General features: G+C 53.4%; 4 protein-coding genes and 1 non-coding gene across 14 annotated transcripts; 2 read left to right on the top strand and 3 right to left on the bottom strand.

Annotated features, from left to right (window-relative positions):
• Nucleotides 1-25,111: 25,111 nt before the first annotated feature.
• Nucleotides 25,112-42,524, bottom strand: CDCP2 (CUB domain containing protein 2). Its single transcript, XM_045858889.1, has 6 exons — nucleotides 42,446-42,524; nucleotides 36,346-36,693; nucleotides 32,929-33,264; nucleotides 31,615-31,968; nucleotides 28,506-28,684; nucleotides 25,112-25,438 (listed from the first exon to the last, which is right to left on the bottom strand). The coding sequence occupies exons 1-6, from the start codon at nucleotides 42,522-42,524 to the stop codon at nucleotides 25,112-25,114; spliced, it is 1,623 nt and encodes a 540-aa protein (XP_045714845.1).
• Nucleotides 34,906-35,012, top strand: LOC123831752. Its single transcript, XR_006787951.1, has one exon. It is a non-coding gene; the product is annotated as a U6 spliceosomal RNA (small nuclear RNA).
• An 11,519-nt stretch (nucleotides 42,525-54,043) lies between the features above and the next one.
• Nucleotides 54,044-76,203, bottom strand: LOC123831172 (NADH-cytochrome b5 reductase-like). 7 transcript variants are annotated; one of them, XM_045857959.1, is made up of 8 exons: nucleotides 76,155-76,203; nucleotides 73,146-73,258; nucleotides 72,056-72,348; nucleotides 71,026-71,174; nucleotides 68,352-68,439; nucleotides 65,169-65,273; nucleotides 61,788-61,991; nucleotides 54,044-56,432 (listed from the first exon to the last, which is right to left on the bottom strand). In XM_045857959.1, exons 3-8 carry the CDS (start codon nucleotides 72,248-72,250, stop codon nucleotides 56,352-56,354), a joined length of 822 nt encoding a protein of 273 aa, XP_045713915.1. In that variant the 5' UTR covers nucleotides 72,251-72,348; nucleotides 73,146-73,258; nucleotides 76,155-76,203; the 3' UTR covers nucleotides 54,044-56,351. The 7 variants fall into 7 exon arrangements, with proteins under 7 accessions (XP_045713915.1, XP_045713880.1, XP_045713888.1 ...); XM_045857924.1 differs by lacking the exon at nucleotides 54,044-56,432 and adding an exon at nucleotides 58,013-58,397; XM_045857932.1 differs by lacking the exons at nucleotides 54,044-56,432; nucleotides 76,155-76,203 and adding exons at nucleotides 58,013-58,397; nucleotides 73,348-73,368.
• A 144-nt stretch (nucleotides 76,204-76,347) lies between these two features.
• Nucleotides 76,348-89,696, top strand: MRPL37 (mitochondrial ribosomal protein L37). The gene is made up of 7 exons (XM_045858634.1): nucleotides 76,348-76,750; nucleotides 78,780-78,963; nucleotides 79,053-79,168; nucleotides 81,870-82,055; nucleotides 84,051-84,208; nucleotides 87,084-87,287; nucleotides 89,007-89,696. Exons 1-7 carry the CDS (start codon nucleotides 76,405-76,407, stop codon nucleotides 89,106-89,108), a joined length of 1,296 nt encoding a protein of 431 aa, XP_045714590.1. The 5' UTR covers nucleotides 76,348-76,404; the 3' UTR covers nucleotides 89,109-89,696.
• A 7,729-nt stretch (nucleotides 89,697-97,425) lies between these two features.
• Nucleotides 97,426-252,058, bottom strand: SSBP3 (single stranded DNA binding protein 3). Of its 4 annotated transcripts, XM_045857335.1 has the most exons (18): nucleotides 251,573-252,058; nucleotides 250,493-250,565; nucleotides 250,208-250,269; nucleotides 247,490-247,574; nucleotides 140,704-140,793; nucleotides 119,770-119,850; nucleotides 118,815-118,874; nucleotides 114,599-114,665; nucleotides 114,415-114,491; nucleotides 107,590-107,654; nucleotides 106,874-106,922; nucleotides 106,222-106,257; nucleotides 105,679-105,733; nucleotides 104,345-104,415; nucleotides 100,436-100,514; nucleotides 100,162-100,190; nucleotides 99,952-100,053; nucleotides 97,426-99,168 (listed from the first exon to the last, which is right to left on the bottom strand). In XM_045857335.1, the coding sequence occupies exons 1-18, from the start codon at nucleotides 251,626-251,628 to the stop codon at nucleotides 99,139-99,141; spliced, it is 1,167 nt and encodes a 388-aa protein (XP_045713291.1). In that variant the 5' UTR covers nucleotides 251,629-252,058; the 3' UTR covers nucleotides 97,426-99,138. The 4 variants fall into 4 exon arrangements, with proteins under 4 accessions (XP_045713291.1, XP_045713302.1, XP_045713311.1 ...); XM_045857346.1 differs by lacking the exon at nucleotides 119,770-119,850 and having other exon boundaries at nucleotides 251,573-252,057; XM_045857355.1 differs by lacking the exons at nucleotides 118,815-118,874; nucleotides 119,770-119,850.
• Between the last annotated feature and the right edge of the window lie 12,033 nt (nucleotides 252,059-264,091).

The raw sequence follows: 264,091 nt of genomic DNA, 5'->3' as shown, positions 1-264,091 counted from the left end.
CTCATGGTCAGTGGCGAATAGCTTGTCCGCTTAGCGAGGAGTCTGGAAGGAGTAAGACTGGAAAACCGAGGACAAGGAAATCTGTGTTAGAGGCATGTGGTTGGACCTATGAAAGTGGACACCAAGTGTGAAAGTCACTATATTCCGTATTAACACCCACCAGGTTCATGCCATGGGATAAGCACTAAACAGCCCTCCATATGCAGTTGACATCAGCCAGCCTCTAAGGCCACCTCAGACCTGGCACACTGGGTGCACAAACAGTAACCATGGTGGCTTAGAAAGAGGGCGTGTATGGCCCCACAGTGTGGGCTCACCACGACTGACCTAGCTATTGTTGATGCTGAGTGTTCAGCCTGCCAGTTACTGAGATCAGAGCTGAGTCTCAGATATAGCTCCATCCCTAGAGGAGAACCAGCGCTACTTGGTAAGTTGATTACATTAAACCTGTTCCACCCTGGAAAGAGCTGCAATTCGTTTTCACTGGAGTAGACCTAGTCCAGATATGGCTTTGTTAGAAGGGCTTTATCCAGCATAACTTGGAGGGTTTACAGGGTGTTTGATGAACACAGCCAGGGAGGTGAAGCCATGGCCACCCGCCATGGAATGCACTTGTCCTTCCACGTACCGCACTATCTCCTTAGGCTGCCAGTTTGGAACTATTATGTTGAAGGCACAGTGAGGCACCCGCTCAGACACTCTGCGAGAATAGGGTGCAGTCCTTCAGGATGCAGCATACATTCTAAATCAAAGACCGTAACAAAGAACTTTGTTTCCCCTACATGGTGGAATACATGGGTCCAGGACCAGGGGATGAAAGCGGGAGTGCTCTCACTCTCACCATCGCTCCAGGAGGCGTCTGTGCTTCCTGTTGCGCAGGTCTGGGTTCTGCAGGCTCAGAGATCCTAGTTCCCGAACAAGAGGACTGTTGGACTTTTACCTGGGACTGCCACCCGGCTACTTTGAGCTCCTTGTGTCAGAGGATCAGCAGGCGAGTAGCAGAGTCACTATTCTTCCAGGGATAATAATGCTGATCATTAGGAGGAGGTAAGGCTGCTTTTAAGCACTGGAGGGCAGAGAGGTATATCTCTGGGACCCAGTTGATCCATTTGGAGACATCTTGGTACTCCCTTGCCCAGTATTTATTGTAAATCAACAAATGTAGCAGCTGTAGCCTAAGAAGAACATGGTGACCACAGGCTCAGACCCCTAAGGTTGGAGGGTCTAGATCTTGCCATCATGTAAGTCACTGAGGCCAGAAGAGGTGCTAGCTGAGGATAAGGGGAGGTAGAGGGAGATGATGAATATCAGTTGTGGTCAAAAGACCAGTCATGGTGGTGGGGGTTATAGTTTGTCCCACTGACTTTTCCCTGTAAGTTTCACCCAGGAAAAGAGGCCCACCAGAATCCTGGAGCCTGCTCCCAGAGCTTAAAGAAGCGGGGCCTCTGGCACAAGGTATGGACTGTAATCGATGCTATCCTGCATTGCCCAGCCCCTCCCCTGTCCCCCGGGACTGATGGGCCTATTCCCTCTCAGCTAGCAGGCCTCCCTGGGAAGTCCCCTCTGTTGAAGAAAGGCACCTCACACTAGGTCATGCCTCCTTCTCGGGGCAGGTTAATTCAGGATTGCAAAGGAAGAGCCCCATTGCCCCAACTCAGGACAACATCTGAAGGACCTCCCATAGGATTGGCTGAGTGAAGTCTTAATACTGCATTGACCAATTTATCTCTCTGTCTCATCTTGCTCCTTTCCCTCCCCCCACCCAAGAGCAATTCCTAATAAACTTCCTGTATGCTCATCTCCATCTTAGAGTCTTCTTTCCAGGGAGCCAGACCTGCAGCATAGCTCTTCAAGTTGTTGGTAACGACTTGGAGCCAGGGTCTGCCAACTTTTTTTAAAAAGGGACAGACAGTACACATTTTACGCTGTGCAGTTCACGTGGTCCCTGTCATAACTACTCAGCTCTGCTGCAGTGCAAAAGCAGCCCAAGACACCATGGACATGAGAGTGGGTGTGGCCGTGGCTGTGTTCCCCTACCACCTTCTTTATCCAAGCTGGCGCTGGGTTGCATTTGGGCTGTGCATCGCACCATGCCAAGTGCTGCTCTAGAGAAAGTTTTTACATGCACACAAAGTAGCATGTCCAAAGACTTTAATTACAACATGGTTTGTAATAACAGGACTTTAGAAACTAAATGTACATTAGAAAAGAATGGTTAAATAAATTGTGGTACTTAATAGACTTTTGGAACACTATGCAACAGGTAGAAAGAATTTTAGATCTATAGCGTATGTAACAGCTCTGCCTGATAGAAATGTAATGTGAGCCACATATTTCATTTTACATTTTCCAGTAGTCACACTAAAAAATGTAAAAAGAAACATAAAATTAACATATTTTGAGCTCTATATACCCCAACTGTTATCGCTTTAACCTAACCTGTGATCAACATGAAAATTATTGAGATGTTGCACATTCTTGTGCACCGTGTTTGAAGTCTGGTGTATATTTCACACCTACAGCACATCTCGATTTGGACAAACTACACTTTCAAATGTTTAGTAGCCACATGTGGCTAGTGGCTATGGTATTGGACAGCAGAGATCTGTAAGAACTAACATAGAAATACCACTGAGACAAATTAAGTGAAAAAGAGAAGTTGCAAAACAGTATATATAGTGTGAACCATTTCTATAAGGGAAAGACTCTGTTTCTATCAGAACACTGAAAAAAAGAGAAAGGAAAAGTTGTGTACAGACACAAATCCAAAGAGAGGCTTCTAATGGAGTGGGGGAATGCCCGGGAGGGGACTCACTCTCTCCTTACCTGATCTTTTGAAATAAACTTTTTCTTTTGGAATAATTTTAGATTTACAAAAAAAGTTGCAAAGCGTTCCTCTATGCCCCTCACCCAGTTTTCCCTATTGCTAATATCTTGCATCAATGCAGTACAGTTGTTGAAATTAAAAATCCACCATGGGCACATTACTGTTAACTCCAAACTTCATTCAGACTTCACTGGGTTTCCTGCTAATGTCCTTTTTCTGTTCCGGGATTCAATCCGGGTGGCCACATTGCGTTTAGTCATCATGCCTGATGTGGACACCGGCCTGCAGCGTCCGTGGCATTATGGATGAGAGGAAATAAATTCACATGGACTACCGAGTCCTGTGGAGGAAAAGGGACAGCACAGCCACCCTCTCAAGAGGAGAGTGCCCTGACCCTTGCCTTGAGAGGCTTTTATTGGATCAATTTGCATAGGAATACAGGGTGTATATGTAAAGCTCATTAATCATTATCAGGCAGTAAGGATCAAACAATAGATAACATACGAAGAACTCTGAGAGCCTATTTGAGTCAGGGTCAGATAGCTAAATGGCCATAAAACTTTGGGGAACAAACTCACTTCCTGCTTGGACACTTATCATTTAATTGAGAGCATTCTAAAGAAAGCAGGTTCCACAGGATTTTACAAATTCTTTCATAGGCCTGATCGTCCTAGGGAACCCATCCTTTCCAGCACAGGGCTGCACCCACCACTGGCATTGTTTTAAGCTTAAGACATTGTTTCAGGCTTAAGTCAGGCAGGGGAAGTAAGGCAGCCAGGAGATTAGGAGACTTCTCAGAAGACAGAATGAGGACTCAGGCTATGTCAAAGCTGAGGGGCGAGGGTCCATTACCCCTTTTCTGTAGCCCCCAAGTCCTTCCCTGGGGCCCCCCGTGATCATGCCTGTCTTAGGTCGTCCCTGCCTTGAGGAATCTTACCCATCATTGGCTAACTGATCAAGCATTGGGGACCAGGCCGGGTGAAGTAAAAGGAGCAGAAGTGGTGCTCTTACCAGGGAGATAAGCTTTGTCTCCTTAGTGGCTTATGGTCCGAAGGTCACTCACTCAGCCTTAGCCATGGGGGTGTTACGGCTCCTGAAACCAGGCAGGGCAGCTCCCAACACATGCCTCTCTAGTCTCCTCTGCTCTGTGCCAGGTTCTTAGTCTTTCCTTGCTTCCCATGACCTTGACAGTCTTGTGCAGTGCTGGCCAGGTATTTTGTAGAATGTTCCTCAATTTGGGCTTTGGCTGTTGGTTTCCTCATATCTAAACTCAGGCTATGGGTTTTGGGAATGAATACCACAGAGGTGAAGCACCCTCCTTGCCTCATCTTATCAGGGGGTCCATGACATGCACCTAATTTATGGCTGGTGATGTTAACCTTGATTGCTTGGGCAAGGCAGTGCTTGCAGGTTTCTCCAGTGTAGCGTTCCAATGGTTTCCTTTCCTTACTCTGTTCTTTGGAGGCAAGCCACTATGTCCAGACCCTGCTCAAAGGTGGGGGAATTCAATTCCTGGGGGAGAGGAGAGTATTTGTATCATTTGGAATTCTTCCCTAAGGACAATTTGCCCAGCCTTCCCCACTTATTTAATATCAGTATTGAATATGTTTAATGCAGAAAACAGATAAACATGGTTGATGTTGTGTGAGAAACAAGCTGTGATTGGCAAGGTTTTGCCCACCCCCCCATAGCTCTTCATGACTACCTTTGAGCAGGGTCAGCACTGGCCTATTACTATTCAACCAGCAACATGAAACAAGCCATTTTAACTCTTCAGGCCTCAATTTCCTCATCCGAATGAGAGAATGTTTCATGAAATGATCCCACAGGTGAAGAAGGATGGTCTTTGTATGTTTAGAGGACTATAGGTTTGGGGTCTTATTTTTTTTATTGTTTTTACCTATTAATAGACTTCAGTTCTTAATGGCAAGGCTTATCTTCTCTTATTTATGTTGGAAAATGACCCCAGAGCTAATAGTCTTTGAGAGCATCGCATAAACATAATCAATATTTATAGCCCCTGCTACATTGACTATCATAACCCCAAATAGTCCTCCTGCCCTGCTCTTTGGCCTCCCTGAGAGGGATTTGGTTCTCCTATCCTTCCGCCATTCCAGGACCCAATCCAGGGTGCTGCATTGCATGGGAATCACCGTGTTCTCCCGTCTCCTCGGCTCCGGGACTGTTTCTCAGTATTTACTTGTTTCCTATGATCTTGGCAGTCTTTTCCTATTCTTAGATTTTTCTCTGGTGGCTGAAATCCATTCTGAGGTCTGGCATTCGAGGCTCTGCCCTCCCAGGCAGCTGCTGACCTCCTCGGCTTCATTCTTGTCCATCTCATCTGCCTACACTACAGCCACACCGACGTCCTTATCGCCACCAGGAATGAAAATGTGCCCAGAATATCTGCCTCCTCTCTGTAAAGGCCTGTGACAGGCCCCAGGCCACTGAGCCAAACCAGGTAAGGACTGTGTATCGGAGCCCATGGTTGACAACCCACAGCAATCTGACAGAACGGAGGGACGAGTGGGGGACTGGGAGTGGAGTGAGGGAGGCCTACCTACGCCTCTGGAGGGGTCTGGTCTGGAAAGAGTCAGAAAGGCTTTGCAGAGATGCTTCTTTTGGAGCTGGGCTTTGGCAGGTGTATAGGTGCTTACCAAATAGTGGTAAGGAAATACCTAAGTAAAATTATAGGCACAGTATTAGGGGCTTACATGTGGGTGACTGTTCATCACCAAATACCAAGCACTTGCAACACATCAGGCACTATTTGATTGTTCCCCCTCCACTGTCGTGTGAACTGCAGGGTGGGCACTGTGTCCGATGCCCTCCTGTGTCCCTAGCACAGAGTCTGATACAGAGCAGGAACTCATCACACGTGCTCACAGAGAGAATTAGAAGACGAGGTGAGACCCATGCCTGAGTCCTGCTTAGGATCTCACCATGCAGGAAAGCCCTCCCCAACCCGTGGGTTTCTTGTGGTCCTGAAGTTGGTGCTGGGTCAGGAAATCTCTGCCTGCAAGAGCCCCATCCCCTTCTGCCTGATGCACAGAGCAAGGCTCCCTGAGGAAGCACTAAGCATTGGATTGCTTCAGAAAATGCACGGCCCACGGGAGGTTTGCTTCAGAGGCAAGCAGCCCACGTGGCCATGGGGGGCCTGATCTGAGGCCAACCCACAAGGGGAAATGCATCTTGCAGTGTCACAGGGGGCCCCCGGCCAGTACTTGAGCTGATCAAATACCAGGATTTTTAAAAGGTATTACTTTGGAGAGGTTGTTTGGCAGAGGAGAATCAATACAGTCAAAACCCATCCAGCATGTAGTGAGCCCCTGCTTACCCGTGCGAGGCCATGCTAGGTTCTCCACCCTCCATCTCACGCGCATCATTACCTCCAAAGTGTAACCCCGGTCCTGCTTGTTTCCTGTCCCCAGTGCCGGGGCCTCTTACCTCGTCTCCTTGGGGGGCGCTCTTGTTCCTCCCCCAGCAGTAATGGATTCTGCCTGAGCAGTCAGAGTGAACAGCTAAATCGGACACACTGCGGGTCATGCCCCTCTCCTGCTCCGAGCTCTCCAGTGGTCCGCATCTCACAAAGCCCTGACCGGGGAATACCACGTTCCACCCATGGAGGTGGAGGTGGAGGTGGAGACCTCTGCTGCTGTCTCTGTCCCCACTCCTACTGGCAGCTCCACCCGCTCTGGCCTTCCTTCTGTCCCTCAAACTTGCCAACCGTGGCTCTTCCTTGGGCTGTTTACGCCCACTGGCCCCTCTGCCCGGTGCACTCTGACGGCGATCCCGCGCTGACTCCTTGTCATTCAGGGTTCACCTCCTCGGAGAGGCCTTCCCTGGCCGTCCTCTGCCAGTGAGGCCCTCACTCCCCAGGTCACTCTCTGACACGTCCATGCTTTTCTTCTTCACAGGATTAACACCATCTGAACTTACATATTCATTTATTTACTTTACTTTTCTGCTTCTCCCAACAGAGCACACCCTTCAGGGTGCCGCAACCTCGTCTGTGCCTTCTCCCCAAGCTCTCCAGGGCGTGGCCCCTGGGAGGGCCCCACACGTGTGTGCATGCATGCAGAGTGAATATGCCTGCGAACAAATGAGCGGTGCCCTCCACACCTCCCTGGCCCAGGAGAGCCCGGGCAGCCGGGCTGCGCGGCTACCGGGATGAGCTAACCCCAAGTGTGTGGACTGACAGATGGTGTGGGGTCCTGAGCTGAGGCGTGGCTTTTATTGGTCTGAGTTGCTTTTGCTTGAATAGGATTAGCATAAATGCCCTCCCAGGCAAGTGGATAAGGTAAAGCTCTGTTAGTTACATTAAGATTATGTTTTCCTGCCGCAATCCAGAACCGTCTTTTTTGCTGGGTCCCATTCATGGCTGAGGGTGCTGCTCGGAGAGGTCAGATGGGATGGGAGTGGGCGGGGTCGCATGTAGATTCCTCAGGCCCTCTCCCTCCCCCCTCGATTTTCCCCTCCAGTCCCTTCTCCGAATTGACCTCCAGAATGACCTTTTTCACCCATAAAATCCAATCGTGCCAGCCCCAGCAGAAAGCCGTTTCCCAGCCCCCGTTGTTCCAGGATAAAGTCCAAATGCCTTGTAACAACGAAGATGAAGATGTGATAATGGTAGCTACCTCAGAACTCCTACAACTCTCCCAGCAGCCCCGCACGGCAGACGAGCATCCTTATCCTCATTTGCCAAATGGAAGTCTGATGGCTCAGAGGGTCAGTGACTCGGCCAGGTCGCTTGGCCCGTGGGCTGCAGAGACGGCTGTGGGCTGCCACACACTCCAGGCCCTGCCCGACCCGGCCAGCCTCCCTCTCCAGCAACGCTGCCATGCTCCTCCAAGTGCCCCTGCGATGGCCTCGCCTGACTCAGCACGGAGCCGAGTCAACGGCAGGTGTTTGCCCTGTGAAACGCCTGTTTTCTGGCGAAGATGCATCCCCTGCTTTAGCCTTTCCTCTGCAGCCTCCATCAAGGAGCATTTAGCTTTGGGGGGGGGGGCGCTCATTTTCCACAAAGAGTTCTTAAAAACTACTTTACAGTAATATGTATAATATGTGTATAATAATATGAGAGCTAACATTTATAGAGTATTAAGTGTCAAGACGGCGCTGAACACTTTACACGCATTTCTTAGTTTTTGAAATTCCATTAGTTCATTTGAGTGAAGAACGCCCTACACACTTTTTATTTAACTACAAAGACATATGGTGGAGAGCCAGTCTCCCTCGTCTGCACTCCTCTTTCCCGTGCCCCGCACCCTGGACCCCACTGTGACCCGTTCCGTGGATGTCCTGTAGAATCCACGAATCACTACTATTTCATCCATCCTCTCAACAACCCTTTGAGAAGGGCATTATTTATTATCTTTGTATGTCATATTGGGAAACAGGTTCAGAGACAGGAAGCCACTTACTCAAGGTCACACAGTTTCAAGTGCCGCTGCTGGGATTTTGCCCCGATGGGATAACCCTAAAGGTCCTGCCTGGTCTCACCCTGCACCCGCCTCCCCCCAGAGGGGAGAACTGGGAAGCTGAGCTGAGACATGTGCTGGTGAAAGCTGCTCACTGACAGGGTTTTGCAGCAAAGAATTCAAACTTGGCCCTCAGTGGAATGACAAATTATGACCTGTCACAGACCTTTGAGGCTATTGACAAGCCGTCAAGACCCGAGTATTCCAACCCAGAATCCCTGTCGTCATCAGTTCTCTCTGCTCCCTGCCTTCTTGCTCCTTCACGCCCTTGGTGCGCCCTTCACAGGGGTCGGCCCTGAGGAGCTGCTCAGCATAAACAAGGTGGCGTGAGACGGAAGAGAAAGAACACAGCCGGGCAGCTGGGGGACCCAGGTTACGCCGACTCTGCCCCTCTGGCCTGCAGGCTGGGGTGGGTCCCGTCCCCTCTGTGCCTCCGGGTCCTCCCTTGTAAGAGGAATAGTTACATCTAACCCAGAGGTCTGAGGATCCTCCTGGGAGGTAACGGAGGCCACATGGCAAGTGGCGAAGAGCCATGCAAACGGCGTGATTTCCAATAACACGAAAAGCTGGAGTGAGTCTGATAGCGTCTATGGAAAGACAACTGGCTAAATCCACACCTACTGACTGTTCACGTCTTCCCGTCCAAACCACCAGCCTGCCACTGCCACGTCTCTCACTGTTTACCAGTCCTTTCTGTGCACTGCCTTTACTAGTCCTCGCGCAAGCCCTGAGAGGCAGGTCTGGCAGCAGTTGTCACACTGCTCTACAGATGAGGAAACTGAGTTTCCAAGGGGGGAGAGCCTTGTCCAAGGTCACAGGTCATGAGAGGTGCCGTGGTCCTCAGACCTGGTCCTAGCACTGCCCTGCTCTTGTCCGCAGGGCGGAGCCTGTGCTCCTTAGCCTAGCGCTTGAGGCTCACCAGGACCTGGCCTTGCCTCCCTCCTAGATCCATCTCTCAGCACGCAGCCCCTTTGTACGTCAGCCTCCCCAAGTGTCCCCTCACTCCCTGAACATGCGACAACTCTTCTCAGCCCCCCGTCTTCGCACCCGATGTTCCTTCTGCCACGTTGCCTGGGCAACTCCCGTCCCTCTGTCATCAGTCCTTCCCATAGTCACCGTGACTGGTTTCTGACACATACGTTTTTCTTGCTGCTGTTCTTGCTACCATATTGATCAGTTTGCAGACCGACCCGGGGCCCAGGCTCTGGAGTCAAATAACCTGGGTTTAGATCCTGGCTCAGCCACTGACTGGCTGAGGGATCCAGAGCAAGTTACTAAACCTCCCAGTGCCATGGGCCTGTGTTCTCAACAATGTCACAAACACCTCCCCCGGGGCTGTTGGGAGGGGTACATAGTACACGTAAAACAATAAGCACCCGTTTGCCCTCAGGGGTGCCTCCCCTCTCCCAGTCCCGGTGTCGGGCACACCAAGCTGACACAGACTCAGTGTTGGCCTCAGACCCAGGGGAGGACAGAAGCGTTTCAACACTCCATGACAATGCATTCAGTCTGACCAAGTCTGTTTTTGCTTAAATCATCCTGTGCCCACGTTCATGGGCTCCGAGGAGCAAACCCCATTCCGCACCCACTCCTTTCCACCTCCCACAGGTGGCCTGGGTCCTTCTGCCCCCCATCCTGCTGAGAGTCTTATCCGGGGGAACAGCTTTGTCAGCTGCCCCTTCCCTCCATGTTCACCCCGGAGACAGGCTGCACCCTGAGAGCAAGGAAGAGCCAGCTGCAGCACGATTTATCTCCCTGGGTACTTCCCCAGCTGAGATTTACAGGCTGTGCCTGTCCCGGTGACCCTGCAAGCTCAATCACAGACCTGCTTCCAGGCTGGCTGGGGGCAGGAACCCGCCTAGGCTTGCCATACGGCGTGGGAGAGCCACGGGCCCTGTCCACCTGGGCCCCGGAGGGCATGGGGCCATTTGGCTGCCTTTCTTGTCACCGGTGAAGCCACTGAGGCCAGAGATGGGAAGACACATCCAAAGTTTCCACCAGGGAAAATGCGCCTGGTGTGAATTCTAAACCAGGCCTCTGAGTACCTTCAAGGGGCTTGTTTTACTGTACATGAGTATATGAATTCATCATGGCCCAGGTAGCTTTCTCTTTATATAGCGAAACTACTTGCTATGGAAACATGTGTTGAAACCTAAACCTAAAACAAAATGTTGCGCTTCCATAATCAAAGAACATAATCTGTCCACACAAAAAGTCAGGGGTGTACGCGGTGAGACACTGCTCGGCCCCATCAGCCTGTGACCGCACAACGGAGTCCCGTTTTTGTCTGAAATACAATGACCCTGAACACCCTTCTGCAGAAGCAGAAACTGGTCCTTCTCTAAGAGTCCCTCAGCTGTTCTTCTCTGGCAATTTTCCTGCATGCGTACCCCGGGCTGAGTGTGCTCTGAGGCCAGAAGAAGTCCTTGGGCAGCGTGGCAGCACTGGCACTTGGAAGCCGTCCATCAGGTCAGCATGCAGGAAAACGGTGCATGCCGAGGGGCGCAGGCAGGACACTCAGAACATCCGCTATGAAAGCCGCGGAGCACCACTTCGTCTGAAGGACAAGAGGCTGACAGCACCTCTTTCAGGCTAGAGGAGGCGAGGAACAGGAAGGAGGCGGCTTGGCTTTTAGTTCCAGCTCTGTCTCCATCAAAGTGGCTGTGACCTTGGTCTGAGAGTCTCTGCTCCTCAGTTTCCTCCCCTGTCATGTGGGGAATTCAAAGCAAATGAATCTTGAGGTCCCTGCTAGCTCTAAAAAGTTCCATAATTCACCTGGCTTCTAAAATCTGAGCCTCACAGCACCTCCCGGGAAGGGGAGCACAGGGCCAGTGTGAGTCTCCCTGCTGGAGCTGAGGAAATTCAGATTCAGAGAAAGGAAGCGGCTCGGCCCATGGCTCTCACAGTGCAGTCCCTGCGCCTGTAATGGCATCACGGTGGGGGGGGGGGCTCGAAAGAAATGCAAATCTTGGGCCCCACCCCAGATCTACTAAATCAGAAACTTGGGGTGGGAGGTGGGTGGGCAGCCATCGGTGTCACCTCCTGGTGATTCGGATTCTGTGCTTGCACAAGGTGGAGACCAAGGTCATACAGTGAGTTAAAGGCAGAGCTGGACGAGAGTCTGAGCTCCTGCCTCCCAGGCTGCACTTCCGCTGTCAGCAGAGTGCCTTGTGCTTAGTAGGCCCTCAATAGATAGTAGGGGAGCCTTTAAGCCCCACACCTATTTCTGAGGGTTCGTCTCCGGGGACCTTTTGTGCTGTGCTGTGTTTGCAGCTGGTTGGAAGCGTCACTCCAAGAGTGACAGGGCGGTCACGTAGGGCCTGGTGAGCAAGGCTGAGGAGCCCCTGCTTCCTCCCGAGAGCAGTGAGGGCCACCCAGCACGAAGACCCCCAGCTGCAGTGTGGGGTGGAGCAGAGGGGCCTGAGGCGGCCACATCAGCCTGCCCAGGCAGAAGCCCTCAAGGACACAAGTGGAGCCCTCTCAGTTCCTCCAGTGTAGGGCAGGTAGGAGGGAGTGTCACCAGACTGGCACGACAAGAATTCTCAGGGCCCGGAACCTGGAACCAAGTCCAAGCCAACATTCCCTCCTATCCTTACGCAGGACCAGACTCCATGGTCTGGCCGTGGTCTAGAGCAGGGGAATCTGACCTCTCGGTGTCTGGGCCACACACTGGAAGAAGGAGAGTTGTCCTGGGCCGCACATTAAATGCACAAATGCTGATGAAAGCTGATGAGCCTAAACAAGGTCCGTGCATAATTTTCATGATATCCGCCACCACAGATAAGCAAAAAAGCCCTCACACAATAACCCTAATTATGCAGCGGCCCTTTTGATAATCTTTTAAAATCAAAGAGCAGGTCCCACATTTGTGATCACTAATATAGAAAATGTACATATCTAAGTAATAAAACTTAGTAATAGAACTAAGAATGTTTTAAGTAAATTTATGATTTTTTGTTGGGCCACACTCATGGCCATCCTGGGTGTCATGCGGCCGGCGGGCTGTGGGTTGGACACCCCTGGGCTAGATGAACTCAGGGCAGTGGCTGGAGGCAGGGCGGCCAAGGGAGGCTAATGCTGAAACTGCAGTGGTGGTACGCGATGGTGCTGGTGTGGATGAGCGGGAAAGGGGAGGGCTGGAGAGAAGGTGGTGGTGGGAGAACTGACAGGACTGGGTGTGGGAGGGTTGGGGGGTAGGAGGGGTCCAAGAGGAGCCCGGGTGCTGTCTGGGTGACTGGCGGATGGCAATGCTGCTCCCTGAGACAGGAGCACAGGTGGAGAAGGAGGCTCAGGGAGCCTAACGGTTCCATCTGAGGCTGGGAGGTGGCTGTGAGGTGACTGTGAGGTCGCTGTGCCTATGGGACAGCCTGGTGCATCATCCAGGCCGGCGGATGAGAGGTCTGGACCCAGGAGAGAGGTCTGGGGGAAGACTCAGGTTAAGAGTCACCCAACAACCCCATAATGAAACAAAACCCCCAGGTGAGCAGAGACAGGGGTCTGGAGCCAGCAAGACCCTCCGCTGGGGGGAGTGCCCAGGGAATGTCCTCTGACCCTGTGGACTAAGCTAGGTTTCCAAGAAGTTGTCTCCACTGGTGGGTATCTCTTCTCTACCACCCTCGCCCACCTAGGGTGCCTGACTAGTCCAGTTTGCCCAGGACCGCCCTGGTTTTCAAACGGCAAGCCCCATGTCCGGGGAACCCCCCAGTCCTGGGAAAACCAGGACAACTGATCACCTTTTGCTCATCTCACTTCTAAGGGCTTCGTCGTTGTCTGTCCCCCCTAGCCCACAGTAATGGGGCTTAAGAGTTGCAGGGAGGATGGCTGGAGGGTTCAGGGACTGGTTTGGAATGTTGGGGAAAATGCTTAGGGGAGCATCTTGGCTTTTTCCTGCCAGGAACCGGCACAGCCCAGATGCAGTGTCTCAGTCAGGTTTGGCTTTCTAGGTGCCCCAGGCCACAGTTCGCCCCCTCTCCATCACCACCACTGAGGTGCTTCTCTCTGGACAGGCCCTTGGCTTCCCAGTGATCCCACAGATCCCTCCCCCTGGCCCCACAAGGTGGCGCTATGCCCAACACCAGCCCACGCCTCTGCCAGGCGGGCAGAGGGACCTGAGGAGCTGTCAGCCAACCTTCTCTCCAAGGCCTGGGAGTTCAGGAGCCATCTGTGGAAGCAGACACTCCAACCCACACACGAGCTTTCTCCTTACCAGGCATATATAGACACTGACACACTTTCCTGCCCACACGTGCCCCAAAATACTGCAACACTGACAGGCTGCAGGAGCAAGCTCTGCGGAGCAGGGCTTCATACTGGATCATCACTTGCAGTCCCCTCTAGAGAGACAGCGGGTGCACACACACTCACTCTCTCTCTCTCTCTCTCTCTCTCTCTCTCTCTCTCACACACACACACACACACACTTGCGCACACACACGGAAACTCCCCCTACAGGAACACACGCCCATAGCTGCCCCTGCAGCCAGGCCCTTCCCCTTGCCCTGCACGGAGGTCCCACTCCCTCTGAGCCTCTCTTTCTCCACCACCCCTGCTATGCCTCCTCACAGCCCCGTGGTGGGATCAGATGAGACCTGGAGGAGATGGCATTTCAGAGACCGAAGCAGGTCTGGCACACAGGAAGGAAGTAACATCAGACATACACACGTATGCATGCAAACACACCTGCACCCGCAGCAGAACAAGCCCCTCACACCTGTGCCCCAGCGGTGTGTGTGAACACCAGCATGGGGACCCACAGCATGAACACACACCTGCTGCTCAGAGCCACAGATCTGGTCTGGACTCCTGACACCGGCCCCCAGCTGGCCCCTCCCCTGGGGTCTCTTTCTGCTATGAGAGCTGGCAAAGAGGGCCAATGCCCAGGCAGGGGTTCCCCAAACCTCCAGGCTGGCCCCCTGCCAACCTCAGAGTTCAGCTCTGGCTGCAAATGCGCCCTGGTTCCAGCTCCCTCTCCACTGACTGGGACCTCAGGCAAGGCCCTCCCCTCTCTGGTCCCTCCCTTGCTCCCTGAGGCTGGACCCTCCTCTATCAGACCCTAAGGGGTTTTGGAGGGGCGGGGTTCTGGTAAGAGACTTGAGCAGTGAGGGACACGATGGGCGGGAGGGTCCAACACACCTAAACTGGAAAACTGGATCCACCTGTCCACCTCTGCCCGTGGGTGACTTGGGCACCCTGACGCGCCTCTCCCGGGGGCACTGTTTGTAAGGCGCCAGCACAGGGCCTGCTACCCCAGAGCGATAGAGGAAATCTGCTTCCTTTATGTCGGGGAGTTCTTGGAGCCCACCTGACTCCTCCCCCAGAGCGAGGGAGAAGAGGGCCGCTGGGAAAGGAGGGTGCCACCTCCATGTGGCCCCATGCTCCCTGCGCACCTGCCCCACTGGAGTGCTCCCTGGTCCTGAACTGTCCACCTGCTTTCCTATCTCCAGGCCTTTCCTCACGCTGTTTCCTCTGCCCTGAAAGCCCTTCTCCTCCAGCCCCCTCTGTTGTGCCTGGTGACTGTTTTGCATCTTGGAAAGACTCAGCCTCAGTGGCGCCTCCTCTGTCCCATTCAGCCCCACCGCACTCACCAGAGATGGGGCATTTAACTGATGCGTGGTCAACAGGTGCAGCCCCCTGGGGCTATTTGTTTTAATCTTAGATCCACCATCAACTCGCTCTATGACCTTGAGTATATCAGTTCACCTCTCAGGCCTCAGTTTCCCTCTTTGTAAATGAGTGATGCCTTCTCAGGACAGGTATGAGGATCAAAGGGCAGAATGTTTGGGGAAAGCACTTCGCAAACTGTAAAAGGCTGGGCACCTGTCCAGGGGAGTTTTTATTTAAAGAGCTTCCCAGCCTATCCTGGATATGAGCCAAAAGGTGTGTACACCCCACAGGCTGGCCTGCAGGTATGGGGCAGTTTCTGTCTGGGGCCTGTTTGTGTTTGATTTCAAAGACAGGAAACTGCCCAGGTGATGTGGGCGGGACCTGGTCAACACTGTTGCCAGGGGAATTCCTGGGGGGTGGCCCTGAACTGCCCCCCTAGTGTTGTCAGGTGGAAACTCACCCCCCACCCCAGGAAGGAGACAGGGCAGTAAGACTGTGCTGCAGGGACAGAGTGTCCCTCGGCGTCAGGTGACTTGAGTGTGATTCTGGCTCTTCTGGCTGACCTTAGACCAATCACCTTCTCTGAGGCTTCAGCTGTAAAGCCAGTGCACAGAATTTATAATTTGGGGAGCCCCTTACACTCCAGAGGAATCCTGGGGACACCAAATGGGGACCAAGACATGGCCACTACGTGGGAAGTCTCTGGACATCCAGGCCCTGTCCCCACCTGCTTTTCTGGCATTGTCACCTCCATTCTCTTGTCCCGCTCTGTGCTGACCCATGTGGTGAACTTGGGGTTCGCTCTAGGCTCCCACATCTCTAATCTCCAGCCATACCCTGCCTAAAATGCCCTTCCTCTCCCTCCTCTCTCCCCTTTAACGACCTGTTCAGTGTCTACTCATCCCCCAGGGCCTGCCAAGCATTACCCCCTCCAGGGCACCCCCCTACTGCCCTTCCAGGCAGTGTTGGGGCTCCTCTTCTGGCCACAGTGCCCCTTGCTCTATGCTGTTGTTGCCTTGTGGACAGGACTGCCCTGCCACTGACATTGCAGCTGTCTCACCATCACCCATGGGTTGGTCACTCGGGACCAGGCACTCAAAGCTGTGAATAAACACCCCAAGGGGTCCCCTTGGCACAAAGAGCAGGGGACCATCAGGGAGAATCTATGTGGTTTAGGGCTGGGCTTATAAAAAGAGCCACCAGACTCATGGACTTCCAGTCAAGATGGAGGCGTAGGTAGACACACTGTGCCTCCTCACACAACTAAAAGAAGGACAACAACAATTTAGAAACAAAAAACAATCAGAACTGCCAGAAAATCAAACTGTATGGATGTCTGACAATCAAGGAGTTAAAGAAAAAACATTCATCCAAACTGGTAGGAGACAGGCATTCCAGGGTGGAGAGGACTCACGGTAAGGTGGCAGCTGGTGGACCAAGCAAGGCGGTGGTTGGCAGACCAGGCAGTCCCACATTCGAATACGGATAATCAGGGAGGAACAACTGGAAAGTGAGACAGACCAAGCAACCCAGGCTTCCTGCCAGGGAAATAAGGCCTCAAAACCTCTGACTGAAAACACCTGTGGGGGTTGAGGTGGTGGGAGAAACTCCCAGCCTCACAAGAGAACTCGTTAGAGAGACCCACAGGGTCCTAGAACATACACAAACCCATCCACCGGGCAATCAGCACCAGAAGGGCCCAATTTGCTTGTGCATAGCAGGGGAAGTGACTGATGGCTGGCCCAGAGCTGAACCAGCTGCACTGTTCCTTCTCAGACCCCTCCCCCACATACAGTGTCACAACCCAGCTACGTGAGTTGCCCCGCCCTGGCAAATACCTAAGGCTCTGCCCCTTAACGTAACAGGTGCACCAAAAAAAATAAATATGGTCTGAATGACAGAACAGATCAAAGCTCCAGAAAAAATACAACTAATGGACGAAGAAAATGCCAACCTATCAGATGCACAGTTTGAAACACTGGTAATCAGGATGCTCACAGAAATGATTGAGTATGGTCACAAAATGAAGGAAAAAGTGAAGGCCATGAAAAGTGAAATAAAGGAAAATGTACAGGGAACCAACAGTGACGGGAAGGAAACAGGGACTCAAACCAATGGTTTGGAGAAGAAGAAATAAATAAACGTTCAACCAGAACAGAATTAAGAAACAAGAATTCAAAAAAATGAGGAGAGGCTGAGGAACCTCCAGGACAACTTCAAACATTCCAACATCCGAATCATAGGGGTGCCAGAAGGAGAAGAGGAAGAGCAAAAATTGAAAACTTGTTTGAAAAAATAATGAAGGAGAACTTCCCCAGTCTGACAAAGGAAATAGACTTCCAGGAAGTCCAGGAAGCTCAGAGAGTCCCAAAGAAGTTGGACCCAAGGAGGAACACTCCAACGCACATCATAATTACATTACCAGAGATTAAAGATAAGGAGAGATCCTTAAAAGCAGCAAGAGAAAAGGAGATAGTTACCTACAAAGGAGTTCCCATTAGACTATCAGCTGATTTTTCAAAAGAAACCTTACAGGCAAGAAAGGGCTATTCAAAGTCATGAAATACAAGGACCTATATCCAAGATTGCTCTATCCAGCAAAACCATCACTCAGAATGGGAGGGCAGATAAAATGCTTCCCAGATAAGGTCAAATTAAAGGAGTTCATCATCACTAAGCCCTTATCATATGAAATGTTAAAGGGACTTATCTAAGAAAAAGAAGATGATCAAAACTATGAACAGTAAAATGAATACAAACTCACAACTATCAACAACTGAACCAAAAACAAAAACAAAAATGAACTAAACAAACAACTAGAACAGGAACAGAATCACAGAAATGGAGATCACATGGGGGGCTATCAGCAGGGAGGGGTGGGGAACACTGGGGGAAAAGGTACAGGGAATAGGTAGCATAAATGGTAGATAAGAATAGATGGGAGGAGGTTAAGAGTAGTATAGACAATGTAGAAGCCGAAGAACTTATATGTACGACCCATAGACATGAACTAAGGGAAGAGAGAATGTGGGTGGGAGGAGGTATCCAGGGCGGAGGGGAATAAAGGGGGGGGAATGGAACAACTGTAATAGCATAATGAATAAAACATATTTTTTTAAAAAGAGCTCCTAGAAGGAGTTGGGCTCAAGTCACTGCTCCACCACTTACCAGTTGGGTGGTCCTCAGTGAGCCCCCTAGCCTGGCTGAACCTCAGCTTTCTCATCTGTAAAGTGGGATGGCTGTGAGGAGGAGAGTGGGTGCGGCACCTACATGCCCCGGGGCTTAGTGAGCTGGAGACACTGCTACTATACCCGCATTTCTGCCAGTGACTCCAAGGGGGATGACATGAGGGCTCTTTGTAATCAGCCCCCCGGGGTGCAGTCTGGATAGCATTGGAGTCCAGGCCCTGGTGGGGCCACGGCGCTGAGACAGCTGGAGCAGCACCTTCCCAAAGGTCTCCTCTGCTCCTGGACCCTGTGTGCTCTTGAAGGAAGCCAGCAGAGGGCAGGGAGGCCCCCCTGATGTTCCAGGAACCAGCCTGAGGGGTGTCATTGACTTTGGAGGGCAGGATAGAGTGGCTCTGGGAGGTCCTGAGGCTCAGGGCCCAGGGCAGCCGGACTTGACTCCTGCACCGTGTGTGCCAGGGCCTGCCTGGGCAGAACAGACAGGCCACAGAGACGGTGGGCTCCCGGAAGTCTCCCCTAGGAGCAGCCTTAAGCCCTGACAAGGCACCTGAGATGCGGCAGCAGCTTGCGGGGCCTCGCTGGCACCTCAGGAGCCCAGAACCCACCCAGCAGCTTCCTGCTGGGACTGGTCGATGCTCGCTGAGCTCGTGCTCTGCACAAGGCACTGAGCCAAGAAGTGTCAGCGCTGCCAGGCAGGAGCAGGGACTCTGAAATCCGCCACCCGGTTTGAGGCCTGGCTGCAATCATAACCAGCGATGTGCCTGTGGGTGAGATGCGCAGCCTCTGTGCCTCAGCAACTCTGCGGTGGGGCCTAAACAAGCTACTTCACACGAAAGGTCCAGAACAGTTCCTGAGAGCTGTCAGCTGTGACCTCAAGCAGGTCGCTCCATGTCTCAGTGCCGCGGGTTCCTCGTCTGTGAGGTGGGACTCACAATGCGCCCGCCTCACAGCATCACCACAGGAATTAACACATGGGATGTGCTTACGTTCTGAGACCAACACCAGGCACAGGAGCCCAAGCTCACACCCAACATGCATCTGTCACAGCTACAGATGACTACAGTCGTCTGTTTCCTCGTTACCCCCTCACCTGCTCTACTGTAAGGCCTGGGCTCTTTGCACAAACCTGCTGAGTCCCACCTCTCCTGTTGCTTAGAAAGAATAATAATGGCTACTGTTTAGAGAATTAGAGAGAAAATAAATGTAAAAAAATCTAGAACAGTACCTGGCATTGAGTAAATTTTAGTAAATGTTCCAACTTTGGTTTCTGATTTACAGATGAGGAAACTGAGACTGGGCAGTTATGGAAAGCTAGTGGCCGAGTCAAGGCAGGAGCCCCACCCCAGGCCCAGCTCCTGCACCGGCCGTGCCCCGTTCCTCCCTGGACCCCAGCACCCTGGCTGGGTCCTGGCCCAGGGCGGGTGCTGGGGAAGTGCTTCTTGAAGGAGTCTAGAGAACTGGCGGATGGACAGACCCAGGCCACTTCCCCAGCAGGTGACAGAGGCAGAACCAGGGTCCAGCTCACTGCGTCGAGCTGGTTTACTCCCAAACAGCGTGTGTGGTGCTGACAGATGGAGGGCCTTTCCCAGGGGGGCCATCCCAGGGGCATCACTGACAGAGAAGAGCAGTCACTTGGCCTTCCTGGCCCAGTGGGTGTCCTCATTCTGAAGCCAAGGACACAGGGGCTTCCGCCTTGCTAAGAGAAGCAGCTGGTGCCGTCCAGATCATTTCCCAGCCTGCCTTTCCAGCTTCGCCCCAGCATGCCTCCTAGTCCCCCCAGTGGCCCTTGTCCTGTCCTGCAGTCACAGCATGCTCTTCCATGCCTCTTTGCCTCAGCACATGCTGTTCCCTGTGCCTGGATGCCCTTCCCCCTCCTCCCCCCTCCTCCACCTGCTGAGCCTCCTGGGCAGCCTGAGTTGTTGTTCCTCTGGGCTCCTCCAGCACTCCACAAGTTGAGACAGGAATTTAACCCTGTCTTGTTCTTAAAAGCCTTAGAGAGGAAAGCGTTTAGTTATTTCTGTGTCGTCTCCAATTGGCCACTCGATCCACTATCACTTTCCACTCTGCTCCTTGCCTGGGGGGGACTGACCAATGAGGTCTGCATCCCCCTGGGTTCAGCCCGTGAGCACTGCCCCCCAGGAGACTGGAGGGTGAGAGAGGGGTGAGGGTCCCCTGGCTGGCTTGTGTCCCTCTCCTCGCCCTTCAGGCCTGACGATGGTAAGGACTCCCCTGTCACTGCCCCCAGCTTCTGCACTCCCCCCGTGGCTTCCCTGCACCCTGCCTGCACCTTTGTAAATAACCCCTGTATCACGTGTGCACAATGGAATATTACTCAGCCATAAAAAGAATGAAATCTTGCCATTTGTGACAACATGGACGAACCTAGAGGGAATGGTGCTAAGTAAAATAACTCAGAGACTGAGAAAGACACATACGATATGATTTCACTTACATGTGGAATCTAAAAAAACAAAATAAATGAACAAGCAAAACAGACACAGACTCAGGGATGCAGAGAACCTTTCGAGGGCTGCCAGACGGGAGAGGGGCGCTGCACGAGAAAGGAGCAGGGATCGAGAAGTGCGGACTGCCGGTTACGAGAACAGCTGGGGACGCAGAGAACAGCAGAGGGAGTGCAGTCCGTGACACTGGTCACGACGTATGGTGTCAGGTGGGTGCCGGGCTTAACGGGGGATCACTTCCTAAGTTTTCTAAGTGCGGTGACTGTGCTGTGCCCCTGAAACAATGTAATAGTGTATGCCAACTTTAATAAAAATTATTAAAAATAAATAAATAACCCCTCTATTAAACTCATCTCAGATTCCTGATTTCGGTGGGCTGCCTGCTGGTTCCTGCTGGCCTCAGTGGCCATGGCTGAGGCACCGGGCACTGCAGAGCTGGCTCTCCGCCCACAGACGGCCGACTCCTGGAGGGAGGGGCCGAGTCTGAGCCTGTCTGCACGGCCATGAAGACGGGGCTCGGAGAAGACACTGGGAAACGTCCTTGACTCCAACTGCACCAAAGTACCCATACTGACACACACGTGAGAATGAATGGATGGGATTGCATCAGATTCACCTGATCCTTCACGGGCTCGCTCACTGGTTCGTCCACACTCCTGCCAGCCTCGCGTGCCGGGCTCTGGCAGGGTGGACGGTGGAAAACTGCCTTCACAGGTCTGGCACCGTAGTGAGAGGGTCAGGCGTGAGGGAGCAAAAGCAGAAACACCGGTCACACCATTTCAGGTGGTGATACGTCCTATGGTGAAAATAAAGCAAGCTGAAGGGGAAGCAAAGTGACAGGTGTGTGGAGTGACGATGTGTGCTCAGGGCGCCTGCGGTCGGAGAAGGGTGTGAAGGAGCCGGGTCAGGCAATGCTCTGGGGCGAGGACGTTCCACACGGAGGGACCAGGAGATGGAGTGGCCGGGTGCGAACGACCCTGGTCTGCAGCAGAACGCAGGGGAGCAGGGAGGCCGGGCACACTGAGAGCGGGAGGCTCACAGGAGATGCGGTGGGGACCTGCTTTCTCGTCAGGCCCCTTCCAGCTCCGGGACTTGAGGACCCCTCGGGGAAGCCCTTGCCAGGCCCGGCCTGCAAGCCAGCCACTCCTGAATTGCCCAGGTGAGGGCCCCGTGTTCAGGGCCCCAAGTGGGGTCTCTCCCCGTGTTCTCTCAGCCCTCACCACAACCATGTGAGGAGGGTCTTTCTACCCCCATTCCACACACAAAGAAACTGAGGCTCAGAGGATTGAGCAACCTGCCCAAGCTCACGCAGAGTCAGGGGAAGAACTGGAAACGCACCCAGGTCTGCCGGACCTGCAGTCCAGAAGGTGTTTTCCCAGGGTGGGCACATCCACTTGTCTAGGACTTCTTCATCAGTAGCACTGGCCCCGCAGGGAGGGACAGGCTGGAAGGAGAACCCCAAGCTCCCAGCTGGGGGTTGGCACGTCCCAAGCCCACACAGCCCACGGGGTTCCCGCCTGGCTGCTTGCACAGCTCCCGCTGGCGGAACAGGTAGGCGGGAAGGCGGTGCCAAGCTCGCCAGGCCCTGACTCTCTCCCAGGGCCAAGGCATGCTGGCTGACGGCTATTATTTCAGGCCTTTCATTTCTAACAGACACTGCGCTGTCACAGAGACTGTTATTTCCTGTGGCGCGTGCAGGGTGATGGACATGCCGGCTGCCCGGAGGGCAGGGAGTGGCAGGACCTGGGCACATTCTTGGAGATAAAACCACCGGCTCTCTCCCTCTCAGTCACTCCACTTTGCTCCCACCCAGACGCTGCCGCGATGTTTGAGAGCATCCCCCGGGGTCCCAGGAGGACCCAGCACTCGGCAGGGCGCCCCAGCTTGGGGAAAACCGACTCCTTTCAGACGAGCCTCCACGTTTCATAGCCTTGTAATCTTGGCCACGGCTCTTGCCCTCCCCAAAGCTCAGCTTTCTCATCTGTGAAATGGGGACCATTTATGTCGGCCTCACGAGGTGGCTTAAGTGAGTGAGATGACCCATCCGAAACACCTGCCACATAGTGGGTGCTGAGGAGGTGGGGGTTATGACAGTGACCATGCTGCGGGGCGGGGGAGGGGGCAACAGTGATGCTTCTCACATGTGGAAAACAGGGAAAATGAGGCCAGAGAAGGGAACGGGCTCTCCCAAGGCCACACAGCGAGTCAGTGGCAAAGCTGGGCGGAGAATTTGGGTCTCTAGGCCAGAGCTTTTGCCAGTCAGTGGTAACAACTGCATTTTGCCGCTTCCTCCATGTCCTGGGCACCGTCACCCATTATCTCACCTAATCCTTGCAATGAACTGGTGGGCAGGCCCACGGTGACACAGCTAGCAAGCATGGGGTCCTGGCGGCTGGCTACACCCTGGTGGCCTGGCTGCAGAGCCCGAGCTCTGGCCTCTCTGCACCGGCTCTTGAAGACCACTGCTGAGAGCACTCGTGGAGGCCCCCAGCTTTCCCACGTGTGCATGTCCACAGACATAGTCACACTCAGCTTTGAGAATTAGGCTTCGCACAGGCTGGGCCACGGTCTCCTCCACTGCGATGAGCAGACAAGGATAAGGCCAGCTTGGGCTCACCTGTCTCAGGTCCCACCAGCTGTACCCCTAGGCCCACCCATGGGTTCTGGACACAGAACCTGGGGCCACTCGCAGAGAGTATCTGGTGTGTGTCCAATTCTTTCTGACAGGGAAACAGAGGCCCAGGTGGTTTGGGTCAGACCGCATGGGATTCGCCACGCAGGCTGGCACTGGTAGCTGGAGGCACCTGAGAGTGAGAAGGTGGGTGGGAGAGAGAGAGGAAGGGGCTGTGTTCCAAGTACCCAGATCGCAGGCACGACCCTCCCTGCGGCCACATCCATTACCCCGGCAGACCCCCCCCCCCCGCCCCGACACAGCTTATCATGGTGCTGCGTCCTCACTGCAAGCTCTGATCTACGTCCCGTTTTGCAAGTGGAGATATCACGGTTCACAGAATCAAAGTGACTTGCCCAGGCTCACAAAATTAATAAGAACTTGGACTTGAACACAGCTCTTCTAATGCCCAGGCAACTCTTCCCCCTTACTTCACTCCTTACACTGCTGGCTCTCTTTCTGCACTTCTGGACTCTGCAGGTTACCCAGACACCTGCCCTCCCGTCCCTGACTTTGCTGCACCCAAACACAGGCACCCTCCCTGAAGGCAGGGATTTGCCCAATAGGCTGACTGTGGTGCACCTGCAGCCTGTCACGACAGCAGCTGCACAGCCGGAAACCAGTGGATGCTTGTTGGGTTGTTGAAGGAATTGTGTGATTAGGCCACAGCTTTTAAAACTGATACCAGTGGTCAGCACGGTCGGGTTGGAGATTTCTGCTATTGGGAAGGATTTAATTGAATGATTTATTATGCAATAGAAAAGTGAGCAAGGGAAAGTGGTGCATTACAAATGCATTGTTTGTTTCTTTTTCATTAACAAGATTGCTCCACTTCTGGGTATGTGGAGCTCTGGGGAGGCATGAGCCAGTCCACACAAAGATGCCCGAGGCCTTCCCACAGGTCAGCATGCAGAACCCAGCCCTGCTCCCTGGCGGGGAACTTAGAGAAATGCGGGCGGCCTGGGGTAGCTCTGAGTAGACTGGAGTAGCTCTGAGTGAAGTCCAACGGCAGGAGAAGGTCCAGAGGGCTCCAAGAGAACTCATGTGGAGAGGGAGGGCAGGCTGGCAGCCTAAGGTCAACATCAGGGTGAGGAGGACAGAGACACGTGGGACCTCTCTCAGCTTTTCAGTCAAGGATCACAAGGTATTTCAGGATAGACACCAACGCGACGGAGACACGGGTCCTCAGCCTCCAGCCTCACTGCTGAGCACGGTGTGGGCCTGCCTGTGGCTTATACAGGGATCTGCCCCCGCAGGGTATCACCGCCTCCACGCACACAGCCAGTCTTCAGCAGCGACACCATGTGGCAGGGCCCGAAACGACAGTGCTCAGTGGGGTTTCTGCTCGCTTCCTCTGTTCTGGAGTCTGAAGGCAAGACTGGGCTGCTTTAGATGAAGTCCTCAGGGTTCTCGGGACATTCGGGGAGAATGAAGGCTCCCGATGCATCAGGAACATCCTGCTGACGAAGGCTTGGGATTCTCGACGCTTCGGAAAAGTAAGAGATGCCCTTACTTGCACCCTGAGTTGGTGACACTCCCACAAGTTACAGAAGGAGTCAGCTTTATCCACTCTGTCTCCAGTAAGAGTAACACACACAGTTCTTTTCTGTCTTTGAAACTAATGACAACAGCTGCTTACACAGCCATGTCACACCATAGTTTACAGAGCTCTCACCCATCCAAGCCCTTCTCTGAGCCTCAGGTCAGCCCTGGGAGATAAGCATGGTGGATGGAGTAACGGTCCTGAGGAGACTGAGGCTCAGAGAGGGACAGTGATTTGCCCCGGGTCACCAACACATCAGCGAGGCCTGGTTCCGCCCCTTTTGTAGGGTTCCCCAGCCGACTCCCAGGGATGCCGGTGGCTGGGGCCCTGCCCGGCCTGCTCACAGCAGCATCAGGACCACGATGGCAATGACCATGAGGACTCCAGCCAGGATGCAAAGGCCCAGGAAGACAATGTCACTGGTGTCCTGGGCCACCATGGCCACGGGGACCTCCACTGCTTCCACCTCATCCCTGGGCGGCGCTTCCTGGAGGGGCTCGGCCGCGGCGGCGTAGGGCCCGAGCCAGTGGGAGCCGGACAGCAGGTGCACGGACGCCTCCTTGCGCCGGGGCTCGCAGCGGACCTCGTACTCGTGGGTGTTGTCCCGCCCGGCGGCCGAGAAGGCGATGTACAGTACGCTGACGATCACTGACGTGTTGTTCCTTCTCTGTGGGGGTCACGGGGCACTCACTCACACCCGAAGGGGCCCAGGGCTCACCCTGTCCCCCTCGATATCTGGGGGCTCAGCACCAAGGCAGCAGAACCCCAGGAGCCCGGGCTCTGGCCCCAGCTTGGTCACTGACTCCTTCCCCGCAGGGAGCCTCAGTGTCCCCACCTGTAGAAGGGGTGCTACGAGGGCGTCTGGAAGGACAAGGTCAGATTTGACGGGTCAGGGTTTGCTCTGGCTTCAGAGAAGCAGCATCTATGACAGGTAGTGACAATAATCACAGGGACATCCGCCACATTCCAGGCTTTGTGTTGTAAGTGCATTATCTCATTTAATTCTCACAACCCTCTCTTATTGGTACTATTGGTAAAACACTTTACAGGTGAGGAAACTGAGGCCTAGAGGTGACTGGGCCCTTGTCTGAGTCACACAGCACACACGTGTGACAGGGAACATATTCTCACTCAGATCTGCCTGATTCTTACCGTGCTCTTGGCCACCATGCCTCACTCATATCCAAGGACATGGGACCAAACGGGACTCCCACGGCATCCAGTTCCACCTCCCTCCCCTGGCAACCCACAGACGTGCCCGCTGGGGCCTGGCGAAGGCAGCGATGTGCCGAGCCAAGCCCGGAAGCCAAGTCTCCTGCCCCCCAGATAGAAGCCCTGTCCCTGGTGTTATGTGACTTTTCCTCTGGAATCTTTCCTCCACATTATGTCTGCAGCAATTATGTGTCCCTGCTGTTGAGTCCCTGGTCACCAGAGTGGCACCACAGTAAGGCTGGGAAGAGCTGTTGAGGAATGAGATGTGAGAGGTTCGGCACCCCGAGGCGCTGAGGCGTTAGGGCCGGGCCGGGGGCAGCATTCTGATGGGCAGTCTGAAGGGGTCTGGAGCGAGGCTGCTGTGACACAGGGCACCTCCCCCACCCACCCCGAATCTGCAGCAGCCGTGCGCTCCTCAGGTGTCCGACTGCCCCTGCTCAGCAGCGGGGCTTCTAAAAATCAAAGTGGCCTAAAACAGCCCTGGCTTGGGCGGCTTAGCCGGTTGGGGGTCATCTCGCAAAGCCAAAGGTCACTGGTTTGATTCCCAGGTGGGGCACATGCCTGGGTTGAGGGCCAGGTCCCCAGTTGGCGGATGTATGAGAGGCAACCCATCTATGTTTCTCTCCCACATGGGTGTTTCTCCACCCCTCTTTCTCTCTCCCTTCCCCTCTCTCTAAAAATAATGTTTTTCTACAAAGTTGCTTAAAACAGAGAGAGCAGGCCTGGACACTTCGGAGAAGGGAGTTTTGGAGATGAGGCGACCTTGAGGGTCTCTCCCCGCTCTGGGTTTCTGCGATGCAGGGAGCCTCCCTGCATCTGGGCCCAGGCCCCCACCACCACGCCCTCCGAAGAGGACTGGCGCCCTGGGTTCTGTGATGCAGAACCGGGACGCTGGGCACGAAAAGGGCCGTGCCTGGGCATGGCAGGGGACCCAGTCAAGGGGCCTAAGTGAGTCTTCATTGTGAAGAAGGGAGAAAAGTCATGAAATGGGGTGCGGGAAAGTTTTCGATGAGTGAGAGGCTGGAGGAGGAAGGAAAGGCCACCCAAGGTGCTACGGTTATGAAGTCAGATCTGCAGTGCTTTTTAGGTGGCGCGCACAAAGGCCCATATGGCTTATGGCCGTTTGAGCTGTGCGTCTTGGAAAGCTACCCGGTGCGGAGACTGGTTCTCCTGGGCCGACGACTTAAAAGCATGACACGAAGAACCCGTGAGTCCAAGGTTCTCAGCTCTGTGTTTCCAGGATACAAACTCCAAGGGTCTGGGATTCCGTAGTTCCCAGTTCTGGTGGTGGTTCTGTGACCCTGAGACTCTGCGTGTGTGTGAGTTCCTCCTTCTAGATCACACGATTCCCTGTTTCTAGAACTCCCTGTCTGCACCATTTCATGACTCTGTGGAATGGGGTTCTGCCCCAGGGACTCAGTGCCTGGAGAGCAGTACAGGCACATTGTCTTAGCAGCCAACCCCGACCCCGCTTCTCCTCCTCTCAGGTCAAAAGGTCAGCAGCCACCAGAGGCTGGGGAAGCAGAGGGGTGGGCTGGAGGGGCCAAAGGCATATATTTGTATATTCGGCTAATATCAGGGGAGGGGGCGTACGGTTTGCTGGAAAGCCTGTAGTTTCCGCCAGGCCAGTCTGGCAGATCCCCAGGTACCAAGGCTGGGGGGTCACCCTGATGGAGACCAGGGTTCCTTCCCCCCTTGTCCCTCCCTGACCTGTTCCTAAGAATACAAACATCCAGGGTGCTTGGGGCACTGCTCAGCAGCTCTGAGGGCCTGAGCCTGGGTTTAAGGTTTCCAAAACACAAGGATAGCAAAAAAAATTAATTTGCAAGCCTCACTGCCTTTGGAGGGAGGTGGATCCATTACTTGAAGGGCCCTTTTGTTTTGTGGAGCCCAGGGAAGGATTCGGATCACAAGATTAGTGAAGGGGCCCTGGCTGAGGTGGCTCAGCAGCCTGAGCATTGGCCCACGAACTGAAAGGTTGCTGGCTCAGTTCCTGGTCAGGTCCCCAGCTGGGGGCGTGCGAGAGGCAACCAGTTGATGTTTCTCTCACACATCGACATTTCTCTTTTTCCCTCCCTGCCCTCTCTCTAAAAATAAATAAATAAATAAAATCTAAAAACCCACCAGTATTAGGGAAGGGGCAGGCAGCAGGCAGCAGGGCTCACATAGCTCTGCGTGTGGAAGGGGTGAGGATGGGGAGGGCCAGGGGAGCTGGGGGTAGGGGGGCAGCACCGGCAGGGCAGCCTCCAGGGTTGGTCAATCCACAGGGCCTCATGGGAGGAGCCTCCAACAGGGGCTTTTGGTTGTGCCAGGCTGTGCAACAGGCCCCGTATCTGCCTCCCATATCTGAGTTCTTGGTCGTGTCTACACTGAGCACATTTGCTGTGAAGCCAAGAGGGGCCCAGCTCTGATCCAGACTTGTGGTCACCAGAGCCAGGAAGAGAGGCTGAATTCTCAGGAACAGCAGATGCCTTTCTCTCACCTGCCCTCTGTCACGCCCGCCCCCCGCTCCCAGCCCCTACCTGAGACTCGGTACCGCAGGTGTCGAAGCGGGCCTGGATCCGGAAGGTGCCGCCGATCTCCTGGGCAGCACAGCGCCGGCTGCCCAGGTAGACCTGGGTCTGCCCCAGCGGGGCCAGTGCCTGCGTGGAGATCAGGATCTGGAAGTCCGTGCGGGAGCAGCTCACATTCATGGGCACGACTGGGGACAGGAGGGAGGAGCTGGAGGCCTTGGAGGCAGGCAATCTGACCCCCACCCCCCCAGGCTCCCGCTCCCGTGTGGTGAATGGGAAAACTGAGCCCAGAGTGGGCATGGCTCCTTTGCAGTCCTGCGGGGGTGTTCTCCGTGCATTGCTCCACTGAACTCCGTCAGTGGCAGGCGCCAGGCTGCTCCTCAGCGTTCTCCAAGCCTCACACAGGGCTTGGCAGGTACGGCGGATGCTGAATGAACAACTGAATGACTGAGTGAATGAATGAGTGAGTGAATGTTCTTAATCATAATAAAAGCTACTATTTGCTGATTACTTTGCCATGTGCCAAGCGATTCATTCACTCGGTTAACAACAAATACTTATTGAGGGCCTACTATGTGCAAGCACTATTCTAAGTACCACAGATATAGAAATGGTGGGGCAGCCAAAAATTCCTGCCCCCTTGGAGCTCACACCTGCAGTTGGGTGAGGGAACAATATGTAAAATGCGCCTAAGCTCTGGGGCGGCCTGAGGAAGACCAGGCAAGAGCAGAGAGAGAGCAGAGTGTGCGTGTGTTGGAAGGGGGGAGAGGGGCGGGGTGGGGGGTGGCTGCAGCTTTGAAAACAGTGGTGAAGACAGCCTCAGCCTCTCCCCACGATGCCCCCAGGAGGTGAACGTGACTAAAGTGTCTGCACAGTTTGGGAACCGAAGCCCGGAAGGAGAAGCAGTTTGCGGGGGTTGAGTGGGACCGTAACCACCCAGGCTGTAGGACCCCGGAGGTCCCAATCTCCCAGCTGCACAGACCCAACATTCGGGTTGCACTGTGGTGGCCTGGGGGGCGCAGGGGGCCACCACAAGCCACCACAGGGCGACTCGAATCTTGGGTCTGTGCGGGCATGTGTGTGTGTGCACACACATGTGTGTGCTGGGCGGTGCTTGGGGGGGCAGGGTGAGTGTAGGGGAAAGGAAGGGGGGCGCCAGCGGGAGGAAAGGGAAAGAGCTGGCAGCCGGGGGCCTAGGACTCTGGACGCCCCTTCGGGAAATGCCTCAGACATATTTCAGCCTCTGGTGTCTGGGCAGTCAGGGATTTATGGGTCTGCCGTCTCCCACGATGATCTTGGTGGCGCTGAACTGTGTGTCACCTTTGATGGATGTGAAGCTGTCCTCTAGCCGGGGGGCCGCCTGCAGCCTGGGCCACATCTGGCGCCTCGCCCAGCATGACTGCCCCTGTCTGACCCCGGGCTCCCATGGGGACTGGGGAGGGAGGTGTGGTGTGGCGGGGCGGGGGCTCCTGCCCCAACGGGAGCCAGGATTAGAGCTGCCTCACCCTCCGTCCCTGGAGGCACCAAAAGGAGAAGGGGCTTGTCTGAGATCACACAGAGCTGGGAGGGGACCCAGGCTTGGAACTAAGACTATGGGGGCCAAAAGGGGCTTGAAAGATCCGTCAGCCAACGTCCTCGTTTTACAGGTGGAAAAGCTGAGATCCACAAAGAGCAAGTGTCTGGCCAGCTAGCTGTGGCAAAGTACCATGGCCCCTGGCTGTGCGGAGTGCAACCTGAGGAGGGCGCCCCTCTAACAGAGGGATCCTTCTCCCCTCCCAGGGTGGGGAAGGGGCTGACTGAGGCCCGGGGGTGGGGCTGCCCAGGCCACCCCTCTCCACTAGCTCGCTGCAGCTCTGCTGTTCCCTGTCCCACCGCAGGGCCGGCCCCCCAACCCCTCTTGTATGTGAAGTAAGGAGAGGGGAAAGATCTTTCGAATGCAGGACAGGCCTGAAGCACATGAGAGAAAGAAATCCATCCTCAGCAAGGATGGCCTCAGAGCCAGGCACTGTGACCTGTGTCACCTCATTTCATCTTGATGACAGTCTGTCTAGGGCATCCGTCAACCCCCTCCACAGATGAATGGTCAGTGGACGGCAGCACTTGGATGTGGCCTTGGTCTGTCTGAGCTCAGCAGGGCCTCCTCTGGGCCCCGCTCAGCCACACACGAAGGCAGGGAGTGAGTTCTAGCCTTGGCTGTGCCATCCTCTCCTGCACCTGTTTCCGCACCTGCACAACAGAGAGCTTCGGCCTGCCAGGCAGAGGGCGGAATGGGCCAGGACACCGACATTTCCCCATGGCCCCGGGAAGGGCGGTGAGAAGGGAGTGATGTCGGCTGGCAAATCTCACCAGCACTGTGGAGGCTGGAAAAGCTGAGTGCCAACGTCCCCAGCCTCCTCTGCAGTTAGCCATGGCCCTCTGGCCAAGTTCAAACCAATGAAACCAAGAAGTCTTTTGATGGATGCTGAGAATGGTTTTGCTTTCCTGATGAAAGGAAATTTGTGGCTGGCACCTCTCCTACCCTTCCAGCTCTTGAATATGGACATGATGCCTGATGTTGTGGCAGCCATTTTGTAGTAATGAGGCCAAGAGAATCCCAGAGATACCAGCTGGGACAGGGTTGAGTTCCTGAACCAACACAGAAGCTGCCTAGCTCCAGACTTCTTGTGAAGTGAGGAAAACAAAAGCCATTTGTTTCAGCCACTGTCAGTCAGGATCTCTAACTGATACAAGCAAGGCTGGTCAGCATCCATGTGGTTACACCAATCGTTTACCATAAACAACACTACCATGTTTTGTATATTACCCCTGGATAAAGGACTGAGATCAACCACTGTGCAAGAGAGGCCAGAAGCCAATGGGGAAGGAGCCAGATGGGGAGGGATGAGGGATTGTGGAGCTGGAAGCTGGAAAAGTAGGTCCCTGCAACAGTGCAAATAAGTAAGGACCACACTGGCACAGTCTCAGTGGTTCCAGAGCAGGAGTCGGTGGCAGTAGAGTCACCTGGAAAGAGGTTGTGGAGACCAGTTTGTGGAATGGAGGAAGGAAACTAACTGCGAAGACCTGGGCCCCCACCCTGCCGCCCCCGCTCCAGCACACCACCCCTCCCAGCCCGGCTGACCTCCGATGTAGGCCACAGAGAAGCCCCTGAGGGTGGTGCTGCGGTCCGTGTGCAGCCGGAGCAGGAGCTGGCTGCGGCTAGAGGTGACCGGGGGCGGCAGGTAGCGGCCACACCAGCTCCCCAGCAGGGGTGCCTGCTCGCTGGCCCCGTCGAAGGCTGCCAGATGGTCAAAGTCGCAGGTCTTGGTCAGGCTGTTGGGCTCTTCCAGTTCCAGGTCCAGGAAGAACATCTTAACCCGGTAGCCAGGAGGCAGGCGGATGGTCCAGTGGCAGCGGATGTTGTTGGGGTAGGAGCTGGGGTAGTTTGGGCTGGAGAAGTTGCCCCGCACAGCTGTGTACACCTCCTGGCATTCTCCTGGGGAGGAGTGGGTGGGAGGAGCAATGGTGAGAAGGGCGGGGACTGTTATTTTCTGCAACAGGTGCTATATGGTTATAATGCCACCCTGGCAGGTTGTGGGCACCGGGCCACAAAACTAGACAGTTGATCCCAAAGCCGACTTCAACCTGAAATTAGCTAAAAGCTGGGAATCTCATTCCAACTGGCACTTCCCTTCATGCATGTTGGCTCTGTTTGGCATTTAAAAACAGTACCTAATACTGGTCCTTAGAGTTGAGTCTAAACTTGGACTTGACAGTGTGGTTCATGACTGACCCTGCCCTTTTGACTGCCCCTCATCCACCCCTACCTTCCAGCCTCACCAAACATCTCCTAGTACTATGAGCAAAGCACACCAAACCCTCTCTGTCCTCCATGCATTTGCACATGCAGATCCCTCTGCTTGGAGCACCCTTCCCTTGCTTCTGCCTAATTAAAGCACTGCCCAATTCCCTCCTCTCCCAGGATGTCATCCATGATTCTTACTGTTACACAGCATAGGTCACAGTGAGTTGTCACTGTCCGTTTCCTTTTCCATCTCCTCCTACAGAGGGTGAATACCCCCCAGGGTTCATTCATTTACTTATACAAACATTAATTAAACAGCTCCACATGGCAGGCACAAAGATAAGCCCATAGGAACTCATGCAGGCAGAGAAGATCAACAGACAACAGATCATTGCTGAGAAAACTTCTGTAACGAATTGAAGGAAGGGACTAATTCTGAGTGAATCAGGAAGTCTTCACGGAGGAGGTGACATGCTTATGCCTTGGCATTGGCCAGGCAGGGAAGAGTGTGCTGGAGCATCCCAGGCAGAGAGAGAGCAGAACGCGAAAAGTCCAGAGGCAGGAAAGGGTGACTCTCTCCACACAATCGCACTGGGGAGGCAGGTGCCCGGCATGCACTGGGAACTGGGGTATGCCCGCAGTCCCTCCTACCTGAGAAGTAGTAGGCCTTGAACCCCCGGCCTCCGATGTTAAAGTCGGACTTAAAGATCACCTGCAGCTCATGGCCCAGCGACACCAGGGTGGGTGGCCTGGAGCTGCCACAGTAGCGGTGCCCGTGGGCAGGGCCTGGCACCCCGAGCACAGCCACGTAGTCATAGGCACACTCATCGCTGCCCTCCACCTGGAAGTCCACGAACACCAGCTTGACGGTGGCAGGGCCAGTGGCCCGGATCACCCAGTGGCACTCCACGTTGTTGGGGTAATTGTTCGGGTATTCAGGGCTGGTGAGGATCCCCGATAGGCCCGTCAGGACACCACCACACACATCTGTAAGGGAGCCCGGTTTAACTCACCTTTCTCCTTCCCTGTGGCTCCACGTTCCCCTCCCATGGGCACCAGACACCCCCCAACGAGCCACTCCCACAGGGAACCTCATCGCCATCCCCTGAGCGCTTGCCCCGTGGCAGGCGCAGTCAGGCACTTAGCACCTGCACCGTCTTTTTAAACTGTTACACACCCCTGTGAGGGACAGGCAGTGGTTCTTCCCATTAATGGTGGAGAAAACGGTGGCACAGAAAAGTTAATTTACTTACCTGTGTGAGTTGGGCTTCACCTGCACTCTGGACAAGGATTTGAGCACAATGAGTGTATCTGGGAGATACAGGGGTCCCCATGTGCGCAGTGAGGGGCTGAGGGTCGCTAAAGGGGAGGGACGGGGAGACAGCCACTGCAGGGTGTTGCTGAACCAGCCACTGAGCCCTGCTGAGGAGTCTGGGGACCAGTGTGAAGCTGGGGGTAGGGGGGCCAGCGGAGACTTCAGAGAAAGCCCTCAAGCGAAGAGATGAGGAGGTTGGCAGGTACCATTAAAGTGGCAAGGCCCAAGGGACAGGGATAGGGACAGGGCCCCGACAGCAGGCCGCTGGGCTGGTAACACGGAAAATGGGGTTTGACTGACTGCAATGCCTGTGCACTTGATCTTGTGATACCTGCCGTTGCTCTGACCAGGCCAGTGGGGCACAGAGGCTGAGGTGCCTGAGTTCAGAATTGCTAGTAAACCTCCCTAACAGGTGAGGAAACTGAGGCTTAGAGAGAGGATCTGATGAAGTAGAGATGGGCTTGGAGTCCGAGGACGGTGGTCCTCCTAACTCTGCCTTATGTCAGCTGCGTGACCCTGGGCAAGTCACCCAGCTCTCTCTGAGCCTCACGGGAATATTAGAAACCATCGCCCTTGCCCAGCCTGGCCCATGGGGCTCAGACTCCTGCAGAGTCTAAGAAGGCTCTGGTGAAATCCCTTCGGAGCCCTGTGTGACCAGTACAACCAGGAGGTGGTTGATGACGAACATCATGACTGGCTGGGTACCACCAACTGTGAGGGGCACACTCAGATGTATTTCCCGAGACTCCAGCATCTCGCCCCACGGTGTGGCTGTGCGGACCGAGGGCTGTGCTGGGCCCTCGGACGACCTGACTTCCTGTCCCAATGATTTCCCCTCTGAGCTGTGTGACCTTGGGGAGGCACATTCTCTCTCTGGCCTCAGAGCTGCTGTTTGGGGAATGAGAGGGCGGGCTCTGACATGTGCGATCCCTTCCAAGGCTAACACCCTTAGCAGAGCCTGTCCAACTGTGCCCCAGCACTCCTCAGGAGCCTTCTGGAGCCTCTGTCTGCAGCATCTGGTGCATATTTCATTCCTATGCTGTGTTCAAACTATTCAAACTATTTTCTAATGCAACAAAAGATGGTGTCCACAGATACATGCCTTACATGTAAAAATTTAACTCATTGGTGGCCGTAAGTACTGACTTAGGTATGTTTTCAATGCTTGGCTTATGATAAATGTTAAAAATATGAACTTATGAAACAAATGTGTACACCAGAATACTGGCCACCTTTGTCCTTCATATATCAAGGATTAACGTAAGGTCCCATTTGACGTAAAGGTACTACTGTTCTAAAAAATGCCAAGCCCTGTGCCCACTTCAGCAGCACATGTAGTAAAATCGGAACAATACAGAGAAGATTAGGATGGCCCCTGCCCAAGGATGACACGCACATTCGTGAAGTGTTCTGTATTTCTACGGGTAGTTACAGAATAGCCATGGGGATGTAAAGCACAGTGTAGGACATGGAGAAGGCAAAGAACTTAAATGCATGACCCATGGACATGAACCTTGGTCGGGGGATTTCCTGAGGGTGCTGGGTGGAGGGGGGCAAAGGGGGAAAAATCAGGACAACTGTAACAGCAAAATCAGTAAAATATAATTTTTAAAAAGTGCTGGGCCCCAACCAGCATTGCTCAGTTGGTTGAGTTTCATTCACAAACCGAAAGGTGGCGGGTTCAATTCCTGGTCAGGGCATGTGCCTGGGTTGCGGGCCTGGTCCCTGGTCGGGACACGTGTGAGAGGCAGTTGATGGATGTTTCTCTCTTGCACATTGATGCTTCTCTCCCTTTCTTCCTCCCTCCCTCCCTTCCCCCTCTCTGAAAATAAATAAATAAAATCTTTTTTTAAAGTAAATTTAAAAAATGTTGGTACATCTCGCCCATGGTATTATGACTCTGACATCTGAACATTCTAAAAATCTAAGGGTCTAAGATTCCAAAACTGCTATTAAATCAGTCTGTGGCTCTGGTGGTTTAGCATTCTACCATTCTATGTCTCTAAAGTCAGAGAGAACTGGGGTTCCACCTGAGCCCCCTGGTTGCTGTCGATGGACCCCATGTGCCAGGAGCCTCGAGGGTTGTTTGCTGCTTGAGCTGCCAAGAATAAGTTTGTGCAGAGAAGGACAGAGGAACAAGTCAAGGAGAAAGGCAAGGAGAACAAGGCCTCTGCCTCCCTCACTAGACTGGGGGCAGGTTGCCAGCCTGCTCAGAGGAGGGAGGGGCTAAGGACCCTGGATACGAGAGACGAGTTCAGGAAAGGCTTTGGGAGGGAGAGCATCAGCAGCTCCACACGGACCCTTGTGGCCCTTCCATCGGACGACCCTGAAGGGGTGCGGGGTCCTATGCCCATGAAACACTGAGATGACACAGAGGGACCAGCAGCAGTGACAGGGTGGCATCCCCTCCAGTGTCCTGACGCCGGGGCCGGGATCAGGAGGAGAAGAATAGAGGAATACGAGAGGCCTCGTTCCTGAGCACAGCGAGGACTGAGACGCAGTGAGACACTTGGGGGCTCCCGGGAACAACAGAGGGAGACATGGGGGTTGTCGCCGTGAAGATGGGACCCTGCAACTACCAAGATGACAGACAGAGGCTGCCTTTGCCCTGTGAGCTCTGAGAGCAAGTCTTCCAGGTGACAGGGCAGCCCACACGCTAAGATGCTGAGACCCTGCAAGTCTCAGCCTAGCCCTACCGCTCTTCCCCGGCCTCCACCCCGGGACCACCCTCTCCACTGCCAAGTCCCCCTTGCCTTTCTGATAGCCCGCAGAAAAGCCACGGCTGGCCACGTGCTTATCGGAGTGGAAGATGACAGACAGGACGTGCCAGGAGGAGGTGAAGGGTGGTGGGGGCACCTGGCCGCAGAACCTCCCCAGCAGGTTGCCCGGCTCTGCTGCAGCGCCGTTGTAGATCTCCAGGAAGTCAAAGCTGCAGGTGTCGTGGTACTCCAGGTCAAAGGCGTGGAAGGTGAGCAGCACGGAGGAGCCCTCGGCCACCACGATCAGCCAGCTGCACTCCGTGTTGTAGGGGTAGGGTCTGGGGAAGTTGGGGCTCGAGAAGTTTCCGGAAGGTGCTGAGAGCACACCCCCACATTTGACACCTGAGGCGAGAAGGAAGGGTGGCTCAGAGTCCGCATGAAGCAGTGGGTGGTGGGCCGGCTGCACAGCCGGGTCTTTGGGATGGGAGGAGGGAGCCTGAGGCCCTGGCCCTAAATTAATTCACTTTTTCATGTACTTGTTCATTTATTTACTTGTTCTTTATGTTTTTATCAAACATGATTTTATTCATTCAATAAATATCATTTGAGTGCTAGGCATTGCTCTAGGTGCTGACGTTTAGCAGGAACAACACACAAAAACTCCTGCCCTCATGGAATTTACATTTTGGTGGGGGAGAAAGATAATAAACACCATAAGTAAAATATAGAGCAAATTAAATAGTTAAAATGCTATGGAGAAAATGTAGGGAAAGGAGACAGGATGCCAGGTGAGCCTATAATTTTAGACAGAATAGTGCTATATGTCAGGCCCTGGATATGTGCAGGAGGGAATTTAAAAATTTTTTAAATAATAAGTCCTCGTCACCCTGAGTGAAAATGTGCACAGCCTATTATAATGTTAAAAGTATGTTCTTAGCCCTGGCTGGTGTGGTTGAGTGGATTGAGCGCCGGCCTGCAGACCAAAGGGCTGTTGGTTTGACTCCCGGTCGGGGCACATGCCTGGGTTGTGGCCCAGGCCCCCAGGAGGGGATGCTCAAGAGGCAACCACACATGGATGTTTTTCTCCCTTTCTTCCTCCCTCCTTTCCCCTCTCTCTAAAAATAAATAAATAGAATCTTTTTAAAAAAGGTATATTCTTATATGTACATATTTGCTTATAGTTTAAAAAAGAAAACAAGGGAAGGAAGTGAATGGAAACGATTCTCTGCTGGGGAGGGAGCAAAGGAGAGGAACCAGGCGTGAATGCCGGACCTCTCTCAGTGCAACTTGCTTTATAATTTTGACTTTATAATTGTGAATGATTTTAATGTAATTTTTAAATTATAAAAAAATTTTAAGTAACCCTTAAATATCCCGAACTGAAACAAATAAACTTAACTACATTACCAAGTTAGAGGCACATTCACGTGGAGAAAAATGACTTCAAATGACTGTGAAAGACACTGTTTGACTGAACATTCCTAGTGGGATGTATCCCAAGGACAAAGAAACCCACAAAGAAATCTTGAAGCATATTTAGTAGGCTATTAGTAATAATAGTAAATACTATTACTGTATTTTATCTATTGAAACAAAGCAGTATGTTAATGTCAATAGAAACTCAGTTTTTCAGTATAACAGAAGAATGATACAGATATAAAATTTAAAAATTAAGTAAAACTGCCTTGGCTGGCATAGCTCAGTGGATTGAGCTCGGGCTGCGAACCAAAGTGTCGCAGGTTCGATTCCCAGCCAGGGTACATGCCTGGGTTGCAGGCCATAACCCCCAGCAACCGCACATTGATGTTTCTCTCTCTCTTTCTCTCTCCCTTCCCTCTCTAAAAATAAATAAATAAATAAATAAATCTTTTTAAAAAAGAGTACATAAAGTAATACATTAAAAAAAATTAAGTAAAACCCTTGTGAGATCCTTAAGTTGAATTGAGAACATCAATATGAATTTAAGGTGCTTTTTATTTCTGAAAAATAATGTCCTAGTTCTGTTCATTAAAAAGGCTTAAGAGTAACAATATTCCAGTAGTATGTTGTGCCCTGGGCCTTAGATGAGGATTATTATGTCCAATGAGAAACAGTGGAACTGGGGCAGGAAACATGCAAAACACACTGGGGACATCGCGTCACTCCAGAAGGCAGAGAAGCTGGCGAGGACCGCAGGGTTGTGTCAGAAGTCACAGGAACCTACTTGAAGGGGCTGCTACTGGCTGAAGAAGGTACAGTTGGAGCACCAGAATAGAGTGATGACTGCACTGGATTAAAACACATCAAATATGTAAAAACTCATGAATTCATAATGCAACTCTAAAGAAATAAAAGAGAAACTCATTGGTTTCCTTGAGAGCTTTCTGGGGTACAGACTCATTTTTTTTCATTAGTATGTAGAAAGAGAAAGAATTAAACATCTACTTTGCCTCCCCTGTTGTGTGCTGTGTTTCAGGGTAACCACATAGCTGGTGGAGGAAAACTGGTATTTACAGCTGACTGCAGAAAGAAGGAGCACGTTAGGAGATCAGAATTCTGCACACCTGAATGAAATAATCATCTTCAGTGTCTGTTCTAACAGCTGAGTAAAAAAGCAAATGAGGTAAAACTTAGATGGTTGGGTAGTTAGGTACTCCAGGTAAAAGTCTTTCAATTTTGCTAAATATTTGAAAATTTGTATCATTAAAAAATACCAAAATATTACTTTTATAGGTAATGAAATGAAAAGGCAACCTATAGAACTGGTGAAAATATTGAATTTGCAAATCATACATCTGATAAGGGTTTAGTATCCCAAATATAAATTCATAGAACTCCATAGCAAAAAACAAAAACAAAAACAAAACCAAAACCAAAACAGCCATTAAAAATGGGCAGAGAAACTGAAGAGACGTTTTTCCAAAGAAGACATATGAATGGCCAATAGGTACGGGAAAAGGTGCTCCATTTGACTCACTAGTCACCATGGAAATGCAAATCGACACCACACGGACCTGTCACCTCACACTGTTAGAAGGGCTGTCACCAAAGAGACGGGAGGTAGCAAGTGCGGGTGAGGGTGTGGGCAAGGGCAAACCTTTAAGCCCTGGGGGTGGGAGTGGAAGATAGTGCAGCCACCATGCGAACAGTATGGAGGGTCCTCGAAACATCTGAATTAGAACTACCACAGACTTCAGCAATCCCACTGCAGGGCACACACCCGGAGGAAATGAAAACAGAATACTAAAGAGGTTTTTGCTCTCCTGTGCTCATTGCAGCATTCTTTGTAACAACCAAGATACGGGAAAGCACTAAGTGTCCATTAACAGGTAAATGGATAAAGAAGATATGATATACACACTGTGTGTGTGTGTGTGTGTGTGTGTGTGCGCGCGCGCGCTCGGGGTCTGGCGGAAGTAACGCCTGCTTAAGTGTGGTTGGTAGGGTATGTGAATGTCTCACACGAGATGGACAGCAATTTGAACATTTCACCTAAACTGTCCTATGGCGTGCTTGAGTGTGACATTGTTACATTACAGAGTTACATGATTTTGTAATAAAAGATTCTGTAATAAAAAAGGGGCGTCATGTGTGCCGGACCCTGCACACACACATTATGGAATTTAAAAAGGCCATCCTTTCATTTACGACCACATGGATGGACCTTGAGGACACTTTATGATATGAAACCAGCCAGACAGAGCAAGACAAATACTGCATATCACTTACATGTGGAATCTAAAAAAGGAGAAGTCAAACTCATAGAAACAGCATAGAAAAGTGGTTGCCAGGGGAGAGGACAGCATATACGTCTGTTAGAGATGCATTCTGACGTATTTACGGTGAAATGACATATCTGGGACTGGCATAAAACAGGTGCTTGATGCACATCGGCCAAATGAATGAGTGTCTGATTTTCCATCATCCTCACAATAGCTCCGTAAAACAGACAAAGCAGGTGTGAGTGTCTCCATTTTACAGATGAGAAAGCTGAGGCCCAGAAAGGGAAGTTACTTGCTATAGCTCTCATCTAGTGTGTTGGTCTTCCCAGCACCCATTTCTCTATCTCTTGCAGCAACATGCCCCCTCTTTCCAACACTGGCTCCCCTGTCTCTGTGGGGTAACACCCTGATCACAGGACCCCACCGGGCAATTCTGGGGCTCCCGCCACCACGGCGGTGACCGGCCTGCAAGGTGGGCCTGTGCTTGGTGGGGCCAGAGTCCTGCTGAAGGACACCCGGAGGAGAGCCCTGTGCTCTCTAGTCCCTAGGCTGGGAGTGAGCACCCTGGGTGGGACCGTGCTCAGGGCCCACTGAGAAAGCTTGTCAGCAAATGGCGAGAACCATGTGAAAAGTGAAAATGACCCAGAAGCCAGGATGCTCTGGCTACAGGCATCCCGGAGCCTAGCTCATTGCACTCCTGCCTCCCGGGTTACAGAGCTGGGGCACTCCTCACCCTGCTTAAACTCATCCAGGCAGGTTTGTCACTTGCAACCGAAACCATCTTGAAGAATACCCTTAACCAGGGTTCCTGTAAGAGAAGATACCTCACCGAGCATGCGCACTGTCCCAGGTCTGTGCTGATTCAGAACGGGTCCCTCCCTCCCCGGGAGCTCACAGGCACGGGTGGGGTGGGAGTGGGGAGGGGGTCAGGCATATGAGACAATGCATGCACGGGGGCCCCGGGGGCCAGAGGAAGGGAGACCAGTCTCGCTGGGGCAGCACTATTGGGGATGGACACGATTCGCAGAGGAAGGGGTATTTGAGTTTGTGAGGAACGAGGTTTGTTAGTTGGGAAGATTTGGAAAGGGAAAATGATATGGACAAAGGCTCAGACTCCCTGTCACTGACCCTCCTGAACCTCAGTCTTGCATCTGTGAAATGGGGACAATGGCACCTCCCTGGCTGGGTAGCTGTGAGCAGGGATGACATAAAGCCACACAAGGGCTGCAAGGGGCACACCCGGTTCACATTCTCAGCTCCCTGCCAGCCCCGGGGCAGGCCAGGCAGGGACGGTGTCTGACTCATGCCTTTATGGTAGGAAGACAGAGGGACAGTTGCTGTCCCATCCTTGCCCCAGCCCTGCCCACAGGACGGGTCATGCCATGACAGAGTCAGAGCCAAAGTCTCATGACCCAGGACTTACCCAGGCACTGACCCCCAAGGTCACCCCAAGGTCACCGAAGCCCAGGTGGCTGGAAAATGGGAACAGTTGGCTCCTCCCACCACCTGGTCATGGAATGAGACACCTGGGTGTCCAGCCCATCTGTGCCACCAGCTAGGTGACTGACCAGTTACACTTCCTTCCTGAGCCCCCCTTGGGCCTGTAGGAAAATGAGGTGCTGACAGCTTTTTGATGAGCTCCGACTGCGTGCACGCCCCTTGCTGGTGAATGAGACCGCCTTCCTTTCACGGGCACACACACTCGGCTCAAAGGGCCAGAGCAGTACAAAGAGGCCTGGGCCCAGTGCTGGCAGAGGCTTCGGGGAACATCTGTGGATGAAGAAGTCACTCGGACAGCCTCCCCGAGCAGGTGGTGTTTGACCTTAGTTTGATGGATGAGCCAGATGTTCTCAGGTGGAAAAAGACAGAAGGGACAAGGGACACTCTGGGGTGAAAGGGGTGTGACCCTCAGTCAGAGTGCAGGATGCCCTGGGGACACAGCACACCAGAGGCTGGATATGGCACGGAAATCGGAGCCGTGCTGGGAGCGTGCTGACTGCCACCCCAGGGAACTCTGATTTCACCCGGCAGGCAGCAGGAACAACAGCGGGCTCTCAGGAGCGGACCGAAGGCTCCTTCCAGCATCAAACCAGTACTGGTTCTTTGAGCCATTCCCTTTGCCCTTGGTAACCACGCAGGCTCAGATAGGTTACTTAACCTCTCTCACCCTCAATTTCCTCATCTGTAAAATGGGGTCTAATACCCACCTTGAAGTTTGTTGTGAAGATTAAACACAATCATCAATGTAAAGCATCCAGCACATAGTAGGCACTAGTGAGTACTGTCTTCCTCCCATCCCAGAAGCAAACATATCCTCAATCAGCCAGCTTCCCCCAAAAGGCCTCCTGCTTTCTGGCCTCCCATGTAGAAACCTGCCGAGCCCCCCACCGCTGCCTGCCCACTCCTCCCCGCTCCTCCCCACTGGTGAGCTGCCTGTGGCCAGGAGCTCCTACCTTTCATGGCTCGGGCCCTGGGTCCCGGACCCAGCAGTGCCACTGCCAGCAGCAGGCAGCACCCCAGCTCTGTCAGCATCTCCTCTCGGGGGGCCCACAAGTCTGCAGGCCAGGGTCTGAGGGTCCAAAGCAGGGGAAGGAGAGGTGAGGCTGAAAGGGCCTCCAAGTTAATGGTGGCATGAATAATTCATTGGCCCCTCGAATTAGTAAGCTGATCCTCAGGTGCTTCCCTCACTCCACCCTAAGGTGACAGATCCAGTGTCACCAGGTTTACACGTCCTGAGATCTGCACTGGCCATGCTGCTGCTGCTCCAGGGAGGGAAGCAAGCCGGGGCTGGAGGGAGTTTGGCGGTGGAGGAGGGGCCTGAGTCCTGGGCTAGACAGAGCTGCCATCCATCCCAGGTCTGCCTCTGACTTGCCAGGTGACCTGGAACCTCTGGGTCTCGGCCTTACCCAGCTGCGCAGTGGGAGCATTCAGCCCTGCCCACTGTGGGCACGAAACGTGGTAACATGCGACGGCACACAGAGGGCGCTCGCTGCAGGGCTTTCCCGTCCCCCCCTCCTGGGGGAGCTGGAGGGAACCTCTAAACAGTGGGACATGTGGGGCACGCATCCTTCAGACACACTTAGATGAGCTCCGAGGGAGAGCGAGGGAGGTGGTGGCGGGCAGGTGGCTGACGAGGGAAAGGCCTCTGTCGTGGGAGAATTCGGCAGGAGTGACAGAATGGGGTGATCACACTGTGCAATCCCTAGTACAGTCACGGATTGGGGCCACCGCTTAAATGCTGGCAGAGAATAGCAACGTTTACCCCTTTATTGCTCCACACACCTTGCTCGAACATCCCTAAGTGCCGACCGCTGCAGGGGCAAGGCTGCAGAAATGCCCTCGGGGCCCGGGGTCCAACAGGACGCAGGAGCTTTGCACATTCTCTGGGGGCCTGTTTGGTTTGGTTCGGCTGAGGCCACTTCCTCAGCGCCTCTGCCCAGAGCCTGCACCAGGCACGGGGCATCTGGGGCGAGGAGCCTGGGCTCTGCTTGGACAGATGGACGGTCAGACAGATGAGGTCTGCATCCTGGCCCTCCCACCTGCCGCCAGACTGCGGAGCCCGGGAAAGTCGCCAGCCTCTCTGAGACGCAGGTCCTCGACGCGAGGCTGGGCAGCACGGGGCTGCAGGTCGGTGGGCCACACGAGGTGTGGGAAGTCCTGGCTCCGTGCTGAGGAGCGAGTAGGACTTATCCTTACCTCAGAGGAACTCAGATGTCCACCTGTCAGACCTCAGGTTGCCTCTGGCCCGTCCTCCTGTCGGGAGGTCCCCAGGGAGCCCTCTGGAGCCAGCCCGGGAGGCCACCTGGAAGGTGTTCAGCAAAGAGCATCAGGAATAGGCCCAAGGGATCTGCTTACCTGTAGGGCTTGATTGGCAGGAACGAAGGTCCTGCTGTCCTGGGCAGTCTGAGGGGCGGGCGCTTGTATGAAACAACCACCAGGTGTGAGAAGGAGCTAGCCCGGGCCCTACTAAGTGCTGGGCGTGGTGCTGGGCGCCTCCCACAGAACATACGTGGAAGACTTTTCCCATCGTGGAGAGGACGGCCCTGGGGCTCAGGGCCCCGAGCTGCTGTCTCGGGCCGGGTTGTTCCACAGGAAGACCTCTGACAAGAACTACGGGGCAAGTAGTTTGTACCAGGAAAGAGCCAGAAGCCCAGGAGTGGAAGTGGGGAATTGAGACAGGGGTGAAAAGCAGCCAGTTCAGGGAGTGTTCATGAACAGCTTGCTGTTTGGGGCGGGGGGCGGCAAACAACGCTTAACCCCCACAGGCACCCCCAGAGATGGTGTAGGCTACCACCCCAAGTTCTTCCACCGAGGGGTGAGGAAGTGGAGTGTCGGCCTACCAACTGCCAGCTGTCCCCACGTGCAGGCACCCCAGCCCGCCTGTGGATGGGGAGCAGTGGTCCAGGGGCTGCGGGCACAGAGTCCACGAGCCTGGGAGTGGCGAGTGTCGCAGAGTGCGGGCAGGACCGTGACAGCCGTCAACTGAGCCATCCGTATGACCGCTGCTGTTACAGCAACAAAACTGCCTCTTTCTAGAATGTTCCTCTCACCATGTCCCCCCTCTGCTCAGGATAAAATCCAAAGTCCTCTGCTTGGCGTTCAGGCCTCTTCAGGACTGACCTTGAGTTTAGTCCCGAAGCCCCAGACTTTGTCCCTGTGTTGAGCGCCACGTCCCAGCCGCCAGGTTGGTCTCCCACGTCTCCTCACGTGCTGTGCCCCGAGCTGGGGTGGCCCTTCTTTCTGCTCCACCGTCCCCTGACAGACTCAACTCGTCCTTCAGAACACTGTCACCATCCCAGGGAGCTGCCGTGGCCCCTCCCCGGGCTCACCTCCAGCACTGAGAGGTCCGCCTGCACTCTGGCCAGTTTTTCTATGAACACCCTCTGTCTCTCGGGCTTTCACCCCAAACTCTCACTTGTCTCTGTCCCCACTGCACCCATCCCCCGCCCCAGCACACCCTCAGTGCTCAGCTGCCATTTATGGACTGAGCTGCTCAAGGACGCCCAGCTGGGCAGCGTCCTACCCATTGGAGCCCATGTTCATTTTTGAGCAAAGAACAAGTGGCAGAACGGTCTGGTGGTTAGGCATGAAGCTGCTGGAACCGAGACCATGTGGGTTCAAATAAAGTCTCTGGCAGTTTCTGGCTGTGTGACATTGGATAAGACACTGGGCCCCTCTGGGTCTCTGCTTCCTCACCTGTGCAATGAGAGTGGCGTCTCCCTGCAGGGCGCGGTGAGGGCTGAATGGGCTGAGACCCCGGGGGTGTGCAGCAGAGCGCCAGACCCTCCAAGCTTGGCCGCATGTTTTCCCTTACCCACATCCCACTTGTGTGAGCTCCAAGCGCTACACTGGCCTCGGATCTTCATGCACTTTTCTTTCTAACCCACCTGCCTCTGAAGTCACCTCTGAGTCAGGCCTCCCCTACCTGGCGGCCCCTCCCTCCAGTCAGCAGCCTTCTCTCCTCTTCCCTAGCTGAGGTGGTAGAAATGCAACAAAGGCACCATCACCTGCCCACCAGGGTCACTAGGATGTGTCTGAGCTGCTCACAAGACTGTCAGCCCCAGGCACCTGGGAGTCTGCCTCGATGTGCACCCCCAGGGCTGAGGGCCCGCCCTCAAACTCCTGGGGTGCCTTGGCAGAGAGATGGCCCTCCTCTCTGTGGTTGGCTGTGCAGCATCCCAGAGCTGACAGACACAGGGCTGGCCCTGATGCGGTGCTGCATGTCTGGCGGGGCTGGTGGGGTTCGTTCACCACCCTGTGTGCCTGCTCTGTCACTGTGCAGCCTTGTCTGTCTCGGGGGGCATCTGGCCATGAACTGCACCCTCAGGTACAGGAGCACGTCTTAGTGTCTGCACATCGGGTACCACCATGCCCGTGTCTGCAGGTGACTGTCTGTTTCTGGGTGTGGATGTGTCCTTTGATGGCTGCACCTGTCACTGTGCCTCACGTGTGTTTCTTTGCTCATATGCCCATCTTCATGTGCAGACGTGGGTCACACACGTCACACACAGTCTGCTTCTATGTACACACGTGTCTGTGTGTCCACGCAGAGACATCCGGGTACCGCATGAACCCAGCTCTCTCTCTGGATCTACAAAAGGCCTCTGCGGGACTCCTGTCCCTCACTAGGTGTGGATCCCTGTCCCTGCAAATGTCACAGCTTCGCACATGCATGACAGTCACAGGGGATCTGTGCCTTTCTGCACAGGTACACAGCTATCTGCTGGTGTACCGGTCTGTGTCTCCATGTACAACTCACCTCCAGGGGTGCATATCGCGCCTGAGTGTCCCTAATGCTCAGAACGCATGCGCGCGCAGTCCTGGGGTGCTCGTCTGAACCTGCTCCACACGAAGCCAGTTCTGTCTTCCTATCTGCTTTCTGTCCCAGCGCCCCAGCGGAGGGGTGGCGCCCAGGAGATAGCAAGGTGCTGTCTAACGCCTCCCTTTTCTACAAAGGTCTGGGTGGTGGAAAGGGGGAGGCAGGGGACAGGGAGCAGAGAGGCGGCCTCCCTGGGGGTTTCTGGTTGGGCCCCAGGGAGCCCTGTCTCTCCATTCACAGAGCCCTGGGGACTTGGGGGTCTTCCCATGAGCATGGTCCTGGAGGCAGAAGCCAGGAGGTAGGAATGGTCAGGGAGCAGCACCCCACCCTTGGTCTGCTGGGGCTGGCCCTGCCTGGTGGGAACTGCGCCTCCGAATTTCTCTGCCGGCCGTATAGAAGCCACGGGGGCAGCGGGGTGGGTGGCAGCACAGTGTGCACAGGTGTGTGTGTGGGGGGGGGCGCCCTATGTGATGAGAAGGAGAAGGGGGTGGGAATGCAGAGAGAACTACCAGCAGAGTGAGAGAGATGAAGGGTCACGGAGAGAGGTGGAAAGTTAGCCTCGGGGGAGGCAGGAGGAGACACTCCCTGACAAAGCCACGGCTGGTGATGGGCTGGGGCGCAACCCCAGGGTCAGCAGGACGAGGCCCACAGGGTCTTGCTGGCTCCTCCCACCCCTGGGAGCCACACTCGAGCCCCAGGGCTTGGACTTTGCCAGGAGGAGGAAGCCACATTCCCTCCTCCTCGCTCCTGTCTCTCTGGGTCTCTATTTCTCTCTCACGGTTGTTCTACCCTGTCTCTGTTCCCAAAGGCTGGGGTGTGAAGGCCACACCTGGGAATGATTTCTCCGAAGACCAGAAGGGCCAAGGATGAGGTGTCCTGAGAGCCCCCGGACTAAGGGTGTGGCCTGCACAGCCTCCATTACTGGGCCAACGGGAAGGAAGTGAGGAGGGGGCCGGGGTCTCCATCAGCTCTATGCCCTTCCACTGAACCTCCTGTCCCTCCAGGGAAGAGGGTGCTGGCCCCACATTACAAATGAGAAAACCAAGGGCCAGCATGGCAAAGGGTCTGCCCGGAACAGTAACGGGGCAGTGTGGGCACTCACAGCCCCAGGACAGGGCCGGAGCTGGGGGTCAGGCAGAGAACAGGCCCCTCATGGGGGCTTCTGGGCCACTGCCATCACCCACAGTTCAGGCGGAGACATCAGGGCTTTGGGTTAGGAGCGCCCTGGGTTTGGAACTGTGCGCCCCATCTGACAGGCTGCATGACGTCGGGTTAGTGGCTCACGCCCTCCTTGGAGCCCCAGGTTCTACACCTGTGAAGCGAGGTCACCACCCCTGCTCTTCCTCGCTGGGCTGCCCGAGATCTGAGTGCAAGATCTGAGAGGCAAAGGGCTTTGTAAGCGGTGAAGAGCTGCGCGCCACAGGATTTGTATTTACAGGTGGATGAGAGCTGCCTGACACCCGGAGCGGTGACCGCAGTGGCTGTGCATTGAGCTGGCTGTTTGGCCAAGTGCTTCCTGAGGGTGGCATCGTTCAATCTTCATGCCACCCCCTGAGCAGGCACCGCTGCCAACCGCACAAATGGAGATGCTGGCGTGAAGTAACGGTCGGGACCACACGCCCTGCAAGTGGCTGACCCAAGAGTGGAAGGTTTCAGACCCAGGACTGTGCAGCTGCAAGGCTGGTGCTCTGAGCCACCAGGCGGGGTCATGCCCTGGTGGAGCCTGACAGAGAGGGTCCTGGAGGAGGATGTGCTGGGCCAGGGGCAGAGGGGATGAGGGAGGCTCACAAAGGAAGCCTCTTGCTGGCCCAACTACTCTCCCCACCTCCTCTTTGAGGGCCAATTATCCCTGCTCCTTTGGCCCAGCCGGGATCTCCAACAAGCCAAGACATGTTATGTTATGGTAGATGAGCAGCTAGAAGGGAAATAAAGGCAGGGCCCTCACCACTGCAATCTAATAAAGAACTTAATACAGGAGGCTACAAGCAAAGACACCTGTTGATCCCGTCATCCTGAGCCTGGTTCAGCAAGGCTGCCAGGCACTCTGAACAAGACAGTGTGGGAGGGGGCAGCCCTTGAAAGTCTGCGTGTTTCAGCTCCACTAGCTGGGAAAAGGGAAACTTTGAGACTATGTACTCATCCCAAGGCCTGGAAGGGAAAGAAGGTGGGGTAGGGCGGTGCCTACCGTGCCCAAAGAAAAGCCCCTAAAACAACTTTGGTTAACTGCCTGTCTTCTGTCATGTATGCAGAATGAACAAATAGTGCCCTGGCTGGTGTAGCTCAGTGGATTGAGTGCCGGCCTGAGAACTAAAGAGTTGCTGGTTCGATTCCCAGTCAGGGCACATGCCTGGTTGCAGGCCAGGTCCCCAGTTGGGGGAGCTCAAGTGGCAACCACACATTGATGTTTTTCTTTCTCTCTCCCTCCCTTCCCATCTGTCTAAAAGTAAATAAATAAAATCTTTTTAAAAATGAACAAATAGAATCTGAAGCAAGATTAGGATTAGGGCTAATGGAACCCACACACACTCATGTTTGGGCAGTCATGTCTGTCTGGGGGGAAGCTGGCACCACCTTTACCCGTCAATCGAAATGTAGCTCCCTCACCCCCATCCCACCAACTATGTAAGTCCTCAGAACAAAGGGCTCGCTCTCTTGGCCTCTTGGTTCTCTTGTTACACGGGTGTGGTATGGGGGGGGGTAGCCTAGCCAGCTGGTCTCTGGCCACCCCTCTTTTGGCCACCCGGCCTCTAGCCACTCTTGCTGTTGCCACCCTTGTTTCTGCTGTCCCATGAGAACTTGGCACTAATAAACTTTGCTTGTGCCAACAAGCTTTGACCTGTAATTGTTTCCTGCGCCGGCAAGAAGACCCAGGGCTTCTCCGGGAACAGTTAGAGGAAGTCCAGTTACATAAGGGGAAGTTGCCTTGGAGTCCTTCCCTGTCTCAGGAGAGGCTGCTGCAGTGGCTATCTCAGGAGTAGGGTCCCGGAGTTGTTGTCTGGGGGTTTTTAGTTCCTCCTCTTACCCTCTGAGCCCTCCCGTCCCCAGCCCCTCCAACCCCTCCTACCACACTCACACCTGAGCTACATGTTCACACCCAGATCTCAGGCACCGAAAACAGCTCTGCAAGGGGGCCTTCCAGAGCTCCCTGCCTGGCAGGATACCAAGACTAAGACTTCCCTGCCCCACAAAATAAAGCAACTATTGAGCTCCTACAGTTTCCCAGGTACATTCATATCTTGCCACATCCAAGCTACATGACCTTGAGCGAGTTCCTTAACCTCCCCCTCTGTGCCTCAGTTTCCCCATCTATAAAATAAGAATAATGAGTTCATATTTGGGAAAGATTTAGAAAAAGAGTATATGGCATTAGTAAGCTCTACTTATTAATTTAAATCCATTAATTTAAACAAAATTAGAAATCTTCATAACACCTTTGCAAGGTAAGGATTATCAGCTCTATTTCACTGTTTGGTAATCAGGCTAAGAGAGAATTGCTTTTATTAGTTCATTTATCAACAGGCATTGATTGAACACCCACTATGTGCCAGGGCAATACTCACTACTTGTACACACTTAATCCTCGCGGCTCTGTGAGGAGGTGTTGGTGCCCCCGACATTCCAAGGGCCCCGGGGGGCAGTGCTACCCTGATGGAGACTCCGGGCTGTTTCCCGTCTGTCTCCCCCCCAGCACGTGACCACCGAGAGTAAAGATCTGTATTTTATCACTACTGTGATTCAACCCGTGGTGCAGATCAAGTGTTTGATAAAGACCTGCTGAGAGATGGAGTAGAAGTACCCCTGGTTTACAAGCGAGGAAACTGGAGTTCAGAGGAATGAGTGATTTGCCTGAGGTCACACAGCTGCGTAGTGGCAGAGTGGAAACTTGACACAATCTGACCCCTGGAAATTGTGTTCTCCCCACGGCACTGAGGCTCCCCATGCGGAGGCCCTTCGTGGGGGGCGAGGGGGGAGGAGGGGGCTGAGCTTGGAGCAGACTTGGGGTAACAAGTTGTAGGTGCCTGGAGTGGCCCCTGCAGCCTTCTTTGTTGAGACCCCTGGTCCCGCCAAACTGTCCCTCAGGCCACTGACATTCCAGTCAGGGAAGCAGCACTTCGGTCCCCTGTCAAGAAGGGGGGCCAGCCGTACTTCAAAAGTCCAGACGCGGAACCTGCCCTGCTCAGCCCCGGGGGCCTCCCGGCTGCACACAGGCTCAGGTGGGAGCTCAAAGTGAGAGAGACGGGCTCACTGTGGAGGAGGGGCCAAGAAACCAGACAAGGCAGGCCAGGGCCCTGGACCCTCAGAGTGAGAGGAGACTTGAGAGAGCGCATCCACCCCTTCTTCCCACCCATTCTGTTGAGACCTGGAGAAGGCCGGAAGGAGACAGGGTCCCACGTCACTGAGTGTCCACCAGGTGTCAGGCGGAGGGCCAGGCTGTCTCACGTTTGTTAGAACCGCGTCTGTGCCCCGGGCGACTAGACACTTCTGACCTCAGGTGCTTGGAGCCAGCAGAAAGCCCGCACTCACACAGCAGGTGTTCAGAATGTTTGCTGAACACTTGAAGGAAGGCATTATTTAGTCATCAGAATAATCTGGTGGGGCAGCAATTGTTGAGGACACCAAGGCCCAGAAAGGAGGGGATTGACAACCGCACTGAATGCTGCAGAAAAATAATCTCTGGGCACCAGGAACCTTGTCGAAAGCATGTGGAGGGTGGTGCCAGATGGTAGTGGGCTGAGGAGCGAAGGGGGGCGAGAAAGGAGTCCCTACAAGTTGTGTGCAGCTCTTGAAGGCGAGGCTGAAAACATGAGCCAGAGAGACTGTGTGCGTTCGTCTCCAGAATAGCACAGAAGCAGGGCAAGCCATCGCTGTGCTTTGTTGAGTCAATGTGGGAGCTGCCTGGACAGGCTTCGGGACTGGCTGGCTGGAGCCAGTAGAGACATTCTGGGGACTCCCTGGGGCCCCGCGTCTGGAGGTTCAGGGGCAGCGCCCTGAAGGTGGTCACTGAGCTGGGCATGAAGGCTCACATCTTGGTAGAGACCCCCTGCTGCGCGTCGAGCAGGAGGAAGGGAATTAACACACATGGAGACCCCACTGCGGGCCAGGCACAATGCTGGGCACTTCGCTTACACAATCGCCTGTATTCCTCAAAGCAGCCTGGGAGGCAAGAAAGTCCCGTCTGCATTTTACAGGAGAGCGATAGGTAACCCACAGTCCTGTGCCTTCCACCAGGTCATTCATTCATTCATTCATTCACTCACTCATTCAGCAGGTGCCAGCACAACACTCTCCGGTCAGATGTCACACCCGATGGGTAGTGGGGTAGGAGTGGACGGGTGGTGGCCTGCCCTTCTGCAAAAGCACCGCTTCTCCCACCAGCTGCTTTATCTCTTGAGCCTTTGTTTCTCTGCCTACAAAACAGGGAGGCCACTGCTCTCTGAAGATGATGAGAAGTGAGATGACTTAGCAGGCACTGTTGACGTGCCCAGAGCACCCTGAGGAACCTGCAGGAATTTTCTGCGTGCACCAGGCCTCCTGCGTCTCTCTGCCTGAGGGCGTCTCTGGCTGCCAGGCATGCAGCCACCGCTGGGAGGCCACAGATGCCAGAGCTGGTGCGCAGGGAGCAAGGCCCAGCCCCTGAGGGATGATGGATGTTGGTGGATAAATACACCCCTTGGTTGGGGAGTTAGAGAGCATTTAGCAGTCTTATGGCCGGACCCTGCAGATGAGCTCCAGCTGCCCCCTGGCGTAACCTGCCCCTCAGCGCACCCTTTGTTGGCTTTCTTCCCCCACCCCCTTACCATGTTTCTCTGAATCACCTCCCAGCTGCAGGGCAAACCCAGCCTGGCACAGAAGACAAAAACCTGGCACTCAGTAGACTCTCAGTAAATGTTGTTTGCCTCCATGCTCACTTTCACTTTTACAGGACTGGAAGTCTTCGGGAGCTTGGTCGCAGCTCTGCAGCTCCTGCTGAGCCATCCGTGGTCCATCAGCGCCAACCAGGAGCAGGTGTGGGCCAGTGGGAGAGGGAGAGGAGTCAGGGCCACAAGCCTGAGGGCACTTATGGCTGAGCTTCTAGGAAACCAGGTTAATCTCTGCACAGTCATCCTCTCGTGTTCCAGGTTCTGCATTCTGTTTTCGTCCCAATGTCCCAGTCGTGTGCTCCAACTCGGGACTCTGTGTTCAACACACTAGGCCCAAACTCTATGTTCCTTGTTGCAAATGCCGCCCACTATCACTCCCTTCCTTTCCTCCTTCCGGGTTCCCCTGTGGTTGGCTAGGCTGGAGGTGAAGTTCCCCTGCATCCAAGCGGAGGCAGTGACGGAGGCTCACCTGTCCTCCTTGCCGGCCAGTTCAACCTGCCATCCAGCCCGGGGTGCCCACCTGCTGCAGTGCTGAGTGCCCAGATCCCAGACCTGGTCCAGGGTGCCATCCCACCCCATACAAGCTCTGCCAGCATTGGCAGCAGGGGGCAGGGGGATGTAGTAGTCTCTGGCCAGAGCCTGTGGGACCCGCACACAGACAATTTTGCCACCTCCCACTCTGTGAACCCCACACTCTTCTGTGTGGCGCTGGTGCAAGCCATCATCTGTTCAGAGCGAGCTCCATGGGGTGAGGGGTCCAGGCCCCGTGGGGCCCCATGCTAGAGCCAGGCCCTGAAAACAGCCCCAGCTCATCCGCCAGCTCATCCACCTGCCAAAGCAGCGCCCACCCGGGCAAGGCCAGCAGCCTCCACAACTCACGGTCGGCTAGAAGAGAACGAGTGTGCTGTACCTACATTCACCCTCCTCGGGCCGCCGGACCACACAGGCTGTTGAGGGGCTTTGCCGCTGGCTGGAATTACAGCACCCACATGTTCTCCCAGCTGCCTGTACAGATCAGAAGCTCAGAGGGGCAGCTATCTATGTCTTTGATTAATAAGAAATGGGAGATAAATTAATAATGACTTAATACATGCAATTTAGGATCAAAATCTTCCAAAGCATGGGGAAAATACGAAAAAGGGAAGTCCCTGACAGTGAGAAGTTTGAGAACAGGTGCTGTCCTGAGAGGCCAGGCACGGGTTGGGCGCTGCTGGGAAGGGCCACCAGGGCGAGGGCAGGAGGGACCGGGTCCTCGCCCGCTCCGTGCCAGGCGTCATGCTCAGGCGTCACGCACATTTCCATCACCCCCACACACCCCTGGGAGATGGGCTGCCGCCTCCATCTTGTGTGCAGAAAACTGAGGCTCTGAGAACCCAAGGGATTTGCACGATGAGGGATGTGAGTACTCACACAATCCCAGGCCTGCCTCTCAGGAAAAGGAACATCTTTAAAACAAAGGAAAAAGGAGTCCCACCTGTGCTGCCCGGAAAGTCACTCTGCTCTGAGTTGACAAGGAGGAGAAGAGGGATGAGCAGAAGGAACTGTGTGTGAACTACAAGTGCTGGCCATGGTTTATGCCATCACTGCTGTGTCTAGACCAGGCCAGCACACAGTAGGTGCTCCCAGTTGTTTCACATGAGACACAAAACCTTGGAGGCGTAATGGGACATGGCAAACCTGAGGTGCGGGGGAGGGAACGAATGCTTTTAAGGCTCCAGTTTCTTTAATTATGGAATATTTCCAACACAAAAAAGGTGGAACCCATCACCCAAATTCACCAGATGTTCCTATTTGATCATACTCATTTCAAATATTCTTTTTTTAAAAAGATTTTATTTATTCCTCTTTAGAGAGAGGGGACGAGAGGGAGAAAGAGAGGGAGAGAAAGATCAATCAGCCGCCTCTCACATGTGCCCTGAGAGCAGACGGCCCCCACAGCCCAGGCACGTGCCCTTGGCCCTGCGGTATGACCCCACGACGCCCCGAGTCACACCAGTCAGGGCTCACTTTCTTACACTAAAGTGACAAGGATAAAAGCCCTCCCCCGACCCCACCCCTCCCCTCTATCCCAGAGGCCACCACTCTCCCTGGATCTCCTTCCTGAGCATTTGGTGCCCTTTTGTGTTTTTAAACTTTCCAAATACGGTTATCTCACCATAGCTTTCCTTTTACCATTGCCTTTCACTCAGCTCTTACATTCTTAGGACATAGTCTACGTTGCTACCTGCAGACCTGTTCATTCATTTGAACTGCTGTGTGGTATTCCGCTGACGAGTCTCTACCGAACAGTGCATGTCTCCATTCTCCGTCTGACGGAGAGCAGGCACTTCTTCATTCTTTGCTCTTTCAAACGGGCAGCGATGAAAATCTTCACACACACTCACCTCCTGGAGCACTCGGGGGCCGCGCACGACCATCACAACAGTCACAGCGTGTGTGCCCCTACATGACCTTGGAGAGCTGCCTAATGTCTTGGCAGGCAGTCTCCTGATCGGGCAGTTGGGGCACTAAAATAGCATGCATTTGGGTGACAACTACATGCTTCAGTGTGGATGAAAAAGCATTTTGCAACCTGTAAAGTACCCCATGAATATCAGCTGTTTATTTTTCAGATGGTCGCCATTCAGGGTGTGCTGAGCCCACTCCCACCAGGGACACAATGGCCAGGCCGAGTTGCGGGGCCCTTGCTGCTCACTGCAAACGAGAGGCTCCGAGAGGAGAGGTGCGACAGCAGGAGAGCGTGCAGGACTGTTCACTAACCTAGCCTGGAGCGGCAGAGGCAGGCGAGGCCTCCGAGAGGAGGTGGCGCTGAGCTGAGCCCTTGAAAGACGAGGAAGCCAAGGCAAGTGGCAACAGGATGACGGCAGGACAGCAGGCAGAGGGAGCAGCAAACGAATGTGAAGGGAATCATTGACGCGAGAGAACTGGTTGGAACGTAAGAGTTGGGGGTGGGGACGAGGAGTCAGCACCATAAAGCAAGTCTGGGAAGGTAAACAGAGCTGAGAGTCCTGAGGGAGAGGGGAGCCCCTGGAGGAGGCTGAGCAAGGGGCTGACAGGCTCCGTTCTTCGTGGGAGAAAGAGCGAGCGGTCTGCATGCAGTCTGGAGGTCCGCACCTGCGGTCCACGGCAATGCACTGCACACTCAGAAGTGTGTTAAGAGGGTAGATGTCACGTTAAGTGTTCTCACCACAATAAGAAAAAGCCAGTCTGGCTGCAGTGAGGGGGTGTCGGGGAAAGGCTGGAGGCTGGAGGAGCCATGCGGGGGGGTGGCCAAGTGGTACAGGCAAACAGTGAGGCAGCCGTCGTGTTTGCTGCCGGCCCTGACAGCACAGCTCCCACTGCGTGCAGCGGGGGCATTACCAGGAGAGGTGGCAGGAACGGGCCAGCCAATGGGGACCTCGCCCCCCACTCAAAGAGGTCCACCCTCACACATCCCAACCAGTCCTCTCCTCAGGTTCACTTGGCATCTGACAAGGCACGGCACCCACGAGCTCTCAGGTTTCTAGTGGGTAAGTGAGCCCTTTGGCATCCTGGCACCAAGGGCATGCTGGGGCCCTCCTAACGGCCCCACAGTAGGAGACCCACTGGTACCCAGGCTGCACGGAGCAGCGTGGGGGGTGGGGGAAACTGCTGGTGATCACTGGGTGGCCTTTCCTAACAGCTGCACATCGAATATCTACAGGGGACAAAGGCATGTGCACGAACTGCCCAGGACTCCTCACCCCTTAAGCGGGGACCCCCTACCTATCACCCTTACAAGTGAGGAATTACCCCTGAAGCCTCCACCCCCCCTGTGGAGGCATGTCCTGGCCCTCTCCCGAGTGGGGCCGCAAACCCTTGCCCCCCACTCTCCTAGCACTCCCCATCTCCCTGTCTGGAACATTCATCCCTTTCAGAACCACTGGCTTAATTTTTGTTCTCCATTCGAGCAGTAGGCTCCCCTGTGGAGCTTGCCTGAACTGCTCAAGCCTTTTCAGTGCTGTTTCCTCAGTGGCTGGAACAAAGCCTGGCTCCCAGCAGGCCCTCCAGTAGCCGTGAGGAGACTCGGTTGGATGTGCTGACTGGAGGCGAGGGAGCTGGAAGGAAGATGCCCAGGTTCCCGCGGCCCCGAGGGTGGACGTGCGTCCTGCCCACGCCAGCCACCGGCTGGACCTCTGCCTCCACGCAGGGCCCTCCCACTCATCGCTGTGCTGAAAGAGCCTCTGCCACAGACCAGCGTTTCCCAAAGTGCATTCCACGGGTCTCGGGTCTCAGCAGATTCTAGTGGATAAAAAGGTCCTACGGTTAGATAAGCTTGGGAATCTCTGGGTTCAACAAAATGAAAACGCAGTCTCTACCACCGGACCATCGGAGCCTGTAGTGTGCGCGTGTGCGTGGGGCTCTGTGTGCGGGGCAAGTTCCGTGTCCCCGCGTGTACCTGACCGTGGAGCTCTGCCTGTGAGGCAGTCTGACACCTTGGGCACCGTCCCCCAACTGCTTGTCATGATTATTTACTGAATATGGCACACTACAGAGATTTGTTGAAACTTTTTGGGTGGTGCAAGGAAACCCTTTTTGTACAAATGAAAATGAATCCAAGCCACAAGAAATAAATGAGATAAAAATGAGGCTGCTCTGGTGGAAGGGGGGCTGGAGACCCCATCTGGCCATCCCTTCCCTGCTGCCGGGCCAGGAACCCTCGTGTCCTGTGGAGCCCAGTACAGGAACCGGTGGCTCCGAGCTCAGCACAGGCTCCCTCTGAGAGACCTGGCTTCTGGAGCTGGCCCTGCAGGGAACTGTCCACTGTCTTCAGGTCACTCGGCCTCCCTGGGCCTTGGTTTCCCTGTGGACACAGTGGGTCTAGCAGACTGGATGCTCTTTGCAGTCCTGAACTTGAATCTCTGATACAATGAGGACTGTGATTCTATGACTGTAAAATTCTAACTCCACGATTCTGTGGTTCTCTCATTCTGAGAGTCCATGACTTAATATTCTGATTCTGGGAATGCCTGTAGCCAGCCTGAGCGGGCACAGCGCTCTGGGGCTCAGGCTGTGGAAAGCAGAATTCATTAACTGCAGTGCGCTGCCCAGGGCGCTGGCTTCCCTGGGGAGGCCATGCCCCATGCAGGATGGAGGGGGCGGGTATGTAGCGAAGGGGTGTGGGCGGGTGTATGGGAATCAGCCTCCACTCAGTGGGCAGAGCAGGGAGAAGGACCCAGGTCTCCTGACTCCTGCTCTATCTTTAGATCTCCATAGCAACCGTCACCAGGGCACCAGAGCTGAAGGGAGGGCTGAGCTGGCTGCCTGCAGGAGGGAGGGGAGTTTGTGGCTGAGCCTCTTTTGCTGGAAAAAGGACTCTGGGCTGGGCTCTCGAGGCAGAGCCAGGAAAGGGCAACTGAGAGTGAAGTCATTGGAAGCGGAATGGCCTAGGGCCGATACAGAACAAGGGTAACTTGGGCCCCACCTTGCTCTGAGGTAGTGGTCAGGCCACAGAGCCCAAGACCTTCCCAGTGTCAGGCTCACGGCCTGGAAGTACATAAGGCAAGCTCCTCCTCCAGAGGGCTCTCAGCCGCCCCTGTGGTCATCCCCTGGACACTTCACGGACACCTCACCTGAGCCAGCCCTGCAGCCCCCAGGGACACCAGTCTCCAGGGAAGCAGGCTCTGGGGCAGACGTTCAGGGCATGGTCTGATAGGAGCCCCACATGAGCCCCCCAACCTGAGGAACCAGGGGAGCTCTTCTAGCCCCTTCTACCAAACGCTACCGTCCTGGACCAGGCGTCCTCCCTGACTCCCAGGCTGGTTACCACCCCCCACCCCCGTGCCCCTGCAGCCCATCCCCCACCACACGGCAAGACTGGCCTGAGGGAGACGGTAACTGTGGTGTGGACGAGAAGCCGAATGTACACAGGGAAAGATGGCCATCCAAGGCCGCCTGGCCAGTCAGCGGTGGTCTTCCATCCACATTTCCTGATTCCTGTCTATGCTCCTCCCTGCATCCCACTGGCAGGCCCCTGGCCTGGGCTCTGAGGGGAGGCCAGGCTTAGAAGAGGAAGTAGGAATCCTCGGCCAGGCCTGCACATAGCAAGCAGCTGGCCATGTCCTTGGTGAACTCGGCAGAGCCACAGACCAGCGCAAATGGCTTCCTCCGACAGGAGCCAACCAGCTCTTCAACCAGGTCCTGGGCCAGGCGGCCGAAGCGGGTCTTTTCCCGGTAACTCCAGGGAAGCTGCTCTGGGGAGCTCTCCTGTGGTGATGAAAAACGGGGGTGACTGCTGGGGGGTCCTTGAAGTTCACATAGCCAGCGCTCTGCCAAATGAGGAAACTGAGGCAGAGGGGGTGGGAAGGCAACCTTCACCCAGCCCTACCACGGGCCAGGCGCCTGCTCACGCTGTACTCAGCACCTCGCCACCAGCCTGTGGGCAGGAACTTACCCTCCTACAACAGGGGAGGCACGGGGGGTGGGGGGGCATTCTCCAGGACACACAGTGAGGCAGGGGCAGGATCAGAACTCAGGCCCCACCGTTTCTCATGGCCTCCTGGGGGCCACTGTACCTGTCACCTGGGAGAACTGTTTTTTCCCCGTTACTGTGGGTGCCCCAGCACCTTTCCAAGGTTGTCTGTACCCATCACCCTTGGAGCGTAACTTCTGTTCATCTGTTTTAGGGTTTCCATTAGCTTGTTGATTTAACATTTACAGAGCGGTCACTCTGTGCCTGGCACTGTGCTTGGCACTGGGGACAGGGCAGCTGCTCTGAACAGGCAAGGTTGCTGCTGGCTTCACCCTGCCTGTGTACCGGGGTCTCAGGCAGCAGTGCCTTAACCAGGAGAGGGGTCTATTTGTCCCAGAGAAAAAGGCAGGTACCCAAGGGACCCGGGCCCAGCTCTCTGCACTTCTAGCCTCAGTGTGTGGCTTTCAGCCTCAGGGTCACAAAAGAAAAGCTGGTCCACCATTAGCTGACTTGGGGGAGTTTCTTCTAAGTAAACATTTTATTGAAGTACAACATATGCATACGAAATCACAGAAACCACTGAGTATATGTAGCCTGAAGCACGTTAACAAAGAGAACTCCTGTAACCAGCACCAAAAAACAAACAAAACCCCTGCAGGACGGAACTGTTCAGACCTCTGCAGACCCTGCAAAGGCGAGTTCCAGTTCCTGGGGCTCAGCAGAAGCAGGAAGGGGGGTTGGGGTTGGAATCTGGGCGTTGCTGCTACTTCCTGGCTGAGTGACAGTGACCTCTCTGAGCAACTGTGGTGAGCGTGGTGTGATGGAGACACCTGGCAGAGGTGAGAGCACAGGCTTTTCACCTCCCGGAGCTCGTGGGACCCCGAGGGCCCTCTGCAGACAGGGCGGTGCAGGCAGAGACCCCCTCTGATGACCCCTCCATGCTCTGACGCACCCTATGGCCACGGACTGGTGGGGGCGGGTGTTGAGGTGGACCGTTGGCCTCACCTCCGCTTCCCACTGCCCGACTCCCTTGGGCAGTTAGGTCCAGCTCAGCCCACCTGAACTGCGCACCCAAAGATGAGTTGGGTCTGGCGACTGCTCAGGGGGGGTGGGGACTGGTGAGCAGTGATGATGCACTGGGGTGGGCACTGTGGAGGACGAGGGCCCAGGCTGTGACTGCAGATGCCCTGATACCAGCCCAGGGGCTCAAGGAAAACACTGGGAATGGAGTTCTACCTCAGCAGAGAGTGTGGTGATGAATGGATGTTGGGTGGAGAAGTGGGGGAGTGCTCTTGGCAAGGGGGGCACTACTGAGCAAAGGCTGGGCAGCCAGGAAAGCACTGAGCACTGCACCACAAGCAGACCAGCGACACCAGAACACAGCGTGCAGGGAGGGCGGGCTTAGAGACAGGCCACAGAGGACTGGCACAGCCCTGCAGGCTTGGACTCCATCCTGACAGCAGCAGGGAGCCAGGGCGGGGCTGCAAGCAGGGCAGGGCAGCGGTGTGGTCCTTCCAACAGCAGGATGGATAACAAATCAATACAGGGCGACTGGAGCAGGGGGATGCTCGAAGATTCAAGCTGTCACTGGCACCAGACAGGAGAGGGAGCATGCTGAGTGGAGGGAGTGTGGACAGTAGGAGTGCCTCTCGCTCCATTGCCCCTGCCATTGATGGCCAGCCCACTCGCCTACCACATCCCAGGCCCCAGCCCAGGGCTGCAGGCCCTATTGCTGGTGAACTTTCCCTCTACCCACAAGCCTAGGCTCAGAGGCCGCCACCTCTGTGAAGCCCTCCCTGCTTGCTGCAACATCCTGAACACCCTCAGCAGTACCCATTGCTGTGCTGTCTTATACTGATGGGCCGTAACAGCAGGGCCTCTGGAGTAGGACCACCAGGGTTCACACCCAGCTCTCCACCAACTTGCTGAGTTACTTTGGGCAAGGTTCTTAAATCTCCCTGTGCCTCAGTTTCCACATCTGTACAGTAGGTGTGATGGCAGTATAAACCTCCTAAGATTGTGGTATGGGGTTGCATGAGCCAATACACAAACATGCTTAGCACAGTGCTAGGCACAGAGTGCTCTGAAGGGCGGCCGTTATCAGCAGCCTCTGTGGCTGTCTCCCCACATACAGGTGAGTACCTAGAGGGCAGGGAGCAGGCGGACCTTGGGAGACAGAGAATGGAGGGAGGTGCCAGCAGGGCACCCCAACCCAGGAGATGCAGGAAAGGGAAGTAAAGCTACCAGCCAGGGGAAGGCAGGTGAACAGAGAGAGCTGAGGGCCAAGTGGGCGATAAGGGGCATGATGGGCCCCACGCTCTGACCATGGAGGGGAGGTGCCGGGAAGGCCCGAGCGAAGGAGGGGATGGGGACTCAGAGATAAGAGGGGTCGGGGGCAGAGTCGCCTAGAGCACAGGTGGCAAGCACAAGGCCTGAGGGATGAATCTGGACCTCCACCTTATTTCTACCCAGTGGCAGTACCCAGCTCTCACTTAACTGTTTAGGAGTAGTTACATTTATACAATCCTAAAGTTACATTCAGCCCTTTGAAGGCAACCGAGAGGCTGATGTGGCCCCTGGTGAAAATGAGTTTGACACCCCTGGCCTAGAGTGTCTGTAGCCTGGAGAGCTGGAAGCAGCTTTGCTCCCAGGCCGGGCAACGTGACGTGACAGGCACTCTCACGAGTGCAGTGAACCTGGCCCCACTCTCCTCCAGCAGCTTGGATGGAGGGGCACCTACTCTGTGCCTGGCACCGTGCTGAGCACCGAGGAGAGGGTGGTGATCCAGACAGGTGGCTCAGCCTCAAGGAGGACTCCGTAGCCTGGCCCACTGACTCTGCAACCAGGCCCCCCGCTGACGATGCCAGTGGGTGGATGGTGGGCAGCAAAGCATGATGGGTGAGAGCTGGAGCTCTGCAGTCAGACAGCCCCAGGCTCAAATCCAGGCTCTGCCCCACCCAGCAGCATGGCCCTGGCTGGCACTGTCACCGTCCTGGGCGTGTCTCCTCATCTACATAATGAACGTGACAGTACCTGCCTTCCCTGCCAGGCACGTGGCAGGGATCCCACCAGTGGCAGGGTTGTTATTACAGCACGGGGCACAAAGGGCACAGCACGTCCTCAGGACAGGTGCAAGGGGACCACAGAGTCTCAGTCAGGGAAGGAAGTCCTCTCCCTGGGCTTACCTGGCTGAGTACAAAGAAGGTGCGGATGTTCCAGAAACGGGCCTGCTCCTCCAGAAAGGTTTTCAGGTAGATGCCCTCAAAGGTCTTGAAGCAGCCAACCAGGGTGACGAAGGTCTCATCATCTGCGTTGTCCGTGATGCTGTGCAGGATGGGCACCATGGGGGCCAGGCCGGTGCCCGCAGCCAGCATGAGCAGCTCACCGTGCTGGGGAACAGGGTGGCTGTGTGACCGCGTGGGCCGGGCGTGGTCTCACCCACCCACATACCCACTATGGGGCCTTTTCTTGGGCTGCCAGAACAAGACAGCACTGCTCCTCCCGGTGCTTGTCCATCTATCTGAGTTTCCCTCTCTGCCTCCTCCAGGAAACCATTTGCTCTTTCCAGTCCATAGCTTGTGAGGTCTGTGTAACAGACATCATGGAGTCTGGGGGCTGAAAGGGAGCATACGGGTGTGGCCTCTCCTACAAGTGGTTTGTTTTCCTTCTAAAGCATCCCCACAGGACTTGTACACACTTCTGCTGACAGGCGGTCCACGGCCTCTCGAGTCAGTGTGCTCTATTACGGACGGACTCCATTGCCAGGGAGGTCTTCCCACCTCACACTGAGCTCAAACCTGCCCTTGCCCCACTGCCCCCACCCCAGCCCTGCCCTCTGGGCTGCTTCCTCTGCTCCAGGGCAGCCCCGCAGAGACCTGAGGGCACTGGCTTGGAACCCTGAGACTGTTTGACTCTAGACCAGATAAATACTTCAGTGCCTAGCACAGAAGAGCCCTGTAATAATTGAGTTTCCACCCTAAGTGGTCCCAGTTCCATCCGCCCCTTCTCATTGAACCCATCTCCTGGCTCCAGGCCTCTTACAGAGAGGCAGTCCTTCTTACGGTCAGGGCCTTAAAGGTCAGTGCCTGACCCGTGCAGTGGGGTATCCACCTCCCTTGCTCTAGAGACCAGGCCCCTGTGAATGCAGCCTGGGTTTTCACTAGCTTCGCTGACAGCCCTGACACACACATTACTGCACGCACTACCTCCTGGGGGGCCAGGGGTCATACAGGTCTGGGCATACATCCCCAGCCACGTGTTCTGGGCAAATGCTTTCTCCTGTCTGAGCCTTGGTTTCTTCCCTGGTAAAGTAATAATAATAAATCATAAATCATAATAATAACAGCAGCACCTCCCCATAATGGCACCTATCTCAGAACTGTCCTGGGGTGACATAAAGTGCCTGGTGAGGCCTGGGGTCCATCAATTAGATTCCGTCCCCTTTCTGCACACCTACTGCCAGCCACACCACCCATCCCTGAGTCCCTGCTCGCCCACCCTCCTGTCTCTAGCCTGCTCCCCCTCCTCCTCCCTTTGCTGCTCAGGTTCTCCCCTGGGAAGCCTTCCCTGAGCTAGGGACAGGTGAAGGTCCCTCCTTGCTTCCCCACAGCCCTCAGAGCACCCTGCCTCACTACCCTGGCCATGCTGTGTTGTTGACATCTGTCTGTGTCCATCTGCCCATCAGACCATGGGCTTCTGGAGGACGGGGGCCTTGTCTGACCCGTCTTGGGCACCCAGGCCCACCCGGGCCGGGCCCTAGGCGGAAGAGCGCACAGACAGAGGCTAACGTGCCTGGGTCTGGGCTGACTTGATGCCCATCTGCAGTGAAGACAAGTACAGAGCAGCAGTACATGGCTGGGGACGGGGATGCTGCACCCCAGCCTCCTCTGAGGGGCAGAGCCAAGCTCAGCCGCCAGTGCAGGGCCCAAGTGTCAGTGTGCGAGACCCCCTCTCCTTCCTCACTGCTGGACCTCCCATCTCCCCAGGCAGACACGCAGGGGCTCCCCAGCAGTGTTCTGTGGGTGCACAGGAGCAGCCACAGGTGTGGAGAGGCCCCACCCAGAGAAGGTGGTCAAGACAGCCTTCACCAGGTGCACTTCAGGGTTGGGAGGAAACAGAAAATCCCTAGTCCCTGCTCTCAAGGGCCGGGGGACACAGGGACATGCTCAGCTAACATGCAAGGCTGAGCATAGTGAGTACGGGGAGAATACCGCAGAAGAGTATTAATATATGTACACTCCCATATCTGGAAAATGAGGGCAGCAGCACCTAGGAGCAGTGGTGGGGATTAAATGAGCTACTACAGAGTAAGTACTAAAATCAGAGCCTGGCTCGGAGGAGGTGCCACATACATGTCTGATGTTACTGTACACACATACGTGTGCACACCGGAATATGCACCCCCGGGGGGAAGAGGGCTTGGAAGGGCACATGCCAAGGCAGTGAGACCGACATGTCTGGGCAGACAGCCTGCAGATGTTCTTCATTTTCTCCTGACTGTCTCTCTGTACCTGCTGGTTTGGGGGTAATAAACATGTATTGCATTTGTAATAAGGAAAAAAGCAATAAAAGCTATTTTTAAATTAAACAAAAAGAATGGAGAGGGATGATTCATTCTTTTCCATTTGTTTTTGTTTTGCTTTGTGTTCCTAATTTTAAAGGTAGTGGGTGTTCATTGTGGATAAGTTGGAAAGTCTAATGAAGAAAATAAAAATCACCCACTATTTCATCACCCAGAGCTGCTATCACTTCACTGTATTTTCTTTTCACATTTTTTCTGTGCATTTTCACTCAGTTTCTCAGCCTGTTGTATGCTCAGGTTTGTGCCCAGCGTCTGTCCCTTGATCTTACACTATAAACACACATTATCATTTATTAACATAATTTCAGAAGCCAAGATAATATTCCTTTAAGTACTTGGAGCCCAGGGCACTAACTGTGCCCTGTTGTTGAACACTTGGTCACCCCCAACCCCCTGCTGTTGTAAACAGAGCGGCAACGAACACGTGCGAGAGCCAGCACTGGGGCTGCTCCCACAGGACAGACTTCCAAAAGTGCAGTTACTGGGTTAAAAAATTTTAAGCCTCTTCATACTGCCAAACTGCTTTCCAGAAATGCGCCAACTGATGAGAAATTGCTAATTCTTCCCGGGAACATCAGGGAAGGCTCTGAACACAGAGTGAAGATAAGGAGAAGAGCATTCCAGGCTGGGAGGCAGCAGCCTCCCGAGCAGTGAGCCATGGGACATATTTAGGGGCAGTCTCTACAGTCCTGGAACGGGAAAGGCACTTGAGGGTAAGATGGGACAGGGGCCTCAAATACCAAGTACATGAGTCTGAATTTCCTAAGCAAGGACAGTCACGGACATCTCTGGGACATGGGCAAACGATTCTGTCTCCTAGTGCCTATTCCACCTCCTCCCACGTCCCACCCCAAGGGTATGCCCGGGTTTGGGTTCGGGTTCAGAAAGAATGGTGCAGTGAGACTCTACAACCCAAAACCTGAAGCTGCAGTCTTGGAGGCTCAGCTGGAGGGGGTCCCCTGAGGACTCGGGTGCTGGCACTGACCTGGTTGGGTTTATAGAGGAAGCCTCCGAAAGGTCCTCGCCAGAAAGCCGTGACTCCTGCTCTCCAGGACTCAATGTAGCGAGACATCAGCCCAGTTGGGTAGCACTGGGAGCAAACACAGGGAGACCTCAATGGGACAGGCACACGCTGCCGATACAAACCACAGCAGCCCCTTCTGCAATGCTAACTGCTTTACATGTGTTATCTCATTTAACCCTCCTCGTCACCCCACAAAATTGGTACTGTCGTTTCTAACTTTCAATGAGGCTCAGAAGCTTACATGGAAGGGAAATGGTGAGACTGGGATGAGAACCCACAGGACCTCCAGCTCTGGCTACAGAGGTTTCAAACTCAAATAACTAAGGGCCCATGCAGGTACCCTAAATGAGTGAAGAACTGGGTATGAGATGACTAACGACAACAAGCAGTCTCAGTATAAGAGGACAGCAGGGAGGGGTAGGGACTGTGGTAAACTGGCGAGTGAATGCTCCTTCTGAAGTTTGTAAACCACTTATCTGAAATCCCTGTATTACCTTACACTGTTTCCTGGCTGGACAAAAAACATGAAGGATATGAAAGAGACTCCTCCATGGGGGGAAGGCAATCTACATTTCCTGGGGGCCTGCCCACTCCACGCCAGGCACCATGCTGAGGCTGCAGGGAAGACAGCTGGCCCGAAGCCCCAAGAAGGTAGCCAGTGCTCGAACCATGGAAAGGACTTGATAAATATTTGAATAAATGAATCAATAAATCAATTGATCAGATTTAGGCCCTGTCTTTAAGGAGCTCACAATCTAGGAGGAACCTAAGTCTCAGACTCACACAAGGCAGAGATGCCCTAACACCCCATGAAAAGGATAAAGTGCTGGGGTAACACTAAGGACGTGCAGTCACTTCCAATGGAGCCGGATCAAGTATAGCTTCCTGGAGGGGGAAGCATTTGAGCTGGACCTTGAAGACTGGGTAAGATCAAATTCACTGGTAATGAACAGGAGCAGGAGGGCAGAGAGGATTCTGGGCATCAGGCATGGTATGGTCAAGGGTAGAACAGCCCAGGTCACATGCTGGGAACAGCAAGTGGACACAGCAGGATCTGTGAGAGGGAAGCACTGGGTAACAGGACAGGAAGGGTATTTGGGATGAGATTATAACCAGACTGGGATTTGGTCATCTGACGTGCTTTTAAGTGCCCACAGCCTCCTCTAGTACCACCCCTGACTTTCTTGGACACCATATGCATAAAGCAGGGCCCCCAGGTCCTTGGGTCAATGGGAAGAGGTCTGGGAGGGAGGCTACCGTTCTCCTAACTTGCCAGAGGCCGTGTCTCAGAGCACACCCAGTGTTTCCTGGCCCAGTCTCCGGGAGGCACAGCCCACACAGCCTGCTCAACACACGCTCGTTAAACAGGACCGACACCAAACTTCTGTTCTTCCACTTGGAATTATGTTACTCAAGGGGCCTTGGGATAATGACATCATCTCTGAGCACCAGCTTCTTCATCTGTAAAATGGGGATAACATGATCTACTCTGTGGGGTGGTTAGGGAAATAAAAAGCCAGAAGCCATGTCTGGTGCCCAGACAATGCCTGAGAAATGGGAGTTCCTACCTGCTGTGTACCAGAAAGGATAAACCTAAAAAAATCCCTTCTACCTTTCCAATTTGCAATCTTTTCCAGCTCTTCCTAGCCAGCGGCTTAGGGATAATTGTGCATCCCTCTAAGAGAGGCTTTCCAGTAAGCAAAGGAGAAAATCAGCCTTGCAGCTGGGAGAAAACTGTCTCCAGGCTTATCCTTTCAACAGAAACACACCCAGACAAGCAGCCTGGGGAAGCAGGCCATTTGGAGAGGATTTGTGGAATCTCCCAGACAAACAGTTGTGTGGGGAAGGGATCCCATCCAAGGTTATGTGTGAGGGAGTAAACACTCGGGCTCTGAAGGCAGGCAGGGAAGGCAGAAGCCAGAGCCGGTGCTGGGGTCCCGCCATCGGAAGGCCAGGGCTCGCTGCCAGCCATCCTTCTTACTAGCGGTGGAGCTGTGGGCTCTCCTGGGGCTCAGTTTGCTTATCAATGAAATAGGGATAATAATTCCTGCCGTACAAGGGCGATAAAAGGATGTGAAAGCTACTCTTAAACACGGGTGTTCCCTAGGATTCCATTTGGGAAATGATGATCTAGAGCCACATGTTAGGTTAACCCACATGAAACTGCTCTTTCTGTGAGTCGACTATTAAAGCAGCAGCAATTCCGCGCCATTCAGCCTATTTATCTTTTCCATATAATTGGACCTTTGTGACTTCTTATACATTCGGTGCCTATTCTTGGGGTCTCGGGGGTATTTCGTATCCAACCCACTTTGTTCATCTCATCTCTGCCAAATTCCTCACCACCTGGCTGCCTCCACAAGCCCCTTTCCCTTGCCATTCAGACTGGGAACAGTTCCCACGAGACCCTGTTCTGTTTCACCCCTCCCTGCCTTTGCTTATTCGCCCCCTTGGCCTGGATGCCATTCCCTGCCACTGCCAATTTCTGCTCTGCCTTTAAGGCCCAGCTCAAATGCCCTGGCCCCTGCCCATATTCCCGAGAGGTGATCTCAGGTTAGGTTGGTCCAGAAGGTCCTCCACGCCCCCTGCTGATCCAGGACAAACGGTAGACAGTTCCCCAATCTGTCCTCCTTTACCACCCTACGTGCCGTTCCCAGCACGGAGAGCTTCCTTCCCACATCTCCCCTCTGGTTCCCACTCCTTCGCCCCAACATACAGTTCAAACACATGTTGTCGCAGCCACAGCTGCAGCACCCCGAGCTGGGAGCCCCCGTCCTGGTGTCTGTCACACTGGACTGTGCTGGGCTGCTCCTCTGAGGACAGGCACACGTCAGCTGCATCTGGACCCCCATGCCTACTACAGAATAGGTATGGGGCAGCTTGGGCCTCCCATCCCCCTCACTCAGCGCTCAGTCTCCATCGATTGGCAAGAAAATGGGAAGGAGCAGCTTTAACTTTCTCAGTCTGGGCCTCATTTCCATAAAATCTGTCAGAAATAAGCCCTCTGTTGGCGGTCAGGCAGCCCCCCTTCACCAGGAAAGGAGATAGGAGAAGGCTTTCCTCACTGTGCCCACTGTTCCCTCAAGCCAGCCTCCTTCTATGGGAACCCATGGGGCCCTTAGAGCATCGTGTGCTTCAGCTCACCTTGATTAAAACTTCGAAGTATCCTTCTGCGTTGGCAGGGCTGATGGGCGTGTAGGCTCTCTGAATTTCTAAGCCATCTACTATCCCTCTGGGAAAGAGAAGCAGTCAGTCAGTCATTCAACAAACCCGTATAAGTATCTACTCTGCCAGGCTGGTAAAGGTGAAGGTGGGGTCAGGTCATCCCCAGTGGTCCTCACTGAGGGGCAAAGCAAGATGGCGCAGGAAAAAAGCACTGAGGTCCCCCCTGCCACATGCTGGCTGTGAGCCCCTGGGCAGGTCATCAGTCCCTTAGTTCTGCCTTCTGTGACATGGGGCCAGCCATCTTTGCCCCTGTTGTGTAGTTCCACCGGGGTTACAGAGGGTAAGTGCTTCAAGAAGTACACTGATGGCCCTGAGTGGTGTGGCTCAGTGGATTGAGCACCAGCCTGTGAACCAATGGGTCACCAGTTTGATTCCCAATCAGAGCACATGCCTGAGTTTCAGGCCAGGTCCCCAGTAGGGGGTGCATGAGAGACAGCCACACGATGTTTCTCTTCTTCTCTTTCTCTCTCCCTTCCCCTCTCTAAAAATAAATAAAATCTTAAAAAAAAAAAAAAAAGAAGTACACTGATGAAGTTGCTGTTGTTAGGCCATCACTGTGGTTTTTTCCTGACTTCTTCTCAGCCACAGAATGCTGAAGATAAAAACAACTGTTTTTAACAAGTTGTTTATTAAATGCTTACTCCCCTGTGCCAGAATCATCAGAATTGGAAGGGTCCTCAAAGGCGCCCTAGTCCGAGCCCGGCCTTGTGCACAAATCCTCACCATAATGCTGTCACAAGGGGGTAGGATGACCATAGTGGCCGAGAACAGCCTTGTTGTCTTAACTGCCTACTGCACACTGAGCATATCGTATGCGTTATCTTATTGAATTCAAATAGTGACCAAATGCAAAAACAAGGCTTAGAGAAGGAAAGCCACTGGCCCGAGGTCACACAGCTAGGATTCACACGTAGCTCTGTCTGACTGCACAGCCAAGTTACCCTGCTCCTCAGGGCTTTTCAGAAGCACCTGAGCACTCCTCTCTCGAGTCCTATGATGTTTGCAAAGATTTTTAAAAAGGCCCTGTCCCAATGCATCAAAAGCAGAGAAGCTGAACAGAAATATTCAATAGATGCTTGTGGAACAAATGGGAAAATAAGCAGAACACATGACATGACTTAGATGCAAAGAGCATGCTGACGTTTGCTACGACAGAGGCAAAACTGATATGCCATAGAGGGAGCAACCACTCTCTGGGGGCCCCAGGAGCCTTGGAGGCCTTTCAGAGCTGGGGTTTACAGGATGAGCAAGCCACTGGCAGGTGAGAATGGGGACAGGAATTGAAGTAATTCCAGGCTGGGGAACAGCCGGGGCAGAAGCTGAGATCGGATAATGTAGGGCAGGAACTGCTGGGTGGATCCATGAAGCCAAAACGAGGGGCACACATGCAGCAGAGGGGGAAGAACTTGGTGGGGAGGAAGCTGGGAGGCATCAGTGAGCACCAGAAGGTGTTGGAACAGGGAGTGATGCGGTCAGCTGCATGTGTTAGGAAAGTCACTTGAGAGGCAGAGAGGGTGGAAAAGAGGGAGGGGGTTCCTGATTTATGGATGGTTGGTTGCAAGGGGCTGTGACCTGCCCTGGGGCCCCTCCCATCCATTTGGAACAGTGAGCTTTAAGGGCCTCCGGCCAGGCACAGGCCAGAACGAGCTGGGCACAAACACCAGGGGTCAGTGCAAGGCAAGGGGCAGAGTGTGACCAGTAATATGCTCCCTCCTGGTTTTCCCCATCTGCTGGCTGCACCCTCTGTCTCCCCTGCTGGCTCCTCCTCCTCTTGCCAACACCGTAAATGCTAGAGTAGACAGGGTTGGTTCCCTGCCCTTCCCTCTTTCTGTGCCACATGCTCCCAAATGCTGCCCAGGTATATGCTAACGATTCCCATACCCACGTCTGCAGCTCAGATCTCTCTGCTGAGCCTCATACTCAGAGTCAACTGCCTGGCAGAGGCCTCCATCAGGAGGTCCCAAAGGGTCTTGTCCTTGGGCAGGTAAAGGTGGGGACTGAGGCAGGAGGGGGGACACACAAGTAAGCTGGGAGGAAGAAGGAACTTCAGAGGAGTGGCTAAGAGTGTAACTCAGGAGCTGGGCTGTCTGAGTTCAAGCCCTGGCTCCGTGATTACTAGCTGTGTGCTTTGGGCAAGTCCCTTGTTCTCAGTGACAGTGTTCTTTCTATCCCCACTGGTGCTACTCATACTAGGGCCACACCACAGGCTCTAGAGCCACACTGCCTGCCTTCAAATCCTGGCTCCAGCATTTCCTAACTGTGTGACCTTAGGCAAGTCACTGAACCTCTACAGCTTCAGTTTCTTCTCAGGTACAACAGTACCTCCCACACAGGATTGTGTGAGAAGGAAATGAGTTCATATGTACAAGCAAACAGAGCTGTACCTTGGTAGTATACGCTATCAAAGTGTTTTCTCTTATTATTCATTATAAAAAATGCATTCTCTGGTTCAGTCCCAAGAATCCTGAGTCATGTATTACTATGTCTATCTTGAAGATGACTAGTGGGGGGTTGAGCAGTTGCCCAGACCACACAGCTGGCAAATGGCAAGGCAGGGCTGCGAAGCACTGACCCTCCCACTACCTGAGTGTACCGTAGGATGAGGTGCTGGCCAGGCCACAGGCCGAGCCGGCTGTTTCCAGGTAGCGCAAACTGGACACGGTACGTGTCTTCAGTGAGTTTTTCCATGGCACTGATACAGAAGGCCAGGAACGTCTCTGGGCTCAGTTTGGAGGGGCAGCTCTGCAACAGGAAAATATCCAACAGCTAGAAGCTGGGGCTCAAGAAACATGCAAGCATCCACAAGCACCTTCCCACTTTCCCCAAGGAGACACCACCCCAGCTGGTAAGCTTTCTGTTACAGTGGAGACCAGTCCCACCTTACTTCCCTTCCACGCTCTGACCTAAAAATGTCAAAGCAATTTACACTGTGCTCATCCTGCTCTTAACCCTTCCATGGCACCCCTCGGCCCCAGGATAAAGTACAGGCATCTTAACTGGACACTCATGGGACCTGTGGATGACCCTCAGACCTCATTTGACCTCCCATGCTCAGATGCCAGACTCTTCTCCACTCTTCCAAGAACACCCTGCTGCCTCCTACCTGTGAGCCTTTATTTGCTTAAGCTGGGTCCTCTGTCTAGAACATTCATCTCTAATGTACGAATGACCCGCCCATCTTTCAAACCTGCTCAAATTCATATTTGCAAAATTTAGAAATCAATGAGACCTTCAAGATGATCTAATCTAATATCCTTATTTTACATGTGGGGCCTTGACAGTAGTGACTTACTTGTCCAAGGTCACCTCATGAGCAGGGACTCAAATTCACGTCTTCTAGGTCTCAGCCCACTGCCCTTAACATTCCGCCCCAACTGCACCTCCTCCAGGAAGTCTGAATGCCATAACTCATGGATCTCTTTCTTCTGTAAGATTCCCACACCCAATCACTCCCCCATACCCAACTCAGGGCCAGGCTTTTCTGTCCGCTTCCACTCAGCATACTCTCTTTTCTCTACTGTAGAGTCAGGGAAAGCTTCCCTGAGCAGGTACACTGTGCAGGGTCAAGGCCAGATAGATGCTGCCACCCTGGCCCTCTTGTCTGAGGAGCAGCTCTCCCTTACCTGTGACTCCTTCCCTCTTAGCAGGCTTCTGTCCTTGCTGGCTCGGGCTGCCTCCCACCTTGCCAGGTCTCGGTCATACAGGTCGAACACACATGGCGAGCAGCCACTGCCGCAGCACTGGGAGGGCAAGGGCTCCACAGGCCGAAGCTGCAGCCAGGCTTCCTCTTCATCATCTTCCTCCCTCTCATCCATCATTAGAGGGCTCAGGCAGGCTGGGAGGGACAACTGGTGCTCTTCCCAGAGCTGGCCTGGCTCTGTGAGGTCACGGACCCAGGTCCCGTTCCCTTGCCAGTCTGGGAGAGGGAAAACATGTGTTACACTTCGGTCACCTCTACTGCTCCCACCCTCCTGAGCCTTGCAGGAGCCATGCTGTGTGTAAACACAGAAGACAGGGATGAATCGCCCTGGAATCTGGTGCCTGGAGGGGGAGGCAAGCAAACATGACATAACAATTAGTACTGGCAACCAAGGTTTCCTGGCCTTTCTTTTCCTGTGCTCTGAGTACTGGATTAAGCAATTTGCACAGGAAATCTAGTTGAATTTTTAAAATATTTTAAATGATGGCATTGGCTGGTGTGGCTCAGTGGATTGAGCCCCAGCCTGCAAACCAAGGAGTCACTGGTTTGATTCCCAGTCGGGGCACATGCTTGGGTTGTGGGCCGGGTCCCCAGTGAGGGGATGGGCAGCCACACACTAATGTTTCTCTCCCTCTCTTTCTCCCTCCCTGCCCCTCTCTCTAAACATAAATAAAATAAAGATAAAATAAAATTTAAAAATTTAAAAACGTATTTTAAATGAACTAAAACATTTATGTATAATTTAATAATCATTAAAAAATTGAAATGTTATCAAAGAACATCTTTGTAACCAGCACTCAGTCAAGTAAAAAGAACCTTGCCAGCATCCCAGAAGGCACCTGTGGGTGTCCCTTCCTGATCACAGCCCCCGCCCCTGTAATCAGCATCTTGACTTTTGATGTAATCACTCCTCCGCTTTCCCTAATTTTGTCTCCTTTGTTTGCAGCCCTAACCACTACGGTTCAGCTCTGCTCAGATTTTATCTTCACAAGTCCCATGAATGAGGTTCTTACCTATGCAGAATCATGTAGTTTCTTTCACTCAGCAGCACTGCTGGTGAATCGCCCACCAAATTGCTGCATCTCATTTATCTTTACAACATATCCAGCCAGGGCTAGCAATGTTTCTGTGAAAGTAGTTTGGGATTAATCAAGGTCATCCATATTTATATGTAGAACTCTACCGTTTACATAGATATAGAATTGATCACCTCACCTATTAGCAAACTATTCATTTAAAATTCCATAGGCATCCTGGCTGGTGTGACTCAGTGGACTGAGTGACAGCCTGAGACCTAAGAGGCCACCAGGTGGATTTCATCAGGTACGAGCCTGGGATGTGGACTGGGTCCCCAGCATGCGGTGTATGAGAGGCAACCAATTGCACATCGATGTCTCTGTCCCTCTCTTACTCCTTCCCTTCCCCTCTCTCTGAAAACAAATAAATAAAACCTTTTAAAAATAAGTTTTTAAAAATTCCACAGGCAAATCAAAGTGTTCTCTCCCTCCTGCCTAAGAATCAAACAGAGGGGAAGTCTCATGCTGCCGAACATTACTTGATATAAATGTCATTTCTCTAAAATGCAGCTCCTCGAAGAGCTCCAGCCTTTGATTTCCTCCCAATTACTCCTGCCATAGACACTTACTAATAGGGGCTGCTGAATGAGGTGCTGGGAGGCAGAGGTGAGTGACATTCATCTCTGCTCTGGAGGACCTCCTGGCCTAGTGAGAGAGTCATCAGCTAAACAGACAATAACCATTGTAAGAACAGTTGCCACTGACTGAGCCGGAGTCTAAGCCAAGCGCTTTGCACTGCCCACTCAGTCCATGTTCTTCCTCATTTCACATAAAACTGAGGCCCAGGTTAGGGAGCCAGAAGTGGTGAGGTTAGTAATGCACACCTGGGTCTCTTATGTCTCCAGGCTGGTGCTTTCTCACTGGATTTCTTGCTTCTGAGGACAGGGAAGAGGGCGTTTTCCTCTCTAATCCCCAGTGCCTGGCCAACGGGCTGGCCCAGAACAGGGGTCCAAGTTGCCAAACTGTCACTGAATTTTATGGGCACCCCAAAGTCTCCCAATGGCACTAATTTCATTTGTGCATAAAGTGCTAGGATCAAGGTGTGGGCCAAGTCTGAGGAAGGGCAGATGCAGAACCACCATGTTGGCTAGAGGACAAGGAAGTCCCATTTCTTGGTTATCAATGACTTCCCAGGAATCCAAATCGTTGACTTTTTCCACTTTTACTGCTTCCCGCATCCATTAGTGCACCTGCCACCAGCTCTGAGCACACCAGTGCCCTGCTTAGCAACTTCTCACAGCTGTCCATTGCCTACTGGACTGAATTCAATGTTCTTGCCTGATGCCTAAGGCTCCCCCTAATCAGAACCTGTCCAAATTTTCTTACCACTATCGTAGGTTTTAGAAGAGCCCTCCCTCTATATGCAATAAATCTATCTCTATGGAAGGACTTGGCTTTAAAACACTTGGTTCTACTGCTGGTTCTTTGATTCCATGAAGGCTTAGCAGGCTGGGACCCACCTTGAGGGTAGTATTCCACCACCAAGCACAGGCCTGGCATTTGAAAGGCTCCAGTGACCAGTGAGTGCTCATTCAATTTACAAATAAGGTCTGGGGGCCAGGCACAAACCTAGGTGCTGGGATACAGGAGAAGGAAATAGGACATGGGCCCCACCTTCACAGAGCTTGCAGTCCAGCCCAGTGTTGCACCGACCTGGCCCACTTTTACTGCACATTATGTGCCAGGTATGTGTATAAGGGAACGAGGTGTGGTCCCCTCTTTATACCTATTTCTCACTTTGATTTTTGTAAGATACAGTGAGATAAGTGAAAGAACTCCATCACCTATAAGCAGCTATACACTGTGAGGGCTATTCATACCAGTCTTTGCCTTAAATTTGCCCTTCTCATGTTTTAATAATACCACTTTCTCCAGTATTTTGGAAACTGGTAGAGAAGTTGGCCAGGTCAGTCATGAATTTTAAAGAACTGATCCATGCCTCTCTCCCACTCCACCTTCTGGTCCAGGAGGCACCACCTTTAAGCCATGCCTCGACACATGTTATTGCTCTGCCCGGATGACTCTTCTCACCTTTCCGACCTTGTTTAAGGTCACCTCCCCTCAGAGGCCCTCAGTGACCTCCCATTTCTCAGTCTCTATCATGAACACCATTTGCTTCTATTAGTATTCATTCATTAAACATTCATTTACTGTTTCAGGCACAGTTCTAGGGGTGGGGGATATATCAGGGAAGAAACAGAAACCCCTGCACTCATGGAGCTCACATTCTAGTGGGAGATGGTCATTAAATGAGACCAAAAGGGAAAACATACAGTATATTTGTGTTAAGTGTTAAAGAGAAAAAAAAAAAAACACAACTGGGAAAAGGGATAGGAAGTGTGTGTGTGTGTGCGCACGCGCGCACACGTTTCAACTGCTCATTTGTTTACCTGCTGTCTGTTTCTCCCATTAAACTGTGAGTGCTACATGGCACGTCTATTTTATTCACGAACACAAACACAATGCTCAGGACAGTGCCCGACACACAGTGGGCATTTGATAAACAGGTGTTGCTCGGTGAGCAAAGGACTGCTTCCACCTTTGGCCTTGCTTCCAGGAGGCGGAAAGGGAAATCACGAGGAAAAGGGAGGTAATTAACTCACTCTCAGGGCTGGGGAAGAGGCGAGCAGTGCGATATGTGACGCCAGTGTGGAGGGGACAGAGCCACTCTCGGCTTAGGGGAGGGTCAGGGTAAAAGTGCCCGCAGAAGGCAGAAGTGTCTGGAAAGGAAAGGGAACTTACAGCACACCCACTATGCGCCGGGCACTGTACAGGTGTGCTAGCTTAGACGTTTCTATCCCTACATTTACAGCAAGGGACGCTGGGTCTCAGAGAAAAGTGCCTTGCTCAATCTCCAACTGGTCGTTAGAGGTCCAGGTTGCCCTGAGTTTCAGTGTGAAGTCTAGGTGTCCTATTCCCGTCCCAGTCACAACCAAGGCCACTCACCTACACCCCTTCGCTTCCTCTCACGAGAGGATCCTTCAGGCTCCCTCCCTCTCTCCCCCGAGTCCTACCTATGAGAAAATAAGAACTGCCTGTGGGGTGGGACAAGACTACCATACCCTGACTTTGATTGGTTCGAGTGGCTGCCATTCAGGAAACTAACTTTGACGCCCACCCCCTTTCGTTCCCAGCAGGCCTTGCGCATGGGAAGATGGCGGCGTCCAGGTGGAGGTCTTGAGGAGACCAAATCGGTATGGCATTGGCGTCGGGGCCCGCAAGGCGGGCGTTGGCTCGCCCCGGACGGCTCGGCCTTGGGAGCTGTGGGGCCCCTAGACGCGGGGCGTACAAGTGGGGCGTCCGCTCTACGCGGAAGTCCGAGCCTCCTCCCCCGGAGAGGGTGCACGAAATCCCTGGATTGGAGCCCATCACCTACGAGGGGAAGATGCACTTCGTGCCCTGGTTGGCCCGGCCGATCTTCCCGCCCTGGGATCCCGGCTGGACGCATCCAAAGTTCCGTCGCGTTCCTCCGATTCACGAACATCCTTTGTACAAAGACCAGGTCTGCCACACCTTCCACCAGCGCTGCAGCCTCCTTGAGGGTGAGGCCCCACGATGGGCAGGATGGGACCTTGTTCCTCTACCCTGTACTGACCCCAGCCTTCTGTGGCTTTGGACAAGACATTGAAACCCCGAGGGTCTCGGTTTCTTCGTCTGCGAGGCAGGGCCAATAGTGATTCCTGTTTTCTGACAGTTGTCTGGATTCGCGGGTCGTAAAGAACTGTCTACCCCAAAGCTCATGATCTCTGCGCCCCAACATGGTTCTGTAGCTATGTATCTTGCAGTTTTGTTAAACTTTACAGAACACTTTCAAGTCTAAGGAACAGTGGCAGTGTCAGGACTAAAACTCAGGTTACTCATCTTCCACTCCAGGGTTTTTTCTGCTCCACCACAAAATCCAAAAGTTCAATTTCTAAGTGTTTGTATTTCTGATGTCTTATAAGCCTTAAAGTGAAAAGTCTCATTGCCTTTCATTTATTAACACAAAAGAAACTGCCTGAGGGCGTCTCCCCCCCCCCCCCCAAAGGGTCTGGGCTCCCTTTAATCCCAGGCAAAGTTTTTCAAATGAAGATGCATCCCTGAGTCAAAGTGGTGTTTTTCCAGCTGGGATGAACACCAAAGCAGTAACCAGCTCTCTGCTAACTTGTGGGGACAATCCTTGAAAAGAACACAGTGTTAACTTTGATCTAAGGGTAGAGGACTGGTATGCCGGCTTAGTGCAGAAGTTAGGTCCCTAGGTCTGTGTTTGTTCCTCCCTTAGGGAAGCCAGATCTGGTGAAAGTGAATTAAGGGACTTTTGCCTGGCACCACAGCCCATCCTGCTGAGAGTAGTTGATGTTCCTTAATGTTTAAAGACTAAGCAGTCTGAATCAACTCTATTTCAATTATTTATACTCCATCTTTTTCTGAAAAGTATTTTGAGTATTTTAGAGAAACACAGCCAAGTTAAATTAAAAGTAGATTGATGAGACAATCAGCACAAAGGAAAGATAAAACAGTGAGTTGAATACAAAAAGTTCCTTCTGTGAGGTTCTGCTTGCTAACGGGATCCCCAGACTTGGCTCTCAGCCTACTAGCAACAACAAATGGCACAGAGACCAGAGCAGCTTACTAGGCCAGTGGCCTGTTCCTGTAAATGGTTTCATTAGAACACAGCCGGGCCCACTCGTTTACTCTTTGCCTGTGGCTGGTGTTGGGCTACAGTGGCAGAGGTGATTATGTGACAGACCACACGGCCCAGAAGCTGAAAATACTTGCTATCTGGCCTTTTAAGAAATTAAAGTTTGGTTACCCTTGGGATAGGGAAAAACATTTTCAGTTATGCAGTTTACCGTGTTCCCAAGAATAAACAATGCCAGCCTTCATATAGTAAGGCCAGGGAGAAGAGCAGAAGGTCTTAAGGAGGCGAATGCAGTATGTTTCAGAGGGCTTCTTCATACAAAAATCTGTAAAGTAGATCAGTATAGAATCTCAGGGTTAGATAAGATGTGAAGTATTATCTAAGTGCTCCCAAACTCAGAGCTCTTCAAGTTATTCATGATTTAAAGGTTATTTCCACTATTTCCAAAAGCTCCTTCCCTTGATAAAACATCAGGGGCTTAATGCTAATAAACAAGGTACATTTTGTAGATATGGGCTTCTGTAGTCAGGGACTGGGTATGGGTTAATAGAAGAGATCTAGGTTTTGAAAAGTTGACATCCATTGATCTAATCCCAGTCTAGGGTAATCACAGTCTAGGGTATGTCTGAATAGACAGATGCTTATGATCTCAGCCATCTTCGCCACTGTTTTAATTCCTGCTATGCCAGGCACTCTCTGTCTCAATTGTTAACCGTCCTTCAATAGACAGTCATTCCTGAAACAGAGTTGAAATCTGGCTATTCTAGCTTCTGCTCCTTATTTGTAGTTCTGACTCCTCAGAGGTGTCTCTCTCTCTCTCTCTCTCTCTCTCTCTCTCTCTCTCTCTTGCTCTCTCTGTCAGTGCAGCCTTTTCCCCAGGATGCTACAAGGCAGGCTTAGGTATCTCATTCTGAATTGCCTTTTTTTTTTTGTGACTAATTACCCCAAAGGTGTAAAGCAAGCCCTCTGGCTTACCAAAGCCAAATTAATAGAAGGCCTTCCCAAGAAAGTGCTTAGCCTCCTTGACGACCCAAGGAACCACATAGAGAACCAAGATGAACGTGTTCTGAATGTGATCTATCACGCCCGTCTCTGGCACTGCACTGGAGATATCCCCAAGAGAGAGACCTACTGGTAAGTTTCCCCCAAGTCAGTAAGATTTCCATTTGATTAATTTTGGAGTCACCATTTATGTCTCCAAATGTTTCTTCTTTTTTTCCAAGCCCACTCATTGTGGACAGCCTGATACAGCTGTGTAAGTCCCAGATTTCAAAGCATCCTTCTCTGGCCAGGCGGATCTATGCCAAAAACTACAGGTTATCTACTACCTGGAACCGAGGTTGGTCATCTTGTATACCAGCAAGCCGTGGTCTGTTTTTATCTTTCTCTCCTAGCTGTGCCACCAGCTCACGTCCCCAGCCCTCCACACCCCCTCATGTGCCCTCACTGCTGTCGTCCATGATCCAGTTTTGTGGGCTTAGCCACATCCTCAGTATCATTAGCTACAGCCCGGCTTTTTTTGTTTGTTTGTTTTTAATCACTTTTCCCCAAGACTGTTAATTCAAACATATCTGTTGAGTGCCTACAAGTGCCTACATATTGACTATAAGGAAGTAACAGACCTCACACAGTCTCTGCTCTCACAAAGCCCATATTCTGTTGCACGAGCCTTTTAACCCTGTGCATGCCTTTCTCCTTTTCCCAGCCCAGTTTCCACAGAGCTGCTCCAGTGATCTTTCTAAAGTGCATGTCTTATGGCCCTCTTTTTTCAAATTGTTCACTGTCTCTCAGTAGTTTAAACCATTTATCGGTACCTAAGGCCCTCTGTGATTGGCCAGCACCTAGTCTTTCCAGTTTTGTCTCCTGCTCAACTGCCTGTCATGCCTCCCCCATGCCCAAATTTACACTTTAGCCACTTGCAGCTTTTTGGCATCAAGCTTTTACACCTTTGCACATACTGTACATTCTGTCTGAAAGGCTCTTTTCTACTTTCCTCATTTGAGTAAATTCTTACCTGTAACACTCAACTCAGGCCCCCTTCCTGTGTGAACCCCCAGGCTGGCTCTTCCTCCTCTGTAGTCCTTATGCCCACTGCTCATGTTTGTATCACAGCACACACCATGCTGCATTGTGATTACCTGGCACGTTTTCTGCCCGCCTCACTGAACTGCGAACTCCGCTCACGGTGTCTGATAGTTCCTGATCCCTGACAGGTGCTGGCCGAAGGGATGGGGGAGTGAAGTGAGCACTGGGTTTCAGGTGTTTCGGGCAGGGACGTTCCGAGTGCATGAGTGTCCTGATGCATAGGAACCTGGAGCAGGGAAGTAATGCGGGATTTTCAGGGCATCCACTTGGTCAGGTTTCCCCAGCTTGCCCCTTCGAGTATGGACTTCCTGGCAAGGAGTCAGCTTTGCAGAGGTAATGGCCCCACAAAGGAAATTAGTGCACCTCATTACCAGAGGCACGCTTGTTGGCCCGTCATCAAGGATTGCCTCTAATTAAACTGCCCCATTTGGAGCTGTCACTGGAGGAGGGGCGTGGAGGGGATGGAACTGGAAACCACACTGGAGTGGTCTGTGGGGAGCGGCTAAACCCAGGGTTAGGGCCAGTCCGGGCGCATTTATCTTCCTTGCAGATTATATGTGAGGAAACTGGAAATACTTCAGAAAACTATTCTCGAGGTGTGGGTATAATTTATTTTAACAAATGGGTCAGAGTTTATCCATCCACAGATGTGCTATCCTTTTTTATATACTCAGTAAGGGAGGCCGCGTGCTAATTAAATGACAGTTTTTAATGGCCACACCATATATAAGCCTATCATTCTTGATCCATTACCATTACACAGCTATTTGACTATTTCTAAAAAAACCAAACCTGCACCTCCAGAGGAAGACTTGCCTCGGTGGAGAATTCTCAAGGAGTTTTTCCATTTTGCCTGGCGGTGGCTGTGGCCTCCTGCGGGGACCCCATGAGGGGCATTCACAGTCAGAGCAGCAGGCTCGCCGATGAGTCAGATGTGAGGTGTTTTTCCTCACACACCTGTGTCTCCTTAGCAGACACGCTAACCGCCTGAAGGGGGGATGTTCCAACTGGCTGACTTTTCCACTCTCCGTTGTGGAGGGCAGTCTGGCCTTTCCCTGGGTTTAATAGCCTTTCCCCTGAGCCTCTACCCTCAGTGTTCTCTCTCTCCATCTCTCCTTCCTGCCTTGCCGCACCCTGGTCACCTGCCTTTATTCCCCTGAACTCTGCCACGGGGCAGCACACTTCTGTGCCTTGGCGCATGTTATTCCTTCTTCACTGGAGTGCTGTTTCTTCCCTTTCTTTGTCTGGCAAACTCTTACCAGCAGTGTTCAACTAAGGGCAGTTTGGCCGCCTAGGGGAGATTTCCCAACGTCTGGAGACATCTTTGGTTGTGACGTGACTTGAACCAGGTTGGAGTGGGGGTGGGTGTGTGTGTGTCGGCGGGGGCTTCTCCAGGCATCCAGGGGGTAGAGGTCAGGGGACTCGCAGACATCTACAGGAGAGCCTCCCTCACCAGAGAGTGATCTGGTCTAAAATGTGAGTAGTGCCCAAGTTGAGCAAGTCTGCTCTTAACTGTCCTTGAGAAGCTGGTTTGAAGGCAGTGCTGCTTTCAGGAAGCTTCCCGGGCCTGGAGGGGGTCAGGTCTCCCACCTCTGCTGTCCCTGAGTATAGTTCACACTTCTGTTGTAGTACTTACCACCTGATGAGCTTCTTCAGAGCGGAGCATAACTCTGATTTCGTGGTCCCCAGCGTAGGGCCAGGCTTAGGATGATCTGTGCGGTGCAGCCCCAAACCCCAGAAACCACCAGGTCTCAGGGGTTGCTGGGAAGAGAACACAGGAGGGAGAATGCATTGGTCAGTTTCCATCTCGAGAATCCTGGGGTTAATGCCAAAACCAAAGCTTGTTCTCTGGGATCGGGGTGATTAGCCCGAAAGCTGTAAGAGGTGAGCCTGGCAGGACAGAGCTGAGATGAGGCTTTAGACCAGGTTAGACTAACCATCTCTCTGCCCTTCAGAGGCTCTCCTCCTGCAGGTCCATGGTTCCGGCGGATCCCGGCTGAATGCCAGGGACCCTCTGCCCCCTATCGCCTCCAGAGAGGAAGTTGAAGCTACTCAGAACCACGTTCTTGAGACCTTCTATCCCATATCTCCCACTATTGGTCTTCAGGAGTGCAACGTTTATGATGAAAAAGACGACACAGGTACGCTGCGGAGCCTTTGACTTTCAGGCAGTGTGGAGATGAGAGGTGTGCTTTTTCCCGGGGGGAGGGGTATACTGAGTACTTACTGTGCGCTAGGCACCTCACGTGCGTTTTCTTCTAAGACACACGGAGCAGCCCTGTGAGACAGGTACTGTTATCCCTGTCTTATAGGCCAGGCAGCCGAGGCTCAGAGAGCTCGAATGGTTTGTTCAAATGCCAACTTTGCTTTGGACACCTGAGAAGCAACGCTGTCCGTCGGAGTTTTCATGGGTGGCGTGCAAGGTTTTTGTTGAGGACCAAATGTTCCCTGTATTCATAATAGGTCCCCTGAAAAACACCCTCTTTCTCTGCACCATGTAAATGCCGGCCAACCTCCTGGCAGGACTGAGGAAGCCCCATAGGCCTTGAATGGGGCTATTCATCCAAATGCCATCAAAAAAGGCGCCACACAGTCAGCCCAGACAGAAACCGGGGAGTCGGGCTAGGCAGGCCCACAGTCCCTGCTGCCACTCAGTCACTGTGAGCTGCAGTGGTTTTCCTTAGCCTCTCTTTGTTTCCGCAGCTGCGGCCGAGGTCAGAGCCCACTGCCTCTCACTCACCCATTGCCGTCGTCCCCCAGCCAGTCAGTGTGGCCCCGGCTGTGTCCCTCCGGTCCCTCCAGTGTGCAGTCCAGCCTTTCCAACACAAACGTAATTCCGTCTCCGTGCCCGCCTCCTCTCGGTCAGATAAAGTTTGAACTCCTTGGCTTATCCCACGAGGGCCTTCAGCTGGCCTCTGCCCCTCTCCAGCCCCATCTTCGCCCCCTCATACACCCCCGTGTCCCTGCTGCACTGAACACGCCGTGCCCCCTCTCGCTGTCGTGCTTGGACACATTCTCTTTGCTCTGCCTGGGACTTGTGAGCATTCGCCTCGTTTTGTCTTCAGCTTGATAACTGCCCACTTTGCACAACTAGTCGTAGGAGTCACGTCTTCCCCAGGATGCCCTGGGGCTGTCCAGGCTCCTCAAGGACTTGTACCTTTCCTTGCACAGCCCCCTCGTATCTTGGCATGCCCCTCTATGTGGCTGTGATCAGTTTTCCTGTCTGCCTTCCCCTCTGAACTTTGAGTTCCTCAAAGGCAGTGGCCGGTTCTGCTCGGCTCTGTTCTGGTACGTCTCGTAGAGCCTGGCACAGAGTGGGTGCCGAGTGCCGGGTGTCTGCATGTGCTGAGGGACCGAGCAAGGACCGAGGCAGGTGGGAAAGCCGTGTCTCTCCTAGGTAGTGCTCTTCTCTGGGGTTTCCAGAGCCACGTCGTCCCAGCCTCTTTCTCCCTCCTCTTCACCCACTTGCACTGGTCCAGGCTACTTATTCTAGAAGCCCCCAGCCTGCCAAGGGTGCACCCAGAGTCGTGCAGGGGAGGAGAACAGTGATCAGCAGGGTTATGGCTGAGACAAGCAAGTGCCAGAATTGGGTTCTCAACACCAGTGCTGTGCCCATAATTGTGAGGTATGAAGCAAGTCATTTGTTACCAATGAAAGTACTGAATTTTGCAAATGATTTGCTTTTTTAAAAATGTTACTACCATAGGTTTCAGGTTATCTTTCTGCTAATGTCACTGTCACCCATGTGCTTGAATGAGCGAGAAAGGGGTGGAGGTAGATTCATGCAAGGATCTCCTGTAACAGGGCGGCACACATTTTCTGTGAAGAGCCACGTAGTGAACGTTTTAGGTTTTGCAGGCTACGTATGGCCTCTGCCACAGCTACCTAGTGGACAGTATGTCAGGGAGTGAATGGACAGAGGTGTGCTCTGGTAAAAGACTTTATTTTCAGAAACAGGTCGGGGCCAGGCTTGGCCGGCCGGCTGAAGTTTGCCAGCCCCTGAGCTGGAATGACAGTGTCTGCCTTTACTGAGTCTGGGTGGTGCCTGCCCCTGAGCTCAGGTGAGGCGACTCTCCCAAGGCTTTGGGGCAGGCTCGTTCATCTTTCTGCCCTCCTCATGGCTCTGTATCTTACAGGATTCCAGGAGGGCTATCCGTACCCCTGTGCGCACACCCTGTTTTTGCTGGAGGCAGCCAATGTACGATCTTACCGCTTTCCGCCAGACCAGCTGAGGGCCAAGATGATCATGTTTGCCTTCGGCAGTGCCCTGACTCAGGCCCGGCTCCTCTACGGGGTACGTATGTGGAGGAGACCCCTGAGCTGCAGTCCTCATGGTGGTCTCCTGCCTTACACTGCTCAGAGAAAGAAAGGGGCAGGGAGGATCCCTTGCTCTCCTGAGGAGTTTCAGGGAGAGGCGCCGCACTCACCTGCAGAGGGAGCTGCCGTGCCCCAGGGCCTCCGTTGTTGACCACAGTAGCCCACGCAGTTCCACTGGGACCCCCAGTCTTTGCATCATGCCGCTGAGTCGCAGGGAGGCCGAGCCGCTTCTGCAGCGTTGCACAGCAGTAAGGAGTAAAGAGAGTTCAGGAGCCAGGCACGCCCAGCTGCCAAGGCTTCGGTAGTCTGTCTGCAGCATACCGCTTTGTGCTGTAGTGTCTGAACCGGAGCACCAGGCTCCACTGGGCAGGCAGGAGACCTGGAGCAGGAGAGGGCCAGACCTGTCTGCTTAATCAGGACAGGTTCTGGGGACCCGAGGTACCCCTTGGTGGGAGCCCCTTGATTCTGAGGGGGCCTCGGGGGCCTCAGATGGTATAGGATGCAGGCTGAGGGGTGTCATACAGAGCTGTCACAGGACTGGGGGAAGCCTCTCTGGGAGTAGGGGTAGGGGAGAGGTTCTGGGAACTGCTGCCAGGTTAGAGCCTAAGGCCCTTCTGCGGGCGGGAGGGAGTGAATTCCACATGTCCTGTTGCCCGTCCCACTCTGCCTGGAACTAGGTGGGGCTGGGGAGGTGGTTAGCCAAATGAGATGTGAGACTCATGGAGTTTGCCTGTACTGAATATCTGCTACCTGCCAGACATTGAATTAGGGTGGTCCTCAAAATATGGTCCTGGATTGGCGGCATCAGCATCAACTGAGAAGTTGTCTGAAGTGCAGGTGCCCAGACCCACCCTGCGCCTACTGCGTCAGAAACTGGGGGTGGCTGGCAGTCAGTGTGGGATGGCCCTCTGGGGATGCCGGTGCAAGCCCAGGTTTGGAACCGCCACACTGACACTTGGGAACCACTGCATCATCGAATCCTCGCAGCAACACCCGTGGCAGGTGCCAGTAGCTTCATTTCGCAGATGAGGACATTGAGGCTCAGGGAGGTGAAGTAACTGCCCAAGGTGACACAGCTAAGGGATTTGCAGCTGTCGCACCTTCACATGACTTCTTGTGTCTTTCCAGTCCTTGGAAGGTTCTCTTTGTTTCCATTCTCTATATATTTCCTAAAGGCTCTGGAAGGCTCACTGACCTGCCCAAGAGCCCCAGCTAATGAGCGAATTGGCCAGCCTTAAAGCTCTGGCTTGCCCAGCTTCGAAGGACATGCTACCTCCGGTCTCTGGGGCAGGGGAGGCGATGGGGATCGTCATGTGCCGCGTTCTGGGCCTGCAGGCTCATCCTCACTTCTGGGCCAGCAGCGCGCAGGTAGCAGCGCTGCCACTAATTGCTACCCGGGTGGGTAGAAGGAGGCCTCCCCAGCCCCTCCAGGTACAGATTATTCCTGGGGCTGTGAAGTTGAGCAATTATGGGAAGAGCCTCTGTGTAAAAGGTAAAATTGCTGAGAAATTTATGTACTACCCGCAGCTTTATTGATCTGTAGAGGGAGATAAGAGTCAATACAAAATTCTCAGCTAACACTTAGAGGTACTTTTCTTTTTATTTATTTCACATGCAGCTAAGAACAGGTATTTCTAAGGCCAGTGGTCCCGGTGCAGCCCACACCGAGGCCTGACGCTAGCTGCTCCTAACGCTGGGTGCGGCCCTGGCGGGGGAACGGAGGTGGCGTTTTCAAGTCGAGGATACCGTGCCTCGTGCGGCTGGCCTGCAGGTCTCTGTCCAGGGGGTGCGGTCCCGCGGTCCTGGAACTGGGTTGCTGCAAGGTCTCAGTAGGGCGGACATCTGATTTGTCACCCGTACGGGGACACCGCTGAGCGGGAAGAGAGGTGCTGTTATTGGATAGCATGGGACACCAGGTGTGGACCGGAGCAGTAGTGTCTTAAGTGATTTAAGAGTGTGAGGTCTGGCTCACACCTCGTGGCTAACCTGGAGCAATTATGCCACCCTCTGAACCTGCTTTCTCGTCCGTTAAGTGGGAATGCACCACTAGATTTATGAGATTCGGAGTGATTTTATGTAAAACTGGCACAATGCCTGGCACAGGAAAGGCCCTCAGTAAATGGTGGTCAGTGCAGTTATTATTACCAAGTGGCGCTAATTGAAAGAGAGCTCGCACGTGGGTTGACTGGTGGAATCCTGAAGCGGACGTGGGGGCTGGACCACCCCAGGAGTCCGGCCTGTTCGCAGCGCCGCGCTGACGGCACGAAGCCCCAATGAGACCGCTGCCCGCCTCTGGGTGCCCAGCCCCTGGGCGCAGGCGGGTGTGGAAAGTGAGCGGTCTGGGTTCTGATGCCACAGGTCGGTGACTCCAGACAGGCCACTTGCCTCACTGGATCTGTTTGCTCATCTGTCCAGTGGAATAACCGAAGGGGATTATAGATGTCCACTGGCCCTCCAGGCCCACCACTGAGAGTGCTGATGTCACTGTTGTCGCCATTAGGTGACGCCAAGAGTGTGAGGGACTTCCTGTCGTTAACCTCCCAGCTCACCTTCCTGACCTGTGCTACTTGCCCAGCAGTCACCTCTCAGTGGCAGGAATCATTACTTCGATGTGCTCAACTTAAAGAGCAGGCACCCTGGGGCCATGAGGCATCAGGCAGGCAGAGCCAGGCTGGGAGAGGGCAGGGGGCCTGGCCCTGGTCGGCACCCCAAACTCCTGTTTCATCTTCTGGTGGTAAAACAAGTAGACGGGAGCAGGCACTGTTGCCAAGGCCAGAACTAGAAGCTGCCTTGTCTGTGCTGTTCCGCACACCCAGTTTCGCGTGTTATTTACTTGCCCCTTTTCCTCCCAGAACGACACCAAGGTGCTGGAGCAGCCCGTAGTCGTGCAGTGTGTGGGCACCGATGGGCGTGTCTTCCAGTTCCTGGTGTTGCAGCTGAACACCACAGATCTGGCCTCCAACGAGGGTGTCAAGAATCTGGTGTGGGTGGACTCAGACCAGCTCCTCTACCAGCATTTTTGGTGTCTCCCAGTGATCAAAAAGAAGGTGGTTGTGGTAAGTCCAGCCGTCTCCTGCCTGTGACTGGAGCAGGGCCACGACTCATCCTACCCAGGGAGAGCAGGGGTGGGGCGAAGGGGATGCCCTCGCGTGGGGCCCTGGCTTTAGGAGCTGCGTGCCCAGGACCTCCGACTGCAGGACTCCTTCAGCCCTGCCATCACCTAAACAACGCTCCCCACACTGGGCCCTGCCCAGCTCTTCCTCACAGCTCTCCAGTGTGCCCAGCACTTAGGGAGCTCAGGATCTTAGTGGGTGCTGCATAGGAGGCTTCTCCCCAGCAGCCCCCCACCCCCGTTTCCCTGCCGCCTGGCCATCCTCCACTTGTCCTTCCAGGTTTAGCGTTGGGACCCACCAGCCCCCTCCCATTGCCCCTGTATTCCCACATGCCACTCGATCACATTGCTGTTCTGCAGTCATCTGTTTACATGTTTTTCCCCTCCATCAAATGGAACTCCATGATCCTGGAAGGCAGGGCCCATGAGCGATGCATCCTTCATTTCATCCCACAGACGGGGAGCCCCTCCCATGGCATGTCACCCCGAGGCCCACCTGACGAGCGCAGGCCTGCTCCCTGTGCAAGGGCAGCAGCAGCAGCGAAGTCCATCTGCAGAGTAGTGTCGGGCATTCTGAGGGGACGTAACGCAGGGCTGGGGGATGGGAGAGACGGGGTGCTTCGGGCTCCGACCACCTGTGTCCCATGCCCCACACGCAGAGCCTCAGTGGGTTTGCTAGATGAACATTGTCAGCATGCCAGCTGTGGAGTCAGTTCTCCAGCATCTGTCAGTGTTGTTTCTACCCTCGAGATGCCTCCTGGGCCCGGGCCCTTCTCCGCCCCACACACCACTGTGTCGCCCTGCACAGCCACGCCGGCCACCTCCACGGGTCTCCGCTCTGAGTCATGCTCCCCTTCTCCCGGCACATCTCCCCTCTTCCCTCAACTTCTCTCTTCCTGAACACTTAGCGCCAGGCCGTCCTGGTGCGGTCAGCTCCTCATCCCCCACCCCACCCCACCCCCCTGCCCCCAACTGGCATCAGTCTTCGTGCCCTTCCTGCCTTCATAGGTGCCTCAGTACCAGGTTCCCTGCTGGTCTGTCTGAGGTCTCCTTCCTTTCCTTTCTCTTTCTGCCCCATTCTACTTGCCCTTTAAGACTCAGTCGAAAAAAAAAAAGACTCATACATGGTCGTTTCCGTGGATCAAAGTCAGTGAGTTAGTCATTTTCTCCCGTTTTTCTCAGCATCTTTTTCCTAGTTCTGTTATGAGGCCTGTCACCTTTTACTGTTTTCATTGGAACACCTAGCTGGATGCTCCTTGAGGGCAGGAGCCAGGTTCACGTCACTCAGGGTTCCCAGCCCTGGGCGCAGGCCCGGTACGGAGAGGTGCCTGGTAAGAGTATGAGGGAGGAGTGGGGACTTACGGTGCCTGGAGGTGAAAAGGAGCAACAGACCATTTGTTTGTGGCGTTGGAGTCAGAGGGAACTGGGGCAGGTCATTGTCAACAGACCGGCTGACAGGAGCTAGGAGTGCTTCCTGTCCTCTCCCTCCCAGCCCAGCCCCTCTGGCGTCTGGGTGGTGCCAGCTCTCCCGGGCCCCTCCTTGGTCTGGGGGAGAAAGAAAGGGTTATTATCCAGGTACTTGGGATTTACATAAAACCACCTTTGTTTTAATTGCTGCCATTAAGCCTGGTAGCAGGATCCTAATGGGTTGTGTTCTTTCCAGGAACCTGTAGGGCCGACTGGTTTCCAGCCAGAGACGTTCAAGAAGTTTTTAGCTCTGTATTTGCACGGCGCTGTGGGAGCCAAGGAGCCTTCCGAGGCCTGAAGCCCTCGGCCCCCCTTACTGAAGATCCTGCATCCTGGGCAGTTCCCGGCCGGTTCTGGGCCTGCCTGGGGCCGTAGTGCTGTTGTGGCCCACTGGGCTCAGTGACAATAAAGAGTACTTCCAGCGCCCTGGAGCCTATGTTTGGTGCTGTCCGGAGGGGCCCACGGTGACTCGTGGGCCCACGCCGTGCGCCTGCCCCGTACAAGTGCGGGCCCTGCCACCTGGGCTGTCCCAGCTCTGCCCACAACCCGTTTTGTGACTTTAGACAAGAATCTTTCTCTGAGTTTCAGTTTACTTGCCTGAAACTTAGGGCATAATAATGTGGCCTGCCTTGGTTTGAAGACTCTAGCTTATGTATATGTAGTGTCTGCATAGAGTGTTTGCTGTGTTGGGTTGGCCAAAAAGTTCATTTGGTTTCTTCCGTAAGATGGCTGTAGTAGCATTTTGTCGTCTTTAACTTCATTTGAAAAAATGTTGTTAGATTGTATTGTGACAGCTGTCCTATCAGTGCATCTAAAAAAAACCAAAATTGGTGAATTTTTGTGTAGCCATTTTAATAGTGAAGATGAAAGAAATTGTGCAACGTTTGTGGTGTATTGTGCTCTATTATTTCAAGAAAGGTAAAAATGCGACTGAAATGCAAAAGAAACCATTTGTGCCGTGTGTGGAGACGCTGCTGTGACTGACCGAATGTGTCAGAAGTGGTTTGCGAAGTTTTGTGCTGGAGATTTCTCGCTGGACAATGCTTCATGGTCAGGCAGACCAGTTGAAGTGGATGCCAATCAAATCGACACACTGAGAACAATCAGTGTTCTACCACATGAGAGAGAGCTGACATACTCAAAATATCCAAATCAATAGTTACCAGTGAAAATGTGTCTTACTATATGAAAAAAACCGAATGGTCCTTTTGGCCAACCCAATAGATTCCTCACTGGTGTCCTGGTGGATGGGTCAGTACATCCATGTCCAGCCGGTGTCTATTCTGGTAACATGGAGCCTACTCCAGCCAGGCACCTATACACAGCCTCTTGCTGAATCCGCACACACCCTTGCAAGGTCAATGTCATCTCCCTGTTCCAGAGAAATGCAGAGTGCTGCATTGTGTGTTAGGTACTTTCTGGGCCCCGACGAGGAAACACAGACAGTGTGAGGGAGATGTCCAAGGTCACACAGCTGGTGCTTTAGGTCAGCTTCCCCAGGAAGCACTTAGATGGCGATTGGCAGGTGAACGTCTGGGGAAAGCCTTGACCAGCACCTGTGGAGAGTGACGGCGACCCTGGGCGGTGGAGAGACTGAGCTCAGTGGGTGTGCCCAGTTCTGCGGGGGCTCTGGAGGACAGTGGGCCCCCAAGGTGAGGGGCCAAGCCTTTCTAAAGACACCGTTGGCCCGCCACCAGTCACTGGGTGTACACTGCTCCCCAGAGCCAGAGCCCTCAGGCCAGGTGGCTTCACTGGGCCGAGTGGAATTCCCAGAGGGGCCGGGCTGAGGGTGGTTTGGTGTGGGCATTCCTGCTGCCGGGGCTCCTCTTGGAAGGCGTGGGGCACGTGCCGCACCCACCACAGGAGTCATGGCAGGGGAGTGCATGCGGCCCGTGTGTCTCTGACCCCCAGGCTCATGTTCTTTCCACATTTTGGCTTGGCAGGGACAGGGGTGGGGCGGCAGGAGGGATTACCAGCAAAAAGATCACACTGGTTAGGGTAGGGGGGTGGTTCCTGGGGAGAGACCACATGGCGTGCGAAAGCAGGGAGTCACAGAGCATTCTGGGGAAGCAGGGAGGCTGGAGTTGCCAACTTCCAAGGGGCCTTGAATGCCAAGCACCCGGGCTTCCCATGGCAGGTGGCCTGGGGCAGGGGGGCTCACTGAGCCCTGTTGCCATTTTACTTTGCATTTCAGAGATAATTACTACATAAAAATGGTACAGTTTTAAAGAACTCAAAAGTATGCTATAAAAGGGAAGGACCAAGGCAGCCTTTAGTCCTTTTCCCTAAGGGTCACCAGGCTTGGAGTTTTCTTACGTGGAACCATTAGAGTGTGCATGTATAGTAACATACACGTGCATAGTGTCATCTATAGATTGTTCCACACCCTTTATGTTTAGACAGAGGAGAAAGGAAGGAGAGAGGGAGAGAAACATCAGTGTGTGGTTGCCTCTCGCATGCCTCTACTGGCTACCTGACCCACAACCCAGGCGTGTGCCCTGACTGGGAATGGAATCAGTGACCCTTTGGTTCATAGGCTGGCACTCAATCCACTGAGCCACACCAGCCAGAGCTACACCCTTTTTAAAATTATTTATTGACTCTAGAGAGAGAAGTACCGATTTTGTTGGCCCACTTATTGATGCATTCAATGGTTGATTCTTATATGTGCCCTGACAGGTATTGAACCTGCAACCTCGGCGAGTGGGGATGACACTCGAACCAAGTAAGCTACTCAGACGGGGCCTGCGTCTTCCTTCTCCACATAACACCTTAGGCTCGCAGGATCTTGCCACGTCAGCACACAGGAGGCCCTGTTCTTCTGAGCGCTGCACTAATATCTGCCCCTGGACATTCAGGTTATTTTCCGTCGTTAGCTACTACAAATGATGCTGCAACGAGCATCCTTTTGAGTATCTTCCAGTGCTTTTGCCAGCATAGCCATTGGATGAATTCCTAGCAGAACTGCTGAGTCAAAGGGATTCATAAAAAAACAATACACCCCCTGGTCCTGTGTGGAGGACGAGCTGGCAGGGCGACCGTAGGAGCCCAGCTGGGGCCCATTGTGGGATGTGGCTGAGGGATGGTGACGTCTCACGGCTGAGTAGGCCGTAGCCCTTGGAGACTGGTGGCAGGAAGAGGAGTGAAAGGGAAGTAAGCCTGGGTCTTGAAGGCTGGGACAGAGGCTACAGGAAGTGGACAGTCAGCGATGAGATGACCTTGCAGCTTGAGGGCTGCCCGGGAAGGGGGCCACTGTCGCAGCATGGGCCTGAGCAGCATGCCCCCGGCTCAGCCCGAACGGCTGGTCGTAGTGTGTGCTCTTGGGAGCTAAGCTGCGGGGTCGGGCGCCCACTGCACCCTCACTTTAGGCCCCTTGCAGCTGATTTGCAAGGTGGAGCTGGCGGGACTGGTGGCTGTTACCTTTCCCACACAGGTAAGGAAGCTGAGGCCCAGGCCAGCTGGTGTAGCCAGAAAGCTCCTAAGTGACAACAGCTGCCCCCTCCACAGACACGTGCCCACCTCTCGAGATCCCACACACCCACTTCCTTCCTCGTCACCACTTTCTTACATTCCTCTCCTCCTCGAGCACTGATTTCCGAGGCCCTGGGTGGGGTTATGGCCTGAGAACAGACTGCTTACCTAGTCAGTGAATCTGGGGGAGGAAGGGGCGAGGGCATACTACTGGCATAAAAACCCACTTACAGGGACTTGGACTTGTGAGCAACAGACTTCTGGAACCAAAATTCTGACACTGGCCCTGCGAACAGACGAGGACGTCCTCTTGTGTGGTCAGACTGGCATCTGGTTGGGCCACAGGAAGCGTCCTCACTTCATTTCCAGCAGCGGCAAGGGAGCTACAGTCCTGCGTGGGGGAGCCGTTTCCAAGCCTGCTGTGTCCCAGCCTTCCTCTCAGCGCCTCCACTCTCCTCTTCTGCAAAACGGGACAAGCACCTCCCTTCCCGGTTCTCCCCACTTTCAGATGACTGAGCTGCATCTGACCAGGAAGTTCTCATCGCCGGAGCCAGAGCCCTTCAGAAGCCGGTGACAAGGCGGGCCTCCCCCTGCAGGCTGCTCTGGCGTCTCCCAAGCCTGGCTCCGCTGCACCCAGGGCCGGAGGGGCAGACAGGCTCCGTGACTCGCTGAGCTCTGTCCCTCAGCTGCAAGCCCAAGGCTGGCAAAGACCAGGAGCACCTCGGGCTAACAGAGACTCTGCTTCCTCTTTTGTGGTGGGAGAAAGTCCCTTAGAGCCTGCCTGTGACCTGAGTGTCTCAGACTGTCCTCCCTTTGGCATGAACACACAAGTCACCAGGAAACATGGGGCCCACCTGCTCGGCTGCTGGAAGACCAGCCTTTTAAAGCGACCTCACCTGAGTAAGTTCTCAGGCGAGGGTTCACTCATCCCGCGAGTGTCCGAGAGCATCTAGTGTGTGGCAGGTGGGCCCAGGGCCCGGGGTAGAGAGCAGTGAACAGAGTAGGGCCCCTGCTCTCTCCACGTTCACATTCTCCCTCAGGAAGATGGTGGAGAAAGAAGGGAAACAGGGTGTCTTTGACAGGGCTCCCCAGAACAGGCTGAGGAGGGTGTGGCAGGTTTTGGGGAGTGCTTTCCAAAGACCTGGAAGCATGAGAGGAGGGAGGAGCATGCCCCTGGGCAGGGGGAGGAGTGAGGCCTCAGCTGATCCTACTGAAAGTTTGGAGGTGGGTGACCCTTTGCAGCTGTCCCCAATTAGGCAAAGTGGTGGGGCCGGGAGGCACAGGGCTGGGTACAGCAAGGTGGAGTGAGGCCAGCCCCTCCCGCGTCCTGGACACTGCTGTGGTTGTTGCCACCTGGGATCCCCACTCTAGCCCGTGCCAGACAGCCCAGGCCTCATCTCCCCACGCCCAGGCCTGCTGCATCCAGGGCGTGGGCTTGCTGCCCAGGCAAGAGCCCAGCCTGTCAGGAGCAGCACGGCTTCTCCCAGTTTTTTGCCACCCTCCCCACAACACACGGGCCCCACAGGTCTCCTGAAACCCAGCTGGGCCACTATGGGACCCAACCAGGTCGGGACCGGAGGTTGAGCTCTGGGTGACCCACTACAGACGACCTCCAGGGCTAGTCCAACAGTTCAGCCCATTTTACAAGTGCCTACCGTGTGCGAGGCTTGCACTGGGAGTGAGATGCAGAATGAGACGGGAGCTCCCGGTGGCTGGTAGACAGAGAGCAGCCACTTTCCTCTGGACCTGCAGATGCAGGCAGCCATAAAGGCCACCTCTCCGCGCACCTGAGCACCAACCTTCGGCTGATAGCAGCAGTGGGGAGGGGTGCAGGCCCACTGCTCAGCAGACACCCAGTTCCTCCCCCAAATACTCACTGAGCACATGCTGGGTGGTCCTGGGGACAAAGGACACTCACACATGGTCCTGGCTTGGAGGGGCTTCCAGCCTGACAGGGGAGGTAGACTCTGAGCCAACACAGTACAGGGCCAAGAGGGCCCAGAGAGAGCCTCTGACTCACCTAGACGACTTCCTGAAAGAGGGGCCATTTGAGCTGGCTTCTAAAGGGCAAGCAGGAAGGGCGTGCCAAGATGGAACAGCAAGAACAAAGGCCCCAGTGGCAATAATCCGTAAATCGTTCTATGTGGCTGGAACATGAACGGCCGAGAGGCAAGCCAGGGCAGCAGGGGCCTGCAGGGCCTGGCCAGGCAGCACCTGAGTGAAGTGACTGCAGACCGTGTCCCTGGGCACCACAGGCTGGCCATCTGGGGCCTCTGGGCAGCACTTGGCCCTCTGCTCCCTGCGGTTTCCCTCACATGGTCTCCAGGGCACCTCGCTATCCTACTCATTTCTCTGTCTTCTTTGCTGGTTCCCAATTCCCACCTCTCTCATCGCTGAGTCCTTGGGCGCTTGTCCATTCCCTCTCCAGATGATGTCTGCCAAGCTCGTGGCTTAAGAACCTTCCAAATGCCAGCTCCCAAGGTGTGTGTCTAAGACTGCCTATTTGACACCTCCACCTGGATGGCTTTCACACAAGCACCTCAAATTTAACTTGCCAAAACAGAGCGTCACCTCAGCCTGCTTGTCTCGCAGCCTGCCCCACCTCAGTGAGGGGCAGCTCCATCCTCCTGTGTGTTTTGTTCACTGCTGTAACCCTACAGCCGGGATAGTCCCTGGCACATAACAGGTGCTTGGTGAATTCATGAATGAGTGGACGAATGGAAGAGTGTAAGGATGCTCAGAAGTGAGTGAAATCTCTGTGGCAGTGGAAGGGCTGAGATGCAGGCAGAAAACCAAGGAGGTGGCTGAATGCCCAGGTTACTAGGTGCCGAACTTGACTGGGCCCTTCACAGGCACCTGGGAATAGAGATCTCTGCACTAGCACCGGACAAAATAGACCCTCTAACTTTCAGCATCCCACACCTCGGCCTGGTCTTGTTTCAGGTACTCCTGGTGACAATGTCCAACGAGCCCAGGGCAGAGCAGAGCAGAGCAGGTCACATCCAACTATCACCCCTCCTCCTCCCCTGCCCAGCCCAGGGGAGCCCCAACTCCACTCATTTCAGGGCAGGACCTCAAGAAGCCCAGGATGTGCTCCAGGCTCAGCCCCTGGAGCCTGGGGAATCTGCATGGGACAGCAGAGGCCACACCGGGAGCCCCTCAGCACATCAAGCTGAAGAGCACCAGCCCCAGCTGAGCCCAGACTGGAGTCCTGCTCCAGCTCTGCACCCACATCTTGTGCCCCCGACCCCCTGTGCACGTCAGCTGGTTTGCCTCAAGGGCTTCCTTGTCTGGCCCCAGGGAGGGGTGCCCAGCCAGAGAGAGAAGGCGTGAGTCTCTAGCCAGGCCACTTTTTCTGACTCGGGCCCAGGCCTCACTCTGGACCCCTAGGCTGGCTGGCCCCTGGAAGCAGACTTCATGGGCAGCGATGACTCGAGCAGGAGAGCAGCTGCTGTGCTTGGGCCTCGGGCCTGGGCCTCCACGCCTGCCTGAGTGTCGGGGGTGGGCCGGAGCCCCCTCTCTGCTGCCCCTTGCTCAGCAATCCAAATCCTGGCTGTAGGGCCTGGATCAGGCCTGGGCAGGGCAGTGGAAGTATTTTCTGAGCCAGTCCTCTCCCCAAAGATCTGCCCCTGGTGGTAAGGCCCACCCTGACAGCCCTCACTGGGGCCAGGAACATACAGGGGATGCTGGCAGGCACAGGCTGAGGGTTGGGGGAAGGGCACCGGGTGTTCGCAGCCCCTGCAGAGGTGGGTGGGCAGTGAGGCACACGGCAGTAGGCGCTTGTCACCGCTGTCCTCCCTCCCCGGTACCCTGGGCTCCTTTCCAGCTGAGGCCCCACACCTTCGCTCCTGTCCCGAGTGCTGCTCTGGGAGCACAGGTGGCAGCCAGGGTGCTGCGGGACACTCGCCTATCCTCGCTGCCTGCTCCTTCCAGCACTGGGCTGGCACGTGCACAGACGCCTCCTCAGAGCTGACGTCTCCTCACTGGGCCCTCAGTGACATCCTCCCAGCAGGTCGCAGGTGCCACGCTGTGCCGAGGAACAGCCCAGAAACCCGGACTATGATGAGGGACGGTGCAAAGTGGCTCTTCCAGGCCCTTCCAACTGCTTCCCACCCCACCCACTGGACTGACTACCCCCAAAGGAGCCAACACCACTGACAGCAAACACTGCTGCTGTTACTTCGTGCAAGGCATTGCTCTGAACACTTAACACACGGTAAGTTACCCTTACAACCACCTCACGAGGTAGGCAAACCATCATCCCACTTCACAGATGAGAAGACCAAACACAGTGGTAGAAAATAATTTGCCCGTGACTGCACAGCAGTGGCAAAGGCAGGGTCTGAAACCGGCAATTTGCTGTCTGTTCCCTCAGGTCTTGTGGAGGCGGGCTGAGCCCCCTGTGCTCCCCTCCTGCTGCAGGCCTGGAATGAGGCCCCCGGAAACGGAGTCCTACTTTCTAAGTCCAAGTCGGTATCCGCCGCAGCTGACCTCCACCCCGCCCCAGCTCTCAGTACTTCTTGCCTAGGTGACGGCTGTGGCCGGGTCACCACGTTTCCAGCCCACCCAGCCACCTTCAAGGATGCTGCTTATACAGGTTCTCTAAACTCCTATCAAACTGTCTCAAGAGCTCCCCCTTGCCTTTGAGGTTAAAAAAAAAAAAAAAGAAAAAGAAAAAAGAAAAAAGCAACCTCCTGGTAGCCCGGCCCCCTAGGGTCAGTGGAACAAACTCTACGGAAGGGGGAGAGCAGGGGCGGCAGCAGCATGCGGGGCATCCTCACTGACAGGCTCGCCTCGGAAAACACAGGCCCCCCGGGAACCTTTCTGTACTTCCAGAAAAATGCCTGCTGGCAAGCCAAACTGTGCTTGCAGAAGAGGAAACCAAAACTGGCTTTCAGGACGCCCCCAAATACTTTAAGCCAGACTGATGTCTTCCCCCAACTCACCTTTCCCAAAGGCCACTGCAGCCCTCCGCAGAAAATGCAGAATTAGCATGCTCAGGGAAAAGAAGGCAGACGCCTTGAACAAGAAACAAAACTTGATGCTCCAGGAACAAAAACTCTGCACCCAAACCGTCGCCTTGCATTGTGTCGTCAGTGTAACAAACTCCCACCCAAGTTCCCCCCAAACATGTCAGGAAGGGCTGCGGAAAAAAGATGTCCCTTTAATAAAACGTTATCGACATATATCGTACACAAACTACAATGTATCATAATTATTTTTTTCCTCTCTTAATTCAGAACCAGACTACAAGGTAAGAAAAAACACAGAAACAGCTACAATGTTCCCAATAATCCGCACAAGGTCTTTTTTCAGGCAGATGATATCTCACATAATATGATATACACGGAGCAGAAAGGGGGACAAACAAAGACCAGCTACGGGGGAGGGGGCAGGGAGGAGGGAGTAAATGTACAAAGAATTCGGTTGTCTCGGGGCAAGACACAGAGGTTTCCATGGGGGGTGCTGAGGTGAGGGAAGCGAGTCACCCCTCCTGGGAGGAGACAGGCTCCACTGTTGCGTGTCGGTTTTTGAAAATAAAAACAGGACCGGAAACAGCACGTCTGTTTGGTGGTTGGTGCCCCCCCACCCCCCACAGCAATTCCGAAGTCTTTCCATCCAGTTCCAAGCATATGCAGAGCAATTCGGGTCAATATCTCGTCTTTGAAAAAGGAGGAAGAATCAAGAGAAGTTAAAAAAAAAAAAAACCCAAACCCCTCCCGCAAACTCCAACCCTACATGCCAGCACACACGAGGACAATGCGAGGGCCATGGGGACCAGGACGCGGAGGTCACAGGTTCCACGTCTCAGGTCACAGCCATCCTGCCGCAGGTGGCCTCCCCTACTGGGCTCCAGGCCACCAGCAGCTGGCAGGATCCTCTGGAAAGGCTGGGGCGGGGCCCCAGGAGGGCGCAGGGGGGCGGGGCAGTCCAGGGGACTGGAGGACACCGTCCTGGGAAGCAGTGCGTGCCGCTGGGCTGGGGTTGCAGTGACTTGAGTCTCCACCCTGGTGGAGGCGAGAGCCTTCGGATGGCCTGGCCCCTCCAGCTATGTAATGGGGGTGGGGGGAACTCGGGTCCGAGTGGTGCGGCTGCTGTCACCACCTTGGCCAGGGGAAACTAAGCAAAAAAACAAAATAAAAAAGGCCCCGCCCCTCCCTTGCCCATCCGCACAAGCCAAAAACCCCAAGTGGAAAAGGGTGACTTCCTTTCCTTTCCAAAGAAGGCCTTTCGAAAGAAACGACCGATTATAAACTGCCCAGTTTATTATCATCATCATTTTAGGTGGCTACAAAGACAGCGTGCGCTCTCACACCTAGACCAGCTCTCCTGCGGGGGAGCTTGGGCACAAACACAGGGCTTGGGTTTTTTTGTCCTTTTTTTCCCTTTTTTTTTTTTTTTTAAAGAAGAAAGCAGAGGTTGATTGGGGTATGGGGGCTTGCTAGAAGCTTCCTTTTAAAAAAATTTCTCCCCCAAAGCCCCACCCCGAAAACAAATTAAAAAATCCCAACAGCGGCAAAACCCCAAACAAAAAACAACAAAAAAAAGTGTCATGTACATAAAAGGTCCTTCTGGGAAAGGGCAAGGGACAGGACTGTTCTGGCCATCGACCTGAAATATATTTTTGAGTTTTGTCCTTCATGTTTTATGGAATAAAAAGTTCCGCCTCTTTATTGCATGAACTAAAATTGGGAAGAGTGGGGGGAGTGGAAAAAAGGGAGGGGGTGGAGGGGGAGCAGGGAGATGCCCCTCCCCCAGCTCCTGGGTAATGACACCTCACTTCTTCTTGCATAATTTCTGGCATCTTCCCGCCTGCAATGCCGGCTCTCTCAGCATTTCGGAGAAGAGGAGGGGGATCACACACTCATCGTCATGCTTGGAGAATACTGGAAGGGGAGAAGCAGAGAAGGGGGGTCGTGAGGGCCAGGAAGAAGGAGCCATGGAAAGGTCTCCTTAAACGGAGGTGGTCGGGACCAGTCTGGGGGCCTGGCTGGGCGGAACCTGGGTGGCAATGGCTGGGCAGGGGGCCCAGCAGGGCCAGGAGGCACCTTCCAGCCCCAGTCTGTGCCCCGTCAGGAACTCTGGGAGGCAGAGTCATCCCCCACTTTCCCTCTACAAATCACCCCTTTCCAGTTCAAGCAGCACCAACCTCTGCCCCCACTGCCTGCTTAACCACGAGGCTGTTCCTTCAGGCGGGATTGTAAACAGGAGCCCAATGTGGAAAAGCAGATGGCCTGCCCCTCCGTGGTGAGACCCCAGGAAATCACTGTTTGCGCCCCCCCCCCCCCCGCCCCCAGCACACGTGGAAACAGACCCCAGGGGTAATGACCCGGTGGGCCTCCGGAGTCCCAGCCCAAGGCTTTTCAAGCCACATCAGCTTCATCAGTGCCCAAGGCATTGTGCCCGCACAGAGATGTCTCTGGAAGGGCCTGCTGGTAGTCGAGGTCAGGGGGCAGTGGCCGAGGTTGCACAGCAGGGACGAAGGTGAGGGCTCTGCTGTGTGTGTGGGAAAATCCCCCAGGTGAGAGGCCACTGTCGAGGACACAGGCCCAGAGGCAGGTCCTGGCCAGGAGGCTCTCTCTGAAACTTGTTCAGTGAACAGTCCCCAGACCTCGGGGGACCAGAAGACGGTCCGGGGATGCAATGAGGGTGGCAAGAGGTACACTTACATTGTCGTTCTGAAAGGAGTGGAGGAAGTTCCCTCCTAGCTCGCCGTCGTCTCGAGGGGTGCCTGGAGGGTTGCTAATGCCACTTATGTTGTTAGGAGAATTCTGCAGGGACAGGAGAGAGGAGAAGAGCTGAGTGCCAGGCACCCCCACAACCTGCCCAGCCAGACTGGGAGAAGGGCTTCCTGGGGGGAGGGGACGTCCAATACTCACTTTTGGAAGTCCATCTATGTCACCCGACCCTGGAAGAAAATAAGAATTCTGTTTGTTTCTTGACCATCTTCTGCCGAGGGGCCTCCACCCCCTCCACCCTAATCCCACACAGTTTCTGTGCAGAGAATTTTCTGTCCTGGCAGTATCTTTCTCTTGGGATCTTCCTGTGGGCCCAGAACAGGCTGGGACTGTGGACCGGACCCGGCTGAGCCAGAACCCGAGGCAGAGAGAAGGCTGCCGGGCCAGGCAGGGCCGGGCGAGGAGGCAGGCTTACCTAACGATCCATTCATGTGGTGTGGCTCCATGCCGCCCATGCCTCCCATCGGGCCATCCGAGCCTGGACCCATCGGGAACTGAGAAGGAAGCACAGAGTGTGGCGGCTGAGTGGGCCTTGGCCCCAGCCTCCTGCCGAGAGTGCACTCGCACACGCGTGCACGTGCTCGCGCGCACATACACACACACACACGCACGCACGCACGCGCGCGGGCTCGCAAGCCCAGCGGCACCCGAGTCCTGACCTCAGGGAGCGCCCTTTCTCGGGGGGTCCCGACTCACGTGCTGAAGGCAGAACAATGGGCACTTAGGGGGTTTCCGATGTTGGGCCATTATGAAGAATGCTCACAAACATTTGTGTACGATTATTGTGGGGACACGTTTTCCTTTCTCTGGGGTAGACACCCAGGAGTGGAACTGCAGGTCACGTGGAGACTGTCTGCCAGGCCGCTGGCCGGAGCCGCCTCGCCCGCCCGCCCGCCCGCGCGGTTCGCAGTACGCTTCCCCAGTGAGTGACCGTGAGGAGCACCAGCTCACCGTCGTTTCTTCTTCTCTGGAGAACTGTCTCCTCGCGCCCTGGGCCCCAAAGGTTTTTTTTTGTTTTGTTTTTCTTAAATACTATTAAAGTCCTTTACATATTTTAGATTCAAAGATACATGATTTGCAAATATTTTTTTTCTACTCTGGGTTGACAGTGTCCTTTGAAGCACAGAAGTCTTAAATTTTGATGAACTCCGATGTATCTAGTTCTTTTGTTTAGTCACTTGTGCTTTCAGTGGTAAGACAGCTTTGTGTAACCCAGGTCACCAAGATTTACTCCTGCATTTTGCTCTGTGCTCTAGTTTCAGCTCTGTACTCAGGCCCAGGGTCTGCCTCGAGCTGACCCCGCGGCCCTGGAGTAAGGAGCAGCCCGCCTCCGCCCAGCCAGGCCCTCGGTGCCGGTAAACCGGCCACCGGGCGAGCTCTGTCTCAGAGGGCCGTCATCTGCAACCTGCCAAAGCACCCCGGGCGTCGTTAGCAGTCTAACCTGCCTTTCTCAGAGCATCGGCTCTAAAGCAGAAAGGTAAATGTGAACTTGTGTGATCCAAGCTGGATTCCAATTAAGTTGCAGTTTTAATAAAGAAATTGGGAAAGTCCTATTTAATGGGGCTGCCCTCACTGGTGACATTTTTTGAGTTCTCAAGCAGTCTCATTTCCAAGAAATTGTCATTTCTTTGGCAGTTAGGAGGTTCTGTTGCAACCCCCTCCCCCTCCACGGCTCTGAACAACTCAAGTGGGGTCCGAGGGCCACTCCTCCTCATCTGGGCTCCTCACGGTCTCTTTACAGACCATCAAACAGCTCTGGGGACGACACGGCACACACACCGCTACTGCAGCGGGTTCCCTTCTCCACTCTCATCTCAACGTGGCACAGCAGGCCAACATTTTAACATCTTTCCTGCGGCCGGCAACAATGACGGCCATTGCATGGGGGCTGTCTGAGGCTCGCAATTTCTAGAAAGTAAAAAATCTCATTAAGAGCTTCTGCATGTTTTCAGGAAACTGACAAGTGACCAAGAACTTTCATTATGACAGCCTGAGTCACTGGTAAGCAAATCACACCCCTTTGTAGCACCATGGGGGGCAAGGTATGTGGGACATTCAGCAGGTGAGACGCTTACAGACTGATATTTGTCCAATTACCTGTGTACTTTCTGCCAAGTACACAGACAAATGAGTGAAGCCTCAGTTTGTATTGGACAAGAGAACAACCATCTTTATGTTTTCTTCACAGAAATCACGATGACAAATTCAAGCTTCAGTTTTCAAGTCAAAGTACCCAAGAGCCGGGACGTGTTTCTGCCGCCAGGGTTCGATGCCCCACCTGACATGCTGAAGGAAGCCCGCCTGGTCAACATCTGACAGAACCAACTCTCCACTGAAGGAGCAGCACCCGGTCTTCAAACCCCCCTTCTGTTCACCCGGAGGGCTCAGCAGTGAACTTCTCAGCTCAGGGAGCAACTGAGGGACTCACACGGTGACGGTGCTCCTTCAGGGTGTGTCCAAGTGAGGGCAGCAGCCTCGACTGCCGCTGGGGTGGTAGGACAGACCTGTCTCCTCCCAGACCCGTGCGGTTCAGTCCCCAGCGCGCCTTCGACCCCCTGCCCCTTTCACACCCCCTCCCCTTCTTCGCAGCATGCACTGTGGTTCCCCCGCCTTGGTTACTCACACCCCTGATCTGGCCGCATGTGCCCTCCCACCGGCCACTGTGTCTCCTCCCTGGTGCCGTCGTAGTCCTCATTTCCGTCATCTGAACTCTCAGGAAACGTGGCCACCACACTCACAGTGGAACAGAGCCCTGCGCTGTCTCCACACAGAGTGCGACAGTGCGCCCGCCCACAGCAGCAAAGACGAATGGATGCCCCCTGCGCCCGGGACCGCAGTGCACTTGAGTGGTGCCCTGGGACAACGCGGTGTGGAGGACCCACTGCTGAGAGCCAAGGTCACGACCGATGGAATCCATGACTGACGGAATCCGTGGTCGAGAAAACTTCGCCAACGGCAACCACAGGGTCAGGTGATCGATGCCATTTCCAGGTGACACTAACACAGGGTGCCCAGGGCCTGTGTTTTGGGTCACTGAATAGGTCTACACTTTCCTGCCCAACTTTCCGTGCCCACTGCTGTAAACCAGGCCTTCTGTGCCCCGGTATGTCGTCGCCTGGGACGTCGGGCTTCAGAGCTGAAGCCGGACGGCCGGTTGCCCTAGTGAGAGAGGGGTGATGAGGCAGCGCTGGGAGGTGCTGGGTGCGCAGAAGAGGGGAGAAGGGGGGGCAGAATGTGTGCTTCCCATCCTGCTCAGTTACGTGACCCTGGTGGTCACAGCCCCTCTGGGTTCCCTGTCAACCTAGGAGACGGGCCAAAGACCCTCATCTCAGAGGCTACAAGCAGCCTGAACAGATGCAGTGACATGCACAGGGTCTCTCTCAGTCAGGGTTTTAGCACATGGCACGGTTTGGGTGTCACATTAATAAGTAAACCAATAAAACCAAACAGTGCCCCCAGAGCCACGCAATTCTGCGGCCCCAGGCCCACCCTCTGGCTCTGCAGCCCACAGGCTGCTGATCTGATCCCACAGCAGCCTCCTTTCCAAACCCCAAGCTCCTGAGGGCGAGGGCGGGGTCAGCGTCCGGGCCGGTGTGGAAGCGCTGTCCGGAGGTGAGATGGACTGGCCATGGGCTCAGGGAGCTCCCAGTGGGGAGAGGGAGACAGGCTACAGCTGCAGAGTCAAGTCCCATTGTGACACAGGACAGAAGAGCAGGGAGTAGGGTGACCCCAGAAGATAGCATCTGAGCTGCAGCATCACTCAAGGTTGGAACTTTGAGGGGCCAAGGAGGGAGGGAGTGGCTTCTCAACGAGGGAACGGCCTGAAGAGAGGCAAAGAGGCTGCAAAGTGCAGGAGTCACCGGGCTCCCTAAGAAGCTGGGGGCGCGAGGCGGGAAGGCCCCCAGTGGGCCACACGCTCCTGCTCTGGCCTCCACTCTAAGCACCACGGCCAAGGAAACAGACAGAGGGTGACGGATGCCCAGGGCGGCGCAGCCAGCCTGCTGAGCAGGGACCGGCCCAAACCCCACTGGCACCCCGGGGCTTTCCCGCACCCACGCCGGGCAGCAGGGGGCCCCTGCAGCGGGGCCTGGTGCCCTGCTCTGACCAGAGGAACAGGAACCACCCCACCCCTTCTCTTCCACCCCCATGGCTATGAGACGGGAACCGAGGTGCCTGAGAGTTAATCACTTTCCTGATGGTTCATTTTATTCGTCTTTGGTAACAAATGGCTGAAATCAATTAAACTTGCTTTCCCCTCAGCTGATGAAGTTAATTATGATTTGTTATTGTATCTGATATGTAAATTATTAGAAAGCAGACTTACATTGGACCGGCTGCCTCCAGGCGGCACCGGATTAATCATTGTGTAGATGTTGTCGCTGGAATTTGTTGAATCTGTAGAACAGTGGAAACCCGCAAATTGGGGTGATTAATTCATTTCTTAATTAAAACAAACTTGTGGCACTTGAACTCATTCTTTTGTATTTTATCACCTAAAATTTTCTTTAAGTGCCGCCATTTTCTGGCTAATTTGTATTTAATGAAGATTCACAAAGTTTTTAATCACAGAAAATTCAACTGTGAAAACCACTCAACCCTGAAACGAAGAATTTCAGGGTGTCTGGACAGCAGTGTGGCCATAGCCAGGGAGGATTCTAGGTTCAAATTCCTGTCTGCCCACCCCAGACCGAGTCTGGTCACTGGCTGGGACAGCTCAGGGGCAGCCAGACCACCACCTGGGCTCTCCCCAGCCCTGCCTGTGGCTTTAATCAAATCAGGGAAAAGAGAAACACCACAAATTACCTGGGGGCCTCCCTGCCAAGCTGATGGGGCAGGAGGGAGAGGCAGGGATGGGGCTGGAGACACATTAACATACGGAGTGGCTTAATGCGACCCAGTCTGAATGTAGGTCAGGCAGCTCATAAAAATGCAGCAGCAGAGAGGAGGAGTCGGAGTGGGAGCCAGAGTATCAGCTGCCACCAGCTCCATCCCTGAAGCAGAGCAGCTTCCCTGCTACGGGGAGCTGAGGAGAGGGACCCCTCCTCCGTCTCCCCAATTAGCCTGAAATGACTTCTTAGGAAATCAACTAACGTGTTTGTATCAGGAGCAGGCCCCGTATTTCTCAGGGAGAAACCCAACCACCTCTCACGTTTTATCTTTGGGGTGGGCGAGGGCTGCGTGTTGGGTTCTTCCTAGCTGGTAGCGTGCTATTCTTAGCTGGGGAAGAAACACAACTGCGATGCTGTGTGTGCAGGTGTGCACACGCCTGCCTGCGTGCCCTCCCTTGGCTAAAGAAAAAGGGAGGAGGGATCTCCTACGTGGAAGACCAGAAGCCGAGAGGCACTGTGCGTAGAGCCCTGGCCCCCGGCTGCCAGAGCCTAGACAAACAGGCAACCAGGACAGGGTTCTGTCTGACCAGCGGGAGCTGAGGCCAGCGAGACCCTTTGTTCCCCCACCTCCCTGCCCACTCGTCCTTTAACCAGATAAGTGACTTGGCTGAGACCACACGGTGGCTCCGTGGCACCAGGGGTCTCATGCCCTCCAATGCCTAACGCCACGATGAGCAGTGGAGGGGGTGCCGCTCAGCAAGAGTGGCGAAGAGGCTTTGCCTCTTTGTGCCTGCACCTGCAAAGGCACCCCTTCCCCGAGCCCTCTTACCTGCAGGGCTAGGCATGATGGGTGTCCCTGGGGGGCCACCACCGCCAGGGGGTCCCTGGAGAGAAGATAAAAACTGATATGAGAAACCCACGGTAGTGACATGTGGGGAGAGGCCACGAAGCTCCAGCCACGACAGCAGCGAGTGCGCACCTGGGCCCCAGCCCGCACTCAGCCCGAGTGTTTCAGCCTCGAGGGACTGAACTCGGACCCCCTCCTTTCTTTCCTCAAACTGAGTTGGCTGCATGTGTGCATGCATGTGCACACATGTGTACATCCAGTCGGCAGAGCCAGAGGCCTGAGGTGGAAGCTCGCCAACCCACAGGTCATCCCCTGAGATGGGGATCCCAGTTCTAGGTCTCATTGAAAACTTCTGGGCCACCAGAAGGTATAAATGCCTGAATATTGAGAGTGAGTTCTTGCACAGCTGGAATCTGTGCTCAGAATGTGTTTTGAAAGGGAGAGAGACAAGGACTCGAGAAGTTCTCTTGCACACTCAGTCACAAGTGGCGAGACATACAACACCCCAAACCCACACACACTTACCACATAGGTACCGGGCGATGAGGAGGAGTATGGAATCTAAAAATAAGAGGTGGGGGAGCCACATGTCAGAGTCACTTCTTCCGACAGGCAGCACTTCTTGGCTTCCAAACCCAAGTGGGGATGAGACCCCACTCTTCATGGGACAGGCTGTGGGACCCACTGAGCCATCTGGCTAGTTTCCCTAAGAGAGCCGGGGGTGTGAGCAAACGCCAGCTCCTGAACTGATCCCGAGCGCCTTGCAGGGAGCCTTAGGGGGCCGTCCAGTTCCAGAGGGCAGGAGGCTGGAACTTCGCCCCACCCCTCTGGCCGTCTCCCTTGGGACTGTCTGCGCTTCCCGGCTCCTTTGTCTGAGTGCTGGAGGCTGGCCCTGCAGGAGCCTGTGTGAACAGGGCTCTCCTCGCCAAGCTCCCAGCTCACACCCCAGAGTTTCTGCAGAGCAGTGGGCTGGGCTGGGCTGGGCAGGGGCCGAGCCCAATGTGGCGCCAGCATGTCACTCCCAAGCTTCTGCCTACAGGTGGGCTCCTCCTTGGAGGCATCAGGTAGAGTCCTGCTGCAGCTCCCCTTCCAGCTGACACCTCCAACCTGGGGACAGGAACCCCCCTGCACCCCAGGACCTCCATGGTGAACACCACCCAGCCAAGCTGGTACTCACTGAATTAGCACTGTTAGGATTGGGCCAGGGTCTGCCAGCTCCCGGGCCCCTGACAGAGGGAGAGAGACGAGACAGTGAAAAAGGTGCCATCAACTCCAAGGGGGTGGTGCCAGCAGGGGCAGAACCAGAGGGCAGAAACGACTAACAGGGCGTCCTTCACACCAGCCCAGGGCCTCAGAGACCATCTGGCTCTGGGGTCGTGATCGGTAGTTCCATGGGTAGAAATCTACAAACTCTATAAATTATATGAAAAACTTGTGAAGTGTAAGAAGTTTCCTCTGCGTGCGCGCTTTCCTACAGATCTACCCCCACGAGGGGTTAAGAAACACCAAAGCACTAGAACAGTTAGTTGTACAGGGTTCAAATCTTGACCCTTCCTCTTGATGCTGTGTGAGCCTGGCCAAGTGACTTCACCTCTCTGTGCCTCAGTTACCTCATCCGTAAGTGGGAGATGGCAGTGACACCTCACAGGGTCCTTATGAAGATTCGGCGAGCTAAGCCATGTAACATGCTGCGGACAGCGCTGGGCATGCCAAGTACTGTATGGGATGAGGTCTCATCACCAGCATTTTAACATCCTCACTTTACTGACGAGGAGACGGAGGCCCAGGGAGGTGCCAGCAATGACTTGAATGGATCCCCCGTGTTCTACAAGGACAGCGGAGTAGGGGCAAAACCACGGGCTCTGAGCCACTGGCGGGTCGTTTGTGCCTTACATGTTAATCCCGGGCATGGCGGGGCCGAGGGAGTTGGGTGGTGGTCTCATGCCGCTGCCGTAATTCTGCAACGATAACCAAGGGTCAGTCTATGAGAAGGAGAAGGGGAACCGGAGAGAGAAGGGGAAGGGGCAGACAGAATATAAGCAAGAGAATTAGTCTCTGAGAAGAATCTGATGAGAAAAAAACACATTTGTTTAAAAAAGGCGGAGGGAGGGTGGGAGTCAAGTGATGGGGTCACAATGACAAGCCAGCACAGAGGGACAGTTAGTCACAACTTGAAACGCAGCTCGGGGGGCTTCAAGATGGTTCTCTCAGCAGCACTCGGACTGGAAGGGGAGGAAACGCTCCTGAAAGGCCTGGCCTGCAGCTGCCCCCGAGGCCTGGTATGTGCAGACTCCCCACCTTGCCCCAGGCCTGGGGTGTCCCCCGCCCCCAGGTCAAGCTGCCTAATTCAAGCCCCAGCACATGGGACCCTCAGCAGGTGCAGTGGTAGGAGCCAGAGGAAAAGGTTCCTACCCTCAGACGGAATCACCGCTCTGTTTGAGCAGAGTCCAGAGAGAACTGGGGAACTCCCAGGAGCCCCAGCCCAGCTCAGTGCAACACTCCCAGGCAGAGTGGGGTGGGCCCCAGGCCTCTCACCCGGTTCCTCTCGTCACAGACAAGCCCAACTCCCCCCTTTCAGGGCTACTTTCCAGGCAGGAACGAATGCCTGGTCCCCTTCTCCACTGGGCAGGCTCCCTCCCACACAGGATCCTCTAACACCCAGCTCAGCGCACCTCGCCTGTGAAGGCTTCCCCGCCCCGCCCCTTCGGGGTAACTGCTCCGTCCAGCTGCTCCTGTAATGCTGTGCGGCTCCCCTCCTCCCTGGCCCATGCCACAGAGGCAAGGCTCAAGGCCACACACAGCTGTCTCCCCTGCTGGACTCCAAGCACCCGTGGAAGACGGGAACTTCGGTCCCAGGGCCTTCAGAGCCCCCCTCCCTGCGCCAGCACAGGGCAGCGCTGAGTGCATCAGCAGGGCCGGGAAGGAGGGAAAACTCAAATGGGTCTGCTGGGTCTGGCTGCGGCAGCGGCTCTGTCCTCATCCGAGAGCCCAACGGAAGCAGGTCCGCGGGGCTGGTGACCGAGGAAGAGCAGAACTCCCCGCTCTTTACGGAGTACAGGGTGCGCACGTATATGCAGTCTGGTCTGGTCCTCATAGCCACGCCTCGAGGCTGGTCCTGTCCCGTTCCACAGAAGAGGAGACCGAAGGCCCAAAGCCCCAGTCAGCACATGGCACAGCTGGGGCTTCGGCCCAGATCTGCAAGCCGTGCAGTGTGCACGCTATGCCCCACACCTGAGGGGCCGGTGGGCAGGGGTGGACGGGAGGCTCGAGGGCCACAGCTGCCACCTCAGAGGCAACAGCAGGCCGACAGGGAGTTCTTTAGCTGGGCCATCTCCCCAACCTCACTGCCTCGGGGCTGCCTCCCCTGCCTGGCCACCCACAGAAGGGTGTGGAGTCCACAGAAGAATCCCCAGAGAGGGTGCAGACAGTGGGGGAAGCAGGGCAGAGGCACCCTGGCCAGCCAGCACTCTTAAGCCTGCATCCCCCATGCCTGATCAGGGCTGAGAAGATGTGTGCCCGCCCTGGGGCAAACAGTGGCAGGCTCGGGTGGACATAGGGGGCCAGGCCCACTTGACAGAGATGTCACAGGGCAGTGAGTGGTGCCATGGATCTGGGGTCAGAACATGGGGGAGGTCAGCACCCTGGCTCAGCCACTTGCTGCTGACCCTGAGCAAACTACCCAAGTAACAATAATGCTTACTCTGTGCCAGGCTGTGCTGGGTGCTTTTTAGCACCTACATTTAACCATCACACAACCCCATTGCTATCTCCGCTTTAAAGATTTAAAAACTGGGGTGCAGAAGCAGGGTGGCCGCATCTCGCGAAGCAATGCCTGCAGCGGGGCTGCCACTGAAGCCCTTTGCCCCGCTGCCTCCTCCACAGACTGGGAAAAGGACTCCCACCCGCCGCCCTGCGAGGGTCAGGTGAGATGGCAGCTCTGAAGTGCGGCCGGCCCTCACAGGTGCGCACTGCTTTGGGATGTCGGCAGCAAAACCAACACCAGAGCCCCCAGCGCTGCCTCGAGCATCACAGAACCTCAGCTCCTGAAGGACCCTTGCCCAGCCCCCTGTGCCACTCTGAGGTCCCCTCGACACATCTCAGCCTCACTCGTGCTCCTGCGCAACAGGGAGCTCACCCCCTTCCCAGACAGTCCACCCCTCCAGGAAGGGAGAGACAGAGAGAGATCTTCCAGGGGCCTCTCCCACCCGGGACAGCAGGCTGCACCTTGGGGTGGGGACGGGGGTGGGGTGAAGGGTGGCCTGAGGGGAGATAACAAGTAGGACGCTCACTCCTGAAAGACTGCCCTTGCTGTTCCTGACCCCTCCCCGCCCTTGGCAGCCTCCCGAACAGCCAGTATGGCTGCTTCCGTGGAGGGACAGTGCCCGCCAGGTCCTCCCACCTTCAGAAGCATAGACCCTGGAGGGTCACTCATACCTTCCCATTTCACAGATGACAAGCTGGAGGACCAAGGAGGCCAGACACACGGTAAATCACAGGGGAAAGTGGGGATAAAAGTGAGCTTTGGGCTAAGTTTTCAAATCACAAACACCAGCCTTTTCACAGAGGGCAGGTGGGCCTGGAAGCACAGTTTCGGAGACTCAGGTGACATGGTATCCCTGCTCCCAGTGCCTGCCTCCCTGCCCGAGGCCCTGGGCGGCAAGGTGTGACCATTAGCCAGACACTACCTCCTCCACTGCTCCAGCACAGCTCCACAGGGGCAGGGACGGCGGCTGGAGACACACAGCTCTCAGCGGGGGGCAAGGGATCGGATCCCCAGTCAGCAACAATGACGTCCCCCCCTCTCCCCCTGCTGGGGACTCTGGATCAGGTCCCCCCTCTTGGTTTCAGCTCAGTGCTCTGTGCAGGGTCCACAATAACATGGCCACTCACCCTGCAGCCAGCAGGGGCCTGCTACCACCTCCCAAAACACCTTGTCAAAGGGGCTCTTTCTCGGAGCTGCCTGTGGCCTGCTCAGCGCTCTCTGCACCGCACACTAGGGGAGAGCCACCCAGTCTGCTAGTCTCCATCACAGGTCTGTCGGAGAGGACTTCGGGCTGCCAGGGTGGTGTCCAGGCTGAGGGACCTCTCCTCCCTACTCTCTGGTCACACAGGGGCCTGGCCATCCCACACTAGGAGACACCCCCCAGGAAAGTCCCCGTGATTAGCCTGCTCCCTCCTCACCCAGCCCCCAGGGCTCTGATCCTCCCATCTTTCTGGAGTCTCTGCTCAGGGGCACTGAGCTGGGACAATGCTGACCAGCAGGGAGGTGCTGCCGCTCCCACAGAGGGTGGCAGAGATCTCCTAGGGACTGGGGACTGCCCTTCACCTGCACTTCCGCACACGGAGTCGGGCCCGAGTGGCCATCTGCTCTAGGCTGTGCTGCCTCCGCCAGACCTGAACTGGAACACCGAGGGCCGCATCCCTGGGAACCGTGTCCGAGAGGTCTGGGGGCCACGGCTCCTCTGATGGGCTGCGCCTTCTCTCAACCTAAACCCAGCTAGAAGCCCCTACAGTTTTTGCCTCATTCAATTCACTTTTGAAAAAGTTCCCAGAAGGCTCCCACCTGACACGACCCACACACATCATTCTTTACAGAGAGAAAACAATTAAGTGGAAATACTACCTCTTTTTTTGGCACTGGCTGTTTCGTAAAATCTGTCTGAGGGACTGAGGACAGAGGGTAGGGCAGTGCCTGGCTGCTGGTTCCTTTGTAACATTTAGGCTAAAACGCGACACAGGCTCCCAATGTGCAATGCCCCTCTGTTTGGATCTGAAATCTGTCAAGTAGCCAAGACCACACTCTACCTATTATTCTTTGTTGGGAAAGTTGTGGCTATTAGCAATCTTATTCTGCACTTGGAGGAACAGGCTGAGGGCTCCCCACCTGTGTGTCTGGTCCCAGCCCAGCACTGTGCGTTGCGTGCAGTGGCACTCACTAAAGGCTGCCGGTGGGGCTGGCCGCCTTACCACCAGCCTGGCCCAGGGCCCAGCGAGGGACGGACTCATGGGATGCCTGCGGCTGCCCTTTCACCCAACCCCACAAGGAGCCCGTGAGGTGGTCACCTGGCCACCCATTTTGCAGATGAGGAACTGAGACCCAACCAGGCTGGGCTGTGGCCAGAACTGTGCTTTCCAGCACTAAGTTCTCAGCTCACCCCTCTCCTGACCACTGGGAATGACCAGAACAGCACCCTCAGGGACAAAAGAAAGGCCTGGGGGTGTGTGCAGAGAATTGTCCTCTCCCCACCCTCAGCCTTGGGGTTCAAAACTTTCAGGCTTTGCTATGCCCACTCCCTGGCTGACCCCAGACCCTGAGGTCCATGCCATGCCCTAGCCTTGCCCAGGCCCAAGTCCCACAGTGAGGAGCTGGCGCAGACACTCTGGGTCACTCTGAGGGAGGTCTGGCTCCAAAACTGAATACCGCACCCTACCCAGAGGGGTACAGAAGACACAGGAAAGGCACTTAAGGGTCGCCATGTTGGTAAAATTAAAAGAACAAGGAGATGTTTTGAGAGCCCCTAAGGTTGATGGGGGGTGGGAGGTGGCAGCTGGCCTCACCCCTGTGCTAGCATCTCCCTCCCCTCGGGGTCACCCCCAGATCCTGCTGGAGAGCTCCACCCTGCATGCTGCTGGGTGAGACCAGGAGTGCCAACTGGGCCCCAGGAAGCCCCTTCTGCCAAGACCTCAGCCTTGGTAACCTCATCACCTCTTTACAGCAGGCTGCAGGTGTGCCGGACGGCTGGCCAGGGCCACTGACACGAGGAGACACCCACTGACCCCGCAGGAAGTCCTAAACTTCCAGAACACTTTGCTCTCAGCCAGTCTGATAATATCCATTCCCAGCTTCTGGAACCTCAATACACCAGTGACCTCTGGCAGAAAAGTAAAAATGAAACTATAGAAACAATTGCCCAACCCAAGCAATGGGATCCCGAACACCTGTTTTAAGCCCCCAAGTTAGAAAACAGATTGCTCGCCGAGGGGCTACTCTAGGCCAAGTGTCATGCCAAGAGCTTGGCCCTCCCCTTCCTGCCACCCTATGAGGCAGATACTGCTCTCCTTCCCGTTTTACAGATGCGGCTGCTAAGCCTCCAAAAACCCGGAAGGGTGGATAATAGTATAGGAATGGAGTTTCCACTCCAGACTCCATCCTTTTTACCCCCCAGAACATTTTGGAAGTCCAAGGCCACTGCCGATTTCCACACCAAGAGTATCTCTAATGCGCGGTGGAGGCTAAAGGAGACTGAGGAGGAATCTCTCTTCTGCAGACTCTGCCACCCTCCCACGGGTTCCTCTGCTGGGCTGCTTTGCAGAGGTCAGCCCGAGACAGCCACTCGACAGGTAGGGGCCACCCCGATGGCTTAAGAGGAGGCTGGCAAAGACACGATCTCCGAGGGATTGGAGGAAAGAAAAAAACAAAACAAAACAGGGAAACCAGAGCTGCAAGTGGTGTAAGCATGCCTCCTTTCAGGACTATAGGGCCAAAGTCAAGGCCCTCCCCCGAGACCTTCCAGCACCACGGAGGCTGCAGCCCACGGAGAAGAAAGCTGGGGCTGGACGTGCTATACGCACGATGCTGGATGGAGCAGAGGGCTGTGGGGTGTGTGTGGGTGCCCCTTCCTATAAAAGGGAGGTGTCTGTGTGTGGGGGCGGGGTGGGGGGATGCTGCTCCACCCAAGGGAACTGGAAACCTGGGGAGCGGCACAGAGAACCCGAACATCCACAGGCAGGCAGGAGGGACAAGCAGCCTCTGGGCAGGGCAGAAACACCCTGGAACAAAACCCTCCCACCCTCACTACAAGACACCCCGTTCCCCTCCCCCAGCCTTCTAGCCTCCTTCAGGCAGTCAGACCCCAGAGAACACCCACGGAGGGAAGGACAGAGCAACATTCAAACACTGAGAGTAGGAGCCAACCTCGAGGAGGCTCTGGAACAGGAACGGCCTGGCAGACTCCTGCTTGATGGCACTGTGGGACCCTGTACCTGTGACAAGGTACGCAGCTGGGGGACAAGGAGCAAACTTTGTGTTTTAACTACAAAGGGATAAACAGGGCACCTAAAATAATTTCTTCCAGAGGTTTCCAAATGGTCCTCCTTCTTGCAATGGAGCCCTCTGGTCAAAAGAACTTTCAGGCAGGACCCCAGTTTATGAAACGGCAAAGGCTCCGTGCTGGAGCAGCTGGTGCCCTGGCCAGCCCAGCCTCCTCTCACGTGGGCGGCACTGCAGAGAACCGTACATACAGACTCACTCCCTATTGGACAGGCGGGGAAACGGAGGCCTGTGGGGGCCCGCAGAGGTCAAAGTGATTTGTCTGTGGTGAACTGGAAACAGAGCTAGGACAGCCACCCATCCGTCCTGCCTTTGGGACTCCCGGAGGACCCACACCACACTGCCTGTGCACCAGACTCACTGCCTTCCAAATCCCTCAAACCGAATGCCAGCCCATGTCTCCCCTCCAAGGGCCTGTCAACTCGGGGGCTCCCAGAGGGACCCCTAGCTCCCTGGGGGTCCCTCAACTCTGCTTGCTGGGGGACTGCTCCTGGCTGAGCATGCGGCCAGCCCACCCCTGGGCAGAGGGAGTAGTTGGGGATCTGGTCACGCCCTCTGCTCTCACCCCTGCAAGCTGAGCAACACGGGAAGACTGACAGACTGTGGCAAGAGGAGAGAAGGCGGGAGCGCAAAGATGGTCAGGGAAACGGGTGGACACACAGGGTTACCTGGGGGCCAGGCCCCATGGGCCCCATGCCTCGGGGAGGGTTCATTCTCTGCATTGATCCTCCCATGTTGGGGTGCCCTGCGTGAGAGAAGAGGCGGGCTGTGAGTGGCAGGGGCAGACAGGAGCGGGAGGAGGAGCTCCTCCTGACTCCCCATGCCCCCGCAGCCCCCCCGGGCCCTCTCGACCTTGTTGTCGTGTGGGATCCATGGAGTTGGGCAGCAGTGGCTGTGTCCCAGGAACTCCTCCCGGAGGCTGAAAGAGAGGGGAGACACAAGCTGAGTGGCTGCTCCCCAAGCTAGGGGACAAAGGGAGACATACCTGCCTGTCCCAGCTCCCATCTGCCCAATTAGGGCCACTCATGGCCTCCCTGTGACCATTCCTGCTGCCCGCTAGCTGGGGGAATGGCAGCCAGCTTCAGCTGGCATCAGCAAAAACCGTGGCAGGGTGAGTCAGGGATTCGCCAGTGGGAGAGAAACCACCGCCCTACCCCACTGTCTTCGTGGGTCTGCGCCCTGCGAGGGAGCCACCCTCTGGCCCCTGCTGCACCCCCCTCAGAGGCAGCAGTGCCCCCTCCTTCTCACTACCAAACCCCAACCCTGTCTCCCCTTTGCTTCATGGCGCCGTAACTCATTTTGTTTCCACCTCCAAGATGTGGGGATCCAGAGACCCACTAGCTAAAAAGCCTGAAACAGCGGGAGGTCCCTTTTAAAGGGGAACGGGAGGAAGCGGCTTTGATACGGAGGCAGGGGAAAATGAGGCCCCAACCCAACAGCCCCCAGGAACCACGCATACTCGGGACTCCTGGGGACTCCTGGCCCCTCACGTGAGACGCCGCCTTCCCACCCCCAGGGTGAAGGGCAGGCCCCCCCGGAGAGGGGCGAGCAGGGTGCGGGAGGAGAGCCTGTTCCCACAGCCTGACGCAGGCGGCAGATGCTGGTGTGATCACTGCTAAGAAGGTGAGGACAGGGTGCCGTGGGTTTCCTGCATGAGCACTTGGCACACCCGCTGTGCAAACCTATTAAAAGTGACTTATGTGGGACTGAAGTTATTTCAGCTGCCCATGGAGGGGAGAGAGGGGCAGAGCTGTGGGGAAGGTTTACTTCTGGAACTCCGTGCCTTAGGGCTGAACGCGAGCCCTTGCCTTTGGGAGGGAAAGCCTTTGGGAAAACGGGCCACCCTTTCCATCCCTTCCAAGGCGGGGCGCCCCTGACAGGGACCCTCGCACCCCTACCCGGCTCCCTGCTGCGGGGATGGCCAAGTGGGGAGCTCCCCTGCCTGTGGGCTGATGGCGGAACGCAAACCAGGTTTGGAACAAGGTGATGGGAAGCGAGGGTAAGGCTTCCCTGTTCAGCTTCTAAATGGATGTTCGGGTGACTGGGGTGGGGGGGCTTGTGGGGGCACCCCAGAAGCCTAGGGAGTACTTGATGCTCACGACGTGGCCACTGGCACCAACCATTTCTACCTGGCCGCGGGGTAGAGAGTGTCCCTCCAGCCACTGGGTTTTAGCTGTCCTGACCTCTTGCTTCCTCCCAGCCCTGCTTCCTCCCTGAATCACTTGGTTGGTCTGTGTCTGTCCTTGGGGTTTGGGACACTTCTAGAGCCTGGTTACACGTGAGCCCGTTTGGTCTGGTTTGGAGGACCCCAGAACGTTCAGGTGGATGGAGCAGCTGTGGGGGTTGGGCAATTGCCCCCTTTCCAGGTAGTGCTGTGCTGCCCACCAGTTCTCACAGAAAGCTCCTCCCCAGGCTCTGGTAAGCCTGCTGCGTGCCAGGACACGGGGAGAGGGGGCCGGGGAGAATCACTCCCCTCACTGGAGTGACCCTGACATGGGACTGGGCAGCCTGGGCCTGCTGTGCAAGGGAAGGCAGGCGCTGCGCTGAGACGGCTCAGGCTCTCAGATGCAAGACGGAAAACAGCAGCTCATGTACAAGACTCAAGCACGTGCCATGCACATACCTCGGGACCTGCTAGGGGGATGCTTTGAGGCTGTCCCACGGGCTCCTGGAAGCAGGCCAGTGCCTCTCCTACAGCAGCATGGGGCAGGTATGCAAGGGTCTGCCCAGGGACGGACACAGCACAGAGGCCTCTGACTGCTCATTCAGCTGTCTGTGCGTGTTGGCTGCCAGGCCGGCGGGGCTCTGCCGGGCTCCTCCTCTCCCAGGTCCAGCTGAACCCCACTGTCACTACCCACCCAGCCACCCTTGCTTGAAAGAGCGGTGCTCTGTACACAGCACCCAACTTCGGCCAGGAAGGCAGGTGAGAGGCTGGCCTTGCAAGACTGTGGCAAGTCAATGACCCTGAGGCCCTTGATGCCCCTGAGCGCCCTTCTCACCACCCTAAACTGGGAGGCCAAGGCCCTGTGAGCCTGAACTAGTTCCGCTGCCTCCGCGTGCCCTGGCGAAGGGCTAGGCTAGCTGGGTGGCTGGAGGCTGTGGTGGGACTGGCAGCTCCAAACCAGGCACTCTCCAAGAAGCCTCCGGGGTGGCACCTGTGAAAGGGGCGCTCCCCCCGGGAGGAGGCAACATCTTGAGTTCAGAGGAAACTGGAAAACCAGTGTCATTTTCTAAAGCAGGGGCAGGAGGCTGAGAGACTGGTCTGCAACCCGTTACCGGGTGCAGGTAACGACTTATCCTCCGTCTGCTCTCTTGGGTGCGTGCACATGGCCCACTGACAGACAGAAACGCGCCATTTCCTCTAGTGTCCCTCAACGGCAGGAGGAAGGGCCACAACTGTGATAAGGAAACATCTGTTCTCTCCCTGGGGCAGAGGCCCGCTCAGGCCAAGGAGAGCCCTGGCTGGGCAAGAGGGAAAGTTGCTGACAGGGGCCCATGCATGCAATGGCAGAAAGGAGACCCACTGAGTAGTTGGGTCAAAAGGAAGACACTTTCACAAGTACGAGAACTGAATGAACAGGTGCAGTGCAAACAGCACTGGCCCAGGAGCCAGAGGAGGACTCGAGCCCAGCTCCCTGGGAGAGTTTGGGAAGTCACTCCTACCCTCTGACCCTCTGTTTCCTCATCTGTGACATAGCCAAGGGGCCTCCTTGCTCAAAAAAGCCAGTCTCTAATTCCTCTTGTCCAAATTGGCCCCCTTCGTGTCAGAGAAAAGAGGAAACAAAGGACATTTAAAAAAAAGGGGGGGGGGACCTGAGAGGCAATTTAACTTCAAAACTGGAGGCCCCGATTAAGAGCACCTCTCCACAGTGCCTGTGGCGTCTCACTCGGGGTCATGCTCGTGGAGCCTGGAGAACGAAGCAGCGAAACTCAGAGAACTCAGTGACCGAACTCCCAGCTCCAAGGCAGCAAGGGCTGGATGCACTGGTGTCGCTGTCAGACTTTTTAAGGGCTTTTTGCAAGATCCCTCGAAGAGTTATGCCAAAAAATTATTTTGGCACAAAGAGACACTTCCCTAAAGTTTCTTTAAGATATACAGTTGTCTATCCTCAAAAGAGGATATTCATCAGTACCTCAGCACCTCCCCTCCGGCCTCTGGACGGGCTGGACTCAGGGGGTAGGAGGGGCCGGTTCCCCAGGCCACCTAGAACTGCCAGCCCCAAAGGGCCAACATGAAGGCACACAACCCAGGCTGAAAGCCCTCCCCGCAGGCAGACCACTCTTCTAATTACACGAACAAATCCTTTCTTGTTTTGAGTTGGGTCTGGGGAGCAGGCAGACGTTGTTGAAAAACTCCCAAATGTCCTGCTCTGCTGCCCGCAGGCCCTGATCTGAGCGCTCCTACGGGCCATTTCTCCCCTTAATAGCAGGGTTCTATTTACCAGCCTTGGCAATTCTCAAAAGCTTCCAGGAAAAAATGCACATTGTCAATTAACTTCATTAAGGAGGAAGACCCTTTTCCAAGAAGGGGCTGAAGGGAGGGGTAGGGGTATTACCACCTTCTCTAGAATAGCTGAAACCCTACATTCCCACCCTGGCGGCGGTGGCTGCTGCTGCCCTCCAAGCTCCAGAACCCAGGTTCCGAGTCTCCCGGGAGAGGCAGGGAAAATGCTGGCAGGGGCTGCAGAACGCACAGGGAATGGACACAGGGCCCTCTCTGGGGACCTGCTTATAAAGCTACCTTGTTAAAACCTGTCCCTCTACCTCCTAATCCTTCCCCCACTTTTCTTTAAGAAAAGATTGCATTTATTTATTTTTAGAGAGGGAGAAGGGACGGAGAGAAACATCGATCGGTTGCCTCTCACACACCCCCAACTGGAGACCTGGCCCACAGCCCAGACATGTGCCTTCACTGGGAATCGAACCAGCGACTTTTCAGTTTGCAGGCCGGCACTCAATCCACTGAGCCACACCAACCAGAGCTCCCCACATTTTTGATGGGAGTAGAGTCCAACTAGGGTCAAGGGCGGCGGAGTGAGGGGGAAGAGAACACAAAAAGGTACAGTACCTGGTTTCCCATTCTGATCGGGGGCCTGGGGCCGCCTGCATATCGCGGTGACATAAAAGGCTGCAATTACAGGGAATTAGTTCAATGACAGCCTGCGCTCCTGCACAGTGACAAACACAAATGCACTCCACTCCACAAAGTCTAGTTTTGTTACAACTAACGATCTTTCAAACTCTTTCTCCTGGTGGCCTCTTCCCTCTGGACAAAAGTCCCTTTGGGCAGAGGAAACAACAGAGGCCACAACACACGGAACTCCGACTCTGCACCTGCGTCTGCGTCTGTCTAGGGAGATGGACTCTGGGTGCCGGGGCAGCAGTTGGGACTCTGCACAGGACGTGGACGAGCAGTGACATCAGCATGGGGCGAAGGAGGAAAACCTCTGCTCTCGGGAAGGGCGAATCAGAGGACCACAAAAGGGACCGGCACATAAATGTTCAGGGTGTGCAGACGAAGCTGGACACGCGAGCGCACACAGAAACCACTGACAGAGGGGCGGGAAAGGGGAGCGAGGACTCGAGGGGGACGCACAATGAAAATGGTGAGGGGCAGTGGGCTCCCTAACGTAATGCGGGGAATGGGCAGGAAAGCTTTCTCAGCAGCGAGAGTGCATAAAGAAAAGGCTAGGGATGCAGCTTCGGTCACAAACAAATGGTTAACCAAACTCAAAAAACCAAACCAAAAGTGAGAGAGGAAAAAACAAAAACGCAAAGGCCGCTGACAAGGTCACAGGAATGTTTTTCTTTTCTTTTGGTTTCAGATCCAAGCTGGGTGTGATGTCCAAGGAATGAAGACTCTCTTTAGAAAATAATATGTATGTTTTTCAAAAACACTTCTTTTGTCAACCAAGACTCAAAGGCAATGGTGAGAGCACGTTTTGATTTTTGTTTTTCCTCTGCTGGCTCTGTCCTCCTGGTGCCCCATGCCCCCCGGTGGGCGGGCGAGCCAAGTGCGTTACCTGACTGTGGGGTCCCATCATGCTGCTGGGATTGTGGGGTGGAGGCTGTGCGTGCGGCGAGGGCTGTGACCCCGGAGGACCCTGTGAGGCCAGACAGTAGAGGCAGGTTATAGATCACAGCACATGGAGAAGCGCAGGAGAAGCTTAAAAGAACAAAAATTAAACCAAAACGGAGGGTGGGCGGCGGGCGTGCGGGCGGCGGGCTCTGGCTGGCGGGGAGGTATGAGCTGCTGCCTAGGTCACCGGCTCATTGGAAGATGGTGAGCGGGAGGGAGAGAAGCTGATGTGCACCCTCGTGAGGATTTACAGGAATGAGAACTCAAATCCAGCTTCTCTGTCGAAGCACGCAGGAGCAGGGGCCTGGGCATCGACTCGTGTTGTTGGAGCGGAGTTTGCCATGTTAAATACGTCGGTTGACGCAGGCTCGGAGAACACAGCAGGCACAGAAACAGACCCACCCTGCATGGCGTGTGCGAGGCCCTGGCCTCAGGGGACTCCCAGTCTGGGAGGACAGACACAGGTCGCGGGGACCTGGAAACCGGCCTACTAATGGCGGAATGAGGACAGACAGGAGGAGCGGGTGGTGCCAGAGAGTGAACACATGGGCAAACGAGAGGAAGACAGTTCCGGAGCACCCACTCAGCACAGTGCATTGATTCACCTTCACTTGAGACTGGCCCCGTGAGGTGGGGTTTCTCATTCCTGTTTTTACTGATGAGGAAACTGGGTCTCAAGGGACCAAGTGCCTTGCCCACAGGCACACAGCTGGCAAATGGCAGAGCCAAGGTCCACCCGAGCCCCTGCAGCCCAGACTGCTGTGCTAGGCGGGTGGGTGCAGAGGCTGGGCATTCCATTCCAGTTGGCGACGAGCCAGCCACAGCTCCAAGCTGACCCCCAAAGCCCTGGGCAATGCTGACCTAAAGTTCCCACAGAAGGAATGGGCAGATGAGTTCGCTTAAACCATGGGGTTGGTCAAACTGTGGGCTGCAACCTATTAGTGGGTGGTGAAATCAATTTAGTGGGTTGCAACCACTTTTTTCTTCATTTTTTAAACTGGAATAGAATTTCAAAAATATAATAGAAAATATCAGAGAGCTTTTTATGTTTTAAAGCAAGTTATTTTTCACTAGCCCCTATTTCACTTGTAAATGTGTGTGTGTGTGTGTGTGTGTGTGTGTGTGTGTGTGTGTACTGGGTGACAATGTCAAGTGTATTCCCCACTGCAGGGCACAGCCAGCCTGCCTTCCATCCTGGGGCACTGGGAGCTGGACGCCGGTGCTGACGCAGAGGAGCCCTTCCCTAATTCACTCCCCCCACCCCCGACCACTGCTGGTACCAGGGAAGGTGCCTTTGAGAAAAATTCAAACCATGCAACGGAATGGGTGTGGTTACATTAAAAACGACAAGGAGAGAAAGAATCTTTGAGACACAGGCCAGGGTTTTCTTGCAAAGCCTTCTCTCCTTCAGACACAGGCCGCCGGGTCCCACCTGCTCAGGAAGCACACAGCCCAGACCCGAGGAGGGGATGCAGGGGTGGGCCTGGAGATCCGCAGAAGGAAGAGGTGAGAGAGGAAGACGGGGGGCCATCCGGGAACCCTGGGGGGCCACCAAGGACAGGCCTGGGGTCTGTCTGCAGGCCAGGGGCTGCTCACTTCCGGAAAGCTCCGCGGAGCAGATGTTCCCTACCTGCCACGCTACTGACTTCAACAAGTGTGTGTCTTCCTAGCGGCTGCCAGCAACGGCATGGTTTGTTACCATGAGCAATTTTCTTAATTAACAGACATTAATTAGCCATTTAGCAATTTTGCAAGCATTTGTTTAGCGGCTTTCCTAAACATGAATACCACTGTGATAATGGCACTGATTAGAGGGTCCCCTAATTAACAGTACAGGGAAGGAAAATTGAAATCACATAAATTAAAAAGGAAGGGGAAGTTAATGAAGGCGGGACATATTTGCACCTGCAAGTCTTTTGTACCATAAAACTTGGGTGCAATGTAAACAAAATAAGATAATTTGAAGCCAACCCCTAAAAAAGGAAAAATAAAAAGAACAGACGAGGGGGGTTCAAGGGTGAGGTCCAGTTGCCAAGAGGGGCAGAGAGGCCTTCTGTGGGTTCCTCGGCTCCTGGCGAGAAGGGATTGCCTCCCCCGCCCCCACGGGAGTGCTCAATGTGCCCCGAAGGGAGCAGCACGGCCCCGCCCAGCCCCTCACACCGGATGCCCCGTCAGCCAGGAGAGGTCAGCAGTGGCTGACTCCGAGACCGACTAAAAAATACGAACAAAGCGTCCACCACGGGGCCCTGACAGATGGGCAGTCCGTAGGAAGGGTCAACACTTGAACCTGAGGGCTCAGCTGTTGCTTGGACCCTTTGAGGCTCAGGAGGCTGGCTCCGAGTCTCCTTCAGAGGCTCCCTGTCGGCCTCTGGTCCCCGACTGAGTGGACAGGACCCAAGTTTGCCTCAATGCAGATGCCTCAGGACAAAGGCCTGATGAGTAGTGAGCATGACTGGTCCGCGAGGCCCCAGCCCAGCCTGTGGGGGGCAGTGGAGAGTGGGCTGGTAAGTCTGAGGAGGAAGCAGCAGCTCAGAAGTCTCCCCTCTGACTTGGAGGTGGGATTCAGAATACTGAGGGCAAGGGAACCCTGGCCCAGACCAGCTGGTCACCCAGAGAGGAAATCCCACCACAACCCCCAGAGTGCCACAGGGGGGCAGGGGCGGCTCCTTACCAGAAGCTTAGGGAGAACCACCTGTCCGGCAGCCACCTCTTTCTTGGGCAGCCCTGAAACATCCTGCCACCCAGTGTCCTTCTTTCCTTCACTTCCAGGGGAGAAAAGAGGGGACTCTCTCCATGACACCACTCCCCATTCATTTTAGATACAGAATCAGGGTGTGGGAAGGCCTGGGTTCAAATTGTGACTCGGCCATTGACTGGATGGACCCGTGTTCTCTCATCAGTAAAATGGGGACAACTGGAGTCATAATGATGGAGCTGCACATCTCACACGGCAAACGTGGCCCTGACCTGCGTGAGCTCAGGTAATCCTCCACTCCTCACAGAAAGGGCTCCCCACTGCTCCATTTCACAGACAAGGAGCTGAGGCTTAGAAAGTGAAACCACTTGCCCAGGGCTGCGTGGCTATTAAATGGTAGAGTCAGGCTTCAAAGTGTGGTTCTGGAGCCCCCAGGATCTCAGCCGGTCCACCGTGCCACAAGCCCGGGAGCAGCGCTGAATGCAAGGAGCAGAGAGGAACGGCTGCCAGAGGCTGAAGGGCGTGTGGGAGCCTCTGGTCACTCCCTCACGCACAAACCATGTCCAGCCCTGCTGCGGGAGGGGGAAGGTCGAGTTGCCTGAGGCTCTTCTCGGCTCTGAGAGCTTCCAGACTAGCTGGGGAGGATGAAGACACAGGGACACACAAGCTCAAAAGCAGGTGATGAGTAAACTGAGGCACAGAGTGGCCACAGAACGTAGGCCATCCAGAGGCTGGGACGAGAGCCCAGACGTCAGAACCCTTTCCATTGTAGTCACCCTCCCTGGAGCCAGGAGCGGGAGAGGTGGGGCGGTGGAGGTGGAGAACCCAACGCTGGAAATCTCTCTGATGAGTCTAGAAGGAAGCAGGAAGTGCGCCCACTTCCTGGGCCTTCCCTCTGCCGCCCCAGACCCTGTTAATGGACTTGCCATTCTGTCTCAGACATTCCCAAGATCTCTGACCAGAGATACATTATTCCCACACATCCTTTTTATTCTTTTTCCTGTAATTTCAGCACTGGGTAGTGTCACATCTAGCAGCTTCTGGGGCAGCTCTGTGAGGGCTGGGCCCGAGGCACACACTGGGCCATTCCGCTAAAACCCCGAAGCCCGGACGCACAGTTAGTGAAAGAGCCTCTGCTGAACACGGACGTGGTCACTCCCACCGCACAACAGGTCTGAGGTCCCTGAGGAAAAGCATCCCAGCACCGTCAGCCAGCAGGACCCACCTGTGCCTCCCGGTCACATCCTGGTGAGGTCCATTTCACCTGAAGCCATCTTCGAAAGATGGGCTTGTGGTATTACGGGGAAGGCTTCACAGCTGCACAGACCTGGCTTCCGATCCCAGCTCCTTCAGGACGTACCGTGAGTCTACTTTCCTCATAAGCACCTGGGGGACATTCTACCAATATTGCAGGGTAGTGGTCCAGCTGACAGTGGCAGGCATACAGAAGGGTCCCCCAGTCGCCCATGGTCCCCCATGCTTCATGCTCCAGTAGCCACTTACTGCCCACTTTCCACGGAGAGTGGAAGCTGGACTTGCCCTACCAGGAACACCCTCTTCAGCCTATCGAAAGCCTCTATGTCCTCCTTGGTGCAGCCTGCCCTGCTACCCATTCAGGTGCTCCCTGAATGCAAGGCATCCACTTCAGATAATCTGCCGTATCTGCGGATACCGTGCGGGCTCCTCAAAGGCAGCCACACGGCCTTGTACCCCACATGGACATCAGGGCAGGGCTTGGACAGGGCAATGAGGCTCAGCCAACAGGCAGACACCCACAGCCATGGTCAACAGCCCCTGTGTGGGTACATGTGACACCTTCGTATTCAAGGAACCAGAAAAAGCTATAAGGTGGTCAAGTTGGTCCTCTGAGCTATTGGGGGGGGGGGGGGATTGAGGAAGAACAGCTCCTTAAAAAAAAAGCGCACACACACACACGTATGTACATATATATGTGTGTGTGTATAAAGTAATGGGAATTACTTTATATATGGGAATATATATGTATGTATATATATAAATATATATATATATACACATATATATGTATATATATATAAAATAATGGAAAAAGTAATAAAAGCTCTATGCTAAGTTTACTATTTCCAAAACTCATGGCTCCTTCACCAAATGCCACCCCACACTCCCCAGAGGTGCCTTCCCCTGCCTAGAAATCACAGAACCTCAGAGAAACAGCTGAGACTTAGTTCCAGGCTTTCCGGGGCCAGAGGCAAGCCTGGGAGAGAGCAGGACGAGGGCAGGCGACGGCCAGTGGCGAGAGCATGGGCCTTGAAAGCCAAAGCACTGGAGTGGGAGCCCCGTCTTATCACCCTGGGCCTCGGGCTTCCCGCCTGTAAGATGGGCAAGGAGTCTGGCAGATACTTTCTCTGCAGGAAAGCTGTGAGAGGACTCTGCACACTGCCCAACAATGCCCAAACAGAAGGCAGTTTCATTACCATTTAGGCCGAATTTGCCTTTCATCTCTGCAGAAGGTCTTTGGGGAAAGGGGACTTGAGGTTTCAGGTTGCTCTGAGACAAAACACTGCACACACCCCTGGCCCTCCCAGCTCCAGGGACAGCGGCCACTGGTCTGGCAAGGCTGGTGGGGTGGGTTTTAACTAGCAGTGGGGGATGGACGACTTGCATTACTGGTGGCCTCTGTAATCCGTCTGTTGGGTGTGTCACTTTAATGAATATAAAATTACACTGATTAGATACATGGTAAAAGGCATACAACAGACAATCCAATTTGTTCTTTGGACATGAATGGTGATGGAAAATGCTATAAACCTATTCTGGGGAGAGAAGTCTAAGGTGTGCCTGCATGCTGCTGACACCCCGAATCCATCACCTCGGTCTGTGCCACTCACGGCTTCCCTGGAGCAGGAAGCAGAAACACCTGGGTGGGGCGAAGGGAGGGAGAGATTTCACTTCTCCGTCCCTTTAACACGCAGCTCATCCAAGGAAAAGTTATCTTCTCATTCCAACCACGGGAACACCCTGGCAGTGGCTCAGACAAGTAGCCTTCCTATCTTGATTCTATCTGTTCCCGGGCGCGTGCACACGCGCGTGTGTGTGTGTTGTGCAGGTAGGGGGCCAGAGTTGAAGCTGAGGGCCGAGAGAGGCCATCTTTGTGGTCACCCAACAAAGGCTGGACATACACCCAGCAGGTCCTCAGAGGGCTGAGCCAGGCCACCACCAACTGGGCAGCAACCTCCAGGGCTTTAGCATGACCCCCAGGGAGCTCCCAGCCAGCGGGCTCCTGGCTGCCTGGAAATGAGCCCACAACGACCATGACCCTCTACAGACACTGGACAAGTGGAAGGGGTTTTGCCAGGGAGAAGTCTGGCAGGTGGCGGCGGCCCACCTTCCTGGGACAGTACGGAAGTCACCAATGAAAGGGAGCAGGACGGTACAACAGGTCTACCCCCTGTAACATCAGGAATCCTCACAGGCACTGAGGGGCACTCTGAGCCAAGGTCAGCAAAAGGCTCACTGTTTTCCATCTGGGCAAAGGCTCTAGCTGACCCCTCTCCCCCCGTGCCTGTCTGAGGCAGGACAGTGCTGGGCAGCCAGCTAGGGTGAGCTGAGGTCTGTACACTCGTGAATTTGGCTTCCTGGGATGGGCCCCCAAGACACCCACAGGAGGCGCTCGGCAAACATCTGGCTCAAGCGGTTATGAGGCACGCTCGCCCCACAGAGACAAAGACAGAATCAACAGGCCGTGGTTTTTTAAAACAAAGGGAGGAAACATGGCAATGAAAGTACAGGCGGTGTCCAAGGCCTAACTCGGAGCTCCTCCACATGCTGTGCCGTGCCTCTTCCCCCAGCCCCGCGCACAGGAGGGACGACTGAGCCACAGAGACGCGGACTCACTCACCTGAGGCCCGGGCTCGGCCCCCCACACCGCACTGCAAATCCAGGGTGGAGGCAGGGGCTGGCTGCAGCACGCGGGCCCCACGAGCACAGCCACACGCTGAACTAGAGTTAAGAGGTGGCAAGCTATGGCTCTGGGCCAAATCTGGCTTGCCACTTGCTTTTGTAAATGAAGTGTTGTTGTTTTTTTAATTCTCACCCAAGGATACGTTGATTGATTTTAGAGAGAAAGGAAAGTGGGGTAGGGTGGGGAAGGGGGAGAGAGAGAGAGGGACATCCACTGGTTACCTCGCAGACGCATGCCGACCAGGGATTGAACCCACAATCTTTTGGTGTACGGATGATGCTCCAACCAACTGAGCCACCGAGCAAGGGCTGTAAATAAAGTTTTATTGGAACACAGCCACACTCACTCACCCATGGCTGGTTTCAGGACACAATGGCAGAGTTGAATAGTAGTTGTGACAGAGACCAGATGGCACACAGAGCCTAAAATATTTACTGTCTGGCCCTTCACAGGAACAGTTCGCCAACTTGAACTAGGTGATGGTTTTCAACACTGAAGGGGGAAAAAAACTGGCATCTTTTTAAATTCTCAAGGGAAAAAAACAAAACAGTTCATCTATACTTTCTGATTCTTAACCTCACATCTAATAAGATAAATAAAGCAAAAATGATCCCCACTTACAAAAGACTGAAATCCAGGGGCATCATGGTATTCTTTACCGAGGCCGAGCTGTACCCCACTGAGGACAAACGGAACAAGGGCCGCACTGGGGTCAGCAAACCGCAGGTCTGGTTTGGCCACCACCTGTCCTGCTGGCCCATCTCTGAGCCCCAGTTTTCTTGGTCACCAGTTGAACAAATGACCCTCCATCACCACCAACACAGAAACTGGCACTCGCGCCCAGCTGGCCAGCCCCAGAGCACGTCCTGACTGGCCATCTCCCCCGTTTCCTCCTTTCCACAACGCGGGGGGACGAGCTCTTCCTCACCTGTCAGCACAAAGCATTCTGGGGGCTTGGTTCCAGCCCTGAGATCTCTCAGCAGGTGCCCACTCTTGGTCCCTCCTACATTGTGAAATCATAGAGGAATTCCCTTGGGCCATCTCAGCCAAGGGCTCTACCCTGAATGGCTGTGGTTAGGATCTGGATAAGAGAGGCGACTGCCTCCAGCACCTAAATCCCTCGGGTCTTCCTGGGAGATTTCTCTGGATGTGCCCGTGTCCTCACAACTGGGCAGTCCTCTCAGGGACACAGGAAAAAACATCCATTCCCGAAACACATGGGCAGAACCCACGTCCATCTGGCTGTGCATCCAACTACCAGAGCCCTGGGCCGAGTGTGCACAGATGCTAAAGACACACAAATTAGCAGTGCGCTGGCCCTTCCCCAGGGTCCCAGGCTGGCTGGAGAGCCCAAAGTATAACTACAACCACAGCAACACTCCCAGAGGCAGGTACCAGGTGTGCCAAGGAGCGAGAAGGTGGCGATTACGGAACCGCCACAGTGGGCAGGGTCACCAGGCGTCCTCTGACAGAGGCAGGAGTGGGCAGAGGGGCGTGGTGCTGGAGGGCCTTACCCACAGGACGGTGGCCCTGGGGCTGGCCCCGGCAGGCCATGGAGCAGGGGTGTTAACCTTTGGGGCGTGTACGAAGGAATGGCGATCAGATCTACATTGACTTGGGAGTCACGCATCGTTGTTTCTCTTCAAAAGTGTTTCTTTGCCCTCTCTCAAATTAGGAATCAAGACTTACGGCCACTAGGAAACATGGAATTCATAGCTGTCTAGGGCGCTGGCTCCCATCTCTCGCCGGCTGCCAACTGAGTGAGGAAACTTGTCAGAGCTTGTCTGCCAGTGGCCCCTTCCGTCCCTCCTGCTCCCCCACTGAGCCGCACCCCGGCCTGAGCAGCCAGCCCTCCTTACATTAGCAGAAGAGGAGGAATTGAATGACCGGGTGAGGGTTTTCAACACTGAGTCCCAACCGTGCGGGTTTCTAGCCAGGATGCAGATCCAGACAGTGCACCTCTTCCTTCCCCTCTGCTCGTGGTGGTCGAGATCGTGCCGCAGGTGAGTGGGGAAGCAGAGACGAACCCAGGACGCAACATGTGGGGAGGACAGCTACCTTGCCAAGAGAAGCAAATCCTCTGCACCCCCAAAAGATGGCCCTTTACAGCGAAAACGGAGAGTGCTGCACGGACGTGCTCTGCTCCCGCCCACCAGCCCCCACAGCACCTCTCAGCAGCCCTGGCCTCTGCCGTGAATCACGACAGCTCGGAGACGGCGAGGCGCATACTAAGAAGGCGCTGCCTCATCCACCCAGAGGATTCCTGCTCTGCTTTACTCTCTCCAGACACAGGCACACACACTGCCTTCCTAAGCGACCCCCTGGTGTCCCCACAGACAATTCCAATAACTGAAAATTCATTAAACCCCACTGGGAAGTGGGGATGCAGGGCTCTGGCAGCCACAAATGCAGGGGGCCAGAATGCGGCCCCTCGTGTCCATGAAGGCTCTCTCTCCTTTAGTTTTGCGGCTGCCTGAGTAACTGGGTGGTTTCTCAGGCCACCTTCTCCCGGAGAAACTTGAGGAATGTGGCCCAAGATCTCTTCCTTCCTTCCTCAGGTGAAGAGAAGCAACAGGATAGGGCGAGGAAACCCAGGATTCTGGGGAAAAACTGGTTTAAGAAGCCTGCCCATTTACCTGGGCCGAGGGCGATAAAAGCCTCAGAGAAAACATGATGGGCAGCTGTGTGGTGGGAGACATTGGAAAAGCCCCAGATCCCTGAGCCAGGAGCAGCCTGGAGTCCCCCAAAACTCACTCACCTCTCCTGTCAAATGGGCTCCCCTGCCTCTCCCAGAGAGCTGTGGGACTTAGCTGGAGCACTGGCCCTCACCAAGGCATGGATACCGATACACCAGCTGTGCCTTGTGGTCCTCCCTGCTTCACAGAACCCCCTTACTCTGACTAAGCCTCACTATTACCCCGTTCCCAGGGAGCTGCCCCGATGCCCACCAACACACGTCACCCGTCCCAGGCTGGAAGAATGGCCCTCACTGGGAGGCCCTCAAGGGCCTGCCTGATGCTGGGTGCCCTTCAGTGTGAACTGTGGGGGTTACCTGGCCCTTCAAGGGGTCCCTTCTTTCTTCTACCCCCAAAGCCCTTGATGCCTCAGAGAAGCAGGGCTGGGTTTCTTCTGCTTACCACTGCACCTCCCATGCCCACACCTGCTAATGCTGCTGCATTTAGAGCTAGAAAGACTGAGTCCCAGCTAGTGAAGCCACTGGCCCAGAACAGACTGCAGGCCTCCAAACCCTGGGACCCCTGCCACGGCTCCACAGCAAACTTCCCAAGATCAGCCACCACAGCTACTCAGAGTGGGGCACGCGATCAGATCCACAACTGGGACATATCTATTTAGACCCTTGGGGATAGATGGGGAAAGACTTCGTTAAAGTCTTCTTGAATAAAACTCACTCAAGACTGAAGAGGCTTCAAGAAGGAAAGGGGACCATTCTGCAGCCCAGAGGAGAGGCCCCGCAGACAGACGTGCTGGAGGGGTAGAGACTGGATTTGAGGGCGACAGCTCTGGCCCTGGTCCCAGGTAGCGGCAGCTGGGTGAGGGTGGCAGGAGCTAGATCACAAAGAGCTCTGTCTTACCGAGAACTGGACTTTGCTGTTTTTTAATGAAGGGTCACCACTGACAGGAAGAGCACTTGGAGGTAAACTCACTATCCCACTGACCTGTGGTCAGCCCAGGCTATGGTCCGCCCCACACCCGCCAGCCCCCCCGCAAAGGAGGCCTGGTACAGATTTCCGAATGGCCCTTCATTCCCACCGAGCTAGTGAAGCAAGAGGAGCTACTCCTGTCTCACAGGTGCAGAAACTGAAACTCAAATAAGTGAGACCCAGTTGACACTCACTACTGACAGGACTCGAATACAGGCCGGACCCAGGTCCCTGGGTGGGTGGGCGGGTTTCTATCAGGCTCACATTAACAAGCCTGCTTCTGGTAGGAACAGAATCCCAGGCTTCTGGACACACAGCCAGCTTCCCCGCCTGCACTGGCTCCCGTCCGGTGGACCGAGGAATCAAGGTCATTAAGTGAGGCCACATGTTAAAGGGCTAAGTAGGGCCTGTACTTAGTAAGTGCCAATATGTCAGTCAAATCGGAGGAGTAAGCACTAAAAAGCCTGTGAATCTTGAGAACAGACCTTCTTCTCACACATTGCTGCCACCAACAGAGGAAACTCACAGTGGCCTTGGCTCTTAAAAGAGCTGGAAGACCCAGCTCCACCTGGCCTCTAGCCTGCAGAAAAGCAGAAAAGAACAGCCTCAGGACACACCTCCTATGCCCACAACCCAGGATCCCGAGTGTCTCCTGCTCCAGGTGCCAAGCAGGGGGTCAGAGGCATCACTTCATGGCATCCTCCCAGCTGCCCTGAGAGGTCAGGGCTCGCTTCAGCCCCAACTGCCAGATGAAACAACTGAGATTCAGAGAGGTTAGCTGACTTTCTCCAGGCAACCCCTATGCCAATCCTAGGGCCACAAGGAAAGACAGAGTGCCTTTGGAGACAGATGGCGGGAGAGGGACAGGACACAGAGGAGGCAGATGGGCTGCTAACAGGCCCACAGGAGCCTGAAGGGCTGGCCGCTGGCTGCTGACCACCAACCAACGTAAGTCGGATCCTGGAGCCAGCGGGCCGTCTTTCAGTGGCAGCAACAAGCCACCGCTGAACACTACGCACTCAAATGTGTAGTCAGTCAGTCCTCGTCAGAGCTCTGGAAGGAGACATTGCGATTCACTGAGCAACCAACTGCTTCTCTGAACAGCTGAGAAAACCAGTACCTGGAGAGGTCGGGTAACCTGCCCAGAACACACTGTCAGGAAGTGGCGGCGGGCTGTCCTGCTCCAAGGCCCCCGGTCACAGCCACTGCATGTGACAGCACCTCTCTTCAGAGGCCATCTCCTTGGGAGGCCTCTGCCCCAGCTGGCTGACCTCCTGCCCCATTGCTGTACTGCACACAGAACTGATGTGTCCCCCGGGCAGAGGAGCCCCTTGGGCGTCCCAGCACCCAGCATGGCGCCTGCACTTCATGGAGGCTGTGGCCCCTGCCCGTGCTCTTACCAAGTCTTATCCCACCATTCTGGACTGTGAGAGACAGGACTTTCTGGAAGACAAGTTCACAGAGTCACCAATGGGCACGGGCCCAGGGGCTTCCTTTACTCCAAGGGCTTCATTTGGAAGAGGAACCTGTCAGGAAAGGTCGGCTAAGGAGTTAATTTAGGAGATACAGGGCAGAAGCCTGCAACCCACACCGTGGACTTCCTGCTGTACCTCCAGCTCCTGGAACGCAGCCTTACGGTAAGCACTCAGCAACACACAGGAATGCTACGTTCCCTGGCCCGGCCCGACCCGAGTCCGGCCCCCAGCCCTGCGCCCAGCCCGGACTCCTCGAAGGGCACTTTCCTTTTGGGGGATGTGATCCTATTCGGGGGTTTATCCTGATCTGCATAATGCCAAGGCGTGCTATTGAAAGATTCCTCTGGAATTTTCTTCCTCAAACTTCTTTTGCTACAAGGGCTGAGGAATTTGACTTTTTTTTTTTAAAGGAGAAAAGTCTCAGCATAATTTGCAAAGAAAGGTAGGGGCAGAAGCAGAGGAGGGTAGCCTCCTTAGCTAACTCCGGACAAACCAAAGCCACAGCCCCCCTCCCCCACCCCGGGCAAAGGGAGGACCCTGTGGGGGCTCAGACACAGCCCCAGTGCCGGGCAGGCTGACAACCGGCGGAAGAGCTCGCAGGCACAGGGGAAACTCAGTTCTGAGAGAAACCCGAAGTAAAAACCAGGTCCAAAGGGGAAAAGGATAAACTAGCCCAAGCTCTCAATAAATGAGAGGTGAAGGCAGCTGCTAGCACCAATCCCCGAGTATCAGATCCATAAAAGTCAGAGACCCAGGAGTCAGCTTACTGCTCCGGAGGAGAGGCCCAGAGAGAGGGGCCGAGGCTGCTGGGGTCTCTGGGGACAAAGGGGAGCAGGGCAAGAACATGGCCCAGGCCTCCTAGGCCCGAGGGTCCTTCCAAAGATGCTCCCCTTCCTTTTACCCAATGGAGAGTAAAGACCTGGGGGTGGGGGAGGATTTGGGAGCAGGGAGGCAGAGGCAGGCAGGCAGCCAGGAGGTGGCTGCAGCCCCCGCTGGGTTCCTCAGTGTGGGGCCGGCTCTGCGTTAGGGGGCAGCCGAGGCCCATGAAGTGGCTGGGTGCTTTGTTACGGGGAAAATCTCCCAGGCACTGACTGCTGATGCATAGCTAACAGGGCGGCGGACATTGATTTATGTTCAACTTTCCATTTCATCAGTGAGAGTTACGGAGTGACATGTGGAGTTCACGGGTTTTTGGGGGGGAGGGGGGGTGTCTTGTGTGTGCAGACTCAAACAGGCCCACATGTGTGCACAGAGGCACACGCACCAGTCCAGGCTGCAACCCTCCTCCCCACCACCCTTTTAGAAGGGAGGCCGAGGGGAACAGAGGCAGCCTGGCACGTCAGGAGTAACCTTTTGTCCACTGTTGCTAGGAGCCCAGGGCCGGTCATCTGCCTCTTGGGCAGACGTTAGGCACCAGGCTGGCTGCCGGGCAGGGTGGGAGCACAGTCTGACCTTTGTGGAGGTGGCATTGGCAAGAAAAAAAAAAGGCTTTTCCTCCCTCTTCTCCTGGCCTTTCCACACGGACCAGGACTTGTTGGGGGAGGTCCAGTGGCGGAGAGGGCGAGGGGAACGACACGGGTAAGGGGCGGGGGGTGATTGGACCAGCCCAGACCACAGTGCTTCAGAGTGACCAGGGGTTTAGAAAGCTTTCCTGAGTACCCCTCACTGGACATATGAGCATATTAAGGCTCAGAGAGGGGAATACAGCTTCCCAAGGACACACAGCAATTTGGCAGCACAGCTTGCCTCAAACCAGGGTGCCCAACTCCTAGGGCAGGGGTCTTCAGGCTTACAGCCTGCCAAGGGTTTCATCACAGTAACCAGAGGGGGGGCTGCCACTTCAGGAGCCAAGTCAGCCTGGAACAGGGGCGGGGCTAGGGACAGCAGTTGGGCATCCTGCCTCCTCTCTAATCCTTCTCAGCAGGGGTGACACTGCCTTCTGTCAGTCTGGAGCCAGGCAGCAGGTCTGGGGGCTGCAAGGAGGGGCTGCTTCTGCCCCCAACCCCCCGACACAGCACACCTCTGTCCCCTCTCACACACACAGGCCAATGCATCTGTCAGACCCCTCTGCCCACAGAGACGCAGAGAGGACAAGGGTCCGGGGTCAGAGTGGGGCCCAGCGGGGGCGGGGGTCTGCTCCCCAACAGACGGGGTTCATCAAGAATCTCTGGATCTCACGGCCCCGTCCCGTCTTCCCTGAGCAACTCTGGCCAATCTGAGCCTCGGTTTCCTCTCATCCACACAGTGGGAATGGCATTAGCTCTCTGGCCCACGGCACAGGGTCATGGAAATCAGAGAAGGATGCCTTTTCTTTCTTCTTTTCTTTTTTTCAAATTTTATTTACTGATTTGAGAGAGAGAGAAAGAAAGAAAGATTTGTTGTTCTACTCATGTATGTATTCGTTGGTTGCGTCTCATATGCACCCTGAACGAAACCTTGGCATACTGGGAGGATGCGCTAGCCAACTAAGCTGCCTGGCCAAGGCTGGGGATGGCTTTTCTGATCTGCACAGTGTTCCACCAACAACCTGAAGAGGGGTTCAGACAGCCCCACTTTCGGGCCTGAGAGCTCTGGCTGGGGCTGCCCGAGAGGGCAAGGCTAGACAGCCACAGGACCACACGTGGGGCCTGACAGGCAGACGGCAGCTCGGGCTCAGCCTCCCAGCACCACAGCCTCCGACCTCAAAGACCTAGCCAGCCTGGTCCGATGCCGGCCAGAACCCTGGGCCTCCTCCAGGCTCTGCTCCCTCCCCAGCACCAACATCCACTGAGGGCTCACCAGGCTCCGGCAAGGAAGTACAGGCCGCTACACCCAGCCACCACCTCAGCTCAGCCCTGGCTACCTCCCAAAGGCACCGCAGCCTGGTCCCCACACCTGCACACTGGTCAGCCTGCTGAGACCCCAGCCTCTCCAGCCACTGGTGGTTTCCTAGGATCATGTCATCCCCTTTTAGGAAACTTCCACAGCTCTCCTGTCTTTAGGTTCAAGTCTTTTGTGCAGGTAATTCATGGCTCACATGGACCCACCCCCACCGCCCACAGCCGCCACCCCGACCAGCCACCCAGGCCCCTGCCATCCCAAACCGCCTTTTCACACCCCATCCTGGCATCCTGCCCGCTCTACCCCCAACTGCCTCCAGCTCAGGCCTCAGCTCCAATGCCAGCCCCTGGAGGCAGCCTTCCCAGGCAGCCCCCATGACACTGACCCCTCCATGTCATCATCGCCTGCCTCCTCCACCAGACGGTGAGGTCCACGTCTGCTTCCTTAGTCTGCAGCGCTCACCAGGTCTGGGTGGCCAGGAGGTCACTGTGCCCTCAGAGACCACACCTGGCCCCATGGGCTAAGGTAATCAACCAGCCTGGCCAGGTCTCACATGGTTCAGATTCCAGCCTCAGACTCACCATCTATCAAATGGGGATCCAAATCCCCAACTATCAAAGCCTCCCTAGGAGCAGCCTTTGAAAACCACAAAAACAAGGTAGTTTAATTCTTCCCAAGTCTCCCGAGTCCCAGACTTGCTCTGGTCAGCACAGAGAAGTCTTTCCTGTTGCAGCAGCTTTCTGGCAGAAGGAATGTCGGCTTGCTCGGCCACTGCTGCCTGCTTCCCGCTGGAGAGGAAGGCAGGAAATGGACAGCCCTGGGCCCAGCTCTTAGAACTGGCCACGCTGCTGCACTGGCATGCTCTCGTTCACTGGGCTTTGACCCTCCCCAGAAACACGGCACCCCACTCCAAGGCTCACAGTCCCCAAGGTTCTCTGTCAGGCATCTAGTCTCTGCTTGGTTACGATCAGTGCCAAGGAGCTCACTACTGCGTTGTTAATTGGCAAGTGGTAGACTTGTCTTCCCTATAAAGAAGCAAATCGGTCTTCCTCTTCATTTTTCTCAAGGATCTGAGATCTAAGGGCTGGAGCCTCACAAGAGGCTCCTACATGGCAGAACTGATTGTCCAGCACGTCATCAGAACCCTCCCAAGGCTGCTTGTCTCCTACAGAAACCCCGGCTACCTCTACAGGAGGTGAGGAGACAAGTGTTCCCTATACCCTCACGAGGAAAGGTCCAAGATCACATGTGCTTCTCTCTCCCTTTTGTTTTCTGGATCATTTCTCTGGCTCCCGCACTATACGCATCATCTGCTCCTTCTCCTCTCCCCCGGTAACTGATGGGAGGGCTCTCTGGAGGCAGACCTCAGTGTCTTTCCAAGGTAGGTGGGCTTAGCTGGCGGGAACGAGGGCTCACTGGAATGGGGGATACGTCAGCCCCTACCGCCCCCCATCACGGGAGAAAATGTGTTTAGGGCAGGATGGGCTGAGCTTTGGGCAAAGGGAGCTGGGTTCCCCAAGGCTGTCTTTCCAAAGGAGGCGTAGGTCTTTAGCCCTACACCCTCGCTGGGTCTCTGCAGTGCCAGTGTACGCCAGTGCGCTCGGCACCCAGGTCCTCGCCCCCACACAGCTGACGGAGCTGTTGCGGAGCAACCATTCTGGAATGCAGACCTGGCGGAGGCACTCTCCAGACCAGGGCACCCCAGCGCTTCCCAGTGCCCACCAGACCGAGCCACACACGCCAAGAGTATCCACCAATGAACGTCGGCAACCGCTCCAGCTTTGACCCCCACTGAGCACCACCTCATTCGGGACACCGCCCCAGCCGGGGCTGCACTACCACCAGGAAGCCCTCCCTATCTCCTGTCTGGGAAGGCAGGTCTCTTGCTTCCTGCTACAGGGCGGGCATGGGTCTCCCTGTCAGTCTCCCTGGTGGGCTAGGTGCTCATGTGGGCACATGACGTGGGCAGACCACAGTTAACTCAGTCCTGGCCTAGAGCCAAGCCCTGTGCTGTCACATCAGAGGTGGCCGGTGAGTGTCACAAACCACAGTCCCACCTGCCTCTGGGCCTTCACTCCACATCCACAGATGAGAAGTCTGGACTAGGTCGGGGATGGAAAATGTGTGGGATACGAACTACTGTTTACGACGTGACCACGTGCATGGTAGATCTGGCCAGTCAGTATCTGTCGGGCCTGGGTAAAGCTTCAGAATCATTCTCAACACAGTGTTTTAAGTAGTGTTTACTGAGCAATCACAGCTGGCATCTGAATGGAAACGCTGGCCACTTCTGAGAGAAGATGGCTACAGATTCTTTCTCCTTCCGTTCTTTCCCTCCTTTTTTTCTCTAGTCACTCTTCTTCCTGCAGACAAGCAGACCTGTGTCCACACTGGAGCTCTAGGAGCAGGAACCAGGCAGCCTGGTCCAGACTCTCCTCACACCCGGGCTGGTGACTGTGGGCAGGCCACCTTCCTGAGTCTCCCTCTTCCAGTCAGCCATGCCTCCCTGGCACAAACAACTGTGATCAGAAGTAGCTGCACGTCTAAAAACACTACATCACTAAAAACAATTATTGGAATTTAAAACAAAACAAGAACAAAAACAGCCTGTACCCAATGCTCCCTTCTCCATGACCCCTGTCCTCCCACAATTCCCCAGCTCTGGACCTAGAAATCCTCATGAGGCAGCGCCTCCCTTACAACTACCTTAGGGCCAAGGAGCTGGGACCCACCCAGACCAGTGGGCCTGGTCAAAGCCAAGGCCAAGGCAAGTTTGCCAGATGTGCAGCCCAACTGCCTTAAGCTGCATGAAAAAAATGCCACTGCTTGATTATGTGAAATCCATCTGGATCTAAGGCTGAAAATCCAAGTTGGAAGGCTTGTGAGGGGTCATCTGGTCTGCCCGATTTCATCTGCTGGTGAAGAAACTGAGCCCAGAGATGGAGGGCGACTTGCCCAAGGCCACTCAGCAAGTGTGTTAGCAGAGGGACGCTAAAGGAGGTGTCCTCAAGCTGTAGTTTTCTGCTCCCTGCCCCCTTCCAGAACCCCACCCCAGACACTCCAAGTCTGGTCAGATCTAGAGCTTTGGGGCTGGTTCGGCTATACTCCTGGTAATAAATGTGAGTAACACAAATAAACTCAATTCAAACCGGGGGTCCCAGTGCACACCAGGTGCTGGGGATGCCAGGGCTAAGGCAATCTCTTTACAAGGAACACACAGCATTAGAATGCCCTTGCTATGTTCCACCATGACCACCAAGAACCCCACATAGTGAACACGGCCGGATCCCAAACCCCCTTCCTGTCGGCCCTCAACCTGCTGCTACCACACACAACCTCATGCCGCAGGACCAGGCGGGCACTGTCCACCCCAGAAACCCAAACACTGAGTGTACAGAACAAACAGAAGGCCAGACCTTCTGACCCCGGGAGCAGCCTCACAGCCTGGCAGCCAGAGGCCTAAGGAAGGGAGTCCCCTGTGTTGCTTCCTGAGGGGCCAGAGTGGGGGGTGGACGGCTGTTCCCTCCCACCCACCCTGGCAGCCTTGTTGGCTTCTAAATTTAGCACTGACTGGGGGTGGAGGGCTGACCTGAAAACTGGGCTGGCCAAAGCTGATCAGCCAACCTGGGCTGGCTCCCCAGTGCAAAGACCCTCCTATAGTAGAGCTGCCCGCCCAGGCCGTGGCCAAGCAGGGGAAGTGCAATTGTTGGCAACAGATAAAACCCTTGATACCATCTCTACTTCTCTTCCAGTATCAGAGTGGCCGCCTGTAAGATGAACAAGGGGCAGGGTCGACGATCAATAGCTAATATTCCTGCTGTGAACCGGCCCGCTCCAGAAATGGGAAGCCACAGACTCCTGCTGGGAAGACACCCTTTCACTGTAGCAGGACCCAGCCCCAGTGAGGAAAGGGAGTCCCAGGCATCAGGGCCAAGAGAGACCCTCTCCACCTTCATTTGACTGATGGGGAAACGAGGCCCTGGGAAGGGGGCGGGGTGTCCACCGAAGTCACCCAGGAAGCAGAGAGGCCATGGCACACAGGTCTCTGCTCAAAGACCAGCCAGCTCTGGGTGGTTCACCCTGACAGAGGTCAGGGAAGACCTCAGGTCAAGAGAGTCCAAAAGTCATCTCCAAGTGACGGTGGCTGGTGGGAGCTAAATAAGGACAAGAATCAGCCTGGACTTGCTGACCACACACCCCTGAACGTCACAGGGGAGGGCCCAAGAAGTATGTCTGGAATTAAGCCTTAACCATGAACAATTATACCAAAGCAGGAAGTAGGGAACTGCCCACATATCAGGCAGACCTTGCCTTGCCCCAGACTCAGGCCAAAATAGAAGTGAATGGTCTATTTTTAAAAATATAGCTGCCTATTGTCCACCTCTTCCCGCCATCTGCACTGGGCACCCAGATGGCAGCAGGCAGCCTCAGTAGGGGTGCACACAGGTGGAGCCTGGTACCTGGGTGGGCTCTGTGCGCCAGGCAGGACAGCCACATCTGAATTCTATCTCGGGCACCCGTGGCATCATCAGAAAGAAGTCCCCACAGATAAAAACCCCGTGGGGAAAACCACCAGCTGGGGGTGGCATGCCCTGAGTGTAGCAGCTAGAAGACAGCTGCCCTGCAGCACAGATGACCATCTCAGACAGTAGCCCCTCAGTTTCCCCCCTCTGGCAGAAAGGTAGAGTCCACCTGGCCCCTGTCTTTCTTGGACCTATGGGTTTCCGAGGATTTGAACGTCTCACTCTCTCTCTGAAGTCTGGCCCCTCTTCCCTGATGCCTGTGGCCTTAACCCCAAGCTGAGCCCTAGCCTATGCCTGGTCTGGTCCAATCTAAAGCCCGCACACTGGTTTCTGAGGCTACACCCACTTCCACTCCTGGGACAAGACCCCCATTTGGACAGTGTGCTGAGAATGCGCTCACCACGGGCGGCCGTCCAAGGCCCTCAGCTGCCGCCCTCGTGTCCCTCGCACTCTGCTTACCACCACCTTCCGGGCTACGTGCTGCCTCTGCTGTCAGGGAACGCCCATGCCTTACGGACTCCCTCGTCTGGTGAGCAGCACGTCCTGACCCTCCTCTCCCGGGAGTTAACACCAAAATGTGAAATCTCGCAAAGCACAGTGTCTTCCAGGTCATCGCCCACCCTTAACGCCCCTGGAGGTGTTCTTCCTGTCTCTGCTCAGACGCCTCCAGACCAAGGCGCCCCCACCTCCTGCACCCCGTGGCTCCCTGCTGCACACACGTGGTGTGGAACTCTGGCTTCCGCCGAGCACCAGCGTCCTTGGACTCTGCCCCCCCCCCCGTCACATTTTAGAATTCTTGGGCTTCCCCCCACACACAGAATCTTTGCCTTCTTTCCCACACAACTGCTCCTTCCATATTCTTATCTGGAAGTGCTAACCTGGCAAAGGGCCTGGGGACCTCAGGCAGATTCTCAAACCCAGCGGCAAGCAGGTTTGAAAGAATGGGAGGTTACGTTCGAGCTTCATCATCAAGTTCCTTCCAGCCCTGCGTGCCATCTCAGTCTGGTTCGAATGGAATGAGTCCCCCAGAGGGGACGACCAGATGGAGGAGGAGGCGTGGAGTGGGTGGCGGCCACATCCAACACTGACAACACAGCGAGCCCCAGAGGAGAGCCCGACAAGGTGTCTCTTGGGAAAGGCCAGGCTCTGGACCAGTGTGGGATCTGCTCCTGCTCCAGCGGGGCAGGGCGCGGGCACAGATGCTCGCGGGGTGCCGTCCGTGAGTGCACTCGGAAAGAATCAAGTGGTTAACCAGAGGGACAGGGTTCCGAGACCTGCCAGGACGGTGGGTTTTCTGGGTTTTTTTAGATTATGCCTAAGGTTTGTAGTTTGGACAGGCAAAGTAAACAATGACAACGACAGCAGCAACACAACAGAAACAAAGAACAGTTTACTTGTTAAAAAAAAGAAAAAGAAAGAAAGAAAGCCTCTATTGAAAGACAGCTCCACGTGGACTTGGAAGTAGCCCCGCCGCCTGCCTGACCAGGGGCAGCTGTGCCGGGACTGCGAAGCGGGTGTGAAGAAGACAAAGTCCAGCACATGCAGGAGGTGTCTGCTCTCCATCTCTTTTCTCCCTGCCTCGGGGCTGGGTGGGGTGGAGAAAGGGATGGGAAGAGAAGGGCTTCCACCAGCATAAAGCAACAGTATTTAGACCATGGCAAACTGAGCTACGACTCACTCCTCTCCCTCTCCCTCCCTCCCGCCTGCCGGAGAATGGCCTGGAGTGGAAGGACCGCAGGACCAACCGAGGGCCCAGCACGTACCTGAAAGAAACCCGGGGGGATGGGGCCTCCAGGCATCCCATCGTTGGGGGGAATGTTGCCGAGCACTGGGCTCGGGGCGGCTGCTGCACTCTGTGGAGACAGGAAGGTTAAGAGTGAGAGAGGCTGCACCCACGAGAGACACACAGTTCCAACTGCTGGCCCCACCCTTCTTGTCCGCCCGTGTCCTCCACAGACCCTTCTCAGTGTCACCTTTCCAGGTGTCACTTCCTAGGCAAGTGAGGAATGAACTCTGAGCCTCCACTTCCTCATCTCTGAAATGGGGGAGTGCCCACCGCCTTGTACACACTCGGCAGAGATGCAGTGGGTGGCCGGCACGCAGCAGCTGTTTAACGCATGGAGGCCCTGCCTGACCCACCCAGCTGCTCTGTGCAGTTCCTTCAGGGCAAGCTCGGTGCTTTGTAAACGTCTGTACCCTCTCTAGGAGGCTGGCATGTTATACGGAGCCAAAGACCAATAAATATCCATAACTTGATGAACAAACAGACAGCCCAGCTGGGAAATGTCCCTGGAGACAATGAGGGAGGGCAGGTGTGTTTTTGGTCCCGCCAGGGTCCTGGGTGCCGTAGGACAGGAGGTAGGCCACACAATGGGGGGTGAGGGGGGCCGTTACTTTTCCTTTTAAACGCTGCTATTCTGGCATTTACCTGGTACATCTGCTTCAGCAAATGCCTCCCAGGGGTGAACAGACGCTGCTCGCTTCAGCCTGGCCTCCTTCCAGACAATCTGCGCCCCACCTGCTGGTGTGGTCGGCGTGTCTGTGCCTGGCCCCGTGCTCGCAGGCAGGAGCAGGCTGTACAGGAAGGCGTGAGCCGACCACCCTGCCTGGGCCCGGTTCCTCCCCACTGGCTCGGGCTCAGTGGCCCCCAAGTCCCACCAGGGCTGAGAATTCGAAACTGAATCACTAACTGCCTCCCAGGGGGTCTGACTGGTGCTGTGAGACAAGAGTCACCCCACTGGGGTCAGAAACGGCCTTCTCTGCTCTCACGAATGCAGCCTGCTCTGTCACCACCTCGAAGGGGTCACTTCTTCCCTGTCCTCAGCCTCAAAACAGGAGCCACAACTCCTGACTTCTGACTCTTCATGGAAGGAAATGAAGCAACATGTGAATTCCACGAACACGATGTGTGCTGCAGAATGAACAGGTCCCCGTGGGAACCAGCACGTCTGGGCTCAAGGGCTAGTGCCTCTACTAGCAGGAGATGACCATGGGCAAGCCAACTGGCCTTTCTGCATGAGTTTCCTGTAAAAAGTGGGAGTGGCTTAGTGTCCCACCTGGTCGTTAGGCTTGTAGAAGATTAAGTGTGCTGTGTTTTGTAAACCAGGAAAGCTCAGCCACCTGGAGGCAAGGAGGACTCAGTGTGGGCACACAGTAGGTGTCTTAACAGACCCTAGGTAGAGAGAAAGGAGCGGGGCTGGGCTGGCCACTCGGGCCCAACTTTTCAAAATGCTTCTGCCTACAGAAAAGCAACCATCTCTGTCACCAGAGAGGCTCTGCCAACCCTCCTGCAGTGCAGCGACTTTCAGCCTTTTCATCTCACGGCACACGTGAACTCATCACTAAAGTTCTGCGGCTCACCAAAGATGTATCTCTTACCATCTGACAAGATAAAAAGGTGTAACTGCGATTCACTCACACCAGATGGTTATTGTTGTGTTGTCTGTTGTCATTGTTTTATTTGACCATCTAAGGGAAAAGAGGTCAGTGCCCCAACTAAACAGTCAGATACCGCATGTTTTAGAACTCCTTGCGGTGCGCCAGTCGAAAATTGCTGCTGTGATGTGTCACTAGCATCCCACACGTCACAGGTTAGGTCTTCCCACCTCCCCGGGTCTGAGGCCACGGCACCACCCAGAGGGAGGAGAAGCCTCCCCGCCCAGGCGCTGTCTGGGAGGAGGGCTGCTGGGGGACACGCCAGGTTCTCCATTAGCTGCACTGTTTGTGGTTGGCGGCTCAGTGAAAATGCAACTTTTCGTGATTTATAACCAACAATTATTCCTCAGAAGCAACAGCAGAAAAGTTTAAAAAACATCAGGGTGAGGCAACTATCCACCTTCAAGTTCTTTCCGAGACTGGTTTTATATTTAACTCTTTAATCCTTCAGGATGTCATTTTGGTAAAGAATATGGGTTTTACTCCTCAAACAGCCAATGACCTCAGTATGATCCGCCCCCCACTCATCTTTTTTTTCTAGTATTTTTAACTGTATTCTTTCCATTACCATTTGTCCCCCTAACGCTCCCCTCCCCCACCACAATCACCAGACTGTTGTCCGTGTCCATGAGTCCTTCCCAACCCATCTGAAACCAGAGACAAAATTCTTACAAAGGTCTGTTTCTGGGCATTTTAATTCTGTCCTATGTCTGTAAGACTCCATTCCAACACATTTTACAATGTGTTTTACTATCTCCTTTAATCCTTTAATAGAAGTTTTCTTGCTTACTTTTATCTACTTATCCCTCCAAACTTCAGACCATTGAACAAAAGTCACCTCCCTCCCAAAAGAAAAACGGTCTTATATACAGGATTGGGAAAGAGTACATCCACAGTTGTAAGTATGTAAGTTTATCCTTGTACTAGTATTTATTTATTAATCACTATATTATTTGTCTTGCTTATCGTCATTATTGTTATTATTTCATATCCTCACTTATGATTTATGTTTTAAGTAGTGATGGCTGCCAACTGAACCAACGAGAGTGGACACTTAACCCTACATCTGCCCACCCCTGCATATAAAAATTTAAAGGAGAATGGACCTCTTTCCAAAACAGAGGTGCGCTCCTCTAATTAGTCCCGACTTGATCCAAGTCCACCTGCCAAGCTGGGTGGGTGGGTGGACAGTGACAGTGAGAGGCAGGAGTAGGCCATCAGTTTGGGAAAACCGAAACTCTCTTCTGGGGAACTGCCCTGTTCTCGAGAGGAGGGCGAGAGAGAAGCGCTCCTGCTGTGGTGCGCGGAGGACCAGCAGGGCCGGCCAGGCCCCGGGCAGTGCGGGTGGCGGTAGCTGTCTGGCCTGAGGTTCAGAAAAGTGGTGCTTTCACGCCGTCTGTCCCTGAATCCCCGAGGTGGTCTTCTGAGGCAGACACAAGCACCCCTACTTTACAGACGGGAACGGGGAGCAGGCCCACGACAACTTTCCCCATCTGTCTGCTTCAGGGAGTCCAGACCTGGTCTTCCTCCACCCGCAGCCCAGAAGCAACGCTTTCTTTCAAACATCTGGAAACTTCACCAATCTGATTCCTTAACCTAGCATTTACCGTTTAGTTTAAAACACTTTCGTATTTTACAGCACAGCAAAGTAAAAGGGAAATTATTAGTAACAGCATTTTGTTGGATGTTGTCATAAGCACTTACCCCCGCCCAATTAGGTGGTCAAAGAAAACCTGATTTTTTAAAACTGGACCTATTATTAATACAGATAGATGTATCACTATTGACCCAATTTAATGAACGGGCATCACACCGGTGTTTGCTAACCGGGTCATTACAAACTGCTCTCTCTTCGGTATTCTGACTTCCCTTTTGGATCACTGCCTTTCAACGTGGTTCACACTAGCCATCTATCTGTTCATCTGCTTTCACGGTAAAACATTCACGCCCTTTGCTGTTTGGGTACGTGACTTTATCCCTTAGTGATTCATAAAAGCTCTTTATATATTATGAATATAACATAAGGATACCTTATAACTTTTTTAAAAACCTTCTAAATAAAACCTTGAACCTGGGAGCATGACTTGCCCCCTCCCTCCAACGTCCCATTCTCCATGGATTGGGGAGTGAGTTGGCGGTCCTAGGAACTGGGGGTGGGTGGGCAGTCCACGGTCAGTCCTCTGGATGTCAGGGATGAGTCGGCCATGATCCTACTAAATAAATAGACTGTGCGGTTCTCCACTCCGACATCTGGGTGGAGCATGCACTTCTGGGGCCCTTCCATGAAGGGAAGGCCTTGCTGGCAGTGACTGAGGTGGCAGGAAGCTGAAAAGATGATGTTGATCATTTAAAGCCTTCTTTAGCAGCAAAATTAAGTAGTCTGCACTACTTAAATCTGTGCCCTGAATTGTAACAGTTAGTGCCATTCTTTGATTATGAGGTGAAAAATGTGTCAGTAACAAAAAACTTTCCAAAGGGCAGAAAATCGTGAGAAAATGACAAGCAGCAATGGGTACAACTCGGTGACGAAAGGGTTAATGAGACACCACCACCACCACCCCCACCCCTCAACAGCAAGGCAGTTTCACCCATCTCCAGGAGCCAGCATGATGTCAGGCATACAGCAGGTGTTCAATAAATGATTACAACTTTTATTATTCAAAGACCTGCTTAAACCTGGCCATCTGGAGCCAGGCCTTTCCAGATTGCTAGGAATTGGCCTCTCCCTGTGGTTTCCAACTTTGAGTCAGAGTTCCATTAGGGCACTCGGCAAAGCATCTCACATGAGTTTTCTCTAAACACACAGAACCCAAACTGAAGACCACCTCCCCCCCCCCACCACCACTGAAGTGTACTAAGGTCTACAGCATGCTGGGGCTGTGGAAGGTGCACAGCACAGAAGACCCCCACTGGAGCAGAAAGAGCGCTGAACTCAGAAACCAGACACGCCCCCCGCCCCTCCATGGGCTCAGTCCCAGCTGGGACCCCATGGACAAGTCCTTTCTCACTCAGGCCTGGTTCCTCACGTGTCCAATGGAGGAGTCAGACAAGATGACTCCAAGGGCCCTTCCTCCAGGCTGCTCTCCCCAGCTCAGTCTGCACACCCAAGGGCGACAGGGACTGGGAACAATCGCTCCTGCATGAACAGGAGGACAATCCTCTTTCCAGAGGGCCCTGCATTTTCACTCTCCCCTGTGCAGTGCAGAACACTTAGAGATCAAATGTTAAAACGCACCTGCAAACCTAGTTCTTACTGGAGCCTGCAGGTAACAGCCAATGACATCTGCGTCCCCCCATCCCAGGCCCTCCTCACCAACATTTACCCACATGTGTGTGCAGACATGGGCTGCAAAGGCAGAGCCGCCCCCCCCCATCAGGCATGCAGTTTGGTAACGCATGCATTTTTACAAAACTTAAAATTCCTTCTAAATAGAAAACAGGCCTTGCAGGGTGGTGTGGCCCACGCCAGCCAGCTGCCTCCTCTAAGCCTCCTGGGTCGAGTCAACTGGAAAAGTCCAAGGTGCCTTCAGACAACTGCCTGAAGTTCTGGAAGTACTTTAGTTTTGTTCACAGCCTGGGAGCCTTCCAAGGAGGGCTGATCCCTCAACTTTCTCCCTACAGAGGGTTTCTTTATGATCCCAGGGTGGTCCCACAACCACTGGGGCCTCTTCACGTGCTTCAGATGCTCGCCAGCTGGTTTCACAGGTGCCACGCCAACCACAGGCGGACCCCACTACCCAAACCTGGTTTCTGATACCGAGGGGACACCTGGACACCTCCCCTGCCCCACAGTAAGTGTATTCTCTCTGCCTGCACCCCCTGCACCCGGTGGAGAAGCAGGGTTCAAACCTGGGGCCTCGGAATCTAAGCGACTGTGAGGAGCCTTGAAAGCTGTGCTAAAGAATTTGGACTTTGTGCCCTAGGCAGTAGGGAGGAATTCAAAGCAGACGAGTGGCCTCTGAGAGCCCCACCCTACCGGTACCAAGCATTCCAATACATCACTGACAACCCTTCCCATACCCAGAGAACCCAAGGCTCCAAGAACAGACTTGGCGAGTCCTCGGTGTGGTGGTGGGCCCTTTCCTCACCCCATGCAAGAAGGCCCCTGCAAAGAAACCAAGAAACAAAAGCCTCCCATCCAGCATTGTAGTATTTTACGGTAAAGGACAAGCATTCATATGTCCGTCAGGAAGTGAGGGTCTGGGGGACGTTCCCTACAAGGTATTACCTTCCAGCCTCACCCCGAGAGCCCCAGTTATCCTCACTCACAAACCAGCATGAGACCCCCGCCCCCCATTTTCACTCTGTCTGAACAATGGCTCTGTGCACACAAGGCTCCTGGACAACCGAACGGCAGCAAATGCGCAGAGCAAGCCGCGAGCCTCCTGCCAGCCCGGCAACCCCTCCTGATTGATTTACAAGGCCGAAAACCCCTCCCTCCTCACCCCACCCCAACACTCATGCCTCAGTGTGCTGCGGTGTGGGGCCCACACATGGAAGCACCCAGCGTGGCCCTCCTTGACTGAAACTCAACACAGGCCACGTGGCCAGCACCCAGGACATTGGGGTACAAGGGTTGGCTCGTGTAGAAATGGAGGTCACATAAGGGAGTGAGGACCCTCCTGTGCTAACTAGATGAGGAGGACAAGTGAGAAACAAAGGCCTCAGAGCGCCGCCATGTCTGGGGTGGGAGGGATGCTTGCACTGGTGTCATCAAGGCAGAGATTTCAGCCTTCTGTGCAAAATGCTAAGGTGACCTGGGTCCCTCTGGGCCAAGTTTCCAAGAGGGAGTTTTAGCGGCGTCGACAAACTGAAGATGTGCAGAGGGAATGGAGAGAATGGAGGGAAGGGCATCACCCAGACCAAGAAAGTGACACCAAAGGAAGGGAGGTAAAGGGTGTGGCTTCCAGCTTTCGCGCACAGACCATGGCGAGAATCCGTTCTGGAGAACAGGGGCTCTCACTCTGCGGTGCAGGGACAGCATGGAGCTGCTGCTGTGTGAAGAGATGAGACCAGCTGGCATTAAAAACAGTTCAGATGACACACAGGAGTGAGTGACACAGGATCCCTGCCCCCAAACAGCCAAGAGGCCATCACGTGGAAGGAGGACGTGCTCTCCCAGAGCCCAGGGACGGCCTGGGTCCAGCAACAGACGAAATGCTCTGGTCTACCAAAAGCTTCTCCAGGGCAGAGGAGGAGAGGGAGCTGCCTCGGGAAGCCGTGGGTTGGCTGCGTTAACAAGACCCCATTACAAATCAAAATTGTGTGGGCCTGACCTCCACTCTGCCACATCAGAGCCACGCTGCCTGTCTCAGCCTCGGTTGCGCCTCTGTTACAAGAGGAGCACCAATACCTAGAACTGCCTGGTGTCTCCCGGGGATTACATGAGAGGAGAGCCTGGACTGAGGGTCAGAGGGCTGGAACCCACCTACTGTATGACTTGGACACACCTTCCAGCCCTCTGCTCAGCTGGAAACCAGGCAGCTGAGGTCCTGCTGGTCTGAGGAAGCAGGAGGCGTCACACTGAGCTCTTAGCCAAGTCACCTGAAAGAAGGCCAAGAGTAGGTGAAAACAGTCCCAACCTAGTGAGCCAGGCCCCAGGCCCAAGAGAGATGTCCTGCCATCAGGGCTTCTTCCTGAGCAAGTCCCATATCCCTTCTGCCTCCTGGGGCGAGAGGATGGATGCAGGGATGCAGAGAAGGAGCACAAAGAGAAGCATTAGTGACTGATCCCAGAGACAGGGAAAGAAGGAAGGGGATGCCACTTACTCCCCAGCCTCCCTGGGATGATGTCACTTCTGTCTACTGGTGAGGAAACAGAGGCACAGAAAAGCACATTACCCAAGTGACACTCACCTTAGGCTCTCTGCCCCTCCACCCCCTACCGTGGGTTCAAGAAACCCAAACAACAGTGTCTCACCCCACTCCCCAAACCCTGCTGTTCCCAAGGGTTCTTCTGTGTTTTTAGACGCTTACAAAAAGAAAGAACAGACAGGCCACTACAAATATAAGGTAAACACAGTGCATTCTCTGCATTTGGCGTCATCTACGTCTTACTCTTCCCTAAGCAGACTGAACTCGTAGCTCTGGTCCTTTTGACAAATATTTCACAGAGCTGGCCTTCACTAAGGAAAGGGGGGGCGGGGTGTGGTGTGGTGTGGTGTGGTGTGGTGTGTGTGTGTGTGTAAGATCCCGAGCAGAGGAGGAGAAACAAGGTAGGTGGGCGTTTACACAGGCTGCATTCAGCAAACACTGGCTCCTGGGGCTGCTGGGTATGTGCCGTGCCCACCAGGACAGGGGATGAGAGAGGCAGGGCTCCGCCCTTGGGTCTGGAGAGTGAAGTGAGTCTCGGTGACAGAGATCTGAGGGATGTGGGGGTGCTCTGGGCAGGTGCTGCGAGGAGGGGATTAGGGGGATCAGGGAGGCTTTGTGGAAGAGGTAGCACTCAAGCCAGGGCCTTAACGGATGGCAGGACTCGAAGATGCAGGAGGTGATACAGACGTGAGAGATTACTGCTGTCATCTTAACCCTGCCTGAAAACCAGGCCTTCTGACAGCCCTTCCTTCAGAGCACAAATCCCACCAGGCCTCTGCCCTTGCCAGAGCGTCATCCCACCTCTGGGTTCAGGGTGGGCTTGGGGCTTACTTGTTTCCCCTCCCCCAACGAAAGGGGGCTCTTCCAAAGGGGAGCCATCCACCCAGTCTAAGAAGGCTGCTACTGCTGACCCAGCTAGCCCAGCTCACCTTCATGTGACTTACCCAGTTTCTGTCCCCAGCCCATCCAGCAACCTGGTAGGGACTATAGATGAGAAAAGGGAGGCTCTGTGATGGCAAGGGACTTGTCCAAGGTCACAGAGCTTGAAATGGGCAGAGATGGAAGTTGAGTCCAGATCTACTAAAATCAGAGCCTGGCTCTTGGCTGCGCCCATGCCTTTCTGGTCTACATTTTAAAACTGATGCTTAATGGTGGTTGCCTGGGGCAAAGTCTGGATTTGAAGCCCAGCACTTCCGCGCTCCAGGGACTAGCGTTCCTGGGCACCTCACTCTAGCTTTCCGCATCCTTCGACATCATCTGTGGAACAGGGGAGCCCTCTACCCTTTGCAGGGGTCCAGGGAACTTAAACATGGCTCTTAGGTAAGGGACTCGGAAAGTTACAGGGGCTCAGGCATGGTAAGTGCTCAGCAAACAGAAGCCTCTGAGCCAGCAACACAGCACCAGGCAGGTGACAGACGCAGAGGAGGGTGGGAAGAAAAGGGGGCTGAGGCTGCTGGAAGACAGAGTCCTCTGCACAGCAGAAGCCATTCTTCTTAGGAGTGGCCTCTCTCGGCCCCATGTTAGAAAAATACCACTTTTTAATTAAGAAATTAAAAACAGGCACACCCCAGTCAGAACGTTTCCAAAAGAAAAAGGAACTACTTCCTTGTGCTGAGAAGGCCACGGCCACCATTGCCCTGGGCCCTGCCCATCCATCCCAGGAAGCATCCAGTGTCTTCTGGGAACTGGATCAAAGGGCACAGTTTGTGTAAGAGGTAGAGCCCTGTGTAATTAATACCTGGTTATACCCTGGATGCCAGCCAGGGCGCCCTCCTCCATGTGCAAACGCTCCCCTAGCAGGGCTGCACGGCGCAGGGCACGGGTCCTAGGTGTGTGCACTGAAGACAAGGGAGATTAAGGGCTAGAGGCGCCCCGGAAAATGAACAGTGCGGACTGGATCAGCAGCACGCCATTTGTACAATGCTGGCTTTCTTTTTAAAGAGATGAGCTTCGGGCCCTGGTTTACACCATTAGCAACACACCCACACCCACACACAAACACCCCTCCTCACTGTCTTAAAGGAGCTACTTACAACTGCGAACATGTCATGGTAGGCCAGTGACAGCTCCTTAACAAGAACACTGGCAGCTGCTTCTGGTAAAGTGGAAAATTCCCTGGCGTGGACCCGTACACATGCTTAGTTCCAATGACAACTTAATCTTGCCAGGATTGAGGTGCGCAGAGAACAAAAAAAACTGCCTGCTTCTAGAAACTTTTCCCCCTACATGTAAAAGAAATCGTTCAAGGCATGGCCCTCAGTACATTCTCTCAAGAATGGGAGCCCACACTTGGCTCAGCTGGCACACGAGTGAGTGAGGAGAGAGTCCCTTTCCCTTGGCTCATCCTCTGCCGTGGCAGATAAACATGCCTCACCTGGAAAGTTCCCCAGAGTCCCCTGGTACCACAGCAAGGAAGACATCACTTGGCCAGGCAGGGGTGTGTAGGTGAAGGGGCCGGGAGTCCCAGGGCTCTCTTGATGGGCCAGGAAGCCAGCCAGCAGCCTCCCACCATGGTTCGCAGGGTGGGATGCACAGGCTCAGAGCTGAGCAGATGCCACCTAAGCCTTTAAAGCATGCACTAATTGCGCTAATTTAGCTAGCAGTCCCTGTTTCGTCCCCACCCCAGTCAACCAGCGTCCTTTGGTACTGCTGGAGAGATGCAAGCTGTTGGCTTTAGTGTTATTTTGTCAGCCATTAAACGATTCATCGGAGTCATTAATTGATTTATTACTGCTGCCTGCTCAGAGGGTTTAGCAAATAAAGAATGATGTAGGTCACAATGCAAAGGAAATTGGACCAAAGAACGCTGAAAGAAGCTGAGCACTTAAGAGTCCACTCAGATGGCCCTCCACACCCAGCCATCAGATGCAGGACAGTGTAGCTAGCTCTCCTGCCTGAAATCGGGGTGCCGGCCTGCCTCCCACTCAAGGCACCAGTGTTGCCAAAGATGTGGAAGGCAGAGAACCTTGTCTGGAGGACTCTGGCAGCCGGTTCCCAGGCACCCGCCAGGCTGGGTCACCAGCAACTGAGCACTTATGAGGGAGAGGGCAGCCCCCTGTGGCTGTCCACCAGGCGGACTCGGGGTTGCAATGGCTGAGCCTGTCTCAGCCCTCCAGAGGGGACGTGCCCTGGTCACAACCCCTCTCTCCCTGCACTGCCCACGGCGGTGATAGGGCAAGAACAGCTGACAGTAACAGGCACGTCCCAGTGCCTGGCGCTTTAGTGCTCATCTCTGATCCTCTCAACAGTCCTAGGGGTAGGTGGCATTTGTTGCCACTATGTTAGAGAGAAGAGAACTGAAGCTCCAGGAGCGGCCCATGGTTACAATCAGGCCAGGAAGTGGCAGGTCTGGGATTTGAACCTAGGCCTACATGACTTCGAAGTCCACATTTCCTCCCCTCCACCGAACTCTGTGGCTGACTGACACCAAAGGGTGGTACAGCTCAGCCTCAATAACCCCAACAAAAACCAGCGGGGGAACAAGAACAGGTCAGCCCCCTCCCTCTCAGAGCCTCATGTATAAAATGACAGGGTTGACGTGGGTGGGCCCTGAGACTACATGGAGGAGTGAGACTGCACAACTCACTGCCTTCTACCTTCTAAGTCCCCAGCTGCCCTGGCCACCGCGGTGCTAATGGGCCGGTCATGCAGTCAACACGAGTCATGCTGCCTCATGCCCCTTCCTGCTGCGAAGGCTCCTTGTGCTGGGAGCCAGACATCCCATGGTTTCCTCTGCTGCCCTACCTGCCCTTCAAGCCCCAGCCAAATGACAGCAGGCCCAGGAAGCCTTCCAGGATTAGGCCAGGCACCCAGTAAGTGCACAATAAAGGTTGCCGCACTGGGTCAGACCAGAGAGGAGGAATTCTCATCCCTCCCTCTTCCCAGTCCCCAGGTTCTGAGCAAACACCAGGGAGTGGTACTGACATGGGGGGACTGGAACGGTCAATTCACAGAAATGTGAAAAGCCCCAAAAAGAGGATCAACTGATCACAGATACTGCATGTGAGTATGCATGTGCACTTGTGTGCGCGTGCACGTGTCTGTCTGTCTGAGGCAGGACAGGTAATAGCTCTGGTACCTAGTCTTCACAAGGGACCAAACACAGCTGGTCTGGTTGACTCAAATGCTGTGATCACTGCTCTCTGCCCCTGAAAAGACACATCACACCCTCAGCCCGCCACTAGCATCTAGAACAGAGCCTGTCTGGCAAGACCTCAGAGGGTGGCTGACCGTTTGCATCTGCTCAGAAAGTGATGCAGGCGGCTGAAGAGGGAGGCCCAGTAAAACCCAAGCGCTGATCTGCTTCAGGGCTTAACCCAGACCCACCCCGCAGAGCTCTGAGCCTGCAGCCTGCTGGGAGTGGCAGGGCAAGGCAGGGCTGCTCCTTCCAAGCTCCCCACCAAGAGGCCCACATATATTTGCTGGGTGTCTACCAGGCACATAAGACAGGGCTTTCTTGTTAACATCCCCCAAGAAAGGGTCCAGAGCATTCTAGAACACATACATGTATCTTTTAGGATCCTAGTGAAAAACCCACTGAAGGCGCAGGGCCAGGAGCCCAGCGTGGAAGCAGCAGAGATGATACCTGACTGACCAAAGGCTTCTGAAGGGATAGGGCAGTTCATCTACTAAGAATCAGACCCAAACCTGGTTTCTGAAACAGACGAGGGATTTCCTATAGAAGGTGTCCACCTCTACCCTCCCTCCATCAATTCATAGGGTATTGAAAGCACAAAGGAAGGCCTTTATACAGACCTGCATCGGGGTCTCACAAATTAGATTCTTTAAGTGCCTTTAGGAAAAAAGCCCTATTACTACTTACACATGTTTAGTCCCCTTAGCTAACTTACAGAGACCTTCCTGTCACCCATATGTGCTTGCTGAGCACGCCCAACCACCCTCGGGAACACTCTCCTCCGCTCTCTCCCCTGGGTGGTAACTCTCATCCTTTATGTTATGTGTTCCTCATCACAGCACTTGTCACATCTGACTGTTAATTCCTTATTAAATTAGCCAGCTGTCTTCCCAGGGACAGGGGCAGGAATGGCGAGCACAGCACAGACAAGGTGCTGGCTCAGTAAATATTTTCTGGATGAATCCAGTCTTTGCAGAAATCCTGCTTTTCAAGAAAAGTCACCATTTCTCCAGGGTGAAATTCCAAGACCAGCTAACTCAGTCGACTACTAACTTACCATTTGACTATATCAGTACAACTACGCCCTCCCCGCTAACACCAGCACCACCACTGGCACCACCATGCACGCACGCACACACCCTCTGGCACACATACCTCCACACCCACGCACGTCCCAGGACCCACTGTTCCCTCTGCCTGTGAAACCCAAGCTTTGGGTGTTCGGAAAACCTGGGTGCTGGTGCCGCTCAGCCTTTGCTGGCAAATGAGTTGGCCAGGCCACTTCTCTCCTAGAGCCACTGGTCACCTCAGTAAAATGAGATCATTGTTATGCCTCCCCTCCTAAGACAGCTATGAAGGCTGCTTAGGCTAATGCTGGGTACAGCGTTTATAGTTACAAAAAAGGACAAAGGCAATGACAGAGCGTGGGGTGGCCTCAGAGGGCTAAACTTCCCCTTGCCGTTCCCATTTTGGAAGTCAAGCCTGGGCCCTGTGGACTGGGTGCAGCGAGAGGATCCGAGGGGTCTCTGTGAGTTGCTAAGACCTAGCTGCCCCTCCCAGCCTCAGCTGAGCCTGCTTTTCATCCCCAAGGCAAAGTCTTCTGTTTCTTCTCAGACAGGTTGGATGCCCTGGTTACTGGCCTGCCTGAAGAGAGATGTTTGCTCCACTAGCCCCAAGAGCCACTTTTCTACAGACCTCTTATTAAAGACAGAACCTGCCTACTACCCTCAGGGCTTGGGAACAGACACAGGTTGGAGGGAACCACTCCTGGAACTGGGTGGAAGCTGACAGGGACAGCAAGGCAGAGGTCCCACCCGAAGACGCCTTTTCCTGTGTACCTAAAGAAAACACGCCTGCAGAACAGAGGGATCCTCTGCCAATCACAGCTAGACCCTCCAAACCACAGATTTATAAGAGACGTGGTTCTTGGGATTAGTGGCAAGACACAGGGCAGGCCCTGAGCTCACTTAGGAGGAATGCGTCCTCCTCCTCCCTGCTGGTTCAATCCCTGGCTTCACATGAAATGAGAACTTGCGAGGCAGAGAGGAGAGACAGGCAAGAGGCAGACACAAGAGGGAAGGCAGAGATCAGGCTCTCTGAGCCCGCAGGGACCTCTCTGGCTGCACATCGCTGCTCTGCCAGCTCCCTGGGCTCACCGTGTCCTGGACTGGCTTCAGCCCCTCACCAATCAGCTCGTGGGGAACAGTTTGTGCTACTTTTATTTTCTCTGCTCTACAAGCTCCCCCATCACTTTCCATTGATCTACATATAGAACTCCCAGTCATCCATCAATGCTCAGCTCAAATGTCCCTGCTTCCCAGTCCAGAGCAAGCACTCGAGTCTCTGAGTAGACTCATGAGCTGAAAGTCACTATTAGAAAATACCCATCTCCACCTGTACCCCTCTCACAAGGCACCCAATGAAACGTTCGATACCAGCAAACTCCTAACCAAAGGCTGCCCCAGATCTGGAGAGAGCACTGAACCAAGGGCAGGAGCTTCAGCTCCCCAGCTAATTCAGAGAGAGAGGCAATGCACCCAACTCAAGGACAAAGGCAATGACAGAGAGTGGGGTGGCCCTTCAAAACACCTGACAATACCCTATTGGGGTAGCCACAGAGTTAAAGTAACCAGGAGCTAATGAAAGAGTCATGCTCCCTGCCTAGTCTCTCCCTTCCTCCCAGACCAACCTCCCTGTTCTTGGGCCTCCAGCTTCAGCCACAGGGAGCACTCACTGGTGCCTGGCCTTTGCACATGCCATTCCCTCCACCTGGTATGCTCACCTCCCTGCCAGTTTTTGCCATTCCCATCTGTTTACCCATCCCTCGGGCCACCCTGGGCACTGGGCAGGATGACTTCTTCATCTTTCAAGTCCACATGAAACCCTACCTGTGACTCTTCCAATGTTTTCTACTTGGCCTTGTTGTGTGGACAAAGGATCTCCTTATAGGACTACTGGTTCCAAAAAGCAGAATCCAAATCTTTACTACGTCTGGTAATCAATAACCACTGATGATGGGTGGGGATGGTGAAAGAGCTTTCTGGACAGAGCTAGGCTTGGCTCTTCTGGGAAATGTCTTCCTCATTTTTCTCTTTTGTAAAAATGTAGCTTTAAAGAACAGAACATGTTCTTTCTAAGTTCATGAACCTAAATGTTAAGGGGGCAAAGAGGGTCCTCATCCATGCTTCTATCCTCACACAATCGCTGAAGGATAGAAACATAAAAACCTTGGGAAAAACCTGAACTTGAATCTGTTCTTAGCTTGAAACCTGTTAAGTTACATAGACGTGGCAGGACCATCCTTGATGGATGGCCCAGCTCCCCTCTCTACTGCAAATCTGGCCTGAAGGAGTCTGTTCTCCTTCTATTTTTATCTAATTCCATTCAAGGCTATGGCCTGAGTCTTCTCCACTGAAGGAGATTTTCATTCAATTTGGGTAGTCCACAGGCCTGTAGAGACTTTGAAACTAGACCCTTAGAACAAGGAGGAGTCCCACCGTCCCCTCTGCTGCAGACACGGCCCACAGATCTGGCCTGGGCAGGGAAGATCTGGGACTTGGGTCTCCCAGGAGGGCTGCGCCTTGGTGGCCTCATCTAGAAAATTGGGCTAGAAAGTCCTGCTTCACAGAGGTTGGGGAAGTCAAGTTTTTGCTTCCTCCCCTAGGCCAGTTTCTGGCCTGTGTCCACCAGGTGCTCCATAAATCCTTGGTGAACAGACATCCTTCTAAACCCTTCCACCTGCCTTTTCTCCACTGAGAAAGGCTCACGCCCTGTGGGGACAAGCCAGGCCATGCTCACCTGTGGAGCAAGCCTCCGCGCATTCCCATCCCTGTGTCCCAGGAATGGAAACAGACCACCACTCTAGGAGTCCCTGAGGGAAGCTGATCTCAGTCTTCCAACATCCTCCACGCCTTTGTTTCACATCTGCTTTATCATCTGGTGAAGATTTTGATGGTTAAGTGTCTTCATAAGGTCACAGTTCTTCCTGGCTGGGTCCAGTCATCACAAACCCACATACCCAGCTCCCCCCAGAGGGAACCAGAAGGAACCAGAAGGAAGACTTCAGTCACAGAAAACAAACAAACAAACAAACAAACAAACCACCCAAAAAAACCGTAATCCTACAGTTGAGTTCTCTGGTCTGGCAACAGCTTGGGGCAGGTCTCAAACTGGTGAGGTCTGTACAATGGTGACTTCCCATCTGGAAAATAGGAACTCGCCATTCCCTGCCTGCCTTACCTCACACAGGAGTGTGAGGTACGAATGGAGAAACACATACAACACTGGTACGAATGAAGGACAACAGCATCCCCTGCCTGCCGATGATCAAAGGAGCTGGAAAGAAAGGAGGAGGCTACAGCAACAGAGTCAGGCCTTGGCTAGCTGTCCCCGTGATTCCCTTCCACTCACTTATAAAAACAAAGGGGTGGGTGTGATTCCTGGTCCCCAAACCTGGCTGCACATCAAAATCACCTGGGGGCTTTGCAACAGCCCAGCTGCCCGCCCTCACCAGGTTACAGGGATCTAGCTTTTGGGAGTTCCTGCATTGATGTTCCTGCAGATTCCTCCTGGGTTCTGCCTCTGGCCTGACCAGGGGGAACTGACCCCAGGTCCAGGGATGGATGGCCAGATGGGCAGGCCTCTTCTGGCCCTCCCCTCCCCAGCCAGGCCCCCAGGAGGCCTGCAAGAGGCCTCTGGATGCAGGTCGGGGCTTAGACAGTGGCCCAAACAGGTACGGGCCCAGATTTAATTGGCATCTCGGTTAAGCTTTCTAATCTCATTAAAGCTGCCTCCATCATGCAGACCAAAGCTCTGAATTTAATAACAGAAGAGCACTGCCCTGCCCCACTGTAAGCTGATTAGGTCTGGGGAGGACTGAGAGGACAGCTCTGAAGCGGGGCCCCTGGTCGAAGTCAGGCCTCTCTCTGCTATACCAAGCCATGCTGCCACATGAATGGCACGAACTCAGACTGAAAGAGGAGGGCATGGTGCAGAGGGGGCAGGCAAGTAGGGAGCGGGAGGAAGCACTGAGGGCAGGGGTGCAGGGCCCACCTGCCTAACCACCCTGGGGAGCCCGTGCTGTCCCTAGGACTTTCATAAACACAAACCACCAAGTGACCTCATTTCCCATCTCTTCAGGGTACAATTACAGAGTCCACCCCACACCAGGAGACAGATGCCCTTCAGAGTGTGGGCCTCACCGCTGCCTTCCCCATATTCTCTGCGCCGCTCTCAATCCCTGCGTCTTTCACAATGGGAAGGGGATGGCAGGTGTGGTCTGGGGTCCAAATGGCTGCTCTTCATCTTTAGAAGAGAAGACTTGTCCTGCCTGTCACCTTCTTCCTCATCCTTCCACCTGCTCTGAGAGGAAGTACCCCAGCTCCAAAACACCATGGTCAACGTGTGCAAACATCCCTGTGTGAATATACAGCACCCACTTCTTGATCATCTCACTCCATCTAAATATATCCCAAGGAAGTAACTTGGCAGTGATAAGAAATTCTGCAGTGGCTCCAGAGTACCAAAAACAAAACCACACACACACACACACACACACACACACACGCTCTTCAAAACGCCACACTGGGTCCAGGACAGATGTGGAGACACAAAGGTTCCACAGGTGACGACTGCCCAGCATGTGCTGGGGTCCAGTCTGGATGAGGGCTAGTGGCTGGTTATTATTAATACTGAATAGAGAAGACAGCATTTTAGCAGGGAAGGAACTTCCCTGCAGGTCCCAAGCTGGGATAGCACAGATGCCCTGTCCGAGGGTGCGCCCAGCAAGGACACACACACACCCATCCCCACCCCTCAGGGACTCACTTTAAGACACTGGCATTTTCCACTCCACTTGCCAAGAACGGAGCCACCCTGCCCTGTGCAATCCTCAAACCCCAGGAAACAAAGGCAGCAGTCATGGGGGCGAGCCAACACCGCTTGGGCATCAGTCCCCCCACCCCGTCTCCCCCATCCCCACCAGTGCGCCAGAGAGGAACTGAAGGCCCACGGTAAGAGACACAGAGGCCCAGAGCCTGGCTGCTGTGCCCGACTCCACCTTGCTTTCACTTACAGGATAGTTTGGATAGAGGTGGCTTGTATAAAATGCCCTCAGCAAATCTAAGCTGTTTACAATCCCCTTGGGCACAAGGACACCAAGTTATTAGGGCAATGTTGGAGGGCTGAGCAGGGTGTGGGCAATTCCCCAATCACACCAGCTCTCGATGGCCAGCCTGACTTCCCGGCTCCCCCACAGCACCCCAGTGTCCGTCTGCCCCACTGCCCACCGGACTTGGTCCTCCAGCCTGGACCACTACTTCGGCCTCCTCACCGGTGTGTCTTTGCCCTGGTCTTCCCCTTATCCCTACTCCTTTCTCCCAACAGAACTCACCAGGCCACTAACGGCGCAGGCGCACAACCTCGGTGGACTCGCTGCTCCCGGCTGCACATGGCTTCGCTGGGCCCTTTCCGCAGGTCCAGCTCTGCCCACACAAGCCCTCCTTCCTGAACATGGCATGTCTTTTCGTGCTTCCGAGCATTTACGTGAGACTCTTTCCTTGCCCTGGAATGCTCTAGCACACTCTCCCCTTTCAGTCATTCAACTTCAATTTCTTTTTTCTTCTGTGGACTCACACATAATGTCACAGTGTCTAGGTAGCCTTCTGGGTAGGGCCAGTTGGGCCTTCTCTTGGGATGCCCAGCAACTGGGTCTCTTGAAGCATCATCAGCATATGCCTACATCTGTCTGTCTTTCCTACCAGACCATGAGATACCAGAAGGCAGATGGCCTCTTAGGCATCTCCACGGCCCAGGTAAGGGTCCAGCACACCAAAGGCATTTCCAGGCCAACACAATTCCAAAAGAAATTTCAAGTCTCAAGACCAATATGAGAGATACTGTTTAATCCAATGTTTGTTTGTTTGTTTGTTTGTTTTTAAGTCAAGAAAACAAAGGCCCAGAGAGGAGAAGAGAGTGTGGACCTCACCTAACTATTTAGCAGTGCAGGACTGGTGGCTGACTCCACAGACTCCTCCAGATTAGCCAAAAGCCCCCAGCAGCAAGACCAAACTCAGGAAAGGGCCACCAGGACCAAACATCCAAGGAAGGTCCAGAGGCTGCACAGGAAAAGCTGGCTTGGGGTTCAGCAGCCCCGCAGAAGAGAAGGCACACCAGCCTGGAAGTCCCGAGCGGAGACCTGAGCAGGTGCTCGGCAGGGCCTGGCATGTGGAGGTACTCAACACACATTAGCTGCTACACGATTCACGGCACAGATGACCAATCACCAACCAGTGCCATGCACAGGCCTGCCCTCAGCTTCAAGACCCCAGAGAAAGGATGGATTATTTCTGCAGAATGGGAAGGGGGTGGGGGGCAGTCTGGGCTGGCTTCACAGAGTGGTGACATCTGATCAGACACCATCTGTTATTTTTCTCTAATTGTTCCACATGTGTGAAATTTTGATTCTAAGCTAGAATGCGGACTGTGACAGGCTGAAACCGCAGCAGCCTCCCTTGCCTTTCCCAACCCCTCTTCTAAAAAGTCCATCCACAGGCAGCTTCTGGCAGATACTGAGAGAACCCCGACAGGAGTGATGGGCCATGCCCTTTTATTTCAGAGAGGAGGTAAAAGCAATGATGGTTTCCCGCAAGTCTACTTTACCTGCAGAAGCTCCTGGAACCCCAGGAAGAAATGCAGCGGTGTCAGCGGGCATTTTCCAGCATCTGAATGACTGGTGCACCTGGCGTGGCCTGAGAAGCGAGCACCCTCAGGATCTACTGACACTCCCTGTGTCCCACGGGTGACGTGGTCTCTTACACACCTTACCTACTTCCCCCTCTCAACATCCCTGCAAGACAGGGATCAACACCCCCACTGGACAGACTGGGAAAACCAAGGCTCAGAGTGAGGTCACTTGGTCAAGTCAGTGGCAGGCCCACGTGCAGCCTGGGACCTCACCACATTGCCATAGTATGAATTCTCTGCTCTCAGTTTCCTGCTACAGGGACATCACCAGGATCATTTGGTGGGAATGAACTGGCACCCACTTAGGCAACAACATCCTATCTGTGAGAAACGCCACGACGAGCACACCAACGACAGTCTCACAGCAGTGACCACCTACAGGGCACAGCGCACCAGATGGGGTCACTCACACAGCCCAGACTGTGTCCCAGTTTCTACTGCCACACCCCACCTCCTCACGCTGCCGAGGCCTTGACACCCCAACCACCCCCTAACCACATCCTAGTTTCCACAGAAGCCCAGAAGAATGCAAACTCCAATTACTCCCTTTCTTGTTTGGATAATGGCCACTTCACAATTCTCCCTCCCAAGCTGGGACCCTTGCTGCTCCTTGAGCAGGCGCTCAGGCCAGGGAAAGAGAACAAATGGGAGGGGGATGAAAAACACACACAACAGTAAGCTCCAACCCAAACAGAACTAATCCATTCAGAGCCGAAAGAGTCTGAGCAGATGGGAAGCCGGCATCCCCCGCCCGCTGCCACCTGGGTTCCGGGGCCTTCACCGCAGTGTTGTAATTATAAAGGGTGACCCAGCCACATGCTCTCGGGCCGCCCCCTGCTCCCAGGCACCCGCGGGCACCGCCTTCATCTGGTTTGTGTTTGCAGCCCTGCTCCCTGAGCCTGCCCCAAAGCATACATGCAAAGGCAGGAACACAAGCACCCAGCCTTAGGACGAGCCGCCACAGGAAAGGGGGAGGCGCCGATGTAGTGTGCTCCCCTCTGGATCCTGTGGGAGGGGCACGGAAGCCCCAGGAGGGCTCCGCCACTGCTGGGGCCGCTAGGCTCCCTCTGAGCACCTCCAAGATGACACGATGAAGAGACAGCCTGTGTGGCTCACTGTGGCACCTCAGTGCTTAACAGGACAAGGCTGTGCCAGTGTATTCGAAGATCTGCTGAATGAAAGCAGACCTTGACTCTAAGTCTGGTATCAACACTTTTATTCCCTTTTATTTGTTCCCTTATCTAAACCTTAAGCACCCCGAGGACAGAAATTCTGTGTCATTCTTCATTATCTCCGAATACCTGGCACTTCAGAGTGCTCAATAAGCACTGCTGAACGAAGGAGTGACCGTTCACCACTTTCAGAACACTGAAGACAAACCAATGGTTGGATGTCTACCGCATCAGAGAACATTAGGGCTGAAGGGGCTTAAGTATCACTGGTGTCACCCTTTGTAACAAAAGGGGGAGCGACTTGTTTGCAGCCACAGACCAAGTTAGCGTGGCAGATGCAGGACTGGAACCCAGGCCCAGATGCCCAGCCCGCCCCAACAGGGAAGACAAAAGGCACCAAAGACATGCTCGCTCTCAGAAGGAGCGGTAATCTGGCGGGGCGGACGAGACAACCATGCGAAACAATTAGTGAACGAGATAACTGCCAGGCGCATGGTATTATACCCTGATATAATAAAGTACACGCTGTACAGCACAATTAAAGACAAGAGTAAGGCACACTGCACTAATTACACAGGACAAAGAGTTAGCGAATGGCAGCCAGGGTTGTCACAGAGTGCTCTGGAGGCTGAAGGACCTGTGGTGAGCTCAGGGTGGGGTTGCCTCCACCAGGATGCCTCTCCTGAGTTACTACTTCCTCCTTGCTATTCTTGCTAGCTCCTGCCCCGAGCTGGACAAGCCCTCTGCCCCTCGTGGCCCCTCTTCAGTTTGACAGGGACTACCTGGATGGTCGGCCCAGGGGCCAGGAGGCAGGTCCCATCATCAAGCTGGCTCCTGGTAGCTGCTCAGGATCCAGCATTTCCGCCTTAACATCACAAATACTTGTGTGCTGGTCACGATGCTGAGCCTTCGCGTCCGTCATCTAGTTCAGCCCTTTCAACCACCCCACTCGGGGAGGGCGCCCTCCCACGGCCATAACCCCAATAAATGGAGTCAAGAGACAACATGAAATACGTCCACCACTCTACAAATCTCCATATCTGCATGGTCCGAGACGGGAGCTGCAGCCCCAAGGAGCTACTGAGGACTAGAAATGGGGGCAGTTTGAACCAAGACGAGTAAAATACAGACGAGGTCTCGAAGACTTGGTATAAAAACTATAGAAAATAACTCTAATATTTCTATATTGATTACACCTTAAAGTAGCATTTTGGACATATTCACTTATGATTAAAGTATATTATTAAAATTAACTTCACTTGTTTCTCTGTACCTTTTTTTATACAGCTCCCAGAAAATTTAAGATGACGTGTGGCTCACATTCTATCTCTCCAGGACAGAACTGCCTCCATGACATCTGCCCAATGAATGACAGGCAGGCTGCAGACAAACCAAAGCATCACCACCAGGATGGGAGAATGGAAAAGATGGCAATGCAGTAAGGGCAAGCTTGGAACCAGGTTAAAGTGGGAGGCAGTCCAGAGTCAATGCAAAATGGATGCGTAGGGGTGGATCTGAGGGTAACTGGGGAAGGGGCCGGAGCCACATGATGTAAGACATGGACAGCAGGGCAGGGTCCAACCCGCAAGTTCTGATAAGGACAGGCAGCAAAGCTGCTCACCGTGTGGGGAAGGGCTCTGGGAACCATGATTCCACTGATCCCTGCAGCCCAGAGCCACACACCTGCCCAGCTGCCTTCCAGAGAACAGCAGCAATGCCTCATTTCCTGTAAAGAGCTCTGGCGTGGGTCTCCCCTGAGCACCAGAAAATACTTGTTGCAGACTTTCTGTGGGCTCAGGGCTGGTCTCACATGGGGGTGCCAAAGAGGCCTTTCAGAGGAAGAGGAGCTGGATGGTGAAGCTTAAAGGGGGTTTGGGAAATGGGGGTGGATGAAGGACACAAAGTAGGTAGCATGTCCTTCACTAAAAAACATTCCAAGCAGAAGGCCCAGTGTGTGCAAAGGCTACATGCACAGGGCCAGGTGGCGAGAGGGCAGCCACAGGTAGAGACGGAAGAGCAGAGTCCAGAGAGGGTGGAGGAGCCAGACCCCAGATCTCCTGCTGATCGAGAATGCTGCTGGTGCAAGGCTGCAGGGTGAGGATGGGGATGCTCTCAGAGAAAAGACCGGCCTTCATCCATGCCAACAGCCCCTAGACCCGGTCTGGAGGCTGCTCAGCTGTCATCTACTGAGACATCTGCTGAGATCATAGAAAAACCCAAGCTCCCACGATCACCAGGCACTGTGAAGGGGCAAGGATGCACAGGACTCAACGCTGCTCTGACCAGAGCGCCCTACTCCAGCACACATGACTGAGATTTACCATGGTGGGAGAAAGGCTAGGCAAAGACCAGGGCCACGTGTGTCTGGCAGAAGGCGTGGCACAGGGACCACAGCTAGGGGAAACAAATCCCAGCTTTGATATTTGCAAGCGGAGAGACTTCAGGCTGCTTGTTCACTGAGTAAGAAGGGAATCACTATCTTACTCCCCAGGGTCATTATCGGAAATCAGGAGATTGAGTAGATGTGCAATACCCAGCACAGATCCAGGCCCTGCCCTTCCCACTGTCACTGGTCTCCTCAGGGCCTCCCTGCCCTAGCGAGTGAAAGCATAGCACCTGCTGAGCACAGTGGGCAGCACGTGACAGACAAGTGATTAACAGTGAATGTTCTATTATCAGATGTCACGACTAAGGAACAGCAAATTAGATCTGGTAAGGAGAGCAGAAAGTCACTTCAGTGAGACATGGAAGAAGAGCCCCAACTGGTGTGGCTCAGTTGGCTGGGTGCTGGCTTGTGAACCAAAAGGTTGCCGGTTCAATTCCCAGTCAGGGCACATGCCTGGGTTGTGGGCCAAGTCCCTGGATGGGGTCGTCCAAAAGGCAACCCATCGACGTTTTTCTTGCACATCAATGTTTCTCTCCCTTTCCCCCTCCCTTTCTAAGAAAATAAACAAAATCTTTTTTTTTTTTTTTTTTTAAATGAAAGAAGGCTTCAAGCTTAAGGCCACTGACTTCCTTTGCCAGGCTGGGCAGTTGGGAGCCAGAGCAAGGGAACTCAAGTTTGGATATTCTTATAAAAGATGCACCAAAGGCAGAGACTCACTTTGTTTTAGGACTCAAAAAGGGTCACTACTATCTGGTTCCCCATCCAGCAGACTTTTCTGCCCTCTCCCAGTTTTATCCCAAACCCAGGCACCCTTACTTGCTGGCTGTTCCTCATGCCCCACCTATCAGTATCTTCCAGAGATTACCCCCTCTCTCCCCCTTGTGCAAATGCTCTTAACCTTCCAGCCCCCCAGGAAATGCCACATTCCTCAGCAGCCCTTCCCGGATTCCTCTGCTTGAATGCGTTCCCCGCTCCCACCCTGTCCCCAACTCCTGGAACCCTTCCATCTGGACTGGCGGCTCCTGGGCTCCTTTGTTATTCCTCCTCCTGACAGGACCCAGTCTTGCAGAGAATCAGGGGGCCTTCCAGGGAGTGAGCGGCCATCGATCGCACACCTGCTAAGGGGAAGAATGGGAGGAATGCAGTTATGCACACCTAGGTGCGATAAGCCTCTGGCTGGTGTCGGCCATGTGCCACAGAACATATCTGCTGGAGAACAAGAGAGAAGCCACAGGTCCAAACAGGCATCGAGTTTCAGGCGAGACACCAGGCTCATTATCGGCAAACATCAGGTTATTTGAAACCAGGCTGTGTGACAGAGAGGTAAAAAGCCACGGCCACAGAGGCCTCACCTGTCGCCATGTTCACCCCTGATCTGGGGTATCCCTGGATGAATGGGAAAGATGCTGGCTGGTACTGGGGCCAGCACGCTGACATTTCTTAGGAGCTGTTTACTGGTGGTGTCATTATAAAAATGATTAAAATAGTACATGTTTCTTTGATGCTTCTTTGGCCTAACCACTTCTTGTGATCACTCCTCTTTATCTACCTTCACACCAACCCCAAGACATAAATACTTTATAAGATCCATTTCACAGAGCAGGAAACTGAGGCTTGTATTACCAAGGGTCATACAGTGGAAGGTGGCAGAGCTGAGGTCTGCCTGGCATCAGGATCTTTCGATGACAACCTCGGCCTTTCCACTGGAGCCCATCACCATCACTTGCCTTGACACTCAACCTCGGGATTCTAATGGTAAGCCAATGAAGACTCACATAGGATTCAAGCCGTCCTCTATACCCCGAGCCCCTGGGATGAGTGAAGCCAGGCTTCATCCAATAGGTCATCCAGGCCCTGCTCTCTCAGGATGCCCTACATTCCCACCACATTCTCCTCATTCTGCTGTTCTGGTCCTGGAACCTGAGGGCACACTGACTTCTTTGAAGGAAACAGCTTCTCCACCATCCTGGCTGCCTGGCAAACACCCACTCTGTGCTCCAAATCAGCTCTAGCAGCACCTTCTCTACCCCCATTTTTATACCCATCCCACATTTCCCCTGGCCCTAGAGAACGAACTCCTCCTCCTCCTCCTCCCCTGTGCCAGACTTCGCCTGGCCTGGGCCCCGCAGGAAACCCACACCACTGTCCTGTGCTCAGTACTCTGTTCAGCTTTACTCAACAGCGGGCTCCTGGGGGCAGACATGTTGTCTTATTTTATCTTTGAACCCTAGTATTTGTAGAATAAATTAAGTAATGTTTTAAAACACACCTCCTCCCTCCAACTAGAACTATTCATAAATAATTAAAATAATAAAAAAGAGCAGGACAGGCCACCAATCAGAAGGGACTCATGCCTAGGTCAGCTCTGAAAACTAAGAATACGTAACAAAAAAGCAATCTCTGCCACAAAACCTCGCTGATTTGGAACAGAGACAGAAGAGGAAAAGCTGGTAAGACAGCACTGTAACGAAGTTACAGCGCACTGGCAATGGACTGTACGAGACACACACAGAATATAGCTCTAGTGACTGAACAGGGCCCCTTTGTCAGTAGCGCACCCAGTGCATGTAAGCAAACACGCAGATTCTAGCAGTAAGATTATCAAGCAGGTTTCCTTATCTTCCTGCCTCTTATTAACACCACTCATTTGCTTGGCAAACCTGCCTTCCAGTCTTGGCCCAAAGGAGCGAGGTGTGAGTTCTGCCATGAGGGAGGTTATAAAATTTCTATCAGACCCCATCAGACTAACTACCCCCACCCGCACCAATACGCAATTCTGCAAGTAGCCTAAAGAGAGACAATACTGCTACAACGAGCTAGAACACTGGTCAGCGTAGACCTCAGCCACGACGTAACCGAATAACAAGGAAACATCAGCCTCCCTTCTGCAAACAGCAAGAGAAGAGAAACGAAGCTGGCTTTCAAAACAGTCAGCCTTGCATTCAATTGACATTTGGGGAAATGGTCCCATTAGGATTCAAGGCCGACTGCACTGTGAGAAATTATTTGTCCCTTACACATGTATACAATGAGCTGAGAAGACGCCAGGCAGTTGGAAAGTTGGCTTCATAGCCCCTCACTGTTCCTGACACCACGCGGTCACTCAAAGGCCCTGGAGTGGTCCCGACAACCCCTTACTCCCCAAATGCCTGGTACTCAGAAATAACCAAGAGCTTTAGCCTCTGCCAAAAAAGAAGAAAGAAAACCCCAGGAACACACCAAATCCATGTCCAACTCCTTTGCCCCTTAGAACAAAACCCATTGCAGGCGTGCACAAAGCTGGGGGAGGCTGGACAAAGGAGAGGCCAGGTCACACTCGACAAGGCGCTTTCTTGTCATTTCCAAAACAGAACTGTCCTCTATTAAAGCGCTCTTGTTGCTCAGATGTTGATGCAGGGAGGGAGGGGGGCACAAATCTCAAAACAAAAGGCGAGCTGCTGGGTAGGGAGGCCCCAGGCCGGCTCCTTCTCCCCGCACACTTCCAAGCCTTTGAAAGCCTGCAGATCTCGGTCCCAGAGCTGGCAGCTGTCTGTTATTATCCCAGCAACTCCAAGGGCCCCAGCACCAGGGAGCGTGTCCCGAGCAGGTGAGCGCCATCTGCCCGGCTCTGACAAGATGCCCGTCTTCATGCCTGCTGCTGCCAGCAGGCTGGGCCAGCCTTGGGGAGGCAAGGCCAGCCTCCTAACTTCTCTCGGAAGGCTCTTCAAGGCTCAGCCAGGCTTTCTTCTCTCTCCCCAGGGGCTGCAGGCTCAATCACTACCTGGCATTTATCACAGAGGGGGAGCTCTTTTGAAAGACACTTGGTCACCTTTCAGAGAAAATTCTAAAGGCATTGAGAGTATGTCTTTTTGGGGGGTGGGGGCGTGGGGTGGTGGTGCACAGGACTGGCTACACACAGAAAACAGAGCCTAATGACACACCTTCCAGGGGTTAATTTTAAGAGGAGTCTTTAATTGATCTACAAGGAGAGGAAAAGTTTTCTACCTGCCTTTTAAAAGCACTCCCTACATTAGCTGAAACATTCCCAGCACACCTCAGCCCATTTCCTCCCACCCCACCCTGGCTGTTTTAATTGGGGTAAGTGCTTCCCTGATGCACTCTACAAAGTACAAGCCCAGACCATGGAGCGAGCAAGAGCTAAGTGGAAAGAAAAGCGGGGCTGAGCAGAATCTCGGGACAGAGTCTGAAGGCCCAGGGCTCCAGCTCTGCCTCGGCTACTCCTGGGAAGAGAGGAGTTCCCCCCTTAAAGCATTTCACTGGCTGGTCTGTCAAACAAATGAAATGTCTGCATGTGTGATGGGAAGAGGGGACAACTCCACTTCACACGACCAAAGCGAGCTACAGATGACGATAGCGAGACCGCCCTTCTGTGGGGTCAGATCCAACGCTTCTCTGCACCGAGAGCTAGTGGCACCTGGAAGGAGCACAGGTCCCCACCCTCATCTCTCAGGGATCATGAGCAATAAGAAATCTGCAGCCTGATGTCTTCCAAGTCACACAGACCTGCATCCATTCACTGACACCCACCAGTGACAGACTTCCTCCTCTGCTCCTGCTGTGGCTGAGTCTTTCATGGGCAAGCAAGGTGGGAACAGGCCCCGGGAGAGAGCAGCTGAGCCACCCCAGAAGGGGGCAGCAGAGTTACAGTCTGGCCCTGGGCAGGAGGTAGAAACCCACCAACAGCTCTGAGAGAGGACCACTGTCCTTGTTGTAGGCTTAAGGCCAGCAGCTGAAAATGCCCACGGAAAGAGCTGACACTTGAACGAACATTCTTCTTTTGAACAAAAGCCAGAAGGCAGAGAGATGACGTGGAAAACCTGGACATCAAAGCTGGGTACAACCCCCTATAGATTCCCAGGCCCTGGGCAAAGTGAAGACAAGTACCCTGCCTAATTTGCAGGACTGCTGCGGGGCTCAAAAAGGACAGTGGAGGCAAAGGAGCTTAGAAAACTCGGCAGGACCCACAACATCCCCAAATCGAGTCTGTCTTAGTAGGAGTAAGTGAGCCAAACACGCAGGCCACAAGGGTAAAACATCCATGGTCATGTTACCACCATAATCACTGCCACTGCTCAGGGCAGGAGCTGCAAACTCAGAGAGCAGCCCAACTACATGGAACGAGTGACCCCCTTCTGTCCCTCCCATGCCATGTGCATAGCAGAGGATCGGATTTCTAAGGTCTCCAGCTGGAGAAGAACCAAATGATCTTATGATCTTATCCAGCTAGGATAAAGCAAAAGGTGGCACATAGAAGCAGTCCTTGGATCACTCTACCTAAACAAAGTAAGCTCTGTGTTGTATCCCCTGGTTCACAATTGTGGGGACGCATGCCTACAGCAGCCACACACCACACGCCCGCCCACCTCCAATGCACCGCAGGGCTGGCGGAGGCTCTCATACACATCTGTCTTAGCCTAAACCAATGGCCTCTCTGCAGCTTTCACTGGCCGATCGGCCTTTCTTATTCTTGTGCAACAAAGAACGCCCACAGGAAAAGGGGCTCCAGCACTCAGCCGCCAACTCTCAGCTTTGTCATGTTTCACAGGAAAGAGAGACTATTTGGGGCAAGAGTTCAAAGAGGGCTTCCTTTCCCAAGAAGGTGTAGCTCCTGACGGGTCTTGAGAAATAATAGACAGGGTTTTACAGTGAGCTGATGAACACACTCCCGCTTACTCCTCACAGTCCCCACTCTGGGCCCAAAGGAAAAACACAACCCTCTCATGCTCCTGAAGCTCTCATCTTGTCACAGGTCCTGAGCCTCTCTTCAGACCAGGCCAACCCCATGCCGGGGCTCAAGACCTGCTAGTCCCCCCTGGAAGGCAGAGGCCACTGGACAGGGCCCAGTTGGAGCCCCTGGGTATCTTCTCCCCGCTGAGCTTCCTTTCCAGCAGGGATAATCGGTCCAGCTTCCTGGAAATGTCTCCTCCACTTTCAATCCACTTCAGAAAGGCAGGCCCAGGGCGGGAGATCGGGGAGGGGCTGCAATGGCAACATCCTGTCTGCATCTGAGATGGCTGAGGACTCCAGGGCTACCCACGTGGCTTTGGCCTTTTTTTTTCCCATTCAGCAGGAAGTGTTCATTCGACGGACAAACAAGTGACTGGGGGTCGTGGTAGGGTTAGGGCAGTGAAGCCAACCTCTTGATTTGTGGAAGTGAACAGTCTAAGACAATGGGTGTGACAGTGGAGAAATCGGCTCCAGATGCCCGCCAGAGCCAGCTGCCCAGGGGCCAATCAGGTAATCAATCCTGTTGATATGTTTTTTCTCAAAAGGAAGACAAGGCGGGTGGGAGAAACAGACCACGGCCACTGCACACCAGACAATGGAAGGCAGCTGGCAGCACAGTTCCATGATGCACCCTTCTCCCAGGCACAGTCTGGGGTTTCTGCTTTCCCTTCTGCCTCAGGGCTTCTCTGCTCTCTAGCCAAGAACTTGGGGGTGAAGGGGAGATGACCAACCACAGCCAGCTGTGTGCCTGTGTTTTATAACATCAATAGTCAAGTCCCCCGAGGTCAACGACCATGGTCTTATAACCAAGTGCTGGGGTCTCAAGGGCCCTTCCCCACTCATGGCTTCAGGTCACCCATCACCTCTGTGCATAGTCCTCACAGCAGGAGCTACTCAGGATCCAGACAGCTAGGCTTTCTCTGAACCAGCTTTCCTCAACTTCATATCAGCCAGAAAGCACAAACTCTAGGATTTTCACTTTTCATGCCTAGACAGTATCAGAGGGTAGAAGATGGAAAATTGGGGCCTGAAAGCATCTAGCCAGCCAGTTAATAAGTAGCAGCATTGGGACCAGCACCCAGGTTTCCCATCCTATCCTATGCTCTTCCCATGCTCACAAAGGACACCCATCCCCCAACCTGTAACCCTAGACCCAGTCCCCAGAGGTATGACAGGATTACTTGGTTTTCTGCCATGGGCAGGGGAGGGCAATGACAAACCACACTAATCAAGTGTATGTGACACATCCCAAAAAGCACTTTGGAGGACCTACCATATAGTACCAACTCCTTGGAGAAGCAGGAAGAACAAAGGACTCCCCTGATTCACAGACCCTCGAAGAGAAAAGAGTAAGAATTCTCCTGTGACACGATGTGACCGACCAGGAGCAGTGGCCTCAAAGCTATACCCAGACCCGGCTAGTTCAAGTTCACCAACATTGGCAGGCAGCAGGGTCTCCTTGCCTGGCACATGCAATAACCACCCCACACCCGCCCCCCCCCGCCCCACAAAAAAAAGATTTGTTAAGGAGATTGTTAAGTGGATGGCAAGTTGAGTCTGACACCTCTAATACTGCTTTCCAGGACAGTAATTTCAAATATTGCTGTAGCTCCTTCCTAAAAAGGACCGCAGGGTGAGCTGCCTGGTTAGGTAGTGAGCACCCAGTCACTGGCTACACCCCAACAGGAACTGGGGTGCTGGCTTCCAAAGTCCCTTCCCAGCATAACAATTCCACGAAGCTGAAAACCAGCTGGGCACGAGCCCTGGACAAGGGGGAGGTATTTGTTGACTTGGCCAACCTTGGAGGTAAAGGAAGCCCCTGATAAACAGGAAAGGGAGAAAGGAGTTGAAAAATCCTAAAAACAAAAGAATAGCAGAGCTTGTCACTCCGGCCTTGATCATCTATGGCACCCTCTCCAGCCATCTGTCACTTCATATAGAAATTCCCTGCGTGTGATTCTGTCTGCCTGGAGAGACTGCTGGCTCTTATCCATCCCCCTATCCCCACTGAGCTTGGGGCCCAGGAGGCCCCACAAACGCTGTTGAACAAAATGATGAACCAGGGCCCCACCAGCCCGCCTTGTACAGAGTGAGCACTGGGCGTACCCATTCCCCCAGGCCAAGGCTCTGCAAGCCGCACGACCTGCTTTCCTTCACTCCTGCGAGCACGTGTGACTCACACTGCGCACAGCAGCACAAGATCATACCTGGTCTGCTCCGCTGCCACCATGCACCAGTTTCTCCCCTGTTCTCTGACGGAGCCCCACCAGTCAGAGAACAAAAGGGCTCACCACGCTCCACTCGGCGCTCCAGGAAGCATGCAGCAGTCGGACTCGGTGGTTAGTTCCAAAAGTAGAAGTCAGGGTCATAGCATTTTCCATCTCTAGTCAAGAGAGTTTCCTTAGAAAACTTGTTTATTTATGAGCCCCAGTGCAAGTATAGAATACCTATTTATCTATTCTAACATCAGTATAAATCAAAACAATCCTTTTGAAAATGATTTGGCAAAAAGACTCAAGAATCTTGAAAGGAGAGGCCCATCCTTTTTGACCTGGTAATTTCACTTCTGGAAATGTATTCTAAGGAAACCATCCAGAAGGAAACATGGCATCCTGTACATTTGTGGGGCAGAAAAAGGGAGCACAGGAAGAAAGATCCAGTAGTAGAGGAATGGTTCAATAAAACCTATCAGTGAGTGAGGACCATCAGGAGTATATGGAAATACGCTTATCAAAAAAAAAAGCAGCAGACCACAAACACAGGTGCAGACCCAGGCAGCGTTCGTCCAAGTCTGGAAGCTGTGCCACAACATGGCAGAGCGAGTGTTTTCCTTTCGGTTCCCAAACTTCCCCCAAAGACAGCTCCGACAGGCCAGGAGGCTGCCGCACTGGGGCAGGAGGAGAACACACTGGGGCAGGAGGAGAACGGGGCCTGCGTCGCCACCCCTCGACCTGCTCTCCGGGCCTGGGACTCAAGCAAGGGACAAGAGGTGGGGGAGACTCTGAACTGTGGCAGGCGAACCTGGTTTCAAGCCCTGTTAACATGACACCTCTGAGAATGACATTTAACCAACAGGAACCTTCTGGGAATATTTTAAATATCCTCCAAAAAACCAAACCAGGCAGGCAAGCTTTATATATAGTGTGCATGCATGTACAGAGAGCCAAAATTTTCAATATATAGAGAAAGATACACCATTCCATTCCCCAACAGCAGCAGTGGCCAACTTTCCGCCCCAATCAGCCATCTGGGGCTCAAAGGGAAGGTGTCAGATTGATCACCAGGGTTGGATTAAATTTTTTTCTGCTTAAATCCCCTTAACTGAGAAAGTAGCTTGAGCCAATTCTGCTTTTCTCACAGACACCAAAACACCAAGCTATAGTTACACCAGTGCATCTTCACACCCCCAGAGCATGGGGGAGGGGGAAGATAAAGCTTTCCAAGCAGCTCTCTGCAGAGTCTCACCTCCTGGTGGGAAGGCTGGAAGCACAGGCTTAGGAGAACAGGAATGGCAGGGAAAGGACAGTGTCCCCAGGCTCCTCCCCCAGGTGTACTTCAGATGAAGAAGGTGGCACCATCTCCCAGGAACCTCTCCAGATCCCTTACCCCAAGCCAGGAATCTTCTCTCCTCTGGTCTGCCACTGCAAATATTTTCTCTAGACTATTATATTAGCCTGGCCTACACCAATCACACATCCTTAAAACTTACTGACGGAGTGATAGGAGGGAGAAGACTGTCCTGTTCCAGGACATGCCAGGCACCATCCTATGATTTCATTTTCTCCCCTTGGCAACCCAAAGGGTAGATATTCGCATTTTATAGATGAGCAACTTGAGGCTTGGAAATGCTGCAAATCTGTGGCTGAATCCTTGGTGTTCAAGGCTCACCAAGACCACAACACACAGGCTGCTGCAGACCACACTCAACGGAAAAGAGAAGGGAACCAACCACTACTGAGCACCAAGTACGCACCAAGTGCTTCTACACACATTCTTTCTAATGCCTTGTAACAGCCCGGAGAAGCAGGGACTACATCCTCATCCCCCAACCTCCAGGTGGGAATCTGAGGCTCAGAGATGAGCTGGCTTCCTTCTCACATAGCTCTTAAGAGATGAGCTAGACTTGGGTCCAGGTCACAGAACTAGATCCCGGGCTCTTGTCTCTCCACACGGCAACTGTTCTATGGTCAAAAGCTCCAGCAGGAATAGGACTGCACACCACATCTACACCTGGCCCTTTGTAGGTACTGGGACATGTGCTTTCGTTAGGGGAAAAAGGCAAAACAGGGTAAGGGGAACGCCCAATGATTTCCCTCTAATGGAGGAAACTTCCAAACACACAAAAAGCAGTAGCAACATTGAACAGTGGCTCTCCTGGGAGGAGGCGCTGCCTCATGGCTCCGCTTCTTGATGATGAACCTTACAACACACTTAGTACCACCTTTAGCCCAATAATTGGGAAGGTCCTTGGCACCAACCCCCAATTCCCAGGGTAAGACTATGCTGGATGTTACCTCCTTCACCACCCAGATGCTCCCTGAGTTTAATGATTGACCCTCCAGGCAGGCGCCAGCTTTCCTAAGGGACAATGACCACCTCCAGGAAAAATGGCTGAGGGCAGGTTTTGCGTCACTTTATTAGGTTGTAAAAGAGTGCCCTAAAGAAAGAATGAAAGAAAAGCAGCAAAGACATGGTGTTTCCAGTATTTTTATTGTGCTTTTGTTGACCCCCTTCTCTCTGAAGGAGTCAGGTGGCCTGTGAGCTTTTAGGGAATGAGCAACCACAAGACTAGAGCCGGGAGACTGGTTTCAAACTCACTGGCTGGACAGACCTCACGATCTTTCCAGTTCCGGCAGGAGAAAGGGAGCTCCCTCAGGTCCCAGATCCCTCTGGAACGCACCAACAGGAGGCTGCCTCCTGCTGTCACTCACACTATGCACCCTGGCACCCGCTCCACACCAGGCAGGCTGTGGGGAGCAGGATTTCACAGGTGAGTCAGATGTGCCCCTGACCTCCAGGGGCTTTTGACACAAATACTAGTGACTGAAAAGCACCAAATAAAAGCCAGGAAGAAGCCCTGGTTGGCGTAGTTCTGTGGATTGAGCGCGGGCTGTGAACCAAAGCATCACAGGTTTGATTCCCAGTCAGGGCACATGCCTAGGTTGCAGGCCACGGCCCCCAGCAACTGCACATTGATGTTTCTCTCTCTCTTTCTCCCTCCCTTCCCTCTCTAAAAATAAATAAATAAAATCTTTAAAAAAAGACTGAAGTTTTCTGTGAACAGCGAAGATTTCTATGCTATTAAAAAAAGTTATGAGGAAGAAAAGCTGATTTCTGAGATGAGAAATGCAGACTGCACTCCTCCCCCCCACCCAAAAAAAAGAGAGAAAGAAAGAAAGAAAGAAAGAAAAAAGAATCAAGTAGGGGAAAGGCCTGGTTTCAAAGAAACCACAGGCAATGTCTGCACCAACAGGTTTTAGGTTAATATCCGAGTTGCTGGGCAGTCGCCCAGGATCTTGAGCATCACCCAGGTGCTCGGAACCTGGGACAGAGATGCAGAGACAGGCTCTGACTTCAAGGAAACTGAGCAGGGGAGCCACGTCAGTCATTTCAGTCCACAGAGGTGAGTTACAAAGGCTGGCTCAGGAACTCGAACGATTAGCACGATGCCTGACACACAGGCATTCAACCTACGAATTTGTGGGACAAATGGATGAACAGAAAAAAGGGAGCAGTTTATTCTACCTTGAGGAGGCAGGAAAGATTTGTTGGGGAAAAAAACCAGAGTCCCAGTCCTAAAAGGGAAACTTGCCCTCCAAGCAAGCAATAAGGAGGGTTGGGTGTCCCCGGAGCGGAGGGGGTTGGTTGTATGTGCAAAGGCACAGTGGCATGGGAAAATGGGGCGGATGTACCCAAGAACTCCAAGGAGCCTTTCTGTTCATGCTGAGAGATAAGAGATGATGTGGACAAAGGCACTGAGCCTGCAAGGTCTTGGAGGCCTAGCTGGGGAGCTTGGGTTTCATCCTGAAGAAGAACAGAGGCTCAAGATGTACAGACACCTGTATAGCATGGCCAGATTGGCAGTTCAGAGAGAGAACTCCGGCAGCAGTTTCCACTCATCCCAACACCCCCCATTTCCAGGTGAGGAAACTGAGGACTCACTTGCCTGAGGCCGACTGACTAGGTGGTGTCAATCCCTGGCTTCCGTCCAGGGCTCCTTTCACCACACTCTGCTACTGTCCTGAAAGTATCACTGCATCACCTAAACATTCCACCAGTGCTGCAGAGGCTCTTCCGGACGAGCCTGCGTGAACAAGCAGTGCAGCCCACGGGCCAGGGACCTGGGAAGTCCTTAACCTGCCTGCGCTCCAGCTTCCTCCTCTTGTGAAAGATGGGGGCATCGATGCTGAACCCAGAGAGGTGCAATGCAAGTAAGATGGAGGAGATACGTACAAGTTCCGCATGCTGATTTGCACAAGGATGGTAGGTCAGCATCATTCCCTCACTGGAACACACCTGAGTGTCCACTATGTGCTGTTCTGATCATTAAGGGCAGGATGAGTTAAAGGGAGTGAAAGCCCACCAGGATAAAAATTGAAAGAATGTCCCTGATACTGGAGGGCAGGTGTCTGAGCCCTTTGGTCTATAGAGTGAGGGGTCTGGGTAAACAAGGAAGAGAGTGCAGCCACAATGTGTTAGGCACTGCTTGGCTACTTGGTTATGCAAAGCTGGTCTGTAAAGAGGCTGGAAAAATGGAATGTAAACTGCTCTACCCTGCCCCTTCCAAAGCTTCAGGACTAGGAAATTAGTAGGTCTACCTGACACCCAAGGTAGAGAATGGGGGCAGGGACAGCCATGGCCCTGGTTCCAGCCTTCCCAAAACACTATTCATGAGATCACCGCACATGAAGATTCTGGTCCGGCCGTAAGTCTCTGCTGTCCTCCCACCCCTGGCTGGCTACTGGAACAGGTGAACCAAGCGACAGAGTTTCAGGCAGTGAGGGGTGAGTGGAGGAAACCAGCGCTGGTGAGAACTAAAGAATCGCGTGGATCTGTGGTCTTAAGAGGTCACCCACACCGCTGCCTGTGACATTTTGTGGTGTGAGCCAGCAGAATGCTTTGGTGAGTTGAGGTGTATATGTTTACGACCAGCTGTGACCAGTATCCACCAGTGTGAACAACTGCCAGCCTTCTCCGATTGGTGCCCACCACTACGCTGCTGCCCGGGGCCGGGAGGTAAGCCCCTCGAGGATCTAGTGTGCCACATTCTTACCACCACCACCAAAAGGTGCATCTGGCACACAAATTCAAGATGACACCTTTCAAATACCAAAAGACAATGGCCAGGCCCAGTCAAGCAGGATCACAGCAGGTACGCTAAAGAGATGGGGAGGACAAGGTCCTTGCTCCTAGGACAGGCAGAAAGAACAAGAAGGAACAGCTTTGGTCTCTAAGAACAAGCCAGCTGTCTTGCCCACCCCCAGCCCAGCACCCCAATCAACTGAGAAGCTAGGTGCAGGGAACCCATTTGTGCCTCCAGTGTTGTGTCAGCTGGCACGACCAGGAGCTGCTGGAAGTCCAATACAACGCCTACCATGGGGCAGGCACCCCACATAATCGCTCACTTCCTCCAAAACTGCACCGGGTCCCTTACTGGGGTGCTGGGATTGAAAACAGGCAGGATCCCTGCATTCTGGAACATTACTAATAATGACTTAGGTGCAGGGCAAAGGAGAGAGGTCCAGGGTCCTTGCCCTCCCCCATACCAGCCTTGGGAACAACGTTTGCCCCTTGAACAAGTCAATTAAGCTCCCAGAATACCTAAACCTACTCTTTGGTTGGGAAAGAAAAAAAGAATCTAAGCCCCCAAACTCCGCCTCTAGGGATCAACTAACTTTGTAAAAGGCCAGGAGATTCGCAGATAACAGGTACTTTCACCAAGACTAGAAAAGAGTAAACTACTCCAGGAAACACAGACAAGACCAATATGCCAGCCGCCAGGACCCTTCCAGCAGGTGTCCCAGGCAGTCAGGCCCCTGAAACCAGTTCCTCCAGCAGGCCAGATGCCAAGATGTCCTACTGGAATGAGGCTCCCATCTTCCCGGAGAAGGTGGTGCTCCAGCCTCCGGTCCTGGCCTGCTTGTCAGCAGGTAGGAAGTAGGAGGGGACTGATGCTGGCCTTACCTGCCACACTATCCCCCTCAGGCAAGCGGAGGGTAGATGAAGGCCTGCCCAGGCTGTGGTGGGGAGAAGTTCAGTCTTGGATTCCAGAAGCCTGGATCCCAGGGACAGCTGACACATGCACTGAATTCACAGAATTCTCTCCAGTTCTAGAGGTTAAAAAGGACTGATACGAGAAGGAACAGAGGAAGGCCCTGACCTCCAGAGACTTTCCAGCTCTAGGCCAACTCTGTGTCTACCCACACAGTTAGGAAGCTAACGCTGGGCACAGGACGATGGGAACAAGCAAAAAAGAGGGTCTTCTTCCTTCAGGCTAGCATAGATGAACAAATGGGGTGCAACAGACATGCCCATGTGTCCCCCACCATAAGATTTACTAAGTGTTATTTACAGAAAGCCAGCACTGCACCAGGAATTATCCTACCCATTTTACAAGAACTAACTCATTTAATCCCCCAGCATGCTCGCAGGCTGTGCTGTCCCATTTTACAGATGCAGAATGGAGGGGCTGGAAGGTAAGGAGGGAGCGGACTTGTTTTCCTGAAGACAGTAGCTGTTCATTCTTATTCTTCCTTTTGTTCATCCTAGGCCCCCAGTAAAAGGTGTAGAAAAGTCACATCTTTTTCAAATGCCTCTGAATTCCTAAGGTAGTAACCAAGAAAGCTGGAATTCAAACCCAGGTCTCCAAAAAGTGGAATCCAAAACCCCAGCTCTTGGATATATCATCTTCTCCCAAAAGGAGAAAGCCTCTGGTCATTGAAACCAGAAGCATGGTTAGATTCTTAACAGCCTTCAGGGCTGCAGACAAAGGCCCATCACAACAAAATCCTCTTCCAGCAATCAGGGAACAATCGGGGAAGGAGCATGCCCCTTCCAGATAGTCCTTAGCCCAGCCCCTTCCCTTGCCAGGACCAGAGCCCAGCTCAGCCTCAGTGTACCAACAGGCCTGCTGCAGCTGCTGTAACCCCTCCTGAAGACGGCCCCAACCTCCACCGCCACCCCCAACCCCAAGAACTCCTTTCACTCGATGACCCTATAGCTCAGGGCAGGCCAAGAGTAGCAACCCGCCAGACCCATGTTCCTTCCCGGAACAGTCTCCCCAACCCTGCAAGGCCGCAGCTCTAACCACCCCGCCACCCTTGGCATTCCATCACCATGGCAATTAGGCAGTCCTTCAGGGGAGCGAGGAGAGGAGAAAACCGGCCTGATTTACAGAATTTACCAAATGGGACTGTTTTTCACCACATTCCAGTCCTTTTGGGAAAACTCCAGGTTTTTAGGAGAAGTAGATTAATGGCAGGGAGTTAATGGGACAGTGATATACCCTGCCTGAAATTTTTTGAAAAGTTCTGTGTCAAGGCGTCCAAGTCCAGCGGACCTGCATGATTTAGCACAGTGGCCCCTGAGAACAGGCAGGCCCACGGTGTCGGTAAATCTGCTAAACGAGGTCGTTTCCAGAGGGCGGTTTTCAAGATATACAGCCTGACATGTTGCCAAACTTCCCAGATAGCTGAGCCCCAAATGTGAAGACAATGGGAGAGAGCCAGGCTGCGAGTCAGCCCCAAAACTACGTGGGAGCAGCCAGCCAGTGCTGGGGAACCAAGGAGAGTGGACTTTTACGTTCTCTGGCTTTCTGCTCTTCTGGGAGAAGAGTGCTCAAGAACAAAGGAACCGAAGACAGTAGAGCCAAATGGGAACTTGGGTATCACCTACTGCAGTTCCAGCTTATCAATGGGAAAACAGAACCTCAGGCACTAGCCCAGGGTCTCGGACCAGGATCTAACTTTTACCCAGGCAAACACACCCATGCCCAAACCCCCCAAACCCAGCCAGACCCCACAGCCCAGGCCCACCCACCCTTCTCAGGGCCTCTGATCTCACAGGGACACGGCAGGATGGAATCCTCATTCCCTAACTCGAGGCTCACCAGGCCCACCAGCTCTTTGGGATCTACAGGTGTGACCTGAATGAAGACACAGGCACCAAGGGTGAAACCCTCGTCTCTGACAAGCCCTGTGGGGGAAGGTCACACCTGCGTGCCCCTGGGCCAAGGCTGCAGACACGCAACACACAGATCGCAACCACTCCGGCCCAGAAGAGATGCTGCCTCCCTTCTTTTGCAGCTCTCGCTGGCGGCAGTATCAGATCAATTATGACGCCATCATTCTCCATTACCTTTGCTGGGGATTCAATTCCTGGATTAATTTATAATCTCCCTTCGTGGTTGTTTTTTTACCTACTGCTCTTTTTAGACCAAAGACACATGTAAGTAGAACTTAGCCCCCCAAACACCCATGTCTCGACTGCTGATGTCAGTTCATCAGGGGCATTGCTACAGCTTCCCGGTGTTTTCCCCACACGCCTCACCTTACTTTGAAATCCCTAGAACCAAACCTCTTCTCATCTGTGGACTTAACACAGTGGCAAAGATAATCCCAGGGAAAGTCCTGTTCCATATCAAGGGTTGCACTTACGGGTGCATTTCCAGGTCCCACCCCCAGCCATTTGTGACACCTTCCTGCAACGCCTTAGCGGAAGTGCATGGGAAGCAGGAAACTGGGTAGGTGCTAATGCCGGGTCCCTTTCAGGGGAGATGGTGCTGCTGGTGGCTGCAGCAGCAGCTCAAACTCTCAAATCTGCCTCCTGAAGCTCACGGTAATCTGATGATCTCGGTGGATAATTAGTCTCTTATCAAAACAATTAGCGGATGAATGAACAGCCAACCATTCCTGTCTCTAACATGAGTGAGCGCACAGGAGCAGCAGTGAAGGGGAGGGGGAGGCAAGGGAAATGACAAATTCCAGCCACCGTGTCCACGCCTGGGGACGGGCATTCTATTTCTAACAGAGGAGACACACTGCTCCGGCCTCACCTTCTGCTCCTCCTGCCAGCCCATCCCACCAGCATCTGCCTGGAATGCCCTCCCTCGTGCATTCCCCTTTTTAGCCAGGAGGTCAATCTCCTTTTCTTGCTTTTCAGTGAGGTATCTGACTGGCCCTCCTCCAGCAGAAAGTTTCCTGCAGCCAGGCTGCTCCTCTGCTCCCCAGGGCCCACTCCTCGTCCCTTTCAGTCAAGTGTTTACTCTCTAACCAGGCTGGGACCCCCCAGCAGGACTCAGAACTCGCCACAAATATTTGTGGAGCTCACGAGTGAGTAAGGCCAGCCTGCTTCTCCCTTACAACTGAGAAGAGCTTCATGGGAATACCCTGGCTGTTCCACCCAGTGCCCCTGTCTGCAATTTCATTAGCTAATGTTTAAAATTCAAAGCTCCTCCATCATTCCCACGTCTCCCCATCTGTAAACAGGCCTGTGGGTCCAATAGCATTTGTTTCCACCAGTGAAAATACACAAAGATTAGCCAGAAAGCCCTCCGGAAACCTAATCTGGAGTAGCCTGGATCATCAGGTGCGACAGGCTGCCAGTGGAACTGGTCCTCCCTGTTTGGTGCTCGGACCTGGGGAACGGGCGAGAAGGCGGGGGAAGCCCGAAGCGTCCACAGGGGGTTCACCAGCAGGGAACACCATGAGGTGCCTCGTCCTTTCTCAACGAGACTCACATGCTCGGGGCGGAGGCCCAGTCTCTCTAAGGCCTTACTCCAGCATCACATCGGAAAGTGATACATTCTGGGGTATGTTGGAGTGAGGTACCCCCCCACTTCCTAATACTCAACAAAATGAGGAGGGAAAAGGAAAGAAAGAAGAAGAAAAAAAAAAGGCAGGGGCTGAAGCGGAGTTCTCCATCTGCTTTTGTTTTCCGCAGTGTTCCTTTCAAAGGCCTGGGCTCTGCTAAGCCCCCAAAAGCCATGGCATCATCTGTCCACTTCCCCCTGCAATCTGCCGCCCTGCCCGACCTTGACAGCCATCAATCACCCCGTAATGTGCTGACCTCAAAGCTCAGGGGACGGAATTTTCAAGTCAAATGTAGCCGTTAACATAAATAAAGCATCGCCCTGGATTCACTTATTTATTTCTCTCCTTTTTCTCTCCCCTCCTCCAGCTCTTTCTTCATGATTCTGCAGCTGCTGCTGCGGACTCAGTAGGCAACAAAAGTGAGGACCGACAGGCAGAGTGGAACAGCAATTCCACTCTTCGGAGTTCTAAAAATTATGATGTTGTGATAGGAAAATTTTCTATTAATTTTTAAGTACCAGTTATCCTGTTCTGCAACTGTCCCCAGGGAAGGGACAGCGGATTCAACAGAACCAAAGACTACAACCCACCAGTCCTGAGCAGGGCAGACCGGGGTTTCCTTCTGCACCCCACCCCCAAGTGCCCTGTCTAGCTGGGGCTCACTCTGCATCTTAAGTAAAGCAGCTGTCCTATAAGCCCATTTACATGCAAACGACTTCCATATACCAAATATAGTTCTCTAAGCCAGCATTTATTTTTAAACATGAAGAAGAGTCTCCCATAATAAAGCTCATGATAAATGTTATGATCCTTAAAATGATTTTCAGGGGGAGAGGAAGAGCGACTAGAGGGACTAGGAGGAGAAGGGGGTTGTACCCCGAGTCTCCCCCTTGGGCCCCACAGCCATCCTGACAGATGGCTCACACCCAGGCAGACCCCGCCCTCTCCGCCTGCACTGTGGGAGCCACACCCCCAGCAGGGGAAAAACAGGCACAGGCAAAGACCACAAGGCTAAAGGGATGGTCCCCAGAGGTACAACCCACAGATCCAGAAGAGGGCAGGTGGCCCCTCACAAGCCAGGTGTCTGGTAGAGCTCTGTTCACCTGCGACAGTCAGGACCTGAGTCACCAGCAAGGCTCACCTGAGACCGTAGGGGGAAGTAACTAAAGGCTTCTGACTAGAGGTCAGGACGCCTGGCTGGGCTCTGGTTCTGGCTCCACTGCTGATCTGTGCGACCTTGACCAAGTCACTGCCCCTTTCTGGGCCTCCATTGCTTCATCTATGTAATGGCAGAGCCTAGCCAGAGAGAATCCTCCAGGTCTGTTCCAGGCCTGACCAGGCAGAGCCACCAGCACACCAGCAGCTCCCCCGATAGCTCTCCTTTAGGCAGAAGGCTGCTTGGCCCACAGAGGTTTTTAAGTTCTTCAACCAGTGTAACAATGTTTTGACATCCTCACTCACACCTTGAGAAACCCAGGGGTTCCTCCAATTCCTTCTGCAAGAAAATCAACTGAGGTGCCAGGGTGTCTTTGTAAAAGCCACACAGCACATGACAAAAGGACACTGACACCCTTCCAGAGGCATCTTCCTCCCTGTGGCCCTGCCCCCACCCCCACCTTGGAAACAGAGTGCAGGCCAAAGGAACCACACAAGAACCGGGAGCGGGGCCTGCCACTCACGGCGGGCCAGGGCCGGGGCGTGCATGGACGCTCCTCTGGATGGTGGGTTCTCACGGGAAGGGAGAAGGGTCCCCCAACGGAAGCAGCGAAGCCAGTGCCTGTTTCACAGATCTAACAGTAAAGGTCCCCAAAATATTTTGGAAACTCTCTGTAGGGCTTTATCTGTCTCAAAACTGGAGAAACCATTGTATCTCCTGGACTTCTGAAAGAAAGGGACTTTGAGTTTAGTCCCCAGCCCCACCAACCCTCCTCTGGGGAGAGAGAGATGGACACACCATCCAAGGCAGGAGGGTGGGGGTGGGTGGGAACACGCCTATGACCCTGAGGATGAATGATAGACCTTTTTTTTTAAAGGCTGTTCAAGGCAGACACATTAAGAAGGCTGCACATTTATCTTTCTGACATTTTAAAATATGCTGCAAAAAGCTGAATCTTAAATCAAGGTGCATTTTTAAAGGCATCTATACCAGGGACAAAACCGGTTCCCTTCTCCCTTCAAGGAGCACGCCTGCCGTGGAACAAGGACGACAGCACGTGACAAGAGCCTGGGCTTCCTGCAGCTGAGCTCGCGCCCCGCTCTGAGACAGCAGGGCAGAGGGCCGGGCTGGGGCTCGCCGCCGCATGCGGCCCCTCGTCAGGAACTGCCTCCGTGCTACAGGGGAGCTGCACGAGTCCCACGAACCACAGGCTCTGCAAGGGTTCGGCAGAAGTGGACACTTTCCAGACCTAGGGATCTAGCTTCCCATCAAGTGTTCCAAGGCACAACCCCAAACAGGGAGCTCCCAGCTTCTTAGGACTCCAGGTGCCATGGCAGCAAACGCTCTACACAACACAGCTGCCCCAAGCCGCACCTCTCCCGGGGGCTGGGGGAGGGGTGGCCCTAGTTGGCTGTCCTCTTCCTGTCATAATTCAAGTGAGGCTGCTAGGGCTGGGGTGGGAGGGCAGGCAGGGAAAAGAAACCCCGAATGGCTTTTTGGGTAGATTTAGCCCAATAAGCTGGGTGGAGAACCTTCAACATACCCAGGGGAGTATACCCCAAACAATGCGGGTCTACATCCATAGTGGGTGTTCTGATTCACAACGTGGCCCGGCTATCAAGTCATCTGGTCTTGACAGTCCTTGATTCTCATTCATTCTCTCTCTCTCAGCACTGAGCCAAAGAAGGAAAGACCTGCGCTAACCCCCCACCGGCAGCCCCCAAAGCAGAGAAGGCAGGCCTGAAACCTTCAGGAAAGTGCTCTCAAGGGACCTCATCGCTGGGCTCTCCATCAGACCTGAGATAGCGGAGACCTGGGCCCAACTCCGCTGTCAACAGAAAAAAGGCAGAAATCAATAAACTTCACTGCCACCTCCAGGAGGGAGGGCTACCTACCCCAAGGGCACTCACTCATGCCAGGTGAAAAAGGAGGAGTGGTGACCACACTGAAGGCACTGCCAGCCCCACTGTACCCTGCCATTCATAGAGGAGCTGGTACTGGGTCTCCAGGGCTCACACAGCCTGGCCTCAGCTGCCCCCCATGTGCCTCCTCCAAGGCCGTCCATTTGTGCCGTTTCACTCACCCTTGTGGTTACCAACTTCTTCCTGGTGTCAACCCTAGGATGTTACTACAAACCAGCCAACCAGAAGCCCCAGGGGCAAAGGGAAGCAAGGGCAACCCCTTGTTCACAGGGTTCCCTCTCCACCACCACCGGTCATCTCACTCCCTTTCCTCTGGCCGTCCCCCGCCTGACCGAACAGAGAAACTCAGCGCTCCCAGTCTGTCGCCTCCAAGGTTCTATTTGCTGACACAGTTCAAACCTCAACACAACCAACAACTCCTCCCTTGTGCAGTCCAAAGAGCTCTCCCTAGCCTAAATGTGAAGGACGGAACTAACCCAGAAACCCCCAAGACAGACTCCCACTGCGCCAATACCAGGGAGGCACCATTCACAGCTGGCCCTCGAGGCCACCTCGAAGCGTGCGGCCTCTCCAGAGCGTGAATGCTGGGTGGGGACTGCCACACTGGTGGTAGAGACAGGGGTCCTGGAACGCCTGCTAAGGCAGAGCCTGGGAGTAATGAAGAAACAGCTCATTACAATCACTGAAGGCATTGTTAAATGGTTTATTAAACTTGGCAAAGAAAAATACATCAACATCCATCAGTGCAAACGCTTTTCTATACATCAGGCCCTCGAAATTGTCCTCATTCCAAGTAGGAATAAAGGTTTATACATGTGTCTGTATGTGCACATAAGCATATGTCCCAATATAACAGCCCTACATGTAGTCATCTCATCTATGCAGAAAGAAATGCAGGTCTAGGCCTGGCTGGGGAGACAAAGACGTACTATCTGGGTAAAGGCATGTTACATTACAGAAGTGTGTGCATGCACGCACACATACTTAAACCAGATGCCGAATCATTTCCAGATGCTACAGGGCAGGATAGCCTTTGTTCAGGAAGAGGAGGAATAAAGCTTACCCTTCATGTGCAGATACTTGGGCTCAGGTTACACGAAACAGGGTTAGTTCAGAAAATAGTACAACTTCACAGCCAAGGAGAAAACCAAAGAATGAAAACCTTGTAAACAGCCAGTGCAACTGCAAGACCGAGCACAGCAACAAAAGGCCAAAGACTTCTGGTTTTGCTCTGGCACCCCTCCTTCTACCCCACACCTGTGGCCTAATCTGGAGTGGGGGGGTCTCTCAGGCCTAATAACAGGGCTCGAGTTCTTCCCATGACAAAATCCAGTGGCATCCAACCCAGGGGAGAGGTTGCAGATTGGCTGCCTGCCTGCGCCTGGCTGTCCTTTCTGCCTCCGAGACCATGCCAATCAGCTGGCCAGCCCTGCACCGGCAATCTCGCTACCCTGGTGGTCACCACCAAGGGCGAGCACTATCTGTGTACACAGCAAGGGTGCAGAAGAAGTGGCAGAGAAGGGGCTGGGAGTGGTGGGATCCCTTGCCCCAATTACCCTCCAGCACCCAAAGCCAAGGCAACAACAGTCTTTCAATGAAGCCGAAACACTACATGCACACATGCCCTGTGCCTCCCAACACAGGCCTTTTACACCAGGCCAGGCCACCTGCCCTTCCCGAGAACGTCCAACCACAGGTCTCTGTGGGTCTCACTCCTTACAAGAAAATTACTCGTCAAAGACCTGCAGGGCTGGAAGGTTGCTGGAAGGTTGTTGGACGTTATCTAATCCAAATCATCTTATCTCCCAGATAAAAACAGGGCTCAGAAAGGTCAGGTGACTTGCCTAAGGTCACAGAGCTCAGGAGTGGAAAAGCTGGGACTGGATCCCAAAGCTGTCTAGCTAAGCCTGTGCTCCTTCCACTCAGCTAAGTCCTGTAAACCAGCTGCTGCCACCAGTCCTGGGAGGCAAAGAAAGTGACAACTGGGAAAATCGAGACAATGGCAGCTAGGACACAAGGCAGTCACAACCACTGCATCAGCCCTGCAGCAGAAGCAGAGCAGAAATGAGATTCAAGGAAACCACAGGTGGAGGAGGGAGCTGCAGAGTGAGCAGGACGCACAATTTGGAACCAGGACACCTAGGTTCTGCTCCCAGCTCTGACAACCTGAGATACTCTGACCAGGTCAAGCTGCCAATCTGGGCCTTGTTTTCTCATCTGAAAAATGCAAGGGCTGGACAAGATGATCTGGAAAGCTCTCTCACCCCACTTCAAGTCACCAGGGCCTGGTTATAGCTTCAACCATACTTGCTGCTTTTGCGGCCTCCAAAAGTCACTTCACCTCTCTGTGCCATTCCCTAACCTGAGACAAGGAGGTGACAGGCTCCCTGAGCTCCTTGGCAAGAACTCAGAGGAAGCCTTATAAACCTCAGGGGTGCCCCTAACTGCCCTGACATCACGAGGGACCAGAGCCAGCTGACCAGCTCCCATGCCCTGCAGCCAAAGTTGCAGCTGAACAAGAGACCCGAGTGGGAGTCCAACGCATCAAGGAGTCAGGCTGAGTGCCCACAGGGGACCGGAAGGGACAAATAAAGTATGTCACCGCTGGCACTCGGGTCAGGAGGCGAGCAAACACACGCACACGCCTCCGCCCACGCAGCATTGTTCCCAGCGCCTCTGTCAGCAGTTCTGCCAGCATGACAGCCGGGCCTTCCTGATAGGGCAGGCTGACCCAGCAGACACCGGTCACTTCCCCTCCAGTGGTCCACGGGGACACCCCACTGCCTGGGGGTGGGGGATGTGTCAGGAAAGCTGGGCTGGTCCTCAACAAAGGACTGGGAGCCAGCCAGCTACTCGGATGAGCCCTGGGGGCCGACCACACCCCACACAGGTGGTCTCCACCGCCCTGCCTCCACAACAGGTGGGCAGTCACCTGGCAGCAGGAGGCTCACTACCCACCTCAAGGGGCCTACTCCACGGCCACCTGGTGTCCAGATTTAGGACAGCAGGAAGCCGCTCCCATATATACGTCCCCCCGCAGGCCACGGTCCTGCCCCGGATCCAAACACAACAGCCATCCTGCAGACACACTGCACAAAGAACAAAAGAGCAGGCACCATGGGCTCTCTCCCACTCTGGTCTTTCTCTCCAAAGCCGTGAGGCCTAGAAATTCAGAACTCTAAGCCACTCGCTCTATCTGGGTTTGAATACCAGATATGCCACTTAACAAGCTGTATTATTTAACAAGCAACTTAACCTCTCTGTGCCTCAGCTTCCTCATCTATAAAACAGAGATAATAATGGAGGTGACATATATAAACTGTTTAGAATGGGGTCTGGTAGATAGTAGGGACTATATAAAAGTCAAGCATTATTAAAACTACCTTCAAGTGAAACGCCATCATGTCCTTCAGCATTTCTGCATTCAGAACCACCACTACCACCATCGCTGCTTGGCCTTTTGGCTAAGGTCAAGGGTACTACCTGTTCCTATCAAAACCACCACCCTCCGTGACACTCCAGGTCACTGCTGACAGCACAGGCTCTGGGTTCAGCTGGTGCCGGCACTTCCCTGCAATGTAACATCGCAAGTAACGTAACCTCTCAAGTCTGGGTTTCCTTTAGAAAGAAAAAAGGATCTTCTGATCTACCTCAAAGGATGACTTCATAGATGGAATTATAATGTATGTAAAACACCTAGCTATTATTATGAATTATTAACAGTAACATCATTCTTCTAAGATATTTATTTATGTATTTATGTATGTATATATGTATGCATATATATGTATGTATGTATGTATGTATGTATTTTTTTAGAAACGGGGGGAGGCAGAGAGAAAGAGAGGGACAGAAAACATCCATCGGTTGCCTCTCAGATGTGCCCCAACTGGGGACCAACTCTGCAACCCAAGCATGTGATCTGACTGGGAAGCAAACAAGCCACCCTTCATTTTGCGGGACGACACCCAGCCAGCAGGGCCACACTGGTCAAGGCTCACCTTCTCCTTCTGGCGGTGGTCCTCATTCAGCGAGCTTCCGTCACGCTCCTTCGGTGACGACCAGCTGCTGGCACACAATGTGGCCGTCAGGTAAAACCTAAGGGTCACTTTCTCACCTGCTGTTCAAATGCAGCTTCCTCCTCCTGTGCCTACGAAGTTGGTTTTCGTTAACCCACACACAGAACTTTACATTTATGCCTATTAAATTTCATCCTGTTGTTCGCAACCTGGAATGGGAGCAGAAGGATCCGCTAATCAGCTCTGACTCAGTCAGCACAGAGGCGCTGTCCCCAAAGAGCTGCAATCCCTGACACACTCAGAATCCAGAGAAGCTGAACTCTCAGAACTCAGAAGGTGACAGTCATGGCTGTGAGGCCCTGGCCAGCTCTGCCCTCCGTCAGTCCAACGCCCACACACAACGGACAGCTCTTGTTACCAAAACTCTATCAGGGGAAGTGCCACTTCCAAAAATACAGCCACATGTGCACACTGTCGTCATCAACACAGCCCCCTGTCAAGGCCTCTGCTGCACTCCTCCCCACACAGTACGTGTTTCATTTCTTCACATAAACACAGTCAGATTTTCTGCATTCACACACCATTTCCGGGAGGGAGAATGAGAAAGCTGCCTTTCCTGGGAACAACAGGCACTTGGGCGCAAGTGTGCAAAGGAAAAGGAAAGAAAAGGCAAAACCACCTTCCAGATTCCAGGTCAGGTCTCTGAGCCACATCGAGAACCTTTACACAACCTGCCCTGCAGTGGCTACAGGAGGTGCAGGGGCAGACTAAGGCCGGGGTTCAAGAACATGGGTCCGGCCGACTTAAAACTTGCCTGTCACAGACTGCAAAGCTTCATGCCATTTCAAGTATACTTCCCTCAAACCCAGACATCAATTCAACAAACCCTTCTTGGGACCCTGAGCAGACCAACAGGGCGTGAGGCTCATCTGGGTCTGTCCTCAGAAGGCAGGTACACACAATCCTGTAAGACAAGCATCTGTCCCCTGGAAGGTGGCAGAGAAGCAGCTGGGGGCTAGGTTCTCACTCACACCGAGGCTCTTACTACTTTCCAGGCTGGACAAGGCTGCACCAGTAGGAGGGATTCCTGGGGAATCCGGGCAGGAAGAGGAAGCCACTGGAGGAAGGGCTGAAGAATGAGTCTCACCAAAAGGGAGGACTCAGCCCAGGAACCAACGTGATGTCATAGGACAAGTATGGGCACTGAAGCCAGAAACACTGATCAAATTCCAGCTTCACCCCTGCCCATGTGGCTCTGCACAGAGGACTTAACCTCTCTGAGCTTTAGTTACATCCACAGAAAGAAGAGAAAGAACAGGGCCATCTCTAAGCTTCTGGCAATGACACTCCAGATTCTAGCCAGAAACTTCTGCACCTTTGTTAAACCTCTCACCATCCATTCAGAGGGACTATAATACAACAGGCTATCTAATTCCCTTTTGCCTACCAGGTCTTGCAGTAGGCAAGGCAAACAGGAGATGAAACAGATACTGGCCTACATGGACCCCCACCTTGGTGGACCCACCCAAACCCCTCCTGAAGCCCTTGGAGGCCCTGCCTCCTCACCTCCCACCCTCCTCCCTTCCTGCTTTCATGACACTAATGAGAAGGGATTGGACTTGATTCCTGCCCAAGCTCAGTGAGCACCCTGGAGGTGGGGCGGTAAGAACCCACATAGCCAGAGCCCCTCAAGCCCAGGGAGCCAATGGGCACCAAGCTGATGCCCCCACCTCTGCACACTGGCATGGTTCAGCAGCTTTTCAAAGTCAACAGTGTAAGTTTTTCAAGTCCTAAAAGGATTCTCAAGCCTCTTCTAATCTGTCTGCCATTTTGTTTTGTCTGCTCAGCTCAAGTCAAGGGGAACTTGACATTTGGAATACTAACTGCATATAATCCACACCAAGGACAGGGCCTGGAGCGCTGCAGTGTCAGCATGTGGCTCACAAGGATGGTGGGGACATTCCAGTTTTCTGCAGAGGGTCCCAGAAGGCACACTGTGTGGGGCAGGAAAGAGGAGGGGAGAAGAGACCCTAGGGGGCTGTAAGCTACCTCAAGAGCAGGGCTGTTCCTAATTCACTGGGTTTCTCAACACCCCGGGGAGAGGAGAGATGCCCTGTGGGATGAATGCAAACCCACGGTGGAAGTGGAAAATGCAGTGAACCAGCGTTCTGCAAACTCTAGATGGAAACCCCAATCCCAAGCAGTCACCATACACGGGCTGCCTCAGGCAAAGTGCTCTGCTTCTCTGCACTTCCACTTTGCAACAGTCACGGAATCTAAAGCTGGGCCGGACAGTGGGGTCCTCCAGCAACCCCTCCACATCCAGACCACACCTCAATCAGCAGGACACACAGGCAGGACACATAGACAGGACCACATGTTCGACTCTGTCGCACCCACTTGAGGCCCAGTGCACAGGCAAGGCAGGACCCAGGGCTGCAGGGGGAGGGGCTGCCCTAAATCCTCTGTGTGAACCCACTCTGGCTTGCCCTTTCTAACAGGAAGTGGCACAGGGAGTGCCCACTGGCCAAGGGAGGCAGAGACGTCAAGGGCAGGTTTTGTGTGGCTGAGGCTGACCTCCAGTCTCTGACCTCTGAAGCAACAAGGGCTTGGCTGACACAAAGCATTTTTTTCTCAAACTTTTCAAAGACAGTGAGCCCTTTGGGTATAAAAATAAAATCCCAAGACCTCAACTGAGTAATAAAAGAAGATGTAATGACTATAACCATAACATCATCTATGTATATGAATAAAGCTCAACAGCAAATAAACCCAAGTAGGCACCTGAAACCTCTTGTCTCCCATCTGTCTAAGCCCTCGCTTCCTCCAGGAAGCCATCTCTGACCACCCTGTGTGATCTGGGTACCCTTCCTCTGTGCTGCCACAGCCCCTGTGCCCTCTGTGACAGCACTGGATCCTCAGTTCCTCCAACGGAGCAGAACACGTGCCTGGTTTGCATATGCTAAACCCGATGCTTACTGGCCACTTCCCCAATTAGACTGTAACATCCTTGAGTAGCAATACTTTGACTTCACCTTGCAAGAACCTGGAAATAGATCTAGCATTTATCTCACATCGAAAAACCATCTGTTGAATAAACAGAGAGTGGATGAGCACATAGCTTCTAGGAGTCTAAAGAGCCCTTGAAAATCAAGCCCAACTAAGACAACTTCAAACTATCCGGGGTGACGGCATGGTCACTCTGGGTCCCTCCACCTTTAGAGAACTATATATACCCAAAAGGGACGAGACCAAGTTTCCAAACAGACCCAGGCAGCAAAGGGAGTTCTCTCTTCCTGGCTGAGGCTAAACAGGGACCCAACCACAAACATCCAGTAATGCTGAACGTGACGTGAACAATGTAAAAATAGCTCCTGTATCTCTTGCCCCCTCCCTCCTCTCCAGGGCAGACACAAAGGGCAGAGCAAAGTGACACCCCTAACAAGCCTTAGCTTGTTCCAGCACAGACAGCCCCAGCCTCCTACATCTGGACCAGCTGCTGTGAACCAACAGGGGATTCCAAATTACATTTTAATTACCATAATTTTTCACAGGTACCTGGAGCCACATCATGACAATGATGCAAGAAACCCCCTAGTATGATGCATGAGGTCCACGTTCCAAGCCAGTCTTGTACACACACACACCCTCTCCCCCACGTCCTTCAGTTCCTGGGGCACTTCCCAGGCTGCACTCGGCGGCCTCCTCTCTCCCGCAGGCTCTGGTCCCATCCCAGCCTCTGAACAAGGGGGCCCTCCACAGAGAACTTTGATTATCCAAAGGGGAATTGGGAGCTGGGGGTGCAATTCTTATCCCACAGGGTTACTAGGTATATTAAAGATCAAATGGGAAGCACAGTGAAGATTTTTAAAGAGAAAGCACCTATTTAGGATAATTCATGCTGGGCAAATAGTGGATGCTTAATAGACAGACACACATTCTCGGTGTGGACGTGTCTACACCACTAGCAGGCTAGGAGAGTGTGCTCTGGAATTAATCTGCTTACATTTGAATCCAGGCTCTGAAACACTGTAGCTGTGGGATCTTGGGCAAGTTAATTAACCTTTCTGGACCTCAGTTCCATGAACTGGAAAATGAGGATGATAGTAATTACTGCACTGGGTCACGCTGCATCCAATGAAATAAATACAAGTAAAGCACTACCAAGGTGCCCAGCCCTAGTATACAGTAAGCACCCCCAAAATAAAAATTTACTGTGGGAAAACTTCATGTGCCTTAAGAGAAGGGAGAGGCAAACTTATGGTGCTACAGTTAGCTCCCCATGCCACAGGCAGACTTGTCAGGGAATTCTGGGAGGAAGGGTGGTGTGGGGACAAGGACCCTGTGGCTCTCCTGCTCTAATTCTGTCTTGACACTTACATCGTTCTTCCCCATCGAGAGGATGAGCACCTTCATGGAAGGGACTGTGTCACGTTGCTTTGTGGTAACCCCCAGGTCCCTAACATGTGACTAGCATAAAACTTCTGCTCAGTCAATATTTACAAAACTAATTGAACAAATTAATTTTATCTCTCTTGCCTCTGTGCATTCCAGATATGAAAAAGAAGCAGGCTGCACAAAGTCCTCTAAACACGGCTTGTCTCTTTTCAGCCACAGTTATATTTGCAAAAGGAGTTGGCATCCCTATGTGCTCCAGAGCTGCTTGCTGCTGCAAAGAAGCAAGAGGTGCTTCCTTTGGAGGAAGAGACCCCATAAGCCCTCTTCTGGGGGGCAGTGGGCAGCAGCAAACCCACCCATGTGCTCAAGTTGTGGGAATCCAAGGGACAGCAGGGAGGGGACAAGAGGGTAAGTGGCTCCCACCAAAACCCCCCCAAAAAGCCTACATGCAGTGAGGAGCAAAGGCGTGCTTTATTTTTAGCTACAAATGACGGACAGTTACTCCCAGAATGGTGCAAATTCTGCTTCATCACTCTCAGTACCTTTCCAGGATCCACGGTGGCTTCCCAGGGAAAGGGCGACTGATAAGGAGAGAGAGCAATTTCTGAGGCTCTCTCAGAGGAAGAGAGGGAAGACAGAAAAAAGAAGGTGAAGTCAGGTGGGGGAGAGAAGGTGGTCTCAGGGGACCCAACCTGGAGGGCTGGAAGTACCTGAGACTCCTACAAGTGGCTACAGCTCCACTGGCTATCAGGAAGCAAGGGGGTCTTTGACCCCCACCTCTCGGTGGAAGGCACCAGGCTACAGAATCAAAAAGATCCGAGTCCCGATTGGATCGATGCTGCCTCTGCTGTATTCTGAAGCCAGTGACCCAAGTGCACCGAGCCTCCATTTCCTCCTCCACAAGCTGGTGCTACCACGACTGAGCCACTGCAAGAGCCAATGAAACGGTGCCTGCCCGGTAAGCACCTGGCACGTGATTATCTTTTTTAACAATTGAATTGAAGCCCAGAGAAAGTTCGGCAAAGGCTCTGTTGTGTGATCTTGGCCAAGTCCTTTCTGTTTGCTGGGCTCCACATCTCTCCACCCACAAAGGGACCAGCTGGCCATCCAGCCTGTGAGACGTGCCTGCTCTGGGATGTGGCACCGAGGCCTGTGGACTACTGGCAGAAGTATCCCCCTTTCAAGCGCTGGGGTTCCACTCGAGTCCTCTCCTGACCTCAACATGGGCCCAAATTCTGACCACAATGTTTATTCCTTCCCACCCTCCCCCAAACAGTATCATGGGCCATCCATCCACTGCACAAGAATTTGCTACCCCTCCCCCCTCTACCGTGCAGGGTTGGGCAATGGCCATTTAGAAACAGGACAGACCAGCTCTTCTCCCCCAAAGCTTAACTGCTAAATGCTGTAAAATGTAAGCTAATTATTTTACTGTGTTTGTGCTAAGAGCTACAGAACAGAAGTACTGGGAACCTTGGGGCATACAAGATGCATGGTGACCCACTGAGGGTCCGGACATGCCCTTTAGGCAGATCTGAAAGAGCAGCAGGTGCTAGCCTAGAGAACAGGGGAAAAGGGAAGGGAGGAACACACCTTCCAGGCAGAGGGAACAGCATGTGCAAAGGCACTTTTCAGAAATCAAGAGAAGGCCAGCGTAGCTTTGAGGGCAAGAAGGAGACAGGAATTGCCCAAGTCCAAGTACGGACTTGCAAAGCAGGCTTTCAAATAGGGACTGCCACTACACCCTGTAAGGCTTCCTCTATACCACTCCCACCCCAGCGGGCTTCCCTGAAAATTCTGGATTTGGGTGATCTCCTTGCATAGACTAAGCAGGAGAGGTAGGGATGATCCAGGTCACAACCAAACAGGGCAGTCGAGGGCTCCAGAATCCAGGCAGAGTTCCCAGCCTGGAACTGGCACAGATGTTGAAAAGAACCCTCCTTAAACACCCTTTTTAAGGTTTTTCTAAGGTTTTGCTTCATCCCTGCTCCCCACACTCCTACTTGTTTTTATTTATTTATTTTTAAACTGGGGCCTGCTTATGGTCAAGTTAATGCATTTTTAAAAAGAAAGGCTTGCCTATGCCGTGGCCCTCCCTCAGAGGAGATGGGCAGATCAATAGCCCTCTTAGCATTCTTCCTCTTCCACCAGGAGGCCAGAGGGGTGGGCACCAGGGCAGACCCTGTGCCCCCCTGCAAAGTGGGTCTGGAAGCAAGGCCACCCTCACCGCCCACCCTGCCCACGCAACATCTCCCACACCCTGCCCTGCACCCCCTAGAGAGGTAAAGCCCCGGAAACAAGAGGACAGGCTCTGCTAGAGGTAAGGACTCTGAACCGAGTCTAAAGACTTACATTCAAACCTCAGCACCTCCTCACAGCCTTGAAATCTTGGACAAGAGACCTAACCTATACCTCCCAGTGTTCGGTTTCCTTAGCTAAAAAGTAGGGGATCTTATCTAAAAGTTGAGTGAAGTAATGGGAAAGGAGATCTGGGATGCTGCCGCCCAGCAAACCCCAAGGACCTCTACCCCTGTCTGCAGACTCCAAGGCCCCCACCCCGGGAGACCGTGCCCTTCACGGAGGAGCAGACCCACCCTGCTGTCATGGATCCTCCTTGCCCACCTCCCTCTGGGTCCTCTCCACCCCCACCCCACCCCACCCCCATGAGCTGGCATGCTATGAACTCCCTCAAGTGTAAACCTTCTCCCAATGCCCAATGCTGACAGATGGGGAGTCCTAAAATATAGCGTATGGATCATGTTTCGTGACTAGCAAAACACGCCAGCCGGGACACTATGAGAATCCGGCCAGTATTCAGGAACAGGATTTTACACATTTCCCAGGACTGGCGGATCTGCACTTGCCTCCACCCGCTAGCTCTGGAGCCTGGGTCCTGCACCTGGAGGATACCTAGGACAGGTGGGAGCCTGGGGTGGGGGAGGAGAAGCCCCAAAACCAACAGGTTGGCTGTGTCTTGACCCTCTGCCACTCTTAATGCTGTTACAACCATTTAGCGAGCACCCACCCCCTTGCTGCAAATCAGGTGTTCTGCACACACTCTCAGGTCACACAGCCTGGGCTCCAGCCCTGACTCGTACTTTATGCCCCAGGCACGTCCCTTCAGCTCTCTGAGCTTCAGCTGGGGCTGGCAGTACCTTCCCCTCACCGGGTTCGGTGAAGATTAGGTGAGCAACCCAATGTGAGCTGCTGTAACCACCACCATCACTGTCACAACAGCGTGACTGTCAGATAACCACCACTGCCACTATCTTATAGAAGGCAATGCCAGCTATGGGGCAACCCAGTGGTAGGGGGCATGTCTGTCTCCGAAGGGCCTCAGGGATGGGCTTCCAGGGGTCTGCAAAGCCCTGGACTTCTTATGCACAGTGATTCATCTGTGGGAACGTGCAGTGTCTGAAGAGGGCACCAGAATGCAGAACGCAGCCACCTCACCGGGACCCAGGGTCCTGAAAAAGGCTAAAACCCACAGCTCCAGATACAGCCCTGTCTGCTTGACACACACGAGGTCCCCCGCTGAGCAGTCCTGGACTCTGGGATTTGGAGCAAGAACTGTAACCCGCTCCCCTCTCCCCAAGGGGAAGAAACTGGTTCTTGGCAACATCAGTCACAAAAAGCTCCCGACTGAAGGCAGAAGCCAGGAGAGCCACAGGCAGTTAAGTGTGTGGGCAAGCCTCCTAGAAGGGAAGCCATGTGTTACACAGGTCCCAGAATCTTAGGGAACTCAACTCGGCAGGCAGAGGATGGTGGCCTGCACTTCAAAGGCTCTGAGATGGCCAGAGGGGTAGAAGGGAGATGGAGGCAGGAAGCCGGGCACCTGGCGAAGCACATAAGGGGCGGGGCACGACGGCCAAGGGGCGCCTCTGTTTAGAAGCCTGGGTTCAGTCAGCCAAGAGGACTGACATGACCCTGCTCGACTTGACCTCCTCAGGACAGGCACATGTTTAGAAAGTAAGTCATACCACATGAAAAATCAGGGTATTAACACTATTAACCTTTTGCTGGTGAAGAGCCAGAATTTTGTATTTATGATCTAATTTCCTTCACAATGAGCATACACCCGTGTGGCTCCTTTGGAAATAAAACATGAAACCAATATACTCACAGAGCTACCTACACTGAGTACACGATCAACACTGGCACAATGGAAGTACGTGTGCTTCTGCCCAAAATGGGCTCTTGAAGGCCCTGTCTGGGAATGGGTGACCCACACCACTCCCAGGAAGGATGTCACTCTGGGACAGAGGAGAGAGATGAAGTGTGTTCAAGATGCTTCCTTGGATCCTCTGTGGTTTGGTCTCTTAGGGACACACATTATGTGCCCTGGCTCCCTGCAGTGACTGGTGGAAGGAAAGGCATCAAATCCAGTTAAATCAACGTGTTCCACAGAGTGGTGAAGGCCTTGCAAAGAGATTAAAGAACTGGACAAAATGCCTAATTAATTTTTTTGGTGAGGAGCAGAGGACGAGAGAAGAAGGGTGGAGAAAAGAGCCTAAGCCCTCGCTGCCTGCAGACGGCACTCTAAACCCTACAGACACCCGGCTGCAAATTTCATCTGGGGCGTGTGGTTTTCAGTCTTGATGTTTTGAGGACACATATAATCCAGACTTCCTATTTACATTACATTGGTTTTCACCAACACAATAGCTACAAATGCTTTCTACTCCATCCCTGTCACCCGTATGGAAATCCTTCTCCAATGCAAGAAGACTATCAAGTCATGGGAAGAATTCCCGTGAGTGGCGAGAGGACTCGAGTCTCACTTCTTCCCACTTGTCCAGGAAACTTCTGTGTGGGATGAAAAGGGGCTGACCCAAGCCACGAGCCACTAACCCACACTTGGCTGCTTCTTGTTTATCCACAGCGAAAACACAGGAGCCCGTACAGAAAACATCCCTACTGACACTACACAGTATCTGCTCTTCCACTAAAATGGTCCCAGCCACCAAGGCGGCCTGGGGCAGACAGCAGCAAGAAGCACACTTTAATAACCACCTAAATCCCACCCTGACTTGCAGAGAGGAAACTGAGGCACTGAAAGGACCTCAGTGCCTCCTCCCCACATCACCTCCCTCCAGACAGCAGTGACCACAAACCCAAGCTTAATCCAGCTGCCTCACAATTAGGAGGGCAGGAAGGAAACGCCTGTCTATATTTCTAAGGACATCCCTGAAGTACGTGCATTAATGTTTCCTTTCAACTTTCTTCTAAAAACCCTGATTTCCACAGAACTAGGCTTCTCTCCATAACACCCAGCAATGTCTCGCCTCTGTGTACAACTGAGCCCAGGACCTGGCACACAGTGCATCGCTAGCCTCAGTCTACTGCACTGACCAAAGTTACAGAGTGGTTAGGGCTTTAAGGAGATCCCTTAGAACAGGAATTAGAATATGCCATCTCGATTTGGGGCCCAGCACCGTCACCCTATACTATGGACACCCTAAACAGTATGTTCGAGTCCTAACGCCCAGTCCCTGTGAATGTGACCTTAGTTACAAATGGATCCTTTGCAGATGTAATCAAGTTCAGGTGAGGTCATACTAGATTAGGTGGGGCCCTGATCCAATAACTGGTGTCCTTACAAAATAAGGGAAACTGGTGCGCACAGACACACAGGGAGAATACTGGGGCTGAGGTCAGCTAAAGAATGCCAAGAGCTCCCAGCAACACCAAAACAGAAAGGCCTGAGACAGATTCTTTCCTAGGACCTTCCGAGGGAGCATGGCCCCTGGTGAGACACCTTGGTTTTGGACTTCCAGCCTCTAGAACTCCAAGAGAATAAGTCTGTGCTGTTTAAAGCCACCCTATTTGTGGTGCTGTTCTGCAGCCTAGGAGACTAATACACCCTGAATGCCTTTCAACCCTCCTCACCTGCTCACCCACCCACCCTTTCCTCTTCCTCTGTACTGTTTCTCGAGTCAGAGTTGTGTGACTTGAAAAAGAATAGCTGTACTTTGACATCCGTGCAACCAGCCTTGGCCTTCTACCAACACCATCTGGGACAGGTCGAGAGTGCCCATCCCTGTCTGAGTCACAGCAACACAAGGTCATCTTTACCGAGTGGCAGACTCTGAGGCAATGCACAAGGTGCGGGGGAAAATAGAGAAGATGGGGGGTAGGGGGGTGGAAGGTCAGTAGAAATTAGGAGAGAGTCAGCACAAAGGGGGGAGAAGAGGATAAAGTTTCAGAAAGGAGCCTGAAGATCAATGGTACAAAGAGGCAAAGGAAGAGGACTTGCTGTCCACTGTCCCCAGTGGCCAGCCACATGTTCCTTGCTCCCTCCCCCACCTGCTAGACACCTGCCTGGAGCTTTACTCCAACGGCCTGCCAAGCAGGTTAACACCCAGAAAACTGTCTACCCACACAGCTGTTGCACTTTGAGCTTCCACAAAGAGAAAGCCAGACCTCTTCCGTCCAGAAGCTGGGCTTTATTTGTTTTGGATTTGCAATACCTGGGACTTGGTGGGGCCAAGTCAACATCAAACGACCGAGGAGCTGGCTGGGCAGATAGACGCGGCAGGAGCTGAACACATCACCTCGCCCGCACCAGCTTAAGGAGCAGAGTCACCTGGGGTCCCAGGCTCCTCCTCTACCACGCTCACAGCACTGACTGACATGCCTCAAGCAGCAAAACTCAGAGACTAACAGGGCCAGGGAAGTGAGTGACCTATAAAATCTCACCTCCACTCCTATAAAACCATAACAAAGGAATGCTCCAGCAGTGGCAGTGATGAAGGCTCATACAGACCTAGCTGGTCGCAGATCATGCCAGGGCCTCGTGCCACAACCTTCCTAGGCTCTGATACTCACACACAAGTCAAGTCCACAAATGACGCCAGCCCCAAGTGACAGGAGCTACAGAGGCAGCCTGATGTCTTGTGGACTGCGTTGGAAACCCAGCTCCCCTGCTTGTAAGCTGTACACCATTCGTCCCGCCAACAAAAATTTACTGAGCTCCTACTGTGGGCTGTCAGTGGCCTCATCTGCAAAAATGAGGTGACAATACCTGCCTTAACAAAGCTCTACTGAGCATGAAGCGTGATAAATATAAAATGCTCAGCACAACACTGGGCACATTAAAAGAGCCACTATGAAAGAGATTAGAATTGCTATGGTCCTGCCCTGGTCAGTATGGCCCACGAACCAAAAGGTCACCAATTCGATCCCCAGTCAGAGCACATGCCTAGGTTACAGGGTCTCTCCCCCATCAGGATACATGTGAGAGGCAACCACGGGAGAGGCAACCAATCAATATCTCTCGCCCCACCTCTCTCTTTTTTAAGTATTTTATTTATTTACTTTTAGAGAGGGGAAGGGAGGAAGAAAAACATCCATGTGTGGTTTCCTCCAGTGTGCCCAATACTGGGGACCTGGCCCGCAACCCAGGCATGTGCCCCAACTAGGAATCGAATCGACGACCCTTTGGTTCGCAGGCCCGCACTCAATCCACTGAGCCACACCAGCCAGGGACAATGTTTCCTTCTCTCTCCACCTCTCTCCTTCTGCCTCTCTCTAAAAAATAAATAAGTATTTTTTTTAAATAATGGTTATGGTCCTATCTTCCATGTCCAACCTTGAGACCAAAGGTCGACAGCAGATCTCTGCACCATCCACTAGAACAGCAGGCTCCACGAGGACAAACAGGGTCAGCATCTGTGCTGCTCCCCGCTCTGCTCCTGGCACCCACAACGGGGGCCCATGGCAGACACTCAGGTGTGTGTTATACGAACCAAACTGTCAGGCAGCCAAGGCACCAATGCTGGATGCAGAAATATGAAAACCACCTCGACGCACTAAATTCCTGGGGAGGAAAAGACGGAATCTGAGATTATAAGTAAGTAGTCCTGCCCCAAGGCCAAGGAGCAAAATGGCCCACTGGTTCCCCCAAATGAAACCAAATTAAGGCTGGAGACCGGCACCGGCCTCAGAGAGCATGACGGCTCCTCTTCAGGAAACCAGGGAAAAGATCAGCACCTCTTTAGTCGAGTTCACACAAGGTAGGTCTCCAATGAGAAAACAGGTGTGGAGGAGCCAGAGAAACATATCAAAACCTTGTATTTGGCAGGTGCCTTCTTCAAGAGATGATGGCTCCAGCTTCGGTCAGGATTCACAGTATCATCGTCACCTTCTTTAACTTCCTTCTCCTCTACCCGTATCCATTTCAGGTTCAAACACACCTGGTGAGTGTCCTGAAGTGCATAACACAAATCACTGGCCATCTGGAGCCCTCGGTCCATCAGCCAGCCAGGGTCCTTTTAGCCACAGCAGTTAGCTGTCACTCCAACTCTTCTGCCCCAGAATAAAGCTCACCAAACCCCGACCCTGGGTATTTAACCATTTCCATCCCGACTGGCTGTGTCCCAACAGCCACTCCCACCACGGGCCCATTAAAACCCAGTAAGAGATATGATCAGGAGGCATCCATGTGGAAAGGTATTACAGCAGATGGGAGTCTGAGGACTTGAACCTGAAGGCTGAAGCACTGTCCTGCTTAGGCAGGAAGCTAAGCCCAGGTCCCACTGTCCATAAACATGAGCATCATAACCATAGTCCCTCCCAACGGGGCTGTTGTAGGGCATTCAGGAAAGAACAGGAGATGTGTCCCTAAGTGGCTCTTTTTTTAAAAAGTGCGGACAAATGCTGTCACTCGCAACTCCAGTCTTCTCTTTCTCACCAGCAGAAGAATGGACCCAAGTACAAGTCAGAACACCATGCCAAGCCCAAGGCAGCCCTGCAAAGCAGAAGTAGTCCCGTTTTTCTCAAGTGATTAACAGGTCCAAGAAAGGCTGCGGCGCAATTGAAGAGGGCCACAGCCAAGAGAGCTTTACACGCGTGTGGCCTTCAGATGGTTTTCTAAGACTGTGCACAACCCTCGTTTGGCTGAGGATCTCAGCAGCAAGTAATTTTCTAATTGATTCATTAGCACTCCAATCAACTAGTACTTTAGACACAATGGGCGCTGCTTGGGGCTGAATGCCTGAGCCCAGGGAGCTGAATGTGCCCACTCCTGCTCCTGGGCTGCTGCAGCCCAGGGGCCGGCCCCCAGCGCCCTTGTGGAGCCCCTCCAAAAGCCACACCAACCCGGGGAGAGTGCTCAGTCTGAAAAGAGAAACAGAGCTGACACAGATAGCTTCTTAAATATTATTTTCTGGTGACAAGAATTTTCAGATTGGAACACAATTATGCAAAAATGTTCAGTGAAAAAGAAGGAAAACAGCCTGAAAGGAAATGCCCCCCACAAAAAAAAAGTTAGCCCAGAGTTAGTTTTGGTGGTGGAATGATGGGTGAATTTTTCTCCTTTCTATTTTTCAAAATAAGCAATATAGGACACAAAATTTCAGTTTTCTCAAGTGTAAAGCCACAGCAATTACACCCAAGTGCTGTGAGGATGAAGTGAAAGCGTGTGCGAGACAAGCAGACCCCTACAGCCGTGGGCACAGGACAGAGTGCCAGGCTTACCCCCAGCTCAGCGACTCAAGCACCCACCCTGCCATTTGGACCGAGAATCAAAGTTATGCTCGGGGAGGTTGTAAATTACTGCTGTCACTTGTGGTGAACTGTTGAAGCCACAAATGCTAAAACTCGCAGATCTCAAGAGTAATGCTGTAATCATTTCAATACAAATTAAACTTTAAAAACAACCTTCATCATTCCATATGTGTTTGGTGTGTGGAATGTTCATATCACACAAGGTTCCTGAATGGACCAAGCCCACAGGAAAGGCACCTCCAGCAGATCCTCTAAGGGACGGTCAGAAACTCTGCCGTGCCTTTGTGCGATTCAGGACCTGGTCTGCTGCCCGGACTCTCAGCTGCAGGAAAGTCCTCAATTACATGGCATTTTGGAAGGACTTCTAACTCAACCCAGCCTGAATCGGCACTCCCCTCTCTACCCACGCATCCATGCACCCACCCACCTACCCACTCACCAGCCAGCCAGTCAGCCAAGCCTCTCTAAGTATATTTATTCTCCATAAGGAACTCCTAGTGAGCCGTAACGCAGTGGGAACGCTCGGCAAACTCACAGGCTTCCTTTATATGAAGGACAAAATGTTAAGCACCCCAGTCTGTATAGCCCTGGGCTCCAAGTACATAAAAGGACGAAAGGCCTAGACACACTAGTTTGCTCATCAAAGCCCAAAATTTCAGAACTAGCACAGGACACCTCAGGAAGTTTGGGGAAAAAATGAAGTCCTCCTTCACCCAGCAAGGAATTGACTTGTTACCCCACTTTCCTCCCTTCCCCTCACCCCCCTCTCTCCAGAGAGAGACCATCCGCTCTGTGTCTTCCTGGGGCAACTCTGACACAGAAGGCAAACGTGAGCCGTGCGGCCCTCTCACGAGTCTCACCTCGCCAGGACCCACGGCAGCAGGAGGCAGCTGTGCCTCACTCCCCTTGCTAACCACCCCAGCACCCAGCACAATCGGCATCGTACTCACTACTATTGGTACTGTTTGTTGGGAACGTGCGGACAATGCCAAATTTGAGACGCACCATCTCAGTTCACTGCCCTGAAACTTCAGTGTGGGGGTACATCCTCAGTCATGATTACCCACTCTATAACAGAGACAACTAATGACAGAAAAACATCAACAAGACCCATAAGGCTCAACCAAGATCCCCCTCAACAGAGCACAAAACCCACTCTACCCCATGAAACTTAAGCCCACACTGGGTCCCTCGGCAGACTCTGAACGGCAAATCTGAGACACCTGGAACTGGCCCTCCGGAGCCCCAGGTTCCGGTGCAGGCCCTGCCACCAGGGCGTCCTTGGGCAGTCACTCCACCCCCGCTGCGACCCTAGGTTTTCTCATCTGTGAGGGAAGCACTAAAGCTCCTCCCACACCCCAGTCAGGGGAGGGCAGTTCTGCGAGGGCTTCAGCCAGCTTTGGAGCTAAACACAGTTTGTTTTGTTTAGTCTGCATCTGATGAGGCCCCAGCTCTCTAATAAGAACAGGGCAGATCCATTCTTTCCAAAGAAATCAGGCCCATTGTGAGAGGAAGGACTCTGGACCAAAATCGAAGCCAAAGTGGGAAAGACCAAGGTCACCTCTACTTTTATATACTAAAGGTCCCAGAAATCTTCAGCTCAACCCGCCCCCCACAGCCCGTGACTTACACACACAGTGCCAGTCCGACCAGCAGCTTCCACTGGAAGATTTTTCCCTTTAGCTGTTCTAAGATGCTTCCACTTGTAAAATCTTTGGGTACCCACTATGCTCACCCCACCCCCATGCCAGGAAGACCTTCCTAGAGGGAAATTAGAGTTTGGAGTATCCCAGTGAACCATACACTCAATCAGAACCTGATCCTGAACACCTTCTCCCGGTCTCCTTAGAAGTCAGCAAAAGTGGGTGGGTCCCAAGATCCGGCCTGACCCTAGTCTTCCCCGTGCAGCAGCCAAAAAACAAGGGAGGGGGCACTCAACAATCCTCACTGAAATGCACTGAATTGAGCAAACTACACCCAAGACAGAAAAAAAAAAGGAAAACCCTAAAGCCACCCTCTGCACTGAGAAGCCAGCTTGAGGCCCAGCAGTGCACAGACACTGCCAACATGCTGCTTCCATCCACAGGCACTGGTCAAGGGACCTGAGTGGGACTGAGGATGGAGAGGTCAATCCCTGGGTTTTACAGACAGAGGACAACAGCGGAGAGGGGACTCACTACCCAAATCACACATAACCAGAAGCTGAGGTGGACCCAGACCCCAGCTGCAGACCCTGTCCCCTCCCTGGAGCACCCACAGTCCAACACCGGACCTGGCGGGCCAGTAAGGAGAGACTGTCCCACTTCACTGCCACCACCCCATCGTCTGACCCCAAAAAGCTGAAGTCCCAGCCAGTGTATCTTACCACCTGCGGCTCTTCTGGCCTTACGGGGTGCCGGCCCCTTGGCCCTCTGCAGTGCAGGTGTAGCACCCGAGGCCACGCACTCCCACCCACTGAGACCCACATTCCAGACCAGCGCTGCAAGGACGTGGGACAAGTCCTTGCCTGGAATCCCTCAGCCCCAGGAGTGGACACCCCCTTGCCTCTCTGGTCCTCAACACGTGCACCTAAGAAATCAGAGCTATGAACCTCCACAACTACCTGCTTGCTGGGCCTGTAACCCACAGACCAGACTGCTCTTCAGAGAGGTCATAACTGTGATGGCGAGACGGAGTAAACCGTGTAAGATTCCCTCCGGGGAACACCTGACCTCTTCCAAGGGTAGGAACTCAAGAGCCAGAAACCCCAGAAGCCAACCAATTGGAAGTCCCTTTGAACCTGGGTCTGGGAGGAAACAACTCTGCACAGGACACAGTGCTTAGGGAGGCATGGACTCAACACACCATCTACACATGCCACACACAGGGGGACTCTAGCCCAGAGGAAAAGGAGGAAACAAAGCAGACCCCTCAGGGAAAGCTGGGGTGAGAAATGTGAATGTCTCGTGCCTTCCCAAGCTGAAAGACCACTCGCGGCCCTCCCTACAAGGTCCCCTAAAAAGGAGGAGTGAGTTAGGTGCAGGTCCCTCACATACTGGGAGGCTCTCAGGCCAGGACACCGTTGTAACCCACTCTCCTCCGCCGTGCCTGGCACAGGCGGCACCCAGTAAACATCTGCCGAGTGAGCGAGTGAGTGGACGGAACCAGGTGTGCTGCCCTGCTCCTCCCTGCCCCGGCACCGGGCGGGGCGCACAGCAGACACGCAGCCGACGTGCTGACTGCGCCACAGTTCCCGATGGCATCTCTCTGGACACAAAGAGGAGGGCACCAAGTGCACATACTGCAGTGGGGGGGTCTCCGCCCGCTTTAAACAAGCCCCACAGATTTGAGGAGAACGCTTGGCAAACTGAAGAGGTTCTCCTAAAATCCAGTCTAAAATCTCCTAAACAGGCAGTCCCTCTCCAGACACTAAAAAACAGGACTCCGCTTCCACGGCGGGTGTTTCAAGAAGGCAGCTATTGTGTGCGGGAACGTGAACCTGGGCGCACACCCTTCCCTCCACACCCTCCCCTTTGTGCGGGGGACACAGTCCCATGTTGGGGCTCCTGGAACCCAGCCCCCTCTCCTCCGCCCACCCGGCCTGGCCGGGCCCCACTAACGCACTGCTCGTGCCATCAACACTGTTGTTTTGGAATGTGCCAGTGATTCTGGTGGCAGGAACAGCAAGCTTTAAGCTCAGCAGAGAAACCAGCTGGAGAGGCAGCCTCATGAAATAATGAAATGCCAAACCAACCCCTACATCTTCTCCAGTCTCTCAGGTCACCTACCAGATTAGAAGGCCTGTTGCTACGGCAACCATATCTTGCAAGTGCCGGCTGAACTTCCCCATAATTTTTAACCCTTTAACTGGCTGGGGGAGGGTGATGTGCAAATGAGCCCAAATTCCCAGAGAGTTGTCCCCCCCCTGACTGTACTTTTACAGATGAAAGCAAGGGGAAAGGAAAAACAGCGGCCAGGGGCAGGAAGGGGGTTGGAGCGGGGAAGGCCCTGGGTTAAGCAGACGGACAGATGGACGGTGGAAAGGAAGCTCTGCACACATCCACCTTTGCCTACCCCCCCACCCCCCGGCATGCCACAACTGCACTCATCGGCTGTGCGGTCAACTTTTCACACACCTGGCAAACGGTCCACTGCAAGGAGCTGGAAAAAAGATGGGAATAAACAAAGGCAAGATGGGCCTCTGCCTGCCTTCTCGGCCAGGCTCCATGCCCTCGAGTTGCAGAATACCGCGGGCCCTTCTGTGGTGGGCAGAAGGCGGGTGGGAGCCAGGCGGAGGGGGACAGATGGCCAGGCGAGCACTGGCACTTTCCAGTTGTCTGATGGGCGCCTGCTGCCAAACAAGCCCCTGCCTTCTTGCCACATCCCCCCAACCCCACACACCGCACCCGGACACCGAGGTGCGGGCTCTCAAGGGACAGAGGACGCCATGCCAGAAGTGGTGCTGGGGAGCAGACTTCTCCTGGCCCGTGCTCCCCTCACACCTGCCAGTCATGGGAGAGGCATGCAGGGGTGCCCATTCCCTGAACTGCCCAGGCCACTCCCTCTCTCCATGTCAGAGCAGAAGTCTGCCCCCAACAGCCCTAACCAATCAACTCTCTCCGTAGTCAGCAACCAGAGTTCATGGGGTCCTTCAAGAATAAATCTTCAAAACGACTTTCCTCAGCCTCTCAGATCTGACAGGAGAGACTTAATAAAACCACAGAGACAGAAAAATGTCCTCCATGGCCTCACCACTGGGGGTGAAGCCCCCTCACCTCACACTACTTCTTCTGCAGGGCAAGTCATGGAGGGGAGGGAGTGGGGCTCACCGGAGACAGCAGAGGCTCCTGACTGACCGACTGACCAGTCCATAGGAGGCCTGAGCGATTTCCCCAGAAGACCAAGAAAAGGAAAGAAGGAAGGAAAGAAGGAAAACAGGAGAGAAAACTGGGCGCCACCCCAAGAGGCAAGAGAAAGTCAAAGCGGGCGGGATTAAAGGGTGGAAAAGAAAAATGCAGCGAGGGAGCGAGGACGGCCTGACAACAGGCAGCAGCAGGCGGCAGGGGAAGCCCCCCAAGCCTCCCCAGAGGGCCCTGCACAGCCCCGCCGAGGGCACTTAGTCAACGAGGCCACTGGGTTGCACACAGCTCACAGCCCCACTCCTGACAGAGCCTCCAGGTTCCCTCGTGAGGGCTGAGGGGGCGTGGGGGCAGGGTGTGCCAAATGGGGCAGACGGTGCTCCAGCAGGGCATGGGGTGGGGGCGAGAGAAGGTGCCCTGCCAGTGTACTGGCATCACTGGTAGGGAAAAGGGAGAGAAAGTCAACCCCACACCCCCCACCGCCCTATCTTCCTGCTGCCCGGAGAGGCTGGCCACCCCCACCTCTCACCTGTGCGGGGGGACACCTTGGAGGAAATCCAGACCAGTGAATTAAAGTCCCCGTGTTCTCCTTGCCAAGTCATTAACAAGACGTACCACAATGGCCGAGCAAGGAGTGACAATTTTTATTAGCATGCTCACCGGTCACCCAGCCCTTCTGCACGTGGAGTGGTCAGTCGGGTTAAAAGGAGCTAAGGAGAGGCCTGCAAGGTGAGGGAGTGGGTGAGTACAGGCCCTGTCCCCAGGGAGAGGGCGGGTGCAGCTTCAGCTGGAGCTGCATCACTGGGCTGCACACTCAACAGGCACCTGGGCACTGTGTTACGACGTGTGGGACTCTGATGGAGGAGGCAAGGTGGGTGTGCAATCAGCACTTACAGAGCACCTCCTACACCATCCAGGCACAGGGGTATCCTTCTATTAGGGTCTCCTTCCCTAACCTGCTCAAGAGCAGGCAGGGCTGTGAACATAACTTTATATCCCACTGCAGTGTCCAGGCAGGGTAGCAGATCCAGTAACACTTGCAAGATAAAAAAGAACTTCACCCCCCAGATGGGTGGGTGGCCACCAAGCTCATCTACTGTTCTCATTTATCCCAAACCTTAACTCGACAAAGCTTGATTGGGCACTTCCTTTGTGCCAAGCACTGTGCACACAAAAGTGAAGACTAGCACACCTGTCTGCCCCCAAGGAGTACCTCTCACCTGGCAACTGAACGTTGCACTCTCACGGGTCTCCGCCCACCCGGTGCACAACTGGCCCTCAGTATCTGACAGACGCACTGGACTCTTGGATTCTCAGAAGGTGTGCTCCTACAACTCAGCCACTGCGCTCAGCTCAGGTGGAGAGGAAAGCAAGGGCAGGGCCTTGGCACTTCTGTGCAAATCCCAGTAACTGCTGACAGTGCTGGCCAACCAGAACATTCAGAAACAATTCCATAACTGCTGAACTAAAGACCACTTTGCAGGGGCTGCAGCTGGTACCTTGCTGTGGAGCAGAGAGAACGCCAGAACAAGAGACAAGAAGCCTGGCTTCCAGCCACAAAGACTAACTTAACCTGCTGTGTGACAGGAGAATGGGGACAAGCCGACTTCTACTCTCCAGCCCTCAGTTTCCCCCGCTGGTACACTAAGGGGGTTGTCCAGTCGGATCTGTAAAGACACACTAACACAAAACACGGAGAGAGCAGCACCACCCCGGCTGGACAGGGCTGCGGGAACAAAGGGTGCCACAGAGAGGGTGCCGGGCAGAGTGGGCAACCTGCTGCTACATCTCCACCCACGCTCCCAACGACACAGAAATTCTACCCACGGCTCTGAATAATAACAGAAGTAACATTTAGGTAAGGTTAGGGATTAAGCTAAACCTCACTTAAGAGGCAGGGATGTTGGCATTTGGGAGCAGGAAACGGGCCTGGGAACGTACTTAATACCTACCGCAGAGCAAAGCGGATCACGGCCAGCTCCTGACTCAAGAGCATCTTCGGTGGCTGCGACATCCTCCCACTTGCGAACTCCAAACACTTCCATGGTGCCCGGCCAAAGAGTGGGGGCTGGAGGTCAGTTTTGAAAGCCACATTTTCAGAAGAACACTGGCAAACCAGAAGCCAGGCAAGATGCCTTCCAAAACAGAACAGGAGCTATTTTAAATGGAAACCCCCGATGGAGGCGGAGGAGTTTTATGGGAAGAACAGAGAACATGAATGAGATGCTATAATTAACAGCCCCCGAAAAGCTGTCATAAAGAGGAAGTCCTTGGTGGTGGTAATATCAAGAACACAGACTTACAACCATTCTAACTGCCCTAAAACTGGAATGTGCTGCTCTGTCAGGTAGTGAGTTCTCCGTCACTGGAGGTAAAGCAAAGGCTGTAGAGGGAACTTGGGCCATGGAGACTCTCATGGGACTTTACAGATTATCAACTAATAAAATGCTGATGGCAGAAACACACAAAGGGAAGTATTCAGCCCTTTCATATTTTGAAACAACTTTTCTTTAAAGAGAGAGAGACTTCTAAGGGAACATGAAAATATTTTGCCTGCCCCTAACTAACCTGCAGAGCGCTTTTTATAAACAGGTTTCCCATCATCTTGGTCAAACTCCACCCACCCTTCTTGAAGGCTGCAGAGGTCACTATGTTTTTGTGGCAAAAGCTGCAGGTGGTGACTGAGCTGCTGGGTAAGTAAGAAAAGCTCCATTATGTAAAAACGCAAATGTTTAAGGCACCTCTGTGGCACAGGAAATCAGAAAACAAGGTTGGAGAGCAGACCCTGTATAAGGAATAAAGCAAGCAGGTCAGCATTCCTCGTTTCAGAAGGATGCGCTGCCCTCATGGCATCCTGCCCCAGGGTCACCCCGCCTGGCATGCAGAGGATGGTGGCCTAGCACAGGGATTAGTAAACACTCACCACCTACCTTGGAAAAACGTTCAAACCACACAGATCAGTGACCACCACAGAAATAAACCAGGACCTCTGCCTCTAGTGGGTTTCAGTAGGAATAGGGTACATTATAACTGCCACACCCTTCAGAGCTTGCTGAGTTCTCAGGACCTAGAACAGTCCCTGGCACATAACATGTGCTCAAGAAACACCCCTTACTTGTGGAAAGAATGAATATTTAAAACGAGTCGGCAAACCAAGTATCTTTTCTCTTAGTTTTAGAATCAATTACATAACTTCTCTCCCTCTCCTGCCCCCACTAACTCATCCATCTCCTTTCATTCGCTCAAAATATTGAAACACTGCACCAAAATTATTTTGCATTTCCTGAGTCCATGGTGGGATAAAGGAGGTATCTACAAGCTTAGCATATAAAACCCTCAGTCTGAGCCCCACAAGGGTAGGAATTTTTATCTGTTTTGTTCGCCACTTTATTCCCAGCAGTGTGGTATAACATGGGGACACGGCATGCACTCAACAAGTATCTACAGAATCAGCCAACTCATTCACTGTGTGACAGCGGCCAGTCACTGTTCTCTCCAGGCCATCTTCTCCCAACTGTAGAATGAAAGTACTGGAGAGGCTCAGAGTCTCCAGCTCTGAGTCCTAATGTGTTTGAAAGTCTGTGACCCAGGTAAGCCGGCCGAGGAACGGCTTTGATCGGAGGAAGGCTGCCTGGGCGTCCCCAGGTGTTTCCACTAAGGAGGAAGCTAGGAGGCAGTGTAGTACCACAGAAAAGCATAGGCTTTAAAACCCAAAAGTTTGTCTCAGCTCAGCTCAGGACACAAGCAGGACCTTGAGGATGTCACTGTATCTCCTGAGCCCCCGTTTCCTCATCTGCAAAGCGGGAGCCACGCCTGGCTCACTCCCCAGTTTGCAGCCTGGATTGTATGATAAGGCACATAAAAGCACGCAGAAGGGGTTAGGGCTAGCGGTGGTACTAACCAGGTTAGTAGCAGGCTTGGGTTAGAGTGATTGTGTGTCACTTCCAGCGTTGAACCTTACAATTATTTCTGTCCACAATGGGCAATGCCAGTCCAAGACAAAGTATAATCAAGACCAGATCACAAAACCACATTACACAAAAATTCACGACCTGTAACTTGGTTCATGTCAAGCATTTTGCTCCGTTCTCAGGAGAATGGACAGAGGTTTAGAGCAGAGAAGGGAATCTATTAGGAAAATTGGGGCCCTGGCCAGGTAGCTCAGTTGATTAGAGTCATCCCAACATGCCAAGGTTATGGGTTTGATCTCTGGTCAGGGCACATACAAGAATCAACCGATGAATGCACAACTAAGTACAATAACAAACTGATGTCTCTCTCTCCCCTCCCCTCCTTCCTCTCTTTCTAAAATCAATTTAAAAAAGAAAGAAACATTGGGAAAAACTGAACATCCCTAAAAGGAAGAGAGGAGCCCTTCCGAGGCTGCAACTCAACCCCACCCTGATGGCCTGCACAGGACAAGCAGAAAAAGGCTGGCCCCAGTGGAACAGGACCCCCCAGGAGGGGCAGCTTGTAAGCGCCCCTGGGAGAGCTGTAGGCCTGAGCATGGTGGCCTCAGGGAGGAGATGTGAAGCCGCCCTCCTCCCCACAGCCAGGAAAACAGGCAAGGCCATGTCAGTAGTAGATGTGGACACAGCATCTATGAGCAGCAGCAGTGACAGCCAAAATCAAGACAAGTGGCCTTTCTGGACACACCAGATGCATCCAGGCCCTCCCCCCCCACCCCCAACACGACGACGATACTGCCGAGCAACATGTGTTATCATTAAAAGGGTGAAAGGCCTCATTTTTAACTCTCTCTGACTGGCCTTCCAACCCCAGCAGTTCTCCCTTCCTCACTAAAATGGGGTGCAGCCAGAAGGTCTCCTGAGAAGAGAAGGGACATAATTAAAATTTCAGGGAAAAGAGGGGGTCAAGGCCTTACAGAAGCCTTGGGTGACTTCAGGCAAAATTTAGAATTTACCTCTCATTCCCAGCCTGGCGTCTCATTTAATAATTATCTGAATCCAGCTTTTCATCTCCGTGGTGGAGACAAGCAGAGGTGACCACAAATAAATGCATCCACGCAAATACCTGAGCAAGAAAAAACTCCACCCCCTATGTCACTTTCCTTAGTTCCTCCCCAGAGCAGGAGCTCCCCAGAGCGTGCCGGGCGACCGCTGCCAGAACTGCACCCCTGCACAGGCCCTGGTCCCAGGCAGGCACTCAGGTAAGAACTTCCTCGTGTTTGCCAAATGGTGCTGGTCTGCAGAGCAGGCTCTCCCCGACAGCCCCAAACGGCCTGGCAACCAGCGGGGGCCCCCAGGTGCTGCTTTGGGAGGGACTGACTCCCCTAACAAAGAAAGAAGGGCACCCGTGCTCGGGTCCCCATTAGGGCTACCAACAGCGGCTGTCCACTTTGTGAGGACCTCCGTGGGTGGAAGCCTGCCCCCACCCCAGCTCCTCTAGGTGGCCCCTGCACAGGCACAGGGGAGGAGTTTTTCCACCAGGGAGGTACAGCCTACAGCGTATTTCCCACCCAGTAAGATCCTGGCCTTGAGAGCTGCAGGCCCCCAAAGCTAACTTTTTTCAGACCAGGTAGTTGGTTTTATTTATTTAAGTTCTAGTTTATCTTTTAAGCTGTCCAAATATTTGTCAGAGCACCTCCGCCACAGGCTCAGCTGCCCTGGGAGTTAGTTCTGCTTTTAGTGGTGGATTTTTTCCCCCTCATTCTCCCCCCTCATTCTCCCCCCCAGATACTGCCAAGGCCTCACATTCGTAAGAGCAGTGTACTTCACAGGAGTAGTCCTCTGACTGGCTGGGGGTAGTGGGATAGAGTAGATCGCCTTGAGGCAGGTCTGCGTAGCACACTGTTGTTTTGTTTAGATTACATATTTACACGAAGAGTCTTGGACAGCGGGGTGTAACATAATCCCCTCGGCCACCAGGGTCTGGATGCACCCCTCTCCTCAGCGCATTCCTGGGAAGGGAGGCACCAGGCCTCAGGAAGCCCACTCTAGCACAGCGCCCCTGCACACCCAGAACTGTTTGCTGAGTCACATCTTGGTTTCCAAGGGAAAATGATGAAGACACTTTGCTTATTACAGCCAGATGAGATTTCCAATCCAGAACTGCAAACCTCCTAACTGCATCCTGCCTTGTTCTGCTAATCTGGGAAGTGGGACAAGTGTTCCCTGCTCCCCAGCTCACAGGGGGGTAAGCGGGGGTTGGGGGGATACCTCCATCAGCAATAATGTGAATGATGAGCATTTTTCGCTCGGAGGAAAGGTATTTAGCAAATTCAAAGAAATGAGACAATCTTGCTACCAAATCAGCCATGTGATGCCACACTGGACAGTTACAAAAGAGAGGGGTACCTTTACTTATATTCCTTTCTCCCCACTCAACAGTCTTCTCTGGCCCTCGAAGAAAAAGCTTCTTTAAAACCAAGAAGATAATGTGTGATGGGGAACACAATATTATTATCCCTGAAGCCACCCTGCTCACCACCAATTCTTTTTAATGTTAAAAAACCCCAACACTGACAGAAACAAACAGTATTTGGTTTTTTTTTTTCTCCCACTAGAAAGGTGTATCACAGGGAAAATATACAGGGAAAGGTATATTATTTGTGGCAGAGTTTCCTTAATCGGACTTAACCTGAGATTTACCAAATCTCCCAATTCTTCAGGAGTAGAGTGATTTGCATAGAGCTGGCCATACCTGCTCTCCAGAGACTTCTGGAAGGGGCAACTCCCTAGACGTGTTATGAGACGGGGAAACACAGGGGAAAGGCCAGGTTCCCCGCAAGGCTGGGCCTCAGAGGGTTCAAGTGTTGGTCTCTATCTCAAATAAGAACTTCTTTCCTGCAGACCAGCCTGGTGTGTGAGAAGACGCTATGGTATCCAAAGAGGACACTCTAGAGTTGGAGCTGATAACTAAGGTCCCAGAGCCAAACCCAGACCACCACCTGTGTTTGAAAATAAAGTTTTATTGGAACACAGGCACACCCATTCGTCTCTGTATTGCCCGTGCCTGCTTTTGTGCTATGATGACAGAGCTGAGTAGCTGTGACAGAGACCACACAACTCACAAAGCTTACATAAAACATTTACTATCTGGCCCTTTACAAAAAAGAGTATACTAAACCCTACTCCAGAGTCAAATGCATTCCATTATCAAGGGTGTAGTGACAGATGGGTTACAAAGAATGAAGATAGTCCAGCACCTCCCCTTCAGAGATGGAGAAACTGAGGCCTAGAAAGGAGAAAGTGACCTGTCAGGGTCAGACTACTAGAAAGACCGCTCACCACCAAGTAAAGGGAGAGGCTTCTCACAACACAACACCAGCAGCAGAGAAAAATATAAGTAGAAAGTTAAATCCTACAAACAAATATTAGTGCTGGGCCCAAGTTTAAACATCAAAAATGTGAAAAACGGGGAGGGAGGAGGAGGACATAGGATGGTCTAAACAAATGCATATCCAAAAGCACAGACTATTTTGAGTCCTTTAGAAATACCCCTTCCACGTACCCAAAAGCACATGTGCCAATTACAAACCCTGCCTCCGCCCTCTGCCCAGGCAGATGGCCACTCCTCCTCTCTGCAGCAATAGTGAACTTGGCAGGACTGAACCTGAACAGCCTTTCTTTACCAGAGTTGCCTGCAATTTCAGCTTTTCCTGGTTCTCACACTGCTCTGCCCTCAAGGAGGCCAAATTAGGGAGGTTTGTGCTTAACTTTAATAATCCAATAACTAAGGCCCCTCCCCCCAAAATGCTCAGTACTTCCCCCAAAGCAGCGGTGGAAAATCGGGCTGAGAGGGCAACGCAGATGGGAAGGACCTGGCCTTCACAGAAGGAAGGAGCAGGAGGGAGTGTCAGACTCCACAGCCTCCACTTCCAGAGCTTTCCTTGAACCCTCACTGGGGAAAACCTTGGACAATGTGAACGGTGCATGGAGATGAAGCAATATCACAGTTAAAATTAATTAGCTGGCATGTTGACAGAGGCTCCATTGTGCCATGCAGTGAAGCAATCGTAGAGCAAGGGCATCACACATAATGTCGAAAGGCCCTTGGCAGCCACAGGTACAAGAGGTGAGGACATGCTCTGTCATGTCACCAACATGGTTCCCTGAAGATGCATGCTTGTGTGTATGTGTAACGCTGGTAGTAAGACGAGTCTGGAGTTAGATTTAAATTAATTTCAAAAAAGCAACAGTGTGGTGACTACTGGGGGGCGGGTGGTATAAGGGGACTAAATAGTAATAGAAAAAATACAATAAAGATTTTTAAAAAAAGAAACAAAGCAATAACCAAAATATAGAATTACTATTAGAGCAGGGGTCCCCGACCTCCCACTGTGGACTGGTACAGGTCCTGCCCTATCAGGAACCAGGCTGCACAGCAAGAGGTGAGCTCGAAAGTAATGCGCCTGAATCATTCCGAAACCACCTCCCCCCACCCCAGTGGGAAAACTGTCTTCCACGAAGCTGATCCCTGGTGTCAAAAGGGTTGGAAACTGCTGTGTTAGAGAACCTACAACAAACGACAACAACTGAGAAACTAAACAGCACAAAGCCTGCCTATAAACTACTGAATGGCCTGTGAGAGGAAGGCAGGCGGGCTGGGAGTAGGCGCTCACCGCAGAGGATGCCAGGGAGGGCAGACGCTCTCCCCTAGGGACGCTAGGTGCTCCCTATCTGCCTGCAATCACCCTATCCAGCCTTGTCATGAACTACCGCTCCCACTCGGCTGCACACTGCGATTTCCCAGATCTGCCAACAGCTGCCTCATCCCCATCCCCACCCCCACCCCGCCTTGCTCACACTGGTTCCTCCACTCCTCCGCCCAGACTCGCCTTGAAATCCGGTGGGCTGTGCAACCTAGCCATTAGAAGCACTGAATGCCTATGCTCAAATCCTGGCTGCAACACTTACCAGTTGTGTGACCTTGGGCAGGTTACTTAACCTCTTCTCCGCCTCAGTTTCCTCCTCTAGGAAACTGTACTAGTTCTGACCGTACAGTTAATGGTGTGGGTTAAACGAGCTAGTTTACACAGAGCACTTGGAACACTGCCTGGCACAAAGTCAGGCCTAAGTAAGTTAGTGTCACTAAGGCCCACACTGCTCCTTCTTGGAGGGCACTTCCTCCGGAAAGCTGCCCCTAATTCCCTCCGTGCGCTCACTGCAGCTACCACCTCTCTGACGGCATGTGTAGTTTAGTTATAGATTATTTCATATTCATGGCTATTTACGCAATTTTTTGTCCACGACTGAGCTGGGCAGTACTGACCAGATCCATTCCCGCATCCTGCAGCACGGGAGCGCCATCTAAGCGAACTTCCCAGAACTTTCATTGGTGCCCTGTACGGGGCCTCACACAGTTCTCTCATAATCCTCCCAGCGACACCTGGGATACTCCAGACTGCCACCCTGAGAAGGCAGAGGAGGAACCGACCCTTAACCTCTCGAGGACGGGTGACTACCCGAAATTACAGAGTGAGTTATTAGTGAACTGCTATTCGATTCAATAAACTTCTTTATTGAAATTAAAGAAGTAGGTAGGTAAATGATGGGGCTTCCAGTCAGAACTGAAACAGCCTTCAGGGCTCAATCTAGACAGCTACTAATGCGCATAAATGCACAAAAACGGGTCTGGAGGGGCACCCTCCAACTGGTCAAGTCTGCTTACAGCAAGGAAGAGGTCAGTAAGGGGCGGGGGAAGGGGCTCACTTCATTTTTCACTTTATATATCTTTATATTTTAGCACTATTTAATACACAATATACTGAAATATTACTTATACAATTTAAAATAACAAGAAATAGCCCTGGCTGCTGCAGCTGTGGCTCGAGTGCCAGCCTGCGAATCAAAAGGTCGCCAGTTTGATTCCCGGTCAGGGCACATGCCTGGGTTGCCAGCCAGGTCCACGGCTGGGGGCTTGCGAGAAGCAACCGACTGATGTATCTTTCACACATGGATGCATCTCTCTCCCTCTCCTTCTCCCTCTCCTTCTCCCTCCCTTTCCCTCTAAAAAAAATAAATACAATCTTTTTTGAAAAAAAGAAGTATGTTAAACTTACCTCCTACAGAAGACCTTGAAACTACTCAGATTTAATTCTAATAAAACTTTAGAGGAGTTCTATTTTCCTGGACAAAAAGCATGCTAAGAACCAGCTTTGGAGTCAGACAAACCGAACTTCGAGTCCCAGCACCATCCCTCTCCTTACAGCCGAGTGACACTGCTGAAGTCACTAAACCTCTCAAGAGACTTGAATTCCTTCTGCAGGAAGGGAATATGATCTTATTTATTTACCCACAGGTTCTCATGAGGCTGACTTGAAGCAGCATGCAAAATTCTGATACAGGCGCTGCACACAGGCCAGAGTGTGCCGCCTCCCCCTGGTTGTGAAGGGTTAATCCTACTCTAGATCCACAAGTCAGTCCTTCTCCAAAATGATCTACTTGGGTAAAAAGAAAGGGGGGGCTCCAAAAAAAAGAATGTCATCAACCACTCCAGCCCATAAACCCCTGCCCCTGAGACTCCCCTTCTGAGACACCAGCCGTTTAGGAGTCAGACAAGATCCAGGCAATAAAAGCGGCGACAGAAACCTTACGATCGAGGTCCCTGATGCCCCATTGTCTCTGTAGTCCAATCTGTGCCTCTCACACAAGGTTTCAGGAACATAAAAAAGCATTCAGATAAATGGGTCTTCACTACTGGGATCTTACATAGGGAAAACCATCTAAATCTAAATCAATTAATACGTGCTCAGTCCCACAGGGCCCACCACAGGAACCAACCATTGAAGGGTGAGAGGAGATAGAACGAGGGGCTGAGTCCCGGCCCTCCAGTGCCAGATGGGCCAGAGGAGGCAGCAGAGTCCATGTCAGGAAGCCCCACTTTGACTTCCCAGGCACTGGTACCGAGGCCAAGGCTGCCTCCGCAGCTGACACCTTCCAACACTACTCCTCATTAGTGCTTTCACAAGGCAGTGAAACTTGGATCGTCCATAAAGCAATGTGCTGACACTTCTGAGGGACTTGTGTTTTTAAAGTGCGCAGTGTCTCTATCATATGAGCCAACCATTCCACACGTAAGGATGCTATCACGCCTAAGCACACAAACATTTAGTCACCAAGGTGTCCATGACTATGCTATTCACAACATGAGAAAACTGCAAACAATCTCGATGCTCCATAATTGGGGGACTGGGAGATTATGTGACATCCAAGAAGCAGAATATTTGGTGATCACTGAAAAAGATGGAAAATACCTCATGGCACAGAGGGCAGAGGTTTATGGGTGCCCTCCACCCAACACCAAAACAGGTACTTAAAGGAGAAAGACAGACAGCGCTAGAGGATGGAGATGCTAGGCTATCACCCAGGAAAAGGGACTATTCTTAGACTGCCAACTGGACCCACAGTTGCCCACATCTTGAGTGAGATCAGGCACCAGTTCACAACCCAATCACCTCCCGGCCTGTAATGTTTCTGAAACAGTTTTAGGATTCCTTAACCAGATGAGGTCCTATGGTCAAAATAACTTTGAGAATTACTCTATGTTACACTGTTTACCCACCCCATATTTTACTCTGCACCCCACTTCTGAGACCTACAATGCATCCTGATGCACTGAAAAATCTCAAGAACCCCTACATTAAAGAAACTGCCTAAACCTGCATTTCCCACAGCACCTGGCTGCAGACATTTTACTGGAACACGTCTGGACGTCTCACTGAGCTGGGAATGCTGATAATCCAGAGAGCGCTCTGGATGGGGCTGGGAGGCCTGGGGACCCTGTGCCTCTCATTTCCTGGGGAATCTGCAGTCAAGTCCTCTTCTATTCCTGGGCACAACCTGTCCATCTGGAGCCCAACTGAATGGATCAGAGGGTGAAACTCTGGGAGCCACAGAGGAGAGGGGGAACAGGGGCGGGGGGACTTAAAGATGAGAAGCTCAACAGGCAAGACTCTTGGTATCCCACTCTCCTTAAACCAGTAGACAGCTCCGATTTTTCTGTTTCATTAGTTGGACTTCCATGTAAGACTTCATTTAAAGAAAGGGCTTTCTTGCTAAAAAGAAAAAAAAAGTTAAAAGCCACCAAAGGCTATGTCCTGTAAAGTCACTTCTAACCATTACTGTTGATTTTCTTTAAATCTGTATTTCATGCAGGAAAAAATCCTCTCAAATGGAGAGGCCAAGCCAGGCTTCCTGGAAAAGCAAGGGTTTGAGCTGAACTCACTCCAAAAGAGGCTCCATGGGTTTAAGGCTGGGGATGAACCAGGGAGACTGGCTCTGGGCATGAAGGCGGGAAGTGGGGATGAGCACTGCCAGTGGAGATGAGAGGGGACCGTGCAAGTATGTGGACAGATGAAAGGCATCTTGAACACCAAGGTCAAGAATATCCACGTGGAGGCTGACAGTAAGAAAGCGGCTGATGTTTGAAAAATTATGTGATCAAAACAAGAGAGCCACTAGTTAGGTGACCACGGCAGACCGTTCCTGTGGCTCAGCATGGCAGAAAGACTGAGGTGAAGAAGTGCCACAGTCACCTGTGCTCGTGTCTGACTACAAGGGCACAGGCAGAATTCAAGGTTCAACTTGAACGAGAGCTTCAAACTCAACCTCCAGCTCAGCCTTGGTGTAGGAAGATGCCCGAACATCACTGGACATTCAGGCTTGCCCATCAGTCTGAGACCTCGATCCTGTCCCTCTGGCTGAGACAGGATTCACAAGGACTGCACACCCAACAGCCTGGGCACACACACCCCTCTATCGCTCAGAATACGCCACGTCCAGGGTGTCTAAAAGGGAAGGCGTTTGTCCTTCCTTCTCTATGCTTCTTCCAACTGGAAGGGCTCAATCACTTTTTGGCGATTCGCTGGTCCCGCCATCCGTGCCCCTCTGGCTTACTATCTGGAACTCCAACTGGAGCAGCTCCCCCTCGCCACACACCTCACTGAGATTCTCCAGGGCCTTCCTGAAAGCTGGCAGCCGGCTCTGTCAGACAGGGACGGGGCTTCCGACTGGAATTCAGTTACGCTCTGTACCCACCTTTCCCTAACCTGGAAATCCAAACCACCAGGAAACTCACACATCACTGGCCAACTTCCAGCCCAGTGTGTGACTCCGACAACGAGGAACTCAGCTTGCACGCCATGTTGTTCAACTGTCGATGGCTTACTAGAATACGGTACTGAAAATAATGCTGAACCCGGGGTCTGAAGGAAGAGAGTGATGCGATCAACTTTCAGGGTCTGCCGTGAGCAAGGCACATACGTCTGCGTGTGTGCCAAGCATCCGCCATCCGGCCTGTACTCCATGACTAGCCTTCAGACTGGATGTTTATCTTAGCTTCAATACACACTGGATATGTGGCTTTGGAAAGTCACAAAAGCCACCTACCTGTCTTTTCATCAACAAAATGGAATGAAAGGCCTTGTCTAATGCTCCCCTGGGACTGCTGGAGGGCGACAACAAACCACGTACAGGACACAGTTCTATAAAGTGTCCAGTGCAGGGGATTATTATATTTAAGGGATCACAGTTCCTCTCCACAAGAGTGACCCTGAGGCACTACATGATCCTGAAGCAGCTTCTAGATCAACAAAGAATTAGCACCGACATGGTGGCTGCAAGTGGTGGCAGCACGAGTGAGTCCATTCTAAACTGAGGACGAGCTCAGGGCCCGAGTCTCTGTTCCTGTCACACAGGACAAAGGACCAGTGGGATTGCTGTGTCTTCACTGCGTCTTCACAGCGCTGTGCAATACAAGGCCATGAGCACGCCAGCCCGGAGACCTGTTCGGAGCCGAAGGGCCCATCTGCAAACGGACAGGGCCCACCCCCCCACCCAGCATTGGGGGCATGGGGAAAGAGCAGTGCTATCACAGCCAGAAGGCCACCCAAAGAGGCTGTACCAAATTGGGGCCAAGGTGAAAGGTCGGCAGGCAACCCCAAAGCTATGGCCACTTCTTCCACTGCATTATTTTTATAGCCCACCGGGTCTCCCAATGGGCAAACACTACAGTCCTTGGACAGAAGCTGCAGGTTCTGTAAGACTGAGCTACTCAGAGTCCGGGGTATGTGTGTACACCTGCAATGAGCGTAAGTGCACGGCCAGTGGAGCAGAGACACCGTCCTGAGTCTGGTGTTCGTTCATGTGGGAGAAAGAGCCTGGTGGACATGTGTCCTGAGCACGCTCTGGAAGGCTGTCTCTGAGGAAGCCTCGGTAACTTCAAGCCTTGCTTCAGGACCCACGGGAGGGCCTGCTGGAGCCTTCCTGTGATGTAACACAGGAGCGCAGGGACAGGAGAGTGACACACCCAACTCAGTGTCAGTCTGTCTGCCAATTACTATGTCTTTAGACGCATTTCCCACTCTCCAAGTGTTCCCTCTTCTATAAAGGGAAGACTAAAATCACCCCACAGAACTGATGAGAGAACCATCAATAATAATTACTAATATCAAGAGATAAGACACAATAATGAACACGACTACTGTTCACAGGGGCTGTGCGCGTGCCAGTGCTATGCTGGGCACTCTGCCCACGTTTTATCTAATCCTGTCTAAGTCCCACAGGCTCCTGGCCTCCCAAACAAGGACAGTTGGGGCGGGGCAGGGAAGTCTGCCTTAAGATTGAATACCTTCTACTTTGCAACCACAGCCTGGTCAAGTTGCTGGGGCTAACAGTTCCCCACACACAAAGCATGTCTGAACAACCCCCAAAGGGCAAACTACATCTCAGTTCATGGACATGGGTTATTCTCATTTTACAGATAAAGAAACTGAGGTGGAAGTAGGGAGGGAACTCTGCAACTCACCCAACTAGTGACTAGTGGGTCACACCACTAGTTAATAAGCATCCATCCCCCTAAAGCCAGACCTGGGTCCCGGCAGGCAAGGCAGTGACTCAAGTGGCCGCGTGCGTGTGTGCCCTCTGGATGCTGGTGGTGTCTGAACACGGGACCTTCCATGTGCTTGAGTCTGGAAAAGTTCCTTAATTTCCCCATGGCCCCATTTTTCAACTGGAAAACAGGATACTACCTGCCTCACAGGGTCGGTTATAGGAATTAAATTACTTCACATATGCCAACCACTTGGACCAAAGCCTGGCACAGACTAAAAGCCCAAGAAAGACTAGCTGCTATATCACTGTACATTGTCCACAATCCTCGAAGACAAAGATCTACATGTCCTTCCCCTCCACTCTCTCTTTCTCTGCCTTCTTTGAGGTCCAGCAACAACACCCCCTCCAGGAAGCCCTCCCATCCTCTAAAAAGCAGCCAGCAACTGCCCTCTCTGGGCTCCCTCCAGATTCTTCCTATGTTCCCCTCTCAGCATGAACCGTGAGCTGCCACTCAGTTGTCAACTGAGTTGTCAACTCAGTTGTCATCAGACAGTGGTCTGTCTGATGGTCTGAATAACAATCAACTTGACCCTCACCTAGCTTTGTAACCCCTCAGCCAGCGCCACGCCTCTGGCAGGTCCCAGATGACATTCCATAAATGGTAACAGAGTCACTGACAACCCCTCACCTGCAGGTTCCCAATGCTTCCCACACCAGCAACGTCTGAGAGTTCAGGGGTGTCAGGCACGGTGCTAAGCACTGTACACCTGCACCGCTGATTTACACCTGTACCCTGACCCTTGTTTTATGGATGGGTAAACTGAGGCTCAGAGGGGCCAAGTGATTAACCCAAGGCCACAGAACTGGAGAACAGCTGAGCCAGGTCAAGAGCAAGGTCTACCTCATCCCAGTAGACCTTACTGCCCAGTGATCCTCTACTTTGTGCTCTCCGTCCTCCTCCATTTTTTGGTATGCATGGGGTAATGGAGTCGGGGAGGCATCTCTTTGCACAAAGCAAGCTGTCCCTACACATCGCTTCCCCATTACTGGGACAATTAATAGCAAACCAATGGGCCTATGCACCGGATGACTCTGATGTGCCCAGGCCCTCCTCCCAGTGTCACCAGCACTAACCCACTGACACAGACAATGAAATGCCACTTGACTGACTGACAGCCTGGCTTCCACCTTCTTCCCTCTTCCCCTCAAGGGCCCCCAGAACCAACAGGGGAAGTTGGTTGCTAATGGCAACGGCCTTGGGAGCAAGGTGAGACCTATTAGCCCACTGCTGAGGGCTGGAGGGAAATTTTCAACAGCCTCTGGGGCCCCTTTCCTGTCAATCAAGGCAGCCTCTACCCTGCCTGGGCCTCAGTTTCCTCTTCTGTAAGTAGCGGACGCTGCCTTTCCGTGGTTCCAGTTACAGAGCTGAGAAGGGTTAAGGGAACCCAGTGCACAGGCCTCTGGAGGGTGCCCTGGATGGGCGCAGGTGTCAGCAAGTGTTGTTTTTAAAAACTAGGGATGTCCCTCAGCACCCCAGCTCGGCCGACCCCACCCCCCACCTACTTATACCCAGAGCCACATGTGTCGGTGTCTGAGTTGAGGCCCTGGGCTGAGCCCGTTTGAGGCTGCGTGTGATTCGGGGCCACCGGAACCAGGGCTGCGTGAATTACTTCCATCCCGTCACCCCTTCCAGACTGTAAGCCCACTTGGACAGGGGAGGCAGGCCCCTACTGATGCTTCCCCTAGAACCAGCGTCCAGGAAGTTCACAAGCTGACTGAAAGGCTCAAAGAGCCACGAGCATGGGACTGGAAGCCTGTCTCTGAGGAGAGCCCAGCCGTCCGAGCAGCTTCCTGGGAGCGGTGTGCAGAGGCGGGAGGGCGGGAACATGCACAGGGGCCAGGTAGTGGGCAGCACACAGGGTGCCGTGGGTCAGCGACCAGAGCAGCCGGGGGGCTGGCGGGCGTGAGACCTTGGCTCCGACGGCTGAGGGGGCACGGCTGAGGGGGCATGAGCTCTGGGGAGACGGCCCTGTGAGAAAACACCCTGGGAAAGCTGGTTCCCCGTATGACCTTGGTCATTAATCCCCCCAGCAAGCCACAGAGGGCAGAGACAAGGCTCCCTCAGGCACCACTGGCCCACCTCCTCCCACCTGCAAGTTCTTGACCTGTCCAGGTCTTTCTGGGATTACCAATGCCAAAGATCTAACACTTTCCAGAATGAAATTTGCTCACGAACCACCTTCAACCAGCCCATGACGGATGCTCTCATTCCCCTCATTTCCCAGAAGTTGCGGCTCAGAGAAATGAAGCAGCCAGTGAAGCCTGTGCCCCGTGGAGCAGCAACCCCCTCCTCCCTCCGTCCCCCACCCCGCCTCGCAGTGCGGTGTGGGGCAAACACACGCTCCCCTCCGGCCACCCGCCAAGGGATAGTGGCACCCAGCCCTGGCCCCCAGGAACCCCGAGAGTGAGCTGCAGCTGCTGTGTAAAACAGTAACACCACCCAATCCAACTGGGGGTGCCTGGGGGACTAACTGGCTGCTAGGGCCTGGACCTGCTTGCTTTCAAGGGTTTTCAGTCCTCATGTTGCCACAGGACCATGACCTACGCCTAAGCACAAAGACCTGGTATGGGGGTGGGGGGCAGGAGAGCACCCCCCCGGGAAGATGTCAATGAAGCAGCCCCCCACCACCTGGGGGAACTGGAGGAGTTTTACCAAACAACACATAGTCTTGTCCTGGGACAAGATAAACAGGGTGGTGGCTACAGAACAGGCCCTTTCAGATCAGCCACTGGTGCTCCCCACTAGCTTTCAGCCAGGGGGTTCTCCCCCATCAGCAGGTGAAGAATCCAGGTCCTGCTTGTCCCTGTGCCCCAGACGTTGGGCAGAACCCTGCAGTCAGAGCCCGGAGGGCTCACTGTGCTCAGCATTATTCCAGTAGTCACTACAGAGTATCTGACTGGAGTCTGACAGGCAGCCTGACCAAGGAAAGTCACCACCACTTTACAGATGGGGAAACTGAGGCTCAGGCAGGGACTCTCAATGACATGGACTCACTAAACAGAAAAGCCCACAGTGGATGACAAACCACTGGGTAGTGTTTATTCTATCTGGGGGGTCACACCGATGTGTGTGTCACTTACTGGTTTAGCAGAGACATGTGGTGGGCCCACCAGACAGTGATGTTTGGGGTGTGCAGTAGACGGAGACCCTCTGAGCTCAGGCGCTGGCATCTCCGCCTCACCTCCTTGGGACTCCCATCTTGACACCTGGTTGCTGCTGCTGAAGGACACCCTGCCACCAGTCCCCTTTCGTTTCCAGAGGTGCCCCCAACTCTAACGAATCTCCCCGTGTCGAGCTGTGGGCCACAGGAAGCAAGCCCAGACCACCAGTGCACGGAGGCTCCAGCCGCAGCCTCCCTCCAGAAGCCTCCAGTCTCCAGGAGCAAAAGATGATGGGCAAGCACTTCAGAGCTCACACAAGAAACTGTTTTTCATAAAGCACCAGCTCGTAAAGGGGGATGCACAGCCAGAGGCCTTCCTTTGGACTTTATCTTGACTTGACAGGCGGCTGCGGTGGCCCTGCCTGCAATTGGAATCCAGGCCGTAAAACCCTGTCCACTGGGCCACGGGGGCAAGGCCAACGCTGCGCCATCAGAGGGGGCACAGGTGGTGCTGACAAGGCTCAGGGACTGACGGGAAGGGGGGGAAGGGGGACGGAGGAGGGAACAGGAAAGGATCTCGGGGAGGAGAGAGGGAGGAAAGAGCCTTTGTGCTGCCCTCCCTTCCCCCACCACAATCCCCAGGAGCAACAACAATCAGTTATGCAAATAGTGACCCCTCCCCCAGCCCTAGCCATCCACCACTCCTGGCCCCTCCTCCTCCCCCTGGGTCTCTAGGGCTCCGTCTCGGGTGTCTCCCTCTTTTCTCTCTGTCCCTCCCTCCTCCCAATCCTCCCTCCCTCCTCCCAATCCTCCCTCCCTCCCCCACCCCTCCCTCTCCTTCACAGGCGCAGGGGCGGAGGCCTTGTCCGTTCAGAAGCCTGCCCCTATCCCCCTCCCATGCCCCCCCCTCAAGGTCTGTGGTCTTTTGAAATTAATTTTACCCCAATTTTACCGACGTCAGCTTCTTAAACCATTACATGTTTCTCACTTTGGGGCCAGGGAGAGAGTTCACACTGGAAAGATGCAGCCCTTAAAGCTTCACAATAACTGAACACACCACCCGCTTCCATTTCATTTTGCTAAGTCTCTCAACGAAATATAAGAATCTGAAGGAAAAACTGGCTTCGAGGCAGCGCCTTGGACCTGTGGTCAGGCTAGACCCCTGCAGTCCACACGGCAACTTCCCGCAGCTGGGAGTGAGGTAGGGTAGTCCTTACTGCCCCCCACAAAGACACACTCTTCTTTTTTCAAGAGATAAATACTTCTGATTGTTTCAGTTTCAAATTACCATCAGCCATCTAAATTGGGGATCCCACGGCCTCCAGCACTGGTACATCGGGGTGGATATTCAAAGCAGCCCTCACCTACAAAGGGAGATGCAAATCCACCCTGCAAACCTGGACCCTGGCAGCACCCACTGCGGCCACCATCCATCCCAAGAGCCCCATCCCTACCAGGGACCAGGAGTGTGTCCTCGGTCACCCGAAACCCAGAGATGGCAAATGATGACCATGACAATGACAGGCATCTGCGGGCACATGCAGAACCTGGCGCCCAGTATATCTCCACTTAAGCTTTTGCCAGCTTTGAAATAAAAAACTGAAAAAAGACAAAGCCTGAATGTTTCCCATGAGCCCTATCTACAGACGGATAGACTTCTCTCACCCCTGGGCACACAGGCCCCTAAGCGAGGACATTTCAAACATGCCGCTCTGGGAACGCCAGAGAGCCCGCCACAGGGGTTACTTTGAAAGACTCAAAAAATGGTTGTGGGGCCCCAGGCCTCCCCTGGCCCCATGACTGTGTCCTCATCAGCTGAAAGTGCACCCTCTTTCCCCTGGAATGAATTCCCCACTCCAAAACCAAAAACCAAAAACCACTGTGGGCCTTGGCTTTTCCCCACAAGGGCTGCTCCAAGGCCTTGCCTGATAAGCCCTCAAAGTCCCCCTGCAAACCCAGCAAGGGCCAGGGTGCTCCTACCAGTCAGCCTCCAGCAGTGCATTTGCTGAGTGCTTACTGTATACAGGGCACTGTCCTGCATTCTTCTCTCTTAATCCTGAGAAGTGAGCCTTTGACACTGTTGTGTTTTTTACAGATAAGGAAACTAAGGCTCAGAGGGTCTGAGGAAACATGAGGGTCACACAGGGACACTCAAGACGGGCAGTGCCATCCCCCACATCAGAACAGAGTCCCCAGTCTGCTGGAACATTTCCAGCAGTAAACAGCTATGAGACAAATTTTACAAATCCACTGTCCTTAATGGTACAATGGGTCCCTGTGGCTTCAGAAAAAACCCTAGAGAGGGAATCATACATAAACTTGAAAAGTCTATCTCAAACAACTTGGAGAGTGCTGGTGACATGTGCGGAGAGAGGGGTTAGATTATGAAGTGGCTTTGGGTGACAGCATTTAAGACACTGATGTCAAAAATGCTTACAAAGACATAGAATAGAAATTTTATGCAAGTTGAGAGCAGAATATACTACTTCTAAATTTACATGTTTTCAGGAACATAAGGCTTTAAGCATGTGTATTAAAATCAGTAACAAATATTTTAAGACACTCAGGCAACAGTGAGGCTACATGGACGGACCACAGTTTGGTTCTGCCTCAACAACTCCGCCCGCTTGCACCGAACCTCTGCTGGACCTGGCGGTCCTCTCAGCTCTGATGTGACGTGCCCGCCACATGACCCCAGGAAGCACACGACCTCAGACCTCTGGACATCCAGTTAGAGACCAGGCACGGAGGGCCCATTTTCATCATGGAAAACGGAATCAAGCCTGCCCTTTCCATATTTCTCAGCATGCTGAGTTAATGGGCAGGTTCTTCACAAATGTTTGGTTTTTCTCCCCCAATCTTTGCTTAACCCCCAAGCGACTGCTAATGTTCGCTCAGAGACGGTTAGACCACTGTGGAACAGGAGGGGTTGCCCTGCACTCAGAAGTGCGGGTCTGCCTCTCTCGCAGTTCAGCTCGTCCCTACTTCTAGGTGTCACACACAGAACTCACGACCAAGAAGGGCCCTGAACCACTGGGAGCAGAGGAGTGGCTTGGATGGAACGCCCAGAGCCCTTCACCAGAAAAGGGTCCGTCCCTCCCCCTGCCAGCCCCTCGGACCAGAGCAGCAGGCCCCCCAACAACACTCTCCCTCTGACGGGGCTGCCAACAGCCAGCGCCAAACTTTAAAACCAACCACCACCTTTGGGGGCTGGGGCCCCTGTCTGGTTCCTTTCAGTCCGTGTGCTGACAGCCAGGCCAGGACCTACCAGCTACTTTTGTTTCAAGGGGAGCAGAGAAGGCAGGGGCCTCTGCGGACGCTGGAGGCTCGAGTTAAGTTTCGCTGGTGAGTGGCGGGGGCACAAAGGAAGGAACCGCTGGGGGAGGGGAGGCCACAGAGGCGGAGGGCTGGGACAAAGGGGACAAGAGACAAAGGGACAGGAAAAGGGAGCCGCTTTCTCCTCTGAGGAAGAAAGTTTCCTTTTACCCTAAGGTTTCGCTCACACCCCTGGGCAAGAAGCGCGCATTACACGTTTCAGGAGATGGCTTTAGGTGTCCCGACACCCCTGCCACCTCGGCTGCACGATGGTTCGCCTCACCCCTCCTCCTTCCTGTCCAGGCCCCCTCCTCAGCCCACTTGTTAGATGGGCTGCCTCTCTCCAACCTGATCTGCCACCCTGAAGAAAGACAAAGAATTATTTATTAGGAGAGAAGAAAACCCCTCAAAGTGTCAGCCAGTGACAGACATGACACTTTCCACAAAGCAGGAAGGAGAGAGAAGTGAGGAGCCGGGCGGGGGCGGGGGCGGTCGCCGTCACCGTCACCACACACAACAGGCCTCAGGTACTCCCTAAACCCTACCTGCTCGGCTCTTTGGATTTCTCCCCTGTAGGACCACTGCCTACCCCACCAGGGGGTTGTGATGACGAATCTACACTGAAGGTGAGCGTGCCCAGCAGCAGGACGAGGTCTGCAATAAGGACGGCAAAATCTGCAACATGAGCGAGGTCAGACCAGAAAGACCTTGAACGTCTGGCTCACAGTCTGGGGCCTCTGTCCCACAGTCAGGGGAACCTCAGCGCTGTCTTCAGGGCAGATTCTGAATTGTCTTATTTTGGTTTTGGTCTGATTTTGGTGAGGGAGAGAGACATGATGCAATCAGTTTTACACTGACAAAGCCAATCTGGCACCCGTCCGCAGGCCCAAGCCAACCAAGGGGCAGTTTAAGGGTGAGGCTGGGAGGCTGGCTGCCACCACCCCCAGGGACAGCAGGAGAACGGCAGAAGCCACAAAGCTTGGCTCCCTCCCTCCCTGCTGCCACCCGTGCCCCTGCCCACACCGGAGTCCTGTCCTGGACACCACTCCTTTCACCCACAGAGCCACGTGGCTCCAGTGGGCCCGGCGCAGCCCAGGGCAGCATGGCCCCTGCCCTTCCAGCAGGGCATCATCCAACTGTTCGAAGTCCTTCATGCCCGCTGTTTTAAAAAGGCAACATTTTTATTGAGCACCAACTGTATGCCAGGTGCTGGGGCTCACTCATTTGTTAGGGCCCCGAGAGAGGCATTCTGGTCTCTCAATGGAGGCTTGAAGAATGGTAAAAAGCCTGTCTCCAGAGGAGGAAAAAAATGAAACCGGGCCAACCAAACCGGAAAGACGAGAGCTGCTCCAGGCTCCTCCCTCCTGTGGGGTCTGGCTTGGGTGGCCACGCTGGTGGTGGTCATGGTGGTGGCCGTGGCCCCTGCCTGCATTAGGTCAGGGGCGGACCCTTCCCCAGAGCAGCAAACGCCACTGTTTCAGAGGGGAGTGACCCTTTCTGTGGCCTGGGCAGGCTAAGTCACACCTCCCCTCCCACTTCTCTTCCTTTCCCTAGGACAGCAGCCCCTCCCCCTCGTTCCTCCTCGCCCCGGCCCAAAGCTGGAGTCCAGATTAGACCCTGGAGAGGACCCTAGCAACTGGCCTGCCAAATAACGAAACCAAGAATCAGGCCACAGTTGGCTCTGGATTAGAACCAGTCTCTCGGCTGCATGCAGTGACAGCTTCTGTCCTCTGTCCTGAAAAGAATGCTGGTGTGACACACGCTCAGAATTAAAAACATCTTCAAAAAGAAAAAAGGAAGAGGGAAGGAAGCCATCTGTATCTCAAGTCTGCAAGGCAGCTCTGGATGGGGCCAACACCAGCTTCCTGAGAAAGTGCGGCCCAGAGCAGCCCCAGCCTGTGACCCCAGCCCACACCAGGGAAGGGATACTCCAGGACCAACTTGCTGGCTCAACGGAAAAAATGGCGCTGTGGCGGGCACCTGTGCCTTGGAGGTGGCCAGGCCGTGGCCAGGAAGTAGCCAAGGCCTGGCCGCAATGCCCAACCCCCAACCGTAAGGAGGGGGATTTGTATTTTTGGTAAAACCTCGGAAAACTAGCTCCGGTCTGAACACAAGCCCCTTCAAGGTTCCCTAAACTAGACAGCCTTCATTGTTTTATTTTATGTTCCTCTGGATGCACGTTCCCAATAACCCATTTTTTTAAATTTTTTTACTAGAATAAGCTGGACAAGAACATTTTTGTTCCAACTCCTCTGTCCTGAAGATGCAGTCACTGCCTTCTCCAAACTAACTCTCCGCCATACCTTTACCAGGCCCCAGACAGCCACACGCCAACACTGGAACCTCGAAGGTACCTTAACCACCACTTCACACAGAAGGAAGTGGGTACACAGTTAACTTCAGGCAATTTGTCCAGAAAACACCGAGCCGGTGGTGCGGCATCAGGGCCAGGGCCGGCCTGGGCAAGAGTAACCTCACTGGTCCTCAAGTCCCAGCAGCAGTGACCAGGGAGCAGGGGCAGGAATGCATTCCAGCACCCTCCTGGGGGAGGCACCCAGCTGAACCTGCAGGATGTGTCTTCCACTTAAAGATGCACAATTAGCATCTTGAACACAGAAACCCCACTTAAAGGGGAAGAACTGTCTTTCGGGTCTGTAAGGGCAAAGACTGTGCTGGTGTCCCCCTGTCTGCAGCCACACCTTAGAGACATCAACTACTTGATAAGTGATGGGATGAATATCTGAGAAAGCCAGGTATCTGTTCTGACCCCCTCAGTGGATTTTTGATAAAACATTCTCCCATTAGGACTGTACTGACAGGAAGTGGGGATTTAAAGGAAGTGAGCATTTATTTCAAGCCCCTGGAAAAGCCTGAATGACCAGCTTAGAACTAAAGAAGTCCCTCGGCTGGGGTGTGGCTGGACCTGCCCGAGGAGCAGATAAGAGCTACTCACAATGAGAAACCACCTCCACCAGCAACCCCCTCCAGTCTTGTTTATCCTCCTCAGCTAAGCAAACAGGAGTCTTCTCAGATAATGCAAGGGTCAACTGTAGACTGGTGTGGCCTGATAATATCACCACCAACCCTGAATTACAGGGGTCAAATCATAAAACATTCCTGCCCGGGTAAGCGGGAGAGTTAGAGGAATCAGAAGCAGCTAATTCCCATAATCGTAGGTTCACACTCCACTACGACACCAGCTGGGTGGCTGTTCAGGACTCCAGACCACAGCCCTGCCCACCCGTTCCCCAAACCCCTTTACAAGAGGTGAACACTGGCAAGAGAAGAGTCACGGGGCTTCCAGCCTGGGCAGCCTCATTAGTTGGCAAAAGGCTGGGCTAACTGAACACTGAGCATTTTTGCACACATCTCTGAGGACACGTCACATCTCAAGTTACATTCATATGTAACTTTTTTCAGACCTAGTTCAGAAAAGAAAGGTGAATGCCAATGCCAGGCTCAAGCCAAGCAGCCAAACTTGGCCTTGTTCTGAGGGATAAAGGCTTCAGGGAGCCGTTCAAATGCACAGACATGGCCCTGGCAGGTAGGCAGTCTCCTGTACTTCCTGATCAATCCTTCAGCCCACAAATATGAACTGGGTATCCACCAGGTATCAGGCCCTTACTTTACAGAGGGAAGTGCTCCCAACAAGGGGGACAGCCTGTGCAAAGGCTCTGAGGTGGGGAGGCTGGCCCTTTCTTTCCCATTGCTGTAGCCTGGCAACAAGGCTGCTATCAGAATCTCACAATTCACTTCACCCTAACTACAAAAATACACAGTGGTAATTTCTGTTTCAAAACATCCCAAAATTCTCCCAAGTATTTTTTTCTAATGCACCAAGTCCACTACCTTCTCACCTTTCCCTGCTGACCACCTTTCCATTTTTGCAGTGGTTGCCCAGAAGCAGTAGCTTCTGATTCCTGAACAGCTCACACAGGCCTCCAGTTTAGGACACACCCTAGCTCCCTGCTGGCCAATGGTTGTTCCAGCGGCCTGCCCGTGTCTCCAGAGCAGGCCTGGGACAGGGACAGGGGGAGGACACGTTTCCTACGCAAAAGAAACGAGCAAACCGGACCTGCCGTGGGCAGCATAGGCCAGGAAGGACGTAGAAGTCATCCTGAGTGCGGGGAGTCCTTGCTCATCCCTAGACGAGACCCCGGCAACAGAAGGCCCTCCTCCGTCCAGGGAAGGGAAAGATCCTTCAGGGGCAGGGGGCGGGGGTCGGAATGCTGACTCACTGGCCCTCTTCAAGGTGTGCACTGGGGACCACCAGCACTTCCAACCTCAGAGCACTTGGTTCCCTTGGTGGACTCTGTCCTCACCCCCAATCCCCACCAAAAACAGACTTCAGGAAGAAAATGAATCAAGTTTTACAAGCTTCCCTATTTACCCAGGGCTGCAAATCTATCAGTGGGGAAGCTTTTAAAATAAACTCTCTCCAAGCGCTGTCACTTCCTTTCTTCTATGTGCCTCGGCCACCAACTCACACTCTCTCTCCCTCTCTCACTCTCTCTCACTCACTCTCTCTCTTTCCCTCTCCGCCCCCCCCTCCCCCGGGTTTCTTTAACCTTAGCTGTGGATCCTGAGTCTGAAAGAAGAATTCCAAATTGAGGACATACATCAATCCACCACTTATAAATACTTCCTGGTTTTCACTCTGCTCTTCTCAGACACTCATGCATCTGAACATACCCCAACAGAGCGCCCTCAGCAGGTACTTGGCCCGAGAACACTAGCAGCCTCTCCTGTGTCATTCTGGAAATATTTACTGGGCACCTTTCTAGGGTGCTCTGCAACATTACCTCAAAACCGTACTGCCAGCTGAATGCAATCTCCTCCTCACAGATGAGGACACCGAAGCGCAGAACCAAGCAGCACTGGTTACACTGCGAGTAAAGGGCCTAGAGGGGATCCAACACAGGCGGCCTCACCTTGTTCTTTGTACCCTAGCTCCCCAGCACCCCATGTATACCAGACACAAAAAGCAAAGTTGCTGAAAGAAAGAAAGACAAGAAAGAAAAGGAAGAAAGAAACTAACTTATGGATCACCAGCCAGTGTAATATTAAATCCTGAAAGCTAAAGGTTATTTTAACTCCTTCTTCCCGAAAGGATCACGGAAAACACAAGCAGCAGCAGAATGCACAGCCTGTGCCTGAGCACCCACAGTGCAGTTGGGGTGGCTCCTGGAGGCACAGGGGTTGGGGCAGCTTTCCCCAAGACGAGGCTGCGCCCAATGGCTTTGTAGGGAGCCAGTCAGCGGCCTAGAGTTAGTCTCTCAACCTCTTGCTGCCCACAGGACTCTGAATAAAGAGAAGTGAGGACTGGGTGGCCTTCCTGTAGCAGCCCCGGGCCTCTGCTAAGGCCCTCCAGATAAAATGACCCATGTACACAGGGCCTTCGAGCTCAGAACTGAACCTGTCGTGAACTGGGGAGGAAGACGAAGTGACAGGAGGCCCCTTCTGGCCGATGAGGAGACCCCTGCTGTGTGCTGAGGCCAGTGCCCGGATGGACGCAGCCCAGATTCTCTCACCCCCAGCTCCAAGGGTACTCCTTATAACCCATGTTCCCATGTCCCCAGGGGCAACGCCATGGCATCCTGCAGAAACACAAAAAGGAAAAACACTTGCTCCATTTCCAATTGGCCTAACCTATTCATCGCAACTTCTCTGGCTGGCTTTCTGTACCTCCAAATCCATGAGCTGGCCCTACTTTTTGATCCCATCTTCCTCCCAAACCAGACGCCCCTCTCCTCTGTCCACCCCCAACTACCTATAAAATCCCCTTGTTTCCACAGAATGTCTGCACCCCTCCTTTCCCAACACCCCACACCTAGGACCTTGCTTCCCCATCCCTAGCTCTTCACTTTGTTCAGTCCTAAAGCAGAGGCAGTAAGAACTTTCATTCCATCTGTCCTTCTAACCGGACTGCCACGAGAATAAGAAAATATTTTAGTAAAAGTTGGATATTATTATTCAGCTGCACTAGTGTCTGGGGGCCCACCACGCTTCATATACAGGGGTGGGCAAAACTGGTTTACAGTTGTAAAATAAATAATACAAAAATCACAAAACAACGACGTAAGAATAAACTGTGTTATCCGTGCACTTACGACTTTAACCCTGTCTGGCCCACCCCTGTACACAGTGAGCTTGTCTCCTCACTGGAGTCTGTCTGCCACTGCCTGTGGCTTACTGGGTGCTGATCAGAAAAGCCCTCAGGGGGCAGACTGGGGGAGACGCTAAGAGGAACTCTAACTCAATGACTCCACTGCTTGGCGCTGAAATCCAACTTCTCCTTTAAAGCAAAAACAAAGCTGCCGAACATCAGGCCATCCTTCCTCCAAAACAGGAAGGACTTCCAACTAAACCTTGCACCAAAACCCAGCGCGCCCTCCAACTAAACCCCCCACCCCGGCAACCGCCCTGCAGAAGAGCCTTTTCACGTCATTTTCCTTCAAAACCAAAAACATAATTTATACACTGAGTGTCTTTCCTTTCCAAACCATTCGGAATTAGGGAAAGGGGGAAAAACACGTCTGTTTCCATTTGAAACTGTCAAAATTAGCATTCAGTAATTAAAAATCACACCCTTTCTCTTAATAACCTAACCAGCATGATACAATCAGGTTGTGCCAACTCTTTAATCTAATTGACTAATTACAGATTTTAATTTAGTCAGTTACTGAACAACTGTTGACAATTTGTTTTCATTAGGGACAGAACAGAATAAATATTTAGGCTTCTAGTCACAAAGACTCCTGCGATCAGCTCTCCGCTGTGACCCCAACTTCAGAGCGACTGGGGCTCCACGGACATCCTCAGACACAGGTGCGCACGGGGATCCCCAGCCCCCTCTCGGACACAGCCTGCACCACAGGAACTTTCCTACAGGACCCTCCCTGAGGCAAAATCCTTAAGTACGCACGGCGGCCTCCGTTCCCAAAGTATGGGCAATTCCCAAATTCACACACGTCACTCAAGAAATGGCAAACACTTAAATGTTGTGAAGAAAAATAAATTCAACTACATGTCACTGGCTTTTCAGCAACAAAATAAGTTAACAGTCAAAATAGGTTTATCTGCGTTCATCTCACTGAGGCAAACTGTCAGTGGTATCTTTTTTTTTTTTTAAAGACACACATTTATAGGTTTCTACTGAAGTGATCTAATTCTTTCAAAGCGTATTTTTTCCCCAAGGTCCCCATCTCCCAAAGTCATCCAAAAGTTTGTCAAAATATATAGTTCGGCTCAAGGAGTGGAGACCCAGATTCAAGTCCAGACTCCATTACTTAATGACTTCATAACCACAGGCTACGACTTCACTTCTCTGAGCCTCAGTTTCTTTTATCAAAGGAACAGGATAAAAACAGACTCTGCCTGGTAGAGTTATAGGGATTAAATACCGTAAGCATGCACAGTGCCTGCCTGCCCCAGGGCAAATCTGCAATAAACGCTGGTCACCGCTGTTTCACAGCCCAACCCAGCCACTCCAGAACAAAGCGAGAAGGAACCCCCTACGTTGCTAGACGGCTGTGAGGAGCACAGAGGTTAAGCCAGAGGTTCTCAGCCTGAGAACTCAGGTCTCCCGAAAATTTTAGGGACTCTGGAGAATTGCTGTTATTTTTTAAGCTCAGTAAGAATCAGGTCTGTCTCAATGGAAATGGAATCCAAATTTCCAATGTTTCCTTGTTGACTAGAATTCCACCAAACTGGTAGTAAGAAGCTCTGATTATTAGAAACTATACAGTTCTTCTTGTTCCTATTTCATCATCAAAATGAATAGTGACTGCCCTGACTGGTGTGGCTTGCTTGGTTGAGCGTCGTCCCGCAAACTGAAAGGTCACCAGTTTGATTCCCAGTCAGGGCACATGCCTGGACTGCAAGCCAGGAGCCCAGTTGGAGGTGTGCAATGCACTTCTCTCACATCAATGTTTCTTTCCCTCTTTCTCCCTCCCTTCCCCTCTCTCTAAAAATAAATAAATAAAATCTTCTTAAAAAATGGTGACTCAATGCATACAATCTATTTGTGAACAAAATATTTTCAAGCATCGAATCCTCAGCGGGTGACAGAGGATTACTAAAGAAGGCCTTGTCAGTGAAGAGATGGAGAAACTCTCCTTTAAGGTGTATGGGTCCAAAGCAGCATATCTTCTTCTGGGGTGAGGTCACAGAAAACCAGCCCAGCCCCTCAACCTGGGGAGAAGCAAAGCAACCCGCGGGCAGGGCTTGAGCTTGCCTGTGCCCCTCAGGGCCCACTTCCCACCCCAGTCCTGCCACCACCGGTACCAAATTACCCTGGGCTGGGCTGTGGGTCCTCAATGAATCAGGCAGTAAAGACATCAAATCTGGTATAATTCTTAGGGAGTAGTGAAGAGCACTTAATTTTAAGCCCACCTTCAACACTGCTGAATCCCTCCAGTGCCTCCGTTTCCTTAACTACAGTATAGAAAACTGGGACTTAACCCACAGAGCTGTTTTCAGTATGACATGAAATAAAACCTAAAGCACTTAGAGCAGTACCTGGCATTCAGTTAGCACTCGGTAACTGTTTGTTGCTGTATCAGTTCTTCCTCCATGAAATGGGAAGAAAATCCTGTTCCCTACACTGCCCAATAGGGTAAGAATGAAATAACACTTTTAAATGACTTGGCACATAGTAAGTGCCCAATAAATGCTTGCTGCCTTCATTCAATAAGGGATTCATTATTATTGAACCACAACACTGCAGTTTAGTAACTTATCCCTTAGCAAGAAACCACCACTCCGACTCCCAATAGCTCCAAGTTCCATGGAAAGATCATTGCTCCCTGAAACCAAGGGCCAGAGTCAAGCACCATGATTTTTACCAAGTCTCACCTCTTCAAGTTGCCCTAGATGAAGGTGCTGCTAGCAAAATAATGCCCAAGAAAGTACGTGGCGACAGTCAACTAGATTTAAGTTCATTTTCTGTAGCTTGGGGTCAGAATTGACTGAAGCACTCTGGTGATCAAGTTTTCTGCAATTCCCTATTCCACGCATTGCATGCTGACAGAAATTCACTGCGGTATTTAAAGTGGCAGCCATCACAACTAACTCAAATTGTATTGACTTCCCCGATGCTGAAATGCTCTGCTGAAACCATCAATTGGCCAATTCGGAGATAACGCGGTGGCTGAAATTCCCTGTCATGCTGTAAAATCCCCTTCTGAAGAGGCTCGCCAGCCCGGAGGTCCGCAGCTGTGGGCCAGCACTGCCTCCTGTAACACAAGTGGGCTCGCAGAGCGGGATCTGGCGGCAGCGCTGCCAAGAGCAAGGGCCTCCAGAGAGAGGATAACATTTTCTACTGGAAGCCTTCTAAAAGACAGCAAGAAAAGAAGGGCAGCATGCACACGCCCGGCACCAAGCCTGCCCGCTGGGCCGCCGGCCCCCCCCAGCACAGGCGGGGCGGCCAAAGCCACGGGAAGCCCAGGGCATCTCCCAAAGAAAGCTGCAAAATTCCTAACGGGTGGCACAGGCACCGGCGCCAGGCTCTTAAGTGGAGGTCTGCTAACGTCAGTGGCTGTCCCAGGAATCAGGAGCTGATTGGGCCACGGACTCACTGTGTTACCGCCCTATTCCAGGCCTCAGTCTCCCTACCTGTAACTAGGAAGGCTCCTTTTTTATACACGTTCCTGTGATTCAATGATCTGTTCACATTTCAAATTGCCTTCTCAAAAGGGAACCATTTACAAATGGTTTTCAAATGCTTTCACCTGACTTAAATTAAAAAGTCTTATTTCATATATTCTCATAACACAGACACACTAAGGCTCAGAGAGGCCAAATGACTTACCCAAGGCCATCTGAAAGAATCCCAACTTGAAACTTGAACCCTGGTCATCCAAGTCCAAACCCTGTGTACTGTCCATGGCACAAGCTTGGTCCCCATCGCCAACCACCGCAGAGCCAGGCACAAGGCAAGAATGCAGGACTCACATCCCGACAACCGACTGCCGCTCCAGCCCAGTCTGCAAAGCCACACTGTCCATCCCAAGAGAGTTGGCAAAGCTGAGGCTAACACCCCAGGCGTGGGGGAGGCCTGCCACCCCGGAGCCCGCTCTCGCAAACAGCCTTTTGTGACGGGAAAGGAGGATCAGAAAAAAACCTCAGACAGAGGCCACAGGGAGCAGCCAAGCTTCTTAAGGTCAGAGGACTGTGAAACAGAAGTGAAATGTCAGGCTCTTCACCCAAACACACAAAGAGCAGGGGACACAAAGCCTGCCCGGGAGCTATGCAAACAGCTGTCATCCAGAGGGGAAAGGGAATTTGGGAGGCTTGGCCAACCTGGGTCAGACAGGATGCTCTGAGATCCAGTCTCGAGATTCTCGCTGTGGCCAGAGCCTGAGCCCTGCAGATGTTCAGACAACACCCTCCACAGGGGGCCAGCACCCCAGCGCCCCTCTGCTGCAGACGGGCAGGAGTAGCTGCTCAAGGCCAGCCAGCAGGGACGAGTCACAGACTTCAAGTGGGAGTTACTGCTTACTCAGCACTCAGCAAGCATCTGCTGGCACCTTCCACGTGTGTTCAGTGCCCTAGCACTGTGGCAGCCAACCCCAAAGGCAGAGGTGCTGAGCACCCCCCAGGCACCACTCAGGAAGCAGAATGGGGAGATGACTCTCTCAAGAACCCTCAGAGGTGGGGATGATTCCCTCCTTATTACAGATCAGGGAACTGAGGTCAGCAATCGCTTGCCACTTTGCCTCAGTCATCCATCCTGCAGGTCCCAAGATTCAATCTCAGCCTCTCCAGTCTAGTGGCTTTCGAAGTTTAGACTGAGATCCACAATAAGGCAAATTTCACATCACAACCCAGGGCACACATTCATTTATAGGCACACATAAGTCACGGAAAACAAGTTTCCCGAATTAACATTTATGTTTACTGTCTGTGATACAGTTGTTTCATTTTCTGTCATTACCAACCTGACCCACTATGCTGACTTCACGAGGCACTAACACTAACGGGTCCCAACTCGGTTTGTGGAGCAATGGGTCACCATGCGCCGCCTGTCCATCTCCATCAAAATGTGTGCTTAACACGCCCGATTCCTGGGCAGCAACCAAACTCTTCTCTTTTCTCAAGGCCCAGGCTGCAGCTCACCAACCCCAGGGTCTACTCAGGATTCCGCAATGGCCCCAGGAGTGGGAGAGCAGAAAGGCACAAAGATGCCCTCAGGAGCTTCCAATCTAGAAGGAGGAAGGGAAGAGATACAACCTTGACCCAATCAATCACTCTAATTCCAGGAAGCAAGTAGCAAATGCGTAAGAAAGACACCACGTTCTTGGGGGAAGAAGGAGAGAAGCAGGTGTTCCCAGGAGGGTGGTCCTGGCAGGCCTGGTGGGGGCAGCCACATTCCAGGCTGGCATCTGCTTTACAGAAAGGATGGTTGGCACAGAAACAAAAACACCCATTCTCAGGTGGAGCAGCACCAAGTAGGGATACAGGGAAGGGTCAGAGGGGGCTGGGGAAAGCTCCAGACCCCTAGAGCAAGAGAAGTGGCTGGAAAAGGAGAAAAGGGACACTGACTGACTGACTAACACAGGCCAAGCGCTGGCGAGGAACGTCCACACACACCTTGTCTCATCCTCACAAGCATAGGGGGCTAGTAAGGAGGCTGTGTATTGGACCCCCACCCCCACCTCAGTCAACTGAATGAACTTGGAGAAAGTGGATTCGCACCTAGGGACCTGGGGAACTAACCAACATGTGAACAAGCCAATGACGGCTCATGTTTCACACATCTCACACCCAAAGCCCCTGCTGCCACCCACTCTTGGCCATCAGAGAGCCAGAATTCACTCCAGGGCAAGTGAGATAATAATTGTAGCACATGTTTATACAGCACTCACACTGTTCCAGGCACCATGTGCGCTGTGTATGCGCTGTGTGTGTGTATGTACACATACACATTGACTCATTTGATCTTCAGGACAACCTGATGAGGCAGGTGTGCTCTGTTAACCCCCTGTGGCCTAAGGAAACTGAAGCACAGAAAGGTTAAGATGCCCAAGTCTGCACAGCGTGTGAGTACGGCACTGGGAAAGGAACAAGTCCTGCATCCTACTGGGTTTGCAGGCTGGAGTCCTACTGGTGACATCAGATGAGGCACTTTCCTCTGCAGGCCTCAGTTTACCTACTTGTATGATGACTAGGTGACCTCCGTTTCCATTAGGTGCAACCCTGCATTAAACACACTGCCCAGCCACCACCAGGGGTGGGACTGTTCACCTACTCCTGGCACCTGTTCTGACTCTGCATCCGTCTCTCCAAAGAACAAAATCATTCTGCAGAAGTGCTGTTAAGCACTTAGCGCATCCTGAGCTGCACTTCTTTCTTCGACTACACTGCGCAGAGCAGGCACTCCGTGGTAGGACTGAATGAACACCCCAAAACTTGGCAGTATCTTCTGCTCCTGGCCTGGGAGCCAGCTGACCAACACCTGGGAAAGCAAAGGAGCAAGTAGCCAATGCACCCAGAACCGGTTTCCCATGGACCTTCCCCAAGCCCACCTTCTCCTTCAGGCCCCTCTTTGGAACGCCCCACTCAGTCAGAAAGTCAGATGAGGCCCGAGGCTGGCCAGAGCAGCATACACCCTGAGAGGACAACGACAAGATCCCGCCAAGGGGCTTTCAATCCTGTTGGTCCCTATAAACACTTACACAGCACTTCACAGCACAAGAGCCTTCCTCGCCTTTCTCCCAGCCACCCCCACAGTGGGCTGAGCAAGGCTGACCCTTTGCACCTGTTTCACAGTCACTAGAACAGACCTCCAGAAGTGAAGCAAAGCCCCTCCCCAGCTAACAGGTGGGAAGCTGAAATTTGAATTCAGATTTCTGCTGATGCCAAGTGGCCAGCCCTCTGGGTCTCACCATTTAGCTATGTAGCAGCCACATGTGGGGTTGGGACAGGACCACTCTGGCCAACGCAGATAAGGGGTGCAGACATCTCAGGGAAGCATTTATCAGCGCCAGCCTGTGGTGGGACGCCTGCCCTGCCCTGTGCAGGGGTGTGGGGGTGAGAGCAGACAGCTGGGATGGAGGGAAGACTCCAGGACACGTCGGGGGAGCCCAGGGACCAGAGGGCATCACCGGGAAACTCCACCACTGTCCAGTTCCCCAGGTCCATTTGTTCTCCCAGAGAAACATGCTATTGTTTCCATGATAATAAAAGTTTGGGGCGAAAACTTTTAGAGCTGTAAAAGAGAAAGGAATAACTTCACCAAGTACTAGCCACCAAGAGACAACCATTGTGTGTGTGTGTAACTACTTAATCCTCATGACAATCACGCAAAGGAACCACCACTTCCCCACTTTAGGAATGGGGAAACTGAGTCCCTGAAAGTCCACCCTGCCAGGAAATGACAGAACAAAGACAGGGCTGAAGTATGCACCCCAGTTGCTAGTCAGAGCCCACACCCTTCAAAATCTAGAGGATTCAAGGCTCAGGAAATTTTTTTAAAATATAGTATTCTTTTTAAAGCATAACACTGAGAGAAACATTCCTAAAACTCATCTAACCAAGGCTACGGAAAACCCCATCACCCTGGCGAGTGAGAAACAGTCAGTATTGTCCGTCTGCTGTAAGCTCCATGCAGCATGTATTACAGAGTGTATGTGCATCGTCTAATGCACTTGTGCCATGGTCAGAGTTATTACCAAGCTGAGAAAGATTAATTTTTCTAAATACTCTAAACCCTAGACACTGTAATAAAGGCTACAGCTAGTGTAACATTTCTGTTATCTCTGCTGACAGACCCTCCAGCGCACACACCTCCTTTCTGCTTCTCCCTCTTCAGACTTAAGCGCACACACATCCACCCGCAGAGCTGGGAAGGTCAAGGGAAGGGGGCGAGGCGGCTCTGGCCTGAGGCCCCCAGTGGACAGCCTGCCTCCCTTGGAAAACTAAGACGACCTAAGGGACGCTGCAGGGAGAGCCGGGTGTCTCCCAACTCCCTCAGAACAGCGGCTGGCACAGAGCTGGCTCTCCATCCAAGTTTGCAAATGCTTAGCTAACAAGGATGGCATTATGCAAAGACTGGTGTGCACAGCCAGTCTTGGAGTTCAAATGAAGTGACCACTGCCAAAAACTTTGTTTGGGTCCCCACCGCTCCCCCCGTCTCACCTCCCGCCTTGAAATAAAGGGCAAGGATTTGCAATTTGGGGTCTTGCTGCCACTTGAAACCCATTAAAGTGGCCGTATTGCCTGGGTTCTGGCAAAATGCAATTCCAGTTACTCATTTAGTGTTTAATTAACTACCGATGGAGGAGTCTGCCAGCCTCCGGGGGTCAAGAGGAATTGCAGCAAGTGGGGTGGGAGCCTGAAGAAAGGACACAACACGAAGTCTAAGCTCCAAGGGGAGCGGGGACAGAAACAACTGTGTGTGTTTTGTTTCCATAATCTGCCACACAAGGGTCAGAGCCAAAGGCAACTCCGTGAACTCATCAGAACCTCTGAGCAGACAGCGATGCTGGCTTATCGCAGGGGAGAGCGCTCCCCCAAGCTACCCAGAGCCCAGCTGCAGCCTCCTCCTCCTCCCGTTCCTGCCCGAGCTGCCACCTTCTCATGCCCCTGCTCCCACAGGCTCTGGCAGGCGTGGACACTCCCTGCCTGGCAGGAACCTCAGCTCAGCACATCCAAGGAGAGCCCTCTCAAATATCACTTTGCTATTTCAAACCCACCAAGGACGCTGGACCCCTGCCATGGAGCCACAAATACCTCTGCTCCCATGCACGCCCAGGACTCTTAACCAACCTGCCTGGAGAACCAGCCTCACAACAGGGGGCACAGGGGTCAGCAGAGTCCCTCTGGGCAGGAGCACCGGGGCAACGGAACCAGCCCCACAGAGAGAGGCTGACTCGGGCTCATACGGCAGAGGTTTTCAGAGTAGGGAAACTGAGGCTCAAGGCCCACATGGTCATGGAACTCTATCTCCACTACAAACCCAAGTTCTTCACTGGGAAATCACAAAAGGACTTTGGAATTTAGGGCAGCAGTCCGTGCACCTCCTGAAATCACGCACAAAGTCTCCTTTGTGGGGGGACACATGTATTTTATGGAAGGAAACGCCATAGCTTTTATCACGTTTCCCTGCCAAAAGGGCTGGCGCACCATAACAAACCCCCTTCCCAGGGCTCAGGCCTCACCTCTGCCAGGACTCTGCAACTCCCCTCTCAGGAACCTGGGTTTCATTCTGCCCTAAATTCACTTCTTCAGTGAAAATGTGTGGGCACACTTTGAGTCAAAAATATACTCCTTCCCTCCACCCTTTGGCCACAGGCCCTTGGCATCTGAACTCTAAGCATCTGAACTCTAAGCCTCAGTTCCCTCATCTGTAAAATGGTGACGAGACTTAATAAAACCTACCACAAAGGCAGCAGTGAGACCAGACCACAACCACACACTGAAGAAGCATTATGAGAAGTGCAGCGACATGAGCTATGCACAAACCCATCACTGCCCTCCAGTGCCTTCCACTCAAAAGACGCCACTTCACGGACCTTATCTACTCCCTTCAGTTCTCACCACCAAAAGGAAAACACAAAATTAGCTCCCACAAGGAGGGAAAGGACTGCTGGTGGTTGAGAAGGCACCTAGGACATTTCTCACAACCACGCAGACGCTGGAGGAGGTGAAGGTACAGAAGAACGCCAGCACAGCACTCGGCCCACAGCGAGAGAGACACAGCAGGCAGCTGGGAGCGGCCACTCCACAAAGGGCCAGAACCCAGACAGTGGCATCTAAGAAAACCCACTGGGACCCCAAGGGCTCTCATCACCACTCCACAGTCACTGTTCCAGCCAGAGAGGAACAACAAGGAAACCACAGGCAGGGTCCCTGTGAGCCTCCATCCATGGCCTCAGAGCTCTTCTGGCTTAAAAGAAACTAATTTCCAGAAAAGTCCACTCCAGGTACCAAATCCCCCAATGCTCCACAGATACATGTGGTCAACAGCAGGGCACTCGGGCTTACGAACAATGAGCCAAGAAACCTGAAGTTGCCAGATGTGTGGGGGAAAATAGACTGTGACTCAAATAAAAACTCACCAATTCAAAGAAAATTTAAACCTCCTCCCTGCTGAGTCATACAGCTCATTCCAGGCCCTATAGCCTGGCCTTGACCTGAGAAGAGCCTTTGAGAAGGCCCTGACCCATCAGGAAGAGGAGACGACCTGCCAGGAACACAAAGCCATTTCCCTAAGAAAGCTGAGACCAGGATCTTGTGAATGGACAGCGGTCCTTTCCAGCCACTCAGGAGTGAGGCACCCACCCCATCCCTGCCCAGCGAGCACCCACCATGCCCTGAACCTGGTACCTGAGCTAGCAGGACTCACCCACAAACCATGAAAATCTCTAAATCTCCTTGATCGAAAATGGATATTCCACTTTATCTTCTAAAAAGGATTTAAAGTAACTAGTTAACCCACATAAAATTGCCTGGCTCAAGATCACCTGGCAAAAATGAACATCATCCAGTATTCCATTGATTGTTCCAGACCAGGCTACTTACTGACCCCAAATTACCTATTTTTTCTTACCCACATAGTTCCTTACTCCTTCATTCAATTAGCATGCATGCCTACTATGTGCAGGATACTGTGGGAGCTACAGAGATGAACAGCTCTGTGGACAAATGGTCTCTGCTGCAGAAAAAATTAATAAGCTGTGGTTGGAAAGACAAACCTGAACGAGAAGTTAGTCAGAACAGGTGCGGACAAATGATGCCACAGACCTGTGAGCCAAGCCTTGGCGTAAAGAGAACCGATTCTGGAGTCAGTTCTGACCTGTGTTTAGATCCTAATGCTACCCCCTACCAGCTATGAATTAGTTAGTCTCTCTGTGCCTCAGTTTCTCCACCTGGAAAATGGAGTTAACAACGTGCCTTCTCTCACAGGGTCACCGAACCTGTACCACTCTGCACAGGTACCCAGCACATGGAAAGCCACCAACAAAGGCTTTGTATAGGTGGTTTTAATAGACACTGCAATCAAGGAGCAATCCAGGTGTGCAGAAACTACCGTGCAAGTCCTCCAGGACGGAGAACTGAGAAGATGGATAGGATGTGAGTGGGTATAGGAAGCACGCATTCCAGCCAGGAGTCCAGAAAAAGGTTATAGCAATAACTCAAGTAAGAAGTAACATGGGCTAACTAGCTAGTAGCCATGGGAATGGAGAGAACACAAGAAGATTTGAGAAGGACAAAGACAAAAAGAGTGTTTCTTTTCTGAATTTTCTTAAATAGTTCTTAATTTTTCAAGTAGCCTGTCTTCTCTGCAATTCAGTGCTACCTCTTAACTCCTTCCCAGGGGAGCCGATCCTTTCCGGTTCCGTTCATCACGCCGTCCCTCCTCCCACGTGACCTGACTCTCTGGGCACAGAACAGTAAGCAGATTCCAATCCAAGAAAAAGGGTCTGGACCCTAAAACCTGGGCCTCAGTGTGACCTCATCTCTTGGTTGCAACTTCTAAACGTCAACACGAGCCTCAGAAATCCCGACTGCCGCTCACGCCTCAGTCCGTCACCGGAAGCAAACCCGGGCGAGCGCTCGCCGCCATGTTGTTCCGAGGCGGCAGGCCACACCACAGACCGCCAAGGGGCAGCTCACGTTATGCACCGGAGTGCTCGCTTAGTCAGAAATCACTAACGTGGCTGAAAAGATAACTTCAAAAAATAGCACAGGTACCTGTGTCAAGTGATGGACTTGAAACAGGCACACCTGCCCATCGCCCACCCCAAAATAAAACCATTTGCATAGCAGTCGAAGACTGGCCACACAGGAACTGGCTGTCTATAGGCTGAAAAAAACAAAACAAAAAACACAAGACTTTTTTACTAGGCAGAAAGGTCAAATTCACCAACTATTTTTCTATGGCTGATGTACTTCCTAGCCTCCTCCTCCGACCTCCAGGTCAGGAAACCCTATGATCACCACCACGGATTTTCCCAGAACCACATCACAAGTAAAGGAGTCTCCTCACCTTTCACTACTAAAAGGTTACCAGGCCCTAAGTACCATTTGCCAGCTTCTCATTTTCAGCCCTAGAGAAGGCATGAGAACCGGTCAATTCCCTCAGCATTCCACTCCAAGGGCTTTAACTGTTCAGTCATAGCAGAATTTCATCACATTGAATAGTCTCAAAACCAGGCAGCCTCCGGCTGAGTCTGTAGCTCCTCGTATTACAGGAGAAATTTTTACCATGAAGATATTCGTGGTGATGGGGTTTGACCACTTGTGAAACTCAACCAAGACAGGGTCTGGTCTCCTAGGCCAGTTTCAAATTCTGCATGCAGGGGACACAAATGACCTGACCAAATAGGTATGCCCTGATGCCACTGAAAAAAACAACTTCCATGCCCCAGAGTTTGGGGACCAGTTCCTCTCCACTTCATGCAGACGTGTAAGACAAAAGAGATCACGCCTCTTACATGCCCACACGTACACACAGACAGGTACACACTTAACCTTCCTGTAGAAGGTTAAGACCAATGCCAAGCAGACTGGAAGGAGGCTGGGAAGATCTTCAGATACTTCCCCTTCCACCTTCCCTAAAACATCCTAACTAACATTTCACCTGATCGTAAAGTCTGACACCAACTCAGGTTTGGAGTCCAGTTTTTTTTTTGGGGGGGGGGGGGAGGCAACCAATTGATGTTTCTCTCCCTCCCTCTCTCCCTCCCTCCCTCCCTCTCCCTTCCGCATTCTCTAAAAATAAATAAGTAAAATCTTAGAAAAGAAAAAGAAAAATCATTCCCTGGAAAGTAATGCGTGAGTGCAATTCACCAAATTCTCACACAACATCCCTTCTACTCCAAAATACAAGTTTAACACTTGCTTTTTTTATTTTTTGGTTGTGGTCCATTTTTTCTTAAACCAACACCAAAGAGGCTCAGTCCCCTCCCAGCTAACTGTCCACTCTGAACATAAACCTCACACAGTTGAACCCTGCTCAACGCCACTTAATTCTCCAGATAGGTATCTACACACTCTTTTGCATAATTACAACATTATGAAATACCGTTCACCAAGTCAGAATGGTGCTGGAGGAGGGTACAGGGCGAGGGCAACAGGAAGATGGGCAGAAAAGAAAGTCAAGGAGAAAACAAAACCCACTGCCAATTGGCCGTGTATTTGCGTTCAGTCCTAAAGAAGTTAGAGCTATCCAACCCTGTAATTATTGCCAGGATTAAAATTTTGTTACTCACGTAATCATGAAAGGCTTTTGCTTCACTTGAATGTTCACAAGTGTCTCGCCTTTCAGGAGCTGCACAGTAAAGGTCCCAAAATACACTGCAAGTTGAAAAATAAAATGAGATCGGGTTACTAATTATGACTTGTGTACACAACGGCAAGCGCACAATGTGCGGTGCTAGCAGCACCGCATCTCCCAAAGGTCCAGCCCCCCCTTTCTAGCCTTCGCTGGGCAAACGCAGCCCAGAGATCACCACGGACCCAGCCTCTTCTAGAAAGCCAGCTATCTGTAATGAGAGCAATGACCCTCATCTATCAAGCACCTACTGTGTGCTAAAACGCCTTACACCTGTGATTTTCTGCCTGTGATTACCACAGTGCGGAAGACAGATTTACCCCCACATTAGCCAGGGGCACTGAAGCCCACACAGGTTAGTGCAGCCCACCCACGGACACAAGAGGCCCAGACTGCACAGGTAGGAATCTGGATGAGAATCCGTGCACCTCCGTTTAGGCTCCTTTTACCGTCCCCAACCCAAAAGGGCTGCATTCAGTTAAAAGGTTAAACTGTCAAAGTCAGGGCTATGATTCACATGCAGAGCAAACTGGGTGACTCTGCCAATAAAGGAAACCTACAGGTTCTTAATCCAGGAACTCATGCCCCCATCCCTCCCACCTCACCCCCACTCTCAGCAAGGACCCCCCCGCCAAGGTATTCTTATGCAAGAACCACTCCACCCCATCCCAACAAAGAACAAGTATCAATTAGTCAAAGGTCAACCAAATATCTTGTTCTTTCATATTGGAAGAGAAAGCCCCCCTCAGAGAGGCACTGTCCACCAGTCCCGCAAGGGGAGGATCTGGTGTCGGGGAGAAGGCATTGATATCCCTGCCTCGGCCCCTCCAACACTTTGTTGCATGAGACCAGGTATACAAGCCCTTCGTTGACCGGGAAAGCCCTATGCAACCAGGGGATACTCAACGTATTACCAAGAAGCCTTGTAAACCCTGTTCAGGTCAGGAGCCCAAGGCCCAGGGATAGGAACTGACCAAAGGATAAATGAGGCACCAGAGTGGAAGTTTGGATCCCAGGCGAGTACTCCTGCCCCTGCTGTGCACAGCCAGCGCAGAAGGAATCATCTCAACCGCCAGCTCTGCCAGCCATCAAGGTGTATGAATAACATAGCCTGCCCCTCTCTGGATCAGCTCCGCCACTTCCTCCCACCCCAAAAGCCATGGTCATTTGCTCGGTGTCAAATCATGAGGCACTTTCTAACTAACAAGACCACAGCCAGACCCACCACTGCCTGAGCCCAGAACCACAGACAAGGGCTGGAGAAGTTTCAGGGAGATTATGGATAAAACAAGAAAATCAGCGACTTCCACTAGCTGCAGAGGGAGGCTCAAGAACATTCCTTGCTATCCTCTGAAGCTGCACATATTTGATTAACTCTTTCACACACTAAAGATTGCTAACACTACAAACTCCCCAACTCCTTCCAAGTAACTTTTACTCATAAGCTAGGTTTCTGCAAAACCTGTGATGGTCAGACCCACCAACCTCATCCACAATCCTCTCCAAAACCCCCCACAGAAAACCCATCACCCACTTCAACAGGCAGAATCCTTCCGTCACACCAGATGCCTACATCACTGGCAGTAGTGAGGTTGGCAGAAGTAATTAAAAACTCATTTTCCCTGCCTAAGGTAGAACAAACATTTCACCCCCCTTTATTTCAAAGAGACCTGGAACAGTAACCTGAGCTGGTGGTCAGGTAAATGCACTAAGATCCCAAGACATGGCACTCCCGTTTTCCTGAACTCCACCAAAACATCAAAAGCCACTGTGCTTTCTTTTCCTTTTCAAAAGGATGTCAAAGACTCCACCGATCAAGCGCACAAAACACCCAGGTCTTCCTTGTACTGCAACTGACTCCCGCTGACCTTAAGCCTCCCTCCTACCAGCAGGCAAACCGAAGACAGACTCAGGTGGTCCCACGAGCAGGGTCCAGGAGCCTGAGAGAGGGTCACATATAAGAGAGCCCCTAACTACCGACTGCAGGCACTCTGTGAGGTCGACAGCGACAAGTTAAGGTTTTCAGTAAAATGAAACTTTGTGGTTTTAGGGATGCTGGGGGTGGGGTGGGGTGGAGGGAGAGCCCACAGAGCAGAGGAAGGTCCAGTCAGTCTGAATCAGTATCTTTAAAGGAAGTGGCAGCCCCTTCTTGCTCTTTCTCAGGGTGCCGTGGAAAAGGTCCTGGTAGATTCTCATTCCCATTACCTTTCTTTCTCTCTCAAGGATCTGAGTGTACAGTTTAAAAAAAATAGATAGACCAGTTGTAAAACAGACCTGGTATCCCCTCCACCCCGCCCCACCCCCCAACTCCCTCTAATTAAAGCAGCATGCAGAATTGACAAAAATCCTTCAAGGTTTTTTTTCAAGCCTGCCTAGTGGACAGGAGTGAGATGGAAAAGTAAGGAGTTTCTATCCACACAGTAGACATGATTTAGTAGGCTTTCAACAGAAAGGAAAAGAGGAGGCAAAAACTTTAGGCACCAGCCTCTTCTGCCCTTTTCCCCCTTCACGGATGCCGGTCTGAGGGCCCAGAGGTGCGAGCTCTGTGCAGTGCTGAGGGTAAGGCAGGGGGTCTGCTCCAGGCTGCCTGTCTTTGCTCACTCGGACCCGGGACTCAGACAAAATACACATACACAAGATTATCACACAAACTTACCACCACCACGAGTGCAAAAACCCAGGCGGTTCTCCCAGCGTGATGTTTTTTTCCCATCGAATCTAGAAAGTAGAGATCAGAGATAGCTTACACGAGCAGAGAGAAGGGTTGGGCTGGGGGCTTCTCAGAACCAAAAGGTTGTGAAGACCAACTAACAATAAATGCCAAAAGGTGATAAAAATTCAAAATGGTGGCCACAGTGACTGCTCCTGAAAACAAAGGCTCTAAGAATGGTGGGGAGGAGGGGGTGTCAAAAAATTGGATGATGGGGGGAGTTCCACTCACCTCTGACAAGAAGGTCTGTGCAGATTTCTGTGCTCCTACGTGCAGCAAATATTCGTAGACGTATAAAGCTAACCTGGAAAGTAGGCAGGGGGCATAGAAAGAGAGAGGTGTCAAACCACAAGGAGCAGTTGCTCCTGGCCCTTGCCAGCCGGCTTCCAGCCCTGTCTGCGCTGTCCCATTGTGGCCCTGACCAGAGGTGAGCAGCTACCTCGGCCTTGCCTGAAGCCGCGAATGGGAGTAGCTAGGGGCTGAATATCAGGAGACGCCTTCTCTCAAGTCATGGGGCCCGAAAAACAGCCCCCAAACTTTAACTTACAAGTGGCGTCAGAACCAAACCCACTTAACTCTCTCAAACTCAAAAGCCACCCGATCCCAAAGCCTCCTTCCTTTTCGAGACCCACTCCTTGCCACCCTCTCCCCAGCTTTGAGGGTCCGGGATACTCAGTCCTGGACTCCGGGGTGCTTGGTGAGCTCTGGAAAAAGCAGTAAAGCCCGCCGTCACTACCTCCCCCCACAAACAACTGTCCCCCAAGCCTAGGGCCAAGCCGGCGCCGCCGTCCCTGCCTAGACCGGAGCCCCGGAGGGCACGGGACCGGCGGCGAGACCGAGGGCAGGGAAGGGAGAACGCTCCCAGCCGAACAAAGCCCCCAGCACGCACTCCTCACACCGCGGGCGGACAAAAGGAGCCTTCGGGGCTGCAGAAGCCACGCGCCCCCTGCCCGCGCCCGGTGGGCAAAGTGCGGCCACCGCGACGAGCGCTCCGAGTGGGGCTGCCATCCCGGCTTGCTCACGGGACCTCGCCCACCCCTCATCGCCGGCCCCCATGCCCGGCACGCCCCGCGGCCACCAAGTGCCCCCTCCTCCGGCAGCGCCTCCCGCCGCCCCTTCCCCGATGCCCCAACCTCTGCCGGATCCCAACAATGGGCTCTCCCACGCCGCCGCCGCCGCGGCCTCGGGGACCGGGCCAGGCAGGCGGCGTCGGGGCCCGGGGCGCAGCAGCCCCCACCCACCCACCTGCCTCCGCCCGCCCGCTCGCCCACCCGCCCGCAGCCCGGCGGCCACTTCGAAAATAAGGCTTACTTTTCTCGAGCCTGCCCGTCCGAGGGCACCGCCGAGCCTTTGCCTTTGGCAAACATGTTTTGCAGAGAAGAGGGCACCGAACCTTGCCGCCGCCGCCGCTACCGCTCCGGCTGCTCCCGAGCTGCCCCTCGCTCCCGGCCCCCTCCCCGGCGCTCGCCCGCTCGCTCGCTCGCGCTCTCCTAGCCGCGCTCCCCTCCCTCCCCCCCAGGCGCTGGCTCCGCGCTCTTTCCAGCTGTCAAAGCGTCAGCCCCGGCCGCGGCCCCATCGCCCTGGAACTCCTCCCGCGCCGGCTCGGCCTGGGGTGCCGGGGCCGCCGCCGCCGCCGCTCGCCCGCCGGCCCGGCTGCCCGCTGGCTCGCTAGCGCGCCCGCCCGCCCCGCTCCGCCTGCGCCGCCCTCTGCGCCTCCAGCACCGCTGCCGCCGCCGCTGCCGCTGGTCTACTTGGAGCTCAACCGAACGTGGCTACCCCGGCGAGGGAGCGAGGCGGGCGTCAACGTCCCGCGATTGATAGCCGCTCCGGCCTATAGGCGCGTGGGGGCGGGCCCGGGGCGGCCCGGGAGGGACGCCCTGTCAGCGCCCAGCCACGGCAGTCCCCGCTGCGGCCACCTCCGTGGAGCCGCTGCCCGTGCTCCTGCGGGGGGACCGGGGGTTGCGAGCCTCTTTTCTGTAGATGTGGAGAGGGGACACGAATCAGAATGGGGGAACTCTGGTCTCCCGACCCCAGCGAGGATGGGTTTTAACCAGAGCTCTCCGTGGCGTGGACCATCGGGGTTGGGCGGGGGGGGGGGGGGGCGCTGCGGCAGTCTCGGAGGGGAGGGGGCGCAGACCCCTAAACCGGGCACCGCCGTCTCCCTTCCGCTACGTCCCTCTCTTGTCTGCCCCTCATTCCCCCAGCTACGGCCCGCGTCGGCCCAAGCCTTATCTCCCCCTCCCCTTCGCCGGTTCTCCCCCTGGGTTCCGACACTGACCACCCCTTCAGATTACAACCCGGCCCCTCCGGCCGCCGAGACGCCAGCACCCCACCCCCGGTCCTCCCTCTCTCCCAATCTGGTTTCCGAGCGCCTGGCCTGGGGTTCCACGCTGCGAGCTAGGCGGCTGGAGCGGGCGCGGAGGCGCGCGGCTGCTCCTTTACTAGATCATTAAAATACTTTGGAAAGCCCCAAAGTGGAGCCGCGCGAAAATGGCCCTTGGCTTGCTTTGGGGAGCCTGGGGAAGGGGACAGGGAACTTGGGCTAAGATAAGGGAGAGTGATTGCCCCCTAATTTCCAAGATCGGACAGCACTGGCAAGTTAGCCTTTGACTTGGAGAGACAGTGTCATTCTGGGGTGGGGGGGTCACCTGGGTGCCCCGCGACGTAAAATGCGCGCCACAGAAATCTGCAAACTTCAAATAAATGGATCTAAATTGGGGAGTGGGTAACGAGAGTCAGGAATGGGGGGAGGGGAGCTTCCATTGTCAGTGACCCAGGTGTACAATGGGAAATTGAAGGGAGGCTGGCAGAGTGACCCAGCTATTTGCTACTGACTCTTTCTACCCACACCGAGAACCCTGAGGACACTGTGAGTCCCTCATTAGAGAATCTTTAAGACCAGAAACCAGCGAAATAGGGAGGACGCCCCCATTTTCAGAATGCTTTTAGAGCGCGGTTCTCTTTAAATGTGATAAAACACTGTCTGCACTGTCTCTTTAAAAGAGTCAAGCAGAAAAAGCTGTGTAAGCGCTGATTGGCTGCCTGTTTGGATACATCTTTAGGGGAGCCTTGAAACTGTTAGCCTAGGTTGATTTTTTTTTTTTTTACTGCGCTGTTCCAATAAACAAGTAACGCCCCTCCCCCTAACATGCCTAGCTCCAAACAATTAAAGGGTAGGTCAGTGTCCTGGGGAAAACACGTTTCGAGTAAGAAAACTCAGAACTAGATTTCAAGAAAATAAAGAATAATTCCCTACCATTAAAGTTTGCTTATTTTGATCTATAGAAGAGAGAAAAGGGGCTTTTAAAAGAAATGCCCCGCAGCAAACAGATCTGCGTTGGTTCAGGAAGGAGGCACTGGATGCATTTTTGGAATAATGTTCTACTCAATGTAACAGCCTCCCTAAATTAGAATACAGCCAGGCCCTAGGGACGCCTCTGTTCTCTGCCGGGACCTGGAGCTCTCAGGAGAAGAGGACAGAAAAAGGGAAACACAGAACCCTAGTCTGTGGTTGACTCTGCTTAGCTCCTAGTTTGAAGGTTGTTTTGTGAATGAGAGAGATATGGTGGTTGGGAGAGAGTTGAAATACAACGATAAGGGAGAGAAGGAAATAATTACAGTTATTTTTTCCCCTAGGCAGTTTAATTTAACAGGGCTAACTTAAGGTACCATAGAGCCCACACTAATTAAATTGGCCTGCTCATACCCTTCCCCTGGACTTCTATTTTTGATGGGCTAGGAATGGCCAGGGATGGCTTGTCAACAGACTGACTCACAAGAAGCCTGACTCATCTTGGGTTTGCAAGGCCCACAAATCGTGAGTACTTGTTAGGTCCTGGCAAAGGAAAATACTGCCCTTCTCTGGCCCATCTAATCGTGGACACTACCAAATTGGCCATGCCCTGTCTGCGCTAGGGCTGCAGCACAGGCGTATCTGTCTGTGCACCATTTTCCTCATCTGTCAAATGAGAAGGGGGTGAAGAGATCTTTACTATCTCTTGAGAGCCTCTGGTTCTGTGATGCTGATTCCCCCCCCCCCCCCGCCAAAAAAAAAGGACTAGCACCTCCTTCCAGAGGCTTTGGGGCAATTAGAGAAGGGTGGCTTTGGGGAAACCTGTGTCAGGCACGCTGTCCCTTTGCTGGGCCTTCACACAGAATGACACTCTGCATCAGTAGGTTCCCGGTGGAGCTAAAAGACACAGTGGGAGGACCCAGCCTGCAGGAGAGAAGGGAGCTGATGGGTTCCGGGGAAGCAGAACCACTCAGCAGCCCAACTAAGTGTGCAGTGTGCAGCCAGTAGCACTAGAATCCAAAATGCAGTGACATAAGCAGCGAATCCAAACATCCAGAAACAGCATTCAAAACCCCAACCCATCTTTCCCCACTCTGTCCCCCAGTCCCCACCTTCCCTGAACCACATTTTTGGGCCTGGTTTCTCTCCTTAGAGTGCCTCCCACCTCAACCCCCTTCTTTAACCTTTCCATTACTTAAGGCTGACACTCCCTCCAATGCCCTCTCCTTCCCAACACACCCAAGAAACTCCCCTTCTGCTTTTCACTCCTGGAGCAAAACCCATCACTCCATCCCTGTGCTTGGTCTCATTTTGTTTGAATCTACACAGTAGCTCCCCCTGTTCCTTCTGACCATTGTTGTAATCAGTTGTTTACTGTCTGTCTCCCCAGCCAGACTAGGGAGGTGGGGGAGGGGTGCGGGACAGAAACTAATTCTGAGTCATCCGTGTGTCTCCAGCACCCAGCACAGGTTTAATACCTGTGTGTATGTTAACATTCAATGCAGACACCAGAGGATATTAGGGGCCACAAGATGAAAAATGGTCCCATCCTCACAGTAGCTCTGGGTCCAGTGGGGAGATAAGAAATGGACACCACAAACAATAGGATTAGATAAGGCTACTCCCCCCAGCCCCACCCACCTAAGCTACTGGCCACCTGGAACTACTGTACTTTCCTCCTAGAATGTACTAAGGGGTTTCACACATCCACTCATTCATTCTTCCTCCAGACCTTTCTGTCTCTCTCTCCCCCTGGTTCCCTTCCTCCCTCCCTCCCTCCTTCTGTCCCTCCTTCTCTTCCTTTTTTTCTTTCTTTTAAGCTATGTTTATTGAGAACGTACTATGTACCAAGCATTGTTCTAGGAACTGGGTAATAAACCAAACAAAATTTCTGCCCCAGCAGGTGTGGCTCAGTGGATTGAGCATCAGCCTACAAACCAAAGGGTCGCTGGTTCCATTCCCAGTCAGAACACATACCTGGGTTGTGAGCTGGGTCCCCAGTTGGGGGCATGAAATTGATGTTTTTCTACCTCTCTTTCTCCCTCCCCCTAAAAATAAATAAATAAATAAATATTTTTTTAAAATGCTTACGCTGTGGAGCTTACACTGTTGTGAAATCCTCTGCCCCAAAGCCTCTTCCTGTAACAGACTCCTATTAATTCTTCTACAGTCCAGGCTGACAGGCAGCACCTTATCCAGAAAGCCTTCCCAGGAAGCCCTCTCTGAGCTCCCAGTGTGGGTCAAGTGTCCCCTGGCAACCCCTGCACCTCCCCGGACCACAGCTGATTGCTGTTGGCAACACTGCATGGGTGTGGTCATCTGTGCACTTCCCCCACGAAATGTGGGCTCCTCCTGGCCAGGGAACGATGACCATTCACCTGTGGGCTTCCAGTGCACCACAACTGGAGTGAAAGAAACAGAAGATGTGAGCAACAGTAACCAGAGTGTGAAGAGACAGGCAGGTGAGGTGGAAGAGAAAAAGAAGAGGTAATCCCACGCTTAGGCTAGAATGGCCACACCTTTCAGCCCCCAGAAATGGGGGACTGGGGTCGGAAATCCTGGGTTCTGGGATCAGGTTGGTGGGGGGCAGTGCATAAGCCTCCAAAAGGCAGCAGTTAAAGGAAAGGGACTTCAAGCCCACAGGCTCAACCCAGGAGGTCATGCCTGCCAAGGATACAGAGTACCTCGTTTCCTCTCTGTGGTTCCAGCTGTGTTTCTCACAGCTGCTGGGAGGACAGGGGCCTCCCTGGGACGCTGAGCATGCAGCCCATCTCCCTCCGGCCCACGGCACACTGGGTCCTGGAATTGCACAGAGACAGCTCTGGTTAAAAGCTTGGGCTACTCTGCCAAGGGAGGCCTGGGCCCACACTGGTCAGCCCTGGTTTCAGTGGAAGTTTCCCCAAGAGTACAGTGTACAGACAATGTGTTGTAGAATTGTGCAGCTGAAACTTGTATAATTTTGTTAACCAGTGTTACCCCAATAAATTCAATACAAAGGGGGAAAAAAGTTCCCCCAAGGGGGACAGGGCCCCCGTGGGGAAGAATACAAAATCCAGCACCCAGAGACCTGGCTTCAACCTGGGTTAGGGGCTTGCTGGTGGACTTGGGGCAGGTGATGCCCCCTCTCTGAGCCTGCCTGTGAAAAGAGGATGTTAACACCTCTGTCAGAGGCAGGCAGACAGGAAGATGAAGAGCGGGCACTGATAAGGAACTGCCTACCCAGCTGTCTGTCAATGCTGGCCCAGCCCAGGTTCTGAGCACCTCAGGGCGATGGAGCCTGCTGCTTTGAAGGTTGTTCAGAGGCTCAACAGAGATAGTAATTGGAGAAACGTTTTGTAAATTGAAAAAAAAAATTACTCCTGATGTTATTAGCATAGCAGAGCCAGCAAACAAAGAGGTGCTAAGGAACAAGGTAGTGGATTTAAGTTTAAAATCAAATGTGTTTTGAAATGTCTTCTGATGGACACATATCTATCCTGAGCCAACTTATAGCAAAATGGTTTTATGCAATTTCTTCAATGGGTTTGGTTCTATCTAGACAGCACCTACTAAGTGCTGAGCCCTAAGCCAGGGATGCTGGGAAGTATAAGAAAATATAAGGCAAGGTCCTGCCAGGAGTAGCTGGAGAGAGGGAGCTGGTGGTAGGGTCCTTCCCGGGTTCCTGCTGCACCTCCCCCACCCCTGCTCCAGAGTGTGCTTGGCCTTGAGTTCACTCCCACCCCAGCCTCCGTGCGTGCCAGCGTACAGTTCCCCTTTGTGTCCTCTACCTGGCCTTGGACCAGGACATTTCTGTTTCCACTCACCTGCCACACACAGAGTCCTGCTGTTTTCTCTGCCTGGAACACTTTCTCCCGGCTTCACTCATTTCCCACTCCCTCCAGGTCCCGGATCAGACGGCACTGGAGCCCCTCCCCCAGCAAACCTCTATGGGATGGCATCTGCCCCCCCACCCCACACCGCCCTGTTCTGTTTTTCTCCATGGCAACAATCACCGCCTGACATATTATGTTTGCTTATTTTTTATTACCTATTTTCCTCATTAGAATTTAAGCACTGTGAGAATTTTAGTCCCGTTTTTAGAACAGGTATTCAGTACAAATGTGTTAAACGTTGAGTAAGGAATTCATTTAACAAGGGCTTTCTGGTATGGCCTGGGCACCTTGGTAGGTGCTGAGAATGCAGTGATGATTAAGATGATCCCAGGCTCCTTCCACGTGGAGCTTACACTGCAGTGGGAAAGACAGTGGTTAGTTCAGTCGGCACACAGATAGATAAACATGTCAATCCAAACTGCTGAATAGAAGATGCTGTAAGAGCAAGTAATCGTAAGTCTGATTTTAGGGAGAAGGCGGTGGTGGTCAGGGAGGGCTTCTCTGTGGAGGTGACATTTGAGTTCTAAAGGATGTGAGAGAGTTAACCATGTTCCACTCAGGGAAGGGAAGTGTCTGCAGCTGGGAGGAGCCCTGCCAATTGGAGTTACTGAGAGCAGGTCCCTGTGGCAGGAGCAGAATGCCCCGCGGTTCTCCTGGTGTCCCTTGCCATGGTACGAGAGAAACCCCAGGACAGAAAACAAGAGCTCCTCCACACAGCTGAGGGGAGGTGCTGCTGGGCAGCACCGTGGGAACTGGATTGCTGGAGTCAAAACGGGCCGGCCGCTCTCACATCCATTATGGTGGCTATCACAGGAAAGGGAGGGAGTGCTCGTGCAGGGGAGAGAGGGCACGAAGGTAAGTGTGGGCCAGAGGGAGAGACTGGGGCGCCTGTGCACTGCCGGTGGGAATGTAAAGTGGATAGCCTCTGTGGGAAAGAGTGTGTGGTATCTCAAAAATTAAACATAGAATCACTATATGATTCACCAGTTCCACGTCTGGGTGGAACATATACACAAAATAATTGAAAGCAGGCACACGATATAGATGCTTTTACACCAATAATTATAGCAGCATTATATACAATTGCTAAAAGATAGAAACAACCCAAATGTCCATCGACAGATGAAGGGATGAACAAAATGCAGTATGTCCAAACGATGGAATATTATTCTGCCTTCAAAAAGGCACGCAGCTCTGGGGCATCCTACAACACGGGTGAATCCTGAGGACATTATGTTAAGTGAAATAAGCAGACAAAAAGGTGCAAATATTGTATAAGTTCACTCACACAGAGCACCTGAAGTAATCAAACTGATAGAGGTAGAAACTACCGTAGTGGCTGCCTTGGGCTGGGGCAGGGGATGTGGGGAGCAATTGGTTAATGGGTACAAAGTTTCATTTTGGGAAGATGAAGCTCTGGAGATGGGTGGTGAATGTACTTAATGCCACTAAAATGTACTTTTAAATGGTAGAATTGCTGTTATGTATATTTTACCACAATTTAAAAAAGAAAGGAAAAAATACTGGGCTGAGAGCTATGACGAGACGAGGCACAAAAGGGGACCAATACATGCTGTAATGGGGTCTCAAAAGGGGTGCTAGAGAGAGGGGGACACTCAGCGGAGCCCAGTGGGGGTGGGGGTGGGGGGGCAAATTGGGAGGCGGTGGGGAGAACTGCCTGGAGAAGGACACATCTCAGCTGAGGTTTGAGTGGGAGTCGGGGTGAGGGGATGCAGTGTGGAATGTGGTTCAGACAGAAGGGACTGCATTTATTAATTTATTTCACTGAGACTCAACCATTCAGGGCTTCGAGTGTCATGCTAAGTTTGGTCTTTGTCCTGCAGGCAGGGGCTTTAACCAGGGACAGAAAAGCATTCTGGGAGCCAGGGTAGAAGAAGCAAGCCTGCCTGGAGGGCAGCAAGGGGCCCAGCAGCAGGTGCATCAACAGGCACTGGGGAGGGCGAGATGGAGAGAAGCTGACAGATGAGAATTTCCTGGGCTTGGTGACTGATGGGACGGGAGGGTGTAGAAGATGACTCCCAGGCTTCTGGCTTGGGTGACAGGGCTGTCAGGCAGGGAGCCCAGGAAAGGAAGCAAGTCTGTTGATAAGGAGTACGTTGGGGTCAGACTTGGACACGTTAAGTGTAACAGGCCCATTCCGTGTCCAGGTAGAGATATCCTGGAGACAGGTAGGTGATGAGTCTGGAGCTCCGGAGAGAAGTCTGGCCTGAAGGTGCAGTGGCCTGGGGGCCATCAGCATCTGGGATGTAGATGCAAGCCCTGGTGGGAGTAGGTAGGGAGACCCGGCACCAGGTGTGAGGAAGAAGGCCCGTGGGGGTGGCACGGAGGTCAGGGGGCTTCTGAAACCCTCCCCCCGCCGGTTCTGGGGCTCTGCTCTCCCTGAGGCCCTTCCTTCCCCTCTGACTGTTCGTCCTGCCGTCCCTTACAGCAGCGATTTTCGACCTTTTTCACATCATGGCACATCTAAACTAATTACTAAAATTCTGTGGCTCACTAAAAAATACATCTTTTGCTGCTCTGACAAAAAATAGGTATAATTTTTATTTATCCACACCAGGTGGCTATTGTGGTGTTGGTGGTTGTCACTTTTTTATTTGAAAATTGAAGGGAAAAGAGGTCAGTGTCCCTGACATTTTGTCAGATATTGCATGTTGTTGGATTTTTGGTTCTGTTTTGTTTCAATTGATTTTTTGAGAGAAAGAGGGAGAGAGGGAGAGAGAGAGAGAGAGAGAGAGAGAGGAAATATCAATCTGTTGTTCTGCTTATTTATGCATTCATTGGTTGATTCTTGAATGTGCCCTGACCAGGGATCAAACCCTCAACCTTGGTGTATCAGGACAGCAGCCTAACCAACTGACCTACCCAGCTAGGGCAGTATTGCCTGTTTTAAAAATTCTTGCAGCAGATGATTGAAAATTGCTGCTTTAAAGGATTCTTTTTTCTCCATCCTCCTCTTACAATTTTATTAGTCAAGCTATTACTGATACCAAGTTACACAAGAAAAAGCCCCCACATGTCAGTGGCTCATAATAAAAGTTGTTTATTTTTCACTCATAGGTGTGCCGTCGACTGGGTGCCTCTGCCTCGGGGAGCCGCGCTAGTGGGCTCTGTGGGCCTCCCTCGCCAGGGCCCGGGCTGAAGGGCAGAGGCCGCCTGGCTCATTCTCTCCAGAGTGGACGAGAGGAGCACCCAGGCCAAGCCCACCCATGCAAACATCACATCTGCTCCCAAGTCACATGGCCAGCCCCGACCTCAGCGGGGCAGGGAAGCATGTGTACGTACCTCCCACAGAAAGGGGGCAGATATTTGCTGAACAGTAATACAGCCTACCACAAACGGGCTTTTCTTGGGCTCTGTCTTTGACCTTCTCTTTCTCTTTGGGCAAGTTCAGCCGTGCACATGGCATTGACCCCACCTGAACTTCCATGATGACTTCTGAATCCATCCCGCTGGCTCAGGCCTTCTCAGCGCCAGTCCGCCATCTGTTTAGTTACAAGGCATTCCCACCTCGATGTCCCTTAGGTGCACCAACATCCGTGTGTCTGGAACTGGACTCACTATGTCTCCACATCTAACTTCTATTCACTCCATCTGTGGACACTGCACCACCACCTGCCAGTCACAGCAAAGCCCGTGAGAAGGTGGGAAGGAAAAGGACTCAGCACGGATGGAGAGATGCCTTCCCCTCAGAACACAGAGAGGAGTAGACTCAGCCCTTGCCCTGGAGGCACTCGCGGTCTAGGGGAGGGGACTTGCAGAGCATGTACACTTGGGCTTTGAAGATTGAGCAGGAGTCTGTAGGCACACCAGCAGTGACAAAGTGGTCCCGAGCAAGGTTACAGCATGAGGCCAGGGACAGCCAACATGTTAGAGGACCACGGTGGTTTCAGGAAGTGGCACGGGGACACGGCAGGGGCGTGGTGAAAGGCGAGGAGGATGGGGCTTCTCGGACCCTTCCGCGCTGACCGCACGAGTGTCTGTGCCCTCAGGGCCCTGTGTGGGCAGGCGTGGGTCCTGAGGGAAGCCAGGGACTGTTTCTGGTTCATCTCTGAGGATCGCATGTGTGCTGAGTGAAGGAAGGATCCGTGTCGGGATAGAACAGGTCTGTCCTGAGGCTGAGTATCATGGAGATGGGAAGGTTTCTTCCTCCGAATCACTCATTCTGTTCCTTCCCGCGCCACCACTGTGCTGGGGTGGGGCACCCAGAGAGCGCTCCTAACTGTGAGTTGTGTCCCTAGGAGCCCTGAGTCCACAGCCTCCTTTCCAGTCGCCGCCCCCTCCGGGATCAGCATGGTGAGGCCGAGCGGACTCCAGGGACCTGCGATGAAGGAGATGCAGTGTGGCCGTCTCCCTCAGCTATCTGGGGCACCCAGAGCAGAGCTCACAGGCTCAGCCTCTGATTCTGAGCCCCGTTTCCACGGAAACAGACATCGGCAACCGTCAAAGTCCCAGCTTTCCAAGCCTTCCAACACTGGTCTCTTCCAAAACTTGCTCTCGCATGATTCATAGACTCCACGATTGGGAGGCAGCAGAGCCTTAGCGAGGGTCCCACCCTCCGCTGGCTGTGAGGAGGGGAACGGAGGCTGGGTCGTGTCATCTCGGCTTCCAGTTCAGTGCTCATCTCATGCAGCCCCCAACCCCTGCGGGAGGCCCTGCAGCCATCTGCCCCTCAGCCTCGGCCTCGTTTGCCCGTCCATTCAAATAATGAGAACGTACCTGAAGCCAACACATGCTTGCTGAGCGTCTCAGACCTCGAGGGCTCAGTGCAGGCAAGCCCAGAACAAGGGGTACAGAGGTGGTGGGCCTGGGAACTTGACCCCAGCGCTGCTCACAGACTCCAAGGCTGGTGGCGCTGGAACCCAAGACCCCCTCTGGTCAGGGAGTGCCTCAGGGGACACTGTGGGGAGTGAATGAGAGGGCGCCCAGCAGGCTCACAGGAAGAGGGTTGCTTTTCCACGGGGCTCTGCCTCTCTCCCCTCCTGAAAGGCTGTTCATCTGTCTGTGCTCACACCTCCACCTTCTTGTCACTCTGCCCTGTCTCGATCTTAGGGTCCGTGGCTCTCTCTGTCTGCGTACCCTCATCTGTCTCTGCCTCTTCTGTCTCCCTGTCCTGACCCATCTCTGGTCCTCTTCACACAGCTCCCTCTCCATCTTTCTTTCGGATTCTCCAGATTTTTACCTGTCTCTGTGGGTGTCTCTAGTCTCCTACTGCTGACATCCGTAAGGACAGATCTTGTCTGGTGTGTCCATTGTTGCATTCCCAGTACCTAGGATAGCACCTGACACATAGTAGGTACTCAACAAGCATTTGTTGAATGAATTTCTTTTTAAATAGCTGTTTCCCTTTCTTCCTATCTCTCCCCTCTTGCATATCTTTGCCCTCCTCTCTGTCCGCTCTTGGCTACATCTGCTATTGTGTATTTTTTACTTTTGCTTCTCTCTCTTCTCTTCTTTCTTTCTTTGTCTCTCGCCCTCAGTCTCTCCCTGCTCTGCCTCCCAGTCGCTGCTGGCCTCTCCTACGTGCACACTCACACACGCAGAAAACCATCTGTGGCGTTCTTTCCTGTAACTGTTTCCTAGGTTGATGTGGGTTTAAGAAACCTAACTTCAAGCCTTCAGCTCCAACCCTCAGCGAGCCGCCTACACACATTCCCTCCTCTCCCAAATCACCATTATAAACAGGGCCAGGCCTTGGGCAGCCAGCAGCAAAGCTGGGAAGTCAGCAATTTGTTGCTAATGCCTTCAGCTGGCTCCCAAGTCACTGTTTTTCTCTGCCCAGAGCCCCTTCAGAACTGCAGGCCCCCCAGGGCCGAAAGACTGCCCCTTCCAGTAGTCTGCTCTAGGGAAAGGTCCTGAGACCAGCCAGCAGCCACTCACTGCCCTGCTGTGACCCTAGTCACAGGCAGTCTTCTTCAGGGGACTGTCACAAAGTTTCTTCCCTGGAGTGTGGGGTAGAAGATGAAGGTTTTGCCCCAGAAGTGGAGCCTTAGGCCCCTGGGAGTATGTAGAGAAGTATGTAAGGGGCTTAGAGAAAGAGGTTGCATGTCCCCAGATGCCCACCTTGTAGACAACCCTGTCATCAAGAGACAGTGTGATGTGGTGGTGGGAACACGGGTGTGAAGGCCAGCGAGGACCTGGTTCAGCCTCCTCTACCCCTTATTTGCTGTGTGGCCCAAGGAGAGCTATTTGACCTCTCTGAACCTCTGTTTCCTCATTTGGAAAATGGAAGTCATGCTGCCATTCTTCTGGGGTGGGACTGAGAGCAAGGTGTCTGAAGCCCCTCGCATACAGGACACGCTCAGTGAATGAATGGTTGCCCTCAGTGCGCAGAGTTTGCTAAGAAAAAATGCAGAGAAGCTGTGTTGGGTACCTGTACGGTACCAGCCCCTGTGCTGGTCTGGTGCAGTACTTACTTTAGTGTTAGAGAAGCCTCACTGTGAGGCCTGGGTCTGCCACTACTGCTGTGACATTGACCTTCTCTAAGCCTTGGTGTGCTTGTCTGTAAAATGGGAGCCATTATACCACCTTCAGGTTTGTCAGAGGATTAAAGAAAAAAAAAAAAAAAACAGTTACAAAGTGCTTGACCAAGAACCTGAACTGGTGCGTGACAGGAATTATTAGATGGTACTAGTTGTCCAAATGTTC

This window comes from Phyllostomus hastatus, unplaced genomic scaffold, assembly GCF_019186645.2.
Source record: "Phyllostomus hastatus isolate PE091 unplaced genomic scaffold, TTU_PhHast_1.1 phas_contig_147, whole genome shotgun sequence".
Taxonomy (NCBI): domain Eukaryota; kingdom Metazoa; phylum Chordata; class Mammalia; order Chiroptera; family Phyllostomidae; genus Phyllostomus; species Phyllostomus hastatus.
Note: the sequence above shows the minus strand (reverse complement) of the source record. Positions and strands in the feature narration are given on the sequence as shown.

Bases quoted from the DNA above. Each gene is read 5' to 3' on its own strand.
- CDCP2 (XM_045858889.1), bottom strand. From the start codon at position 42,524: ATGCTGACAGAGCTGGGGTGCTGCCTGCTGCTGGCAGTGGCACTGCTG. The intron at 28,685-31,614 runs GTCAGCCGGGCT...TCCTGTCCCCAG, and splicing joins CTCTGTGGCCTACATCGGAG to TCGTGCCCATGAATGTGAGC. The intron at 25,439-28,505 runs GTAGGGGCTGGG...TGACCCCCACAG, and splicing joins CCTGCGGTACCGAGTCTCAG to AGAAGGAACAACACGTCAGT.
- LOC123831172 (XM_045857924.1), bottom strand. From the start codon at position 72,250: ATGATGGATGAGAGGGAGGAAGATGATGAAGAGGAAGCCTGGCTGCAG. The intron at 65,274-68,351 runs GTGAGCTGAAGC...GTTTGCTCCCAG, and splicing joins ACTTCGAAGTTTTAATCAAG to TGCTACCCAACTGGGCTGAT. The intron at 58,398-61,787 runs GTAAGCCCAGGG...TCATCACCACAG, and splicing joins CCTTCTTTGTACTCAGCCAG to GAGAGCTCCCCAGAGCAGCT.
- MRPL37 (XM_045858634.1), top strand. From the start codon at position 76,405: ATGGCATTGGCGTCGGGGCCCGCAAGGCGGGCGTTGGCTCGCCCCGGA. The intron at 79,169-81,869 runs GTTGGTCATCTT...TCTGCCCTTCAG, and splicing joins ATCTACTACCTGGAACCGAG to AGGCTCTCCTCCTGCAGGTC. The intron at 84,209-87,083 runs GTACGTATGTGG...TTTTCCTCCCAG, and splicing joins AGGCCCGGCTCCTCTACGGG to AACGACACCAAGGTGCTGGA.
- SSBP3 (XM_045857335.1), bottom strand. From the start codon at position 251,628: ATGTTTGCCAAAGGCAAAGGCTCGGCGGTGCCCTCGGACGGGCAGGCT. The intron at 119,851-140,703 runs GTACGTGCTGGG...CTGGCCTCACAG, and splicing joins TCCCCCCGGGTTTCTTTCAG to GGTCCTCCGGGGTCACAGCC. The intron at 104,416-105,678 runs GTAAGAGGGCTC...ACTGTTCTACAG, and splicing joins CATCATGCCTAGCCCTGCAG to ATTCAACAAATTCCAGCGAC.